The sequence below is a fragment of the Pseudonaja textilis genome, chromosome Z, assembly GCF_049901715.1.
Source record: "Pseudonaja textilis isolate UNSWEBS1 chromosome Z, rPseTex1.2, whole genome shotgun sequence".
Taxonomy (NCBI): Eukaryota; Metazoa; Chordata; class Lepidosauria; order Squamata; family Elapidae; genus Pseudonaja; species Pseudonaja textilis.
This window is the reverse complement of record NC_142008.1, coordinates 66,990,209-67,242,057: the sequence shown is the minus strand read 5'-3', so window position 1 is coordinate 67,242,057 and position 251,849 is coordinate 66,990,209. Positions and strand designations below refer to the sequence as shown.

The 251,849-nt window shown below is 39.7% G+C and overlaps 4 protein-coding genes and 1 long non-coding RNA gene across 15 annotated transcripts in view; 2 read left to right on the top strand and 3 right to left on the bottom strand.

Moving 5' to 3' along the window:
• The first annotated feature begins 8,887 nt into the window (after positions 1-8,887).
• Positions 8,888-19,453, top strand: SFRP4 (secreted frizzled related protein 4). Its single transcript, XM_026702247.2, has 6 exons — positions 8,888-9,490; positions 10,286-10,363; positions 10,473-10,538; positions 13,126-13,324; positions 17,197-17,260; positions 19,130-19,453. The coding sequence occupies exons 1-6, from the start codon at positions 9,037-9,039 to the stop codon at positions 19,316-19,318; spliced, it is 1,050 nt and encodes a 349-aa protein (XP_026558032.1). The 5' UTR covers positions 8,888-9,036; the 3' UTR covers positions 19,319-19,453.
• Positions 19,454-32,388: 12,935 nt separating this feature from the next.
• Positions 32,389-157,258, bottom strand: NME8 (NME/NM23 family member 8). 2 transcript variants are annotated; one of them, XM_087918536.1, is made up of 15 exons: positions 157,226-157,258; positions 157,074-157,131; positions 154,675-154,781; positions 153,561-153,632; positions 141,717-141,833; positions 133,139-133,205; positions 131,938-132,014; positions 101,068-101,160; positions 67,424-67,668; positions 65,925-66,103; positions 61,423-61,567; positions 59,607-59,714; positions 46,788-46,936; positions 45,483-45,627; positions 32,389-32,638 (listed from the first exon to the last, which is right to left on the bottom strand). In XM_087918536.1, the coding sequence occupies exons 1-15, from the start codon at positions 157,256-157,258 to the stop codon at positions 32,389-32,391; spliced, it is 1,845 nt and encodes a 614-aa protein (XP_087774662.1). The 2 variants fall into 2 exon arrangements, with proteins under 2 accessions (XP_087774662.1, XP_087774663.1); XM_087918537.1 differs by having other exon boundaries at positions 65,925-66,104; positions 67,473-67,668.
• Positions 52,175-55,720, bottom strand: LOC148124057 (uncharacterized). The gene is made up of 2 exons (XM_087918538.1): positions 53,536-55,720; positions 52,175-53,491 (listed from the first exon to the last, which is right to left on the bottom strand). The coding sequence occupies exon 1, from the start codon at positions 55,163-55,165 to the stop codon at positions 54,224-54,226; it is 942 nt and encodes a 313-aa protein (XP_087774664.1). The 5' UTR covers positions 55,166-55,720; the 3' UTR covers positions 52,175-53,491; positions 53,536-54,223.
• On the bottom strand, positions 52,175-57,998 carry LOC148124056 (uncharacterized). The gene is made up of 2 exons (XR_015740477.1): positions 57,580-57,998; positions 52,175-53,651 (listed from the first exon to the last, which is right to left on the bottom strand). It is a non-coding gene; the product is annotated as an uncharacterized LOC148124056 (long non-coding RNA).
• A 71,051-nt stretch (positions 157,259-228,309) lies between the features above and the next one.
• ELMO1 (engulfment and cell motility 1) overlaps positions 228,310-251,849 on the top strand; it is a 526,860-nt gene continuing 503,320 nt past the window's right edge. For 4 of the 10 annotated variants that reach the window (XM_087917597.1, XM_087917595.1, XM_087917594.1 and 1 more), the window contains exon 1: positions 228,324-228,555. The gene's annotated coding sequence lies outside the window, so the exon portion shown is untranslated. Of the gene's footprint in view, positions 228,556-228,702; positions 229,116-251,849 lie in introns of those variants that run through there. The other 6 variants (XM_026702241.2, XM_026702239.2, XM_087917593.1 and 3 more) reach the window with 5 other exon arrangements.

Genomic DNA, 251,849 nt, shown 5'->3' with positions numbered 1-251,849 from the left:
TAAACACAGTTTATCTCTGCGGACATTGCCCCAGGGGGGCACGGTGTGATTCAGCCGGTTTGCAGTGGTTCGGCCAAACTGGTAGTTTTGTGTGCTGTTCAGTGAACCTGTTGAATCACCATGCCCAGCCCTGCCTCGCATCTCACCTGTCCCCCCCAGCCCTTCCTCCTTTTGCCCGGCCTCTCCTGAGGCCATTTTGGCATCTTGGCGCTCCTATAACCAACCCCCATATCCCTTCCAAACAAGCAACATCTGCTTAGGCAAAAGCCTAAGGCAGCTCTAACGCACCTGAGGGAGGGGCTAGAGCTACTAAACAGGCAGCCAAGCTAAGTGCCTGAAGATCCAATCCATTACTGGGAGTCCAAGCACTTCAGCGGGCAGCAAGCAAGGCCGGACTCTGCCCTAAGGTGGCCAGGAGCATCGTTAGGGCTCCTGTGAAGAAGGGCTCAGGTTCTGTCCCTATATATCTCTCCATGAGTCTGGCCTTGCACTATTCCTCCTCCTCCCCAACAGGTATCCCAGAGCTGCTGCCATTCCTGCACCCAGGTGAGGCTGCCCTGGCCTGTGTCTGCTGCCTGGGTGCGTTCTACATCCACCTGCAGAAGTTTGTTGAGTAGTTCACTTAGCATGCCCAACTGCCGTTTGCACTGCCTGCCACCCCACCACAGATGTGCCCTTCCTGGCCTGCGTGGTGGACTGGCACCGGGTGAACCCAGAGACACACACAGAGAGGGGGGGATGAATGGGCAACATTCATGTTTGGCTAACGGTTTCCAGCACTGGAGAGGGTAGGGAAGGGGCAAGGCTGGGCTGCCTCTGCCTTTCATTGGGACGTGTGGACAAGACAGGGATCCTCTTGTCATCTCTTCTATTCCCCACCTCCCTGGGCATGGTAGGGATTCCTGCCCCTCACTTAGCCATCCACCCCCCTTTATCGATGCAATTTGGGAATGGCAGATGGGGAAGGTGGAGGAGGAAGGCTATTCCTGACTCCTGAGCCAACTGGCTTCTTTCCAGCAGCTCTTTCTTTGCTATCAAAGATGAGGGTTTGACTTCCAGTGGCATTCTGGTGGACGACGGATCAGAGACCATGATAGTGCATGGCTTTGATCCATGCTTACCATGTTGGAGGGGTCTTTAAAGGACTGGATCCATCTGACCCACCTTGTAAGGGTGGGAGGAAGAGGGGGAGACTGCCAGCTGGGTCAAGGGGAGCTGCATCTCCCCTCCCTGGCTTGGCAAACTCCCCTAGAAGACAGGGAGAAGTGGCAGTCTTTTAATGGCTGCCTGAAGATGGGAAGCTGCCAGGACACAAGTTTTGTGCTGGAGAGTGAAAGTGGTGAGCGGCATGTAACTGGATAAAAGACTTTGAATGTTCTTTTTGATAACCCCGAAAAGCGGAAAGAGCCCTCATTTGAAAGAGTGGTAGCGGCGAATGAGAGATAAGAGGAAAATATAAGGTAAAGAAAAAAATGGAAATAAAATAATTAAATGTGATTAGGGACTAAATTTAGAATAACATACAGAATCGGACTTTAATCAGGCATTGGATAAAATGCTGGACTTATTTGGAATTGGTTAAATCTAATATTAATACTACGGAAAACTGAATTAAAAATAAAAGAATTCTAAGAAGAAAGTGATATAGAGCACCACCTAAGGGTTAAAGATTTCCTTCTTTTGTGTTTCTATGGAAAATTACTGGTTGTATATAACAAGATCCCCGGAAGCTTTATAAAGAAAAAGAAGAAGAGGGGATTACAGTTAAAACAGAGACTTTTGACAAGGAGTTTAACAGAAAAAATTGACTTTTAATAAAATAAAGAATAACTTAATAGACCAAAGAAATTGAAGAAATAAGCAAAGAATTTAAGTTGGAGCTCCAAAATGTGAGAGAGATGTTTAAAGAAAGAATGAGATTGGTGGAGTTAATGCTGAGTAAAGTAATGGCGTCACAGCTTGCGGAAGAACAAAGGAAGCCCAGAGAGGATGAATTATAAGAGGAAAATAACAGCCTTGACTAGCATGAAGAACAAGAACCATTGTCAAAGAACATAAAAGGACTTAAAACAGACATCGACATTAAAGACAATAAATAAAAGAGGTAAGACACTCAAGACTAAGAAGAAGAAGAGAATACATAAGAAGAAACCCCAAAAACGAGAACTGAAAAAGGGGGGGAAACATGGCCGACAGGCAGAGGAAAATAAAAATAAAATTAGAAGAAAAAAAGAAGACAGACTGGGGAAACTTAGAAAAGGGAAACCTAGCCAAAATTAAAAGGAATGATAAAGTTTTGAGATTTAAAGATAAGGGTTAGGGATTGTATAAGGGGGATACCACATGGGAATGTATTTTGGCATTCAGTTTAAAACTTCTTGGAAATTATTTTAGGATTATATAACTATATATATACAACTATATATATATAAAACTATATAAAACTATAACTATATAACTATAACTATAACTAAACTATAACTAAACTATAACTATAACTAAACTATAACTAAACTATAACTATAACTAAACTATATATATGTTATAGTTATATAGTATATATGTGTATGTATGTGTATATATATATATAATATAGATTCAGCTTTGTTCAGATATTTTCACGCCATTATAGTTGGGCTTTTAACGCACAACTATAATGACATGGGAAAATACTCCGAACAAAGCTGAATACCATACATGTAAGTACTGTGAAAACTTTATATATATATATATATATATATATATATATATATATATATATATATATATGTATATGTATATGTATATGTATATGAATTATGCTGTTATGAACTTTTCTGCCTTCTGCACAGAGGTGGATTTGAAGCTGTGCAGTTGCAGATAGACGTCCATAACAAATTACATTTATTGGTTCATCAGGTATCCTCATAACTCACATTTGTGACAAAGTTCTTCTTTAATGACCAATCCTTTGTATATCTGCCTTGTAGTAAAAGATGTTTATCTCCTAACCCATCTTGTAGCGATAGAAAGAAGCTGCCATGAGTTAGAGAGTTCAGGAAAAAGTGAGGAAAACCTCCCCCAACCCACCAACCTCCCCCAACCCACCATTCAGTGACCAATCAGGATTACAGATGTGGCTACATGACATGAACTACATTTCCCAGAATACCTTTAACTACATTTACCATGATGCATTCCCTTAAGGGGACAGCTCATAATTCCTAAGTAACTATCCAATTCCCATAGACTGGCTGGGACAGCACACTCCCCGCCTGGAATTGTAAATTCCACTATTAAAAGAAGAGAAAAAAATAGACTATAAACTAAGATAAGCAGTAAACAGTAATACTAACTGAATAACATATAACTATATAACTAAGAAAAACAGTAAGCATTAATAAAGCATCAAACAAAGTAAAGCATGCAAAGCTTGAGGTTCAATCTTCAAGTTCGGCCTCTTGGTGTGATTCTGCTGGTCACCTCTGGTGGCCTTTTAGGGTGTACAGGTACTCTTGATGGCAAAGGTGAAAGTCTGCTGGTCACTATGGTGGCCTTTTAGGATTGGAATGGTACACTTGCTTCCACGGTGTCAAAGGGCATCAGGAAGCTGTTGGAAAGGGTGTTGCAGAGGCATATGCCTGTGTAGAATGTCTTATGGTTGTCTGGTGGTTGTTGGCGGCCATTTAGGGTGGTTGTTGGCGGCCGTTTAGGGTGTCCTAGTGAAAGTGTACTGATTGCCGGTGGCCTTTTAGGCTGGAACAGCATTGTTGTTTTCAATGGTGTTAAAAGGGTGTCGGAAGGCAGTTGGAATGGATGGTGCTAAGGCATTTGCCTGGGTTGGAGCCTGCATCTGAGCAACACTGACAATTCCTATGATCCCTCATCCTAGTGGAGATTTGATGGCCACTGGGCCATCTACAGGGCTGCCGACTGACTCGGAGAAGAGAAAGGCACCTGGGGCATAATTTCCCAGCAAGAGTAGGATATCAGCCTCCAGATCTAGAGCAGGGAAGTAATGAGCCAGGTGCTGTAGGTGAGGCATGCTACTTATGACCTCAGGTGTTGTGATCTGACTGCGATCGTTCGGTACCCCATCGCATTCAAATAAGGGCGGTAGTAGGAACCGGGAACTTCCACCCAATGACTCTATGCAGAGTCCAGTAGCTGTCCTCCCCAATGTGCTTTTTGGTCTATGGCATGTTGATACAGTGAAGGGAAGTTTGTCCTGTAGCACCTCAAAGAGGTCGAAGAATGCAGGTTTTGCCAGGGTGCAGGTGCTTTGAGTGTCTATCCGCACGTACATTTTCACAGCATCTTTAGGGTGTCCTTCAGGGTACACTTTGTCTAAACAGATGGGAAGACACGAACGAGTGTGTGGTGAGTCGGCGCACAGTGCTGTGCAGTTGACGCTCAGCCTTGGTTGTGGTTGCAGTTTGGCAGTCTATCAAGGAGCTCTGCATGCTTCTGTGTTACGTTGAGGCTCCTTGTCCAAAGGAGGGTTACGAGATATCTGCGGTGGCGGCTCAGAGTCTGGATGCAGCGTGGTCGGGTGCTGGTCACTATTGTATAAGTCGCATTGCACCTTGGCTGTGCAGTACTTGGACAGGTGTTTGGATTTGCAACACTTGTAGCAGTATTGGTACTCCCTTAGCAATTCTTTTAGTTGGGTCAGTGATTTGGCTGCAAACCCAGTGCAGCTATTCAGCGAGTGACAAGTGTGCTGCATAGGACAAAACTGTATTCTCTTTGTGTGCGGAGATCTAAATTGGGTTGTATCTTATGAGTCCTCTCCTCAACTGTGTGTAGATGGGAGTCGATCTCTGTATTATGGATAACCATGAAGGGTCTTTCCCTGGTAGTGTGCATAGGGCCAGAGGGCGATATATGGTTGCTGTTGTATCTTCTGTTATTAGGAGGACTAACAGCTCTGAGTCCATGGGCCCGGTGTGTGTTGTCACCTGGTGTGACATGAATTCTTAAAGAATTGTGAAGGGTATGAAGTGGTGGCAACCCTTGGCCGTGAAAGTGTCAGTCAACTGGAGCCACTTTTCAATTAGCACCTGCGGAAGTTTTCAAACAATTTTGTTGTGTGTCAACGTGATCGAGACAGGCGAGTGCCAGTAAGTTGAGATCCCATTGTGCCATTCTCAGCTGGACAAGTATGTTAGTGAGGTCTATGATTTGGCGAGGCTTGTCAATAGGAATTTTAGGAAAACTGTTGAAGCTATCCAAGAGTGTTGCTTCTATGTCCTCGGAAGCGCCATACAGTTCATCAAGCCTTTTCCATGATAACCGTAGGGCAGCAACTAGGTCGTCTAAGTGGAATGTCAAAAGTGCCCTAGGTATGTTGGCAGACTGTGGCCCTAGCCATGCTATCAAGTGTCCGATTATTTCATCAGGGTTCAGGCGTGCCACCTGAACAGGGCACAGGAAGAATTTCTTCTATACTAGATACTCGCTGCCTGGCTTGTCAGAGGATCTGAGAACTCTGTTGGCATGCAAATTTAGCTTTCCACTCTGTACAGCCAAGTTTCTCCAGTAATCTTCAGCATTTGCTGAGTTGGGGGGAGGTATTGACATAGAGGGTTCTCCCCCTGGATTGTCATAGGGTGGGTTCGGGTTGTAAGTCAACGACGGGTTGTAGTCCTCCTCTCAATACTTACGGAGGATGTCGTTCTCCCATACTGGGGATGATGGTCAAGCATCACACTGCTGTGTAGGCTGGGCATGGTTACCTTGTAGTGCCTGGGAGCCACATTGGTATTGAGGTTGTGGCAGGAACACTGCTGCCTGTGGATTGAGTGTGCAGTTGTTGATGGCATGTCGACTCTTCGACAAGTTGTTGTGAGCACTGATGGGTTAAGTTGCTTGGCCAGCAGGGTGTGAGACATTGCAGTAGGGTTGCTGGTGCTGGGAAGAGAATCTTGGACCTTAGTACATACAACATCAGTTGGGGGAAGTTTGCTGTTGGTGGGAAGTGAATCTCATATTTTAGGTCATATGTCAGTAGCGTAAATGACGTGTAGAGTCTGTGGTTGAGATTCATCCCTGTGCTTCCCTGGTTGTGGGAGACTACTAGGCAACTGAGGTGGTTCCAGCTGCTTGTTTTGTAGTGAGAGCTGCTCATCCATGAAGGCTTTGACCCATGTATCTGGGCTCCCTTCTCCCAACTCTTTGAGGTTGAATTGGAGGGAGGTGTTGTCAGCCATCTTCCGCCATGCTTCGGCCCATGCCGTCTTTGTTGCGGCATCTTTTTGCCATTCGGCCAATTCCAATTTGGCCTGTGCTTTGGCCATTTCCACCTATTGTCTGGCCTGGGCTTTGGCCTTTTGAGCTGCTATTTCAGCCTGTTGAGCCACTATTTCAGCCTGTTGAGCCGCTATTGCCGCCTTCTGCTGTGTTACCTCCTCTGTGGCGTGTAGCTCTACTGCAGCTTCTACTTCAGCTTCTGCAGCCTGTTCGGGGTAACTTGCTCCTTTGGAGGCCTAGATGTGCCGCTATGACAGGAGGATGTTCTGGAAGAATGGTGAGAGCCAGCAGCAGAAAATTGGTGCGAGACACTGGAACCTGCTTGCGATCTAGCCAGTTTGGGATAGAGGGAGGAGGGTTTCTTAGAATGGTGGGAAGAAGACACATGTGATCGAGGAGTCATGTCAGATGTGGCCTGCTCCCTTGATGCTACTTCCTGCCAATGCGCATTGTCGAGTGCTGCCTGGAGGGCTGTCTTGCTTTCCAGCTCTCAAAGAAATCCAATTTGACACCCCTGCCTTAAGGCATTCACTATCACTAGATGCAATTATTGTTTATTGATTTTAATGGCTGAGGGTTCCTTGCTGCTCTCTGAGCTTGCTTGTTTTCTTGCAAACATTTCATTACCCAAATTAGGTAACACCATCAGTGTTAATGCTAACCATTTTAATGGCTTGCAAAAGAACCTATTTCTACAGAGAATAGATCTATCTATGCTCTGTAATCATAGCTGAATGGATGCTATTCTGTTGACCTGTTTTAATTGTCAGATGTTGGCATCATACATACCCTCTCATACTACCATCTCTTACAATATTAGACAACACAGTATCAACAGATTTCTAGGTTCCAATTTTTAGATTCTATTATATCACATGACCTAAAATGGACACCTAATATCAAAAATGTCATCAAAAAAGCACAACAATGTTCTTTCTGCGCCAACTCAGAAAGCTCAAACTGCACAAGGGGCTGCTGATACAGTTTTACAGAGGAATCATTGAGTCTATTGTCCACACCTCTATAACTGTCTGGTTTGGTTCTCCAACCCAACAGGACAGACAAAGACTTCAGAGGATAATTAGGACTTCAGAAAAAACAATTTCTACCAACCTCTCTTCCATCGAGGACCTGTGTACTGCACAAATCAAAAAGAGGGCTGTGAAAATATTTACAGACCCCTCACATCTCGGACATAAACTGTTTCAACCCCTTCCCTCAAAATGACGCTATAGAGCACTGCACACCAGAACAACTAGACACAAGGACAGTTTTTTTCCCAAATGCCATCACTCTGCCAAAACAATTCCCTCAACTATTTGCATAATCTGCACTATTACTATTAACTGTCTTATCACTCCTTATCACCCATCCCCTCCCACTTGTGACTGTATGACTGTAACTTTGTTGCTTGTATCCTTACAATCTATATTGACTGTTTCCTAGTATGATTTGATTGCTTATTGTACCCTATGACTACCATTAAGTGTTGTACCTTATGATTCTTGACTCTTGATGAATGTATCTTTTCTTTTATGTATACTGAGAACATTTGCACCAGGACAAATTCCTTGTGTGTCCAATCACACTTTGCCAATAAAGAATTCTATTCTATTCTATTCTATCAAATAAAATGGGATGGTACTGTTGGTAAACTGTCCCAAAATATATCACTGAAAAAATATAATACCATTTTATCTTTATATAAAACACAAAGTTGTCCAAAATAACAGGAAAAATGTAATGCCACAAATTAATTATGCTATCTCTGGCCACTTATTGTGATACTATTCTATTTAAGTTTTAAAGATTTTGAATTAAAGACATTAGAGTGTTAGATTGAACAGCAGAAAATGTAACATTGTTATTAGAACTTATGCAAATACTAAGAATTGGTACTACAACAAGCTCTGATTTTACAAATAAGTGGAAGAACATAGTAAGGAACATCATACAACTGATAGTTCATACTTTAAAGAAGCCTCAATATTTTTTGGACATATTATTCTTTGATATTAGTACAGTCAAGAATTTGCTAAAGTAATGGGATAGGAAAGGGAGTTATTTCTATGCTGGCTTTTTAAACTATTCTTGAGGATTTTATTTTACTGGGTTTAATTAATTGAGATGGCTTAGTTTCAAAAGTTGAACAAATATTTGTTAAAATTGTATTTGACTATTCTTTTCTAATTCCAGATGAGGAATTTACTTATTTGTGGTGCAAATACTATTTCTTCTCTGGATAAGGAAAAGCTTGTCAGGTTAATGCTCCTGGCTTCTCCTATTGAAAAAACTATAGTATTCTGCACGTATAGCATTTAAATAAACTCCCATCTCTAACTCACCACCCACCCCCCCTTTTATATAATTCCACTGTTTTTTTTCAATGTACTTGGATAATTCATTGTCTGGTTTAAATCCTGGGTTAGAAGAGGAAGGAGGGGAAGAGGAAGAAAAAGAGAAAGAGGAGGAAGAAGAAGAAGGTCAAGAATGGCACTTCAGTGGAAATGAGGTACAGTCGGGCTTGCCTCAGAAGTTCAGCCCGGGCACAAGATTCCGCCCCCCTTCCAGTAATGACCGGGCAGGCAAACAGAAGCCAGTTCACACGTCACTGGCACAATCGGTTATAAATAGTGTCCCCAGCCCCTTAACCGTCGATGGTTGCCTCTTGACTGAGCCTCGACGACCCAGCTTCGCACACTTTGGAGGTGAGCAGGCACTTCCTTGGTGGCTCTCTCCCACGGCGGTCTGTCCACAGCCGAGCACGAAGGTGCAGACAAGTGGTGAGCGGTGTCCGTCGAGAGGATGGTCCTGCTAGTCCTCCTGGCCTGGCTCTCGCCCTGGCTTTGCCGGGCAGTTGCGGCTCTGCTGCCTGGGTCACCCTGCGAGCCGGTGCGCATTCAGATGTGTCGATATATGCCCTGGAACATGACGCGGATGCCTAATCACTTGCATCACAGCACCCAGGAGAACGCAGTCCTCGCCATCGAGCAGTACCAGGAGCTGGTAGACTTCGGCTGCAGCCCTGTGCTTAGCTTCTTTCTATGTGCTATGTTCGCCCCCATTTGCACCGTGGAATTTCTCCACGACCCCATCAAGCCCTGTAAGTCTCTGTGCCAGCGAGCCCGCGACGGCTGTGAGCCCCTCATGAAGAGATACAACCACAGCTGGCCCGAGGGCTTGTCCTGCGAGGAGTTGCCTGTCTATGATCGGGGCGTGTGCATAGCCCCAGAGGCCATCGTTACGGATCTCCCGGCAGGTGAGGCGAAGAAGGCAGGTTAAACTCCAAGCGGTTCCAGGTCAGCCTTATAATCCGGCTTCCCAAGAGAAGCTCTTTTGGCTGGTTGGCTTGGGAAGATATAGCAAGGGAAAGGCACTGCTGTGGGTGGGATAGAGGATGGTCAGGAGCGGAGAGAGTTTCGGGATTCGGGGGAATTTTTCACCAGGGAGAAGTGCCTTAAGGGCCCAGGGACTCTGAGCCCACACCGTTTCGACCAGCTTTCAGAAGTGCTCGTTCCGAAGGACCGGTCGGGCCCTGGGTCAGCCAGCCCTTGAGATATTCGAGGGAAACCCAACCAGTTATCTGCCTCTAATTGTGGGCTGTAGCTTTTTCAGACAGCTTCAGAATCCACTCCACGATTTCGCCCTGGGTCCAGGCCTCTTTACCGACTAAGGCGAGAGGGATTCCCCCACCCCCGCAACCCCTTCTTGCCGCTTACTAGATGGTCATCGCAGGCCAGGTCAGATTTCAGGCTCACTTTCATCCGAGCAGTTGGGAGAGAAAAATCGACCCGCTTCGGGGCCGGCCTGTTCCGAAAGTGACAAGAGCTGGGCTGGCCAGCTTGTTAGTTCTCTCTCAGGTCGGTGCATCTTGTGGGGGGGCAGGGCGGAGGGAAATCTGTGTATGTATGAACACAAGAAGATGGGCTTAGGAGTCGGGTGGAAGCGATAAATCTCTTGAGAGATGAGAGGAAGGCTTTCCCTGTTCGCTCCTGTCTCTTCTTCGCCTTCCAACCTTTCATTGCCTCTTTGGGGTGCCTGTTTTCTCGTTAAGAGGAGATGAAATGGATTGACTTTTCGGAGGACGTGATGCTCCACGAGAAGCCGCTGATCCCAGAGTGCAAGATGCCCAGTAAGTGCCCTTTCTCTCTCCTTATTTCGATGGGGCTCACTTCTGCTTGGGAGTTAGCGGCGATGGAATTTACCTCTTTCTTTTCTTTTGCTTCTAATAAAATGTTTAGATCGCTGCAAATGCAAGAAGGTAAAACCCACGCTGGCGATTTATCTGAACAAAAACTACAGCTATGGTAAGAAAGACCGCAACGGGTGGTGGTGATTACAGATAGGCAAAAGCTTTACGATCGCGATTTCCTCATTCTTCCTCCCCTTCCTAGGGAGAAGGAAATTCTAGGATTTTCAGCGCGATGAAATCGGACCCATTAATTATCCATCTAGAGAGTCCGAGAGTAAAAAACAATCACAAAATAAAATTGTATTGCCTTATTTTTGTATTTTGTTTTAATTTTCTTTAAATTTGGGGTTTCGTCTAACTCTTATATATTTAAGATCATCTTTGATCAATGGATTTTTGAGAGGGAAGATGTTTTTAAATCATTTTTTAGGTGGAAATACATAAGGTGGTTGGAAATGAGAAAAAGCATACTATCATGTGAATTTCATACAGAGAGGGAGGGGGAGGGAGGGTGGGAGGAAGGAAGGACTTCACATTTCTTTGAAAGGAACAGCCAGTCATAAAAGTATTTTCTCCCTTTAAGCTGACATTTTCCCTTGCTGCTGCCATGTGCAATGTCAATGCATTATGCATTATTTCAGAGCTAAGGTCAGTTGACTTGTTGCTCCTGTGTTCCAGAAGTGCATTCTGGGAAGACAGAAAAGAGATACACTTCTTTTCTATTGATCATTAGCCTTTGCAACCATAACTTTGCAACCATTTCTCTTCAATATATATCTTGGGTTCTTGCCTGTCACCTTTCCCCCACTGCCTTGACACCAATAAGCTTACATTAAGATATATCAAAGCAGAGATCTACCACTTTATTTAAAAAAAGAAGAGAAAGTGTAGTTGATCTTATGTGCTTTTATACTATTCAATGAAATCTTTCTATAGCCTTGTAAAACTCTTATGCCTATCTGATTACTTGTAACCTTCAATTGAGTGAAACAGTGCATTGTTAGGGGAACCATTTTTAAATCAGTATATACTAAATCTGGTGTCAAACTCAATTTCTTTGAGGGCCACATCAGAGTTGTGTTTGAGCTTGGAGGGAGGGGGGCTGGGTGGCCAGGATAGGCATGGCCAGCTCAACATCACTCATTTCTGTTTTCAGCTGCAATTGCCTCCTGAAACCCTCTGCTAACAAAAGCAAAACTTGGGGAGACCATGTGCGGCCTTCCTGGGCTCCGTTTTTGTCTATAATGGCCTCTTGCCAGTGAAAATGGAGCTCGGGGACACCATGTGTGGCCTGCCTGGGCTCCATTTTCTGCTGCGATGGCCTCCTGCAACACTCTGTCAGCAAAAATGGAGCCTGGGGAGTATGCATGTGGTCCTCCCGAACTCCATTTTCACTGGCAGAGGCACTGTGGGCTGGTCCTTTGCTGTTTCCAGAGTGGGCCCACAGGCCAGTCCTAAGCACACTGTGGGCTGGATCCAGCCCACAAGCCTTCAGTTTGGCACCCTACACTAAATGGAGCATACAGCATGTCTCCAAAATCTGGGACTCATAAATTCCCATGGAACTGAAATTTTGCAAAGTTGTAGTTGCTTCAGTTCATCCGTAGTCATGTGATTATCATTTCCAATGCTCCCTAAACAATTCCTGCAAAGAAAGTCAGTGGGAAAGCTAGCAGGAAGTCAGAAGTCACTCTCATTCCCACTACTTTTTTGCACTCCTATGGTCATTCTGTTGATCTTTTTTGATATAAAACTTTTCATAGGTTATCTAGTTATCTTTAATGTAAGACCTCCACTTTTCCTTATCACTGTGTTAAAAAAACGAGGTAGGCTGAACTGGAGTTGTTGCTTATTTCCCAGATTCCCCATATGTGTCAATTTCAATCACTCTCCCTTCTCCATGAGGAAGGTAGATACCTGATTACCAAGCAGGTACTTAATTTCATGTCAGTTGTTCCTTTCAAAAGAGCCAAAAGTGTTTACAATGCATTTCCCAATTGAAATCATTCCATAGGGCTAAAGCCATTTCTGAGAAAGTCCTGTTTTGCAAATGATCACTTTCCTGTGTCTTAAGCAGTGGCATCAACAGTTGCCACAACATCAGCTGAGACAGATATTCCAGAGTAAAAATGTTGAACTATTTTTTAAAGCAGATCACCATTACCTTGCATCTGGTCCTCAAACTGCTTTTTAAGATTTCCAATTTTTGCTAGTGCAAACAACTGTCTGGTTTATAGTTTGGCTTATAGGGAAGTGTTTGTAAGAAAACAAATTCAAATACTTATCTTGTAAATACTGGTAGGTCTAAGCAAATGCTTGTGCTGTTTATAACAACTTTCAGTTGGAGTCTCTGCTTAAACAATTACATTATACTTTTTTATGACTAGAAAAACAGCTCCCTACATGTTGGTTCTGGAAATCTCATTTGTTTTCAAAAATACTTATCCTTCATTTATGTAAACAATAGTTTCACATAAATATTAGTTTTGTTTAGTACAGATTAGATGTACAGAACTTTAATGGCTTTTCCTGCCTGCCTGAATATAATAGAAAAAAGAAAAAAGAGGACATACTGGTGGGCTCACAACACGATCATAACATTCTCTCTGATAAATGTATTAGAAAAATTTTATACATGTTTCTCAGATGTAGGTTTCAGTATGTTACTCTGTACTTACTCTGTATTATTTTGCTTCTTGCAGTTATTCATGCTAAAATAAAGAGTGTGGAGAGAAGAAGTTGCAATGAAATAACCACAATGGTTGATGTGAAAAATGTTTTGAAATCTTTGACTCCAGTTCCTCGTGCTCTAATTCCTCTGTATACGAATTCTTCTTGCCAGTGTCCACCTCTTCTGCCAAATCAAGTTGTACTCATTATGTGCTATGAATGGCACACTAGGTAAGTGATGATAAAACAACAAGGAAGCCATATTAAGATGCACACTACCAATATTTTCTACTGATCATATACAGCAAACTTTATTCATTACTAATTTGAGATTTTCAGCAAAAAGAATACATATAACTTTGGAGACAAGACATATATGCATCAGAAAACCTACATAGAAATAGCACTTAGACTTATATACTGCTTTATAGTGCTTTACAGCCCTCTCTAAGTGGTTTACAGAGTTAGCATATTGCCCCCAACAATTTGGGTCCACATTTTACCCACCTTGGAAAGATGGAAGGCTGAGTCAACCTTGGAGCCTAGTGGGATTTGAATTGCCAAATTGTAGGCAGTTGGCTGCAAAAGTAGCTTGCAGAACTGCACTGTAACCACTGCACCACAGAGGCTCCTACACATATTGTAGAAGCTACAGAGCAGGACTTGCTGAGGCCTAGATTCAAAACTTTTTCAACAGATCATTTCAAATCAGTTTATAAGGCTGCACTGGTAATAATGCCTTATCATAAGCCCTGTGCAGCTGTCTGTCAGTATCTAGCATGAGGTATTGTGACCCAAATACCACATTCATAGGTGCGAGTGCATTAATGCTTAAGAAAGATGATAGTAACTAATAGAAAAGATGTATTTTGAAAAGTTAAGAAAAGGTTAAACTTCTGAGTTCTGATTCTGAAAGAAGTGGGAAAGGGGGGAAATGGCAGAGGGGTCATAAAGTAATAAGCACAATGTTGGTTAATCTTGAGATATTTTAGATATCAATACAAAAGGGTGAATGTTTCCAAAATTAAGTTTAGGAATGAAAATGGATTAGAAAGAGTTCTACATTTCATGAAACAAATTTGCCAGTGATGTTTCCAAAGGTCTTTGAGGTTTTAATTTTATGTTTTGTCAAAAGATTTGAAAAAAGCAGTAAAAACAAAATACTGAGTTTCCCATTGAACTCAGCCATATATAAACAGATATTGAGTTACACTGGCTTTTAAAAATGTAAAAAGTAACGGTCACTTACTTGGAAAAGTGCTGAAAGAAATGCCACATTCTTGTTTCTATCACAATTTCTCTTTTTGTGATTACATTGTGGGTCTTGGTCTTGGATTAAAGGATGTGGAAACCTTAAATTGAACCAGGGCCATTGGAGCAGGACTTAGGTTGCATGTTTTTTGTGTTGTAAAATAGAAACCTTTAAAAAATGTTTTCAAGAACTGCACAAGCAAATCAGCATGTTACCCAGATGAACACATAGATGAAGGTTGAACTATCCAATCATGAGTCAACCTAATAGGATATATACAAGCCCATTGATCTTTCCGAAACTGGCATTCTCCAACCATGTTCACTAATTGGAAATACTGGGTATAATTTATACTCTTAATACATTTTGCGTACAATAGGATGAGAAAGATTAAAAGCATTCCTTGGTAGATTAAGGACTGTGTTTCACTTTGTTAAATAAACAATAGCACAGCAATTCTTTTTGGATTGTATAACAGCCTAGCAGCTTAGAACAAAAAGGAAAATTTTGCTTGAGCCAAACAGTGATGATGGAATATGTTATAAAACACTGACCTTTCACTGCTGTGGGGAGATTCATAGCAAACCTGATTCCAAATGTCTGCTGGGTCAGAAGTAACATGAATCTCCAAATAATACTATTTTATAATTTTGGACTAGAATCTAATCCAGCCTCAATTTTTGGATCCCAATAGATACCTGATAAACTAATAAATTCACTCTAAATGATTTCTGTAATCAATTTCCAGTAGACAGTATCCATCCATGAAGCAAACTAATACTTTTAGAATAATTCTATGTATCATTGATCTATACTATATATATCCTATATTATTGTACTACAATTTTTAATACAATATAAAACTACATATATTGATGTTTTTCATAGATATTGCTTTAATGATTTCCTTTTTGTAAATTGTTTTGGAAGAAAGGCTAACATCTTTGAACAATGCAGTATATAAATATTTTTTTTATTTCGCCATACTATATTTATGGTGAGAAACATTGCTAAAGAGAAATTAAAAGAGTAAGTCCCAGTGACAGTATCCAAAGCCTTAAAAATTATACAATTCTCCATTAATTGTAGAAAAAATAGTCCAAGGCTGGTGAGAGTGATGCTCTGAAAGTCTTTTATTGTTACATTGATGAAAAGTCTTACCATTTTTTTTAGCTGACTACTGATTATCTGGCACTAAAAGCAAAACATGCATGGACTATGCACATATCAATTGAGATCTTGGATCTCCAGGTTCTAAAGCTCTCTCATTTCCCATTACAAGAACAGAATTTGCATCACTCAAGAGGTAGTATAATGCCTTTCCCTATTAACATTAGTCTTAAGGCATTAAGAAAAGAAAAGAACAGTTTTTTAGCCATAAACCATCAAGGCACTCTATTTTGCCTGCCATTCACTCCTCTTGCTTTGAAATCAAAAGTCATACAAAATAGGAATAGATGAAGAGTCATGATAAATCTGGTTTTAAAAAAAACCAGCCCAGTTTTCTGGGTTATGTATGTGATCACTAAATGCAGCAGTTGTCCCCAACCTTTGCAGTTTGGCAGCCCGGTGGGGCGAGGAGAGAAATGGGCCGTACAGCAATGGGATAATGTGCATGTGCATGTGTGTGCAGCAGGTTGGTGCATATGTGCATGTGTGTGCAGCTCAACTTGTGTAAATTGAGCTGCATGGGTGTGTGCACATGTGCTGGCCTGCCACTCACATGGCCTGGTTGCAAATAATCCATGGCTCAGTAGTGAGTCACAGCCCAGGGACTGGGGATCCCTAATACTTGCAAGTTTGTCACAGGAACATTTTCTTTCTTCTTTTCCACAGCAACTGGTATTAAACACATTAAGCTATAAAATAATATTGATATGTAAGGTAATGTAAGCAGCCAACCAATGGTAAGTTATCCACTATCAAGTTGGCTAGTACAGGTAGTCCTTGATTTACAATAGTTCATTTAGTGACCATTCAAAGGTACAATGGCACTGAAAAAAAGTGATTATGACCATTTTTCATACTTACAGTACAACCAGGGGTCGGATTCAGCCAGTTCGGGCTGGTTAGGGTGAACCATATGTTAAATTTACATCTGGTTTGCCAAACCAGTAATTGAATCGACTGGCTGGCCCTGTCCATCCCTCCCCTCCTCTTCCAGGAGTCTCCACAGGGTTCATGCAGAGTCTCTGGGAAAATGGTCCTCCTGGAAGTTCAAGAAGTCCAGAAACAGGCCTGTTTCCGACTTTCAGAGGGCCTCCAGAGCCCAGGGGAGGTCATTTTCATCCTCCCAGAGGTCCAAGGAAGTTCCAGACTCTTGAAGGCAAAAAATGGCCCTCCTGGAAGTTCCGGTAGGCCTCGTCCACCATGGCCACACCACCTAGCAACTGGGCAAAGAACCGGTTGTTTGGGAGTTTTGAATCCCACCCCTGCTTATAACCATTGCAGCATCCCCATGATCATATGATCAGAATGCAGACTCATAACAACTGACTCGTATTTATGATGGTTGAAGTATCCTGGGGTCATGTGATCATCTTTTGTAACCTTTTGACAAGTAAAGTCAATTGGGAAGCCACATTCATTTAACAAATATGTTACTAACTTAACAACTGCAGCCATTCACTTAATATCTATGACAAGAAAGGGTATAAAATGGGGCAAAAACTCATTTAACAAATATCTCACTTAGCAACATAAATTTTGGGTTCAATTGTGATCGTAATTCAAGGACTACCTGTACAATTTAAAGGTATCTAAACTATTGGTAATAAATCTCATGTCCAAAATGGGATGAAGATTATATACATTTCTATACTGAATTTTTTTAGTTATGCAATTATTTTAGGTTGATGCTTCTTGATGAGTGCTCAGTGGAAAAGTGGAAGGTTCCATTAAGCAAAAGGTTTCAGGTAAGAACAGATTCCTATAAGCATGTAGAATGGATGGGATGTACAATAGCAAGAAGTATGCTAGCCTATATCCCGGGGTCAAAGTAAGCTAGAATAAAGAAATACAAATTCTCATAGAATTAAAACAAATCATTCGTCTGTGATATTACATGATTAGAAAAATAGATAGCATTCTGGAATGATGTATAAGTATTTTCAACATTGGATACTGTTATTGTTATGCTTAGTGCCTTAGTTAAGCGCATGTCTACAAGAAGCTATACTAGGAGCATATTTGCATAAGTAGTGTTAGTATACAAGTTAGCGGTTCTTGTTATGAACACAATACTAAAGTTTACCATTCTGCACCACAGGATTTCAGGCTGAGATATTGAAATGACCACTTCCTTAGCAGGCTGATCCAACTCTTTTTCCAAGTGTTCTGTGGATTTTCTTTCCTTTTTGTATTTAATTATTTATATTTCTGAAATTCTTCTCCAAAATCACTTTGCACATATATTAGCAGAAAAAACAAAAGTTTAAAAGCCATTTTTACTTCCACTAAGCAATATGTTTTTAGAAAAACTATTAGAGTTTTAACCCTAAATATGATGACCCGGGGCGTGATACAAAAATAACCAAGTCACAAAAATAGAATAAAGTCCCTTTAATGCCTTCAACTTGGTCCCAATGTCCAATTATCCTTGGCTGGATATCAAACTCTTAAAGAAAACAGTTTACAGAGGGAGTAAATGCAGTCCACACCCAAAGTAAAGTTAATTAGAAATAAAAAACCCAACACCAACCACACTGAAGGAATTACTACGGCAGGCAAGGATGATTAATTGCAGACTTCTACCAGATAATGCAGCAATCACAGTTGGGAGGAAGCCAAAACACAGATAAGCTCCGACAAGAATAATGCACTCTCTGCTCCAGTAACTGTGCCATGCACAGTTTGTCCTTTTAAACAGTTGTCCCAGCTGCAGCCCATGAAGGGGATCAGAGCCCCTTCCTCCCCAGTAGATATTTCTCATATTTCTCCCTTATCCGCTCCTCCCTGTGTGCCCTAGGATGAAGAGAGGATGGGCCTTGGTCTTCCTCTGAATGCCCATCTGGCCTGTGCCCTTCCCCAGTTTCCTCCACAACACTGAAGCCCCACTCCCACTCCCTATCCACTGTTCCATCTCTCCCTCAGAGCCAGATTCCAACAAGGGCATAACACTATGTCATATTGTCACCCCTACCCAGCCCATATACAAGATTTTAATGAACAGAAAGAACAAATGGTGTATTTAAAATATATATTGTAGAAGTGTTCGCTAGATCTAATCACCGATATAAAATATTATTTTAAAAGAAAAACTGGATAAGTTAAAGGTTAATACATATTGCACTACAATGGATATGCATGGCATGTTTTTTTTAACACAAGTTAGAACACTTGAATGTAGAACAAATTATCATCTGACTGGGAGCCTGATATACCTTTATAAGAAAAAAAATTAATAAAGATGCCATATAAACCATCTTTCACAAATGTGCTATTCTCCTGCCTTCAGCCAAGAAGAAAAAGTTGCTCATTCCTGCCTGGTAGGATCAGCTCTGCTCTCTAGTTTTCTTTTTGTCCAACCAGCTATAAGAACTGTGTTCCAGAAGCTTGATTTTTCAAAGCATCAACTGCCAAGTGTTGCTAAGTTAAGCATTTCTATAAGAACAGGAAATGATTTTGTTTAATGGTTTGGAATTTAATTCATTTTTTCTAACAAGTTAACAGGGTTATTTTCAGTGCTTCATTGATAGTGAATATCTTTGAGAAGATGAAGGAATGACTTCCAGTGCAACCAAAGTTTTCTGAATGCTAACATTATTTTACATTATCTTTCCTAGCGATGGGAACAGAGACTCCAAGAACAGAAACTACAAGCAGCCTCTAATAGAAACCTGAATCCCAGAAACTCTGGTCACATTGGGATACCAAAACAAAACTTAAAGAAAAGCAATCCTGTGCTCACCAATTCCAAGAAGATCAATAAGCTCAGAAATCACCAAAAAGAAATTAATTCTAAAAAAATATGAGTTTCACCTTTTCATTCCCCCTGGAGCAAAGCCAACAAGCGGGTAGGACAAGCACATGATTTGTTGAACTCCACAATCTAAAATTTCATTTTTATTTTGTAAAATAAATAAAAGCACATACAATTTTGCACTAAACTGAGAGAGTTGATGATGCAGCCTACATTTAGCATTGCAAATCATAGCTGATCAACAAGTGTCTAGATTAGTAGCTCTTTGATTTAAATATGCCAGTATGCTTCTAATGCTAAGAATAATTTTACATATCAGCCGCAGCAGAAGAGCAGTATCTTACTTTGGCATTTCTCCAGCATTTTATCATAATGCTAGCAAAAAGAGAGTCTTTATCTAATATCTTGAAGAAATTTGCTGAGTGTAGGAATGAGATACTATGCATTTCTCTTGTACTTCATCCTATCTTCATTCCACAGCAAAAATACAATACCATGGCTTTATTGTAAAAAATGCATAAGCAACATCACTGGGTAATTGAATTGTATGCAGATTTCTGTGGCAAAAATATATAAGGCTGCTATCCTAAACATACTTACAAAGGAATAAGGCACACTGAACGCAAGGGGAATTGTTTTTAACTATATACATACATACATACATACATACATACATACATACATACATACATACATGTTTTCTGAGGTTTTCGCGGGTATTTGTATGTGGATCTTTGGTTGTTCGGGTTTTCTCCCGCATAAGATTCAAGTATCTAGGCAACGTTTCGATGAAGTCTCATTCATCATCTTCAGGCTTCTGTCTTCGGCTCTTGCTTCTCAGAGTGATGTGAGATTGCAGCTGCTTCTTCCTTTTAACTGCTAGTGGGGGTGGGACTTGATTGGGTGGGGGCTTGGCTGTGTTCTGATTGGGTGGGGGTGTGTTCTCATTGGTAGGGGGTTTGGCTGTGTTCTGATTGGTTGGGGGTTGGCGTGTTCTGATTGGTTGGAGGCGTGTTCTGTTCAGGTGGGGGCTTGGTTGTGCTCAGGTTAGTCTTAGTTGCTGGGGGATTTGAGCTGGTGAGCTGTGATCTTGCTGTTTGGCTTCGAGTTCGTGGTCGTGCTGCATCTTCATAGTGGGTGTCGGTTTGCTTCATGTATGGCTCGGAGGGGTTTGAAGTGGGTAGTGATGCAGCTGCAGTGCAGCTTCTGGTCCATGGTCATGTCTCATCTTCTGAGTGGTGTGAGTCTGTTTTCTACATGGAAGTGTGGTGGTGGCATCTTGTGTGGCTCTCATGGGTGTGGGTCTGGTGTCCTTCTTCATGTTAGGTACTCGTCTGTTCATGAGGGCGGGTTTCCAAATGGCTGGAAGGCGGGAGGTGTCATCTCGTTTGTTCATGCTGTGTGGCGTTTTCTATCTCTATGGCTTCTCTGATTATTCTGCTGTTGAAGTGTTCGGTTTTGGCGATAGTTCTGGTATTTTTAAAGTCAATTTCATGTCCTGTGGCTTTGAGGTGTTGGACCAGGGAAGAGGTCGTTTCTTCTTTTTTGATTGAGTTCTTATGTTCTTCAATGCGTGCATTTATTCTTCTGTTAGTTTGTCCAATGTATGTGGTAGGGCAGGCAGTGCAGGGGATTTCGTATACTCCTTGGTTTTCTAATTCGATTTTGTCTTTGGGGTTTCTTAGGATGGTGGATATTTTTTTTTTTCTGTTTGTGCAGAATGCTGTTTTAATGTTGTGTTTTTGGAGGACCTTGCTGATTTTGTCTGTAGTGCCTTTTATATATGGGAGGAGGGCTTTGCCGTTTTCTTATTCTCTGTCTTGGATTCTGGTTGGGGTTTCTTTTTGGATTAGGTGGGTAATCATCTTTCTTTGGAATCCATTGGCTGTAAGTACGTTGGTGAGAGTGTGTAGTTCGGTTTTTTGGTGTTGTTCATCGGCTAAGCATTTTGTTCTGGAGATGAGTGTCTTGGCTACGGAATTGCTCTGTGTTGGGTGGTGGTGTGAGAGTGCATGTAGATAGCGGTTTGTATGTGTTTTCTTCTGGTAGATGGTGTGTCCTAGGGAGCCATTGGATCTTTTGTATACCAAGACATCTAGGAAGGGAAGTTGATTGTTGGCTTCTGTTTCCATGGTGAATTGTATTTTGGGGTGTAGGCTGTTGAGGTGTGTGAAAAATATCCACCATATCCACCACCAAATTTAAAACAAAAAAAGGCTGTGAAAGCCTGATTCACAGACGAACACAATACACAAGGCTGATGATGCAGATGAGATTCTGCCAAAACGACAATCCCCCTTACATATATATAAAAATAGAGTGTGCTTTATACTGGCATATATATATATATATATATATATATATATATATATATATATATATATATATATATATATATATATGTGGCATATATACTGGCATATATACTGGCATATATATATATATATATATATATCTTAAGTTTTTATGGTACTTACATGAATGGTATTCAGCTTTGTTTGGGTATTTTCCCACATCATTATAGTTGTGCTTTTAAAGTTGTAGCAACGTTTCGGCAGAATCTCATCTGCCATCATCAGGCTTCTGTATTGTGTTCGTCTGTGAGTCAGACTTTTATAGTTGTTTCAGTTTTAAATTTGGGGCTAGCCTACTGCTGTGCCAGAATGGTTTTTTTCTTCATCCTGATTGGTTGGGAGTCTTGGTCTGTGTTTATTGGTCTTGGAGTTTGCTGTGTTTTGCTTGATTGGTGTTTCTAATATCGTCTGTCTGTTTTGTGGCTTTTTTTGTGTCTTGATTGGCTGGCAACATTGTGTTCCTGTATTGGAGGCTTTTAGTGCAGCTTGGCTCCGAGTAAATGGACGGCTATCATTTGTTAGGAAGCTAGGTTTCATCTGGGTGCCTGGTTGGGGTGTGTTTGAGCTGGAGGTATCAGGGGGGATCTGTTTGTGCCCAGGTGTTTGCCTGGCTAGTGGTGTGGAGATTTTTTTGTTTGTGAGTGCAGGCTTCCAAATAATTGACAGTCTGCCCTACATAAGAGGTACTACAGACAAAATCAGTAAGATACTACACAGGCATCACATCAAGACTGCCTTCAAAACAGACAGAAAAATAGCAGCCATCCTTAGAAACCCCAAAGAGAAAAATGACCTGAAAAACCAAGGCATATACGAAGTCCCCTGTGCATCATGCCCGGCCACATACATTGGACAGACCAATAGAAGAATAAGTACCTGCCTGGATGAACACAAAAATGCAGTAAAAAAGCTGGAACACACTTCCTCACTAGTCCAACACATGAAAGCCACAGGTCATAGCATCAACTTCAATGGCACCAAAACCCTAGCCACTATAGAAAAACCCAGCCACAGAATTATCAGAGAAGCCATAGAGATTGAAAAAAGACCTGAAAGCATGAATAGAAGCGATGATTCCACCAGACTGTCAATTATTTGGAAGCCTGCACTCACAAACAAAAAAATCTCCACACTACTAGCCAGGCAAACACCTGGGCACAAACAGATCCCCCCGATACCTCCAGCTCAAACACACCCCAACCAGGTACCCAGATGAAACCTAGCTTCCTAACAAATGATAGCCGTCCATTTACTCGGAGCCAAGCTGCACTAAAAGCCTCCAATACAGGAAAACAATGTTGCCAGCCAATCAAGACGCAAAAAAAGCCACAAAACAGACAGACGATATTAGAAACACCAATCAAGCAAAACACAGCAAACTCCAAGACCAATAAACACAGACCAAGACTCCCAACCAATCAGGATGAAGAAAAAACCATTCTGGCACAGCAGTAGGCTAGCCCCAAATTTAAAACTGAAACAACTATAAAAGTCTGACTCACAGACGAACACAATACAGAAGCCTGATGATGGCAGATGAGATTCCGCCGAAACGTTGCTACAACTTTAAAAGCACAACTATAATGACGTGGAAGAATACCCAAACAAAGCTGAATACTATATATATATAGCTGCCAGTATAAAGCACACATTTTTTTACTCCGACTCTGTTATTGTTTATACATATTCATTGTTATAGTATATTGTTATACTTTCACATTTACAAAAAGCCATTCATTCAAAAATCTATTACAACAAAACTGAAAACTTGAACTTGTCACATGTACATTTATTAAGAATGAACATTAAAACAAAAACTTTGCCAACTAAAAACATAGAAGCTAATTCACAACTATGTCTCAACATAGTTTTTTATAAAAATGGGAAGGCATCTCTGAAATTAATTTAGCAAAAGTGAAACATTATAATATCAAGTTTATCTTAGCTTACCCTCTTCTATAGATTTCACAACCGTAATAACATGTAGATATGGATTCTCTTCCATGTTTGGGATATCCCATTCATTTTATTGGGGAGCACTTTTTAGCAAGCATATTCTGTTTTGTGTATGGTATAGTTTTTTCAGGTGAACAAGATGAAACTTTAAAAATGGAGGAAATATTTTATCCTCCCAAATGCCCATCTCTTAAATTGGATTAGGGCAATTGACTGTAGTGAAGAAAAGCATGCAATGATATTTACAATATAGGATGTTTTTAATACCCATTGTACTATACCTGAAGCTGATACTAACTCCCATCCAGCTTATTTGAGGTAATAGTTTTGTACATATAGTTTTCCAAAATATAGCCACATCTTTACTATGTTTTTCAGGTACTACATTAAGGATGAAATTCAAAGTGATTCACTTGCACACAGTTGAGCTTTTATTGAGATTGTAATACATGTGCTTCATAGAAGAATACCAATTAGGAATCTATAACTGGGTTGCTGGCAAGTTCAGAAAGAACTTTTTCTCATTGAAAATCCTGGACAATAAATTTGAATAAATTGTTTAGCTGGGCATAAATATGCATTAGAATGTTGAAGAATTAGGATTAGACTATCTTTGCCAAAACCATCTTGCAATCTTGTGCAATGTTAGAATATATTTAGGACAGATTTTTGTTTGTTATCTGTTATTGAAACACATTTACCTACAAATAATACATAAAGATTATAAACAACTCCCACCGTGTGCCTTTTTTTACTGATATGATAAAGCTAGCTTTCATCTTCGTTGATTTGACAATTCTTGATGTTGCTCTGGTATGTGTGATGCTAATTGGCTGGAAATGCGGAGTGCATCACATTCAAAAGGACCGATAACTGTTGACTTCTCCTTTTAATTAATTGGCATTAGAACAAATTGAAAAGAACGAAATGAGAATAGGGCATCCTCTTTCTGCTTTTAGAGAAAAATTAATGTTTAAACTGCTCTGGGGAAAGGAAGCAAATAAAGTTAAAAATAATTAAGTCAGCAAGTATTATGCCTCCTTGCTGTGCTCCAAATCCCAAACCTTTTTCTTCCATGTTAAATATCTTTGATGGGACTTGAGTTCATGCAACAACATGTGTTTCTTAAGCACTATATACTGTTGAATCTTGTTGAAGAAAAGTAAGATAATTATCTGAGCAGTTTATTTGTTTTTAATAAATGTTACTATACCGTATTTCTTTCTAGTAAGTGTGATGGTTTGTCTGAAAGGTTTCCAACAATTTGAGCACTGCTATTTCTGGTAGTTTATTTCTAAAATGAAATCATTCGTTTGAAATTAGAGGAAACCATGTAAAATGATTGCCATCATAGAATTCAAACTATTGTTTCACACATAAGCAGCCATGATTGACATACCACCATATAGCTCAATTTAATAATAATATTTTTATTTATTTTAGATTGCAAAGGTTCCTATAGTTAATTAAACAATTTTAGCTGGGAGAAATATGAACTTTTTTCTTATTCTCTCTCTCTCTCTCTCTCTCTTTCATATTCATATCATGAAGGATCACTATTTGTCAGATCCAGGTATCTGCATTCTTCATTGGAAGAAGGGGGGGCTTGATACAGCTAATTGTTTTCCACTTGATATAACCTAAATATTCTAATGCTTTCACTGAATCTATATGAACTTTTACACGGTTTAAAATGTGCACAGGGCTCCAGATGCCTGGAAAATTCTCACTTCTTGGAGAGATAAGAGGCCATTTAAATTCCAAATCCTGAAGAAAATTCCTGGGAACCTCTTCTTAACTGCATTATCAGAGACAAGGGGCAAATAACATGTCCGCATCTGCGGACTGGTGAAATTCACACTGGACTAAGGGGAGGGATTCTAAATCTATCTGATTCTGGACTAAGGGGAGGGATTCTAAATCTATACCCTGAGGGATGTCAGACCCTGCTTTGAATGTTGACTTGCTTTCTTCTCCTTCAATAAATAATTCCTTTTGGAATACCCAGTTTTCAAAAGTTCATTCTTATTGTCTGAAGGGGGGGGGAAGAGTCTGGTCCTTATGCTATTGTTATATAGAAATACACTCTTAAAAGAATACAGCAAACTGAAATAAACATTGTATAGATATATCATTTTTAGTCATTTTTTATGAGTATGACTCCTTTTTTCAAGAAGTAAACCTTATACACAAAGTATGATCAATGTATGATATAAAACCAACATAGATCATGTGTTCAACTTATTTATCTGAGTACTAGTGTTCCAAAGAATCTCAGAAGAGCAGAGATTGAAAATCATTAAGAGAATTGATGAGTACTTTTGTTGGGCAATGAGGTTATTTCAGGTAGCAGATTTGGGATATTATAAAAAAAGCAGCACAAACTTTTCTACTTGTAGAGAAAATCTCTTGTGACATTCTGCCTCAAGTGCTAAAATACGTTATCTCTTTGGATAAGACACATCTTGATTTCATGTGCTTCAGTTTATTTTTTTACTGCTCTGCATGAAGCTCTGGAAATAAACTCCTCCAATTGTTGGAAGAAATGTCTATCTGGGTTCAGTTCCAAGTGTGAAGAAAGACACTAGAAACATGGGGGCTGCTTGGAAGGATGGTTTAATGGTGAAGCAGAACCACCAAGCATGTGTGATTCTGAGTAGCTGACCACATGGAGTGGAGAGAGATATATATTTATATCCTTTCTTAGACCTTACCTTAGAGCTTCCTGTTCTTGTATAAAGGCATGTATCCTATTGGTTGTCTGATTCCCAGGGGGCTATGGGGGGCCCAATTAACCTTGTGGGAAGTCTGGGCTTAGTTGAATCTTGCTGGGTGATGATGAAATGAAGAGGCTTGCATTCTGAAAGGGTATTGGACAATTCCAGGGGTGGGATCCTACCAGCATAACAACCGGTTCGCTTTGTGCGCATGCGTGTCAAATGTGTGATGGGTTAGGAAAAGAACCATTTTTTACTCTGCAATGCTGATATACAAAGGATTGGTCATTATAGAACAGCTTTGTCCCAAATGTGAGTTATGAAAAGATACCTGATGTACCAATAAATGTACTTTGTTATGGAAGTTTTGTGGAATTATCTATCTGCATCTGCATAGCCACAAATCCACCTCATGAGACAGGACAGAAAAGTAAAAAATGTATCCTAACCCATCAGAAAAGTAAAAAATGGTTCTTTTCCTAACCCATCACGTACTGATAGAAAGAAAAGCTGTTATCAGTCCACAAGTGCAGGCAAGAATGAGGAAACCTCCTTCAACCCCTTGAGGGTCAATTTTGTGCCCTATCAGGATTACAGATGTAGCCACGTGACATGAACTACATTTCCCAGGATACCTTTAACTACATTTCCCATGATGCATTCCCTTAAGGGGACAGCTCACAATTCCTAAGTAACTATCCAACTCCCATAGACTGGCTGGGACAGCACACAGTCATCTTATCTACTGCTTTTGTTATAGCACCCTGCTCCCCTTGTTTTAAGTTCTCTCTGCAAATGGAATGAGCTGTTGATGAAAAATCTTCTTTCATTTTTTTTCTTAGAGACGCTTGTTGTACTTCTTTATTTTTTTCCCTTCTGCCTGAATCTGGAAATGTTTCCATTCTCTGGACACATGAACACCTTTCTCTTTTGCAAAGTCATGTTTTGCACAAACTTGCAACCTAACTTTTTGTTAGAAATGACCAGTCCATCGTGTTTTTCTTTAAAATTGTTGTACTATAGCACTGTCCAGCATTCAGGAAGACTATTTTCAACTTTGGAACTATGTATTTTAATTGACCTGCTGCTTTCTGCAAGTTGAAGTGATTTTGCTTGTGACGGTTTTGTATCATCCAAGACCAATTTTGGTACAACTGCTGAAAAAAATCTGTAAAATTCTGTTGCCTTTTCATCCTAAGGGCTACTGCAAAAAAAAAAAAATGTTTCAGTTTGGACTCGATTGTGGTTGTAAGTTGAGGACTAACTGTACATATAAGACAGTGATTTTCCAAAAAATGGTGGGCACAATCATAGTTCCTGCTACGAGGATTCCCCCATCCGGACCTTCTGCAATTCCCCCAAAGGTCAAAGAAAACCAGATTCCATGCAGCTCTGAACCCTTAAGGCAAACCAAATACAAGTGGTCCTCGTTTAATGGCCAGTTGCTTAGCAAGTGTTCTAATTTATGACTGATCTCCTCAGAACTACTTAACCTAATTTTGGAATTTTGACAGCCATGAACACACACACACACATATTTATGACCAATTACAACATCCCACACAGTCATGTGATAGATTTTTTCTACGTTTTTTGCCAACTTCGAACAATTCCTTCTGGTTTCCAGTTAAAAATGCCCATTGGGGAAAAGTGACTTGTTTAACAACCAGTGTTCACTTAATGACCATGGTGTTTGTCTAACCCAAGGGTCTGCAACCTTAAACACTCAAAGAGCCATTTTTCCATTTTCTTTTAAATAGGTCTGTCTCTCTCTTTTTTTCCCCTCTCTCTTTCTCACCTCTCATCTTTTTTCTCCCTCCCTCTCTTTTCTCTGTCATCTCCTCTCACTCATTTCTCCCTCCCTCATCTCTCTCTAATCTCCCCTCACTCACTTCTCCCTTACATATCTCTTCCTCTCTCTCTCTCTCTTGCATGTATGTGTTCCCTCTTGAACCATTTCCAAAAACTGACCAGGGTTGGGGTTTTTTAAAATTTTTTTGCTGATGTTGTTCGTTCTTCTTTGGGTGCTTTTTACTACATGATTTTAAATCTACAGTCATTTCAGATTCCCAGATAAATGAAGTTCTTTTGTGCCCCTACTGTGGCTCCCTGTCAGATGTTCCCACCAGTGGCTAGTCCCGCTCCTTGCCCTCCCCTCCCATTGACTTGTTGTCTGCCCTGAGGAGGGCAGTGGCATCAGATGGATATTCGCTATGTATTCAAGGTGGGAGCAAAGCACCCCTCTGCTTGCTTTTTTTCCCCAGCCCTTGTTGGTGCTATGTGTACTGGGGAGATATGTAACTTTTCTCCGTCCTGAGACTCTGGCCGGGCCAGCTGCAGCTGATGTCCATGTTGTAATGGGCTCCAGGAGGAGGAGAAAGGAGTGCTGCCTCCCCCATTTGTGAAGCGCACTAAGTTTAAAGATGCTGCACAAGGCACTGCAAGAGCAGCAAGCAGCCATGGAGGTGGTGAGACCAACGGCGTGTCTCGTCACGGAGAAAAATCACACATCTCTCCATATACCTCTCTCTGCAAGCATCGAGCAGCCTTGCACAGCACCTTTAAACTTAATGCGCTTCACAAATGGGGGAGGTGGCATATCCTCCTCCTCATTTTTGAAGCACATTACATTTAAAGGTGCTGTGGAAGGCTGCTCGATGCTTGCAGAAAGAGGAATACGGGGAGATGTGCGACTTTTCTCCATTATGAGACACTCCGTTGCTCTCACCACCCCCATGGCTGCTTGCTGCTCTTGCAGTGCTTTGTGCAGCATCTTTAAACTTAGTGCACTTCACAAATGGGGGAGGTGGCATCCCCTCCTCCTTCTTCTGGATCCCATTATGATGTGGAGTATCTGCTGCAGACGGCTCGGCCAGTGTCTCGGCACGGAAAAAAGTTGGCGGAGCAGCAGTTCGAGCTGGCTGGGTGGGAGGTGGCCATAGGCCTATGGGACCAGCTGCAGGGCAAGACCACAACCGGCAGTCCACTGCCCTTCCCAGCCCCGCTTACCCGATGGGGCACCTGGCTGTACTTACCTGCTGCTAAAGTGGCCAAGATGAGCAGGAGTCAGATCAACCGATAGGTAAAGGCAATCAGTTAGTTGAGCAGGAGGCAGACACAGGCCTATGACTTGAGGCCATGATGATCGGATGGGGGGTAGGCTCTGCTGCCTAAGTGGGAGTCGGGTGCAAGCGTATAACTTGAGGCCATGGCATTTGGATGGGGGGAGGCTGCACCACCTGGGCAGGATGTGGGTGCAGGTCTATGACTCAAGGCTGCAGCAGTCAGATGGGGAGAGGCCGCAGCTGGTGGCTGAGCAGCACAGGTTGACCACCCTTCGTAGCCCCACTTCCCCGAAGAGGTACACGGCTGTGCTTACCTGGCTGTTCTGCCCCTGGAGCAGTTGGGAGTAGGCCAAGTCAGACAACTAGGAGACAGTGACAAAGGCAGGCAAGTAGGCTCAGCTGCATAATTGAGGGGAGCAAAAGAACAGCTGCAGCTATGCCACAGTGTGACTCTAAGGCACCAGCCAAGGCGTGTGAGGCCAATAAGTAGTGGTGAGGTGGGCCGAGCCAGAATTTTTACTACCAGTTCGCCTGAACTGGCCCGTACCAGTTGAATCCCATCATTGCTTTTAGCCCAGACATTTTCTGTTCTAGCTCCTAGGTTAATGAAAACCAAAAGTTCTCTATTGGTTTTCATTAACTTAGCTGGCTGTCATCACTCAAGACAGATTCATGCATATTATTTGCCTTTTTAAAATTCTGATCCTGACTTGTAAGAGAGAATATTCTTCATAAACGTGTCAGACAAAGTACCCTACTTTTACATATTAATGTATTCCAGGGAGCTAGTCTGGAGTTAGTTAATCACATCATGTCTAGGAAATTAGTTTAATCTTGGGGGAAAGTATGATGATTTATCCAAGATAATTTCCTAGCTGAACAGAAAATCTCCATTCAAATAGATTAATATCAATTTTATGTGATCTGTTCTTCTCCACCATTGCAGGCCTTGAAAAAAATAATTTCATATCAAATACCCAGACATTTTTAACAGAGGATGAATAAAACTACTGATACAATTTTTTTTCTTAAGAACGTTGGTGTAAGCTCTGTGGGAACAATTATCTGGGAACAGTTTATCCTGTTGGACTTGATGAAGTGGACAGGGTCCTCGATGCTGTCACTGCAACCACCTACCTATTAGATCCCTTTCCTTCCTGGTTAATGAAAGCCTCCAAGAGGGAAGTTGGTAGAAAAGGTGGTTGCTTGGTCCTGGATGAAATGGATTATGTTGACCTCTTTCAGTCAGGATTCAGTCTCAGTTATGGTATGCAAATGACATTGATTGCTTTTGATGATATTTAGAGAGAGGGGGAATGGAGGTAATGCAACTATCCTTACTCTCTTACAGCCTTCAGTACCATCAATCATGATATCCTTTTATTTGGCTGGAGTTTGGGATTGGGTGGCACAATCTTGCACTGATTTGGCTTCTTTCTATGGGGCTGGTCACAATTGCTGTTGATATGGAATGAGAGAACTAGTTCATAGCTTTGTGGAATACCACAGGGCTCAGTACTCTTTCCATTCCTTTTTAACATCTACATGAAGTTGCTGTGTGCTTGGAAGTTGTAGGGGTCTGGATGGGGGACATCAAACTTCGGGTGAGCCCTGGTAATATCAAATGGTTTTGGATGCAAGCAGCTTCAAGATCTGGGACTTTCAAACATCTTTAGTTCTGGATGGGGTTGCATTGCCCCAGACATGCTGCAGTGTGGGGTTTCTCCTGGACTTATGACTCCTTCTTGAAGAGCAGGTGGCAATTGTGGCTAGGAAAGCCTTTGGACAACTTAATATATGCCTGTTGTGCCTTTTCCTGGATTAGGAGTCTCTGCACTTAGTCACTCAAGTCCTGGTTATCTCATACTTGGATTATTGCTGTGCGGTCTACATGGGGCTACCTTTGAAGAGTGTTTGTAAGCTATAGCTGATGCCATATGTGGTTGCATAGGCATTTCTAGGGACCCTAGGGTGGCTCATGTTGCACAGTTGTTCCGCAAGTTGCACTGGTTGCTGGTTTACTTCTTGGTAAAATTCAAGGTATTGGTCATCACTTTTAAAGCTCTTTATGACATGACTTCAAGCTAAAGGGATTGATCCACTCCAATTAGTACCAGGAGTATGACCATGCTATAGATTAAGGATTATACCATCGATTAAGGAATTTTGGGGCTCCTGCCTTTCGAAACATCAAACATTCCCCAAGGTGAAATCTACTTCCATTCTTCTGACCTTTCATAAGGTTATGAAGACCTGGCTGTGGCAGTTGGCCTAGGGCCCCAATAGGAGTTTATCACTCTGGAGGTAATTAACCAATTAAGGCAACACCTTGCTTCCCTGTATGCATCTTGTTCCCTTGCTCCCCATCTTTTAATTGTAATTTATAATTCATTACACAATCAGCCAGGTGTTCAGATTGGATTTGGCACTGTTATCCATCTATCAAGCCCTTCACAAGAAACTAGGTTGTTCTGAATAAGGTTGCTTTTGCAATTGGTGTGATGGTGATTTTGTCAAGGCTGATGGTGTTCAAATGATGCTCCAGTTATTTGAGAATGTACCCAAGGCACCTATTACTATAACTATTACTTTTATAAGAATGAAATAGTCAATAAGGGCTAAATGATCTATAAAACTCCACCTTACATTCTTTTTTCTCATCTCTCTCTCTCTATTCTAACCAAAAAGCCAAATTACTAGAATCCATTGATTCCATATCCTGATTTAAGGCTCTTTCACATCATCCTGCCTTCTACTTCCTAGTTCTTCAAAGAAAAGCTTGAATATTTGTGATTGCCATTCTTGCGTTGGGATTTAGTGCCAATTATTAATTACAGGTATTCATGTGCTATCATCTATTTATATTCTGTACAAAACTGATGTTAAAATTATAATCTTAATGAAGGAAGTATTCCTAATTTGAAGGGAACTTATGAATTCTAATTAGTAACATGATATTTAATAAAATATATATGTAAACGTATTAATTTACACAGATTTTTATTGTTGATAACTGGTCAACTCTGAAATTTACATATAAATATATTTGTATTTTAGGCTCTCTAAATCAATATCTCCAAAGATAAAGTTAATGCTTTTTTTAGCATGTTCTTCATTTGAGGACCCATGAACAGCATTGTGCATAATATCAGTTGCAAATTTAGCACGTATTGAATTAGGATGTGTTTCTTTTGCTTTTGTTGGATCTGTTGGTCCCATTAATTGTCGCCATTCCTCCACAGCATTTTCTTTAGTTAGAACCATGACCATTGATGGGCCTCTAGAAAAACAATACAACCAACAATGTATGAGATGCTCACAATCTCATTTTGCAATGAGAACATTAAGTTGACATAACTAACGCTGCATGAGATAAACAAGTCAAGTCCATTTGATGTACACTGTCTATTTGATTATTTCACAGTGTCAGAGGTTTATGTTATAGAAGCCAAGTCTTATTAAACATACATTATATAACAGTAGATTATTTCCTTAATAGTCCCATCTCTGCTTGTATTTGTGCTTTGTTGTATGTCAGTCTGCCTGTTCTCCGTGTATATAAAATCCTACGATATGTTATAATCATATGCTAAACTTAGAGGTGCTATTTTTGATGACTTTTCTTCCCTCATTCAGGTGAACGAAGATGCTCCATAGATTAAAAAAAAGTACTGTAGTTCTCTGTTTTTGCTCTTCAAAAGAGATATTAGATAGCATTCTTCAAAAAGTTATTGTGGCCATGACAAGACCAAAATTGTTTACATCACATCACACAATTAAATTCAGTTAATACAATTTATCTTCAGTAATGTTCTCTTTTTGTCACATAGAAATATTGCAATTCAGCAATTGGGCTTGGAAATCTCTGCACCAAAACTATTTGAAGGCAAGCAGGTAATATAAACACTACAGCTAACAAAATGTAATAACTGGGATCTGCAGAGATGCCAAAAACATGACAGAAATCTAGCAGATAATACTGTCAAAAATATCCAGTTTTTTATCATCATACAAAACTTTCATGACACTGGAACTTGGTATTTACTAGAGATAAGAAAAATAGAGAATATTCTACAGTGCAGTAGCACTTAAGGCTTATCAACCAGATTCTGTTTTTCATGATTCTAGGAAGGAAGTAGCCACAAAATTAAAAAGTGGATTGCTGGATAGGGCTGGAATCAGACATTTCTACATTGCCACATTTCCACTCTAATAAGCCAATTGAACAGTGCTGGGATAAAACTTGTAAAACATTGCCCTACCAAGCTGCCACAAGTTCAGTAAAAATAAATATCCTCTCCCCAAGAAAAAGAGTCAGACACCTGATGGTTTGCATATGGCTCCTTTCCCTATTGAAAATGTCACCAATTTCATGCTTGTTTACTTTTGCTAGGCAACTAAGTAGGCAATGCAATAATATCAAGCCTGAAATATCATTGGCAATTGTATATTATATATATATATAATATACATATATACACATATACATATAATACATATGTTGATGTATATATGTATGTTTATTATATAGGTTTGGGTAGGGAAAGAAATTGAAATAGAACATTAACAGTTTGAGGAAATAAAATTGCCATTTTTATAAACAGAAAAAAAAGAAACTGAGATGCAGGATAACACAAGAGTTTTCTTTGAGAAGAAAAGACATCTTTCCCAAGTTCCATAAAATTTTATCATTTCTGTCAGTGGTGGGATTCAAATTTTTTTACTACTGGCTCTGTGGGGGTGGCTTGGTGGGTGTGGCGGGGAAGGATATTGCAAAATCTCCACTCCCACCCCACTCCAGGGGAAGGTTACTGCAAAATCATTCCCTCCCTACCCCACTAACATGATTTCCAGCTCCTGTGCAGGGAAACAAGAAGACCCAGACAATCAGCTGGGAATTGGGAGGCAGAGAATAGATGGGTTGGGGCCAGTCAGAAGTGATATTTGCCGGTTTTCCAAACTACTCTAAATGTCCACTACTGGTTTTCCAGAACTGGTCAGAATCTGCTGAATACCACCTGATTTCTGTTACATTACAATTGAATCAAAACTCAATCTGCTCAACTATTGAAAAGATATCAACATGGGATCAAAGGCGAGTGAAATCAATCCACCTGCAAATATAGTGGTTGGAAGTACCCAAAAATTAATGACTTCACTTGATGGACACAAAATCATTATTATCAAAGAAGTTTATTGGGAGGCATTCCTGTTTCTTTCACCCTCTTCTCGTTTGTTTCTTTTTTTAAATTTAACATTGCTTTTATAGAATGTATTTACACATTGCTTCTGAGAAAGTGGGCAGGGCTTTTGCAACTGCTAGTTTAACTATGTTTTATTCAGAGTTTTGCCGCATAAATTCAGTGCCAGAAAGATAAACACAAATGCTTCATTTAATGTCTTTATAAACATATTAAGTATGTTATATCTGGGAGGACGGTTCAAGAACGGAGGCAAGACTCAGATAGTAACTAAAGCTCTTTATTTGTGACTTCAGATCTGAGCAACTAACCCCAGCCGCAGCAGCCCCTTATATAGGGCTGGCTGCGGCTAGGCAGCCAATGAAGGCGATTTGAGTTTGCCGCTCTTGGCAGGGCCAATCGCGGCAGCCCGTTTACTGGCCAATCGCATCAGTCTATGGCGACCAATCACGATTGGCTTTCAGCGGGCCAATCAGATTTGCAGGCTACGAGCCTGCTAGTCCGGAACAAAGTAAATTTTACACCAGTTGTAGATTTCTCCAACATGGAGAAAACTCAAACAGAAGCAGACATATTACAAGCAGCTCAACTTCAGCAGACAAGCAAGCAAGTTAGTTTCTCTTTCAATAGACAGACTCAGCTTAACATAGCTTCAGAGCTGCAGAGCTTAATATAGAGCCACACCTAGGCTACTTCTAGTTTCAGTTTCCAAACAGTCCTCATTGACTGACTTAGTTGCTATACTATTCATTGGCTGACCTTGTTACCATGCTCTATTCCAGTTCATGAATATACTCTGACACTCCTCCCTTCATAACTGGAATAAACATAAACTCAATTACCTTTAATATTTTTCAGATACCTGTATTTGAAGACCCACATTCATAGTTCCCTCCAAACACCTGAGAATTCCTTTTTATACCTATCCAAGGTGTTGATCCCCACCTTTAACTTTCCAGTGTATATGCAACCATCAGCCTTGCAATTCTTGAACCCAAGACCTTTCAATGCAGTATACCTGCAGGTGGAATCCCCTTGTTCCATCGCTCTGACCTGACAGCTCCTGTGTGTCAACCCTCTCTTGCTTCATATCTTGTTCAGCTTCTCCTTCCTGAACCCTGACACCATCAGTAAGTGAGTTACCATTAGTAAGTGAGTTACCATCACTAAGTGGATCACTGTCACTAAGTGAATCATTCCAAAAATTTGCATCAATTTTATTCCAATTTTGCTCTGCAAAGCTTGCAGACCTTGAAAACACTATTCTTTTGCTCCTATCACTAAAGCGATAAGTCTTTGAGCCTGGCTCATAGCCCACAAACCTGAGCTTTCTAGCCTTTGGTTGCCCCTTTCTTCTAATTGCTTTTGGAATATGTACCCACGCATTGCTTCAAAACACCCTTAAATGTGCTAGAGATGGTTTTTGCCCATATAGCATTGCATATGGAGTATCATTAATGGAGGAACTCCACAACCTATTAACTAAATAATTAGCAGTCAATATGGCTTCACCCCAGTATGACCTGTTTAGACCAGAATCCTCTAGCAGGGAATCCTTCATGGTTTGTAAGACTCCATTCTGTATCTCAGCAACACCATTCTCAGCTGCTGTGTAAGGATTTGTGTGTCTGTATTTTATTCCTAACTGTGCCAACCATTGTTGAAAAAATGCTGATATGAATTCTGAACTTCTGTCAGTTTGCAGATGACATAACTGTCGTTTATACCTTCTTTCTACAAAGCTTACCCATTGCTTACATTTCTGTAGCACCTCTGTTTTACTCTTTAGTAAATAGAAGAACACAAAACTGCTATAGTCATCTACAATGACAGCTCATACTTAGCTCCTCCCAAACTGGCTTGCATTGGGCCCACCAAATCTGCGTGTACCAGCTCTAAAGCTCTTGTTGTTGGCTTTGTGCTACTCTTGCTTACTGGGAATGCCTTGGACTTTGATGTTTTCATACTGCACAATCCAAATATGCTTTACATCCCTTTAAATTTATATTTTCTGCAAACTGTTCCATTTTTTGAACAACTTCGAAGCTGGCATGGCCAAACTTATGGTGCAAAAGATGAACACATGAATCATGGTTTGCAACATTGCCAAATGTTTGTGCACATTGAACTTTTTGTCCCTGTAACATATAAAGATTATCATGCTTTATGCCCTTTGCACAGACAAACCCATTTTTCTTTATAAGACACTGCCCATTTACAATGTGGTCTCAAATCCTTGCTTGTCTAAACTAGAGACACTCAGCAAATTATGTTCCATTTCTGGGACACATAAAACATTATTAAACCTTGTTTCCAAATAATGGAATTTGCACACTCCTCTTGCAATGATTTTAGCCTTCTTGCCATTTGCCAAGGCTACTGTCTCCAGCAGCTGCATCCATCCTGTAATACAATTTAGCCTTATTAATAATTGTTTGGATAGCCCCACTGTCTATTAGCCATTGATTTCTTCCATTACTATTGCTGGCTTTTGGAACAGCAATTTATCCCTCAACCTGTTCTTGCAGACTTCTTCTGTCTTGCAAACATTTTTCTTTAAATGAGTAGTTTCATCACAGATGAAGCATCCTTTCTTTTGTTGGGCTTTCTGCTTAGCTGTAATCTGATATCTTCTAATGCTGCTCTGCTGGTCTGTGGAAACTGTGTGGCTCTTACCTCTGTGCTCTTCTCTGGAGACAGCCCGGCTGTGGAAATTTCCATTGTTCCTCTTGGGCCCCCTCCTCAGGAATTTCTCCTTCTCTTGGCTTTTTTTATAATGGCATTTCTGCTCTTCAGCTATCAAATGCTTTCAGAGTTTCCAAATGCAATTTATGCTCTGGTTTGCATTCAAACACTGCAGACACAATGTCCCAAGTTTCATCTAGACTGTTCAAAACTAAGAGCACTTTTGGATTTAGGTATCCCCATCCCACACTGTTCCAACTCCACAAATTTTTTTTGCATATGAACAAAATGCTGTTCCACTGAATCTCCTGGCTGCAAATGAGCTCTATATAACTTTCTTGATAACTGTAAGCTGTTGCATGTAGATACACTCTCATGAACAGTCCTCAATTTATCCCAGACTTCCTTTGCAGTCTTTAAATTAGCTACATAGATGAACTGATCATTTTCCAAACTTAAGATGATATAAGCAAATGCTCTATCATGCAGCTTCTGACTTGTACCATTCAGTGGTGCCTGGGGTGGATTTTCAACAATATCGTCTTTGATTCCAAACATTCCATCTTTGTAGCCCAAATAATATAGTTCTTCTGACCCAAACAGGATAAAGAGCTCTCTTTAATTTTTTCAGCCATCCTGCAAAGCCCCATGCCTTGTTTCTTACTTTTAAAACAAGCAGTTTCTCAGCTTTAATTACAATTCAGTCTTTTTCTGGGCCCATAACTTGTTCAGAGTATTGCAGCATAAATTCAGTGCCAGAAAAATAACACAGATGGCTGAGGCTTCATTTAACATCTTTATAAACATATTAAGTAAATTTTACAATACCAGTTATAGGTTTCTCCAACATGGAGCAAACTCAAACAGAAGCAGACATGTTACAAGCAACTCAACTTCAGCAAACAAGCAAGTTAGTTTCTCTTTCAATAGACAGACTCGGAGCTTAAAATAGCTTCAGAGCTGCAGAGCTTAATATAGAGCCATGCCTAGGCAACTTCAATTTCAGTTTCCTCATTGGCTGACTTAGTTGCTATGCCTATTCATTGGCCCTTCTTACCATGCTCTATTCCAGTTCATGAATATACTCTGACATGTTTGATCTGTGTGTCCTTCCTGGTTGATTAAGCCTGCCCAGAAGAGGACATATGATTGGGGGGTGGTTTCATTGGTTTTCAAGATGATGGTGTTTTGCCTTCTCCTTAAGGGGACATTGATCAACCCAAGTCTGGAGAAAGAGATAGTCACATGTTAACTGCGAAAGATCCTGGATGAAGTGTGGCCTTCTAGGCTTTTCAGTCAGGGTTGAGACCAGGTTATAGAATTGGGATGACATCAGTTTCCCTCTTTGGTGAGTTCTTGTGGGAGTGGGTGGGGTAGTGCAAACATCTTCACTCTTTTTGACTGCTCAGTAGCCTTTCAAGTCACCAATCATGGTATCCTCCTGGATTAGCTTTGGTATTTGGGGATGAGTGGCACTGTGTTGTGCTGTTCTTCTCCTTTCACTGGCATAATACCTTTCTCCAGACTTGATTCCAGTTGGTGTTGATGGGGAGAAAAATCCAGCTCATGGTCCCTACTTGTTGGGTGCCCCAGGATTTTATTCTCTCTCTTCTGTTCTGTTCATGTTGATGATACCTAGTTTATATCTTCAGCCTGGTCCACCTGTGTGATGCGGTGGTTATCCTGCCCCAGTGCCTGGAGAAGGCAGGTAAGTGCAATGGGTGCAATGGCTTTCATCTCAACCTAAGCAAGACTGAATGGTTTTGTGTATTTGGTCCTCCCAATAATAAAGTTCTTCCACTGCTGTTCTTGGATGGAGGGGCACTGCTCCAAATGGTTCTGGAGGGTCCCCTTGGACACACAGCTTCCACTAGAAAAACAGGTGGCAGGAAGATCTTTAAACAGGGTTTTGTGCCAATTGCACTAGTTCCTGGATCAGGAGGTTTTGATCACAATCATTCATGCCCCGGTGATTTTTCATTTGGATTCCTGCACTGTGGTCTGTACTGGTCTGCCCTCAAAAAGGCATGTAAGAACTATCTCCTACTTGTTTCTACATGTCCAATTTGATCTGATAGGTTGAGCATACTACATGTTACAAGGCCATCAGCCAAGGATTAGGAGAAATGCATTCTCTGGAACGTTCAAAGGTATACAGTAGATTCATAATGTTTATAATTAACTTAATAATAACAATAGCAATAACAACAACAATAAAGAACAGTAATAATCTTCAGAGATTAAGATGACCACAAATCTGCTGGCTTTTTATAAGACCATGAAGACCAGAGTATGTTTCTGGCCTGTATACGAGCATCCATGGCAATAGTTTACTCAGCAACCATATATTTTTAGATTGTATTGTTTTAATAATTATGATACACGCTGTCCAGAGTTACTTATCAAGATGAGTGACTATAGAAATCAAGTAAATAAAATAAAAATAGAAGGAGAAAGAAGGTTTCTGTATGGATAGCAGAAGGTTCATAGAGTCTACTGGCCTAAAACATGTTCTATTTTGTAAAAAAAAAAGTTTAAAAAAGAGATGAACTTTAATTCTGAATTTGCCATGGTGTTATTTTATTACAGGGCTAAAAAGAGACTAGTTATGTCATGGATTTGCCAGGATGGCACTTTGGAGTGAAGAACAATTGCGAATCAGTACAAACTGGAAGTAAGGGTGAAAAGAACTATGTGAAAACATATCAGAGTTCTAACAGTTCTTACTGAACAAGTAAGAACTCAAGGGGAATGGGCATTTTCCTATACTTCCTCCTGGGAAATATCTAGTGGCCAGCCTTCGTGAGTGTAGCTGGCTTGCAGGAAGAATGTTGTTTTTTTCCTCTCCGAGAACTCTGATGTCAACTCATAAAACATTTTGTATACATGTTTTATAGTTGACAACAGAAAGATGGGGGGAGTTTCAAAGAGCAGACGGCAGAGTGGAATCAAAAGTACATTCCATTCATATTTTCTTCAAACACTGATTAGATGACTGAAGCTTCTGCCATGCAAAAATCTGATTGGAGAGCATGATTGATGACTCTTGGCTATGGACGTTTTTCATTGGATGATATACCCAGAGGGTTGGGAGGGAAAACAGGATCAAGGGTGACAGTGAATTACGTATCTCAGAGTTGGCTACGCCAACTAGGTAAATGCCAGATGTAGAATGTTACCTTCAAATAAAAAATTTTTTTAGTTTTGGGAGTATGGCTTGAGGCTCATGATTTAATTTGAGTAACTGATGGAATCCTGACAGATAGCCAACTCTGAGTTACGTAATTCACTGTCACCCTTGATCCTAATAGATTCAGGCTGCACTAGGTGCCTGATCAACCTAACCATGGTCCTGAAACTGGGGATCAGAGCAAAAAAGCTGACCCACCTGATCCGGTTCGAACAAGTAGATGGATCTCTGTTGGAAGGAACCTATGCCACTCACTTAACCTGAACCAGTGAGACTAGAACTAGCAGATCACTGGGAAACCATTTGATTCGTAGTGGCTCCCAAAATGACAGATGCAGTCATCCTGGGGCTTTCCTGGCTAGACAAGTGGGGTCCAACCATCTGATGGCAAGGGGGTAGCCACAGACTGAGGATAGTGAAGGGACTGCAACCCGTTCCTCACCATCAAATAGAAGCACCGGCCACACAGAGAACCCTTCCAGAGAGTTCACCAGAACAACTGGCAGCCACCTCCGACAAAACCCCAGAGGTCGGACAGATCCCAAGAGAATATCAAGTCCTCGCTGAAGTATTCTGTGAGACTGAGTGTGACATCCTACCTCCCCACTGTGAGACAGGCTGTGCCATAGAAATCATTCCTGGGGTAAAACTACCAAAACCCAAAATGTACGCCATGACGACCTGGGAAATGCAAGAAATGTGCACATATATAGACAAAAACTTAGCAAGAGGGTTCATCAAGCCAGCCAAACCATGGATTGCACCACCAGTCCTGTTCAAAGAAAAAAAAGATGGAACTATGAGATTATGTGTGGACTTTAGAGTGAACAATGGACTGTGTGTACACAATCCATACCCCCTCCCACTCATGAAGAACATGCTATCCCACCTGGCCAAAGGGAAGGTCCTTAGCAAATTAGATCTCAGAGAAGCAAACTATCGAGTCTGCATCAGGGAGGGAGATGAATGGAGAATAGCACTCAACTGCCCCCTGGGGAGCTTCCAATTCAAGGTCATGCCTTTCTGACTACAGGGGGCCCGGCAGTGTTCCTGCAGTTAATAAATGAGGTGCTACATGAACATCATTATAAGGGGGTTCTTGTCTATTTGGCTGACATTTTCACCTACACTGAGATGATGGGCACTGAGCAAACCTGTATGTCAAGCTGTCGAAATGTGAATTTCACCATGCACAGTTGGACTACCTGGGCTACTGAATCTCAAATGAGGGAATAAAGATGGACCCAGCCAAAGTACAAGCCATCTAGGTTGGTAGTCCCCTCACACCCGTAGACAGCTACAAAGCTTCTTAGGGTTCACAAAGTTTTATCGACAATTCATCCCCTACTTCATGAGGATTGCCAAACCCATGACAGATCTCCTAAAGACAGGGAGTCCAGGAACGAACCCCACCCAGGACAACCCCTACAGTGGGACCTAACCAGGCCAAAAAGCATTTGAAACACTGAAAGAACTGTTTGCAAAGAACCAGTACTGAAGCATCCTCACCCCGAACAACCCTTCATCATTCAAGCAGACACCAGTGACATGGCAGTGGGAGCAGTGTTACTCCAAGGAAACAACCAAGGAAGCCTACAGTCCTGCGCCTACACCTCCCACAAGCTCACGGTCACAGAGAGATGATGGGCTTCATGAGAAAAAGAGGCTCTCGCAGTGAGATGGGCACTGCAAACCTGGCACCACCTGCTGGAAGGGACCATTCAAAGTCTGGACCGACCGTAAAAACCTGGAAACCCTTAGGACCCTGTGAAAACTATTACCCAAACAAGTCTGATAGGCTCAATACTTGAACCTATTTGACTTTGTGCTAAAACACATCCCGGGTGGGAGGAACTTTCTGGCTGACGGCTCTTCCACATGCCCCAGTACAAATGCGAAAGGGAGGAGGTTGTAAACACCATCATCCCCCCTACCCAAATAGCTGCCCAAGTAACCATCAGATGACAATGTCATGATTGGCAAGATCAACCCGCAGATGACCTAACCACAAAACTCAAAATCAAACTGCTAGCAGACCCCTGGTTCTGGAACAATCAACACACTTTGACAAAAAGAGATAACCTGGTGTGAAAGGGGACAAAACTCTACGTCCCGGAATCCTTACACACCCTAGTTCTTCAGAGGAGCCACGATGCCAAATTGGCAGGCCACTTTGGGTTCTTAAAGAAGAGGCAGTTCTGGTGGCCTGGCATAAAGAAAGACATGGACAGTTATGTGAAAAGTTGCACCATCTGTACTGTGATGAAAAAACGATCAAGAAAACCCCTGGACTGCTACAAATGGAGCAGAGCCAACAGGGTCATGGGAGGAGATTGCAATGGACTCCATAGTGGAGTTGCTGAAAAGTGAGGGAAACATGGTGATCTGGACTGTAATAGACTTATTTTCCAAACAGGCACATTTCATACCTTGCACCGGACTACCCTCAGCCCGCCAGTTAACCAAGCTGTTCCTGAAGCACATCTACTGCCTGCATGGAGTACCACAGAGAATTATCTCAGAGAGGGGTCCAATTCACAGCCAAATTTTGGAGGGAGTTTCTGCGGCCTATTGGGTCATCCTAGGGTTTTAGCTCGGCCTTTCATCCAAGCACCAGTGGGTGGGCAGAGAGATTGAATGCCATGGTAGAGCAGTATCTGAGGTGCTACATAAATTATCAGCAGTCCAATTGGGTGGACCTCCTGCATTTCGTGGAGGTCATATACAATAATGCTGTTCACAGTAGCATGGGACTAACCCCCTTCAAGGTAGTGAGCAGCATGTACTTTGTCCCAATGTCTGAGTATCCAAGCGACCCCCTCCTCCTCAGTCAGCCTGACTGATGGATGTCAGCGCTGAAAGCAACTTGGGAGAATGTCAAAAAAGCACTGGCAAAAGCACCACAGACCTATTAGAGACAGGCAGACAAACACTGAGCCCTACAACGACCATTCCAGATGGGGGAGAAGGTCTATTTCTCCACCAAATGTGTGAGGTTAAGACTCCCTAGCAAGAAATTTGGATCAAAGTTCATGGGACCATTCCCCATAGTAAGGATCATCAACCCAGTCACGGTGCAATTGAAATTGTCCCGATTGTTAGGGAAAATACACCTGGTATTCCATAGTAGCTTGTTAAAACCCGTGGTTGGATCAACACTGAGGCCCCTACCTCATGAGCCCCCAGATTCCGTGGTTATAGGAGGCCAAACCCATTATGTGGTGCAGCGAATCTCGATTTGAGGTGGCATAGGAGACAACTCCAATATTTAATCAAGTGGAAGGCTACCTCTTATCAAAGGTATCATGGGTAAAGAGTAGGAACATCCAAGCCGATCACCTTGTAGTAAGGTTTCATGCAGAAAATCCAACCAAGCCTGTGGGGTTTTCGTGATCATAAGCTTCCATAACTGTAAACAATTTGTTTTTGTGTGTGTAGTACAGGTCACCTTCAAGAAGTGAGGGGATATGAATGTCAACTCATTAAACATTTTGTATACACATTTTATAGTTGACAACTGAAAGAAGGGGGAGGAGTTTCAAAGAGCAGATGCCAGAGTGGAATCAAAAGTACATTCCATTCATATTTTCTTCAAACACTAATTAGATGACTGAAGCTTCTGGCATGAAAATCTAATTGGAGAGCATGATTGATGACTCTTGGCTATAGACGTGTTTCATTGGATGAAACCCAGGGGGGGGGCGGGGGAAGCAGGATCAAGGGTGACAGTGAATCTCAGAGTTGGCTATACCTAGGTAAATGCCGGATGTAGAATGTTACCTTCAAATAAATCTTTTTTAATTTTGGGAATGTGGCTCGTGGCTCATGATTTAATTGAAGTAACTGCTGGAATCCTGACATTTGAATTACTTACTGCAGCTATATATATTCTTGGGGTAGGAGAGTTGCTGCATGGATATAGTTAGATGTGGGAGACATCAGCAATTATTGACAAGGTGTGTAGTTGCACATTACTTAAAAATATACAGCTGGCATTTAGAGCTTGATTTTTCCCACTTTGGTTTTGATTGATACTCTGAATAATTTATAATATTTTGAATTATCATTTAGAGTATATATGAATGAAATATCATAATGAAATATCATTAAGGATATATATGTCACTGGAAATGACAAAAAATGTCACTGGAAATAGCAGAGAGAACTTAGATACTAATGATTAAAAGATGCTTTTGAAACAAAAGTATTGGTTTATTTTCAATGTTTTTGCTCAGGGACTTCACAGACTTTCCATTTGTTCAAGAGTTTTTCATAATTCATCAATTCAATATGCTGATTATGTAAAATGGCCTCTAATGGCCTTTTGGTCATCTCCTAACAGAGGAATAAAATCAAGATCATGAAATGTGTTAGTACCACTTTATAATGCCTTGATAAGACCTCATTTGGAATATTGCATCCAGTTTTGGTCACCATGGCATAAAAAATAAGTTGAAATGTTAGAAAGAGGGCAGAGAAGAGCAATAAAGATGATTGGGGGACTGGAGACTAAAACTTATGAAGAACAATTGCAAGAAATGGGTATGTTTAATGACAAGAAGGACTTGGAGTGATATGATATCAATGTTCCAGTATCTCAGGAGTTGCCACAAAGAAAAGGGAGTCAAGCTATTTTCCAAAGCACCTGAAGACAGAACAAAAAGCAATGGATGGAAAATAATCAAGGAGAAAAGCAACCTAGAAATAAGGGCAAATTTCCTGACAGTTAAAACAGTTAATCAGTGGGAAAAGCTTGCCTTTAGAAGTTGTGGGTGCTCCATCACAGGAGGATTTTAAGAAGAGATTGGACAACCATTTGTCTGAAATGGCATAGAGTTTCTTGCTTGAATCGGGTTGGCGGGGGTTTGGACTAGAAAACCTCCTATGTCCCTTCCAACTCTATATTCTCTTAAAATGATGCAAAAGAAATTATCTGTTTCTTTGATATCTTAATGCCAGCCTGGTAAATATTTTTGTCTGACAAATTCAAAATCAGTTCTGCTTTCATCAAATTTTGTTCTAGTTTTTTTTAAAAAACGGGCACTTACTTTGACATAAAATCCACTAGTTGATTATAATATGGCTTATCTTCATGATCTTGATAAAATTGTGCTGCTGTCTCAGGACTTATGTGTGCTTCTCTCAATTCTGAGATTAGAAATCCAGCATCTTTTACTTCATTTATAATTTTATCTAGAAGAAGAGGGGGACATCAACATTCCACTATTTTAGTCTTAAAAGTATAGTATAGTATTGTATAGTATTGATCTATGAAATATGTTCAGTTGTATAAAAACTGTCAAAAAGAAATTTTATTTTCCTGCTAGTTACAGAATTTTTGTTTACCTGAAAATATTATTCCCAAATGATAGCTGTGAATTGAGACCTTTTACATTTATGAATAAGAAAAAAGTTACAAAATAATGGGCAGAAAATTACTACAGACCTGGCTGCTGAAAATATGGTTTGAGGGTTTGTATGAGGAAAAAAACCCTTAAGATGGCAACCAGAATAGTGCAATTGAAGCCCTTAATATGAAGCTACCATCCTGAGGTTTTAAGAACTCCCCTGCAGATGCCTCTGGCTGGAGATTAGCCTTTTGCATGGAAGTGGCTGCTTGCCTAGTTAAGATTAACTCTGTATGGTTAGTTGATAACTTACAACTGTAAGTGAGCCTGAAATTACAATTTTAAATTGTCCCAGTCAAATGGTCACTATGTGACCTCACATAATTTTTTGCTGTGATTGCTATGTGAATGCTGCGGTCACATAGTAAATGTGGTTGTTAAGCAAACACATTTTACTCAATGGGTGTTTTTTTTAAACTATGGGAACTGTAAATGGATGTAATTGTGGATTGGTTGCCAAATGCCCAAAATGCAATCACATGAACACAGGGGTAAGAGCAATTTCTGGAATTTCAAACTGGGTTGGAAGTAGCTTTGGGGGAGTCCGTATCAATTTGACATGATCAATAAGTGACATGTCATAAGTCGAGAACTACCTGTAATGCATAAACAAGGCTTTAGTATCTTTTTTTGGGTCTTTTTACTCTGTCCAGTTGCCTCTTCCCTTTGCCTTTTACACATCCACTTTTCTACCTTTTTAGTTTTCTTTCTGTTCCCAGGATAGCTACCTTTTCCTCTTACTTTGTATGCTCTCTTCATTTTCTCACTGCTGCTGATAAGTAAAGTGAGGAGAATATGTTTATGTGTATTACTGTGTGAGGAGGATATTTGTTGATATATGCAGATATGGATGAAATAATTTTATAATGGTATAACTTATTTTACAGGAAATTAATATAAATGTGCAAAAAGAAAAACACGAACACTTTGTAATATTAATCTTACCTTTGTCTTCAAAAGCAGAGGGTTTAATGAGAGCCATAGTGTTTTCTACAGGAAAGAAGAATTGTAATTCCTTTGTAGCTTCATTCGTGTTTGCGCTGCCATGCAGCTGATTGATTGGAGAATCATGGATTGCAAATTCAGCACGTAAACTGAAACAATAAACTCAGAAAATTAGAAAAATGGCACAGAAACTTCATGCTTACAAGTTATAGCCTCACATCAAGTATATTAAACTGTGAGGTTATACACCCATAAAAATACCTGATTTGGAAACCTGCAATCTCTCTCTCTCTCTCTCTCTCTCTCTCTCTCCCTCTCCCTCTCCCTCCCCCTCTCCCTCCCTCTTTCTCTCATAGAAGATCTGTGTTCCATTTCTGATTGCATGTATGTATGTATACACACAAACACAGTCAAACACACACACATTTTACAAGTGCATATATATAATCCTTTGGGATAGATGATGAATTCCAGAGTAAGATGAACTTGAAATTCCTAATTTTCCTCCAAGCCTTCTCCCTTTGCCAATTTCTGACAGATAACATTTAACAATGCATCTGTAATAGGAGTGGTCAAAGCATGAATCAGTCATTGAAATAAGCAATTTGATCAATGCATCATTCAGAGTGTCAAATAAAATCAGTTAAAGTTCACTGTCCCAAGAGCTATTTCAATGTTTTGTTTTCCAACACATTCTCATGGTATTTCTTTTGAGAGGGACAAATTTTAAAAAAGACAAAATAACTGTACCTATAAGAATTCTGTAATGACTGAAATATGGATAGTGGTAATATATGTACCAAATGAAAATCAAAAAGATTTTTATAAAAAGTTATATGAAAGAATTATAGAAACGGGACAGAGGAACATCTGCAATAGTGGACAGTAAAAAAGGACTATGTGAGTGATAAGAAAAATGGAAAGAAAAAGAAAATATTACCAAAATCATGTTTCAAGATGATAGCAGAATTAAATTTAATAGATGCATGGAGACAATTGAACTTACATAAAAAACAATTTACTTTTTACTCTAATCCATACCAATCTTGGTCCCGAATTGATATGGCCTGGATGAATGGAGAGATAGGAAAAGAAGTGGAGAAGATTGAAATACTACTGAACAATTGGGCAGATCACAATCCACATAAAATAATGTGGAGAGGCCAACAGAAAACAAGAAGATGGACTTTAAATCCAAAATAGTAAAAGAAAAGGAATTCACCCAAACGTTTATGAAGGAACAGGGACTCAAAGAGAACACAAAACAACACACATCAATACAAAATCTTCGGGATACCATGAAGGCTTACTCAGGTGGAACTATAATATCATATACATCAAAAAGAAATAAAGAGAAGTGGAAACAACAGAGTACATTACAAGAAGAAATTACCTAGAAACCCAACTTCAGAAAATACCACAGAATACTAAAATTAAAGGGGAATTGACTTAAATTAAACACAAACTCAATATTTTAGAACAAGAAGAAATGGTAAAGAGCTTAAAAGCAGTAAAACAAAACTTCTTTGAGCAAGCCAATAAACTGGGGAGATGGTTATCTCATAGATTAAAAAAAGAGAAGAGGATTATACACCAACTTCAGGATGAAAATGGAGAATTTCAACATAAGATGGAAGGGAAAAAAAGAATTGCGCATCAGTACTTTGAGGGCCTGTATAAAAATGAAGAAATAGAGGAAGAAAAAATAATAGATTATTTAAAAGGGGAACGGATTCCACCAATAACAGAAGAAATGAAGAAGATTCTATCCAAAGAAATATCAATAATAGAATTGAATCAAGCAGTCAAAAAGCAGAAAAGTGATAAAACTCCAGGTCCAGATGGGCTACCAGGGGAAATATACAAGATGATGGGTGAACAGATTGAACCACTAATGCTAGAACTGTACAATGAGTTATTGACAGAAGCCAAATTGCTGGGTTCATGGAGGGAAGCATATATTTCATTAATACCAAAAGAGGGTATGGACAGTAGACAAATCTAAAATTATAGACCAATATCATTGATGAACGTTGATTACAAAATATTCACAAGTATAATAGCAGATAGATTGAAAAGATTATTAAATGAATATACCCGGATCAAAATGGATTTCTCTCATTAAGGCAAATTAGAAACAACACAAGAATAATATTGGATATTTTGGAATATTACAAGGCTCCTCCAGAAAAACAAGTGGCATTTGTTTTTCTGGATGCACAGAAGGCATTTGACAATCTGAATTGGCAATTTATGATGCAACAAATTAAAAATATGAATTTAGGATATAAATTTGAGAATATGAAAAAAGCAATATATTCTACCCAAAAGGCAAATACTGTATTTTATTAAACGGTGAGAATACAGAGACTTTTAAAATAATGAAAGGGGTAAGGCAGGGTTGTCCACTCTTGCCTCTGCTTTTCATTCTGATGCTAGAAATTTTACTAATTCGAATTAGACAGAATGTGGACATAAAAGGAACTAGAGTTAAAAAAGAGGAATATAAATTCCAGGCTTTTGCAGATGACATGGTATTATTTACTGAAGATCCTATAGAGACAGAATATATATTAATTAAGATCTAGAGAAATATGGAGAAGTATTAGGCCTTAAAATCAATAGACAAAAGACTAAAATATTAACTAAGAATTTGACAGAAGAACAGAAAAAAAAAAACTAGAAAGAGTAATGGGGCTTCAAATGACAAAATTAAATAGGAATATGGTGTGGAAAGGGAACTTCATGAGGACAGTGGTGACACCCAAGCAGAAAAAGCCCAAAGGGAACATCAGGCCAGCCATAAAACAAACTTGCATAGGAAAAGAGATTTAATAAAAGGTATTGAAAGAAGCCCCCTAGACAAAAGCCAAGTAATTAAGAAAGCTAGGGAAACAAGAAAAAGAAATCCCTTACAAACAACAGGTCATGCCAAATCAGCAAATAAATAGACAAAAGACACAAAATAAATTCCATAGCAGACAGGAGATTGCCACCAAACAAATATAAGAAAACATTAGGATGAAACTGATAATCCAATCAAACCACCCCGGAGTTTACCCTCTGGCGGAAATGAAGACAACCCCCTGACAGGATTTAAAACATTAAGAAATACAAACACAAGCACTCACACACAAAAGGAGAAAAGGTATAAAAATCAGGGGTTTATTATACAAAGATGGCTAGCCCCAGGAACGCAGACTTCTTGCTATCTCTTGCCTTCCTGAAAAATAAAAGGAACCCGCTTCCAAGCAGTTGTCTCTGTCTTTAAACCGGAGTTCTCCCAGCAGGAAAATCGAGCTCTCAGAAGAAAGGCATTTTCCAGCCTTTCAACAATGGTTAACTGCAAAATGTATAACAATAAAAGAAAATAATTATATGAAACTTCTACAACAAAGATAGATTTGGAATTATGGGGGACGTTACAAATATCATTATTAGGGAGAATTGCAGTGATCAAAATGAATATTTTACTTAAATTTTTATATTTATTCCAAACAATCCTCATAAACTTAGAGAATTTTTTTTACAGATATGAATAAGATTATGGTAAAATTTATATGGTTAGGGAAAAAATCCAGAATAAAGTTGAAAGCGCTACAGGATAGTAGAAGCAGAAGTGGCTTTGGATTCCCGGATTGGGAGCTTTACTATAAGGCAGCAGCTTTGACCTGGATTAAAGAATGGTTAATTTAAACAATAAAAAGATATTAAGCCTGGAGGGCCATGACTTACAAAGGGGATGGCATGCCTTCCTATGGGAAAAGGAAATTAAGAAACAAACCTATTTCCATAGACACTTCATAAGAGATTCCCTGATACAAATTTGGAATAACATTAGAAAGAGACATTGCATGAAAATTCCGATATGGTTATCTGCAGTGGAAGCCATGATACATCCCAATAATTTGGATATAAGTAAAATGGCAAAATATAAAGAAGTTTTAGATAATCAGGGGAAGTTAAAATCAAATCAGGAACTCAAAGAACAAGGAATATCCATAGACTGGTGCCTGGACCGCCAACTGCAGAATAGATATAAAAAGATGTAGAAGACTATGGAATTTATACAGAATTGAAACAATTAGACAAAATTCTAACAGACCCTGAGGAGAAATGTATAACCAAACTGTATAAATACTTATTAGAGGTTGATTTAGAAGAAGAAATAGTGAAAGGTTGTATGATAGCATGGGCCAAAAATATAGGACATAATATACATCTAGAAGATTGGGGGAAAATTTGGAACCAAAATTATAAATTAACAAGATCATCGGCCTATAAAGAAAATATCTATAAGATATTCTACCAATGACACCTACCCCCAATGAGATTAGCGAAAATGTATCCCAACATGAACCCGGCATGCTGGAAGTGTAAAAAAGCACAAGGCACTTTCTACCACATGTGGTGATTTTGCCCCAAAGCCCAAAGATATTGGACAAAAATTAGGCACTGGTTACAAGAAATAGTAGAAGAACAAATAGAATTTGAACCTGAGTTATTCATAGTAGGAATATTTAAAAAGAAACACAAGAAAAAGATTAAATACATATGTTATTACACTTATTAATTGCGGTAAGAATTGTCAGAGTATATTCATGAACTGGAATAGAGCATGGTAACAAGGTCAGCCAATGAATAGGCACAGCAACTAAGTCAGCCAATGAGGACATTTTTGGAAACTGAAACTAGAATTAGCCTAGGCTGGAAACTGAAACTAGAAGTAGTCTAGGCGTGGCCCTATGTTAAACTCTGCAACTATGTTAAGCTCTGAGTCTGTCTATTGAAATGAAACTGCTTCTCTCCTCTGCTTTGTATAATGCTTGCCTGCTGAACTAAAATGAAACTGATGTCTGTTTCTGAGCTCCTGAGTTGTCTCCTGAAGCTCTAAACATGTCTACTTTTGCCTGAGTTTGCTCCGTGTTAGAGAAATCTACAATTGGTTTGTAAAATCTATTTATTATCTTTATAAAGACATTAAATGAAGCATCAGCCATCTGTGTTTATTTTTCTGGCACTGAATTAATGCTGCAAAACTCTGAATGAGAATAACATATGCACAATGATGGAAACACAACAACATCCCTTCTGAGGAACTGGTAATTCAAAAAATCCTGAACTTTGCCGAAATGGATAGATTGACTCTAAAATTAAAAGATAAAGAGGAGTCGTAATACCATGAAATTTGAGATATGTGGTATAATTGGCTGGAAAATAGGTAATAAAGGAAGTTAAGATAAGAAAACCATAGATAAATGTATATAATCGTATAATATCATATATTAATGTAAATATCTACAAAAGATGGATATGTATGATAATAATGCTACAGTGTTGTTAATATTGTGAGATTGTGGCTAAAGAAAAACCACCAGGATTCAAAGTTGATCCAAGGAAAAAGGCTTTATTGGATATACATCTGCAGATGGGTTCCACCCTTGGCAGCTGGGAGGAACAAAAAGCATAGCTTTTGCTCTACTCTTATACCTTAAAACTACACCCCCCTTCCCCCTCCCCCGTATACAAATGGCTTGATTTACAATACATCTTTCAGGATACAAGTTACATTTTATTATCTTTTTGGTACCCAGCACATAACAAACACTTTCTTACCTGGTATCTGGCATTTCAAAGACATTCCAAAAAGTGTGATAATTCCCAGCGCTTCAAAGACGTTCCAAAAAAGTAACGGGGGTCTGGTACTGCACTCCCTTACTCCAAGGACATAATCTATCTTTCAACATGAGATTTGAGTCATAAAAAGGATACTTTATTAACACTTCTCACAATCCCCCCTGTTCTCGTTCCATCCTTGACTCAAACTCAGTTAATAATAAGTCTGCTGTCTTCCATCCTTCTTCAGGAGATTCCTCCAGGTTCTCCAATGGGTCATATTATTGTCTTAACACCATCATTTGTTCAACAACCTGCCTTTTGGCTATCAGGGAGAGAGTGCTATGAATGCGGATGAATATAGGAAGAACACATGGTAGTATTACACATCCCGCTGCAATGATACCAATGAGTGCTACTATGGCTTGTAACCCTGGGAGCTTAGGAAACCAGGATCCAAACAGGTTCCCCATATTGAATCCTTCCCAAGTCTGGACTGATACATGGGCTATTTTTACCATTCGGTCTGCTATCTCCTGGATCACCTTTTCACTCTCATCAATTTCGATGCAGCAGTTTGTTAGATTAAATTTCCCAGATACTCCTCCCTCCTTAGCAAGCAAATAGTCCAAAGCCAAGCGATTTTGCATTATATATGTTCTTGAGCGTGCACTTTCTTTAGCTAAATGTGTCATAGTGTACCTATGTGTGGGACCTTTTGGGTCATAACATTTGACACTCCCTCCATCCTTACAAATGGAATAAGATGTCCCATTGTAGATACAAGTCCCGGAGTCTCTTTTCCTGCAACTCAGTTGAGTATGGAAAATTAGAGTCTTTGTCACTTGTGTCCCTGTTTTTGTTGTTTTTATGCATTGATCACATTGTCCCTCAGTCTTAGCTTTTGTCTTTATCTCAGTCTCTCCTCCTATCCTGCTCATGAGTAGGTAAATAGTCACTAGGCAAATCAGCTGCATGTTACCACTTCAGAGTTAACTTCAACGGCTGACCGTCCACTGGAATGGCCTTCCAAGGTTTCTTAGGTTCCGGTGCCCTCTTGACTCTGCTGTAATGCGTCCAGCCTCCTTCTTGAGTGCTAACTGCAGATTCAGTTGTCAACAGCACCTGGTACGGGCCTTCCCAGCTGGGCTGCAGCTTCTCGCTCTTCCAAGTTTTTATCAGGATCCAGTCTCCAACTTCATGGGGATGTTGGCTGCCAGCAAGAGGTGGTCGTTGCGCCAACAATCCCTGTTTATGAAGAGAAAGCAAAGACCTGGACAGTGTCTGCAAATATTTTCTCAAGAACAAATCTTTGAATTCAGGAATTGGATTCCCTATTTTTGCCAAGTAGGGTCGCCCCATTAGCATCTCAAATGGAGAGACCCCAGTGTCTTTCCTTGGACATGTTCTGATTCTGAGTAGTGCCAAGGATAAATTCTTTGTCCATGGTAACCCATTTTCCAATTGTAATTTGGTCAAATGTTTCTTCAATTCCGCATTCCCCCTCTCTACTTTAGAACTGGATTCTGGGTGCCACGGGGTGTGTAAATCCCATTTCACCCCTACAGCTCCCATCACAGACTGTAAAACTTTTTGTGTAAAATGTGTCCCCCTGTCAGAATCAATAGCTTCCATCATCCCATAATGAGGAATGATCTGTTCTAACAGGATCTTGGTTACTGTGGGTGCTGTGACTCTCCTAGTTGGATAGGCCTCCACCCACCCTGTCAGATGATCTTTAATCACAAGTAAATATTTCCACCCCCCTTTCTCTGGTAATTCGGTGAAATCAAGCTGTGCTCTCTGAAAAGGCCAGCCCACTAGTCTGCCCACCTGTTCCCAACTACCTCTGGGGTGTTCCCTTTCTGATGAGCATTCACATGCACTATTGCCACTTGATCTGGCAGTTGCAGGGCCTCCAAGGCCTGTTCCACAAGCTGTAATTGTTCAACTTGTTTCCCATCAGCCTTGATAAAGCCCCTCTCCTGCCAGATCTTACCAAAGGTTTGGACCACACCCCAGGCGTATTTGGAATCAGTCCAGATTGTCACATCAATTCCTTCAGCCAACTCTAAGGCCCTTTTCAGAGCAAACAACTCGCACTTCTGCGCAGACCATGAGGAAGGAAGGGAGCCCTTTTCTATGACCTCCCCTTCTCCTGTCACGACTGCAAATCCTGACTTCCTCTTTCCTTCCTCAACCCTGCTTGATCCATCCACAAACCACCTTTCCCCATCTTTCAAAGGAGTCTCTTCCAGATCCTCCCTCACTTTTGTCATCAAATCTACTTGCAACAAACAATCATGATCCTCAGCTTCCCACTCCTGTCTTCTCCCTTCTAGGAATTCTGCTGGATTCAAATTCCTGTCTGTCCCAATCACTACATCAGGGCTGGTTCTCAAAATGGTCTCATATTTGAGAATCCGCCCCTCTGTCATCCAAGTTTTTGCCAACTGACTTAGCACAGAAGTGACCTGATGAGGAGAATGCACCACAAGCCCCCCCCCACAAAGGTTAACTTCTTGCTCTCTACCACCAACATAGCTGTAGCAGCCACAGCCTGCACACATCGGCCATCCTCTAACCACCGGCTCCAGAGTTTTGCTCAGAAAGGCGATGGGCTGGTATTGCCCCCCCTCTTCTGCGCCAACACTCCTAGTGCCATTCCCTGGGCTGCTGACACATACAGATGAAATGGGAGCTCTAAATTGGGCAAAGCCAAAACCGGTGCGGATGACAGTGCCTTCTTTAAACCTTCCCATTTTTCATCATCTCCCTCTAACCATTCTATACTTTCTCCTTTTCCTACCAGCTTCCTGTGCAGGAATTGAGCTAGCACAGTGTACTGGTCCACCCAGACTCTGCAATACCCCAACAATCCAAGGGCTTTTGACTTAATGCCCCAAATATTTCACCTTCCTTTCCACAAACTGGATCTTTTCCCTTGAAACTGTCAATCCTTGCTCTTTCAGCCAATTTAACAAAGCCACAGATGCTGCTCTAACCCTTTTCTCTTTCTCCCCAGTCAACAACAAGTCATCCACATACTGAATCAACACGATCCCTTTCCCTTTCTCAAAAGACACTAACTTTTCTTCCAAAGCCTGTCCAAACAACAAAAGGGCTCTCAGTATAGCCCTGGGGAAGTACTGTCCACCTTAATTGCTGTTTTCTCCCAGTCTCAGGATCATTCCATTCAAATGCAAACAGGTCTCTACTTCCCTCCTCAAGGGGGCATGCCCAGAAGGCATCCTTCAGATCTATCACAGTAAACCATTTGTCTTTGGGAGGAATTCGTCCCAAGATAGTATAGGGATCAGGAGATCCACCTCAAATCATTAACTAATCATCCCTATTCCCTTCCCGGTATCCCACAGCTGGATACCGAACACAGGCAACAAATCTCTCCCCAGCAAATTCACTCCAGAATCAGGAATGTACAACACTTCAGCTTCAGTCACCACTTCATTCATTTCCAGTCTAATTTGTTCAAACACACTCACATCCTGCGATTTTCCACTCACCCCAACTACTTTTATCACTTTCCTTGATCTATGTGCACCTTCTACCAGGTCACACACAGAAGTCTGGCTTGCGCCGGTGTCTATCAGGAACAGCCGCTCCTGACGGTTAGGACCCACTAAAACGTTTGCCAATGGCTCCCTGCAGGTCCTCTTAAAGGAGCCGGAACAGCCCTAATCATCATACAATGCATAACTCCACTCTTCTTGGTTGGTAGGACACTCGCACGCAAAGTGACCTTCCTTCCCACACCTGAAGCAACTCCTATCCATTCCAGGCTGTCTCATTCCCATGCCTCTTCCTCTGGAACCTCTTCCCCTACCTCGAAAACCTTCCTGATTGTATCCCCCAAAATTCTCTCTTCTTTCTCCAATTGGACCCTTCCCCAAATTCCCACTTTTCTTTACTTCGCTCTTTGTTGCAGCCTGTACAGCTGCAACCATCATTTGTGATTTCTATCTGGTTTTTACAGTGTCTCTGTTCACAAAAACTTGTTGGGCTGCTTTCAGGAGATCAACCATTCCCACAGCTCCCCAATTATCCATTTTCTGAATTTTCTATGGAGAATTTTTTGATCTCCTGCCACTGCCCCTTGTTGCCCATTCACTCTTTCATTCCACGCTCTCCAGGCTGAGGTCTGGATGAGATTCCGCTCCTCAGGAGTAAATAGATGTCCCAAAATGTACATCAGCTCCTGATAAGTGTAATCATTCGGACCCAACCATAGCTCTAACTGTTCGGCCACCTCATGAGCATTTTCATGAAGCTTTGGAAGAGTCTTCTTCAATTCTCGCAACTCGGCTGGTTTTATGGGGACAGCCACAAAGACTGTCACCGGATTGCCTGCAGCATTGATCCCATTAGGGACTTCCCTAAGAGGAAATGCATCCACTTCAGGTTTTTGGCTGAAGAGAAAATTTTGAACATCTCTTCTCAACTGTTCCACTTCTTTTCTCAGCCGTGGATAAGGCGGCTGAGGAGGGGGTTGTGGCGCCGGCAATGGCGGGGCCGCTGGAACATTGGCTGGTACATTATTCAAGTTAGGATTTGAGGGCGGCGGACTCTGAAGCCAATCATCCGTCTCGCTTTCATTGCCCTTCTGTTGCAAATTTCACATGAAACCATACCTCTATGTATGCAATTTGGGTGGTCATTTTGTGTTGGAGAATATAGTCTCGCAATTTGGTCATCCAATAGGTACTGGTTTCCCCCTCAGGCTCCAGTGATATGGAAATTTAGGATCAATCAGAGGATATTTTGGCCATCTATCTCGACAAAGATAAATCATGTTTTTCTTTTCGAGATGTCTGGTAAATTCCTTTAGATTCGGGGAGAACTACTGCTTAAGTAGTTGTCCCAGGGGCGAATCTACCGGAATAGGTGTTCTGCCATTGTCAAATCTTCCCTGTCCCAGACAGGCTTCTTCCAGGTCTCCAAGACCCTCGCTTTGTCCCTTTCCCGTCTCTATTCTTTCAGGCTCCCAGAGCCTTGACTCACCAGTCCCAGTCCTCCAGCAAGTGCTGGATTCTCCCAGAGAGTTTAAGGACCTCTTTCTTCCAGTCTCCTAGTCCCAATCCTCCAGCAGCGCTGGATTCTCCCAGAGAGTTTAAGGATCTTTCTCTTTTGGGCTACAAATAAAAGGAACAAAGTTTACCTGATCTGATCACTCCTGGACTCTCCGCAGTCAAAGGATGTGTGGGCGTCCCCAACTCAGATCGATTTCACAAACTCTCAGCCGGCATTTCGTCTCAGTTCTTTTTCCAAGGACCGTCTGGATTCAAAGTCACCTCGGGAGTCTGACCGAATTCGGGGAGAGGTGCCTCTCAATGGGAGGTTGTGGCCACTCTCTTACCTGGTCCCCACTTTCCAGTCGACCACCATCGAGGATCCCGGACGAGCCCCCAAATTTTGAGATTGTGGGTAAAGAAAAACCACCAGGATTCAAAGTTGATCCAAGGAAAAAGGCTTTATTGGATATACATCTGCAGATGGGTTCCACCCTTGGCAGCTGGGAGGAACAAAAAGCATAGCTTTTGCTCTACTCTTATACCTTAAAACTACACCCCCCTTCCCCCTCCCCCGTATACAAATGGCTTGATTTACAATACATCTTTCAGGATACAAGTTACATTTTATTATCTTTTTGGTACCCAGACATAACAAACACTTTCTTACCCGGTATCTGGCATTTCAAAGACATTCCAAAAAGTGTGATAATTCCCAGCGCTCCAAAGACTTTCCAAAAAAGTAACTGGTGTCTGGTACTGCACTCCCTTACTTCAAGGACATAATCTATCTTTCAACATGAGATTTGAGTCATAAAAAGGATACTTTATTAACGCTTCTCACAATATCATGATCAATTTTGCTTTTTAAAATGTAAAAAATGATGTGGACTGAAGATGGTGTTTGATTTCATCGTATGAGGTGCAATGACAATAAAGTAAATAAACTAAACTAAAGTAAAAGAATAATAAAATTTATTTTTTAAAAAAGTATTCCATAGAAAAATTCAGATAAACATTCTGTCCTCAGGATTCTTGTTATCTTAAAAAAAGAAAGCAATGGCAGGGCAAATTCTGAAAATAAAGTATTAGCTGAATAGATCACTTTTCTACTGAAACAAATTTTAACAGTTTGGAACAGCAGTCACAGAATTCACCTAAAATTAAAACTGAGATTCATATAAAGATTCCTATCAACAGCAGAAAACTGAAATAACTTGGTTATTATTAACAAATGTCTTGTGGTAGAGGGATGTTTTTACACCTTATCTGTCCATAGATATCACCTTAAGCAAAATTCAACATCCGTTCAGAAAATCTCATTCAATAATAATAGTTGACATTTTAAAGAGCACTCTAATAAATGTTGATCAGTGTAATTCCTCGAGGGTTTTTCCATATGGTAATACAGATGTAGTGGTGAATACTTCTGATCCATAACCAGTTTCTCTTGTTTAAATGGTGAACCTGTATAATGAATGTTGATATAGTAAGGGAGGAAAAAATGACTTCCTAAGGGGCTCTGCAAAATTTTTGTCATGGTCTGACCCTTGTTTGTAGGCAATATTTTGATGATCTGAGATTCTGTGAAAGATAAAGAGACAATCTTGGAGGGACATTTTATTCAATTATTTGGGAACCAATCCAAAGGTTATCAGTACATGAGTTACTGAAGAGTTTTCATTCAGAAGTTAAACTTTTCATTGAATAATAAAAAATCATATTTATTAAATATAAATTTAATAAATAAATAACAATGTAAGAAAAGAATGTAATCATTTTCAGTCACTAAATTCAGTGTCAGTAATGTATAAAATATATACAATCTTGCATATTTTGACTTGTACTTTCTGTAAATGCATGAATATAAGCTCCAGCTTGCACAATATTAATGCAATATCCTTTTTAAAGATGTGTAATGTCATTGTTGAAAATTATATCTGTGCTTTTTAAGTTAACACATTATTTCCTACAGAGAAATGCCTACAGAGAAGTTTCTTTTGCAAAGATATTTCTGTGTTGAGTATAATAATTTGCTATAACATGGTGAAGTAGTATAGGATACTATCCAGATGATGGCACTATTGTCATAACTATCACAAGAAAAGCACAACTTCAATAGAGAAAATAAAAAAAAACATTTCTCAGGATATCATTATTACAATAAAAAGATTACCTTTGGGGGTATTGTTCCTTTGCTTCTTGGATTATCTTTGGGCCAAGTAAATCCCTCCATTTTTGGATTGCATTCTCTCGTACCAAAGCAAGAGCAAGAGTTGGCCCACTATTCAAAACAAATATAGCAGAATTTATGTGTGTGTGTGTGTGTGTGTGTGTGTGTGAGTGTGTGTATTTTTCTGAATGAATATAAATTCAGTAAAAAACATTCTGGAATGTAACCAATAAATATTCTGGAGAAAAAGCTAGGATTTCTTCATAAAATTAAAAGTGTTTACAATTATAAGTGAAACCATACAAATCCATTTAAGGAAAAATCCCCAGAGTGGTAAATATTGACTCTAAGGGTTGATGAGATTATCCTTTATTAGAGTTGTTGTTAAAGCGATAGTATTAAAATTGCTTTCACCTAAAACATCTTTTGGGAGTCAATGAACAATCTCAAATTTCATGCAGAGTCAATGAGCTGTAGAGTTGGATACCCCTGGTTTAAGATATCAGCATTAGTGTAAGTCCTCATCAGAACTGATCATATTTAGACAGACTGCTTCTCAACAAATTACAAATCCATACCATTTCTATTATTTTAAACTTTCTTAATGACTTAACTAAAGTTCTCCAGGAGCAGCCTATAATGATAGTTATAAGTACTACTACTGCTAACAAAAAGACATTTTTCACATAATTTTTGTCTTAAGAATATTTTTCCTTTAAAAAAAAATTTAATTGGTTTTTTAAAAACAAACATAAACAAACAAAACATAAAAACATCAAGCTATCTTCCATAGGTGTACATACAGTGTGCTGGTTGGTTTACAAATTGTTTTGTGCTTCCATTTTGTAGTCTTCAATTACAGTTACATTGCATATAATCTCATATTGTCAGTCAGAAATTAAATACCTTAGTATCATTATTAATCAATCATTTGACTATACTTTTATTCATTCATGTTTTACAAGATAATCATAATTTACTTAGTTTATTTTATAACAGTTCATATTATCATCCCAAATCTAGCCTAAAATAATTTTAATAAGAAAGAAGTACATCTTTATATATTTATTATTTTCTAAAAGTCTACATATTTCATTACTGTATTTTATTGTTTTATTGATAGAAAAGATCCCAAATTTTATAAAATTGTTCATTCTCTTGCTCTCTAATTTCAAATGTCAATCTACTCATTTCAGCACATTCCAATATTTTCTTAATGATTTCCTCCTGTGGTGGTATTTTCTCATTTTTCCAGTTTTTAGCAAATACAAGCGTAGCTGCTGTTAATACATTTACAATCAGGTATTTCAAATCTTAAAAAAAAAGAATATTTTTTCTTTACATTCAAAAATTTTATCTAAATTAATTCAGAAATTCATCCTTAGTCAGGAGAAGTACAATGATTCTGAAAAAGCCTGAACACAAAGAGTTTTATAATAATATCCGTGGTGCATGATCTACCACTGAAAATTGCTACATTAAATTGATACAAACATTGTAGCTGCACAATGAAATCAAACATTGGGCAATAACAGGTATACCCACAGGGACTGAGACAAAAGCAGTCAAGGTGATGGCCTCAATTCAACAATTGAATTTCTGCCCTCCTTGCATAATCCTGGTTAGTAACAAGATTTACCAAGGAGCCCACAGTGCTAGAAGTTGAACTCTGAGAAATTCTTGCAGATTTTGGTGCTCATCATGGTTTCATAGCTCCTGCATATAACATATATGATTCCTATGATTTCCCATTCTACAATAACATAAGGTATTTACTCATGGAATGCTGTAATGTAGAAAATGTATTTAACTTGGGTACCTGGTCATTTGATCCAAAAGATATGGAAAATAATCTTGATTTTCACATCCTCGATAGAATTCACGAGCTTGTTCTTCTGATAAAGTGATTTCCTTTTGCATGGCTATTTCAAAGCCATTTTCCACAATTCTATTCAGAATAGATTCTGCATAACAAAAATTATATTTCCACATTACTTTTCTTTATGTATAAATGTGGGTAATCTAAATCAGGGGTCTCCAACCTTTTGGACCTCAGCGACCACCAAACTCATAACTTTAAATCCCGCAGTCCACTAATATTAATTTTGACTGACGGTGGCTTGCTGACTGGGGTGGGGGGGGCGGGAGAGAGAGAGAGAGAGAGAGAGAGAAAGAGAGAGAGAGAGAGATCCGATCAAACCTTGGAGGGCTGGCGGTGATGTTCTCCCTCTCCCTCCCACCCCCTCTCTCACACACACACATATACACACTCTGGGAAAATAAAAAAAAAGTCTGCAGAAAAATTTCCCACCCTGTTTTCCTATTGATTGATCATTCTTTATTTGGGATCACAGGATACTGTCTCCAGCTTTGTTCTCATGGGGGAGAGAGAGAGAGAAAGAGACTTTTGGCTTCATGCAAGGAAAGCAACAAAAGCAGCAGAAGTCTTTCTTTCTCTCCCCCAAACTCCAGCAGAAATGTGTCTTTGCCCTCACAGCTTCTTGGAGCAGGATGCCTTGCAGGTCCCAAAGATTTGTTTCTGGCGGAGTTTGGGGGAGAAAAAGAAATACTTGCTGCTTTCCTTGTGTGCAGCCAAAAGCAGAAGAAAGAAGAAGCATAAAGAAGCAGCCCGGTGGCCAGGCGAGGTACATGGGGCAAGTTCCCCGCCCCCACCCTTTCCCCTCCCCTGACTACATCGTGTTGTTCGCAATGCAAGCAACACAAGCCTTGTGTTCCTATGGGCCAGGTAGGTGGCACAGCCTTGTGTTCTTGTGTTCCCGCGCAGCCTGATTAATTGCTTTGGGGGTGACATTTCTCTGCAGACCACCAAAATTTTTCCCCAGACCACCAGTGATCCGTGGCCCACCAGCTGATGACCACTGATCTAAATGACTGGTGCATCTCTAATATGAGGATGAAACAGCTTCACTATCCTATCAATTTTGGCCTCAAATCCAGTAGTGGGCTGCAAATTTTTAAACAACTGGTTCTCTGCCCTAATGACTGGTGGATGAGACATGGCTGGGTGGGCGTGGCTGGGTGGGTGTGGGTGAGTGGGTGTGACTAGGTGGGTGTGGCTGAGTGATCACGTGACTGGGTGGGCATGACCAACTTGACGTCACTTAGCCTAAAAAAAGATATACCAAAAGGTAGTTTATTATTTCATGCATTTAATACTTAAATAAGAACAATAAAAGTACACAAATACTTAAGAACAATAAAAGTGTTATTCAGCTTTAAGGTATTTCCAAACTGCTGTGTAATTGACATCTTCACTTTCATTTTTCTTCAGTCTTAACCCTCGAACATTATCGGCTGTATGATGTGCTTGCAATCATTTTTTTTACTATAGAAATATGGTCCCATTCTTTTATAGGTAGGCCAATTACACTAATGGTCCTTAGGTTTGTTATGTTGGAAACAGTTAGATGGCTTCTCTGAACATATGATATTCATTTTAGAAAAACCCCTTTCTGCTTCTGCTGAACTTACAGCAATTGTCTGACAATATTTTTAGCTTTTTGAATACTGCAGGAATTGTATATTTCTGGGAATCTTTTAAAACATTTTTCACAAAGCCTCAATCATTAATATTAATTTCATAAATAAAGATGTCACTAAATGCAAGCAATTCTTCAGCTGCTTTCCATGGAACCATCACCTCTTCAATATTCCAGTAATCTAGCTCCAAAAAAGTGAGGAATTGTAAATAAGTCCTGTCTTGCAATTGATTACCTGTTTTTAAATGTTCACAGTCCATTAGTCTTCTATTTAAATTTGTTATGATGCTTTCTAAAAGTCCCGAAGGAGACTAACGAATCGATGATTTTTAAAATATTTTTTATATTTTTGAAGGTTTCTGAAGTAATTAATCCATCCACTTTTTTGTATGCACCCTTTTCTAAGGATTTTAAATGCTTTAATTGACCTTATCATATGTTTTTCAGTCTTTATGATGTCTACATTACTTGCTTGCAGTGCATTTGAAAGAAGAGAAATTTCATTTAGAATGTCAATCATTAATGCCAAATCAGTCATAAAATATATATTTTCAAGAAGAGCAGCCATACTTTTCATTAGAATGAAAATACTGATGTAGCACTGGATAAGTGTGCCAAACAGCCAGGGTTGACCTTCAACTACAGGCAGCCCATCTTAGTCCAAAAACTCTACCAATCTTTATAATTTCAATCCCAAGTTGTTTGGATATTTTGAAAAGTTCAGCTTGGTTCTTATTGGATTGATGAAAAATAGTATACAATAAATATCAATAAAAATGTTAACATGATTTACTTGCTTTGTTTCCTTTATCGAATCATCTAAAACAAGTTGGAGGTGATGGTTTAAGCAGTGCCATATTATGATGTTTGGAAACTCTTTTGCTATTCTAGTGCTCACTCCAGATTTTCTCCCAAGCATAATGCTAGCACCATCGAAGCAAAATCCTATTAATTCCCCCTCCCCACAAGTACTTTTTAGTAAACCCAATATTATTTAAACTTTCAATAACTGAAGAACATATTGTATCTGCATCTTGTTTTTTCTAATTCAACTAGTTCAACAAAAATTGTTGGTGAAGTAACTGAATCCTCAACTTTCAAGTAAAGTATAAGAACTGGTTTGCTAGATCATGTTAAGGCTTCGTCAATAATCACATATTTTCAGATTATTTTTGTTCTATATTAACATTCTCGAAATCCTGAGTTCTGATTGGTCCATGCGGACCACAATCTGATTGGCTAACTAAACTACTGTGATTGGCGCGCTAAGAATCCACTGCGATTGGCCGAGCCGATCGCGGGAAATTCAAAGCGCTGCCATTGGCCGCCAAGCCGCCGGCCGGTTGAATAAAGCCAAGCGGCTCGCAGGTCCTGAACTGAGCTGTATATTCAATAAAGAGCTGAATGTGTACTTTGAGTCTCGCCCCTCTATGCGACCCGATCTACCCAGGACCGATCTCCCGAGCATAACAATTTTCAATAATTTTAGTAAATAATTTTAATTTTGAAAGAAATCATCCATAGCAAAATGACTGATTCATGTGCAGTTAGATATTTGCTGCTTGAGAATATTCATGTGTTGTGGCTTCGGGCTTGGATTCAGGTCCTGTGACTGATATGAGTTCAAGTGAGGAGGTCATGGCAGAAAAATATGAGCCGTCATGGCTCAGTGATTGGACTGGTAACCAGGATGAGGAGATGGATGTGACAAAGGACGACAGACCTGATGTATTAGAATTGTCAGGACCTTTGACCTCCTCTGGTTCCTTATCTGATCAACAGCCGGGAATGGCTGACAGGGAAGTTTTGAGAGAGTCTTCTAGTGGAGATGAGAACTTGGAAAATTTGTGGTTAAATGTAAAAAACAGAAGACAGTTGAGAGCGAATGAGGAGAGCGAGTCAGTAAATTAGCACATTGCCTCAATGAGTATAAAAGGACACAGCTGGGCTGGTACATTTTGCCAGGAACAAAGTGACTATTTGAGTGAGGACGTTACAGCAAGAAGCTCTGAGACTGGAGATTTATTGCCAGGACTGGTTTGCCGGACAGAGTAAAGATTTATGCTGTGGATTGAGGTTTCTGCCAGCCGTTATCTTGTAAGACTTCTTTCCATTTGATTTAATTGTGAAACGGCTGCTTTCTGTTTTGTTCGTTTGAATTTTGAAGGGGAGTCATAACATTCATGTATAGATGATTATTTGAAATACGCAATATATTTCTGTGATAGCTTTCTGATATATGGGCAGCCCCTTATTAACTCCCAATATTCAGAATAATATCCATACTAGCGGGGGGATTCATAAAGGTTTCAAGGTTGGAAAAGGCTGTTTCATAATATTTTCTTGTTGAGCTCTCCAATATAGTTTTCCTTTAAGCTTTTAATTAATTTGGGTTATGGCTCACACATTTTCATTTATACTCATGCAAGAAAGAAAAAGAAAAAGAGAATAAATTTGTATGTTTCAAACTACACCACATTTTAAGTGTGCATTTCTTTAGATCTTTTTGTTTAAAAATGCTCAGTTGTTTTTATTTTATCTTTTATATGTAAAAAGATGGGTTAAAACTGTAACATATACATTTAAAAATAGTGTAAGTCTAACAAAGAAACATGCCAGGACTTTGAATCAGAATAGGTTTCTTAAGCTAGAAAAGGTAATTTTTCAGAACATGCGATCATTTGTCTAAAGTACTGTCAGCTCTTAGCCAATAAAACACCACCACTTCCACCTTTCTTCCACTTTCTTCTTATCAGACCCTAGTAAGAATAGCAAAGTGCCATATATTTCAGTTGAAGTGCCTGTAATAATTTCCACCAACCTCTTCTTTCTTTTAAAAGGGAAGGTCTGATCAATGCCAGTGTTCGTTCAACAACTTTTTCATTCCTTGGCTTGGAAAAATCAGAGAAAAAGAAGGCAAGTTGCCTGCTTGTTTCTTCAACACGATCCTGAATATCACAGTGATGTAACAGGTCTTGATTTTGCAACATCTCTTTCAAACTAACAAAAAGGAAAATAATGTAAAATGTATTTAATATTAACACAGGACTTACTTTATCATCAACAGCTTCAAATTTAAATACTCTGATCCTGAAGCCAAATAACAAATATTATATGTCAACATATCAAAGGAAAAAAAGAGATGCAAATTGGTGTCAGTATTATACTGAACAAGGTAAATACTTCCTCAAGTCCTTTGGCAACAACACAAAAATTATTTGCCATTGCTTTTTTTCTGATATGCTTCTTCAACTTCCCAATTTAGTCTTTTGGCCTGGGATTTCTGGATAGTCTCCCATTCAGATACATAACAATATAATAACTGATTTATGCTTGTGAGATTAGCCAAGGTTGCTATTGGCTGTAACAAAATATGAGAATAGCAAGCATTTAAAAAAATTTCCCCCTGAAAATTCTGTCAACATTCTGATGAATTGACTGTTTTAGATGTGGTCCAAATGAATTAGTGAACTGCCATTCTGGTTTTTGAATTACAAAATGTATTCAAATAATACACATTACAGTACTGATAAATTTTGGTTAACATGCTCTTTCCTCCTCCTCTTTCAGATTATCAGAACACATTGGGGCATATATTCATCACAACACAAAAATCAAATATGTGAATTCATGGTCTTTTTTTCCCTTCTATTTTAATGAGTTCTTGCAAATTTAGGAGGACACCATTAGTTTCTGAAAGATGTTAAAGCTGAAGCAACCTATGTGGGAGCAAGCTGATTGTGATTTCTCTTATTTCATTGAATACCGGGTTTGATTTTAGTTTGATTTGATTGACTTTCCTTGTTCACCACTACATGTGAATCCTTTTCAAAGTTATACATTTTGGTGGAAATGACATTTATTCCAAATGGAAGGAGGGGACCATCCTTTAGTCAGAGATATGACAGTTGACCTTGTCTGTTGTGTCTAAATAATAAATTCTGCAAAAACCAATTAAAGCCTCAATGCATTAAATCCTTTCAGCCCCACAATGGTCTTGTGATATAAATCTAATCTTTAAAGTCTGTCTAAATTATAGCCATTAAACAAGTAATTGAATGAAACCAAGCAACTTTAGATTAGATTGGAGAACAAGACATTTAAGGCTATAAATCCCATTTATTTCAGCAGAAATTGTCTTCAGTGAACAAATGGTTGGATCTAATAACTTAACAGGATTTATATTAGACTAATGTAATGCATTTGGTTCAAATGAATCTATTTTAAGTCAGAATTCAGTCTGATACTAATTGTGAATTATGAACTTAAAAAATAAATATTTTTCTCATATATGCATACATATAAACATACATGACATACCCAATTACAGGTGTCACAGAGTGTTTCCTCCATGCCTCAGATAAAAATTCCCCCTTTTCTTTCATTTCTTCCTCCTCCTCCTCCTCCTCTTCTTCCTTTGCCTCTTCCTCCTCTTCCTCCTCTTCCTCTTCCACTGCTTCCAATTCATGTAAAAAAGGTATACTTTGGCCATGCTTTCTTTCAGATATTATCAGAATATAGGAGGGTGCAGACAGCATATATAAAACAAAGTCTTCAAAATCAGGCTGGAGGAAAAATGTTTTGTGTTAAATACTAAGAAAGATGCTGACCTCATTGCATTCATCCTGTTATTAATGAGATATAAAATATCACTGTGTATATTACCAATTGTCTAACAACTTCTTAATTAAAACTATAACAAAATATGAGATTTTAGTTAGTGAGAAAATGTCATGAGTGGGAATTTGTGCTCTGTATGCCTTTCTTTTTAAGATATCTTAAAAATTTATTCCTAGTAAATGATGCTTTTGAAATTTTACTTCCTTGGTCTTCCAACATAATGATGCCAGCTTAGTTCCTAAACCTTATTCTAGACTGTTTATTTCTCACATTTCTATACCTCCCATCTCACTAAGACCAGGACAGTTTACAATATAAGCATTACAAATGGTATAAAGCTTTAAAAAACACAAAGATAAAACAGAACTAAGAACAAAGTTAAAATTATAATATTACAATTTTTTTTAAAGCATGGGAAGTAGCTCTCACATCAGCATCTGTCCCCAGAGTTACATATCACTCTTCAATCTCTACGATAATTGGCAGAACTAGGTCTTAATACTCTTTTGAAACCCCCTTTGGGGGTAAGATATCCCAGAGGGCAGGGGAACAGCAGAGAAGACTCTCTTCCTGGATTCCAATCAGGGCTTCTCGATCCAGAAAAGAACATAACTAGCGTACAACACACAGTTGAATGAAGACCTTTCTAGCCATTACTGCTACCTGCTCTTCAAGCAGGAGTTGTGAAACTAGAGGACACTCATATTACATACCAGGTACATCTAGAACAGTGCAATTTCGTCCAGGACCAAAGTTGGTAAATTCTCATACACAGAGGAGTCTTCTACATACAGTCATTCCATTCAGTTATAACCTATTGTTCCCTTCCCAGATCATACATACCCCAATATGTATGTTAGAAAGATGTTATAGATGTAAACATCATATAGATGTTAGAAAGGTGCTAGACCTTTCACTTCCTATCACCAATTGGGACCAATCCCAGAGTAAGAAAGTGAACCAGCATAAGACTGTGTCTCCCACTCCAACGTTAATTCTAAAGAAAACCATGATCAATGATATCAAAAACTGCCAAGAAGTCAAGACGAGCCGATTGAACACACTACCTCCATTTTATTCCTGCCTGCTCCTGGTCATCAACAAGTGTGATCAGTGCTATTTCCATCCTGTATCTGTGCCTGAAACCTGAGTGGAAGGGGTTAACATAATTTGTTTCATTCAGGATCCTCTGAAGCTGCAGCATTACTTTCTCAACCATTTTTCTAAAAGCGGGAGGTGGAAGCTGGATAAAAGTTAGCAGGAATAATAGAGTTCAGTGATGGCTCCTTGAAAAGGGGATATAATGTACTTATCATCCCAAGGATCCTGATGACTTCCTTACATCCAGCAGGATCAAACTATTCCCAGTTAATGGATAAGATTGTTCCACAAGAATTCCTAGTAAAGCCATGCCTTACTTGGTCTCCAACTGAGAATGGATCTCAGCAATTTTGTCAGCCAGATGCATTGTAAATTCCTCAATACAGCTCTAACATTGAACCTTTACCCAAAAAGGATCAGAAAACCAGGCTGATCAGGCAACACTTTGTGGAATCAGTAAGGATATTTGAACTTTTTATTAGTATTTGTTCTGAATTTTAAAGTATAATTAATGTAAACATTAACTGTAATGTTCAGTAAAATTACTATAAGATGGATAAGCTATCTCATTAGATAGAACAGGGATACTTGTATCCATTGTTTGTTACATTAGTTTTACATGCTTAAAAAAAAAAATAAAGACCTAGTTTCTTATCTTCCAGATCCAGGAAAATAAAAATCCAGGTCTTACTCATTTATATTATTGCCTCATTTCCAGCCATTCTTAAACTTTTTCCAAATGTTAAGTGCAGCCCTTCCCATCAAAGCTTGCGTAGTACTGTCATGCCCTGCTCTTTAGGCAGACCAGATGAAAGTGCTTTGTAAAATGAAGGCTTCCCTAACTAGCTTTGCCTCATACAGAATACAATTGCCATATCTGTAGCATACCTACCTAATAGCTCTTCTGAATAGGAATGATTGATATTGATATTCAAAACCAGAATTGTTTATTTATTACATAAATTCTCCATCATTTATTAAAAAGATCACTGTTATGTCCCTGGAACTTGCCAAAGTCCCCACCCAGGTCCATTCATGCTGCGGGGGCGTTTGCTGCCCCTCATTGGCTGGCTTCCCTCGACAGCTGGCTATAAAAGCCAGCTGCAGGGTTCGGTCAGCCGCTGTTCGCTGTGAGCCTGCTCCAGGCAGGGCTAACACGTTCAGTCCTTTATTACTTTAATAAAGTCTTGTTGCATCCATGCCCTGGTCTAGCCTCTCATTGCTCAATCTACAACACTGGCGACGAGGATGGGATGGCTACCAGAGGCAATCCGCAACAGCTGAAATCACTCAATTGCTGAGCCGCAGCCGCGCCGCTGGAGAGCTCGGTCAGCAAAAGCAAAAGGAAGAGCGTCTGTAGCCGCTCGGTTAGCAAGCTACAGGGAAAGTGAAGCGCTGCGAGCCGCAGCCGCTCAGCTCAAAAAGGCGCAAAATTCAAACGGCTGTCGTTTGAATTGAGTCGAGTACAGCGCGGTGCTGTCATTCAGAGTCTCTGGCGCCAGCACAGGGCGCGAGATTCAAATCACTGTCAGCTGCGGTCAGCCATTACCGCCCTCCGCTCTCCAGGGGCGCGAAATTCAAATAACGCTGCCAACGACCGTTGCAGCCTGAGCCATAGCGTAACCCAGAGAGAACAGAGAGATTCTGTATAACCTCTCAGAGCTGAAGTCACTAGTCTGACAAGAGCACGAAGGGCCATTTGTCATCCCAGAGAGATCTCACAGCAGTGTAACCTGCAGAAGTTCACAACATGAACTCCAACCCAGCCTTCCCACCGTTCAAGCCTGATGAAGAAAGTGGGAGTCATACAAAATCGTTTTAACCACTACATCGATGCCATTGGTCTGGCTGATGCTGGGGAGCACAGAAAGAAGTCATTCTTCCTCAGTTATTGCGGAGCCATCGTTTTTGATACCGCCACAGCACTCATTGCTCCGTGAGTTAAAGAATGTTCCCTGGGCAGAATTGCTGGAGATCCTTTGATTCAGTGGTGTTCGACAAACTACTGTTGAAACTAAACTCTTACTGCATCTCCAGATCCCTGCACAAGTGGATAGTTGCATTTCTGTCAGGCAATAAACAGTCAAAATAGGGAGGGCCCTATCAAATCCGGCACCAGTTAACAGCGGTGTCCCCCAAGGCAGCATTTTAGGACCCACACAGTTTCTACTTTACATAAACAACTGATGCAATCATATTAAAAGCAGCTATGTCCTCTTTGCCAATGGTGTAAAATTATTTAACACCACTGCCCTACAAAGCAACCTTGACTGTGTGTCAGAATGGTCACATAATTGGCAACTCCAAATTTGAACTAATAAATGCTCTGTCTACACATTGGCAATAAAAATCAGAACACCAAATACAAGTTGGACAGAAACAATCTCGTAGATGACTCTCACTCTGTCAACAACCTAGAGTACTCATCTCAAATGATCTAAGCCGCAGAGCTCACTGTAAGAGCATTGCCAAAAAGGCATTAAGAATTGTTAACCTTATTTTGTGAAGTTTCTTCTCTGGTAACATTGAATTGCTAACTAAGGCATACAAAACCTTTACCAGACCAGTTCTTGAATACAGCTCGTCTGCCTGGAACCCACACTGTATATTGGACACGATTGAGTGGGTTCAGAGGTATTTCTCAAGAAGAGTACTCCTCTACTCAATAGAATTCCCTATGCCTCCAGTCTCGAAATTTTGGGCTTGGACAATCTGGAACTGTGCCACCTGCAGTCCGATCTAAGCATAGTACACAAAATCATCTGCTACAACATCTTGCTTGTCAACGACTTCTTCAGCTTCATCCACAATAATACACGGGCAAACAATCAATACAAACTCAAGGTAAACCACTTCAAACTCGACTGCAGAAAATATGATTTCAACAACAGAGTTTTCAACACCTGGAATTCTCTACCCGACTCCATTGTTACAGCCTCAAACCCTCACAGCTTCAATCTCAAACTGTCTACTGTGGACCTCACCCCATTCCTTAGAGGTCCATAAAGGGGGCATACATAAGTGCACCAGTGTGCCTACTGTCCCTGTCTTATTGTGCCCATTTATCTGTATTTACTTCCTTTGTTCATGTTCATACTTATACTTGTTATAATGTTTGACAAGCAAATAAAATAAAAATAAGTCATGCAGGAGAGCATATTATAACAATGCCACATTGCACACATGCTCTTACTTTCAGCTCTAGTTTAATCATTAAAGTCAAATAATCATGAGCTTAGAGAACCAAGGAAGGGAAGCATCAAAGACTTTCACCCCACCACTATCATGCCCTTAATTCTTTTACTGCCACACTTGTCTTTAGTCATTAATTTTGTCCTTATCTGCTGGGTTCAACTTTAATCTATATTATTAAAAAACACATTTTCTTTGGCATGGTTTGTAACTAAAGTTTAAAGGTTTGGTTTGAAGGTGTTGTCAAATATAACATTTATTTCTGTCTCAAGCATGGGGTTTTCACTTTTGCTGAGGCTGCATCATTATTGGACTAGGCTTAAGACATCAGTTCGCTTTAATCTATACCCACTTAATTTGTTTTTTAGTGTAGGACAGACTCAGAATAAACTTATGATTAGTGGGGTACAAACTTTCCATTGCAATGAATGGATTCAAGATAGCCAGTGTTTGAGGTAGGCCAAGGCAGGATTCCAGGAATGCTGTTTATTGCAGTAGGACAGAATAACAGAACCTAAAAATCCTGTCTAAGTAATTTATGACCATAAGTAAAATCAGAAAGATTTTCTAGTTATTTTAAGCTTCTTTCTCAAAATTGGGTAATCTTTTCTTGAAGTTCCCTCTTAACAGTTTGACAGCTTCCATATTACAAAAGTCATATTTATTCAAATGAGTGTTTAATGGGACTATTAAAGACAAACCTGAAAGCACTACATTAGTGGTGGTTAACCTTTTGGGGCTCCTGTGCCAAAAATTGTGCACGCATTCACACCCCCTATGCATGTGCACACAATCCCCAACCCCTCACCCACCCACCCCGCCACCTTACGTGCATTGATCTCACAGCTGATTTTCGGCTGGTTTGAGGCCTTTTTTCGGCCTCCCAGAGGCTTCAGGAAGGCTTCTACAGTCTTTTCAGGCCAAAAACTAGGCCCATTTCATCACTTCTGGTATCTCCGGAAAAATAGGAAGTAACAAAACGGGCCTAGTTGAAAAGCCTGCAGAAGCCTGCAGAATCATTCCTGAAGCCTCTGAGAGGCTGAAAAAGGCCTCAAACCAGCTGAAAATCAGCTGTGAGGCACAGGCTTGTGCAGTGAGGTAAGTTTGCCTGCAGCTCACATGCCGGCACAAAGGCTCTGCATGCCACCTGTGGCACGCGTGCCTTAGGTTCACCATCACAGCACTACATGATTGTGAGTCAGACAATCCAATGTAAAGCTTTGACATTCTTTAGGTAGTTACAGTTTGTTTCATCTAATATTGTACCACCTTGTACGATAAAATCAGTTGACAGATTTGTTGTATTCTCATAATAGATTAGCTCACATTGCAGTACCAGGAGTAACTATTACTGTTAACAATAATTCAGCTGAATTATTTTGTTTCTACCATGAAGACATGTCTGTTCATCCACACATTTATGGGAGAACTCCCTTCAAATTTTCTTGATACTAATGTAGGTTTTTGGCTTTTAAGAAGTTAATTTTATTTTTTCAGTTTGTCGGTTTGTGGAGTTTAAACATTGTGATTATTTTATTGTTTTAATTAAGGTTTTTCACTTTTTGTTAGAAAACAGTGGCATGGAAATATAGCAATATGGAACATTTCTAAATGGCCTGGAAAAAGTGATCCTAAATAAAAAAGAGTAGGACAAAAAATATTGTGCTAATTCATTTGATAAAATTATTCACTGAAATATTCACCATAAAATGCCCACTCATCAAAATATCAATTCAAGATTTCTAGGTTCTTCCATAAGTAGGAATGCAAAGCTATTAATATTATCTGATTTCATATAACTTTGGATAATTAAGCTAACTACAATGAACCACTTCATTAGAATTAAGAGATAAGAATTAATTTAGACATCTTGGAGTCAACAGAACCCCAACAGAAATTAATATTTCCGATTAAATATAGCAAACAGATTATATCAAAAGCACTACAACTTTAGAGAAGAAGAAGCAGTGGCGGGATTCAGCCAGTTCTAGCTGGTTCGGGTGAACCAGTAGGCAAAGGTAAGTGCTCCCAGGTAAGTGCAGGGAGACCCACTAGGCCAAAAATGGGATTTGGGGAGGGCACTGTACTGTTCTTTCTCCGAGGGGGCTGTAGGGAAGCCTACTAGGCTGCATGATTGGGAGCCGTGATGATCCGCTGAGAGGTGGCAATGGACCATCAGCTCCATCAGCTGGGAGAGTAATCTGTCAGGTCAGTCAGACCTTACAATGTCTGGAGATTCTTCCCCCACACAAGGAGTTGAAAGTCTGATTGAACTTTTTTTTTAAATAAATTTATTTATTCAACATTTAATATTTAAAAAACAATTTCCACTTTTTATAATGATTCTGTAACGGTGTTCACATTGGTTAATAAAGTCTATGGCTATATCAATCACTTCTTCATTCTATTCACTTATACTCTTATTTCTTAATCTAATTTATATACATATATATACATTTATATACATATATACAACATTGATTATTACTTTCTCATTTTTGCTATCGATTGACACCTTTGCATCTTTTTTGTAACCACTTATACCAAAGGTTCCATATTTTACTGTACTCTATTTCTTCTTTATTTTTTAATATCATTTTAGCCTGTCCATTTCAGCGTATTCGAGGATCTTTCTTATTATTTCTGCCTCAGAGGGAATGGTAAATGGTTTCCAATTTTGAGCAAATTAGATCCTGGCAGCAGTTATTATATGAAATATGATGTATTGGAGGTTCCTGCTAACATTAGGTCCTATTATACCTAACAAAAACAGTTCTGGTTTTAATTCAATTCTTTGTCTTGTTATTTCTTCCAACCATGTTTTAATTTTAAGCGAATACTTCTGAGTTTGGGGACAAGTCCACCACATATGAAAATACATTCTTTGGCTGTGATTACATCTCCAACATTTTGCCAATATATTGGGAAACATCTTGGCTAACCTCACTGCGGGGAGGTGCCAGTGCTAGAACATTTCATAGAGATTCTCCTTATATGCAACTGACGTTACTTTATAATTTATCTGTCATAATTTTTCCCATTGTTCCAAATCAATATCATATCCAAAATTTTTGGCCAAGATCATCATATTTTCTTTTATTCCATTTTATATTCTAGTAAATAATTATACACTTTGCTAATCATTTGTTTCCCAGTCCCTTGTATAATTTTGTCTAATTCTTGTTGAGTTCTATAAAAGCCAAATTGTTCCTGATCCTTATTATACCGTATTTGAATTGGGAAATATGGCCACCATCCTATTTTTAATCCTTGAGTCTTTAATTATTTTAGTTTCCCCTTTTTCATCTAACAACTCTTTATATGTTATAATCTTATTTAGATCTAATGCATTGGGGTATATTATTGCTTCCATTGTCGACAAACATGTTGGTATTTTCATATAATGGTTTCTTTATATCTTGTTGCAGACATACATTACAACATCCCTCACCCTATGTCTCTGGAAATACGTATGGTTTCTATTTTTCCCTTCCCAAGGGAATGCATGCCATCCCACCCCAAGATCATGGCCTTCTATTGCTAATATTCTTTTATTGTCAAGGTTAATCCAATCTTTAAGCCATGTTACAACTGCAGCCTGATAGTATAATTCAAAGTCTGGAAGCCCAAATCCTCCTTTACACCTACTATCTTGTAAAAGTTTAAATTTTATCTGGAGTTTTTTCCTTAACCATATAAATTTTGCTATTCTTTTATTCAAATCGTCAAAAAAGTTTTTCCCCAATTTTATCAGCACCATTTGGAACAAATATAGGAGTTTGGGTAATATACTCATTTTTATGGTTGCTATTTGTCCCAACTGTGAAAGTTGTATTTTGGCCCAATTATCCAGATTGTTTTGTATTTGCAATATTATTTTATCATAATTATCTTCCTTAATCGAAGAGCACTTCACTGTGAGCCAAACTCCTAAATACTTCACTTATTTTGCTATGTGCATCTCTAATTTATGTTCTAATTCTTCATTTTGGCTCTTAGTGAGATTTTTGGTTATTATTTTCATCTTTTCTTTATTGATTTTTGAGCCCTGCTACTATTCCGAATTCTTCTATTACATGAATTAATATGCTACCAGTTTCAATTGGATCTTCTATAATAAATGCCATGTCATCCACAAAGGCTTGCACTTTGTGTTAGATCTGGGAGGACGGTTCAAGAACGGAGGCAAGACTCAGATAGTAACTAAAGCTCTTTATTTGTGACTTCAAATCTGAGCAACTAATCCCAGCTGCAGCAGCCCCTTATATAGGGCTGGCTGCGGCTAGGCAGCCAATGAAGGCGATTTGAGTTTGCCGCTCTTGGCAGGGCCAATCGCGGCAGCCCGTTTACTGGCCAATCACATCAGTCTATGGTGACCAATCACGATCGGCTTTCAGTGGGCCAATCAGATTTGCAGGCTATGAGCCTGCTAGTCCGGAACACCCCTCCCCTCTCGGTTCCGTTTAAGGGGTGGAGTAATATAGTCTCGCAGGTAAGCAGGTCTTCGCACCTGTCTGCCTGACTTACGCAGTTCCGCTTGACCCTGTTCAAACCCGGGTTCAGATGGACTGCTTGCTGGATCAAACAGGAACGGTAAACAGTTGTCATGGTTAGGGCTCTCCTCTGGTGCCCCCGGGGTGATGGAGTCCTCAGCCTCGCTGTTACTGTCATGGCTCCCGGGGCTCGCTGAACCTGCCTGGTTGCTGCTTCCTGGCGAAGCGTTCGACTGTCCAGTCTCAGTTGCAGCTGGTGAGTGTTGCCAACCATGGTGCGGTGATCTCGGTGTTAGCTCGGAATAAACAGGTGTTGGTTCTAATTCCGAGTTCACTGCTTCCCTCCCCCTAGTGTCAAAGTTAGGGTCAGGGTTGGAAGATGTGGTTAGTCTGGAGCGCAGTTGGTCAATATGGCATTTCCATGGTCTGCCATCAGTGGTGAGTAGACGGTAGGAGCGGGGACCCGTAACTTGAGTTACCTGGGCAGGAATCCAAAGGGGATCCCCAGAAATTTTTTTTGCGAAAACAAGGTCTCCTACCTTGAAAACACGGTGCTTGCTGCTGGAACCCAGGGGCTTTTCCAGGGTGTAGGCAGGGTGCAAACGATCTAGAGGCAATCTTAGTTTCCTGGCCATCAGGAGTTCAGCTGGGCTCTTGTTGGTCATGCTGTTTGGTGTGATGTGTTGTAGGAGCAGCATTCTAGTGACTTTGTCGTGATGTTGCCTTGATCCATTTTCTGTAGGGTTTTCTTTGTAAACTGAACCATTCGTTCAGCCCGGCCATTCGCTGCAGGATGAGCCGGCGATGTGAGTGCGTGTCGGATGCCCTGTTCCGCTAAATACTGTTCAAAAGCTAAGGCAGTAAATTGGGGCCCATTGTCAGAGACCAGGACATCTGGTAACCCGTGTGTGGCAAAGAGTCTGTTCAGTTTTTTAATGACCGCCTCAGTAGTGGTTGCTTTCATTTTATTGACCTCAAGCCAGTTTGAGTAGGCATCAACAGTTATTAAGAAGGTGTGGCCTCTCGTAGGTCCCGCAAAGTCAATATGAATGCGAGACCAAGGACCCCTGGGTGTTTCCCATTCTGTTGGTGGGGCTTTAGGTGGAGCTGAGTGGTTTTCCTGGCATTTGTTACAAGAGGCGACCCAGGTTTCGATTTGTTTGTCTATACCTGGCCACCAGGCATAACTTCTTGCCAGCGCTTTCATACGCACAATGCCCGGGTGTCCATCATGTAGCATTTGCAAGACCCTTTTTTGTAACTTAGTTGGTACAACAACTCGGTCTCCCCACAAAATGCACCCTTTTTGTGAAAAAGTTCAATTTGTCTGTTTTTTAAACGGCTTAAACATTTCCTTAGTGTCGTAATCTGGCCATCCCCTCTCCACCCAGCCAAGAACTCGTGCCAAACAAGAGTCTCTTTTGGTTTCAAAGGCGATGTCTTGAGCCGTTAGTGGAGGCGATGGCATTGTCTCTATTTGCAGTACCGGGAGTGTGGGAGCTTGGTCTTCCTGTGGCTCGGGTAGCAGTGAGCGGCTCAAGGCATCTGCGTGGGGAATAGATTTCCCCGGGCGGTACTTTAATTGATAGTCGTAGGCAGTGAGAAATTCTGACCATCGCATCATTCTGGGGGAGAGAATGTGTGGAGTAGGTTTGTCGCCCGCCAGGATCCCAAGTAGTGGCTTATGATCCGTTATAATAGAAAACGGTCTCCCATAAACATATTCATGAAATCGTTTTATTGCAGAGAAAATAGCAAGGGCTTCCTTATCTAATTGGCTATAGTTTCTTTCTGTTTTTGATAGAGTTCGTGAAAAAAATGCAATTGGTGCTTCTGAGCCGCTTTGGTAGGACGTGGCTCAGGATGGCCCCTACCCCAAATGGTGAGGCATCACACGTGACAGTCAAAGGTAGTGTCTCGTTATACTGAATTAGTACTGCCTTTGAGGTAAGGAGGTCTTTTACTTGCTGGAAGGCGTGTTCCTCCCGGCGTCCCCAAATCCAGGATGCCCTTTTATCAAGTAGTCTATGAAGGGGCTCAGCAACAGTCGCCTTCTGGGGTAGGGAAGATGTTATAAAAGTTAATAAGTCCCAGGAAGGCTTGGAGGTCGGTTTTGGTTTTGGGTCTTGGGCGCTTTTTGATAGCTGCCAATTTTTTTTCTGTGGGGTGGATTCCTTGCTTGTCAAGGAGGTAGCCAAGAAACTCCACCCTTTCTGTGCAAAGCTGGCACTTTTCCTTCTTAACCTTGAGGCCAGTGTTTTTTAACCTCTGTAGGACTGTTCGGAGACGTTTTTCTAATTGGTTTTTTGTGGGTGCTGCTATTAATACGTCATCAAAATAGGGCACGACCCCTTTTATCCCTTGTAATAGTCTCTCCATCAGGCTTTGAAAGATGCCTGGGGCTACACTTACACCAAACTGGAGCCTGTTGCATTTGAATGCACCACGATGTGTGACTATAGTTTGGGCTTCTGCAGTCTCGGGATCAACTGGTAGCTGTTGATACGCTTGGTCCAGATCTAATTTTGCGAATATTTTGCCACCCCCAAGTGAATGCAGGAGATGTTGAACAACTGGCACTGGGTAGGCGCTCTGCTGTAGCGTGTGATTGAGGGTGGCCTTGTAGTCACCGCAGATTCTTATGGACCCATCAGGTTTTATGGGGGTGACAATTGGTGTCTCCCAATCGGGCGTGGTCAATAGGTTCTAACACGCCTTGCGCAATTAATTTGTCCAGTTGCTCGTCAATTTTGGATTTAAGAGCAAAGGGAACTCGGCGTGGCTTTAGACGAATGGGTGCTATGTCGGGGCGAAGATTAAATGAAATAGGGGACCCCTTGTACTTGCCTAGGCTTTCGTTGAACACTTCTCGGAAGTCGTGGACGAGAGCCGCCTCCTAGTCATTGTCTTCAGTATGATGGATGCCAGCCATTCCGATTCCTAATGGTGCGAACCACTGAAGACCCAATAGACTTGGCCGGTCTCGGTCTACGACGGTGAGTGGTAGAATTGCCTTATGTCCCTTGAACGAGACCTGCACATGGCGGGTACCTGCGACTGGAATCCGGTTGCCTTGATAGTCTTTCAGTATGAGTCTCTGACTGCTGAGATCTTGGCATCGGATGTTGGGGATTAGCTGCTTGAGTGTTCTCCAGGATACCATGGATAGTGATGACCCAGAGTCGACTTCCATGTTGCACGGTTTGTTTTCAATCGTGACCTCTACTCGGATCTTTTTAGCGTCAAGTGATGAAGCGTGGCCGATGATGATGGTTTGATGAGCCTCCTCTCATCTGGGGGCGTCGTTAAATCTTCGGGGTCTGCTGTACCGGTTCCACTGGTTGCTAGGGCGGTCCCTCTGCGTGGTGGTGTTGCCATCGTTTCTCTTTGGGCTGCTTCCTCTCCGTCTGGGGCTGGAATTTCTCTTGTTTCTGCATACCTTCGCGACGTGTCCCCGTTTCTCGCAAAAACGGCATATGGCATCTAAGAATCTGCATTCGGATCGGGGATGGTTTCCCCCGCATCCGGCGCATTGGTAGTTGGATTTGCGACCCTGCTGGTCCCTTTGCTCACGTTCTGACTGGAGCCTGTGGACTTCTTCTTCCTCGCTGTCTGAGGATGACTCGACATCTTCGTGATGGGTGGTTGATGTGTACTTGTCTGAAGGTTTCCTAGCATCGTTGGTGGGTTGGCGGTTGGTCCCGCTGGTTCGATGCATTTGTGCTGCCGATTTATGAGGGGCTTCGGCTGCTGTGGCGTCTGCTATGGCATCTGCAAGCAAGATGTCTCCCTTGGCCATGATCTTGCTCTGGATGGTTGGGTCTCTGAGGCCAAGGACGATGCGATCTCTCATGGCTTCTTCGAGGTTGGCGAAACCACACAACCCACCCAGGTTCCTCAGGTCAGGCACAAAATCCCCAACGCTCTCACCTTCACGTTGGTCCCTCTGGTAGAACTCATGCCTGCGAATGAGAGTTGGCATGGCTGGGGCGTAATGGTTGCGCAGGATGGGAGCAAGGGTGTCCCAATCCATGGTTTTAACTTCAGCTGGCTTGGCTAAGGCTTTAGCCATCTTAAAAACGGCTGGTCCACAATGGGTTAGAAAAACGGCTCGTTTCTTGCTGGGCGTGGCATCTTTGAGGTTGTTGGACTCCAGAAACATTTGAAATCTGTCCACGTATGAGTCCCAATCTTCGCTAGCTGGATCGAATGGTGCGGGTGGTATAGCGCTGCTGGCCATGTTGCCGTCGTTTCGCTCTGTCAGCCACGTGCTCCTTCGGCTAGCTCAATTCAATAGCTTCTGTTGCCTCCGCATCCCATCCTCGTCGCCAGTGTAAGATCTGGGAGGACGGTTCAAGAATGGAGGCAAGACTCAGATAGTAACTAAAGCTCTTTATTTGTGACTTCAGATCTGAGCAACTAATCCCAGCCGCAGCAGCCCCTTATATAGGGCTGGCTGCGGCTAGGCAGCCAATGAAGGCGATTTGAGTTTGCTGCTCTTGGCAGGGCCAATCGCGGCAGCCCGTTTACTGGCCAATCGCATCAGTCTATGGCGACCAATCACGATCGGCTTTCAGCGGGCCAATCAGATTTGCAGGCTACGAGCCTGCTAGTCCAGAACACTTTGTATTCTTCTTTTTTAGTAATCAATCCTTTTATCTCCTGTTTTATCTGTCTGATTTGCATCAATAGTACTTCTACTTATAGTATATATAATAATGGGGTTAGTGGGCATCCTTGTCTTACTCCTTTGCTTATATTCACATCATCTGTTGTTTCTCCCTTCAGTATCACTTTTGCAGTTTTGTATTGTATATTGTTTTAATGCACCCTATAATTTTTTTGCCAAATTGCATCCTACTAAGTTGTTTTATAAGGAATTGTCAATTTAAGTTATTGAATGCTTTCTGTGCATCCAAAAATATCAATGCCATTGGGTCTCAGAATATTCTAGGGTATCCATAATTAGTCTTGTATTGTCTCTTATCTGCCTGTTTGGGAGAAATCCATTTTGGTCAGGATGGGTAATTTTGCTCAATATTATTTTTAATCTCTCAGATATTATTGTAGCCATAATCTTATAATCTACGTTTAAAAGTGAAATTGGTCTGTAATTTTTAATCTGCTGGAGATCTGTTTGTTCCTTAGGTATAAATATTATAAGTATTATATAATAATATATTTATTATTTAATATATTTTATATTTAATTATATAATAAGTATATAATTATAAGTATTCCTTAGCTATAAATATTTATGTCCAGGAGTAGCCGCAGCATGAAGAGCTCTGGCGGGTATGGGCAGCGCCAGGTGACAAGCCCTCTAATCCCTGCAGGTCCAGACGGCAAGATGGAAAGCCTAACACCTGAGACTTGCCAGCAAGCCAGAAAAGAGCTCCATTCCTCAGTAAACACTCAATTCAAAAGTACTCGGAGATTTCCAATTTCTCCCATCCTTGACCAGCACACCAAAAAAGAGCTCATTCCTCAGTAAGCACTACATTCAAAAGCACTCTATTCAAAAGTGCTCAACGATTTGCTCTTCGACTCATCCTTACTAGAAGGTAAGGCGGTGGGGCTCGCCAGTACCAGGGGCTCTACGATCATCCTTGCAGGGCGGTGAGACAATGAGATTCATCCCATCCTTGCAGGGCGGTGAGCACCGGGAGCTGAGAGTCGGTCTTCAGACGTTTGCAGCCAGGGTGTGAAGCAGACTGCTTCCCCCCCCCCGCCGTCCCTCCTTCCCTCTTCCCTCTACCCTCTTCACCAAATTGCTAATCCGGATTCCCTCTTTAAAAGGACAGTAACTTTGGACTCCCAATAAGTAGCGAAGTATTATAACTAAATTCCTATGAAGATTGGAAGCAATTTTATTTCCTGTGATAGAAGCAGAAGTGTACTGAAGCCAGGAGCAAATTCTCAATACAAATCTGAGTGTACATAGTAAAAATATAAACTGTTTGAAGTGCCAATGCAAGACCATGTGCTTCTTTCTCTTAAAAGCAACAAACTTTGAAAGTGTATTTAAATTAACTAGGAGGGGACCAGAAATCCCATTCATCAAAGGAAAACAAAACAAAAAGTTTCCTGTTGCCTCCCTGTGAATTGTTCTGTTTATCTCTGCTGAAGAAGGGGCCAGAGATTTCCCCCCCCTTCAGCATCTTTGCATCTTTACTATCTCAAAAACTCAATCTACAAAACAAGAAAGAGAGTGTAAACCCTTGCTCACTGATTGTTTTCAAGAGGAAAGAGGAAAACAGCTTGAGTAAGTTAAAACCTGTTTGACACAAAGAAACTGCTATTTCTCCAGCCAAGGAAAAGAGGCCTCCTACTTATTAGGGGTTATAAACCTATTCTCAGATATCAGCAACAGCTAAGCAAAGCAATAACCCTTTACTTACTGACTCTCAGTACTACTTCATTACTTTCATTATCTCAAAACTTATAACTTTCTACCTCAAGACCTATATCAAAGATTAGATAATGATATCTCTAAATCAATTTCTTTAAAACAATTAATTTTTATCAAATGATTGATTGATTGTTTTTATTGATTAGTATGATCGAGTGTTTAGTGCATATAGTGTAATTACTGCATATCTAATTAGCAAAATCAGTGATTTAGTGAATTTAATTGACCAGTTTGTTTAGTAATTACTGTAAAAAATTAGGCTGTTTGTTGCTTAGCAAAATTATTTGATTAGAGTGATTTGAATAATCAATGGATTGATTGATTTTTAGTAATAAGTAACCTTACTTTTGATTTGTTCTCTAACATATCAATTAACATTTATTAATTACCAACATTCATTAAGTATCTATCTATCTATCAGATTAACTAACTATTGTAATTGTTTAGTGTACTATTGCCATTGACCATGCCAGCCAAAAACTCCAAACCAAAACAAAAGAAAAATATCTCTACCAATGACCTCCCAGACTTCTGCACATGTTTCAGATGTCTTGAAACCATCAATGAAAGCAAAATTTACATCAAATGCCGCCTATGCGACAATCTAGCCCACCCTGCCTGCTTAAACGCAAACAAAAAATTGGTTAAAAATTCAGATACATTATTTTATCTATGTCCATCATGTTCTCCTAAGCTAAAAAAACTGAGTACCCTACCTGACAGAATTGAAAGCATAGAATCACTCATTCACTCAATAGAAGAATGCTTAGCAACACGTTTTGAAACAACTATTCAAGCAAGCCTAATCTCTGTTGGAAAAAAAAATACAGCACAGATAAGTGAGTACCTATCAGCTCAAATTCAAATCCCACAACAACTACAACCAGTACTTCAACTACAATCACAACCACAACCCAAAATAACCACCAAACCACAGCCACAAACAATTACTATCCCTTCAAATAATTCCACAAATAATATCCCCTTACTCATCAAAGACATCATAGAATGTGAACAGAAATGTCCAAATGCCATCTTATTTGGTCTCGAAGTCACCAACAAATCAGACGACATCACCAAAGTTCACGATATCATAAGCAATCATACAAAGATATCATACAATAAACATCTCTCTTGAAGATATCATTGAAATAACTAGAGATGGCCCAGGGTGCAAATACAATGACGGCTCTGTGGCCCCAAGATTTTGTAGAGTTCTATGCAAAAATGAGACCAGCAAATGCATACAATAAATGCCATTGCAAAAACCAATCCCAACCACAAAAAACTTTGCTCAAGACCAGACTTATCCATACTGCAAAGAAACCACTCCCGTGAACTCTGTGCAGAACTCAAAAACCATCTAGACAATGGACAAAAGGATCTTTACATTGACTACAGAACTGATTGCATAAAAAAAAAGTCACACAACCCACAACTCCGCATCCAACCCCACCCCATCCAATCCAACATCACTCAAAACTAGGCACGCATGCTCCTAACTACCTCTATTCCAACCACAACTGGCTTAAACGCAGGCTACTCAATGCAAGAAGCCTTGTAAATAAAATACCTGAATTTCTCCTCTTACTAAAAATGGCTAAATTTGACATTATATTTGTCTGTGAAACATGGCTCAATGCATCTCTCCCTGACTCCATTACCACAGTCAGAGACTATCATGTTTACCGATCAGATCGTGAAATCCGTAGAGGTGGTGGTGTTGCTATCTTGTATAAAAAGTCCCTACATCTAAAAAACATCCAAGTTACCCAGGAGTTTGCTCTTCCTGAGTCTGTGAACTGTCCTTAAATATCACATTTCAGTTTTTACTGTTACAGAGCCCCTGATTATGACATTGAACATGCAAACAAGCTAAATAAACTACTAACATGGGCAGCATCCTGCCCACATGCTTTTATCTTTCTTGGTGACTTCAATCTACCTCATATTAACTGGACCCTTAACGAATGTATAACTGAACCCACACATTCAACCTTCTACAATGCAGTATCAAATCTGGGACTAGAACAACCAGTAACCAACAACACTAGACTTAACAACTGCCTCAATCTCATCTTCTGCAATAGTTTGAATTCAATTCACGGAATACAAATTAAAGAACCCTTTTCCAACACCGAACACAACATGATTGACTTTTGTCTCAACATACGTCCACACAAAAATCATCATAACACGGAATCCCCAATTATAACTTGAAAAAAGGCAACTATGATCTTATAAACAATGATCTCTCATCCCTTGATTGGCAATTTCTATTCTCTGGATGCAATACTGTAGAAGACCATTACAACATATTTTTACTTGAAGTCAAAAGAGTCATCAAACTATATGTACAATTAACAACTTCCAAAACCAGAAAAAACAAATTACCCATAACAATAAGGAAGCTTCAATTCAAAAAGAAATCATTTTGGTGGAAAAACAAATCTTGTCACATTGCGAACTTTAAAAGCTGATACAAAAATTTATGCCACCAGATAAAAACTGAATACACCAATTATCACATTCAACAAGAATAAAACCTTCTACACACCAATTCCACCCGCGCTTTCTACAATTTTGTAAACAAGTTAAAAGACTCAAGGTCCATCCCACCCCTGAAAGAATCTAACGGCAAAGACTGCAACGATGACACTATTAAAGCCAACCTCTTTAATATATTCTTTGGCTCAGTATTTGTAAACAGCAATTGATCATGCCCAGTATTTCCTAGTCGAACCATAGACAACTACAATGATCTAATACATATTGATTTTACAGAAGACAATGTTGAAAAAGCACTAGGCAATCTAAAACCATCTCTATCTATTGGACCGGATGGAATATGTGCCTACTTCTTAAAAAAGCTATCCACTGCCATAGCCGAACCTCTAAGCATAATCTATGAAAACTCTTTCAGGACCAGCTCCTTGCCAAAACTATGGTCACAAGCCACGGTCATCCTCATCTTCAAAAAGGGAGGCCCCAGCCTACTTGAAAATTACAGACCAATCTCTTTATGCTGCATCACCTGTAAAGTCATAGAATCAATTATTAACCAATCCATCATCCTCCACTTAGAAACAACCAACCTACTCTCTAATAAACAATTTGGTTTTAGGAAAAAACTATCCTGTAATCTGCCACTCTAAACTGCAAAAACATATGGATTAAACAACTCAATCAGGGCAAAGCAATAGATGCAATCTACATAGACATCTGTAAAGCCTTTGATTCAGTGGTACATGACAAACTACTCCTAAAACTAAAATCTTATGGTATCTCTGGACACCTGCATAACTGGATAGAAACATTCCTGTCAAACAGACAACAAATGGTCAAAATTGGGAGCATCCTATCAAATTCTGTACCTGTCAAAGTGGTGTCCCCCAAGGCAGTGTTCTAGGACCAACACTTTTCATACTTTACATAAATGACCTCTGTGATCATATCAAGAGCAACTGTGTTCTCTTTGCTGATGAAGTAAAGCTATTCAACACCACAGACAATACTGCTACCCTTCAAAAAGACCTTGACTATGTATCAGAATGGTCAAACAAATGGCAACTTCAAATTGCAACAAATAAATGCTCTGTCCTACATATTGGCAAAAAGAATAAAAATAAAAACAGAAAATAAAATGCAGGCTGAATAGTCAAGACCTTGTTGATGATCCAAACTCTGTCAAGGATCTTGGAGTACTCATCTCTAATGATCTATGTGCTAGAGCCCACTGTAATTACATAGCCAAAAAGGTGTTAAGAGTTGTTAACCTAATCTTACAGAGCTTTTTCTCTTGTAAGATTACACTACTAACTAGAGCATACAAAATATTTACTAGACCAATACTCAAATACAGCTCATCAGTCTAGAACCGATATTATGTATCTGATATCAACATAGTTGAGAAAGTCCAGAAATATTTAACAAGAAGAATTCTCCACTCCTCTACTCATTTCAGAATATCTTATGCCACCAGACTCGAAATTCTAGATCTAGAAAACCTAGAACCACGCCGCCTTCAGTCCGATCTAAGTATAATATATAAAATGATACTTCAGCTTCAACCATAACAACACAAGAGCAAACAATAGATACAAACTCAAGGTTAATCGCACCAAACTTGATTGCAGGAAATATGACTTCAGCAACAGAGTGGTCAATGTCTGGAATACTCTAGCTGATTCTGTGGTTTTTTCTCCAAACCCCAAAAACCTTAACCTTAGACTGTCTGCTATTGACCTCACCCCTTTCCTAAGAGGTTTGTGGGGGGCGTGCATAAGCACACCAACGTGCCTACCATCCCTGTCCTATTGTTCCTTTTATTTTTTTAAATTTTTCTTATATGTATCCATGTATTCATAACTATGCTTTTACTTATACCTATTATCTTGTAAGCAATTGACAAAATAAATAAATAAAAAATATAAATAAATAAATAAATAAGTGCCTCTGTCCATGTCTTTGGTATTTTTGCCTGTCCAAATGTCTCATTATACAAATCTAAAATTATTTCTTCTAATGGCTTCTGAATTTCTTTGTAAAACTCTACTGGAATTCCATCCAGCCCCAGGGTTGTATTGGTTTTTTGTTTTCCAATGGCATCTTTCAGTTCTTTCATAGTAATTTTATTATTCAACATTTCCCTCACAATGTCTGATATTATGGGTAAATCCCTATTTTTTAAGTATTGTGTAATATCCTCTTCTGGGACTTCTTCCTGCGTGTATAGACTGGAAAAGAACTTCTGGCTAATGGTTTTCTTTTTGTCTGTCTGGCAGCATGGACTCCCAACCTCATCTTGCAGCACATGTATTATTACTTTTTCCCCTCTTCCTTTTTCAATTTATGTGCCAGCCACCTCCCTGGTTTGTTTGCATTCTCAAAATTATTTTGTTTCACCGATTTGAGTTTCTAGGCCAGTTTCTCTTGCAACCTTATGTTCATTTCACATTTCACTATATCTCTTTCTCTTCTAATTTCCTCATCCTGGTCTTTCTGCATTTTAGTTTCTAATTCTTTCAATTTCTCCTGCCATACAGTCCGCTGTTTCTTCCTTTTCTTGTTTCTTTTTGCTGCATAAGCTATTGTTAAACCTCTTATGTAAGCTTTTGTTGTGTCCCACAAATTTTGTAGTGTTGTCTGTTCTCTCAAATTTATCTCAAGTAATGTTTTTAGTTCTTTTTCCAACATTTGGGCATATTCTTTTTCTTTTAGTAGGCTTCTATTAAAAGTCCATCTCCCACTTCTCTCTCCTTTCCATTTCATTTTAACAGGACTGTGGTTAGCCCAGCTGTTTGACATGATATCTATCTCCTTGATGTCCTTTTCCAATTCCGAATTCATCCATATCATATCGATTCTCAACCACGATTTATGTGGATTGGAGAAAAAGGTATATTGTCTTTCTTGTGGATTTAATTCCCTCTAAATATCCTTTAGGTTCAATTTTTGTGCCATTCTGTCAAATGAAATTGGGAGTGTTCTCTTTTTTTATTTTTCTTGCTACTTAAATAATCTTTTTCTATATCAGACACTGCATTGTAATCCCCTATTACACACACATTTTCCTGCTCTGTTTCTATTATTTTTTGATGAAGTTTATAGTAAAATTCCTTTTGGTTTGTATTTGGTGCATAAATTATTGCCAACAATACTTTCTTTCGATTCAGAGTTATTTCTATCAAAAGCATTCTTCCATCATCATCTCCATATATCTGCCTTGGTTTCAGCCATTCCTTAATGTATACTGCAATACCTCTTTTTTTTTTTAACTTGCCAATGCCACATGCAGTTTACCTAATTTGGAAAATTCTAGGATACTTCCATATTATTTGGCAATATGGACCTCTTGGAGACATAGAATATCTATATTTTGTTTTTGCAATTTTGCCAGTGTCTGTTTCCTTTTGGTTGATGAGTTGATTCCATTCATATTAATTGATAGCAGGGTGGTTCCAACATCCATTTTATTGTTTGTAGACAACTACTCTTGTTTCTTTCCTTCCTCTTAGTACTCTCCATGGTCTAGTATTTCTTCCTTCCTCGTAGCCCTTCCTCTCTCTTGGTTCTTGATCTGACTCCTTATCTTCCGATGTTTGTTCCTCCAAACTTTTACTCTCCACCTCTTCTCTACACTCTTGTTCTTCTTCCATCCACAGGTATAGCTCATAAAACTCCTTGCACATTATCCAGCATATCAATCCTAATTTCTTTTTCTTGCCAGGATATCATAAGTCTTTCCGGAATGAGCCATCTAAACATAATCTTATTCTTGACCAATTATGTTGATAAAAAATGGTAATTTCTCCTCTGCTCCCTGACCCTTCTAGGTATGTGCTTTAGGGTCACCACCTCCTTTCCTTTATGTATCAATGTCTCTCGTCTCTCATTCTTCCATACAGCTGATCTCTAGTTACTTTTCTCATGAACTGTTCATGAACTTCTCTTGGCAGTTTATTCTTCTGCGCATAATTTGTATGCACTCTATATGCCTCGTGTATATGGTTCTGAATCTGGAGAGTGCTGACTATTATTTCTGCCATTAGGTTTGGAAGATTTTCTTCTCTGTCTTCATGTTCTGAAATCTGAGGAAGAATGCTGATTTTTCCATTTCCAGGTGAAGTACTGCCTCCTGGAGGTCTCTGTGTACTGCCATCCAGTTTTCTTCTGTCGCTTCTATTTTCTTCTCCACTTGCTTGGTTCTGACTTCTACTGCTTTCAGTTTCTGCTCATTCTTGACCATCGTCTCTTGCATTGTTCCAAATTTATCATCTAATTTTCATATATTGGCCTTTACCTCTCTTATATTATTCTTTAATTCACTCTTCAGTTCCTCGTGATTTTTTGCTATTAATTCTTGTGTGCTCACCATAATTTCTTGCATCATATTTAATGTTGATTGTACAGTCTATAAGTTTAATGTAGATCCCAATTTCTCCTCACCAAACATAGTTTCTAATGACCTTTGTCCTGATGAGGAAGATATTGTCATTGTGGTCTTCTTTCCAGTCTTCGTGGTTGTGGTCATCATTGTCTTTTTCAGAATTCTAAGGAGACTCTTCCAATCTACCATAGAGTGACACACTTGAGATTGCTCCTTGTCTTGTCTTGTCCAATGTACTATTTAGTTTGAATACTTTCCTCTTCCTACTTCTCTATAATACAATCTTTTAATTGATAATCAATTGATAATTAGTAATTAAACACTTAGTAGCATGTCACAATTAATTAATAAAACTTCTTTAACAAATACGTTATACCATGGGGTATTTTCTATAGTCAATAATCAATAATCACTAGTACATCAATTAATAGCCTTCTAACTAAGCTTTGTAATTATTATACAGTGTAGAATATAAAGTTATCTATAAATTATAATCTGTAATCAGTAATTAATATTATTTATACAAAATAGTTAATTAATAATCTTATAAAGCACTAAGAAGATTCTTAAATTAATTTTCCATGTCTATATTGTTTTACCTCTGTTCAAATAGTTCTAGAAATTCAATCATTCCCAAGATCTTGTCATACTCAATATAGCACATTATTATTCAATATAGAATCTTTAAATCACCATTATATGGTACGTAGCATACTTGAAAATTCTTTAGTCAGTAATACTGTCTCTTTTAGTCTCAAGATGTCTCCTTCTAAATCATGCAGTCACTTTCATTTCTTCTTCCAGTCGTGTTTCCTTCTCATTCCTTGCTGTACCCAGTCTCTCTTGATATTGTATTGATCATCCAACCACCAACAATCAGATATTTTTTTTTCCAAAAAACGTCTTCTTACCCGCCAGTTCAACTGTCCAAAATCTCGAGATCATTGTCTCTCCTTTCACCTTTCCCTCAATCTCTCAGTCTATCAATCTCTTGATGTCACTGTTCACTCGCTCTTTATGCCATAGCCACTCTTTCCACCAAATCACCACTTATCTCTCTGCCTCGGTTTGGAGCCTCTCTCCCTGTTCCTCTACAGCTACAGATCTCTCAGATGTCAAGAAGAAGTTGGTACTTTCCTTCGTCCCACTTCTCACCGTTATTTGCGTTGCTTCTCCACTCTTTGCTTCCTGCTTCAATCAGTCAGGCTGCCACATCTCTGTATCAAATAATGAAAACCGATCTCTTTCATGCTGGTTTTCAGGATTTCTTCTTGCAATCACATTTCATCCCGGTGCCTCTGAATCTTCTCCTCTCTATCTCCAGTCCCTCCAGGATCAAACTTCATCCTTTCGGGCTACCGATCTTCGGGCATTCAGAACGGAGCTCCGTTCCCCTGCATTGCATCAGTGTGGCAGCACCACTGGAAGTCCTTCTGACTGAACTTTTTAAAAACTGGTAGCCACATGGTCTTCTTTTGCTGCCCTGCATAGAGGAGAAGGGAGCTGGAAAGCAGGTTAGTGAGGAAATGGAGGATGTTCTGGAATGGGGTGGAAATGAGGATTTTGCATTATAATGCAAAGTCCCATTTCCACCCCATTTTAAAATAACAATGCAAAATCCTCACTTCCACCTCATCCAAGAGCAAAGATAATGCAGAATCCTCACTTCCACCACATTCCAGAACACCCATCATTCCCTCATTAACCTGCTTTCTCTGTTCTCTGTGCAGGGCAACAAAAGAAAAGCATATGATTACTAGTTTTAAAAAAGTTTAGTCATACCTTCCAAAAAAACAGTTCTTCCCAAAAAGAAGTTCTTCCAAAAAAGAAGTTCCAACTTCTTTTTTGGAAGGTCTGACTGAACCTTTTTAAAACTGTAGTCACATGGTCTTCTTTTGTTGCTCTGCATGAAGGAGAACAGAACTGGAAAGCAGGTGAGCGAATGGTGGTTTCTTTGGAATGGGGTGGAAGTAAGGATTTTGCATTATGATTGCTTATAAGTAAGTAAGAACTGGTAAAAGAGGAATAGAAAAATCCCTCTCTGTAAATCAGTGTTTTTCAGTCTTGGCAAGTTTGAGATGGGTGAACTACATGCTGCCTGAAGAATTCTGGGAATTGAAGTCCATGCACCTTAAAATTGCCAAAGTTGAGAAGCATGGGTCTACACTATGGTTTAGGATTTTTCATTCCTGTTTTATTTAGAGTTTGATGCAATTAAATAAATCAGTTGTGGTTTCCTTAACAAATAGTGATTAAAGTGATATGAACCATTACTGGACTTTTTGGGAGAAACTGAAATTAAAGTTGATCTGGGTTTTGATGATTAGATATGGGATTATGGAAATAATGTAGACAAATGTTAATCTTAGAGTAAGAGTTTGATATGTACCAAAGAAAGTTGGAAGTAATTGTTTTCGGTTTTCCTTCTTTTCTTTCTTCTTATACTTTCACTCTTTTCTTTCCTGAGCCTTTTCTTTTTTCAAACCTGTTTTTTATTTGTTTATCTCTTAGGTTTGATTTTTTTAATGCATGAAGGATCAAATACTCGGCCATTATAATTCTACATTCCTTATTTACAGAAATCATATCAAAATTTAGAATGAAATCCACTGGGAGCCATCTCATATAAGGCAGACTCTAACAACAAAGTATTTATCAATAGAAGAGAATATTTGTAGCTCGGGGTTTAATTGTGGGGTCCTTGGTGCTCTCTGAGTTTGATGATTTTCTTGTAGATGTTCCATTACCAAACTAGGTAACATCATCAGTACTAGAAGGGAGTGGAATTTGCTCTTATTTTCATATATTAGTGGCTTACCCTGTCAATGTTGATCAGTTGCTTCACAAACAGTGTTTTGACTGGTGTCAGGTCTCTACTGCCTCAGGCAGAGAAATGCTATTCTGCACCCCTCCCTCAAATGTTCTTTAAAATACAGAGTTTCCCCAGCATTCTTTAGGAACTTACAATATGCAAACTGTGGTTACTCATCCTAAAATGAATCTCCTTTACCTGGAGCCTCAAAATTTGCTGTTTGCTGGGAAGTTGTATAGCTAAAAATCAGTCTACATTTAGTGTACATCTGATTTTGGGTTCCAACTTTAGATGACATTTGTGGTTGCTTATTTTGTTTTGACTACTAGTAAAGAAATGAGTGAGAAATCATCATTTTTATAATTATTCCTGAAGTTGTGTTCGTGTAATTCAGTACTGATCACTGATCATAACAGCACAAGAACAGAACTGGAAAGCAGGTGAGCGAATGGTATGCGGATTGGTTAGTTACTTAGGAATTGTGAGCTGTCCCCTTAAGGGAATGCATCATGGTAAATGTAGTTAAAGGTATCCTGGGAAATGTAGTTTATGTCATGTAGCTACATCTGTAATCCTGATTGGGCACAAAATTGACCCTCAAGGGGTTGAGGGAGGTTTCCCTCCATTCTTGTCTGCACTCATGGACTGATAACAGCTTTCTTTCTATCGCTACATGATGGGTTAGGAAAATAACCATTTTTTTACTTGCAATGCTGATACACAAAGGATTGGTCATTATAGAAGAGCTTCGTCACAAATGTGAGTTATGAAGATACCTGATGTATCAATAAATGTACTTTGTTATGGATGTTTTGTGGAATTATCTATCTACATCTGCATAGCCACAAATCTACCTATATGCTTGAGACAGGACAGAAAAATAAAAAATGAATCCTAACCCATCAGAAAAGTAAAATAAGAAAAGTAAAAGATGATTTCTAACCCATCAGAATAAATTTATTAATTCTGGATTTGTAATAAAACAACGTGATATTGAAGCCAGGAGTGAATGTGCAATGTTAATCTGAACCTGCATGTCTCGTCTTTCTCTCTGTGAGCATCGGAACTCTTTACATGCTGTAGATGTTGGGAGGGGCTGGAATTTTCCACATGCTACAAACAAAAAGACCTTTCTACTCACCCCTCCTCTCTACTCAATTTGCCTTCCTACTATCTCAGAGACTCTATTTGCATAACAAGGAGAGTTAGAAATGTCCCCGTTCTCAAAAGATAATCTAACCTCAGTTGAGAAAGTCTCAGAAATCTAGCATGTATTGATAAAGGAAAGGCTTCGCATTTCTTCTGCTCTTGGCTGCCAATACAGAAGCCAGGTAATCAACATTCTTCTGTCTCCAAAGCAACAAAGCACAGTCCTCCCCCCAAATCACAAAGACTGATTTCACCCAGAAGCTTCAACAGGAAGTCAGTCATTAAACTGCCTCATCAGACTCCTTTGTCTTAAACTCTCTACATGCTGTTTGCATGGTGGGAGGGGCTGGAGTTCCCCACATGCTACAAACAAAGAGCTTTCTAACCCACCCCCCTCTTCTCTGCCCAACTTTCAAAAGCCCATTTGGCTGCTAGGAGGCATCCCTCCCCTTCTTTCTTTATCTACCCACAGATGATCAGGAGTCTGTCTGGATTACAAAGAGGAATTTTAGCAGGACTCTGTAAGATTTCTGAATCTTAAAGTAGCCCACAGCCACATCTGGTACTCAAAGAAAAATCTCCCTGAGTTTCCAATACGTGTTTGCATTGATAACTACTTTTGAAATTATTGTGAACATTTAATCAATTTAATTCAAATGTTCCAAGATTACCTACAACCTACTAGCTCCATCTGGTGGTCAAGAAGAAATTTACAGTGAAGTCATTTTCTTTTCAAGAGTGGGCTAGGGGTCCCCCCTCCTTTTCTCTTCAGCCCACTGTTCCCTTCTGGTGGTCAACAAAAAAAAAAAAATTCTCCTTATGTGATTTTCCCCCCCACAATTTCTCAAATATTGACCAGAGTGATTATGAAACTATTGTGCATCATTTAATCAACTTAATTCAAAGGTCCCAAGAGTAACTGCAACCTAACATGGGCATAGCAAGGGTGTCTTCCAGACCCTCTGCTGCCACCTTGTGAAGCAAGGGACCCTTATTTCGCGTTCTGCCCTCAAGTCTTCAGGCTATGCTGGCATATTTCTGCATTCAGCTCTCTAGTCCGCAGACTTCGTGATGCAACCTTTAGTGCCCCCCTTTGTTGCAAGCTCACATCGCACCCAAGAAGCAGCCATACCATGTGCTGTGCTAGCATTGCCCAGACTCTGCAATGCCACCTACGTGCTCAACTGTTAAATCCAGCAGCAATTCTACTTTGCTACCTGCTTGCAGCGTACCCTATTACAAAAAGGAATTGCACAAAAAAACCCCACTAACATTTCCCAAAATTCTTCCTTTCCCAATTTGAAGCATGGCAACTTCTTCAGCCAGGACAGATGTCTCTGATGTACCAGAAGACCCGAATCCTCCACCCACCCTTGTCATAAATGTGGAGCCTTGTTCCGAACAACCGCCTTTAGATGTCTAACCCTATGGAGAAGTCGTGATACTTCAGAAAACCTACGACCTCAGAAAGAGTAAGAAGCTTACCAAACCCATGGAAGAACTCTTGAAGAACAATTGGCAGCAGCAATATCACCGCTACATAGACTCATGGGTGAAGTTTGAGAAGATCTGTGATGCCCCAATACATAACCTGCCCCCGAGAAACTCCGTACATTGCTAGATGATCTAGACACCCTTTTCATATGGTGAAGGCGCAGTGAAAACAACCTCAAGTCCATCCAGTCAAGACTGGGTGACCCAGAACTCCTAACATACATCCAATACTTCAAGGAGTTTCACAAGGAGCCTGAAGATTGTGTTGAGAAAAGCAAGACAGCCCTCCAGGCAGCGCTCCACAACAAGCTACAGTGGGGAGGAGTGTCAAGGGAGAAGACCACATCCAACATACGTCTTCAATCACAAGCAGCTTCTTCCCACCATTCGAAGAAGGCCTCCAAAGCAGCAAGGTAGTCCAACCAAGCTGTAGAAGCTTGAATCAAAGCTGTGGTAGCAAAAGTAGTTTTACCTTTCACAATGGAAGTAACACGGCAGAAAGCAGAATTGGCCAGACAACAAGCAGAACTAGCCAAAGCTCAGGCCAACCAACAGGCAGAAATAGCCAAAACTCAAGCCCAAGTGGAGTTGCTCGAACTACAAAGAGTGACGGCAGCAAAAACAGCACGGGCTGCAACATTGCAGAAGGCAGCCAATGCCGCCTCCTTCAACTTCCACCTTGGAGAGTTGAAAAGACAGAGCCCAGATAAATGTGCCAAGACCTACGTGGATGAGCAGCACTCACTACAACATGAGCAGGAGAAACTGGCACAGTTACTTGGCAGTCTCCCAGAATCAAGGAATCAAAGGGCGACCCTCAACCACAGGCTCTAGATGACAGTCCAAACATTGACGTCGTAAAACCTAAAACCCAAGATTCCAGTCCCGAAAACAAAGAACCTACACGAAGGTCTCAAGACCTACAGGGCAAGCAACTTGGCCCACCACTTACTAAGAAGATTTCTCAACAAGTAGGCATGCAAGCAGCCACCGTGGCTACACTCGATCCACAGGCAACAGAGTTCCTGCCATACCTTCCAAGCAACTCTAATGCAGATGTATGGCAAGACGAATGTGGTACCCACACCCGGCAGCAAAAAACACCACCTGTTAATGGATCATGACCTCCTCACAAAGTACTCTGAGGAGAACCACAAACCATCTACAACACATGCCCTTGAGCCAGACTGCCATGCCTACGCGGATGCTGACAGCAACCAGCATCCAGCCGCTCTGCATCCAGACTCCAAAACACCACAGCAGACAACACATAACCCTCCCCCAGCCAAGGAGCCTCAACGTGCTACAGAGGCACCCCTGGAGCCAGTGGTGAGTGTCAACCAGATGGCAGTGTGTGCCAACTCACCATGCCCTCCTTCGTGTCTTCCCATCTGTTTAGCCAAAGTACACTGAAGGACGTCCTGAAGATGCCATGAAAATGTACGTGTGGATAGACACTCAAAGCACCCACATCCTGGCCCGACCTACATTCTTCGACCTCTTTGAGGTGCAACAAAAGAAACTTCCTTTCACTGTATCAACAGGCCATGGACCAAGAAACACGGTGGGGAGGAGAGCTACTGGACTCTGCATAGAGTCATTGGATGGAAGTACCCAATTCCCTCTACCACCTGTGTTTGAGTGCGATGGGGCACCGAACGACCACTGTCAGATCACAACACCTGAGGTCATAAGTAGCATATCTCACCTACAGCACCTTGCTCATCACTTTCCCACTCTAGATCCCGAGGCTGATATCCTACTCTTGCTGGGAAATAATGCCCCACACGCCTTTTCTCTTCTCTGAGTCAGTAGGCAGTCTCATAGATGGCCCAGTGGCCATCAAATCTCCACTAGGATGGGGGATCATAGGAATTGTCAGTGATGCCCAGATATAGGCTCCAACCCTGGCAAATACCTTAGCACCATCCATTCCTACCGCCTTCCGACACCCTTTAGCACCACCAAAAACAAGAATGAAGTTTCAGTCTCAAAGGCTGCTGCCGCCAATCCGTACACATTCGCTAGAACACCTTAAACGGCCGCCAACAACCACCAGACGTCCACTAAGATGCTCTACATGGGCAAATGCCTCCATAACACCCTTTCCAACAGCTTCCCGATGCCCTTTGACAATGTGGAAGCAAGAGTACCATTCCAACCCTAAAAGGCTGCCAAAGGTAACCAGAAGACTTCTACCTTTGCTGCCAAGAGTACCTGTACACCCTAAAAGGCCACCAGAGGTGACCAGCAGACTTTCATCTTTGCCACCAAGAGTACCTGTACACCCTAAAAGGGCACCAGAGGTGACCAGCAGACTTGCACCAAGAGGCCGAACTTGAAGATTGAACCACAAGCTTTGCATGTTTTGCTTTGTTTGATGCTTTATCAAAGTTTACTGTTTGTTTCTTAGTTATATAGCTAACTGTTTATCTTAGTTATGTAGTTATATGCTATTCATTTAGTATTACTGTTTACTGCTTATCTTAGTTTATAGTTAATTTTTATTTGTCTTCTCTTAATAGTGGAATTTACAATTTCAGGCGGGGAGTGTGCTGTCCCAGCCAGTCTATGGGAATTGGTTAGTTACTTAGGAATTGTGAGCTGTCCCCTTAAGGGAATGCATCATGGTAAATGTAGTTAAAGGTATCCTGGGAAATGTAGTTCATGTCATGTGGCTACATCTGTAATCCTGATTGGTCACTAAATTGACCCCCGAGAGGTTGAGGGAGGTTTCCCTCCATTCTTGTCTGCACTCATGGACTGATAACAGCTTTCTTTCTATCGCTACATGATGGGTTAGGAAAATAACCATTTTTTTTATTTGCAATGCTGATATACAAAGGATTGGTCATTATAGAAGAGCTTCATCACAAATGTGAGTTATGAAGATACCTGATGTACCAATAAATGTACTTTGTTATGGATGTTTTGTGAAATTATCTATCTGTATCTGCATAGCCACAAATCCACCTATGTGCATGAGAAAGGACAGAAAAAGGCACTAAGCACCAGATCCATAGGAGCAGGGATTTACCACACTAGATAGAACCCAAGGGATAGATCAGTGTCTCTCAGCTAAAAGATGTGTGGACTTTAACTCCCAGAATTCTCCAGCCAGCCATCAGGGATTTTCCACAGAAGATTGTGAAGAATAATAGAGCTAAAAATCTGTGGGAGTTCCGAATCTAAAAGTACGGGTGGGCATTTGATAATCAATCAAACACTGTAGTAGAAGACAAATTAATAGACAAAGACCAGAAGAACTCAGGAGGCGAAGCAAGCGAGGCCAGGCAAGGCGCCCCTTGATGTGAGTGATGTGAAATTGGCCACGTCCACTCAGTCACATGACCACCAAACCACGCCCACAGTAAAAAAATGTAAAATGGTAGTAAAAATTTTTTGAATCCCACCACTGGGAAGAAGGATGCGAGGCACAATTGATGAAAGAGAATATAGAGGTAAAAGATGTTATAGAAGAGAATATGTTTAGTTGTTAGCACATGGATTCGTTATATGATGTTTGCATTGTATAGTAGTTTTTGGTTAAGAAGGAAAATGTTAATTTTAAAGAATAAATGAATTAATGTTAAAAGAGAATGCTCTTTTTTCATTCTTAGTTCATTTTATTTGTTATATTTATATTTTAGGTTTCTTCTAAGGATACCACCACCTGATTTTAGACTAATATCTTCACTTTTATATCATGCTGCTTCTCACATGTGCTAATATATATTTATATATTTATAACAACAGTACTCTAAGTTTACAATTGTTTAAAAATTCTATATATTTTATGATTAGAATACTGACTCTCAGTAAAACAATTCAGGAAGCACTGTTTAAATACCTCTCTCAGGCCATGGATTAAAGTGTTAAAATTAGCAATAAAAGACCAACAAATCAAATACATGATATTTGAAATAAATTAACAAACAAAAAATGTGAGCACAGTGGGAAATTGAAGCATATTGTTATTGTTAGTTGCAAAATCATGTCTGACCCATCATGACCCATGGACAACATTCCTCTAGGCCTTCCTGTCCTCTACCATTCCCCAGAGTCCATTTAAGCTCACACCAACTGCTTCAATGACTGACTCCATTCAGCCACCTCATTCTCTGCTGTCCTCTTCTTCTTTTAAGCGTATATAGTATAGCAATAAAAAACCCAAGAAAATCAAAATTAAAATTCCTAGCTAATGATGACAATTTATAATTATACTGTATAATGGAATGTATTTGATCAAGCAAACCTGAGAATAGTACTATATGGATAAAATAGTTATAAAAAATTGGTGAGTAGGCTAGTATCCCAAAAAGTGCCTATGCTTCTTCATCAATATAATGAGACAAGATATTAGAGATGAGAATGCTCATGCCATTGGTAGTATGGAATTGGTAGATGCTGTAAACTATATTAATATGAGAAAGTGTTGCCTTTCAAATGTTACATTACATGAAAAGGCTTCATTTCATGTTCTTGGACACATTAATGTCATATAGAAGAGTGACATACAAAGGAAGTACATTAGGGGTGGGATTCAAATTTCTTAACAACCAATTCTGTGGGTGTGGCCTAATTTGTGGGTATGGCTTGGTGGTTATGTGACTGGCTGGGTGTGGTTTGTATATTGAATTTTTTATTTAAAAAAGAGTGATTTTTACCCAAAATCAGGCAAAGCAGGCAGGCAGATTGAGTTCCTAGCAGAATCACAGATTCACTCACAGAGCTACCTTTCTGCGATCTGCTGCCTGAGTCTGCACTGAAAAATAGAAGTTTCAGTCCTAAGGAAGGTTCAGCTCTGCTCTCAGGCTGCTTCCCTCCCACCAACCCCCTGAATACCACTCCTGACTGGGCCTGAGGGAAGCCTCCTGGGAAAAGGTAAAGCAGTACAACAGTGATTTAGATTAGCTAGAAAGCAAGAAATCTGATGATTTTCTGCTTTCTAGCTAATCTAAATCGCCCGACATAGCTGATAGTCAGAACAGCTGATCGTCAGGGGGAAAAATGGAAAAATAGCAACTTACCAAAAATTAGATGAAGGCACAACACAGTCAAGTTGGATGGCGTGCATGTGAGAAAAGGAGTGACTGGGCAGGGCAGGGCGGTTGAGGAGGAGTGGAGCCAGCCAGTGGCACGATTTGCCAGTTCTCAGTACTGCACAGAATTGTTACAACCAGTTCTACAGAATTGGTCCAAACTGGTAGAATCCCACCCCTGAAGTACATAAATATTCTTTGTTTCTGATTGGGGTATTGAGGTGCCAAGAATACTTGTAGGCACCAACTGTCTCTGTTCAAATCACTTTCATTTGACACTATTGCTTTTGGAGATGCTGAGTTGGGAAGTCTTAAAAGCATTTAGTGAAACTTTCAAACCAAAGATTGAAAACATCTTTATTCTAGCTATTCTAGCTCTATTCTAGCTCTGACATTGAAGCCATTTCTCCATTAGTGAATTATAATGCTTTTTAACATCATCCAGACATTGTTGAAATGATAGAAAGCTTGTCTTCATTACTGTTATCTCAGAACAATGATTGTACATAATTGTAGAAGAAGGCCCTTTAAATCACTATAGGGAAGGTAGCCTTGAGAGAAATTTGTTCATATGGTGTTAATTTCAGAATTATTTAAAAGGCATGATAAGGTTAAACTTTAATAGTTATGGCAACATGCAATTTATATCATAACTAATTTTCAGTAATTACAAAGAACAATATTTTTCTCTATATTGAAAGCCTTTTATATCTTTAACAATAACTGTGCCCTCACCTCCCCACCTACTTGAGCTTATTACCTCTTCTGATTTGCTTTCATAAAAATTCCTAACTTGCTCATCAGTTAAAATCTTCTTGTCTTCTGCAAGAATGACAGAGCCTGCTTCAATAATCTTCAGTTGTAGAAAAATGCAAGTACATTTAAAAAGGGGAAAATGGGTTATTTGTTTCAGTTCTCAATTTTTTAAATTAGCCAATTATTTACAGAACTATGTTAACTAAATTTAAATAAATGTACATCTTACCAAGTCTTAAAAGAGTTTCCCTTCCAAAGGAAGGAAATTAATCCCTTAACAAGCCAGGGATACCAATTATTGTTAGAATTACAAATTCCATTAATTATTTTGCTTTTTTTTCTACTGTACTCTGCATCAAACAATTTAATCTTTTCCCCAGAGGCAAACTATTAGCTAATAAGATTGTGCCGAGAAGTTATCAGTTCCGATTTTAATTATCCATTTATAAATTCAATGGATTTTGCACAAAAAATGCTGCTCCTAAAATGTTTAATATAGAGGTAGGACTACAGGCATATTTTTAATGTGTATATTAATGTATTGCATGAGAACTTAAGATTCTTTTCATTTAAGTTAATACTTGGTGGGAAATGGATATATAGAGTCAGTATTAGAAGGTGTTTTTAAAAGGTTAAATTGTTTAATCTTTGCTGCACTTTGAAATAGAGAATGGAACAAAAGTTTCCATTCCTAAAGTTGGCAATGATTTTGTTAGAATGCTTGACAAGGTGCTTGCATTCTGAGAACTGGCAAAATACAGTTCAAAGCCAATAACAATTCTAGGGGAATTTTGAACAGCAATTGGATTATAGAGCAAGGGTTAAATTAGATAATTTATTGCTTAGAAAATGCAGCTTTTTTTTCTGGTGCTCTAGGTTCAGAAGAACCTGTTCTGTATCATAATTAATATGCATGTAGAGGGAAGTATAAAGGGAATACTTTAAACCTTTGACTTTGAATGAAATAGCTAATGGATTTTTATTTATTTATTAAGCTACTCCATTGATAAGGAGAATTTTACAAAATAAGTATCAGGTGGGAGAAAAATTTAGATTCCCACTTCCTTGGTGTAGTGCCAGTTTGAAAGTTAAGCATACGGTCCACAAAAGGACAAAGGCTTCTATACTATTGCCAAAAAACACACCTAGTTGGGGGGCATAATCTGTTCCAAGTAAAGCTGTCTTTTGCAATTGACTGCTGATTGATTTTGATTTTGTCAATGTTGATTATATTCAAATAGTGCTCCAAAGTTTTAGGACTACACCAAGGTGCCGATTACTATTGATACTACATTTGCTATCTTTTACTATAGTTGTACTGTTTTATGGTCTTTGTATTCTGTTACCTTCTCCAGTTCTTTGCCGTCTCTTCTGCTGTCTACAGGTACAGCCACATCCACTATCCAGACTTTTCTTTTTTATTGACAGTTGTTAAGTCTGGAGTGTTATGTGGCAAGTGCCTGCATATTTGAATTTTTAAGTCCCAGAGCACTTTAGCTTCTTCATTTTTTATTATTTTGCCCATGTTGTGGTCAATCAGTTTTTCCTTGTGTTTGAATGGCATTTGAACCTGACCAGTTAACTCAGCCTTCCATCCTTCCAAGGTCAATAAAATAAGGACCCAGATTGTTGGGGGCAATATGCTGACTTTGTAAACCACTAAGAGCAGGGGTCTCAAACTCAAGGCTTGCAGGCCAGATTTGGCCAGCGGGATGCTTATTATTTTTAAAATAAATTTTATTAATTTTCTATTAATTACATTTCTTAATGCTTAATAAACATTGTGTTGTCTGGGTATTTAATTTGCTTAACAATATAAATGCCATTCTTACTGGTAAAATAAGTTCCATGTTTGATAATATTCTGTGTCTTCTTTCTGTTTGATTTTCAATGTAAGTCTATCAATTTCTGCACAGATTAGTATCTTCTTAATTATCTCTTCATCTTGCAATGTTTCTTTATCTTTCCAATATTGTGCAAAGATAATCCTTGCTGCTGTTAGACATGTAATACTAAATACATACTTTTCATATCAAATTTTTCTGATATCATAAAAACAGTTCAGGTTTAAAATCTACGTTTCCCTATTATCTTTTCTAGCCATCTGTGTATTTTTGCCCAGTTTTTTTTCTTTTAGCATAAGTCCACCACAAATGATAAAATGCACCCATATTTTGATTACATTTCCAACATTTTCTAGACATATGTTATTTTTAAACATTTTAGCTAACCTAGCAGGTGGTAAATGCCATCTATAAAACATTTTATATAAATTTTCTTTATAAAAAGTTGCCATTTTTAATCTATAGTTCCTTTCCCATAAATTTTGCCATTTTTCTAATTCTATGTTGTAGCCAAAGTTTTTCCACCCATTGTACCATTGTGTCTTTTATTTGTTCATCCTCAATTTTTAAATATAGAAAAAAGTTATATACTTTCTTAATTAATTTTTCATCAGAGTTCAATAGTTTCTTATTAAATGGTGCTTGTCCTTTTCATATCTGTATCATATCTAGATAGTAATTGCAATTGAGGCCACCATGATAGTATAATGGCCTGTTCTTCAAGCTCTTTCTTTGATTTTAATTTCCCTTCAGTGTCTTTATATGTCACAATCAAACTTCACCAGATTTGAGTATGTAAAAGCTTCCATCGTTGAGAGCCATTCTGGAATTTTCAAGCATGCTTTAGATTTTATTTTTTTCCCATATTGATATTAATGAGTTTCTTATGTAATGATTTTGGAAGTAGCTATGGACTTTATTCTTCTCATACCATAGGAAGGCATGTCAACCTAATTGTAAATATCCTTCGAAGTATAACAGTCTCTTGTGTCTAAGGGTTATCCATTATTTCAACCACATTATCACATGTTTGATAATATAAATACCAATCTTGTAGTCCAAACTTCTATTTTCTTTAGATTCTTGTAGCATTTTGAATTTTATTCTTGCTTTTTTTCCTTGCCAGATAAATTTCAGCATCAATTTGTTCAAATCATCAAATAATTTCTTTTCAATTTTTATAGGTACTGTTTGGAACAGGAAAAGCAGTTTTGGTAGCATATTCATTTTTATTGTTGCAATCCTTCCTAACATGGATAATTATAGATTTTTCCATTTTTCCAAATCTAATTTTATTTGCTTAAGTAATTTTAGATAATTATGTTCTTTTATCATTGCACATCTTGCTGTTAAGTATATTCCCAAATATTTACCTTTCTTAACTATTTGAAAATCTGCTTTTTCTGCCAGATTTTCTTTTTGTTCTTGTGTAAGGGTTTTAACTGTAACTTTATTTTTTTCTGTTTATTTTCTGTCCTGCTACCTCTCCAACTCTTGTATCTCTTTTAACAGTTTTGGAATTATCTCTAGTGATTCTTCTACAATGAATACCAAATTATCTGCAAATGCTTGTAGCTTATATCTTTCTTCTCTTATCTCCATTCTCTTGATTACTGAGTTCTGTCTGATATTCCTGTTCAAAGCTTCCAAAGTTAATATAAATTATAAAGGTGATAGAGGGCATCCTGTCTTGTTCCTTTTTTATATTAAAGCTCTCTATATAGTCATTTACAATTACCTTAGTTGTTTGTTTATGATATATCATCTTAATTACATTTATAAATTCTCCAAAGTCCATACAGTTTAGATGATGTATCATAAATTGCCAATTTATATTGTCAAAAGCCTTCTGGGCATCTAAGAAGATTAGTGCCATTTGTTTTCCTGGATATGTTTCATAGTATTCTAATCAGGGGTGAGATTCAATTTTTTTAACAACCGGTTCTGTGGGCGTGGCTTAGTTGATGGGTATGGCTTGGTGGTAATGTGACTGGCTGGGCATGGCCAACTCAACATCACTCACATTGAGGCACACATCTCCTCGCCTGGCCTCTCGTGACTGTGGGGATGCTGCAATAGTTGTAAGTGTGAAAAATGGTTATAAGTCACTTTTTTCAGTGCCATTGTAACTTTGAATGGTCACTCCACACAAGCACAGTACCAGCAAAGGTGTGAAAAAAACTCCAGAGAAGATCCAGAGACAGGATGTCTAGTTCTGCCAAGAGTGTAAAAAGGGTTAACAGAGAGGCAATTTCTGTAAGCAACACCAGAATGTTTCCTTCCTGCCTTCCTTACAGGATTAGGCCAGTAATTTCTTCTAACAACTGGTTCTCCGAACTGCTTAGAATGTTAACAACCGGTTCTAGCAAATAGGTGTGAACCTGAAGAATTCCACCCCTGATTCTAATGTATCTAAAATGATCCTTAAATTGTGCTTTATTTGTCTTTTTGGTAAGAAACCATTTTGGTGGATAAATTCTGTCAAAAAGTTTTTCAGTCTCTCTGCTAGTATTGAAGCAAAGATTATGCAGTCCACATTTAATAAAGATGTTGGTCTATAATTTTTTTATCTGCATTGGATCTACATCTTCTTTTGATATTAGCCTAATATTCGCTTCTATCTATATATTTTATTTATTTATTTATTTATTTGATTTGTCAATCACTTATAAGATAATAGATATTAGTATAAACATGAGTAAGAATACAGGAAATAGGTACGAATAAATGGGGACAATAGGACAGGGACAGTAGGCATGATGGTGCACTTATGCACGCCCCTTACAGACCTCTTAGGAATGGGGTGAGGTCAATAGTGGTTAGTTTGAGGTTAAAGGAGTGGGGGTTAGAGGATATAACAACAGAGTCCAGGCATTGACCACTTTGTTGCTGAAGTCGTACTTTCTGCAATCAAGTTTGAAGCGGTTTACATTGAGTTTGTATCTGTTGTGTGCTTTTATATTGTTGTGGTTGAAGGTGGCATAGTTCTTGTATTGTAGGCAGCATTAGTTCAAGGTTGTCCAAGCCCAAAATCTCAAGCCTGGTGATATAGGGTATGCTGTTGCGAGCAGAGGAGTGTAGTACTCTTCTCGTGAAATACTTCTGGACTTGCTTGATTGTATTAATGTCTGATATGCAGTGCTGATTCCAGACTGATGAGCTGTATTCGAGTATTGGTCTGGAAAAGTTTTGTATGCTCTAGTTAGCAATTCGATATTTCCAGAGAAGAAGCTTCGTAAGATTAGATTTACAACTCTTAATGCCTTTTTGGCAATGCTGTTACAGTGAGCTCTGGTGCTTAGGTCATTTGATTTGAGAATTCCAAGGTCCTTGACAGAGTGAGGATCATCAACAAGGTCATATCCACCTAGTTTGTATTTGGTGTGCTGACAGAGGACAGAGGACAGAGCATTTGTTGGTCGAGATTTGGAGTTGCCAGATGTTTGACCATTCAGACACAAAATCAAGGTCGCTTTGAAAGATAGTAGCATTGTCAGTGGTGTTGAATAGTTTTATGTCATCCGCAAAGAGGACGCAATTGATTATAAGGTGATCACAAAGGTCATTTATATAGAGTATAAAGAGTGTGGGTCCTAGAATGCTGCCTTGGGGGACACCGTTGTTAACTGGAGCAGGGTTTGATATACTCTTATTTTAACATTATAGTTTGTCACTTTTTCTCTTTATTCTTTTTAGCCATGTAAGTTATAGCTAATCCTTTTTAAAGTATGCTTTGACTGTCCCATACATTCTGGAATGAGGTATCTTCTTTTATTTTCTTTAAAGAAAAATTCCATTTCCTTTGCTACAGATTTTGTTAATTCTTTCTCTCTTAATATGGCTTGATTCAGCATTCACTTAAAATTCTTCTTACTCCTCACCAAGTCAATTTTCTGGATTGTGGTTCACCCAAACACTGGGTTTATTTCTACATCAAGTATATTAGTTCTTAATTCTGGGGACATCCATATCATATCAATTCTAGACCATGATTTGTATCTATTTGAATAAAAAGTGTATTGGGTCTTTTTCGAGTTTATTTCTCTCCAGACATCTTGTATACATATTTCTTTTATCATTTTAAGAAACTTCTTAGGTAGTCTCTTCCTTTCTTTCCTAATTTAGTGCTTTTGTAGTCTCGTGTTTCATTCACAATTGCATTAAAATATCCTAGAAGTCAAATGTTTTGATATTCCATTTCCAATATTTTCTTTTGTAATGTTTGGTAAAAAATATTATTGCTTATTATTTGGTGCATATATTGCTATTATCAAAATCTTTTTTTGATTAGTTATTATTTCCGCCATCAAAATTCTTCCTTCTTCATCTATCTGTTTAGCATCCAATGATTCTTTAATATATACAGCTACTCCTCTTTTTTTTTTGCTGTGCTGATATAAAATATAATTTCCCAATTTGGGGGCATTCCAAAAGTTTATAGTGTTGTTTCTTTATTTGTGTTTCTTGCAGTGTCCAATTTTTATAATTGTGTAAAAAAATTATTCATTTAGAAGGGGAATTTAATCCATTTATATTCATTGAAAGGATCCCATTTCTTTTCTCCATCTTGCTTAATTATATTTAGGGTTTAGCTTTCTACTGATTCTTCTCTGTCTTTGTTCTCTTATTAGTCCTCTTTTTCTTGGTCAGTGTTTTCTTTCTCTTTGTCTTCTTTGTATTATATCACTGTATCTTCTGTTCTTTTTCTCCCTGTTTTCTTTTGGATTCCTTATCTCCTCGTGCACTTTGTGTTTTCCCTTCAAAAGTGTTTTTATGTCTCTCATAAAAATCTGCTGCCTGAAAGATAGAATCCAGTCTTTTTCCCTTGTAAGGCTGCAACAGGTCAGGATGGATGTTATTCTTCTTTATCTGTTTAGGACTGAGTCTGTGCAAAAGGCGTTATTAGCCTAGCTCCACCCTATCTGGGTGGCTCCTCCCCAGTTTATGTTCAGTCCTTAACAGAATAGGACGTGTGTGATTGCCTCTCCTGCCTTTAGAAATTTCCTTCCAAAGGCAGCCTTACTAGAATTTTTTTTCTTTTCTTTTCCTTTCTTTCTACAAAAAGCCTCCTTTTTGCCTTCCCAGTTTAAATTTGATGCTCTGCAGCACAGCTGAAAGGCAGGAGCACCAAACAGTCGAGGAATGCTCTGGGGATCCAGAGCAGCTGACAGGGGCCACAGCAGCCGTTTTCCAGCCCTTTGGGGCAAAGATCAGATCAAGAATCGGCTGGGCAGCCAGAAAGGGCAAGCAAAGGCTTCCGCCATTACTGGGAAGCCACAGGGATGATTTTTGGTGCTCCAGGGTGAAGAGGAGGCAATTTCTCGCCGGAAGGCATTTTTAGAGGAGAGTGAGCAGCAACCACGTTCTCTTTGGAGCTGCGGGGCTTATACAACCCCGTGGTGAAGCAGCAGCTGTGGGGATTCTATAGCTGCCCTTTTCTATTGGAGTTTGGTACTTTTCTCTGCCTGGCAGAGCATTAAAAGCCAGGGAGGGTGCAATCCTCTCCCTGGGGAAGAAGAAGATGGCCATTTTGAAGATTCCTTGTGGCTGGTAGCCATTTTGAAATTTATGTCGGCCATTTTGAAGACTCAGTTGGCCAGTCTGATGAACAGACTTCTTCCCACCATTTCTGTGCTTTTGGTCACCACCAGTTGCCTCTGGAGCTATGGACGACATCGAAGGGTAGGTGCTGTATAATTTTCAAATTTCTCGGTGGGGGATTGGTTTCCTTATCCTGAAGTAGACCAGGGCCCTTGGGATCCCTGCAAGGTCTGTCTATTTATATTGCCCTAACAGGCCCAGGATGGCCTGAGTCCCAGTAGAAAGGAAAATCTTTCTACTGAAGTGCTTTTGGGCAGAAGAAAGTGGTGGTGATGTGCGGACGGAGAAACTTTCCCCTGAAGATGATTTCTTAAATTCCTTTGTGTGCTTTCCTCCTGCTAAAGGGCTTCCAGTCCACATTTGGCCTTGCTGCTCCAAGATGGCTGATCCCCAAGGAAAACCAGAGCTTCAAAAGTGGCTTCCTGCTGCTTCGACCAAAAGGAAGCAGCCTGTGAAAAAGGCCTCAAGGGCAGAGGAGATGGATGCTTCCAGGCACCATCAGGCCATTGAGAAGCAAATAGCCAAGGTGCATCAGGCTCTTCTCACTTAACATCTGCATGCCCCCCATCCCCAGCATCACTCATCTGTGACATGGATTTGGAGGAGCCAGGACCTTCTTCCAGACCTGATGTCCAATCTTGGTCCCCTGAGGTTTCCAGAAGAGGTGCTTCTCCCATTCCATCTGAAGGCTACAGTCAAGCTGAGGATCTTCATGGAGAAGCAGCACCTTGGCAGGAGAGTGGGTGTAGTAAATGGGGTGGAACCCTCCTTTCCTGAAGCCAGACCTACTGTTCCTTCTGATTCAGATGTCCCTATTAATTGGCAGATCCTGATAGATAAGGCAATCAGGAAAGGCATCTCAGAAGGCTTGCAGAGAGCTACCTGTCATTCATCTGCAGCTTCTGATTTATCAGAAGGAAGATCCTGGGTTTGTGAAGTTTTCTTGTCAGAATGAGGCTCCTTTATTCAGGATCCAGTTTCTGGGTTGGCTGAAGACTTTGTTCCTTCACTCCATCATTGGTGGGTGAACCTGATAGTCCTGAATCCGATATGTCAGCAGATGAAGGCCCTTCTCAGGAAATTCAGGTGTTTACAAGTTGTTTTAACCACTATTTAGTCCCTTGTTGTTCAAGGCTAGAAACACCCAAATTTGGAAAACTCAGATGATGAAGCAGCATCCACACTTCCTCCTGAGGAGTCCAATGTTCTGGTTGATGAGCCAGATGTTTGGTGGTTCCATCACCAAAGCCAAAGTTCCATCAAGGGACAGCTTGAAGCCCCTGCCCCTGCCATCAAGGGACAGCTTGAAGCCCTGCCCCTCCTCTGGCCTCTGATCACAGGTTCTTCAACATGGGTCCTGAACTTACCAAGATCCTTCAGGTCCCCACAGTTGATGCTCCAGTCGCTGCTTTGACCTTCTCCTCGACTGCCCCTTCAGACCCAGAGGAAGTCCTCAAGGCAGAAGAAAAGCGAGTGGATAGCCACTACAGCGATCCCATTTGGCTGCTGCATGGGCTGTCAAGGCTTCTACAGCGGCTTCTTTCTTTATGAGAACCTCGCTAAAGTGGCTAAAGCAGCTGCGGGATAGAATTCCCTCATCGGATGTCCGTGTCCTCCAGTACATCAACAAGATCATGGCAGCTACTGAATTTACAGCAGATGCCACCCTGCATAGCAACAGATTTGCCACAAAGGCCATTGCCTCCTCAGTGGCAGCCAGATGCATGTGCTGGCTACACAACTGGCAAGCTGATGGCAGATGTAAATGAAAGTGGATGTCTGCTCTGGTCCAAGGGGAGAAATTCTTTAGTGAGGTCCTTGAGCCCCTTTTGATTGAGACCAAAGACAACAGAATCCTTTGCTCCTAAACAGGATGGAACATCAGGACGCTCCTTATTTCAAACGCCCTCAGTTCAGAGGAGAGTCATCTTCCAGTTTCCACCGGCCGTCGAAACCTGCTTATCAATGTCAAGAACCTCCTCCTGATCACTCAGGCAAGGGCAGACAGCAGTTTTTTTCTAAATGGCCTCTTTGAGGAGGAGTACATTGTCCGTACCATCACCAGCACTAGTGCTCACTCCGTTCCCATTGGTGGTCATTTAGTGTGGTTTGCTGACCAATGGGAGGGTATTATTTCAGATGCCTGGGTTCTGTTCACCGTTAGATCAGGTCTTTCATTGGAATTTTACTCCATTCCTCTGAGGTTCTTTATCTCCTGTCCAGTATCTACAGATTCTGGGAGGTGGAGTCTGATGGAGTCGGCCATCCAGCCTTTGCTGTACCTAAAGGCCATTCAGGAGGTTCCCCTCGACCTACAGGGGATGAATTTCTTCTCTAGAATTTTCGTTATTCCCAAGGCCTCAGGGAGTTCTCGATCTGAAATGACTCAATAAATTTTTGGGTACAGGTGTTTTAAATGCACACTCTTTCTTCCCTCTTGAAAGCGTTCAGTGGGGGACTTCCTCACATCAATAGACTTGATGGAAGCCTATTTGTACTTCCCACAGGAGTTTTCTTAGGTTTTGTTATCCAGGGCGCCATTTCCAATACAGGGCTCTCCACTTTGGTTTGTCTTCTGCCCCTAGGGTTTTTACCAATATTCTAGCTCCCTTAACAGTGCACCTTCATACCATTCCGGTGCAGTTACAATGTCATTTAGATAACATTTTAATCATGTCTTCTTCTTGTCAGAGGGCTCAGCAGGATCTGCAAATCATAATTTCAGTTCTGCAGGACCAGGGGTTTTCCATCAATAGGAAAAAGAGCCATTTCTCTCCTACTACTCGCCTCCTTCATTTGGGAGCTATCATTGATACTGGGGTGTGTCAGGTGTTTCTCTCCCAGGAGAGTCTGGTCGGCCTACAGGGAATGATTAGGGGCATTCTGTCAAGGGTCCTGTCCCTTTAGATCTTCTTTCTCAGCTTTTAGGTAATATGATATCCTGTATTGGCATTGTTCCCTGGGCCAGGCCCCATGCCTGATCCTTATAGTAGTTTTTGCTTCCCTTCCAGAGAGTGGGGTCCAGCCATTCCCCCAGGAAGGTAAAGTTGTCTGAGCAAATTTTACTTTCCTTCCACTGGTGACTATCCAGAGCCATGTCCAAAGAACAGTCTTTCAAGTTTGAATCCTGCCTGGTCCTTACCACCGATGCTTCCTTGTCATGTAGGGGTGCCCATTTAGGTTCCCTCTGGGCTCAAGGATTGTAGTCGCAACAGGAACAGGCTCATAGCATCAATTGGTTAGAGCTTAGAGCTGTTCGTTTAAGCCTGAGAAAGTTTCTCTCCCAGGTGTTGGGATCTAATGTTCTGGTTATGACTGACAATGGGGCCATTAAAGCCCATATTAATTGACAAGGAGGTACCAGGCCCCTTTACCTTTTGACAGAGGTGGAGTCCCTGGTCAGGTCAGCAGAACAACATCTTCTGTCGATAAGAACAGAGCATATTTCTGGCTCATCAGGATGAACATTCACCACGCCGAATGGCAATTGCAGACTTCCCTATTTCGGCAATTCTCCCTGAGGTTTGGATTGCTAGGAGTGGATGTATTCGTCTTATCCCTTAATGCACAGCTGCCCAGGTATTATACTAGGTATTTCTCCCTAGGAGCTGAAGGCACTAACGCCTTATGTTGCATCTGCCCTTCTGCCCTTCTACTCTATGCCTTTCCACTTTTGCCACTGATCCCAGCGGTGATTTGAAAGCTCCTGATGGAGCGAGCTGAAATCATATTGGTGGCTCCCTTGGCCTCACCAGCATTGATTTGCTGATTTGATGGGCCTTTCAGTGATCCCCCCTTGGCGGATTCCTGAGGAGGATGTCTCTCTTTTCCAGGGGTCCCTGTCTCACCCGGAGCCCCAGTGGCTACACCTGGCAGTTTGGCATTTGAGTGGGGCATCTTATAAAAATGCCCAGCTTTCCAAGGTTGTCCAAACCATTCAGGCCTCCAGGTGCCCTTCTACAATTCGCATTTATCTTCAATCCTTCTTGGCAATCCTTCTCAACTTGGTTTGTTAAGTCCAGTGTCTCTCCTCTACAAGCTTTGGTGGCTGCAGTCTTGGACTTTTTACAGGTGGGCCTGGACAAGGGTCTTTCCCCCAACACTCTCTGCAGGCAGGTTTCAGCCATCTCATTGTTCTTGTCTTGTGGGAAGTTGGAATCTTTGGCTCAGCACCCTATGGTTTGTAGGTTCCTCAGAGGAGCGACCAACCTTTGCCCTCCTGTGGTAGGTACCCCACTTGGGATCTGACCAAGGTTCTTCAGTCCCTCACTAATCCTCCATTTGAGCCGCTTCAACAATCCAGTCGTCATCTCCTTACCCTGAAAGTGGCTTTCCTAGTGGCAGTCACCTCGGTGAGGAGAGTTTTGGAATTGGTGGTTCTCTCGGTTTGCCCTGACCTCTGCTTTTTTCCATCCTTATTGGGTGGTTTTACAGTTGGATCTGGCTTTCATTCCGAAGGTCAACACATCCTTCCACAGGGCTCAGGAGCTGGTGCTTTTGGATTTCTGTCCTCATCCAGTCCATGAGTTGGAGAAGACATGGCACACTCTGGATGTGCGCAGAGTTTTTAAAAATGTACATTAAATGTGCTGCTGGTTTCTGCAGGATGGAATCTGTTTTGTTCATTCCAACCTTCTTCATTGAGTGGTAAGGTTTCTCCATCTACAGTAAGTAGATGGATGAAGGCATGCATAGCTCATGCCTATTCCAGCAGGTCCCTGCCAGTGCGGCTACGACAGTGGCATGGGCTACACAGGCATCAGTGGAAGAGATCTGCAGGGCTGCTACCTGGACTTCACTTTCGCCCTTCATCCGTCACTATTGCCTGGATTCCTTCACTTCAGCAGATGCAGTGTTTGGTAGACAGGTACTCCAACGACTTGTTTCGGACCATGAGAGCCAGGACCAGTCTTAACCCTCCCAAGGACAACCCTGCTTTGATATGTTCCATCCTGACCTATCTCAGCCTTACAAGGGAAAATGGGTGTTGTTTACCTGAACGCCACTTTTCCTTGTAGGCAAGACAGGTCAGCCCCACCCTTGGGGTCAGTTCTTTCATGGGACCCAGGGGGGTCCTGCTAATCTTCTTGTTTTTCTTTTTCCTTTCTTAGAGGCAATCCAGTCTGTTGTACTGACTTTGCATAAATTGGGAGGAGCCACCCAGAGTGGGCGGAGCTAGGCTCATAAGCCTTTTGCACAGACTCAGTCCTAAACAGATAAGGAAGAGTAACACCCATCCTGATCTGTCTTGCCTACAAAGAAAAGTGATGTTCAGGTAAACAATGCCCAATACCTTCTAGAATTCCAGTTAATTACGATCCCATTTAATCCATCTAAAATGTATTCTTTTTTCATTCAGCTTTGTTGTCAAAAATTGATATTGTCTTCTTAGATCTCTTATCTTCCTGAGGATCTGTTTCAACACCATGATTTTCTTTTTTTCTATATTGTAGTGGTTCTTCCCTCACTCTCTTCAATATTTCATCCCTTATTGACAAATCTAATATTGACCTTCCTGGGCACTTTGTGTCTTCTTGAGTTTAATCTGTAAATTTGATCAATCTCCTCTACTATTATAACTTTCTCAATTTGCAAAGCATCCACCAGCAGGTTTCTAATCAATTCTATTAAATCTTCCTCATCTTCAGATATATTCTGAAAACTTTATATATGTGTGTGTGTGTGTGTGTGTGTGTTTATATGCACACACACACACACACACACACACACACACACACACATATATATATATATATATATATATATATATATATATATATATATATATATATATATGCATGGTATTCAGCTTTGTTGAGATTCTGCCAAAACATTGCTACAATTTTAAAAGCACAACTATAATGACGTGGGAAAATACCCAAACAAAGCTGAATACCATACATGTAAGTACCCATGAAAACTTAAGAATATATATATATATATATATATATATATATATATATATATATATATATATATATATATATATATATATATATATTTGTTTTCTGAGGTTCTCATGGTATATTTGTATGTGGATCTTTGGTTGTTCGGGTTTTCTCCCGCGTAAGATTCAAAGTGTCTAGGCAACGCTTCGATGAAGTCTCATTCATCATATCAGGCCTCTGTCTTTGGCTCTTGCTTTTCAGAGTGATGTGAGGTTGCAGCTGCTTTTTTCTTTCTAACTGTCAGTGGGGTGGGATTTGAATGGGTGGGGGCTTGGCTGTGTTCTGATTGGGTGGGGTGTCTTCTCATTGGTGGGGGGCCTGGCTGTGTTTTGATTGGTTGGGGGTTGGCCGTGTTCTGATTGGCTGGATTTCTTGCTGCCCGGCTTCGAGTTCGAGGTCGCGCTGCATCTCCATAGTTGGTGTCGGCTTGCTTCATGTATGGCTCGGAGGGGTTTGGAGTGGGCAGTGGTGAGGTTGCAGGTATTCGTCTGTTCATGAGGGCGGGTTTCCAAATGGCTGGGAGGCGGAGGTGTCATCTCGCTTTGTTCATGCTGTGTGGGCGTTTTTCTATTTCTATGGCTTCTCTGATTATTCTGCTGTTGAAGTGTTCGGTTTTGGCAATAGTTCTGGTATTTTTAAAGTTAATTTTATGTCCTGTGGCTTTGAGGTGTTGGACCAGGAAGAGGTCGTTTCTTCTTTTTTGATTGAGTTCTTATGTTCTTCAATGCGTGCACTAATTCTTCTGTTAGTCTGTCCAATGTATGTGGCAGGGCAGGCAGTGCAGGGGATTTCGTATACTCCTTGGTTTTCTAATTCGACTCTGTCTTTGGGGTTTCTTAGGATGGTGGATATTTTTCTGTTTGTGCAGAATGTTGTTTTAATATTGTGTTTTTGGAGGATCTTGCTGATTCTGTCTGTAGTGCCTTTTATATATGGGAGGAGGGCTTTGCCGTTTTCTTGTTCTCTGTCTTGGATTTTGGTTGGGGTTTCTTTTTGGATTAGGTGGGTAATCTTGTGTTTTTGGAATCCATTGGCTGTAAGCACGTTGGTGAGGGTGTGTAGTTCGGCTTTTTGGTGTTGTTCATCGGCTAAGCATTTTGTTCTGGAGATGAGTGTTTTGGCTACGGACTTGATCTGTGCTGGGTGGTGGTGTGAGAGTGCATGTAGATAGCGGTTTGTATGTGTTTTCTTTTGGTAGATGGTGTGTCCTAGGGAGCCATTGGATCTTTGTATACCAAGACATCTAGGAAGGGAAGTTGATTGTTGGTTTCTGTTTCCATAGTGAATTGTATCTTGGGGTGTAGGCTGTTGAGGTGTGTGAGGAACTTGTTTAGTTTTTCTTTCCCATGTGGCCAGATTATGAAGGTGTCATCTACGTATCTGAGCCAGAGTTTGGGTTTGTGGTCGTATTTTTCTAGAGCTTGTGTTTCAAAGTGTTCCATGTAGAGGTTTGCGATGACAGGTGAGAGGGGTGATCCCATGGGTGCTCCTTCTATTTGTTTGTATTTTTGTCCATTGTAGGTGAAGTATGTATTGGATAGGCAGTGGTTGGTCAGATCTAGGATGTGCTTGGGGGTTGTATTTGTTTTGGATGGCTGTCAAGGCTTCTTTATTGGTATTTGGGTGAAGAGGGATATGACATCAAGCTTACTAGTAGGTCGCTGGGTTGTAAGTTTTGTTTCTTTATGATTTCGATGAACTGGAATGAGTTTCTTACATGTGAGTTGATGGATTCTGCATAGGGTTGTAGTTGTTTGGCGAGAAATTTGGCCAGGTTTTGTAGAGGTGAGCCTATGGAGCTGACTATTGGTCTGAGTGGGGTTCCTTCTTTGTGTATCTTGGGAGACCATAAAGCTTGGGGCATCTGGATGATTTTTCTCTGGGTATGATTCTTTGCTGGATTTCTTCACTGATGGGGGAGGTTTTTATTTTGGATTTGGTAGTTTTTCTAGGTAGGTGGTGGGGTCTGTCTTTAGGGGTTTGTATGCGGGGTCTTGGAGTAGGTTGGTTAACTTGGTTTGGTAGTCAGATGTGTTCATAACCACTGTCGCGTTGCCTTTGTCTGCTGGTAGGATTATTATGCTGGTGTCTTCTTTCAGGTTAAGTAGTGCAGTTTGTTCTTCTTTGGATAAGTTGCTTTTGGGTGGTTTGCTAGTGCAGAGGATGTTGGTGATTTCAAGTCTGATTTTGTTAGCATCATCAGGGTTGGTTTTGGTCAGGCTGGTTTCAACTCCACATATGATGGTTTCTGTGGGGATGTGTTTGGGGGCGACAGCAAAGTTGAATCCTTTTGAAAGGACCTTGGTTTCAGCTTCAGTGAGGATCTTGTCTGAGATGTTGTGCACTGTTTGTTTCATGTGTGGCTGTGGGGGGAGGAGTTGGTTTCTGGCGTTGTTGTAGTTTCTTGAGTTTGTTGGTGTGTGTGTTTGTCTTGAGGGAGGTCTGTGTTTCGGCTCTCCAGACAGCAAGTTGTTTGGATTTGTCCCAAAGTAGGGGTGAATCTTGTTGCTGAGTTTCAGGTGGAGTGTGAGGAGATCTTTGTTGATTTGGTCTAGGAGAAACCTTTTTGTGTGAAGTTCATTTCTGATTAGGGCCAATTCTGTTCTTTTTAGGATGCGTTTGGTGGCTGCTGTGTTGGTGTGGAATTTCAGTTGGAAGCTTGTGGGAATTAAATTTTGATCTCGGCAGTTGCATAGGAATGCAGGTCACATAAAATGGAGCTCTTTGGACTTCAAGTTTTCATAAGTCCTGATCAGATGGTGGGTTTCCTCCATTACACCTCTACGGGAGGAAACCCACCATCTGATCAGGACTTATGAAAAACTTGAAGTCCAAAGAGCTTCCATTTTATGTGACCTTGCATTCCTATGCAACTGCCGAGATCAAAATTTAATTCCACAAGCTTCCAACTGAAATTCCACACCAACACAGCAGCCACCAAACGCATCCTAAAAAGAACAGAATTGGCCCTAATCAGAAATGAACTTCACACAAAAAGGTTTCTCCTAGACCAAATCAACAAAGATCTCCTCACACTCCACCTGAAACTCAGCAACAAGATTCACCCCCTACTTTGGGACAAATCAAACAACTTGCTGTCTGGAGAGCCAAACACAGACCTCCCTCAAGACAAACACACACACCAACAAACTCAAGAAACTACAACAACGCCAGAAACCAACTCCTCCCCCCACAGCCACACATGAAACAAACAGTGCACAACATCTCAGACAAGATCCTCACTGAAGCTGAAACCAAGGTCCTTTCAAAAGGATTCAACTTTGCTGTCGCCCCCAAACACATCCCCACAGAAACCATCATATGTGGAGTTGAAACCAGCCTGACCAAAACCAACCCTGATGATGCTAACAAAATCAGACTTGAAATCACCAACATCCTCTGCACTAGCAAACCACCCAAAAGCAACTTATCCAAAGAAGAACAAACTGCACTACTTAACCTGAAAGAAGACACCAGCATAATAATCCTACCAGCAGACAAAGGCAACGCGACAGTGGTTATGAACACATCTGACTACCAAACCAAGTTAACCAACCTACTCCAAGACCCCGCATACAAACCCCTAAAGACAGACCCCACCACCTACCTAGAAAAACTACCAAATCCAAAATAAAAACCTCCCCATCAGTGAAGAAATCCAGCAAAGAATCATACCCAGAGAAAAATCATCCAGATGCCCCAAGCTTTATGGTCTCCCAAGATACACAAAGAAGGAACCCCACTCAGACCAATAGTCAGCTCCATAGGCTCACCTCTACAAAACCTGGCCAAATTTCTCGCCAAACAACTACAACCCTATGCAGAATCCATCAACTCACATGTAAGAAACTCATTCCAGTTCATCGAAATCATAAAGAAACAAAACTTACAACCCAGCGACCTACTAGTAAGCTTCATGTCATATCCTCTTCACCCAAATACCAATAAAAGAAGCCTTGACAGCCATCCAAAACAAATACAACCCCCAAGCACATCCTAGATCTGACCAACCACTGCCTATCCAATACATACTTCACCTACAATGGACAAAAATACAAACAAATAGAAGGAGCACCCATGGGATCACCCCTCTCACCTGTCATCGCAAACCTCTACATGGAACACTTTGAAACACAAGCTCTAGAAAAATACGACCACAAACCCAAACTCTGGCTCAGATACGTAGATGACACCTTCATAATCTGGCCACATGGGAAAGAAAAACTAAACAAGTTCCTCACACACCTCAACAGCCTACACCCCAAGATACAATTCACTATGGAAACAGAAACCAACAATCAACTTCCCTTCCTAGATGTCTTGGTATACAAAAGATCCAATGGCTCCCTAGGACACACCATCTACCAAAAGAAAACACATACAAACCGCTATCTACATGCACTCTCACACCACCACCCAGCACAGATCAAGTCCGTAGCCAAAACACTCATCTCCAGAACAAAATGCTTAGCCGATGAACAACACCAAAAAGCCGAACTACACACCCTCACCAACGTACTTACAGCCAATGGATTCCAAAAACACAAGATTACCCACCTAATCCAAAAAGAAACCCCAACCAAAATCCAAGACAGAGAACAAGAAAACGGCAAAGCCCTCCTCCCATATATAAAAGGCACTACAGACAGAATCAGCAAGATCCTCCAAAAACACAATATTAAAACAACATTCTGCACAAACAGAAAAATATCCACCATCCTAAGAAACCCCAAAGACAGAGTCGAATTAGAAAACCAAGGAGTATACGAAATCCCCTGCACTGCCTGCCCTGCCACATACATTGGACAGACTAACAGAAGAATTAGTGCACGCATTGAAGAACATAAGAACTCAATCAAAAAGAAGAAACGACCTCTTCCCTGGTCCAACACCTCAAAGCCACAGGACATAAAATTAACTTTAAAAATACCAGAACTATTGCCAAAACCGAACACTTCAACAGCAGAATAATCAGAGAAGCCATAGAAATAGAAAAACGCCCACACAGCATGAACAAACGAGATGACACCTCCCGCCTCCCAGCCATTTGGAAACCCGCCCTCATGAACAGACGAATACCTGCAACCTCACCACTGCCCACTCCAAACCCCTCCGAGCCATACATGAAGCAAGCCGACACCAACTATGGAGATGCAGCGCGACCTCGAACTCGAAGCCGGGCAGCAAGAAATCCAGCCAATCAGAACACGGCCAACCCCCAACCAATCAAAACACAGCCAGGCCCCCCACCAATGAGAAGACACCCCCACCCAATCAGAACACAGCCAAGCCCCCACCCATTCAAATCCCACCCCCACTGACAGTTAGAAAGAAAAAAGCAGCTGCAACCTCACATCACTCTGAAAAGCAAGAGCCAAAGACAGAGGCCTGATGATGATGAATGAGACTTCATCGAAACGTTGCCTAGACACTTTGAATCTACGCGGGAGAAAACCCGAACAACTAAAGATCCATATATATATATATATATATATATATATATATATATATATATATATATATATATATATATATATATATATATATATATATATGTATACATGTATGTATACATGTATGTATGTATGTATATATATATATATATATATGTATGTATGTGTGTATATGTATATATCTATATCTATATCTATATCTATCGCGGGTACTTACATGTATGGCATTCAGCTTTGTTCGAGTATTTTCCCACGTCATTGTAGTTTTGCTTTAAAAGTTGTAGCAACGTTTCGGCAGAATCTCATCTGCCATCATCACACTTCTGTATAGTGTTCATCTGTGAGTCAGATTTTTACAGTGGTTTCAGATTTAAATTTGGGGCAGCCTATTGCTGTGCCAGAATGGTTTTTTCTTCACCCTGATTGGTTGGGAGTCTTGGTCTGTGTTTATTGGTCTTGGAGTTTGCTGTGTTCTGCTTGATTGGTATTTCTAATATCTTCTGTCTGTTTTTTGGCTCTTTTTGTATCTTGATTGGCTGGCAACATTGTGTTACTTTATTGGAGGCCTTTAGTGCAGCTTGGCTCCAGGTAAATGGACGGCTATCATTAGTTAGGAAGCTAGGTTTCATCTGGGTGCCTGGTTGGGGTATGTTTCAGCTGGAGATATCAGGGGGGATCTGTCTGTGCCCAGGTGTTTGCCTGGCTAGTGGTGTGGAGATTTTTTTGTTTGGAAGTGCAGGCTTCCAAATGCTTGACAGTCTGGTGGAATCATCTCTTCTATTCATGCTTTCTGGTTTTTTTTCAATCTCTATGGCTTCTCTGATGATTCTGTGGCTGGGGTTTCTATAGTGGCTAGGGTTTTGGTACCATTGAAGTTGATGCTATGACCTGTAGCTTTCATGTGTTGGACTAGTGAGGAAGTGTGTTCCAGCTTTTTGACTGCATTTTTGTGTTCATCCAGGCGGGTACTTATTCTTCTATTGGTCTGTCCAATGTATGTGGCCGGGCATGATGCACAGGGGACTTCATATATGCCTTGGTTTTCCAGGTCAATTTTATCTTTGGGGTTTCTTAGGATGGCTGCTATTTTTCTGTCTGTTTTGAAGGCAGTCTTGATGTGATATCTGTGTAGTATCTTACTAATTTTGTCTGTAGTACCTCTTATGTAGTGCAGGACAGCTGTTCCATAGGTCTGTTCAGCCTCTGGGTCTCTGTTATGTCTCAGTGTGGTTTTGTGGATCAAGCTGGTGATTTTGCTTTTGTGGAAGCCGTTAGCTGTCAGTACTTTAGCCAGGGTGCATAGTTCAGTCTTAATGTGTGTCTTGTCTGCCAGGCGTTTGGTTCTAGTAATTAGTGTTTTGGCCACAGAGTTTATCTGAGCTGGGTGGTGGTGGGATTGGGCGTTGAGGTAGCGGTTGGTGTGTGTTTTCTTCTGGTATATAGTGTGTCCTAGTGTGCCATCTGTTTTTTTGTAGATTAGTACATCTAGGAATGGTAGTTGTTTGTTTTCATTTCCATGGTGAATTTGATTTTGTGGTGTGTGCTGTTTAGGTTTGTTAGGAAATTGTTTAGGTTTTCTATTCCATGGGGCCAAATCACAAAGGTGTCATCAATGTATCTTAGCCATAGTTTGGGTTTGTGGATGGCATTGGCCAGGGCTCTGGATTCGAATTCTTCCATGAACAGGTTTTCGAATCCAGAGCCCTGGCCAATGCCATCCACAAACCCAAACTATGGTTAAGATACATCGATGACACATTTGTGATTTGGCCCCATGGACAAGAAAACCTAAACAATTTCCTAACACACCTAAACAGCACACACCCCAAAATCAAGTTCACCATGGAAACAGAAACAAACAAACAACTACCATTCCTAGATGTAATTATCTACAAAAAAAATAAAACAGTTGGTACACTAGGACACACCATATACCAGAAGAAAACACACTCCAACCGCTACCTCAATGCCCAATCCCACCCAGCACAGACAAACTCCGTGGCCAAAACACTAATCGCCAGAACCAAACGCCTGGCAGACAACACACACATAAAGACAGAACTATGCACCCTGGCTAAAGTACTGACAGCTAACGGCTTCCACAAAAGCAAAATCACCGGCTTGATCCACAAAAACACACTGAGACATAATGGAGACTTAGAAGATTAACAGACCTATGGAACAGCTGTCCTGCCCTACATAAGAGGTATTACAGATAAAATCAGTAAGATACTACACAGGCATCACATCAAGACTGCCTTCAAAACAGACAGAAAAATAGCAGCCATCCTAAGAAACCCCAAACATAAAATTGACCTGGAAAACCAAGGCATATATGAAGTCCCCTGTGCATCATGCCCGGCCACATACATTGGACAGACCAATAGAAGAATAAGTACCCGCCTGGATGAACACAAAAATGCAGGAAAAAAGCTGGAACACACTTCCTCACTAGTCCAACACATGAAAGCTACAGGTCATAGCATCAACTTCAATGGCACCAAAACCCTAGCCACTATAGAAACCCCAGCCACAGAATTATCAGAGAAGCCATAAAGATTGAAAAAAGACCTGAAAGCATGAATAGAAGAGATGATTCCACCAGACTGTTAATTATTTGGAAGCCTGCACTCACGAACAAAAAAATCTCCACACCACTAGTCAGGCAAACCCCTGGGCACAGACAGATCCCCCCTGATACCTCCAGCTCAAACACACCCCAACCAGGCACCCAGATGAAACCTAGCTTCCTAACAAATGATAGCCGTCCATTTACTCGGAGCCAAGCTGCACTAAAAGCCTCCAATACAGGAACACAATGTTGCCAGTCAACCAAGACAAAAGCCACAAAACAGACAGAAGATATTAGAAACACCAATCAAGCAGAACACAGCAAACTCCAAGACCAATAAACACAGACCAAGACTCCCAACCAATCAGGATGAAGAAAAAAACCATTCTGGCACAGCAGTAGGCTAGCCCCAAATTTAAATCTGAAACCACTGTAAAAGTCTGACTCACATATGAACACTATACAGAAGCGTGATGATGGCAGATGAGATTCTGCCGAAACGTTGCTACAACTTTAAAAGCAAAACTACAATGACGTGGGAAAATACTCGAACAAAGCTGATGTAAGTACCTGCGAAAACTTAAGAAAACAAATATATATATATATATATATATATATATGGATATATATATATATATGGATATATATATATATGGATATATATATATATATATATATTTGTTTTCTTAAGTTTTCATGGGTACTTACATCAGCTTTGTTCGAGTATATATATGGATCTTTGGTTATTCGGTTTTCTCCCGACTAAGATTGGAAGTATCTAGGCAGAATGTTATGCGGAGAAAACCCGAATAACCAAAGATCCACATACAAATACCCGCGAGAACTTCAGAAAACACACACACACACACACACACACACACACACACACACACACACACACATATCCATTTCCAATGTTGCTACTGAAAATCTTCCAGATTTTTATTTGCCTGTGCAAATCTGTTTTTTTTTATTTTGTACACACGCACACACACACACACACATGCTTCTTCTGTTTTATCTTCCATTTTCTGAATTCTTTGTTCATTCTTTGTAATCTTTTGTTGAAAATTTTCTAGCTTGGAAATTTATGAAGAACCTGTTCATGTAACTTGTCTATTTTTCTTCCATCTTGTGTTTAATTTTTATCTCACTTTTTATCTCATCTTGATTCTTTCTTATATCTTCTTTTTGTGAGGCAATTGCTTCCTGAAACACCTGTAATGTTGTCTGCATTTCTTTTTGGAATTTGTTAGATTTTTCTTGTCAGAGCATTAAATCTATTGATCTTTGGTGTAATCAATATTCAGTTCTTCAGCTAATAACTAGTAATATGTTAACATTGTCTAATATAGCCAAAATTATTCACCAGATTAAAAAGCAATGTAAATCACATCTTAAATCTTATACTCTTTCCTTTGTCTATAGGCTTTATAGGTTAATAGGTTCCAATAATCCAATATTTGAATCCAATGTAAAATAAGGTTTTAAATCCAGCTCTCTCAATCAGAGTTGCAATTCAAACTAGTCCAAACAATAAATCCCCCAAATAATAAACAGTGAAACACCTTGTTCTCTTTATTTGCCGGTTGTGTCTTATTCAGTTGATAAATTCTCAGCTTCAAGGTCACCCACCAGTTATTTACATCTGGGCTTAGAGCCACATTTTTTGTTTACATGTAAGATGTTTCAACAATTTTCTCCTCTTTGCCACAAGATGTCATTCTCCTCAATTAATTATTCAGGAATCCATAACACAAATAAAGTTTAGTTCTTTGATTAGTTATTTCAGGCCATCTTTGCTCTCAAAAGCTTTAAAAAAAAACTTTAAAAGTCCTCAATGTTTGCCATATAGAGTTTTTTTTCCCCTTATATGTTCATTCTGATTTTCTGTTTTAATTTCCCTTTTGGGCTGTTCATTCATTTGACTACTGTTTGTTTCCTCTGGTGAAGGGGGTTATATTTCCTACTTCCTCCAATCCTGTCTGGGCCTTTTCTTTTCTTTTGGGATTTATTTGTTTCAAGAAGTATTTTTCAAGGGGATAGAGAAAAAGTAGTCTTACCCAGCTTCAGAGCATAATATTGGCAATCTTTTTATTGGTACTTCAGAAGTACCCAACCTTTCAGTTTCTCCGATAGTTGATGGCTCTGGTTGGCTTCGGGCAGTTGCACAAGTACAGCTAGCCCTTTCTCCTGACAGTTGGTGGCTTTCCTGGATTGAATGAGTGAATCACTATGCTTGTAATCTGCAGAATTCTCCCCTCTATTGTCACCTCTACAGTGCAACTTTCACCACCTTGGGGGTCTCTGGCAGGATGAAATCAATCGCGGAAAGCAGAGCCCAGCTTTCCCTTGACCGTATCATCATGATACCAAACTGGAAGTCAGCAGGGTGCTTAGATCTGGCCTGTGGGGCTGCCCTGGAAACAGCAAAGGACAAGCCTTGGTGCCTCTGCCCTCCTGAGCTCTGTTTTTGGGGCAGACGACTTCAGGAGGCTATTGTGGCCACAAATGGAGCCCCTGAGGGCTGTGTGCAGCCCTCCCAAGCTCTGTTTTTGCTGGCAGAGGGCTGCAGGAAGCCATCGCAGAGTTCTAGCAAAACAAACTAGTAGCAAAAGTGCCATTTGGTCACAAGGCAAAAAGGCATCGAGAAGTGTTTCCCCTTTTGCATTTGAGCATCCAAGAAGGGACAGGAAAGGAGAAAGGGAAAGAGGAAAGAAAAAGAAGGAAAGATGAAAAGAGAGCAAGGAAGGAAAAAAAAAGGAAAGAGGGAAAGGAAGAAGAAAGGGAAAAAGAAAAGGGAAAAAGAAAGGATGGAATTTAAAAGCAGGAGGAGGAAAAGAAAGAATTAAATGAGGGAGGGAAAAAAGAAAGGATCCATGATAAGTTTTATTCATTTTTATTTAAGTGAATGGTAAAAGGGAGACTAATCTTTGAACTTGAACATTATTGCAGAAACAAATCAACTTTCATTCTTTACCGCTTCATTTGTTAACAGCTAGAGAACAGGAAAACTGTGTAGAGCAAATGGGAAAGCAAAGAAAGCCTCGGCCTGAGAGGACAGAGCAAAAAGCTGCCGCTTGCAATTATCTTGAACAAGAATTGGAGAAACGTCACACAGGAATGTTAACAAGAACTATCATAACAAAAGGAGATCAACACTGGCGATGAGAAAACTAGCCTCTTTCTTATTGTAAGAGGAGTGGGGGTGGAAGGGGGTGGGGGGTGCAATTACCAAAACCTCAGCAGAATGATCAACTCCACCTCTAGCCAGCCAAGAAAAATTAAGCATTTTGCAAAGAACTGTTCTGTCCTTGGAAAAGGCAGCTGAAGGGAGGAACACAGATGAAGGGGGAGCTTGTTAGAAGTCATAGAAGTTGGGGGGGAGGGGGTCAGGAACTGCTGCTGGGGTGAAACCTCCCTCAGAACTGCTCAGAACATGGTCAGCCTGTGCGGCAAGATGGTCCCCGGGGATGCCAGGCCCTGCACAGACTCACTGTTACGTTTGGGTAATGAGAGGCTGAACCAGGGCATGGATGCAACAATACTTTATTAGAATAATAAAGGACTGAACGTGCTTGCCAAGCCTGGAACTGGCTCGCAGTGATCAGCAACTGGTTGGACCCGCAGCCTGCTTTTATAGCTGGCTGCTGGGAAGAACCAACCAATGAGAGAGAGGGCAACCTCCCCAGCGCGAACGGACCTGAGAGGAACTTCTTCAAGTTCCAGGGACATTACACCCTTCCCCCCAGATGCGAACACGCATAGTCTTTGTGGTACGCTGGAGGCTTGTGCTGGCGCCCAGAACGGCGCAACTCTGGTGAATTGTCTGTCAGTTCAGAGTCTGCAATGGAGGGTTGGATCGGTAGGGAGTCACGAACGCGTCCCTCGGTCAGGGCTGGCTCGGGACTCGAAGGGTTGGTCTCTGGGGACGTGTTCCCGTTGACTGGTTCGGACTGGTCGGCCATCTGGAGGTCGTGGTCCGTGTTCGGGTTCCCTGGCTCGGCTGCTGGTGTAAGCAGGTCACCGGGGTTGGTGCTGATGTGGGGTTGATGCTGTGGACTCGTTCCGGTCTGTAACCCTGAGTCACCGCTAACGAGGGTGTCGTGGCGCTTCCGCAGCTGGTCCACGTGCCTTCTCCAGACTCGGCCGTCCTCCAGTCTGACTCGATACGACCTGGGTCCGGTGATGACCACGATCTCGCCCGGGATCCACAGAGGGTCACCAGCGAAGTTCCTCGCAAACACGGGTTCCTGTAAGACAAAATGCCTAACCCCCGATGTGGAAGCGAGGGGAGAGTCAGGGCAGTAATGTGGGTGAAGCCTGTACAATACAGTCCGCAGGCGTCTACCCATCAGGAGCTCAGCCGGGGACTTATTAGTGACTGTGCACGGGGTTGAGTGCTGGCTCATCAAGAAACGGGAGAGTTTGTGGTGCCAGTCTTCCTTACTGAACCTAGCTAGAGCCTCTTTAGTGGTCCTAACGGCTCTTTCTGCCAGCCCGTTACTGGCAGGATGAAAGGGAGCCGTGAAGATGTGGCGGATGCCCAGGTTGGCAGCGAAACGGCTGAACTCTGCCGATGCAAACTGGGGGCCATTGTCGGAAACTATAGAGTCTGGTAGCCCGTGTGTTACAAACAGGCGAGTCAATACCTTGGTAATCGCTTGCGTGGTGGTTGTGGATAGATGTGCCACGTCAATCCACTTAGAGTAAGTCCACGATCACCAGGAACATTTTGCCGTGCATCGGGCCTGCTAGGTCGATGTGAATCCTGGACCACGGTGCGCTGGCGCTTTCCCACTTAGTGGGGGTGGCAATTGGAGGATGGACGGGATTCCTGGCAGGGATGGCAGGAGCTTACCCATCTGCTGATGTCTTCATCGAGGCCCGGCCACCATACGTAGCTGCGTGCTAATGCCTTCATTCTGACGATGCCAGGGTGTCCTTCGGTGCAACGCCTCCAGAACTTCGGTGCATGGTGAGGTCGGGATGACCACTGCGTGTGCCCCACAGCAAACAGCCCTGCAAACTGGATAATTCCTGTAGGCGGGTCTTGAAAGGCGTGAATTTGGTTTCAACATCACCGCCCGGCCACCCCCTCCTCACCCAGTCCAGTACCTGGGCGATTGTTTTGTCTGCCTTGGTTTTGGCAGCAATGTCAAGGGCAGTGATGGGAAGGTCCAATTGGGTGACCTCAAAGATAGCATGGACCGGTGCAGGATCCTCAGCTGGAGCAGGCAGGGGGCAGCGGCTGAGGGCGTCTGCGTGGGACAGTGTTTTACCTGGACGGTGTGTGAGTCTATACGAGTATGCCGCTAGGAAAAGAGTCCACCTTGTCATTCTAGGAGACAGGACTTGAGGGGTCTGTTTGTCACCAGCTAGTAGACCCAGGAGAGGCTTATGATCCGTGACCAGCTCGAAAAAGTGGCCAAAAAGAAATTCATGGAATTTCTTCACAGCTGTGACAGCTGCTAAAGCTTCCTTATCGATTTGGCTATAATTGTGCTCTGTTGCAGAGAGCGTCCTGGAAAAAAAAGCGATGGGGGCCTCGGAGCCATTGGGGAGCCTGTGGCTTAACACTGCCCCAATTCCAAAAGGGATGCGTCCGCTGCTAACACTAATGGAAGGTTGGGGTCAAACTGAATAAGGACCGCCTCCGACGTGAGTAGTGATTTGACTGCTGTGAAAGGCGGAGTCTTCCTTGTGTCCCCAATGCCAAGCCGATTTTTATCCAAAAGTCTGTGTAGGGGTTCCGCTACAGATGCTTTATGGGGCAGGAATGATGCGTAAAAATTCAATAGCCCCAGGAAGGCTTGCAGTTCCGCTTTGGAGGTTGGCGTGGGTGCCTCATGAATTGCCTTAACCTTGGACTCCAGGGGGTGAATGCCTGAGCCGTCAATTTTATAACCCAAAAAGTCCACCTGTCTAGTGGCAATGGCACATTTTTCTTTTTTTAACTTGAGGCCATGCTGTCTGAACCTCTCTAACACTGCTCGAACTCTCTGGAAGAGTTGGGGTCTGTCCCTGGCCGAGACTAAGATGTCATCGAAGTAGGGTACTACACCAGGAGGCCCTGCAAAATCCGCTCCATGAGGGATTGAAAAATGCCTGGGGCAACACTTACGCCAAATTGGAGACGCTTGCACCTGAAAGCACCCCTGTGTGTGACAATGGTCTGGAGTTCCGCTGTTTGGTTATCAACAGGGAACTGTTGATACGCTTTGAGACATGTCCAATCTGGCAAAAATGCTGCCAGGTTCAAAAGTGTGTAATAAATGCTGAATGACGGGCACTGGGTAAGCGCTAACTTGTAAAAACTTATTAATTGTGGTTTTGTAGTCCGAGCAAATTCTCAGGCTACCGTCTTTTTTGAGGGGTGTGACAATGGGCGTCTCCCATTTGGCGAAATCTGTTGGCTCAATGACCCCTTGTTTTAATAATTTATCCAGTTCCGCATCTAATTTAGGCCGAATAGCGAATGGAACTCTACGAGGTTTTAGCCTGATTGGGACTGCTTGGGGGTCGACTGAGAATGAGATAGGGGTACCGTTATAACACCCCAGTTCATTGCTGAATACGTCTGAGTAGTCAGCGAATAAGGAGTCAGTGTCTGAGGTTGAGACAGCATGGACTCCTGTCAACCCTAGGCCGAGATGGGGAAACCAATCAAGCCCCAAGAGTGTGGGGAGGTTTCCGTTAATTACCACTAGAGGTAGGTGGCCTTTGAAAGTTTTAAAATTAACAGAAAACTTGCCTCTGCCGATTACAGGAATGTCCTTCCCCTGGTAGTCCTTCAGGCTAAACTGGCACTTCTGGAGCCGGTTCCTGGATAGACTGGGCTGTAGTCTCTTGAGGGTGCTCCAAGAGATAATTGAGAGCGCTGACCCCGTGTCAACCTCCATGCGACAAGGTCTACCTTCTAACAAAACGGAGAGAGAGATTTTACTAATGGCATGGCAAGCGTGCTTAGCATGGTGGCGAGTGCGACAGTTCAATACTTGCCTTTGGGGTCCAGACTGTGAAAAGGAGGGGTGCCTTTGTGCCGAGCTGTGAGCGGCCTGGCAGACTCTAGCGATGTGCCCTTTTGTGGCAGATGTTGCAAGTGGCTCCCTTGAATTTGCAGGTGGTCCTCAGGTGTGATCCACCACAGGATAGGCACAGGGTGATGTGCTTGGGTGGACTGACGCTTTCCTGCTTGGCTCCTACCTGCGGGTGTCTGGCGTGGGCGAGGCGGTGGATGTCGGCTGCATCGCTGGGGTCCTCCTCTATGGCCACCTCTTCGGAGTGGACTGAAACTGCACCTTGCTTGGAAGCAGGACCTTGGATTTCGGTGGCTGAGTGTGCTGCCAGTTCTGCTGCCAGGGCTTCCTCGACGGCTTGCGCGAGGTTGAGGTCCTTCTTAGCAAGTAGGCGCCTTTGGAGGTGAAGGTCCTTGACTCCGCAGACTAGCTGGTCGAGGAGCATGTCCTCCAGGTAGGTCCCAAACCCACAATGGAGAGCTGCGGTTCTGAGGGCAGCCATGTACTGGTTGATGGTCTCTTTGTCTGATTGCTTCCTCATTCGGAAAGTGAACCGCCTGGCAATCTGTGAGGGCCTAGGAGAATAGTGGTTAGTGAGGATTTCTAACAGTTCTGTCCAGGGAACGTTTTTTAACTCACGTGGAGCCACGAGTGCCGTGGCAGTATCGAAGACGATGGCTCCACAGTAGATCAGGAAATATGATTTTTTCCTGTGCTCCCCTGCATCAGCCAACCCAATTGCGTCGATGTAATGGTTAAAACGATTCTTGTATGACTCCCACTTCTCCTCATCCGGCTTGAATGCTGGGAAAACTGGGTTGGAGTTCATGATGACAAAAAATCAGGCTGGATAATCTGTTGAAAAAAAAATCTCTCTGGGGCAGCAGCAGGACGGTTTTTGTGCCTGTGGCAGGCAAGTGACTTCAGCTCTGGAGAGGCTTTTCACAGCTCTCTCTCTCTCTCTGGGTAACACGAGGTTAGGCTGCAACGGTCGTTGGCAGCGTTTCGAAATTCGCGCCTGCGTGGGCATCAGTGACTTGTAATACAGCACCGCGCTGTACTTTTAGGGCGGAAATTCAAATGACAGCCGTTTGAATTTCGCGCCTAAAGAAACGACTGCGGCGTGCGCAGCGCTTCACTTTCCCTGTAGCTTGGCTAACAAGCGGCTACAGACGCTTCTCACTTTCGTTGCTTGCTGACCACTTTCTCTGGCTGCGGATCAGCGTTCACTCGCTTGCTGACCGCTCTCTCTGGCTGCGGATCAGCGCTTTGTTTCTTATCGCCTGCCGATCGTTCTCTCTGGCTACGGATCGGCGGCTAGTGATTCAGCGGTTGCATTGTGCCTCTGGTAGCCATCCCATCCTCGTCGCCAGTGTTACGTTTGGGTAATGAGAGGCTGAACCAGGGCATGGATGCAACAATACTTTATTAGAATAATAAAGGACTGAACGTGCTTGCCAAGCCTGGAACTGGCTCGCAGCGATCAGCAACTGGTTGGACCCCGCAGCCTGCTTTTATAGCTGGCTGCTGGGAAGAACCAACCAATGAGAGAGAGGGCAACCGCCCCCGCAGCGCGAACAGACCTGAGAGGGAACTTCTTCAAGTTCCAGGGACATAACACCCACCACCTCCTCTGTGCATGCCCAGGGTGTGGGGCAGGGGCAGCCTTTCCCTGGCTCTAGGGTAGCCCCACAAATCTAAGGCCCTGCATTCCAGCCCAGATGGCTGCCATGATCAGTGTCTGGTAGGCCTGGGCTGGACTGAGGCGCTGTGCTTCGCTTTTTCCAGGGCAGCTCCACAGGCCAGATATAACAGCACTGTGGGCTGGATTTGGCCCACGGGCCTTGACTTTCGCATCCCTGTTCTAAACATATGCATGGTAGCATCTCAGAAAACATAAAAACAGTCCAGATATTAAGCTATCCAGTGTCTGAACTGTTAAGAAAGAGCATTGTTAATCAAATATCCTTTTTACTGTAGAGCAGGGGATTTGTTGACGTGAGTGTGGGTGGTAGTAAGAAGAATCAATAAATAAAATTAATCCCTGCATGATCAAAGCCCTGGCCCATTCATAGTTATCTCATCCATGTTATAGCAGTCATTCAGTGATATATCTAAGAGCAGCAACCTGCCATGTAAGAGCCCATGTTTACTTGGGCTCTTAGCAAGCCTTGGTATGGCTCACACTAAACTGATATAATGGTGTTTCTGTAGGGGTGTGTGTGTGTGTGTGTGTGTGTGTGTGTGTGTGTGTAGGGGGCATCAGAACTGTGGAATAAATCTGGGAAGGTCTTTTGTAAGTTCAAACAGATGCTAAATGACCATCATATAACGATGTTTCTTTTGCTCAGCTCAGTAAAATTCAGATTCAGTTTAGGAAATTCCTTCTATTCCCATTTAAATTGAAATGGAATTGTGTGTGTGTGTTTATGCTTACCAATTGCTTTATTTCTTCAACTTTTCCTTCTGCAACAGCATCAGGTTTTATAATGACAACCATACATTTTTCCTCCTCTAAAAGAAAAGTAATAATGAATTTAGGAAGCTGTATAACTATTCCAAAAGAATAAATAATATAAGCACTTAATGCTTATTTGCTACTCTAAACAGAACTGTCATTGAACTATTTGTGTTAGATATGGGCTAGATTGAAAGACAGGACAACGGGGAGAGGGAAAAGATCTCTTTATTCTGCTCTGAGTAAAGACTGCCACCAGGTGTGCCTGCTGTACTTTTTACAGGCTGCTGTCTACAACTTTAGCCACTGATGGCTGTTCATTTTCCCACCTGGGGGAAGTCTGACATCACTGACTTTCCCCCATTGAATATCTAACAATTTGTGTCTGAGATCAATTTATTTGTCTGCAGTTATTTTTAAAGTTTTTGGAGTTAGAGGTGTATTACGGAAATGAAATAATTAAATACTTTGGCACTATAATTGAACCTGGAACTATAATTGTAAGTAGTAGTGGTTGTTAAGTGAGTTACCGTGTGACTGCACCCAATTTTATGAACATTTTATGGCAATTGTTAAGCAAATGTGCTGTTGTGAAGCAAAAACCATTAACATTTGACTGCAGGATGCTGCAACTGGCTGTAAATTCAAGCTGGTTGCCAAACACGAGATCATATGTATGCAATGTAGGGGTGTGTGAGTGTGTGTGTGTGTGTGTGTGTGTGTGTGTGTGTGTGTAGGGGGCATCAGAACTGTGGAATAAATCTGGGAAGGTCTTTTGTAAGTTCAAACAGATGCTAAATGACCATAATTAAGCAAGGCTAGCTATATTCATTTCTGTTACATGTCATGAAGTGTATACTTACAATTGAAGTGCTTACTCTATATGAAAAATGCTCATTATTTTTTTTAAATGAAAAGTTGCTTTTTGATCCACATCCTAAACTGCTGCTAATTTTATACCTATACCTATAATTTTGTATGTATGTGATTGAGAACCTCTATCAAGATTCGTGGTTGCTATACCAACATATTGGGGGTTTCATACTGTTTGCTCCACTTATGTTTACAAAAAATAACATTAAAGAACTAGTACAGGTAGTCCTTGAATTATGAATGTAATGGAGCCTATTCCATTCATAACTTGAGGATTCATAGGAGTGAATCTCATACTTTGACTCACCTCCAGCTTCTTCTTCTTCATGTTCTTCTTCTGATTCTTTCTCTTCTATAAACAAGAGCTCTGGCATCTAAAATTAAATGTTTACATTGTCAAACTCTAGGTTTTATTTAAAAGGTTTATATGGTAGTTACTAATGTCTACATCTAATCTGACAATATATTTTAATTTTAAAAGCATTCTATGGGGATGAGGTTTTCAACCCAGTTTTCAAACTATAAAATAAAATCAACTGGGATATTTTTTTATATGAACTTCCAAGGATTGTAATAGCAGAAATGGTATGCCACCAGCAAAATTTTATCAACAGGAAAGGTAAAAATGAGAAGTAGGCTACACTTCTGTCAGCGCAGTTAAGAGACTATTGGTGAGCCAAAGGAACATCAAGGAGAATCATTACCTCATCAGAGGCAAGCTGACTCTGCCAACAAGAGAAAAAGATGTATGATTTTAACCCCTGCCTTTCTCAACAAAGCATGCAAAGTGGAGATGGTATTCAGCAGGTTCTGACCAGTTCTGGAGAACCAGTAGCGGAAATTTTGAGAAATTAAAAATTAAGGAGAATATGTAAATAAAAAAGAAGTATACATGTAATTAAATAATGAATGTTGAATAAATAAGACAAGGAAATATTATGATTATTAGATTTAGAGGATAATTGTGATAAATGTGATCTTTATCAGATTTGATATTAATTAATTATATGATAAAACTGAACAGAGTGTTTAATTAAATAATGGAAATTGTTCAATAAGGATAAGTGAACACTAGGGTTAATAAATTTAGAGAAAAATGGTTATAATCAATATGCATATAAGATTTGTTATTTGTATCTAAAAGAGATTGTACCCAAACAGTTCTCTGCCATTGTGGATATGGAAAATTTATATATAACAACGGAAATTGCATAACAATAACAATAACATTTTAATACTTTCTGCTCAAGAACAAGTCCTACAAACTAATGCCATGAAAACGAAGATACAAAAAAACACTGACAATCCAAACTGTCCAATTTGCAATGATAAAGTTGAAACTATTAAGTATTTCACACTTAATGTAGCAAAATTGCACAAACTGACTGCAAAGCTAGACATGATCAAGTTGCTAAATTAATCCATTGGTCATTATGTAAAAAATACGCCCTAGCTGTATGAAAAGTCATGGGGACATAAAGTGGAAAAAGTTGTCAAATATGAGTCAGTGAAGACTTTCAAATATAGACGGATCATCATTTGGAATACAACATGCCAGATATTATGGTTGTCGAGGACCAAAGTGTACAATTTATTGATATTGCTGTACCAGGAGACGCCAGAGTCCAAGAAAAAGAACTGGAAAAAATCACAAAATATTGCGACCTGGCCATTGAAACTACACAATCATGTAACAGTGATACCCATTGTCATTGGGGCACTTGGTACCATGTCCAAGAATTTTACAAAACACATCAAGAAATTGCAGCTTCCTGCAATAACACTAGCAAAACTGCAAAAATCTGTGCTACTCGGAACATCATATATTTTAAGAAGATACTTGGTTGATACCTAGGACGCGGGCAGCAACCCGTATCAACCATTAGCACCAGTCCCTGGTATTTGTGATACATTTTTAAATGTTCAGTTGATTGAGTTTCATGTTTAATGAATAAAAGAGATAATAATATTAAAAAAAGAATTCCTAAGCCTGTTTGAAGTTCACAACTTTAAAGTTCCTAAGGCAAAAGCTAATCATTTTATAACTCATACAATATAAGCAACAAAACAATTTAAATTATTGAATTTAGGACCAGAGGATATTTGACATTGGAGGACCAACCATTTTTTTTTTCAAACTGAAAAAGCAATAGGGATGAAAATACATTAGATGAGAGTTTCTGGGGAGCTTTCCTCTTTTCACAATTTAGTGAAAAGTTCCAATAAATGCTATTAACTAGAGAGTGGGGACTAAGGTATTAATTATGTACAAGAGCAATAAATGAGCATAAAAAGCATGACAAATCAAATCTCTCCATAATGATACTGTAGGTGTTCATTAAAACCAATAGTTTTAATGGACACCTAGATTATCATTATGGAATATTGCTATATTATGATAGATTTGATTTGTTATGCTTTTTTGTGCTCATTTATTCTTGCACTTCTTTAGACGCTTATTAGATTTTTTTGAAAGTACTTTTAGCTTTTTATGTAATTTTATTTTTGAATTTTGTATTTTTATGTTTTTAAAGTCCTTGTATGCCACCCTCCATAGGCTGGTCTTTGACAATATTAAAGATTGATTTGATCTGACTAAGCTTCATTGCCATCAGAGCAATTCCATGAAAAATATGCCTAATTTAGTATTGCACCTTGCAAAGAATCTGAATGTATTTAATGTTATTAGAATTGTGCTAATTATGAATTTGTCTCTTGACTTTAGCTCATCTTGAAAAAGCTAAAGCCTGGTTAGGGAGAAATCAGCAGGGAATCTCAGATTATAGGCTAAATTGGGAACTAAAATGAAACTAGCAAACATTTTGGAAAAAGTCAATGGCAAATAACTTGCTATAGATATTTACATATCATTATCCAGAGAGATATTATCTTTAATTGTAAGCTTAGCCTGCTGTTGTTAATTTGTATGGAGCTGTGGAGGCCCTGGTGCTCTTTAAACTTGGTTGTTCATTTGCAATTGCTTCATGTCTTGATTAGAAATGCCTACAAAGTAACAAACAAGCTCAGAGAGCACCAAGACTTCACATTTCAACCCTATGCTACATATATTCTCTTCTACTATATGGTCATAATTACAAATCGATAGCTTTAGATCAGGGGTGTCAAACTCAATTTAATTGAGGGCCGTATCAGGGTTGTGTTTGACCTTGAGAGGCTGGGTGGGTGTAGCCAGGGTGGGCATGGCCATCTCGACATCAGTCATGTTGGGGGCACATGTAGCGGCCTGGATGGGGCTGGGGGTGATCTATTGTTTCCAGTGGAGGAAGATAAAACCAGGGAGAGCACCAAACCCTTGTCCTTCAGAGGAGCCTTGCCATCCCTCTCAGGCCATGTGAAGAACCACTGGACAGTGGTAGAGGCTGTCCAGACCCTTAGGCAGTGGAGAGCAAGTGCTCAGCTCAGCCCCTGAGCTCCCAGAGCACTGGGACACCACAGCCCTGCCAAGCCTCGCTTCCCAGAGCGGGTACCCGGCTGCCCTTATCTCCTCCACTGCTGCTGCTGTTCTTGCTCTCCTTGGCCAAGTTGTTCATGGTGTGTGTGAGAGGGCAAAGTGTGGGTCAGAGGGAAGCCCATTCCCTCTCCACACAAGAAGACCCAGCTTTGTAACCAAAGCATCCTCAGTGATAGGATGGGAGAACACCAGTACAGATCAGGGGAAGGAGACAAAGGAATGGCAAAAGGCAGCAGGGCTGCTGGTAGCCAAGTGCTAAAGCAGGAGTTCCCTCAGGCTTTCCCTGCCTCTCCTTATAATCTCCTTCCTTCCTTTTTCCCTTTTCTTCTTTTCCCTTCCCTCTTTCTTCTTCCTTTCCCTCTTTCCTTCTTTTTCTTTTCTTGATCTCCTCCCATATTTCCTTCTTTTCCTTTGTGTTTCCCCTTTCCTGTCCTTTTTTGGATGCTCAAATGTAAAAGAGGAAACATTTCTTGATGCCTCCTTGCCTTGTGATCAAATGCCACTTTTGTTAGTAGTTTGTTTTGTTAGCATTCTGCCAACAAAAGCAAAGCCTGGGAGGACCACATGCATCCCTCCTGGGTTCCATTTTTGGATGTGATGGCCTCCTGAAGCCCTCTGTCAATGAAAATGGAGTTCAGGAGGGCTGCATGTGGCCCTCCTGGCTCCATTTTCAGTTGTGATGGTCTCCTGCATCCCTGCGAGCAAAAATGGAGTTTAGGAATGCTGTGCATGGCCCTCCCAGGCTTCATTTTCAACTGCAATTGCCTCCTGAAAGACTTTATGGGCAGAAGCCTCCTGGGCAGGAGCTTGTCTTCTATGCAGGAGCATTCTGGTTTTCTCTCGAGAGTGTCTGCTCTTTGGTTGTGACAGCTCAAGATATAACAACCATAAGAACCTTCATTCTTGCCCTGATCTAACCTTACAGCAATGTATACGATCCCATGAACTACACTCTGATCTCAAAAGACTACATTAATTAGGTAATACTAATCTATACATTGACTACCATGCAGATTGTATCAAAAGCAACCTACATCCCAATAACCATCACCCAAACATCCAACATTAGGGATGCATGCCCCTTACTTCATCCAGATCCACTACTTCATATCTTAAACGCAAACTACTCAATGCAAATAAAATGCATGAATTCCTCATCTTATTAAGAACAGCCACATTCAACATTATATTTGTCTGTGAGACATGGTTGAATGCATCTTTTCCTGACTCCATTACCACTGTAAGAGAATATCATGTTTATTAGTCTGATTGTGAAAACTGAAGAGGAGGTGGAGTTGCTAAATTCTATAAAAAGTATCTAAATCTAAAAAAGATTCAAATTATACAAGAACTTGCTCTTCCTGATACCATCATCTGTGAACTGTCCTTAAATACCTCAATCCACTTCTTACTATGCTATCGAGCCCCTGACTATGACATAATTCATGCAAACAAGCTAACTTCACTACTGACATGGGCTGCCTCTTGCCCTCACCGTCTTATTTTTCTTGGTGATTTCAACTTACCTCTTATAAATTGGACACTAAATGAATGTACATGAACTCATTCATGCAACCCTGTATAATGCTGTTACCACACTTGGACTGGATCAGTTAGTATATAACAATACTAGACTAAACAACTGCCTTGACCTCAACAGCTCAAACTCAGTTTATGACGTACAAATACAGGAACCATTTTTAAACATAGTATGACTGACTTTTGTCTAAATTTACACCATCTCAAAGAGGATCATAATGATGGATCCCCAAAACACAATTAAAAAAAAAAAACCAATTATGAACTCATAGCTGCCGACTTATCCTCTCATGATTGGCACTATTCTGTTCTCTGGCTGTAATACTACAGAAGAACATTATAACGCTTTCTTGCTTGAACTTGAAAGATTCATTAAACTATATGTTCCATTAATAACCCCCCCCCCCCAAAAAAAACAATTTACCCAAAATAATAAGAAAACTTCAGTCTAAAAAAAATCCTTATGGTGTGAAAACAAAACTAAATATGTAACTAACTTTAAAAACTGATACAACACCTTATGCCAACAGATAAAGGCAGAATGCACCAATTACCACTGCGAGCAAGAGGAAAACCTTCTACGCACAAAATCCACCCACGCCTTCTATAACTTTGTAAACACCAAACTTAAAGACTCAACAATCATTCCAACCCTAAAAGGACCAAATGGGAAAGACTATAGTGATGAAGCCATTAAGGCAAACCTCTTCAACACATTCTTCAGTTCAGTCTTTGTAAACAGTAATGGCTCGTGCCCCACATTTCCTACTCGTACCACAACTATCTGCAATGATATTTACTTTAATGAAGATAATGTAGAAAATGCACCTAAAACCATCCTTATCTATTGGCCCTAATGGCTTATGTGGAAACTTCTTTAAAAAGCTCTCCACTGCCATAGAGAACCCCTAAGCATAATATATGAGATATCATTCAGAACCAGCTCATTACCAAGCCGATGGTCTTTAGCAACGGTCATCCCTATCTTCAAAAAAGGTGACCCCTGCCTGGTTGAAAACTATAGACCAATCTCATAGTGTTGTGTCACGTGCAAAGTATGGAATCAATTATTAAGCAATGCTTTACCTTCCACCTATAGTCAAACAACCTATTCTCCAACAAACAATTTAGTTTCAGAAAAAAATTGTCCTGCAATTTTCAACTTCTACACTGCAAAAACATGGACTATATTACTTGACCAGGGCAAAGCAATAGATGTAATTTACACAGACTTCTGCAAAGCCTTTGACTCAGTGTGTCAGCCTTCAAGATCTTTTCTACTTTTCTATTGCTTTCTACTGCTTTGCATCTTTCGGCTGCCATGAGTAACGGGGGGAGGAGGGGTTGCATCTTGTGGGAAGAGAACTGGAGGTGTTACATTCTTGTCTTGTATAAATGAGGAGTCGGGAGGGGGGAGTATAAATTCCTGCTCTTAAGTTTCTATTTCCTTGCTTAGCTTTCTTTCCTTTGCGCAGCTGCGAAGTTTTATCAAAATATGTCAAGGTCAACGGACAGAGGCCTCACCACCACCTGAAGATGCCCACATGATCATATTCAGAACTTTTAATTGGTAGAGTCTTTTGGACTTTGGGGGGTGGGAACAATTCCATCCCTTTGTATATGTGATCTGCGCACCAAATTCCTTAGATTCAGAATTCTACCTGTAGCTTCCACTTTGAATTTCAGTAAAAGAAAAACTTTGCTCAAATCTATGGAGTCTGAGTATTTCTTTCTTGGATTTTGAATGGAGCACAGACTGACACAGTGGTACATGACAAACTACTATTAAAATTAAAATCTTATGGTATTTCTGGATCCCTTCATGAGTGGATTACTGCCTTCCTGTCAAGCAGGCAACAATTAGTAAAACTAGGAAATGCCTTATCAAACCCTGCACCAGTTAACAGTGGTGTCCCCCAAGGGAGTGTTCTAGGACCCACACTCTTTACACTCTATATAAATGACCTTTGTGATTACCTTATAAGTAATTGCATCCTCTTCACTGATGATGTAAAACTATTCAACACAATGCTACCATCCTTCAAAGCGACCTTGATTATGTGTCTGAATGGTCAAACAGTTGGAAACTCCAAATCTCAACTAACAAATGCGATGTCCTATACATTGGTAAAAAAAAAATCAATACACCAAATACAAGCTAGGTGGATATAACCTCATTGACAATATACCTCCAAAGACCTTGGAGTTCTCATATCGAATGACCTAAGCACCAGAACTCACTGCAACAACATTGCAAAAAAGGCTTTAAGAGTTGTCAATCTGATCTTATTAAACTTCTCTGGTAATACTGATTTACAAACTAGGGCATACACAACCTTTGCTAGACCAATACTTGAATACAGCTCCACTGTCTGGAATCCACACTGAATATCAGACATTAATACAATTGAGCGAGTCCAGAAGTATTTTACAAGAAGAGTACTACACTCCTCTGTTCACAACAGAATATCCTACACCACCAGACTTGAGATTCTAAGGTTAGACAACCTTGAACTACTCTGGCTAAGATTGGACTTAAGCATAATACATACAATCATATGTTACAATGTCTTACCAGTTAATAAATATTTCAGCTTTAACCACAACAACACAAGAGCATACAACAGATATAAACTAAATGTAAACCACTCCAAACTTGATTGCAGGAAGTACGATTTCAGCAACAGAGTGGTTAATGACTGGAACCCACTACCTAATTCTGTTGTCACATGCTCAAACCCCCACTCCTTTACCCTCAAACTAACCTCTATTGACCTCACCCCATTCCTAAGAGGTCTGTAAGGGTCGGCATAAGCGCACAATCGTGCCTACCGTCCCTGTCCTATTATCCCCAATTATTGGTTCCTATTTCATGTATTTAAACCTATGTTTATTCTTATTTCTATTATATTGTAAGCATTTGACAAAATAAATAAACAAATAATAAACGAATAAATATACACAATGCAGAAATTGAATCTGGCAAAGTATAGAGACAACAAATCTTCCATTAGTTCAATTTCTGGGCGGTCTACAGGAATTCTAGATTTTAATGGTGCGTCCAGACTTCAGTCTGATGCCGATCCCCCTCCACATGATGTCTCCACCTTAATGGCTAGTAACTCCTTCTCCCAGATGGTGTAATTGTGCTTGGCTGGATTGACTGTCCATGAGTAATATGCTCAAAGGAAAGGGGTACTACCGGGAGTGTCAGCCTGCAGTGACACCATTCCAATGGCAATGTCAGACACATCGTCTTCCATGATAAATTGATGGTGGAGGTCAGGGTGTTTCAGGATGGGTTTCTACATAAAGGCTTGTTTCAAGGCCTGGAAAGCTTATTGCTCTGGGGTGCTCTATTGAAACAGGGTCTTCTGAAGACACTGAGTAAAGGGTGCAGTCAGGGAAGAAAAGCTGGAGATAAAAGTCATATAGCAGTTGGCAAATCCAAGGAGTCACTGGACATCCTTGACTTGACATGGGAATTGCTAATTATGCAGGAACTCAACCTTTCTCAGCTCCATAGCAATGCCCTCAGTAGAAATGACATGTCCTAGGAAGTCGGTGGTCAATTGATAAAATTGGCATTTCTCTAGTTTGGCATATAATTGATACTCCCAGTAGAGTATAAAATGGTCCCAGTTACAGTAGGAGCACTTGAGGCTGTGATTCCTAAACTGAGAACCCAAGAACAACATGATAATTCTGTGTCCAGAAGAGTACAGTGTTTGCAATAGCTAAAATACTGCACAGAACCTTTAAATTTGCAGGCTTCTGGTAAAGGGCCCAAATTTGAGGAGAAACATTTGTGTGTGTGTGTGTGTGTCTGTGTGTGTGTGTGTGTAAAATAAAACAGCCAAATAAGAAGAGTTACCTCTGGTCTTTTCATGTCTCCGGCTACAATTTTTCTTTCTAGTTCAATTAGTTCTATTACTTTTCTATTTAGAAGAGGTCCATTTGCTCCTCTTACAATATCTATCATCTTGCCATCCTGAAAAACAAATATATTCATCATGTATTATGTTTCAGTCTTAAGGTTAATCAACTAATTTAAGCCTGTATATATTCATATATGTCTGTCGGTACTTCGCACAATCTCTATCTGAGTGCTGCCTTCTCAAATAAATAACCCTTCATCCCCTGTAGGTGTGGTGAGGAAAAGAAAAGAGTGGCGCCCTGCAGGTTGTGGAAAGCAGCAAGTCTTCCGCTTGACTCGGGGCTTCTTCTCTCTCATCCATGATGAGGAGAAGAGACAGCCATCATGGCTGCCATGAAGCTGGGACAGCTGAGGCAACAAAGAAATGTGCAGGAGCGGTGTAGATGAACAGTGATTGGGGCTGGGTGAGAAGATTCCTTTTCCATTTAGACCCTAACTTTAAAAGACAAAGAAGAAAATCCTAAAAAACAAATTCTTAGAACTACTTGTTAAATCATAGAGAGAAAAATCCTAGACTCAAAGGAAAGGAACTAAGAAAAGCTAAAAACTTTTAAAAACATAGGAAATTGGACTTTCAAACTGGGTAGGTGTTGTTTTGGAAAGGCATTATAAAATGCTGGAACTTTCTACTTGAATAGCTACTTGAATTTTGTTTCCATAAATGGAATTAAAATTGGATTAATCAATCTGTCAGACTTGAAACAATGCTGAAACCTAAGCTGAGGGTGCCATATACTGGTGAATGGAAAATATACTATGCCCCTTGTGATGACCCAGGGTGGGATACAAAATAAACACAGTCACAAAAAAACAGGTGAAGCCCCTTTTATTTCTTCACTTTGCTTCCAAGCTCCAAATATCCTTGACTGAAGATAAACAAAACTCCCACACAAGCAGTTACAAGAAGGAGGAAATGCCATTTAAATTATAAAAAGTAAAAAACAACACAAACCAGGCAAGATAAGGGCTTGAAGACGTCCACAGATATCAGAACACACACTGGGAAGGACGTCAAATTCAGAGAGCAACAATAAACTAGAGATATTCCATGCTTTGTTTCCAGCACTTGCCTGTATGCATGTCCATCCTCTTATCCAGTTGTCACAGCTGCAGCCCATGAAGAGGATCAAGGCCCCCTCCTCCCCAGTAGACCATGTATCTCCCTTATCCTCTCCTCCCTGTGTGCCCTAGGAAGGAGAGGGGATGGGTCTGGATCCTCCTGTGATTGCTCAGCCGGCCTCTGCCTTTCCCCAGCCTCCTTCACAACCTCTGGAGCCACACTTCCACTCCCTGTCAGCTGTTCCTCCTCTCCCTCAGAGTCAGTCTCCACCAGGAGCATGACATCCCTACAATTTTCTGATAAGAGAAATAAATAACATTCATCTGGAGGACTTTGGTGATACTTACTGTTCTATAACTATCTACTTTATGATTATTGGGGACTCTATTGTGAGAATAAGGAAGACTCTTAAGTAAAGTAAGGTGACTTTTGATTTTTGAAGAGTTGCCTGGACTACCTAAATGGAACTGATTAATAACCCTGAGATGTAAAGAACTATGATTATTGAACTTTCTGAGGAGCAACGTTATGCTTCAATATATTGTTTTTGGACTATTGAGTAAGAGCGGGACTTACTAAAATAAGATGAGATGCTCCATCAGGAGGAAATAAGTGAAATTTCAAAAGAAATGGCATTGATGTTTCAAAGCATTGGGAATACTATGGCAAAGAATCACAGAGAGATAAGGAACCTATTACAAGGCATAAATGGGAAAATAGAAAATATCCTACAACTGATAATGAATTGTTAAGTCCTGGGCAAAGAATAGAGGTGAGGCCAGAGTGGTTTCTAAAAGCTCTTTATGTATGCATGTATATATATACAACTTTAAAAGCACAACTATAATGACGTGGGAAAATACCCAAACAAAGCTAAATGTCATACATACATACATACATACATACATACATACATACATACATACATATAAATTTTATTTCAGTTTTCCACATTTTAAAAACATCTTTTTTTAGTGAACAGCATGATTCCAGGTTTTCACATTTCCATACAAACATGACTTTGGTTCATATCTTATCATTACTTTACATATTTCCTATTAATTTTCTCAAATACTTTCCTCAAGTTTATTTTATAGATTTTCAATTCATTTCTTAACCTATTTCTTTTAACTTTAAATAATTCTCATATTTTCATATTCATTATGTTTTATACTTTTATCTGTCAGGTTTGCAATTTCTTTTTTTTTTTTTAATAAATTTTATTGAATTTACAATTTAAAAACGTACCAACAATACATACACAAAATAGAAAAAAATAAAGAAAAGAGAAAAAAGAAAACACCCGGCCTAACAAACCAGATAGGGACCGGTTGGGAGGGAAGAGAAAGAATATGAAGGGAAAAAGGGAAAGGATGGGAGGGGGAATAGAATAAAAAAGTACATTTAAAAGCAAACAATATCTTTTTGTGACAGTCTGTAAGGTTTGTTTCTCTACGTTAGATCAAATCTACTCTTCTTTTCCACTATATTTAAGTTACCCTATTTCTTTTACACAATTTGTCTCTGAGTAAGCCAATTGTACCAAGAATCCCAATTGCTTTAAAATATTGAAGACTCTTTGTTTTTTAAGGCTATAGTTAGTTTATCCATTTCAGCACACTCACATATTTTCTGAATAACCATTTGCTCTGTAGGTGTATGAGGTGATTTCCAACATTGAGCAAACGCTAGTCTAGCTGCAGTTAAGATATGAATTAGTACATATTTTGTCTTTTTGGATAGATATCTGTCAGAGATCCCTAACAGGAAGAACTCTGGTTTATAGTCTATTTGTTCTTTAGTTATCTCCTCCAACCATTTTCTAATTTTTTGCCAAAATTTTTGAGTAGCTTTACAGGACCACCATGTGTGGAAGAAAGTTCCTTCTGTGCTTTTACATTTCCAACACTTTGGGCTCATATTGGGGTTCATCTTCGCCAGCCTTGAAGGAGGCAAGTGCCATCTATATAACATTTTATATATATTTTCTTTGTATGCCGCCGATTTCGTAATCTTGATATTTCTATTCCAAATCTTTTCCCATTCTGTTAGTGTAATGCTTCTTCCAATATTCCTACTCCACGCTATCATGTTCCCTTTCACTATCTCTTGCTCTAATTCTACCTCCAGTAAGTATTTATAAAATTTAGAATCTTTTTATTTGATCCTAATAAGATTTTGTCTAAATATTGCAATTTGCTATAGATTCCAAACTCTTTAATATCTTGTTTGTATCTGCTATGGATTTGTATGTATAACCACTGGTCTATTTTGAATCCCTGTTCCTGTAAATCCTGTCGAGTTTTTAATTTTCCTAGTGGATCTAATAAATCTTTATATTTAATCATTTTTGCTATATCCAAGTTGTTAGGATGTACCATTGCCTCCATTGTTGAAAGCCAGATCGGAATTTTTAGATAGTGTTTTTTGCATATTTTTTTCCAATTAATTAGTAATGAGTCTCTAATAAGGTGTCTATGAAAATACGACTGTTTAGTTTTCCCCACTTCCCATAGAAATGCGTGCCACCCTCTCTGAAGGTCATGCCCTTCTAGTGCTAAAGTTCTTTTATTGAGTAGATTCACCCAGTCTTTTAACCATAGTAAGATGGCTGCCGAATAATATAAGTTATGGCGTCTGGCATAGCTTGTGCTAACCCTGTACACCTCATCAAACTCTTTAATTAAGTCATCTTTTTCTTTTCCTAACCATTCAGCCAATATTTCTGCCATTAAATGTTCTAATTCTTCATTTTTTGCTTCAGTCACATTTTGGAGCCTTAAATATGCCATTGCTTTGTCCATTTCGAGATGAACCAGGGAGTCTTCCATTTCTCTAAGTGCGTTTTTAAATTCCTCATCCATCCTTTCAAAATTGGTCTCCATACGTGTTGTTCTACTCTCTATATCTTTTATTTTCACTTCATTTTTCTCCATGGCCTGCTGTAGGGACCCTATCTTTCCCTCCACCTTCGATATATCTGCTTTCATTTCAGCTTTCAGCTTCCCCATCTCATCTTTCAATTCGCTAATATCTGCTCTAGTTTCATTATGATTTTTGATCATCATTTCTTGCATTTTAGACATAGCTTCCTGCAATGATAATAGGGTGGTTTGTATATTGATGTTGGAGACATTAGACTGCTTTTCCCCTATTAGGGATTCTTCGATGGTTTTTTGAGTTGTTGTTGGGGTAGATGTCAACGTAGTCGATAGGGTCGGAGTAGCCTTCCTTCCTGTTTTTAGGGCCGTAGTTGTCATGGATGTCATCTCTCTAAGTATTTGTTTCTGTTGTTGCACAATATTAGATATATTGTCCCAGATCACCATTCAGTGTTTGGGTCCTGTATTTAAGAGCCTATTCTCCTATTTCAATTAGATATCTCGCTCAACGATCTTTTCTCCTATATTATAAGTGGGTATCTACTACAGTATAATAATCTATTTAATAAGTTTATATCCTAGACATCAAAATTAGTCAACAATAGTACATCAATTAACACTTTAAAGAATTAATCTTAAATATCTTGAGTAGTCTAAATAGTCTAAATCAACAATATTTTTCACTCTTTACTATTAATACTTAAATCAGTCAAATCAGTTATCACTTAACTCTATAAGGACAATATACTCCCCTCTTTTTTAAAAAAAGTAAATAAGTTTATATAAGCTATTAAGAGAATACAATAGAAAGGAAGGGGACAAAATAATGAGTGGAAAGGTAAGAGAAAGATTGCCTCAAGGTCAGAAAATCAACAATCAAAAAGCAAGGAATTCATCTTAAAAAGAAAATAGTGCCAAAATAGTAATATTAAATAGTACCACTTAATAAAAGAAATGAATTGAGTAGATTGGTAATCAGTCTTCCAGCTAGAAGATTCTTTCCAGCACTCCAATCAGAAAATGGTATGGTGTGCTGACTAATCTCAGTCCAAAATCCGTCTTTCTCAGCCTTCCGTTAGTCTCTTCCTACTTCCTCTTAATTCTTCTTCCTTCTTTCCCTTCCCACTTTTAGTTCAATGTACAAATCTTCCAAAATCCAATGTTCATTGCATATTCTTATTTCGTCATTTCAAAAATTCCATCTCAGTTCAAACATTTCCCAAAAAAGTTTCCCCTATTACCAATTAGAGTGTGACACATTTAGTTAGTTCCCCTTTAAGTCCCAGTGATAATTTAACTTTTTAAATATCACCTTAAAAATTAATAACAATAATCTCCTAAAAACTACATAACATATATACCTTTTAAGTCAGATTCCGCAAGGCATTTTCTCCTTCAATTAAATCAAAAACATTTATAATTTCAAAAAGAAAAATTAATTATTCAATTCATCATAGAAACTGATATTAATCTCATTATAACAATCCTCATAATTCATTTCAACTATATTCTATAGGTTCCTTAAACATAGTTATTAAACTTGTCATAATTTCTCTTTTTTCACATTTATTCCATTTATCTCTATATATGGTTTAACAAAAACAAGTATTCCAACAACAAAAAAGTATCAGTTCCAATCTTTCATTTTAATCTATATTTTCCTACTATCTAAGTAATTCGTTACTACTAATACATTTATTATACACCTCATCACCATGCAGAATCCCTTTTCTTAATTCTTAATTAACCATTGTCTCTATGTCTTTTGAATAAACAATTTCTTTTCATTTTTGTTCGATTTCCATATTTCTATATTTCTTGGTTCCGTTTCTTTTTACTTCTTTTTCCCTTCATTTTTCTTACTCCAGTTTTTATCCCGCTCCCTCTTTAAAGCTTCCTTCTGTAATTCCCTTTTCTGCTGTTTCCTTTTACTTTGTTTGGTTTTTAAAATATTCCCCTGTTGGGTTGCCTCCTCAAATCTCCAGTTTTTGATTTCCATTCTTCTCCTCCTTTGCTTTAATATTCATTGCTCCAACTGATAGCCTCTTCTTTAGTCAGCTCCTCCTCCTCTGGCACTCCTTGTTGTTCTTCATATTCTAAAATCACCATTTCTAAAAATTGTAAGGCAAAACCAAACGACTTGCCTATTTCTTGTAGCATTTCTTTCATATTTCTTAGTTCCATTTTTAATTCCAAAAAAAGATCTGCCATTTTTAAACACTTCTGGTGTGTGTGTGTGTGTGTTCTTTGTTTTAATGTTCAATATTCCACTTTCATTTTCCAGGGTCTCTATTTTATCATATCAAAATTTCACTTATTTTATATCAATATACAATAAGTCTTTATTGATTAGCCCTTGGGCCATATCAAAGTGCAAAGTTCCAGCAACAATTTGTTACTAAAATTTAATAAAAGCAATTCAAAATGAAATTTGATAAAATACTATTTAAAATGGAGCTTGATAAAATATATTTTGTATCAAATTCAACTTTTAGAAGAGCCAGGATATACAAAGTCACGAATAATTTTTTCACCACTAGATATGTCTAAATTCCACTCTCCCCCACCCTCACTTTTGCTCTCTATTTAGGGCTTTTAAAATTCAAAGTTCCAATAAATCCAAATATCAATTACTGTTTTTTATTTTTTTTCTTTGACACATTCAAGTTCAGCTTTAATTATGCCTGTTTAGTGTCAAGATCCAATTTAAGCAGATACCTTCTTGTAGGTTCCTCCTTTCAAGGTCACTTTCCTCCTTTTCGTCACTTTCTCTGGCCGCCACTTTAATTATCTCTCTTAAAAATTCCTTAAAATTTTAATTCTGGGATACCTTGTATTTAAATGTTGCTCCTAATTAGCCCGGTTTTCAGGCTGTCCTCTTCTTCACTGCTCCTGCACAATCTTGTCCAGGTTAGTTCTTCCTCTTCAGGGTGGCCATATTTGACCACCACTACAGCTGTCTTCAGAGGGGAGTGGAATGCCTAGCCAGGGAGGGGAAATGCTGCTCCCCTTGACCCAGCTGGCAGTCTCCCCCTTCTTCACCACTCCTACAGGGTGGTTCTGGCCCTAAATGAAATGATCGGTGCCCTCCAACAGGAGAGCAGGGATCAAAGCTGTGGATGATCGCAATCTCCAGTCCATCAATGAGGAAACATCAGGAAAGAGTATTTTCCCCCTCCAGCAGAGGGTGAGAATGAGAATAACTGACAACTATATAAAATACATAACATGAATGAAGATCAAAGAGTCCAGGAAAAAGAGGAGATAACAGGAAAAATGGGGGAAAAGATAGAACAGACAAATCAACAAATAAAGCAAAGAGATGAGAAGGAGAAGGTGATAAAGATAATAATGACTGATGAAATAAACCAAGGAAAAAGTATTTTAAGAAATTTTAAAATGGAATTGGATAAGCTGGAAGCTACTTTTGAAAGGGAGATAGTGGCCTGTGTAGACACTCTGAAGACCTGGCAGCTTAGGAAGATAGAGATGGGAAAAATGTTCAGACTGAATGGTGAAGACACAGATATTGATAGAGACAAAGATACAAGAGAGGAGTATGGGAGGCAAGCTTAAAAAAATGAATAAGAATTGAAGTGTTAAAACGGACAAGAGATGATGGATAGGAAGGAATTTTTTTTTTGTTTTTCTAATATAATGATGGCCTGGTTAAGACAGAATAGAGGTAGAAATAAGAATACACACCTTTGTATAAAGCAATAGTTAGATGGAATGATTGGAGGTTTAAAGATGGTATTATTAGATATGTTTAAATAATAGAATGACTGGTAGTATTGTGACTTTGAACAACCAAATAATGAAGGACTATGTCTTAATATAAACATGTGTATTAACACTAGGATTATGGTGGCCTGACTAGAAGCTAGAACAGAAGTAGAAATAAGAAATAGGGGAAATATTAGCATATATAATTTTTATATAATAGAATATAAGCAATAACTAGATGGATAGATTAGAGGTTGAAATATGGTATTACTATGTATGCTTAAATAATATTACCATTGACATTAAAATGGAATGTTGAAATATTGAATAGCTACTTTAAAGCAAACATATATATTAATGCTTGAATTACATAAGTTTGATTACTGTAACAAATATTATTAATATTATTATTGCTACTTGTATTAAAATAAATTATACCCAGAGGCCACACTGTTCATGTATTGATATTGATGTATATTCAAAAATAAAAATCCAATAAAACTTTTTAAAAAAAACTCATCCCAAGCCATGAAGATGATAAAAGCACCTTATAATAAAATTTGCAGACAACACCATGTTGGTGGGACTCATATCAGGAGAAGACGAGACAGCCTATAGGTCAGAGGTTCTCAGACTGGTCTTGTGGTGCAAGAGTCATAACCTTGCCCTGAACATCAAAATGACCAAAGAATTGATTTTAGACTTCAGAAGATGCAAAGCAGAGCCCCTCCCACTATATATCAAGGCCATGGAGATTGTGTGGAAAGAGTTCACCATTTTAAATTTCTAGGAACTCACATTTCTGACAACCTTACTTGGTCAGTCCACACTATAGCCACTGCAAAGAAGGCCCAACAGCGCCTGCACTTTCTTTTCTTTTTTTTTGAAAGTTTTATTTGGGTTTTCACAAAAACAAAATACAAATAAAACATCTTTTTTGAAAATAGCATGGTCCCAGGTTATCACTTCTTCATACAGGCACCAAACTCAATTTCATGCTCATTTTTATATTCTATTCCATATCTTATTACCGTTTTATATTTTCTACATAATTTTTCCTCTCTTTTAATTTTCTCAACTTTATTTTAATTATCTCATCTCAATCAAATCATTATATTTATACTTTTGTCTGTCCTGTTTCAATTTCATATTACCTTTTCTTATTAAACAAATTTTTCCCTGTAGTTACCAATTGGAGTATGACACCTTTATATCTTTTAATTTTATCCATTCAAACTCTTATTTAAGCTTCAATGTATACCTTTAAGATTATAGCATTCAATATAATACATAACTTCCAATCGAATTCTGCTTGGTACATTCTTAAAATAGAGACTATATTCTTAAAAAGAAAAAATTATATATATATATGTGTGGGTGTGTGGGTGTGGGTGTGTGGGTGTGTAAATAAAGCACACATTCCATTCCGATTCAATTCTATCATTAATATTCATTAAAATCTTAACATCTTTAACATTTCTTTTCAATTAAATATCATATTTCCTTGGGAACACTTATAAACTTTCCATAGTTAATTCTTTTTTCCCCATATTTCTCACTTATATTTTTATAAATCATTACTAATAATTAAAAATGTTCCCATTTAATTCTCTCAATCATTTTAATTCATTTATTTATTACCAAACATTCAACTACATTACAGTAAATATTTTATCCATCATTTTAATCATATTTTCTAAAATTATTTCTGTTTATAATACAACAATGCTATCTTATGTACCTTTGCAGAATCCCTTTTGCAATTAATTTTTCACCCATTATCTCTAAACAAGCTTATGGTTACAATTCTTATATCTTTTCCCCGTTTCTCCATTTCTTGTTTCTGTCTTTTACAACTTCTTTTCCTTGCCTTCTTCCCCCTCTTCTTCTCCCTCTTTTTACCCCCTCGTCTCTCTACTTCTAACTCTATCATCTGTAATCCCCTCTTCTGTTGCTTTCTAATATTATACTTATCTTTCAAATTATTCTTCTTCTTTTTGGTTGTTTTTTCTAGTCTTAAACCTTTCACTCTCTTTCCCCCCTTTTCTTTTTTCCCCCCACTTAAAATTATTTGATCATTAAAGATGGCTTCTTCTTTGTCCCAATCTTCTTGTTCTGCAAGCGTTTCTTGTTGTTTCTCATAGTTCCAGATCTCCATTTCTAAGAATTGAAATACGAAGCTAAAAGAACCTCTCCCTTCTTGTGCATCTTCTTTCCATTTTTAGTTCCATTTTCAGTTCTTCTAAGAGTGATACCGTTTTAAAGACTTTTAAACAACCACCCGATTAATTTTAGTCATCCAGATGCAAAAACTAAAAATTACCAAGTAATCCAAATAATCCAGGGCTGTTTCTTTCTGCTTCTTCTTTCCACTTTCTCTTCCTGGGGTTCTATTATTTTGTTACCAAGTTTCAATTAAAATGTATCTTTGAGGAATCTTGTTGAAATTTCACTGTAAGTTCCTTTTAGTTACAGTTCCATTCCTTAGTTCCAGGCAGTCTCCTCCATTTTTCTAGATCCTGCCCTTTTATTCTTTTTTTTTTCTCCTTTCCTGCTTTTAAAAACTTTTAAATATCCAGAAATCTTTATTATCCCTTTGATTTTTATTTTCAGCTTAGATGCTTATTAATGTCAAAGTGGATTTTTTTCAATTTCTTGCTTAAGTCTCTTAGCTGTCAGTATAAGGAAGGGAAGAAAAAAAAAGCCTAATCCTTTCCCTTCTTTCTCTTCTTCGCAGCTTCAAAATCTTCTTTGGGAACAATGTTATTAACTTTAAATTCCAGGGTACCTTATTTGTTACTTTTGCTGTTTGACCTGGTCAACCAAAACTTTCCCTTCTTATCTTCCTCCTGCACATTCTTTTCCGGTCGAGCTTCTTCGGTGACAGACCGAAACCTCATCTCTGCGAGGCTTCAATCCATGCTCGCTGCTGGAGCGCCTTGAGCCAGCTGGTTTCAGGGCTAAGCCACCCGTAGAGGTGGTGAAGAAGGGGGAGACTGCCTGCAGGGTTGAGGAGAGCCGCATCTCTCCTCCTCAACTGGCCATTACTCCCTTTCCCGAAGGTGGTTGTAGCGGTGGTCAGAAATGGCCACCACAAAGAAGTGCCTGCACTTTCTGAAGCTGCTGAAAAAGAGTGGTTTGGGTGAGAAGTTGCTGGTTACTTTTTGCTGTTCTACCTCGAGAGCATTTTGGCATACTGTGTAACGGTGTGGTATGCTGGATGCTCTGCAGTGGATAAGATGATGCTCCAGAGAGTTATAAACACAGCACAAAAAAATCATTGGTTGCTCTCTTTCTTTTTTGGAAGAGATTGCGAAGACCAGACTCTTCTCTAGAGCACTAAAAATCTCCAGAGACCATTCTCATCCTGGACATTCATATTTTGAACTGTTACCATCAGGGAGGCATTATAGGTGTCTTAAAATGAGGACTAATAGACTGAGAAACAGTTTCTTTTCCAAGGCAATAATTGTCTTGAATCAAACAATGTATATGTGATTTAGCCCTATGTACATAGTGGCATTTTTAAACTATCTAACTTACTATATGTTTTAGATAGGTTTTAGACTAGGTTTTTAATTATTATTTTAATTATTTTAATTTTTAAATACTCTGTAGTGTGATTGTGATGTGGTGTTTGGGACACTGCTGGAGTAGCTTTCAAATTTCATTGTGTTTGTAGAATGAAATGACAATAAAGGTATTTCTATTCTATTCTATTCTATTCTATTCTATTCTATTCTATTCTATTCTAAAGATGATATCTACCACCCTGAATTATACATGAAATTATTCTTTGTTGATTATTTCAGGATTTTTTTTCTCTGAAATCTTTTTCTTATTGGAATTATTATGCCAAAGGCAATGGAATAAGGGCTGGGATGACATGGTTTATAAGAATTGTGAAACCACTGGGTATAACAATAGAAAAGGATTTGTATGCACAAATATTCTCATATAGAGTTTTAGAAATACGTGATTCAGAAGATTCCAGCCATTTTGAATTATTGTCCTCCTTTGGTATATTTCATCATGACTCCAAAAAACTTGTGTTATTACGCACATTTAACCCTATGCAAAGCTCTTTTCCAATCCCCATCATGGTGCACTTACCAGACAGAAGACAAAAGCAGGTTCACATTTATCTTTAAACGGGAGCAGGGTCATCACACTATCAGCCTCTGCCTTAAATGAATAACACACAAATATATCTGCTATATTTTTCTCCTAAATCAGATTGCACAGTAACAATTACCATATGATTTTCTATTGTGGTTTATTATAGCTTTACTAGAACTTGGGCTGCAATATCTAGCCCAGTAGATGGAAGTAAAGATATATAAAATCATTATTTGAACTATCTATCGATTACCTTAATTTTTTGCAGTCAATATTTGTTAGTCCTATATACTGAGTTTTGGTTTAGTCTGCTGCTTCTTTTTCTTATTTCTATTGCAGATCCCAATGAAAATTAATCCCATTGTAATTGCCACTAAAAATACAAAGCTAAAGAAATGGGTATAGTTGAACTACCCAAGAATAAGCAATCTGCTCTTTTGCTATTTAATTTTGCTATCCTAATCATAGTAAAACAACTTAATTATGGGTAAATCAGAATTCCACGTATTTCTAAATGCTTTAAATCATTATAGATTGGATAATATATGTATGATTATGATACATCCATTGAAATCCTTGTAAATCTAGGCTAACCCCTAATATTTCTTTCTTTAAAACCATTCACTTTCTTCTGTACATCTCACTCTTTCAGCTTTCTCAAGTTTCAAAATCTATATATCAATAAGAAGCCATGTTTTAGTCTATTTCTTGTTTGTCCAAATCATAAAGAATAGCTTTTAGTGTTACTCAATAGATGGACTAAATTTATTAAATTTGGATGTTTAATCGATATCTTTGTCACTCGATCATCATGATGACATCTAAATTTCTTTTCCCAATTTCATCTTGTTATGGGATTTTTAATGACAATATTTTCAATAATCTCTCTGTCAAAATGAGACTACATTGGTCAGTTGAGGTATTAATATCACAAACTGTGCTTCTCTAAAATATTTAGCATGAGAAAGTACTTAGTAGCTTCCCACAAACTAGTCATCTTTGATGTATTGGCTCTTGGATGCACTTGCTTAGAGGTATGGGAAGTGAAATCCAATTTTTAGGGAGGGTGCTAGTTTCAAAAAAGCTAGCTGGTTAACCAGATTCTTACCACAGCAAAATGTAGAAGATTATCTTCACCATATTCATTTTTTAGCCTCCTGAACAAGTTTACTACAGCTTTGCAAGGTCCGCACCATGCCTGATAAATATCTACCACTGATAAAAGAGAGACACAATATAAATCCCTATTTTTTAAAATTAATAATACAGATATATTTGCTGGAACCCTTACTTATACACAAAATATGGATATGATCTCAAATTAAAATAATGCATTAAGATTTCCAGAAAACAAAAATCATACATCAATAATGGACAGAAAGGATCCATTTGCAATTCTTCAAAGCCCTACACCAAGGATCAGCAAGTGCTTTAGGCTTAATAATGATCTTCTAATAAATGCAACTGTTTATTGCACATTTCCTCCTTAACATAAGGCAATGCATATTTTAGTGGAGATTAAAACTTTTCCTGCTTTATTATGTCCAGAATATCTTCTTTTAAAAATGGATATCTCAGGATATGTTGGACTAAATAATCCAATATATCTAGAGCATGGTCTTTATAACTTTTTTAGTCTGCAGAACCTGGAAATTAAACAAGGAAAAAAGAAAAAATACTCAGAAGTCCCAATCAAAAGACAAAATTCAAGTGAGAGAAGATTGGCTGAGGTTAATTGATTTAAATTTTATCTTATTTTTGTCTTTAGGTTGGTGTTTTTCAGTCTTCACAACTTATGATGTGTAGTCTTCAACTCCCAGAATTTCCTACAATCATATCACTTGATTATTTTCTCCAAGATAAGAAATGAAAAAAAGATTAACAGATTTGATACATCTTGAGGTTGCTCTAGAATAGTATTTTTCAACTTTGGCAACTTTAAGATTTGTAGATTTTTAACTCCTAGAATTCCCAGCCAGCATGTTTGTTGGTGAATTCTGTGGTTGAAGTCCACATATCTCAAAGTTATCAAGTTGTCAAGCACTATCAGAGAATCTCACAGAATTCTATCAAGTACTCACTAGGATCTTGACATTTTGTCTTATGCAATTAATCAACACTGTCAGGTCTAAACTAGATTAGGCACTGGCAGCTGCATAAGAGGTTTAATGCTCAGATTAGAGGTTAAATATATATTTGTATCTAATCTGTTTAAAATTAATCAACTCCAGGAGATTGTAATAATGATGGTGGGGAGACCTTATGTTCTCTCTTCTTGTTCTAGTTCTCCTTTGTGTCAGGCAGAAATTTCTCTTTGACAATGAAGGGGTTGGGGCTGTAGTGATGGGTTTGGTGATTTGAAATCAGCAGAAGCCTTTCTTAGAAGGTGGGTTTTTGAGCATATATAGAACATGGAGAGGATACCAAGATTGTAAAACAAATCAAATGCTCATAATATTGTCCTGGATGCACAGCATGGATTTAGCCCCATTGTCAATGAATGCCGGAAGAATTCATTCTGTTTGAATTAAAATATTTCTTAAGATATATTAAGAAATAATTTCTATCTAATCTAGGACTTGAAAAGAGGGAAGCCTAAGAATAAGAGAGACTGGAACAAGATTTTCTCATTTGTTAAGTAAGAGGTGCATATAACTACTGTAAAAACAGGCCAGGCAAAATCAAGCAAGGTGTGTGAAGACCCTTCCTCTCACCTGTTTCTCATCATTTCCCTAGTTGTCAAAACAGCTCACTAGTGAAAATAAATGATGAAATCTGCAACAATTGCTTTCTCCAGCATCACATTGATTTGAAAAATTACACATTATGCCAGAGTTTCTTAATTTAATTCCAAAAGGAGAAGTCAATCAGTATTAAAGGGAGGGAAAATTGAAAATGGACAAAGTTGCAGAGAGTTAATTAGGAGCATAGTAAGGCCATTTGTTGACAGGGAATTTCGATTTAAATACTCGTTTAAAAAGCACGTAAATATATTAAATTTTCAGGTCCCTTGTGAGTTCAGGAATTGTATTTTGTTTTATTTTGTCCTGTCTATGCTACCTTTTTTATTCTATGTGCACTGTAGATACTTGACATATGAAGTACATGTGAGCTTTCTTAAATATATATTGGTATATAATCTGTTTAAAATTAAAATAACCAACTCCAGGAGATTGTAATAATGAGGGGGGGGGACTGTATCCCTTTCTTTTCTTGTTCTAGATCTGTTGATAATTAAGTTTAGAAAAATTCTCTTTGAGTTGGGCAGAAATTTCTCTTTAGCATTTAAATGGCTGGGAGTGCAGGGATGGCTTTGGCTAATTTTAAATTACCAAAAGTGGTAGTGGTGATGGTGGGGGAGGTTCCATTCCAAGTTTATAACAAGCATGTACTTGCAAATGGCCTGCATTTGGTACACAAAATGAAACACACATGTGCCAATATGTGCCATGTAAACATGTGCCATGTAAACAATATGTAAGAAATACAGAGACAGATAAAAAGTACCTGTTAGACCTTTATTTAGCAGCATCTCATCCCATTGTGTTTGATTGAGTATTACAGCCTTTAGTAAAAACATACAGAGAACATTATTTCCTCAGTTTATTTGCTTATCTAAAGAACAGTTTGGTAACTGAACTAACAGAATAACAAGATACCTGTAGCTGAATTTCTTTCTTCTTACTTGCCATTGTTATTCTCTGAAATAAAGCAAATAGAAATTATTGAGAAATTGCTATGCTTTAATGTTGGATTTGTACCAGATTGACAAAGATCTTACAATAATAACATGAAGATAAGTGAAGGAGGTGGAAACACTTATTCATACAAATAGATTATCTCTGCCATTTCCATAGAAATTCTCATATTCATGTACTTCACAGCCATGTATTATGACACAAATCACAGTACAACTATCTTTCTTCCATTATACCTCCTTATTAATTAATCCAAAATATCTCCTTCCAGAAGGTAAAACTGTTGGCAGGAGGTAATATGAGCAGGAGTGGGCAGGTTTTTACTGCTGTTACTATGGTCACCAAAGAACATCTAGATAGATCCCAACTGTAAGAAACAGTTAGGTGAGGATATACATAGCAGAATGGATCTCAAGTCAGATATCTTGGGTTCAGAGATGGGAAATGATGGGCTTCTGGAAAACTAGTAACAGAAGAATTAAAACTCAGGAAAAATCTAACGGCTGAAAAAACTCAACTTTGAATGTCGCACCTCTTTGTGAAATTGAAGAAAGGAAAACAAGGCTATTGTAATATTTGCTTGAAAGAAGAAACAACAGTTGTCAAAGTACAAGTACTCCTCAACTTGTGGCTACAATTGGCACTAGAATTTCTAATACTAAACAAGGCATTGTTAAGTGAATCATGCCCAATTTCTGCCATGGTTGTTAAACAAATCACATGATCATGAAGTGAATTCCCCCATTGAATTTAAATCAGAAGCCCATTGGATGGTAACAGATTGGGATCAATCACCCTGGGACACCACAACTGTTGTACTTCTCTGTTTATCATATCAAATGCTACTGTACAACTGTTGTAAATATATGCCAGTTGATCATGGGACCAAGAGGATGCTGCAGTAGTTATAAGTATGAGTACTGGTTGTAAATCACTTTTTAAAATATACTTGTAACTTCAAACAGTCACTAAATAAATGTTTATAAATTGAGGACTATTCTTATTAAGAGTTATGGCTCCTGCTGGGCTAGGTGTATTGCTGGAGAAGCACATGAGGGAGATATGTAAATGCATCACCAACAGTAGAGTTGGCTTGCTCATTTGGGCCATAACCCTGCTCACTACTGGCTTAAAATCCCATCTTTTCTAAGAATTTGGGGATTGTCACCCTAACCCATCTGGAAAGCACCACATTGGAAAAGGCTTGTTTTCCTTTTCTTTATATTCATAAAAAGAATTATATTTCATTTATATTCATTTATACATTTATGGGCTTCTGTGTCACCCATCTGAGACAGTCTTTATCTAAATTTAATAAAAACAAATGTTTGTTTAACAACCTTTGTTAAATTAATATTAATTCTGCAGTCTTTAACATAATATTCCACATATTAATTCTACAATATTAACTTAATAATATTCAACATACTAGTCATAATATTTACTTATCTCTTTTAACGTATCTTCTTTATTTTGTTTCCCTATTTCTTTTTTTTAAGCAAACTTTATTGAATTTTTATTACATTAAAAAGATAAAAAATATATTACTCAATAACTCTTTGTGGTGCTTATCATACAACAATCATTTGTGCAATATTTACAGGTATTAATTTGTGCATAATTATATTCTTATTCTAACTATATTCTATATTTAATAATTACCTATCCTTAATCTGTCTCCGATCTATCAAGCTATACCATGGTTCCCATACCTTATAAAATATTGAAGCTTCCTTATCTTTTAAATTCAGTGTTAATTTATCCATTTCAGCATAATTCATAACTTTTTGTAGAACCAATTCCTCTACGGATGTATATGGCTGTTTCCAACATTGGGCAAAGGCGGTCCTGGCAGCAGTCAATATGTGTAATAATAAGTATTTTGTGCTCTTCACGTGTTTTTTTTTAAGATCCCCAATAGGAAGAGTTCTGGTTCTGGGTCTAATTGTTCATTGGTGATTTCCTATAGCCAATTTTGGATTTTGAGCCAATATTTTCGAGCCCCTGGGCAAGACCACCACATATAATATGTTCCCTCTTTTTTTTACATTTCCAACATATAGGACTCATTTTAGGGTACATTTTCGCTAATTTCAAAGTGGGTAAGTACACCTATAGAACATTTTATATGCGTTTTCTTTGTATGCTGCTGATTTTGTTAATTTGTGGTTTCTATTCCATACGGTCTCCCAGTCTAATAACTTTATGTTATGATCAATATTTTGACACCATGCGATCATACATCCTTTCACTACTTCTACTTCTAGGAGATACTTGTAAATTTTGATAATATTTTTTTTATCTGGGCCTAATAAGATTTTGTCTGATTGTTGAAGTTTCAAGTATATTCTGTACTCCTTTAAGTCCTTTTTATATCAGCTTTGTATTTGGAGATAAGCCCACCAGCCTACTCGTAGCCCTTGTTCTTGGAGCTCCTGTATTGTTTTTTAAGTTTTCCTGTGTATTCCATAAGTCTTTATACTTTAACATTTTGTTCAGGTCTAAATTATTTGGGTGGATCATTGCTTCCATTGTAGATAGCCAGATTGGGAATTTTATATAGTGTTTCTTTTTTAACTTTGATCCAGTTGTATATCAATGAATCTCTAATCAGATGTCTGTGGAAATATTTTTGTTCGGTTGGTCCTGTGTCCCAAAGAAAAGCATGCCATCCTCTCTGAAGATCGTGACCTTTTATAGCTAATATTCTTTTATTCTTTAAATTAATCCAATCTTTTAGCAAAACTAATGTTGCTGCAGTATAATATAATTCCCAATTTGGCAATCCAAAGCGTCCTCTGCTCTTCATATCTTGCAGTAGTTTCATTTTTATTCTGGGTTTTTTACCCTGCCAAATAAATTTTGCTGTCATTTTATTAAGATTATCAAAAAAGGTCTTTTCTAATTTAACTGGAATGGTTTGGAATAGATAATTTTTGGGAGGGTAATATAGACATTTTTATGGCTGCTATTCTTCCTAGTAATGACAGTTGCATTTTCATCCATAATTCTAAGTCTTTTTTTGTTTGTTGTAATAGCTTATTATAATTATTCTCCTTTATTGCCTTACAGTGTGCTGTCAGCCATATTCCCAGGTATTTAATTTTTCTTGCTGTTTGAAGTCCAAGTACTCTTTCTAATTCTATTGTTCGTAGATCTGTTAAATTTTTGCTAAAAGTTTTGTTTTCTGTCTATTAATTTTCAATCCTGCCACCACTCCATATCTTTCTAATCCCTTAATAAATATTTGTCCTTTTTCTATTGGGTTTTCAATAATAAAAGCCATATCATCTGCAAATACTTGCAGCTTATATTCATTTCTAGTTTTCAATCCTTTTGTTTCAGGATTTTGCCTCATTCGTTCTAATAGTATTTCTAATGATAATATGAAGAGCAGAGGGGACAGCAGACAACCTTTTTGGACTCCTTTCTCTATATTTAAAGTTTGGGTATTTTCTCCATTTATTATGAGATTTGCTTTTTGTGCTGAATAAATTGCTGTTATAATATTCTCAAATTTGGTGCCAAAATTCATGTCATAAATTTGCTGAATCATAAATTACCAATTAAAGTTGTCAAAAGCATTTTGAGCATCCAAGAAAACAAGAGCTACCTGTTTCTCCGGGGGCTTCATAATATTCCAGACTATCCATTATTATTCTTAAATTGTTCCTAATTTGTCTATTTGGGAGAAATCCATCTTGGTCTGGATGTAATCATTCAGAATTTTCTTTAATCTAGTAGCAATAATGGTAGTAAATATTTTATAATCTACATTCAGCAAAGAAATTGGTCTATAGTTTTGTATCTTTCTGGCATCTGAGTTCCTCTTTGGGATTAGTGAAATTAATGATTCTCTCCAAGTGTCTGGCATTTTAGCAGATAATAATATCTCATTATATAAATCCACCATTATTGGTCCCACCTGTTCTTCTATCTGTCAGCTGTTCATCCGATATTGAGGGGGTGAACAGTGATTCAATACACCCCCGTGACAATCCACCCCATTCCCCATTCACCCTGCACCATTATTACACCACCACCCTCTTGATGTCCACCATGAATCATCATTATTGCACCACTCCTTGCCAGGAAGTTGATGTCAGTCTTTTGAGGAATTCTCATCGTAATGCCAACGTGGTAACACAGTCAATGTAAGGTAAGTAAGTGACTATGGTCATATCGCATCTAGGTTGTCTCGGCTACAGTCCATTTGTCATTGGAGTTGTGACATGTGGCCCCCTCTACCAAGATTCTGCCTAGAATACAAGAACACATTAGACAAAGGGATAATGGTGAATAGGGGTTATACAACAGGCCCTGGCTTACCGGGATGAAGGTTGTGGAATCTTTGCCTCAGTCTATCTGCACACAGATCTGACTCATTCACCCAAGATGCCTCTGATTTGGGATACCCTTTCCATCACACTAGGTATTGAATAGTATGTCTTCATATTCTAGAATCTAGTATTTTATCTATTTTGAATTGTTCTGGTTCTCCATGTACTGGTTTCATAGGTATCTCGTCATTTCTATTGACACTTGTTTTTAGTAAATTTGTATGAAAAACAGGATGAATCTGCCCTAACCATGACGGCAATTGGAGTTTAACTCTCACAGGGTTGATTACTCTTATTATATCTAAAGGGCCTAAATATTTTGGACCCAGTTTCCGGTTGCTCAGTTTTAATTTGATATATTTGGTAGAAAGATACACTTTATCTCCCACCTGGAAGGATTTAGTATCCTGTCATTTTTTGTTTGTTTGAATTTTATATTCTCTGGAAGCTTTTTCTAAGGCTTTTTGTACATTACTCCAACAAACTTGTATTTTTTCTGACCATTCTTTAACACCAGGTGGGTCTTCTTTTTGACAGGTGAACTCTGGAATTGGGCTAAATTCCATACCATGTACTATATAGAAAGGACTGTACCCAGTACTGCTATGCAGTGTGTTATTGTAGCGAATGGTAATCAGCGAATGGTAATAAATCTACCCAGTCTCTTTGTTGATGTGAGATATACAATCTTAAATATCGTTCGACCATGGCATTCGCTCTTTCTGTGGCTCCGTTTATGCTTGGGTGGTATTGCTGAGCTGAGTCCCTGAGAAGAACCCAGCAAAACAAGGAACCACCTTCCAAAATTGTGCCATGAACTGCACCCCCCTGTCGGATATTCTTCTTCTGGGTGCCCCATGTAATCTATATACTTGTGTCACAAACGTCTGCCAATCGTCCTGCTGATGGTAGGCCTTTACAGGGGACAAAGTGCACCTGTTTTGAAAATAAGTCAACTATGGTCCATATTACATTGTATCCCTTGCAGTTTGGCAATTCATCAATAAAATCCATGGCTATATCTTGCTATGGACATGTTGGCTCTGATACTGTTTGCAATAGTCCCATTGGTTTGCCTACTCTAGGTTTAGATGTTGTGCATACGTGGCATCTCTTTACATAGTGTTCAATATCAACCCTCATTTAGGTCCACCAAAACTAGATGTAATGTTTTTAAAAATCCAAAATGTCTTGCCTGTTTTACATCATGACAATTTGTAGGTATTTCATCCCTACACTTGGCTGGTACATACACTTTATTTCCTCTCCAAGCTATCCCATCTTTAAATGAACACAAATGGGAATTTTTTTAAGCCAATCATCCTGTGCAGTATCATTTCATATGGTGTCATGAGTTGTTTCCTTTAAATGAGTCACTTGACCAACATTTTTGGATGAGTTATCAACAATTAGGGGTTGAATAATAATATCTCATGTTGATTGATATTAAGACAACTGTTGACACTTCAAAAACCTCCTGTGTCCCTTCCAGGAAATGTCTCTGAGTACTTAGTACCCATTTTACAGCAAAGGCCGCTTTCTCCCATATTGCCCAGCCTCTCTCTGTAGTAGTAAACTTCCATGATGTATATGCGCATGGCTGTAGTGCTCTGGGTTCATTCTCTTGTAACAGGACAGCCCCTATGGCCACATCACTCGCATCCGCCTGCACGATGTACTTCTTTGTTGGATCAGGATGTCGTAAAATGGGTGCTTGAGAAAATAATGATTTCAATGTTTCACAGACTTCTTGACATTGCTCAGACCATTTAACTGGTCGGGTTGGCTTTGGTTTTTCTATTTGTCTCTCTTTTTTTTTTAGCAACTCAGTTAATGGCAATGCAATGTGGGCAAATTTAGGTATAAATTGTTAATAAAAATTTGCAAAGCCCAAAAAACTTTGTACCTGTTTTCTTGTTTGGGGGATTTTCCATTCCATTACAGCTTTTACCTTCATTGGATCCATCTCCAATCCTGCATTAGAGATTCGGTATCCCAGGTAGTCCAGTTTTGTTCAATGGAACTCATACTTATATAATTTTATATATAATTTGGCATTTAATAATTTAGTTAATACACTCCTCACCAATTGGACATGTTCTTCCATAGTTTTTATGTAAATAAGTATATTATTCAAATATACCAGCACCCAACAGTATAAATGTTCTCATTAATAAGTTGCATGAACACCGCGGGGGGCCCTTGTAATCCAAAAGGCATTACTCGAAATTGATAGCTTCCAAGGGGCCAATTGAATGTTGTCTTACATTCATCCTCAGGTCTTACTCTCATCCAATAATATGCCTTGTGCAAGTCTAATTTAGTAAAGAAACGTCCAGTTGATAAAGTAGCCAACAACTCACTGATTAATGGTAACAGGTACAGGTTATTGACACAGACCGCGTTAAGTCCTCTGAAATCAACACACAAATGTAGGCCACCATCTTTTTTTCTTGGAATAGTACAGGGGCAGCTATGTGCGATTGTCTGGCTTTAATGAATCCCTGGGTTAAATTCTTTTCTAGAAAGTTCTGCATTTCTGTCATTTCCTTCAGTGTCATTGCATACATCTGGGATTTTGGCAATTTTGCCCCTGGAATCAGTTTGATAGTGGTCTGTTGGGCGGTGCCGTGGTAGAATCTCACACTTCATCTCACTAAATACTTCCACCAAATCCTGATATACTGATGGAAAAGAGGAACTACTATGTTCAACTATCAAACTGATGGGCTCCAACCTTGAACTCTGTTGTTGTACTTCTGGTTCTTGCTGTGGCAGTTCTGGACTTATAATAGGCCTCAACCGTCTAAAACCACCTTCCCACCAAATGGTGGGCTTCCAACGATCCAACCATACTAAACCTAAAATAACTCCCTCTCACATTTCCGATACTACAATGAATCTTAATCATTCCCAATGGGCTCCAATTTCTAATCAAATAGGAATGGTCATCATCATAGCCAGTACCCCCCCTAACAATCACCCATCAACCTGCTTGAACTTCATGGGGCTAGGAAGGGATTCTAATGGCACATGCAGTTCATCCACAACACATTGACTAATCAGACATCTGGTACATCCAGTATCTATCAATGCTCCATATCAGCCTCTTAAGTCCTACATTATCTAACGCTATAGGTATTATAAATGGCCTAACAGGAGAGCTTACCATGGTGTCTTCTTGGCTGCTGTCACCACTGTCATACAGTCCCGACGCAACTCTCGGCTGACACTGCTCACTGTATTGCTTCATCTTTCATGTGGCCAGAGCTATTGATGGTTCTTTTTGTGTGACACCCTGTGATTTTTCACGACTACTAACTCCCCTGCCACTATATCTCATTTGTGAAACAGTTCCAGAAGGACCCCTCGCTGTTTGCTTCATACATCTTGTATCCATCATAGGATATGTCACCCTACATCCCACTATATTACAATGAAAACACCTAAGATTTAAACAACCCCTGGTATTGTTGGCCACAATTCCTTACACACTCCTTCCTATTCCCACATTAGTCCCAACCAAACCAGTTTTTCATGGAACTTCAGATTTCTCTCTAAATTCCTTCAAGCCCACGTCTAATTCGACAACAGTTTTATACCAGTCTGTTATTCGTTGGGGCACACCCCTGTAGAAACAAGCCTGTCATAATCCTTGATCTAAACCAGCCCTGAATTCCCTAATCAATAGACATTCTGGCCAAGTCCTCAATTTCCCAGCCAATCATCTGAACTCCCTGACGTATTCAACAGCTGGTCTTCCATTCTGTTTTAAGGCCATTATTGCTTGCTCAGTCTGGTGTACTCTAGACTTATCCTCAAATTGGTTACGAAGCCAATCCAAGAGTAATCCTACATCAATCAGTTCTCTAGCATGGGCACTATGCAGCTCTGCCACTCAATCTGCTACGTCTCTGGTTAACATCCCAGTAATTGCTACTATTATTGACCATTGGGAGGGGTAATATGTTGCATATAATTCCAAACTAGGCACGCACGCCCCTAACACTAGGCACGCACGCCCCTAACTACTTCAATTCCAACTACTGCTGGCCTTAAATGCAAGCTACTCAATGCAAGAAGCCTTGTAAATAAAATACCTGAATTTTTCCTCCTACTAAATATGGCTAAATTCGACATTATATTTGTCTGTGAAACATGGCTCAATGCATCTCTCCCCGATTCCATTACCACAGTAAGAGACTATCATGTTTACCAATCAGATCATGAAATTCGTAGAGGAGGTGGTGTTGCTATCTTCTACAAAAAGTCCTTACATCTAAAAAATATCCAAGTTACCCAGGAGCTTGCTCTTCCTGAGACCATTATCTGTGAACTATCCTTAAATATCACAATTCGATTCTTACTATGTTACAGAGCACCTGATTATGACATCGAACATGTAAGCAAGCTAAATACACTACTAATATGGGCAGCATCCTGCCCATACCCTTTTATCTTTCTTGGTGATTTCAATCTGCCTCATATTGACTGGACCCTAAATGAATGTACAACTGAAACCATACATGCAACCTTTTACAATGCTGTTACAAATCTGGGACTGGAACAACTAGTATCCAACAACACTAGACTAAACAACTGCCTCGATCTCATCTTCTGCAATAATTTGAATTTAATTTACGGAATACAAACTAAAGAACCCTTTTCCAGCAGTGACCACAATATGATTGACTTTCGTCTCAACATACGTCCACACAAAAACCACCACAATGATGTGATCCCCAATTATAATTTCAAAAAAGGCAACTATGATCTTATAAACAACGATCTCTCATCCCTTGATTGGCAATCTCTATTCACTGGATGCAATACTGTTGAAGACCATTACAACATATTTTTACTTGAAGTCAAAAGAGTCATCAAACTATATGTACCAACAACTACTCCCAAAACAAAACAAAAAAACATATTGCCCATAACAATAAGGAAACTTCAATCCAAAAAGAGATCACTCTGGCGGAAAAACAAATCTGGTCACGTTGCCAATTTCAAAAGCCGATACAAAAATTTAAGCTAACAAATAAAGACCGAATGCACCAATTATCACATTAAACAAGAGGAAAACCTTATAAGCACCAATTCCACCAATGCTTTTTACAATTTTGTAAACAACAAACTAAAAGATTCAAGGTCCATCCCACCCCTGATAGGACCTAATGGTAAAGACTGCAACGATAACACCATTAAAGCCAACATCTTTAACACATTTTTTGGCTCAGTATTTGGAAACAGCAATGGATCATGCCCAGAATTTCCTAGCCGAACCACAGATAACTACAGTGATCTAATACATATCGATTTTACAGAAGACAATGTTGAAAAAGCACTACGCAATCTAAAACCATCCCTATCTATTGGACCGAATGGAATATGTGCCTATTTCTTAAAAAAGTTATCCACTGCCATAGCCAAACCTCTAAGCATAATCTTTGAAAAATCTTTCAGGACCAGTTCCTTGCCTAACCTATGGTCACAAGCCACAGTCATCCCCATCTTCAAAAAGGGAGACCCTTGCCTAGTTGAAAATTACAGACCAATCTCCTTATGCTGCATCACCTGTAAAGTCATGGAATCAATTATTAACCAATCCATCATCCTCCACTTAGAGACAAACAACCTACTCTCCAATAAACAATTTGGTTTAAAAAAAAAAAAACTATCCTGTAATCTGCAACTCTTACACTGCAAAAACATATGGACTACACAACTTGATCAGGGCAAAACAATAGATGCAATCTACATAGACTTCTGTAAAGCCTTTGATTCAGTGGTACATGACAAACTACTACTAAAAATAAAATCCTATGGTATCTCTGGACAACTGCATAACTGGATAGAAGCATTCCTGTCAAACAGACAACAAATGGTCAAAATTGGGAGTGTCCTATCAAATTCTGTACCTGTCAATAGTGGTGTCCCCCAAGGCAGTATTCTAGGACCAACTCTCTTCATACTCTACATAAATGACCTCTGTGATCATATTAAGAGCAACTGCGTTCTTTTCGCTGATGATGTAAAGCTGTTCAATACCACAGACAATACTGCTACCCTTCAAAAGATCTTGACTGTGTATCAGAATGGTCAAACAAATGGCAACTTCAAATCTCAACAAATAAATGCTCTGTCTTACATATTGGCAAAAAAATCCGAAAATAAAATACAAGCTGAATAGTCAAGATCTTGTTGATGATCCAAGCTCTGTAAAGGACCTTGGAATACTCACCTCTAATGATCTAAGTGCTAGTGCCCACTGCAACTACATAGCCAAAAAGGCATTAAGAGTTGTTAACCTAATCTTACGTAGCTTTTTCTCTGGTAATATCACACTACTAACTAGAGCATACAAAACATTTGCTAGACCAATACTCAAATACAGCTCATCAGTCTGGAACCCACATTACGTATCTGATATTAGCACAATTGAGAAAGTCCAGAAATATTTCACAAGAAGAGTTCTCCACTCTCTACTCGTTGTAGAATACCTTATGCCACCAGACTTGAAATTCTAGAACTAGAAAACCTTGAATTACGCCGTCTTCTGTCTGATTTAAGCATGGTATATAAAATCATACATTGCAATGTCCTACCTGTCAATGAATACTTCAGCTTCAACCATAACAACACAAGAGCACACAACAGATACAAACTCAAGGTTAACCGCACCAAGCTTGATTGCAGGAAATACGACTTCAGCAACAGAGTGGTCAATGTCTGGAATACTCTACCCGACTCTGTAGTTTCTTCCCCAAACCCCAAAAACTTTAACCTTAGACTGTCTACTATTGACCTCACCCCTTTCCTAAGAGGTCTGTAGGGGGCGTGCATAAGCGCACCAACGTGCCTACCGTCCCTGTCCTATTGTTTCTTTATTTTTCTTTTATTTTTCTTATATGTACCCATTTCATGTATTCATAATTTTGTATACACTTTTACTTATTATCTTGTAAACAATTGACAAATAAATAAAATAAAAAATAAATAAATAAAAATAAAATGATTTACTACTTGGCTGAGAAATAAAGCTATGAGTTCGGGATTTCCATCAAGTGGGTGTGGACCCCATACCCTATGCTGTTCCCAGTGGCCAGTCCTTCTGGGGGACCCCCAAAATCCTCCCTGCAGTTTATGTTGCAGTTCACGAACGTTTACCACTAGACGTTATTAAAATGTCAACAAGATAGACCAATACTCCTTTACACAAATGCTTGTGTAATATGCCATTTATTGACTGCATAAAAAGAGCTGGAGCCCCCTGTAACCCAAATGGCATTACATTAAAATGGTAACTCCCCAAAGGGTAATTAAACATCATCTTCCACTCATCTCCAGGATGGATTGGTACACAATAATATGCCTCACATAAATTGAGTTTGGTGAAAATCCTTCCTTTTGCCAAGGTGGCCAACAGATCCTTTATTAGAGGTAGAGGATATAGGGCAGGGGTTGCCAATCTTTTGAACTTCAGGGACCACAAAATTCATAATTTTAAATCTTTTGGACCAGAGACCCTAGGAAAATCCAAAAAAATCTGCAGGAAAATTCCCCAGCCTGTTTTCCTACCAATCAATCATTCTTTATTTGGGATCACAGGCTACCATCTCCAGATCCATTCTCAGGGGGAGAGAGAGACTTTTGGCTTCATGCAAGGAAAGCAGCAGAAGCAGCAGAAGTCTTTCTTTCTCTCCCCAAACTCTGCCAGAAATTAGTCTTTGTAAGACTTGTTGCACTGGTGCAGCCTCTTGGGTCAGGATGCCTTGCAGGGTTCCAAAGACTAATTTCTGGCAGAGTTTGGGGGAAAGAAAGGTCTTTTGCTGCTTTCCTTGCGTGCAGCCAAAAGCAGAAGAAAGAAGGGGAAAGAAGCAATTAGGTGGACAGGACATGCACATGGGGTGAGTGGGGCAAGTCCCCCCCTCTGCCATTTCCTCCCTTCCATCACTACCTTGGGTTGTTCGCAATGCAAGCAATGCAAGCCTTGTGTTCCCATGGGCCATGTGGGTGGCACAGTCTTGTGTTCCCATGCAGCCTGGATTAATTGCTTTGGGGGGTGCTTTGGGAATGACATTTCTCTGTGAAGCATCAAAATTTTCTTGTGGATCACCAGTGGTCCCCGGTCCACTGGTTGGTGACCACTGATATAGGGGTTCCATACATATAGCATTAAGACATCTAAAATCCACACATAAACATAATCCTCTGTCTTTTTTCTCACGGAAGAGAACCGGGGCTGCCACGTGTAAACCTCCTTTCCAATTATTTTTTTGTATTTTCTTATTTTCTCCATTTCCTTGGGAGTCATTGAGTGCATTTGTAGTTTAGGCAATTTTGCCCCAGGAACCAACTCAATATCACAGTCCATTGTTCAGTGTGGAGGTAAAGATTCAGTCCCCTTTTCACTAAAAACATCCACCAGATCATCTTATTCAGAAGGATATGCTTGCTTCTCTGTATGTAGTTCTTTATCTTCATATATGTTGTTAATTTAGGTTCAAATTTAGGTAATGCCAATACTTCCTTATAGTTCATTGATTCATACATACATTACACACTTTACCTTTACTAGCAGAATACCTGTCAGGTGAAATCCCTTTGTTCCATTGCTCTGACATGCATGGTATTGTTTGCTGCTATGCTTCAACCTTGTCTTGTTTCATATCTTTTTCAGCTTCTCCTCCCTGAATGCTGACCCCATCACTAAGTGAGTTACCATCACTAAGTGAGTTACCGTCACTAAGTGGATCACCATCTCTAAGTGGATCATTCCAGAAATTTACATCAATTTTGTTCCAATTTTTCTCTACAAAGCTAGCAGTCCTGGAAATCACTATTCTTTTGCTCCCATCGCTAAAGTGATAGCCCACAAACCTGAGCTTTCTAGCCTTTGGTTGTCCCTTTCTTCTAATTGCTTTTGGAATATGCACCCATGCATTGCTTCCAAACACCTTTATATGTGCAATAGATGGCTTTCTCCCATATAGCACTCATATGGAATATCATTAATGGAGGAACTCCACAACCTATTCATTAAATAATTAGCAGTCATCGTGGCTTCACCCCAATATGACCTTTTTAGATCAGAATCCTCTAGCAGTGAGTCCTTCATGGTTTGCAAGATTCCATTCCATCTCTCAGCAACACCATTCTCAGCTGCTGTGGATTGATGCATCTGTGTTTTATTCCTAACTATGCCAACCACTGTTGAAAACTTGTTGACATGAATTCTAAACCTCTATCAGTTTACAGCTGACATACCTGTTGTTTATACTTTCTTTCTATGAGGCTTACCCATTGTTTAAATTTCTGTAGCACCTCTATTTTACTCTTTAATAAATAACAGAACCCAAACCTGCTATAGTCATCTACAATGACCAGTGCACTTTGCTTCTCCCAAACTGGCTTTCATACCAAACCTGCATTTACTATCTCTAGAGCTCTTGTTATCTGCCTTGTGCTATTTTTGCTTACTGGGAATGCTTTGGGCTTTGATGATTTGCATCAATCCAAAAATACCTTACATTCTTTTTACAGGTAATCCTTCTGCAAACTATTCCATTTTTTGAACAATTCTGAAGCTGGTATGGCCAAGCTTCCTGTGCAAGAAATGAACGCATGAACCATGCTTTGCCACATTGCCAAATGTTTGTGCACACTGAATATCTTGTCCTTGAAACACATAAAGTTTATCTTGCTTTATGCCCTTTGCACATACATTGCCATATCTCTTTATAATACACTACCAATGCGGTCTCAAATCCTTGCTTGTCTAAACTAGAGACACTCAGCAAATTATGCTCCATTTCAGGCACACACAAAACATAATTGAATCTTATTTCCAGACATGGAATTTGCACACTGCCTCTTCCAATGACTTTAGCTCTTTTGCCATTTGCCAAGGCTACTGCATCTCCTGCAGCTGCATCCATCCTGTAAAACAATCTAGAATTATTAACAATTGTTTGACTAGCTCCACTGTCAATTAACCATTGATCTCTTTCATTATAATAGCTGACTTTTGCAACAACAATTTGTCCATCAGCTAATTGTCTTCCTTGCAAACTGCTTCTGTTTTGCAAATAATTTCTTCCATGCAAAAAGTTTTTCTTTTGCAAACTGTCCCATTTAGTGCAAACAGTCCCGTTTAGTCTTTTCTTCACAGATGAAGCACTGCCTATGTTGCTGGCCTGTAATCTGATGTTTGGAGACAGCCAGTTTGTGGAATTTTCCATTCAACTTATCTTTTTGCTCCTTGGGCCCCCTGCTTGGGGATTTCTCCTCATGGCTTTTTCTAAAATGGTATTTCTGCTCTTCAGCATAAGAGCAGAATTAAACAAGCTTTGAGGGCTTCCAAATGCAACTCCTGCTCTGATTTGCACTCAAACACTGCAGAAACAATATTCCAAGTGTTATCTAAACTGTTCAAAACCAGAAGCCCTTTCTGAGATTCAGAAATCTTCATTCCATGGTGTACTAACTCCACAAACAAAGTTTGCATGTTAACAAGGTGCTGCTCCAGAGAATGTCCTGGTTGCAGACAGACTCAGTATAACTTTCTTGATAATTGCACAATATTGCATGCAGACACACTCACATGCACACTTCTTAACTTCAGCCAGACCTCCTTTGCAGTCTTTAAATCAGCTACATTGATAAATTGTTCATCTTCTAAACTTAAGATGATTTAAGCCATTGCTTTATCATGCTGCCTCTAATCTGCAGCAGCTAATGGCACTCTGGGTGGGTTTTCAACAATATCCCACAGTTTGTTAGCTTTCATGAAACATTCCATCTTTGCAGCCCAAATAACATAATTTTTCTGACCCAAACTGTTACAGGAAATGACAGGATTCAGACCTTGGAATCAGAAATAGTTTTATTTGCACAAAGGTTCAGAGCAATTTAGCTAAAGCAACATCTGAACAACTTCTTGTAGATCCGACACTCATATATATATAGATTTCATAAGCAGTAAACCACGGAAATATAACTTGTTAATCATTCATTGGTTACTTTGAATTACAACCCCCCTGTTGCTAGGCTATAGTAATGAAATTCCTTTTCCCTTTCACTAATCTTTGTCAAAGGGGACCTGCCAACATTTAGTTTCCAGCAGTACATTTGTGGTTTTGTCGCAAGCAAGACATGCGGTTAGCTTGTAGCAAAGCTTCCTGCTTGATAAATATGAGTGACTGACAAATGAACCTATGATCTGACATTTTCCATCTTCTTAATACACACATTTCACTATCAAGAACAATCATGTTAATATCTCTTTAAAAGTAATGCATTTCTTCTTTATGTCCTGCTTCAAAACAAGGTAGAGAAGCCTCCTTAATTTTCTCAGCCATAGTGCAAGCTTTCTCCTGCCTTGTTTCTCCATTTTTAAAAACAGAAAATCTCTCTCAGCTTAAATTACAATTCAGTCTTTTTGTGTGTTCTGATTCTGGGCCCATGACCTATTAGATTTTGCAGCAGAAATTCAAATCCAGAAAACACACAGATGACTGATTCAGCAGGATTCATTAACTTCTTTATACGTAATAACATATTGAAGTAAAATTTACAATACCAGTAATTTCTTCCAACAAAACAGAAGCAAAACAGCAGCTTTGGAGCTCAGAATAGATAGTGATTTCACTTCTTCAGAGCTGAGCACAGAGCTAAACCATGTCCAGACTCCTTCTAGTCTCAGCACCCACCTTTGCTGAGCTTGTTAACCATGTCTCTGCCAGCTCAGAATATTCTGACAATCTTGGAGTCCAAATAGAGGCTGCATTAATAAAGGACTAGAATCAAGATTATGTGAAGTAATAATACCACTTTACAAAGCTTTAGTGTGGCCACACTTGGAATACTATGTCATCACAATATAAAAAAAATGTTGAGATACAGAAAGAATACAGAAAAGAGCAACAAAGATGATTAGGCAACTGGAGGCTAAAACATATGAAAAATAGTTGCAAGAAGTAGTTATATCTACTCTAGTGAAAAGAAGAACTAGGAGAGACATGATAGCAGTGTTCCAATATTTGATGGGTTGCCACAGAGATGAAGGGGGCAAATTATTTTCCAAAGTACCAGAAGGCAAGACAAGAACCAATGGATGGAAACTAAAGAAGGAACTAACATGGAAATAAGGAGAATTTTCCTAACAGGGAGAATAATTAACCAGTTGAACAACTTGCCTCCAGAAGTTATGGGTGCTCCATTAATGGAGATTTTTAAGAAGAGATTGGATTGCCATTTGTCTGAAATGGTACAAAGTCTTCTGGTTGTGAAAGAGGTTGGACTAGATGACCACCAAGGTCTGGGGCGGGATTCAAATTTTTAACAACCAGTTCTGTGGGCATGGCTTAAGTTGTGGGTGTGGCTTGGTGGTCATGTTATTGGCTGGGTGTGGCCAACTCAATATCACTCACATCGAGGCACGCATATCCTTGCCTGGTCTCTCATGACTGTGGGAATGCTGCAATAGTCGTAAGTGTGAAAAATGGTCATAAGTCACTTTTTTCAGTGTCATGGTAACTTTGAATGGTCACTCCACACAAGCAAAGTACCAGCAAAGGACGGGAAAAAAACTCCAGAGACATTCCTGAGACAGGAAGTCTAGTCCTGCCAAGAATGTAATAAGGGTTAATGGAGAGGCAGTTTCTGTAAGCAACACCAGAATGTTTCCTTCCTGCCTTCCTTACAGGATTAGGCCAATAATTTCTTCTAACAACCGGTTCTCCAAACTGCTTAGAATGTTAACAACCAGTTCTAGCGAATAGGTGCAAACTGGTAGAAACCCACCCCACCAAGGTCCCTTCCAACTCTATTATTCTGTTACAGAAATAATCTATAATGCAGAAATATATGGTGAAGATACCAAAGCTTGCAGGCACAGCTAAACTGAATTCTTTGATTAAGGAAAAAAAAGCTACTACTTTTATAAAAGACTAGAAACCCTGAAAATTGAAAAAAAATGTGGTTTTGGGATTTATTAATTTAAAATGTTTGTTTATGGAAAGAAAGGGGGCATGCTGTGTAATGGGTGAGATAGTAATAATTATATTTGTAACTGCTGCAAAGAAGAGTGAAAGTGGTTTCTTTAGAAAACTTCTTTTTAACTTTTTAACTTTCTTTTTATCCTTCACTTTTTCACTTAATTTTTAAGGAAAGTAATGAAAAAAGTGGTTGTATTGCAGCTCTAAAGAGTTCTAAATGAAACAGATTATCTGACCCTGTTAATCAAGTTTTAGGCCTAGTAATGGGACAGAAACATGAGTTATTTCTAGGGAGAATGGAATATCCATTCTTAATCTCCTTGACCTTTTGGTAGCTTTTGATATCATTGACCATAGTATCTATGGCATGGAGGAGCCATGTTGCCTAGTGAGATTAGCCCATCCCCATCACTCCAACGGAAAGGTTCTGCTGCAGACCCATACAGAATGTTGGCAGGCAGGGTCAAAGAGAAGATTAGTTTTTGCTGTGACCCTGCCTTATGGAACATTCTGCCATCAGAAGTGAGAACTACTCTCACTCCTTCAGTGTTGGCTTTAGTGGTGTCATCGTTGCAGTCTTTACCATTAGGTCCTATCAGGGATGGGATGGACCTTGAGTCTTTTAGTTTGTTGTTTACAAAATTGTAAAAAGTGCGGGTGGAATTGGTGCATAGAAGATTTTCCTCTTGTTTAATGTGATAATTGGTTCATTCAGTCTTTATCTGGTGGCATAAATTTTTGTATCGGCTTTTAATTAAGAAGTTAATATAAGACCACATAATCTGAATTCTTCCTGTTCCAGGAGAGGAGAAAGAAGAATTTTTTTTTGAAAATCTAGTTTTAGCCACTGTTAATATGTGGAAGTGCTTAGATGATATGCCATTCCAAAATTAGAGATCAATATATTTTTCAAAATTTTATTTTGCTGTTATATTAATCAACTGTCCATAAAGTTAAACACATAACCTTCCTTTTAAAATCTTATTTATCTTTTATATGAACAATGTGCATTCTTTGGTCTTTAAAGAGTTTGCTTATCCACATCTTTTTTAATTAAAACATACATTTATCTAGAATTTATTGCCAGCATTCTCATATTAATAAAATAAATATTCCTATGAATGAAGGTGTGTTGCCCCACTCACACATCAGTGTGGTTTATGGAGGATTTTATTTGTATTCCCCCAGTAGTTCTCTTCACCCAGCTTTATAATTGTCCCAACCAAAGCCAGAAATGAGGAAGTCCAGATTAATTCCCCAGGCAATGGCCAATTAGTCTATAACCCAAACAGCAAACTGCTCAAACAATAAGTTCAATGACAAACATAAAGCCCCAGGCACAACTTAAAGTACATCCATGTGAGCTCACGGGTTATAGTAAGTCAGAGTCTCGGGAAATACAAATGAGCACACAGCTACAACCCGCACACATTGCTTCCAGCAATGCCTCCCTCTGCCTGCCATGCTAAATAGCTCCCAGTGCAGTCCGTCAAGAGAGGCTGGGCCTGAAATGTATAAAGTTCTATTGGAATGTAAATTAGAGGAAGAGAAAGTAAAAGAAATGATGGTGACATGGATGAAGAATTTTGGATATAGTATAAATTTAGATGATTGGCAAATCTTATGGGGACAAAACAAAAAAATGACTTTGGCCATGTGGCTTAAAGAACATTTATATAAATTGTTTTATAGATGGCATATGCTGCCATCAAAATTGGCAAAAATGTATCCAAATCTTTCCCCTACATGTTGGAAGTGCAATAAGGAAAATGGAACGTATTATGGTGGAATTGTAAAGAAACCCAAAAGTTTTGGCAGAAAATTCAGAAATGGTTAGAAGAGATGTGTAAGATTAAAATAGAATACAGACCTGAAATTTTCTTGTTAGGAATTAACATGGGAAAATACGAAAAAGATATTATATACCTAATAATTCATGTAATTACTGTTGCAAGATTGGCTTTGCACAATAGTGGAAATGTAAAGAAACTCCAAGTGAAATAGAAATAATTAGGAAAATTTGGATGTGCGCAGAAATGGACAAATTGACAAAAGAATTAAAAAATAAGGATGAATTGAATTATTACAAAGTATGGGATAAGTTTTATTGTTGGTTAGAAAAGAAGAAGGATCAAGATAATAAGAAATGATTATATGTATATATTATATACTATGTATACAATATATACATATAATTTACATTCTATGTATATAGAATGTAAATATGTTCTATTTTTATATATGACTTAGCAATGTAAGACAACTATGTGGGTTAGGAGGATTGCATCATGTTCATTGTTTTTAATGTTCTTTTCTTTTTTGTGTTTGTCTTTGTGTTAATTTTTTTTTAAAAAAAGAGAAACTGGGCCTTTTCCTGAGCAATCTGGCAGACCTCTGCTCCTCTGCCCTGTGTGCTCTGAGATCTACTAGAGCAGGCAGCTGCTCCCCCTCTTTTTCACTGGCCTTTAAGGTGTCCCCAGCCAAAGCCTGTTCTGCTGGTAGTTCAGGGTCAGTAATTCCTGATGTGTCAGGAATGATCTCATTCCCTCTCTGAGGAAGCAGAGGAGTTGCCCAAAGACATCACAGAGAGTGAATATAGGCATCCCAGGATGTTGCAGGATCCAACCTATGTTGGTCACTAGGACCAGAGGTTTAGTCTTTCAAGCTTTCTGACTTGTGCTGGACCCCATTCTTGGGAAACTTCTTTCAAGCAGAGTATGCACTTTGAGCTATTCTGTGTGTGGCATTTATATGGTGCCTGTGGTGCCTGGCTTCTTAGTTGTTGATTTGAGGTGTTGATGGCTGCCTATTAAGTTGGTGGCTGTTGTTTCCTTATACTGCCTAGCCTTCATCTCCTAAATATTAACAGTATTGTAGAATAACAGAGTTGGAAGGGACCTTGGAGGTCATCTAGTCCAACCCCCTGCTTGAGCAGGAGAGTCTATTCCAAATATTAGCATCTACCTAGGATCAAACTCACAGCCTCCTGATTGTGATGTGAGAGCTCCACCTAATCAGCAGTTCTGTTGACTGATTGAAGCCCAGGCTTCAATCACTTCTCTGGCTTTGTATCTGTTCCTCTAATGGTCTTAGCAGCTGCAAAATTAAATGAACGTCTTTGTATATTGCAATGTGAGGTTACTAATGAGTTAGGATATCCTCTGGCCACTCACTTGTGTTCTTGCAATCTGGTGGTTAGTTTTCTCCCAGTCTGCCCTGAAGACCCACAGGAGCAATCCATGCAGGTGATAGGTTCAAGAAGGATGTTTTACACACCTTTGTAGAGATTTTGGGAAAAGTTGCAAAGAAGACCAACTAAAATGATTAAAGGCCTGAAGACAAAAATATATGAAGAACGATTGCAGGAATTGGGTATGCCGAGTCTAGAGAAAAGAAAGACTAGGGCGACAAGATAACAGTATTCAAGAGGCTGCCACAAAGAAGAGTGAGTCGACCAGGAGTGGGATGCTACCAGTTCAGCCCATTCTATAGAACTAGTAGTTCTGAAGAACAGCAGACACTGAACTGATCCGGTGTCTGCTGCTCTGTTTGGCCCAGCTGCCCACCTTGGCTCTTGGCTGTCTTTTATTTCCTGTTTTTTCAATCCATTATCCTCCACTTAGAGACAAACAACCTACTCTCTAATAAACAATTTGGTTTCAGAAAAAAACTATCCTGTAATCTGCAACTCTTACATTGCAAAAACATATGGACTACACAACTCGATCAGGGCAAATCAATAGATGCAATCTACATAGACTTCTGTAAAGCCTTTGATTCAGTGGTACACAACAAACTACTCCTAAAACTAAAATCTTACAGTATCTCTGGACAACTGCATAACTGGATAGAAGCATTCCTGTCAAACAGACAATAAATGGTCAAAATTGGGAGTGTCCTATCAAATTCTGTACCTGTCAATAGTGGAGTTCCAGGACCAACTCTCTTCATACTCTGCATAAATGACCTCTGTGATCATATTAAGAGCAACTGCGTTCTCTTTGCAGGAGGAACATGCAGAAAATTTTAAGAATGGTGCTCTCTGATCTTTGGCCCAAGGCAGCTGCATATTCTCCATGTGCTTTTCTTAAACCATTGGTTTGAATGACCACCCCCAGATATTGAAGATGGTTACCTGCTCTAGTTTGTGTTCCTTTAGATACCATGAATAAGTTTTAGCCTTTTGCACATCCATAAGAGCACCAACCTGCCTACCGTCCCTGTTTTAAGGTTAGTCTCTGTTATCCATACCCATTTCATGTACTCATAATCATGTTTCCAATTATATGTTATTTAAAACATGCTTGACAAACAAATAATAAATAAAATAAATAAATAAATTTGACCCTATATCTTGTTGGGCCTGGTAGAGAAATTGCAGGAATAAATTGGTCCCCAAAGGACATCTGCCAGATGAAGGGCTTCATGTATATACACAAAGGTAGATGATCACTTTCCAGGTAAGGTAGGACTTCAAAATTTTCTACATAATGTAGTAAGTCCATAGAAATTAGGATATAATCAAAGGTGCTGTTTTTGGACTCTGCTATAAATATAATCCCCGCAAAATAGTTGCCAGCCCAAGAGCCATTGGATATAAAAAGGTTGAGTTTATTTGTCATCTTTGCAAAACAGAGGCCAGTGAAATTTGCTCTATTGTCTTTAGAAAGTCATGTGAGGGAGGAGCTGGTTCTTATGGGAACCTCCGATGATGGATAATTATGATATTTCATATATAGTGTATTATCATCTGGTCCCAATCTATGAAGAACGGTTACAGAAACTGGGCTTGGCTTGTCTGATGAAGAGAAGGACCAGGGGAGACATGATAGCAGTGTTCCAATATTTGAGGGGCTGCCACAGAGAGGAAGGGGCCAAGTTGTTTTCTAAAGCACCTGTAGGCCAGACAAGGAATAATGGATTGAAACTGAACAAGGAGAGATTTAACCTGGAAATAAGGAGAAACTTTCTGACAGTGAGAACAATCAACCAATGGAACAGCTTGCCCTCGGAAGTTGTGGGAGCACCATCAGTTGAGACATTCAAGAAAAGGTTGGACTGCCATTTGTCAGAAATGATCTAGGGCCTCCCGCTTGGGCAGGGGGGTTGGACTAGATGATCTACAAGGTCCTTTTCAACTCTGATTATCTGTTATCTGTTATCTATTCATTAATATTAAGACAACTTTTAAAACACTAACCAAAATTAACCCGATCTAATCTCAGAGAGTTATATCAGGGCTAGTGGTGGTGTGCTCGCTCTTTCTCTCCCTCTCCTCCCCTCTCTCTCACACACACATGCACATACACAGGTTGGATCGGATGACTCTCTTGCTATGTCTCTCTGTGTGTGTGTGTCTTACTGCAGCAGCAGGGGCAGTTCTTCAGTGCCTGGCCAGTGGGGTGCTTTCACTCTTTTTTCCTCCTGCACACCCTGCCCCACCCACCGGAGATCCCTGGATTCCCTTCCAACCCTGCCTGGCCCATATAGGCACCACCCATGTGAGTGATGTCGAGTTGGCCATGCCCACCCAGTCACATGCCCACCCAGCCTACCCAGCTAGTCATTAGGGAAGAGAACTAGTTGTTAAATTATTTGAAACCCACCACTGTACAAGGGTGCACACCTAACAATGATCCAAAGCTAGGTAAAACAATTTATGTCACTACAATATGTCATAAAACATTTCCTATGCTGATATTTGTGCTTTAAAATTCAGCATAGAGTATATTTTGAAGACAGAGTGACTATGAAGGCACTGAGGAATCTGTTAAGGAACCATTCTGAAAGAATGACCCAATGAGGCCTGAGTTCTTTAATATACTTTTAAAATTAACTTTAGAAAAAAGAAAAAAAAGCAGGGATCAAACTCCATCTCTAACCTCTCAATCACAGGTGTCAAACTAGCTACATCACATTGCCATCCCATGACAATTTGTGACATTTTTTTCCCATTCACAGAGTTGGGGTAGGTGATCCACATGTGACACATCCAGCCCGTGTGCCTCCAGTTTGACACCCATCTTCCCTTTGTCCTTTTTAGGGGGGGCGGAGATGGAGGGGTAGCAGGAAATCTCACTTCTAAAGAACTGAGATGTAATCACTCACATCTTGTTTTCTAAATATGCTAATGAAGGCTACAGAAACATTCATGTAAATAAAAGTGACAGAGCTGGCACTCTGCTTTGCAGCTCAACATTTTTTGTGTATAGTACATTACATTTTTTGCATTCATTTATTTTTTACATCAAAATCAGGGGTAGCATAGAACTTGGTGGAACTCCTCAATATTAAATGCAGATTAATTGTAAAATGAATGGAGAATGAATGCTAAGAAAACTCTGCTTTTCATTCACCTCAGCTCTCTCCTTTTTTTAAATAGATATTTTTATCCTAACTTTATTCTTTTTATAACTAAGGAGACAAACATACCCAATATTCCTTTCCCTTCCTATTTTCACCACAACAACCAACCTGTTAGGCGAGTTTTGTTGACAGAGTGTGAGCCCTTACTAAAGACTAGAAGTCTAGGGGGCCTATTTGAGTTCTAGGAAAATGATACTCTAAAGCACAAATGAACCGTATTTTGGGGTGTACCAGAATGTTTGGGGAAATATTCATAGGCCACATATGTCCAAGGAATGGGCCCATCTACTGCTGCCTTTCTATCTGTCTTCCTGGCTTCCCAACAATGAGGTGGACTTTTGAAATGAAATAGATTTCCTACCTCTGGACCAAAGAGACTTTGAAAGTTATCTTTGCTTAAATTATATAGTGGTCAGTGTCTCTCCTTCCCAGCCATTACATCTGTCTGAAACATTCCAGCTCACAAAATAAATCTCAAAGTATATTCAAGGCAGTTATATGCAAGAAAAAAGAAGTGGACCAGAGGAACCAAAATAGAGATGGCTGAAATATCTGATACCTATGTTGTGACCCCTCTTTTAGCTATATAAGCCTGAAGGCAGCTTGTAACCTTCAGATTCAAAGGCATATGACGATGCACACCGAGCAACAATCCTTAGCTAAGTAAAATAAATTATGACATAATGCAATATGTCATAAAATATTTCTTGTGCCGATATTTGTGCTTTAAAATTCAACGTAGGCTATATTTTGAAGACAGAGTGGCTGTGAAGGCACAGAGGAATCTGGTAAGGAAATATCTGAAACAATGACCCAATGGGCCTATGTTCTCTAATATACTTTTAAAATTAACTTTTTTTTAAAAAAAAGCAGAGATCTAGCCCTATCCTTACTGAAGTCTCTTAAAAGATCTTCTGCTACACCAGCTGTCCTTTGTCCTGTTTTTTGAAGAGGAAGGGGTGGTAGGAAATCTCACTTCTAAATAAAGAACTGAGATGTGATCATCCACATCTTATTTTCTAAATATGCAAATGAAGGCCACAGAAACGTTCATGTACACAAATGTGACAAAGCTGGCACTCTGCTAACATATAACTTGATGAAATGCCTCCATATTAAATGCATATTAACTATATTTTGGCAATAAAAGCAATATAAAAAATAGCAAGATAGTGTTTCAGGAATTCCTTCACTACAGATCAAATATTAAGCAAATATTTACTCAAAAGGAATGCCCTGAGCATTCCCCTTGAGTTATTGGGATGACATTTAATCTAGTTAGAGTTAATGTTCTTCTGAATTTGGGAACAGTTATTTAACTGAGATATCTAAGTACTTTGAAAAAAGTTGAATGATTGCTTAAGAATACATTTTGTATATTGGCAGCCTGATTTGAGGAATGCCGGAACATTCATATCCTATCATGAGGATTAATAAGTGAGAAATCAAAGCTTCACACCAGGTTGAAAGAAAGTCATCACTTAAAATTAGAATCTTAAGTCTACCCTTCAAGTCAAATATCAGGCTCAAGCACGCTATTAAAACAACAATGATTGTTGTTGTAGATGTTCTTCTATGGTGGTAGCACAATTATCTTACATCTTCCTGATGTGTCATTGGTTTTCAGTACCATTGATGATGGCATCTTTCTGGATTTGCTTTGAGTCTTGAAAGTGTGAAGTACACTATGCATAGGTTCTTCCCCTTCCTCCAGAGTTGGTTCCAGTCAGTATTGATGAGGGAAAGAGATGTAGCCCATGGATTCTTTGTTGTGGGTTCCGTCTGAATTTGACATTCTTCCCACTCCAATTTAACATAAATCTGAAACCACTGGAGAAGATTTCATCAGCAGAGGATGAAGTATTGTCAGTATGAGGATGTTACTTAGTTTTATATCTCTTTCTCAGGCCAACAAAGTGATGCTGTAGATATTCTGCCTCAGTATACAATTTAGTGTCTTCCTGGACTCACAGCTCCTGTTTGAGGAACATGTGACAACTGTGGTCTTTGCACACATTTTTATCTCTGTATCCCAACTCTTACACTGTAAGCTTCTTTCCAATGAGCTAATAGAGATTTTTTGGCTCCCCAACAGACAAGGCTGCAAAAGAATACTACTAACCGTGGAAGGGCAGAGCTGACATCACGGTGGCACAACAGGAATCTCTAGGGGCTCCTAAGGAGGATGTTGATATCCTGAAAGCCAGTGGTCCCTTGGACCTATTCGTCTTGTAGAGATGACGATCAAGGAGAGGACACTCTGCTGATCCCAGGGATACCACAATATCGCTGGTAGATTGAGAGATAGCATCTCTAGCCAACATGAAAGGAAAGCAGTCATTGCAAACCACTACAAGGCTGAGACAGACTCCAGCGGAAAGAGGAAAAGTGAAAGCATGGTATACTTGGGTGAGAACTTTCTATTTACTAATTAACTAAAGAAAAGAGCCCCTTGAGGAAAAAAGGGTGAAAAAACCCAACTTTTAAAAGGGTGGGTGGTAATAAACCCCCCTCCCAGAAGGAAGCAGCAAGGAGAGTGGTTCCAGGGGTTAAATAGAAGAGGAAGCCATTAATTACGAAGTTAAAAGACAAACCTTTTTTTCTGCAAATATTTTTAACTGGACTGGGCTGGACTAACTTGACTAATTGAAGGAAATAAGAAGAGAATTAGGCTATATTAATTTGGAACTGATTACTGTCTTTCTTCTCTGACTTTATAAATTTTTAAATTGTTTAAATTGCCTTCTGTTTCTATCTTTTATTTTATTTTTTACCAAGACCTATAGGGAATCTTAATTATTTAAATCAAAGGAAAACAGTGTAACTGTGCCATCTATCAGAGGGGAAAATTGGAAAGAGGTGAAAAAAGGGAAATTTTAAACTGACCTTGAATACAAGAGAAGCCAAAACAAGATACAATTATTTACAGAGATAGAAAGCTAAAGTGAGAATTAATATTATAAATAGTATAGCTCTTGGACACTAAGGGAAACAAGAAATAAAGAAGCAAAGCAGAGGCTCCTTTCACTGAACTGTTTTCTTCCTTTTTTAATCTTCCCCCACCTGTTTTAATTATTTGGATAGACTGGCTAATAGCACTGTTAATATAAAAGCTTTGATGTTTCCACTTCCTTCCTAGTGGATATTAAGAAATTTTTCTTTTGTTTCCTATTTTATTCTGAACTATTTTTATCATTTTTATTATTTCTCCTTTTTCTTTTCTCTGGTATTGGATGTATTTTTTACTCCTTGTGGATTTTGGACTATCCTTCTTTTTTTGGAATATAATTGGGAAATTTCTCTTTCCTTTTTCTTCTTTCCTTTTTTTATTGGATTAATTGGAACTATTGGACTTGGATTCTTCCTTTTTATTTTTAGGGGCTCCTTTATCTTTTTTAATAAAAATTTTTGGGTGGTTGCTTTTCTCGCTTCTCCTGGTGATTTTTCCCTTTTCATTTTAATAGGACTGTCTCCTTAATGTGGATTAATGTGAAGAACCTGAAGAAAAAAAACTCTTTTCCTTTTTGTCCCCTCTCCTTGAGCTTGGGGAAGACTTGATGGATTACAAACTGAAAAGATAACAGCCTAAAGATGAAGAAAACAGTAGCATTTGCATCAACCTCAGCCTTGTCATCAGCGGCATCTAGCCCTAGAAGTCAGAGCACAATTGAGTTGATTACCCAACAAGAGAAGGCAGTGACAATGCAAGCTGAAATTAAAACAATACTTCAAACAATGCAAGACCAAATGGCAAGGATGGATGATAAAATAGGGAGATTAGATGAAAAAGTAGGGAAGATGGAAGGGAAAGTAGACACTGTAGAAGGCAAAATAGAGACTATCCAACAAATGATGGGAAAAAATGAAAAACGAATAGGGAAAAATGGAAGAAAAAGCATTGATTATGGAACAAAAAGTAGGAGAAATAGATTATAGATTATCAGTATCGGATCAAACCAAGGAGAAGAAAATTATGTTGGAAATTGCCAAAGCCATCATCTAGGATTTCAAAATAGTAGTAAAGGAAAAAGATGAAAATTTGGCAGATATAATGGCAGATCTACTTGTAGCTGCTAGGGAGGAAACAAAGGAGAAAATGATATATGATATGGATGAAATATTCAGAATTCAAACACGATATGGAATCAGTTGCCAAGAGCAGTTCATATTAGATTCACAAAGAAGGCTATAAGAACAGAAATACTGAAAGTGGTGAGAAATGAACCATTAAAGTACAGAGGAAAATAAATAATAGTGTTGAAACAAGTACCAAGAACTGTAAGAGATCTTAGAAGAGAATATCAATTCCTGACCAAATGTCTGATTAAAAGAGAAATAAATTTCAGATGGCTGATACCAAAAGGAATAATGATGACCCGGCAAGAACTAAGGCATAGAATAGATACAATTGAAAAAGCAGAACTATTTTATGATCAATACTTCAGAGAATATGAAGGAGAAAAGAGGAAAGAGATGGAAGCAATAAAACAATGAGAGGAAGTAGTAGAGAGAGAACAGAGAGAACAGAGAGTGGAAAAAAGAGAGGAGGAGGAAAGAACCATCAGAGAAGAAGAAAAAGCCAAGGAGCAAAGAGAACTGAGAGCGATAAGATCAACTAGACCATAAAACAAGTAAAATCATGGAAGAAGAAATTAAATTAATGACACTTAACATAAATGGACGAAATTCGGCAATTAAAAGAAACAGAATATTTATCAAATTAGAGAAATTAAAAATGGATATAATTTGCTTACAAGAATTACATATTAAAAAAACAGCATGAGAAAATATTAGAATATTCTAAGATTGGGAAACTAAATACTACATTGGCACAACAAAGTAAAAGAAGAATAGCATTATATATAAAAGATACCATAAAAACGGAATTAATTTACCAAGATGAAGAAGGAAGAGTATTAATAGTTGAGATCCTGAAATTGTAATTGAAATTGTACTAAAAGGATATACAAATGCAATCTCCTGGGACTGTTGGGTGTTGATTGTGATAAAGAGACAGAAGGATCAATAAGGGAAACAAAGATGAAATGAGACTTTTGGCAAGGATTTTGAATTTTAATAACTGATTTTAAAAATGGAAGAAATAAGCAAAGACTTTAAGTTAAGTCTAGACCTAGAAAACCTAGAAATACACCGCCTTCGGTCTGATCTGAGTCTAGTATATAAAATCATACATTGCAATGTCCTACCTGTCAATGAATACTTCAGCTTCAACCATAACAATACAAGAGCACACTGTCACATCCCCGCAGCATGCTGGAACTGCGAGCATTCTACTGCATCCGAATGTGTACCGTGTTAGGAAGTACCTGCTAGCCAACCAACACAGGGTTTCAGATTACCGATGAAGATTGATGACAAGCCCTGATGATGTCAGACGCTGAAGTTTCACGAATTGTGAGCGGCTATTGGCAGAGCAATGAACATGCTGAATGTTAAATTAATGACCTCCGGGGTGGATATTCACTAGGTGGGCACAAGGGCGATGGTGGGATATGGAGACTATAACATTGCAAGGAGGGTGGATAATTAATGGACGAAAGCACGGTATCTGGGGTGTTACATAGTGACCAGATATTAAGCGGTAGCATTCACTGGATGGTGGATAAACTCATTACGTTATTAACTGGTGTATAAATACAGCTCTGGCTACGAGGGGCACCAGAGCTGACTTTAATATCATCTTGATGCTCGTTGTCACCCAAATACGGAACAGTATATGGATGAATAAAGACTCATTTTGTGGTTACCGTGAGAGTTTTTTCCCCTTTCTTTCTGGAATTCGGCTGAACAGCTGAGACACACAATAGATACAAACTCAGGTAAACCATACCAAACCTGATTGCAGGAAATACAACTTCAGCAACAGAGTGGTCAATGTCTGGAATACTCTATCTGGCTCTGTGGTTTGAAGTTGAAAAATCAGGAAATAAAGGTCAGGTAAGAGCCCCAGTGGGCGGGTGGGCAAAAACATCAGCAGACATAGAACCGGTTCTATGTCTGCTGCTCTTCAGAGCTACTGGTTGTATAGAGGTGTACAGAACTGGTAGAAACCCACCCCTGCCTTAGACCCCCTAGACTGTCTACTATTGACCTCACCCCTTTCCTAAGAGGTCTGTAGGGGGTGTGCATAAGCGCACCAATGTGCTTACCGTCCCTGACCTATTGTTTCTTTTTATTTCTCTTATATGTATCCATTTCATGTATTCATAACCATGTTTATACTTATACCTGTTATCTTAGAGTTGCTTGACAAATAAATAAATAAACTAAAGTTGGAATTGCAAATTGTAAGAGGAATGCTGAAAGAAAGAAGGGAATTATTGGACATACTGGCAAAGAAAATAATGGTGATGCAGTCCGTAGAAGAAGAAGTGGAGTTAAAGGAAGAGGAAAGTGACTCAGATGAACATGGAGAACAAGAGATATTGCCAAAAGACATTAAAGGAATTAAAACTATGACATTGATGACAGTGTTAATAAATAAAAGAGAAAATGCTCTCGGGATTAAACAAAAGAAGAAATTTTACAAGAAGAAACTTCAAAAAAGAGAACAGGAAAGGGTGGGAGAGAAGATGGGTGAAATACTAGAAGGAAAAAAGAAGAAAGACAGGGGAAATACAAATATATATACATACATACATACATACATACATACATACATACATACATACATCAATATTGTAGTAGTGTAGTAGAGATGTAGATCCTGGAGGGGGCACAAGCAGCACACTGCTGTGCCTCTGGGCCTCAAATACCTACAAGATCTCACTCCATGTCCATTTTGTGGTTACTGTAAGAGGTTTTTTTCCCTTTCTTTCTGGAATTCAGCTGAACAGCTGAGAAGAAAGTCAACTCCCCCTCAAATTCTTTTTTGCTCCTGTCATCCCTCTTCCCCTCCGTTGGCTGTTCAGTGTTGCTGCATTGAGGAGCAATGGCGAAAGGCACAAATGTGGATTCGGCTTTGCTGTTCGTATCAGAGGTGGATGAGGAAGAGATTTCTCTAGGGGATGGTGGAGTGCGTGAGTCTACAGATGGGCTTATGAGCAGAGAACTGCCATCTGCTGGTGATGCTGGTGATATTCCCAAGGATGTACAGAGGGTTACTAAACTACGCAGACACATGGAGGGGGAGGCACAGAAGACTGTTCGGCCGAAGTCAAGGGATGAAAGGAGGAGTGAATTGGAGCTTCAGGAAGAGTGTGGGGGCAAGGTGTTCATGGAAAAAACCCTGCCTTTGCACTTCTCAATGCTGGAGTGTTTGAGAAGGAGTTGAAGAAGATGCCTGGGGTACCTCCACCTCCAGCTTGAACTATTGTGAATGAAGTATGGAGATCTAAATATACAGGATTCCAGCCCAAAGAATAGATAGGACGGGTCAGGGACTCGTACTGATGATACTTCATATTTCAGTTCTATCTCTAGAGAAGGAAGAGAACATAATAGTAAAAGGACTGGAAGTGATTTTACACCTGGATTTCATGCATCATTAGCTGATGTAGTCGAGCCATCAGAACCCAGGACAGGAGGTACCAAGCATATGTCATCAAGCTTTGCTCAAGGGATTCACCACCTTGCCATATACAGCATGAGGGGTCATCAGGGAATGTCTGGCCAGTGGCCACAATGCATGGTGTAGGGACCACCACCATTGCAAACTACATTTGTCAGTAACCCAGACTGTATCACACTGTTCCTAAGCCAAGTGGTCAATCACCTAGAATTATATGCCTCTTGCTATCCGTCACAATGGTCCATAGTAGTAGCTATCACGGGGGTTTTAACTGGGGATGCAGTGGACTGGGTTGCGGAACTACACAGTGAATGGGCCAGAAAGTTGGTAGATGTAAGCCTTTTTTTGGACTCATTTTGAAGACAGGTCTCGCATCCACCAAACCAAGGAAGCTATTACGGCGTTGAGGCAAGATGGGAGACCAGCAACTGAATAGGTACGGGAATTCCAATGTTTAGCTGGGAAATTAAGATCCTGGCCTGAGTGTCTGCTGGTGTGGGAATTCCGTGCCAGATTAGATCGTAGTTTAAGGCAGGCTTGTCTATATAGAGGAGTCCCTTAACGATTGACAGAATGGTACAGAACTGTGGTTGAATTGGATGTCGGACTGAAGGAGTTCAGAACCAAGCCTGACCATTCCGAAAAGTACCTAAAGCAGATCTTTGTGTTATGGGAGGTTGGAGCAGGCAAGGAGATGGTCCACTAGGTGGTAGGGGTTGACCGGCTATTAGGTGTTTCAGATATAACCTAATAGGGCATAGGGCGTTGGAATGCCCCAAGCTTACCAATGAATGTATGAAACAAACAGCAAAGGCACCTGTTGAAGCAGTGACAAAATTCAGCTCTAGGAAACGGAATTGGTGCCGAAAGCTCACAAGGACTGACTCAGAAAACAATGGGGGAAACATCACCATCAAGACAGCATCAATTGGATGAACAAAGTCAACCCAGGGTTGTTTCAGGATTGGATGATAGTGGTGAGGAAAGCCATGACGATACTATGGTGAGTGCTCCAGTATGCCCTTTTGTGATACCAGTTGTATTGGAAATTGTGAACATGGGACTGAGGGGTAGATATGGGGCACTGATAGACAAGGGCTGTACCAGGTGTCTTATTAGCCAACGAGTGGTGGATGAATTGAAATTAAGGGTGGAACAGTTGCCTACACCAGTGAATTTTGAGCAGGTGGATGGGTCCCTGCTTGGTGGGTCCCAGCAATGACGATGACTACTCCTATTAAACTAGAAATTGAAACTCATTGGGAATATCTACGATTTATTGTTGTCCCGCATATATGCGAGGCACTGATATTAGGACTCATATGGTTGGATAAGTGGGAGCCCACTATATGGTGGGAAGGTGGGTGCCATCATTTGCAACTTTTAGTAGGACTAGAACCCCCTCAATCAGGTCCAGGGGAATCCAGACAGAATACACGGAAGGAGTTAGCAACCACCAAAGTTGAACATCAAAACTTCCCCTACCCAACTGAGTATCAGAATCTAGCAAAGGTGTTCAGTGAAGAGGAGTACGAGATTTTACCCCCACACTGCAAAACTGACTGTGCTATAGAATTAATCCCAGGAGTGAAATTACCTAAGCCCCGTATGTATGCAATGACTCCCAAGGAGATGGAGGAGATGAGGAATTATTTAGATAAAAACCTAGCTCATGGCTTCATACAACCTGGAAGATCACATATCGCTGCCCCGGTGTTATTTAGGGAAAAGAAGGATGGAACTTTGCGTTTGTGTGTGGATTTTAGAGGGCTTAACGCTGTATGTGTGGGAAATGTATATCCTCTGCCATTAATTAGTGAATTATTGACCACATTGGTCACCGGAAAAATCTTCACGAAGTTAGACCTGCATGAAGCATATTACAGGGTACATATTAAACAAGGAGATGAATGGAAAACTAACTTCAACTGTCCCCTGGGTAGTTTTCATTTCAAGATGATGGCTTTTGGGTTGCAGGGTGCCCCCGTGGTATTCATGCAGCTAATCAATGAGGTGCTGCATGAACATTTATATCGGGGAGTACTCGTGTATTTAGACGACATCCTAATTTACACACAGACTTTGGAAGAACATATACAGTTAGTACGAAGTGTCTTTAAAAAGTTGTTAGATGCCAAATTATACATGAAATTGTTGAAATGTGAATTTCACTGTAATAAATTGGACTATCTTGGGTATAGGATTTCCAGTGATGGATTGGAAATGGATCCCAACAAAGTGACTGCTGTCTTGGGATGGAAAATCCCACAAACATGTAAACAATTGCAGAGTTTCCTTGGCTTTGCAAATTTTTATAAGCAATTTATCCCACAATTCACTAGCATTGCATTACCATTAACAGAACTGCTAAAAACAAAGAATCAGAAAACAAAGCCAACACCCAGCCAAAAAACTGAGTGGTCCACAAAGTGTCAACAAGTATTTGACAATCTAAAGACATTATTTTCCCAGGCACCAATTCTCAAACATCCTGAACCCATGAACAATATGTTGTTCAAGCAGATGCCAGCTGTGGGCTCTGTCCTTTTCCAAATAAATGAACAAGGAATGTTGCAACCTTGTGCTTATACTTCCCATAAATTCACCCCAACAGAGAGAGGATGGGCAATCTGGGAAAAGGAAGTGTTTGTGGTGAAGTGGGCATTACATACATGGACACATTTGTTAGAAGGCACAAAATAAGTTTTTGAAGCCTGGACAGATCACAAGAATTTGGAGGCTTTACAAAAGCCCCGCCGTTTATCTCCCAAACAGGTTAGATAGACTATATATTTCAAGCGATTTAATTTTCATCTGCGCCACATACCAGGGGGCCAAAATTTCATGGCGTATGCCTTGTCTTGCTTACTTCAATACAACGAGACCTGAGATGTGATTGTTCAGCCTCTGATCTCAGATACCATGCCCAAAAATATGGGGCAAGCCACACAGTTAAAGGATGTAAAGCAGGATATGTTGCGAGAGGCCACTCGAACAGATAAATGGATTAGCAGTAATGCTGACTCAGTTTCCTATAGAGATAATTTGGCATGGAAAGGAAACAGGATTTATGTCCTGGAGAAATTATATTTTGGAAAAGTGTCATGATGACAAACAGGCCAGACATTTCGGGTTTCTAAAAACCTTGCATTTAGCTCGACGTCAATTTTTGTGGCCAAAAATGAGATCTGACATAGAACAGTATGTAAAAAAAAAAGTCATGTCTGCACGATTTCAAAACCAAGACTGGGTAAGTCATTAGGGTTGTTTCAAACAGTTTCCGAACCACAACATCCATTGCAGGATCTTGCCATGGATTTTATTGTGGAGTTACCAAACAGTAATGGTTATACAGTTATATATACGATCATCAAATTATTCTTGAAAAAGGCACATTTTGTACCTTGTAAGGGTTTGCCATCAGCTAATGGCAATATGTTTATACAACATGTTTATAGATTACATGGGACCCCTTGATGAGTAATTTCTGATAGAGGAGTACAATTCACTGCACAATTCTGGAGAGCATTCCTCCGCTTGTTAGGGTCATCCCAGGGATTAAGTTCAGCCTATCATCCAAGCACAAATGGCACATTAGAAAAAGTGAATGCTATGGTGGAGAGATACTTAAGATCATATGTGTCCTATCAACAACAGGAATGGGTGAAGTTGTTACCATTTGCAGAAGTTGCGTATAATTATGCAGTACAAAGCAGTACAGGATACAGTCCATTCTACGTGGTGAACGGCCTAGAATTTAGTCCATTACTGAATTTTACTTGCCACCCCAATGACCCAATCAATGTCCAACATTGGGCACAACAGGAACAGGCTAGTTGGTTAAATGTTAGAAAAGCTCTGGATAAAACAGCAATGGATTATAAAACATATGCAGACAAGAAGCAGCAGGATCATAAAGCTTTTCAGGTTGGGGATAGAGTATATCTTTCAACAAAATGAAGTACCTGAAGTAGAAAAAAATCACCAACCAAATACAGATCAGATTGAAATCTATAGCATTCTTGACTCCTGCAAAAGAAGGAATAATATCCAATATTTAGGAAAGTATATCCGCTGTCACAGGTGTCCTGGGTGAAGGCGTCGGGTGTATGTTCAGATTGTTTAGTGCGATCTAGTACATACCCTGACAAACCTGGTCCCACATTATAATTAAGTTAACTATCATAGATGTCACTAATAATAATGTTCTTCCTGGGTTGCAGACAGATTCCTGGTAGAGGGGGCCACCTGTCACATCCCCACAGCATGCTGGAGCCGTAACACCGAGCGTTCTACTGTGTCTGAATGTGTTACCATGTTAGGAAGTACCTGCTAGCCAATCAACATGGGGTTCGGATTGCCAATGAAGATTGACGACGAGCCCTGAACTATCAGATGCTGAACTATCACGTCAGACGCTGAATTATCACAAATTGTGAATGGCTATCGGCAGAGCGATGAACATGCTGAATGTTAAATTAATGACCTCGGGGGTGGATATTCATTTGGCAGGCACAAGGACGATGGTGGGATATGGAGAATATAACATTGCGAGGGTATGGTAAAGGAGGGTGGATAATTAATGGACGAAAGCACGGTATCTGGGGTGTTACATAGTGACCGGATATTAAGCGGTAGCATTCACTGGATGGTGGATAAACTCATTACGTTATTAACTGGTGTATAAATACACCTCTGGCTGCGAGGTGCGCCAGAGCTGACTTTAATATCATCTTGATGCTTGTTGTTACCCAAATCCGGAACAGTATATGGATAAATAAAGACTCATTTTGTGGTTACCATGAGAGTTTTTTTCCCTTTCTTTCTGGAATTCGGCTGAACAGCTGAGACACACAATAGATACAAACTCATGGTAAACCGTACCAAACTTGATTGCAGGAAACACGATTTCAGCAACAAAGTGGTTAATGTCTGGAATATTCTACCTGGCTCTGTGGTTTCTTTCCCTAACCCCAAAAACTTTAGCCTTAGACCAGGGCTAGGATATGACAAGGTTAACTATCGGTGCAGTGATTTACAAGGTTCGATGTTTTGTGATGTGCTTCCATGTACGCTGCACATGCGTGCCTGTAAATCGTCACCAGCATGCTGCGTGCAGAGAAGCAGCCTTTGAAACAGCCCTCTTTTCCTGCTTTTTAAACTTCAGCCATGCCTCACATGGCAGCTCAAGTTGAAAAATCAGGAAATAACGCAACAAGTAAGAGCCTGGGTGGGTGGGTGGGCAAAAACATCAGCAGACATAGAACTGGTTCTATGTCTGCTGCTCTTCAGAAGCTACTGGTTGTGTAGAGGTAGACAGAACCGGTAGAAACCCACTCCTGTCTTAGACTGTCTATTATTGACCTCACCTCTTTCCTAAGAGGTTGTAGGGGGTGCGCATAAGCGCACCAATGTGCCTACCATCCCTGTCCTATTGTTTCTTTTTATTTCTCTTATATGTATCCATTTCATGTATTCATAATCATTATACCTGTTATACCTGAGAAGCATAGAGCCGAAGACACAAGCCTGAAGATGATGAATGAGACTTCATCAAAACGTTGCCTAGATACTTCCAATCTTACGCGGGAGAAAACCCGAATAACCAAAGATCCACATATATATATATGTATGTGTGTGTGTGTGTGTGTTTTCTTAAGTTTTTGCGGGTACTTACATGTTTGGCATTCAGCTTTGTTCGGGTATTTTCCCACATCATTGTAGTTGTGCTTTTAAAGTTGTAGCAACGTTTCGGCAGAATCTCATCTGCCATCATCAGGCTTCTGTATTGTGTTCATCTGTGAGGCAGACTTTTACAGTTGTTTCAGTTTTAAATTTGGGGCTAGCCTACTGCTGTGCCAGAATGGTTTTTCCTTCATCCTGATTGGTTGGGAGTCTTGGTCTGTGTTTATTGGTCTTGGAGTTCGCTGTGTTCTGCTTGATTGGTGTTTCTAATATCTTCTGTCTGTTTTGTGGCTTTTTTTGTCTTGGTTGGCTGGCAACATTGTGTTCCTGTATTGGAGGCTTTTAGTGCAGCTTAGCTCCGAGTAAATGGATGGCTATCATTTGTTAGGAAGCTAGGTTTCATCTGGGTGCCTGGTTGGGGTGTGTTTGAGCTGGAGGTATCAGGGGGGATTTGTTTGTGCCCAAGTGTTTACCTGGCTTGTGATGTGGAGATTTTTTTGTTTGTGAGTGCAGGCTTCCAAATAATTGACAGTCTGGTGGAATCATTATTTTTTGTCTTGATTGACTGGCAACATTGTGTCCATCCACTGCTTTCTCCTTCTCCATTGCCACAAGCTCCTACTGTTTTTTCAGATGGCGGGCGAACGAGAGGAGCAATTGCTTACCAGGATCCTCATGATGATACCTGGAAGGTGTCCTACACAGTAATGTAGTCCTCACCTCAAAGTTCAGAATTATCTCCTGCAATTTTAACTTTCCAAATTTTTCTCAACAGCTTTTCCATTTAGTCTCTGACTCTCATTATATGTGTCAACTTATTTTTAATTTTCCAGATGCTTATATCACGCCCAGGATTGATCCTAATCTCATGGCCTTGTTTCTAACTTTGCAGCAGCTGCTACAATACTGAAAGCATTTCTCACATATGTAGTCACTCCCCCTTTCCTGGGCCTCTTTCTGAAGGCAATATTTATGCTGATGCTGCTGTTCATATTTTACCTACTTTATTTTCAGATCCTTTTTTCAGTCACTCTTTTTTCCATCAAAGCATGTTATTTCTCTCTCTCTCTCTTTTTTTTGGCTATTACAGATCTAGGCGAGCCCTCGTCTTTGAAAACTGATAATGGGCCAGCCTATTCTTCGTCGATTTTTTTGCAATTTTGTATAACCTGCAATAGTATTCATGGTCTTCCCTATAATTCCACAGGTCAAGCCATCGTAGAATATGCTCATCGGTCCTTTAAGGACTGTCTCCACAAACAAATAAAAAAGGAGGGAAAGGGTCCTTAATTTGTTGTGGGTAACACAACAGGTTAAAAAGTATTATTTACCTTAAGTCAATTGAATGTTTCTATTCCAAATTCAACTATTTGGGTGCGGGGCTGTGCTGCTGTGCTTGCTCCTACAGGACCTTTGTGGATTCCAGCTCATTGTGTCCACCCAGCCAAGGATGTTGGATCCAGTCCCAGAAATGTGACTTCCAGAATGGCACAGCGTCCAATCCAGTCCCATCGTGCCAGTGTTTATGTTTGATTATTGACAGCTGCCCTTTGGCACAGCGGCTGTCATTTCACCCACACACTCACTTGAGCAACAAACCAATTGCAAAACTTTCACACTTATGTATGTGTTGTTTGTCTGTTTTAATTGTAAAATTAATAAAGTTTATTTTAAAAAATAAAATAAAATATACAGTTGATTATTTAATGGATATTAGAAGTGTATATATGAGAATATTTTATTAGGATTAAAGTAGGGGAATGAAAAATACCATGTGAATCCTAAATATATTGGCTTTATTCTACTTTTACTCTTTTTAGATTGTTTATTATATATTGGCTTAAAGAAAATTAAGGATAATAATGATGTGTAATGTAAAATAAAATAGGTGGTAAGCTGAAAATGGAAATAATAGGAGATAAAGAATTTAAAACCTAGGTGTGAATGAAATGATATTGATATTGAATTAATGAACTGAAATATGAAATGCAAATTTATTTAAAGATGAGTGAAATGGATAATAATATGAGATAATATTATATAAGATTAATGGAAATGAAAGTATGACTATGTAGTGTTATAATCCGGGAACATGTTGCTCACGTGAAGAGATGTGTAAAAATTTAAAAAAAATAAAAAAAATAACAAAAAAGAGAAAAGGATGAGGACAATAACAAAGAATATTTAAACCTATACAATGGAAAGCTTCAGTTCATGGATGACAGGGAAGAGCTAGTCCACCAATTTGCTACCCTTTGCCCAGGAGACCAAGAGATGATATTTTAAAAGATTGAAATAATTAATCAAATGTTGAGGTCGGCAACTAGTGCAACAGAAAACTTGAATGTTTTGCTTTCTTCTGGCAGCTCCTCCATGGAATTGCCATCAAGTCTGGCTTCTGAAAGCACTCAAGTCCCAATAAATAAAAAGAGAAGGCATACCAGTCCAAAAAAAGAAAAAAGAAAGGGAAAGGGACATCCAACAGGATTAAACAATACAAGTCCAAATTAACCATCCAGTAGGACAACTAGACAAAGAGGAAGAAAGCTGGAGTCCCTGCCCACCTGAAGAAATGTCACTCTTAGAGCAAAAGCAGAGGAACACTGGCAATCAAAATAAAGAGCAACAACAACAAGATTTGCAATTCATGAGGAGAAATACTGAACCTCACAATAACTGTCTATATGGGAAGCATAATGAATATCAATCCAGGTCCAATGTCAAGTTGACATCTGGCATTCTTATCACATAGCCAGCCAACCAAGCCAGATCACCTTGCCTCTGGGAATCCCATACAGATGGTGACTTTGAATGTGGTGGGCTGGAAAGGGCTGGTTGATAGTGGACTAATGAACTTTCTTTCTAGATTCCATGTAATAACTATTCAGGAAACCTGGTTAACTGAAGTGAATGAACTGATACAATTGCTTTCAGGGATGGGCCTCCCCAGCCCAAAAAACAAAGGGAGACCCTCTGGTGGGTTATGCATTCTTTTAAAGCAAGAACTGCAACAGCAGGGGGAGAAAATATACAATGAAGACAGGTATTCGTATTTCCTAGCTGTTAAATTTTGATATGAAAAATGTGAATGTGTATATCTCTCCAAACACATCCCAGTATTATAACTCACAATAAGAGGTCTTTGTAAATGTGTCACCAATAATGATAACAAATAAAGAACCATAGACTGTCAAGAATAGAATTGTTCATTCTTTTTTTAAAGCATTTTTCTTTTTCTTTTTTTTCTATGTGTTGTGTATGTGTTTGTCTGACATTTTAATTGTATAATCAATAAAGTTTGTTTAAAAAAAGAAATGTTTATATAAGGCAGTCATTTTAGAGGGCGTGTCCTATCTCCTTGTGTCCAGTATTCATTGCAGAGTTCTCCTAGAGTTAAGAAGAAGAAAGTTTGCTTGCTTGTAAGTTATTTTACCTACCACTTATGTTACTGTATATAATTGTATATAAACCACTGTTTTTTAAAAAAGTTTTTTATTTATTTTAACAACAAACATTAACAAATACAAACATAAAACATCAAATAAAACCATCTTTCCATTGTATAGTGTGTTGGTTGGTACAATATCTTTTGTGCACAATATCAACAGTCTCCCTTCTAAATGCATTATTAAAATTAATATTATATAAATCAACTATGCATATTATATTATATTATTGTTAACTCCTTATTAGACTTTAATTATAAATTCATGTCATCCTTTTTGAGCAAATCTCAACTTTTACAAAACCTAGTTCATAATATCATTCATTCATTGTAATCAGTTGTAACATATCCTAATGCTTGAAGTGATGAATGAAGTCTTGTCAAAAACTAAAAATACACAACTCATGGATAGAGGCTTATATTACTCTCACACCAAAATAGGACACTGACCACAACAAATTAAAAACTATAGACCTATCTCCCTGCTGAACCCAGATTATAAAATATTTGCCTCAATAATGGCAGAAATACTTAAGAGATATTTGAATATTTTATACATACTGATTAAAATGGATTTCTGCCAAAGAGGCAAATCAAAGACAATATGAGAATAATTTTGAATACTTTGGAATATTATGAAACACATCCTGAAAAGCAAATAGCCTTGGTATTTTTAGATGTGCAAAAAGCCTTTGATAATGTAAATTGGAAATTTATGATATCAGAAATGGAACAAATGGGCTTTAGTGAAAAATTTACTAAAGCTATAGAAGCAATATACTATAAGCAACCTGACAAAATAATGATAAATGGAGACCTAACAGATGATATTAAAAAAGAAACTAGGCAAGGATGCCCGCTGTCGCCTCTGCTTTGTTTTGACTTTGGAGGTCTTAAATAGAAATATTAGAGATGATAGTGAAATAAACGGAATGAAAATTAAAAAGTATATAAACCACTGTTAAATGTATAAGTGTCTATGTGCTGTATTTTGCTCCTGGGTTATCTCATAATGGCAGTCATTCTGCAAATGCTCTGACAAATATTTCAAAAGATTCAACTTCAACCTAAAATGCATCCTAGGGGTGAAGAAGCTGACATGCTATCAAGAAAACCACAATTCAATAATCACAGAGAGGAAGTCATCCTTGCCGTCATCCATACCTCCCAACCAGCAGCCAAAGTCACAACCCACCAGCCAAGCCTGGCAACAACCACCCACTGGATGTGACCAGATGACAGAGACTGCTCTCTCCACAGACCCTTGGTTCAATGACAACAGGGATGCCCTGACCCTTAAAGATGGACTAGCCTGGAAAGGGAGAAAGCTGTATGTCCCCACCACTCTGAGACCCCAAGTCCTGTAGCGCTGCCATGATGCTAAACTAGTGGGACATTTTGGCTACCTAAAAACCTTGCACCTAGCCAGATGGCAGTTTTGTTGGCCAAAAATGAAGGAAGACATGGAGGTCTATGTAAAATTTGTGCCACTCACACAGCCATGAAAAAGAGATTGGGAAAAAAACCTGGTCTCCTTCCACAAATGACAGAACCAATCCCTCTGTGGGAAGAAATTGCTATGGATTTTATATTTGAGCTCCCGGAGCATGGCGGAAACACAGTCATTTGGACTGTGATTGACTTATTCTCAAAGCAAGCCCATTTCACCATTTGCAAGGGACTACCCTCTGCCAAAAAGTTGGCTCAGATGTTTATGAAGCAGGTCTACAGACTGTATGGGGTCCCCCTATGATTATCTCTGATAGGAGAGTCCAGTTCACAGCAAAATTCTGGAGGGAGTTCCTCAGAGCCATAAGGTCCTTCCAGAATGTCAGCTCAGCTTTCCATCTGAGCACAAATGGGGTGGTGGAACAAGCAAACGCCACAGTGGAGCAGTACCTGAGATGTTATGTGGACTATCAGCAGTCTAACTGGGCAGACCTACTGCCATTCTTGGAAGTGGCTTACAATAATGCAGTGCATAGTAGCACTGGCCTGACCCCCTTCCAAATTATCAGTGGCATGGAGTTTGTCCCTATGCCAGAGCTACCCACAGAGCCTCCATCATCCATGTCCCTGAACGACTGGATGGAGTCTTTGAACAGGGATGGGAAAATACCAAGCAAGCCCTGGTGGAAGCAGCAAGAACCTATAAAGCTCAATATGACAAGTACCGCTCCCCCCAACCCCATTTCCAGGTTGGGGATAAAGTATACCTGTCAATTAAGTACTTGAGATTGAGATTGCTAAGTAAAAAGCTAGGACCTACGTTTTGGGGGCTATTTCCAATTGTGAAAATAATAAACCCTGTAACCATTCAGCTTAGCCTCCCTCACCTGCTAGGGAAAGTGCATCCAGTTTTTCATAACAGGTTGTTAAAGCCAGTGGTTGGTTCACAGCTAAGACCAGTTGACTGGGCAGCCCCGAAGCCTATGGTCGTGAAGGGAAAGACCCACTATGAGGTGAAAAGAATTTTGGATTCACACCTGCATTGGGGTCAGCTTCAGTACTTAGTCCATTGGAAAGGCTACCCACTGTCTGAGGCCACCTGGGTTAAGAGTTGGGATGTGAAAGCAGACAAATTAGTCAAGCAGTTTCACAATAAGTACCTGAGGAAACCTAAAGAGCTGCCTGAAGGAGTTCAGGGAGGCTAAGTGGGATCAGTTTAATTCTCTGTGGTCTTTCTTGTTTTTTCCAGGACATACTTTTTGCGTGAGGAGGGGAAGCCTGTCAACCCTGAAGGTATCTTTGAATATCTTCAGGGTTGCCACAGTGAGGTTGGCTGGAGCTAAAGGAAAGGGAAGAGGAAGTAGAGTCAGCTAAGGGGAATATGTCATCAAAATTACATTCTTTCTTCTGTGTACCAAGGACACCCTCATCAGCACCTGAAGGGGAGTGGATGGGAAGCATTCGGGATGGAGAGAGAAACCTGACTGAGGCATTGATGGTTGTGTGTAATGTGGGGAAGAACTCTGGATTTGAACGGGGTGGGGGGAAACCCAGGGGACTTCAGGTTTTCACCAGCCATGCCAATATGACATGCCTAATAAATCAATACTTTGAGGAACCCTGCCTTGGAGTTTTGATTTCCTAGGGGCTGTTATTTGGAACCCTGACATTAAATACTTATAATATTACTCCTAGGTGATTTTTTAGTAAATAAAACTATCTAGGAGTGAGATAAATATTCTGAGGCCCAAAGCCTAAAATAATGATAGTAGCATTTTAATTTATATGTGCATGTATAAACCAGGAGAGAGTGTGATGACCCAGTGATTAAAAACACTGAGCTTGTCAACTTGAAAACTGACAGCCCTGGTTTGAGATCCAGATGATGCACAATGGGGTGAGCTCCCATTCAACTCCTGCTTATCTAGCAGTTTGAAACTATGGAAATGAGAGCAGATTAATAGTTATGCCAGGAAATAACAAAATATTGGATCAAAATACAAAAATGGCCAAATGAAATCACCCATTGTTGAATAGAATTGTTTTTCCTGGGAATTATTAAAGGTGAATACTCCAAAAAGATTAAATATTTGATTATACATATTATTACGACAGCAAAAATTGCACTAGCACAAGCTTGGAAAATGTCAGACTGTTTAATAATTCGAAAAAAAATTTGAATGTGCAGAAATGGATAGACGCACCACAGAACTGAATAACAAGGAAGACTTGGATTACTTGCAACAATTGCTATCAATGGATAGACAGTAGAAATAGGAAAGGTATAGGTTAAAAATAAACTATAAGCTTTGTATATCCATATGATTAATGAGAATTTGTTGAAATTTATGAATATTTGGAATGTATAAATATAGCCAACATTTTTTTTTGTACTATCAGAGAATAATGGTGAATTGCATCAATCTATTTTTCTTGTAATAGACATATTTGTATTTTAATATTTTAATTTCAATAAAGGCTTTTTTGGAGAAAAAAAAGAGTAGATTAATAGATACCACTTCTGTGGGAAGGTAATGTTCCATGTGCCTTTCACATATAGCGATGCTGGCCACATGACCACAGAAAATGTCTTTGGATAATGCTCGTTCCCGCACCCAAGAAATGGAGATGAGCACCAGACCTTAGAATTAGAATTAGAATTCTTTTATTGGCCAAGTGTGATTGGACACACAAGGAATTTGTTTTGGTGCAAATGCTCTCAGTATACATAAAAGAAAAGATACATTCGTCAAGAGTCGAATCATAAGATACAACACTTAATGATAGTCATAGGGTACAATAAGCAATAAAATCATACTAGGAAACAGTCAATATAGATTGTAAAGATACAAGCGACAAAATTATAGTCATACAGTCACAAGTGGGAGGGGATGGGTGATAAGGAGTGATGAGAAGATTAACAGTAATAATAGTGCAGACTTAGTAATAGTTGAACAGTGTCGAGAGAATTATTTGTTTAGCAGAGTGATGGCTTTCAGGAAAAAAACTGTTCTTGTTTCTAGTTCTGATGTGCAGTGCTCTATAACGTCATTTTGAGGGAAAGAGTTGAAACAGTTTATGTCTGGGATGTGAGTGGTCTGTAAATATTTTTAGAGCCCTCTTTTTGACTTGTGCAGTATACAGATCCTCAATTGGAGGCAGGTTGGTAATAATTGTTTTTTCTGCAGTCCTAATTATCCTCTGAATTCTGTGTCTGTCCTATTGGGTTGCAGAACCAAACCAGACAGTTATAGAGGTGCAGATGATAGACTCAATAATTCCTCTGTAGAACTGTATCAGCAGCTCCTTGGGCAGTTTGAGCTTTCTGAGTTGGTGCAGAAAGAACATTCTTTGTTGTGCTTTTTTCATGACGTTTTTGATGTTAGGCGTCCTTTTAGGTCATGTGATATAATAGGACCTAGAAATTTGAAGGGCTCTACTGTTGATAATCAGGCATGACTGTATAAGGAAACATTTACCTTACCTTTTACATAAACCAGTATCAACAGTTTAACAATCAGTTTAAAAATGTGATCTACTCCCAACACTACAGTTTTTTAAGCTGGCATTGAATGCTGCCATTTAGAAGTTCTTCCAGATTCATAAAGATCCTGAAAAATATCACGTGTTGATTCTTCAGTCATGTATATTTCTGAGGAAACATAGTCAATTTTAGTTATAAAACTGAGAAAATCATGATGTTTATCTTTGCTTTCCATCCTGCAATATTCTAGAAGAGCAAGGAAAGATACTGAGGTATATGCAGCAGTCACTCTTCTGTAATTTAGGGATTAGCTTGCTTTTTTTCTGATAATATTTTTTTTCTTAGTATCAGCTGGTCTTTGTTCCTTTGTTATATTACTTAGAATAGGTGGTGTATTTCATTTCTTTTGGTAATTGTTACACTAAATCAATTTTCTACAAGGAAGGATCTTTTTAATTACATAGGATACCTTTGAAGCAGTGATGGGATTCAAATTTTTTTACTACTGGTTCTGTGGGCATGGCTTGGTGGGCATGGCAGGGGAAGGATACTGTAAAATCTGCAGTCAGAAGTGGTATTTGCCGGTTCTCTGAACTACTTAAAATTTCCACTACCTGTTCTCCAGAACTGATCAGGACCTACTGAATACCACCTCTGCTTTGGAGACTACATGTTTTGTTACTCTCTCTTAATCTTCCCTCAGTAATCTTCATCCCTAATTCTTGTTGAGTTTGGTACATGATCCTTTGCTAGATTCATTCCAGATGCTGAATCCCTCCGTTTCCTTTGGTTCAAAATAGCCCATGGGGTTCATGATGGTACAATCACTCTTTGTATTAGTCACAACAAACCTGCCCCAATTTTCTCATTAGTTAGTGATTTTAGTTCCATTACATTTTCCAGCATCTTTGGACCTTTTATGAGCAAAAGATAGGACTAGTTCTTGTGCCAAATGTGGCTTCCTTGGGTTCAATAATATCAATGATGACAGAGCATTGGTGATAGAAGAAACTGTAGTAGAAATTTCTATATGTTTCCAATTTAGATATTGTTTTTTCTTGCACATATATTGGAAGGGCTACAAAAAATTCTGTAATTCCCAAATAATCAGGATAAATCTAGATAATTGCATTGTTAGATAATTTAGAATTGCTTTATGTGAACTCCATTTTTCTCTATTAATTGTGATATTTCTAATTGATAGAAGTGCTGGTTTAATAGTACTGTATATTCCTCCTCAAATTGTTCTTACTGCTTAAAGAAGGGAACAGAGTTATTGGATTGATAGTTATCTGAAACTTCATTTCCAAAAACCTTCCCTTGCTTTAATCCCCTTCCTCCTGCAGAATGTCACATTTCTCCAGTAAAGAAAACAAACAAGAAACACATCGTCCTTTCTGTCTTTGTTCTTTAGTTGTATCACCTAATGGAGATTGGGAGAAAAATCAACTAGTTTATCCTTTTTGGGGACCCCAAGGGGTGAGAAGTGGGAGATGAGGTATATCAAGAGTATGGAAGGTCTTGGGAGGCCCAAGGAAAGTGTACCTGCACTAGGCCTCCCAGAATCCTCCCCACCCAAGGCACCCCTTACTTTTCTTAATAATCCACACATTCATTTAATGATTACACTGCTGAGAGCAGGGATGGCTGGTCATTATTTAAGGCAATTCATTTAAATTCTGCCCTGACTTCTTACCTTAATGGGAAGGCTCCATTACAGCCATAACTTGAGGGCTACCTGAGGGCGGAGCTGGCATCATGGTGGTACAGCATGCGGTCTTGAAGCTCCAAGATTGCCGCTGATATCTCCATTGCAGGACAGTCCCACCAGACCTAAACCATCCCGTAGAAATGGTGACTGAGAAGAGCACATCCTGTCAATCCCAGGGACATTGCAAAGTCCCTGGTAGATCCAGGAGAAGCTCTTTTTTCCCGCAGCAGAGAGGCAACCATTTAAGCTGCTGAGGCTGGGACAGCTCCGGAATGGAAGAAAGCTGTAAAGAAAGTGTGTCAGTTTGGTGAGATAAATTTTTACTTACTATTTTTTGAAGAGAACACCTTAAAAGACTAAAAGTAAAATTTAAAAGTGAAGATAAAAGTGGTTAATTGGCAAGATTAAGCACAAATTAAACCTGAAGGTTTTTTTTCCCTTTTTATTGGAACTTGGATTTTTATAAAAGCTTCTCAATTTTTAAACTGGACTGGTTATTCGTTTTTAATTTTTATTTTTTTAAATAACTCCTTTGAAAGTCACTTTTGGTTAAGATTCTTTTTTTTCTTTTCTTTTTAACAACTTTATTTTATTTATTTATTTTTCATTTATTCCTGGCTTACATATTACAGGGGAAGTGAAAGCAAAGGGAAATAAGTAACACTGCCATCTGGAGGCTTGGATACATTGTTTTTCTTTCTTGCTTACTTGTTAATACATCTGGTGTTATATTCAAGGACTCTGAGTCTTTCACCGAAAAGATAGTGGGAAAGAGCATGTAGATTGTTTATGCAGGTGCTCTTCTGTGAAACTACTGATAGCCGGAGTCTGGAGTTGAAATTGAAAGAAAGAAGTCTGAAGTGACGTTGAAAAGAGAACTGGAAATTCTGTGAAGAGCCTTGGATATTTAGTGGCAGTGCTTTGCCTACTGACAGAATAGCATTTTATCCCTCCTTTTTTACTTCCCCTCCAGTTGGATTTTTATATTTGGACTTTAGCCTTTTGATACAGGGATTAGATTTCATTTATTCTCCCCCACCCCTCCTCTTTATGCTCTATCTTTTTAGCAAGTGGAATATACAGATTTCTGTCTTTTTAACTTTTTTATTTTTTATTTTTTTTCATCCTTTCTTCATTTTATATATTTTTTCTTTTTCTTTTTACATAGCTGGAACCAAGTGGATTAAGGTAGACAAGTGCCTGAAGATCTTTTTCCTTCCCTTTTTTATTTTTTGTTTTTACTTCTTATTGGAGTGGCAGTTGTCTGCTCTTGCTTCTTTTTTCCATTTTTCTTATCAAGCATTGAAAGATGAACAGAAAGATACCAGCCTCAGCTTCTTCAATTCTGACTTCTTCTTCCTCACCATTTGGAGGACAATAATCAATACAGATGATGTTGCAGCAGGAGAAGAAGGAAGTGACACTGCAGATGATTATGCAAGGAATTCAAAAGATACAAGCAAAAACAGATAATATTGAAAAGAGAACGGAAAATATTGAAAAGAGAATGGAGAATATCAAGCAAAGAACCAAAAAGACAGATGAGAAAATTGAAAATATTCAACAGATGATGATGCAATATGAGGACAGAATTAAGAAAATTGAAGAACAAGATGTACAGAGATAAGAAAATTTGAGATATGGATATCCGATTGAGTGAAGTTGAAAGAGACAAGCAGATCATTGGGATCACTGGGATAGGAAATCGATAGGTCAGAATTTTGTCTTAGATTTCAAAATATAGAAGAAGAAAAGGGTGAAGACCTTGCTGAAATGATGACAGAAATCTTGGCAGAAGCACTAGAGATAACTAAAGAGAAGATGATGGATGGAATGGATGAGGTTTTCCATGTCTATACAAGATATGCGATGAGAAATAAACTACCAAGAGAAGTTTGTATCAGATTTACTAAGAAAACAATCAAATCACAAATACTGTGGGCAGCAAGAGAGAAAACACCAAAGTACAAAGATAAAGAAATAATGGTACTGAAACAGGTACCGAGAAGAGTAAGAGAGATAAGAAGAGAATATTTATTTTTGACCAAAGAGTTACTTAAGAGAGGGATAAATTACAGATGGCCGATACCAGAATGTCTCATGTTTACCTGGCAGGAACAAAGAGACAGAATTGATACAGTTGAAAAAGCTGAGTTATTCTATCTAGAATATTTCAGAGGAAAGGAGGAAGATATAAGAAAAGAAGAGTCATTAATTGAATTTCAAGAGGAATGTATAGCAGTAATTGAAAAAGAAGAAGGAGCCGTAGGTGGTGTACCCAGAGAGCAATGAGAACCAAGATCTACTAGAGCAACAAATCCTTATAAAGTCTAAAATGGATGAGAAAATACTGATTACAAGTAATATAAATGGACTCAATTCAGCTACTAAAAGAAGAAAAATATTCCATAAACTAGAGAAATTAAAATTTGATATAATCTTCTTACAAGAAGTACATATTAAAAAACATGAACACTTATTGAAACAACAAAAATTAGGGAAATTATTTACAGCGTTGACACAATGTAAAAAGAGATGAGAGGTGTTGTACATTAAAGATACAATCTCAGTGGAACAAATATATAGAGATGATGATGGAAGGATCTTGATGGTTGAGATAATGGACAATAATCTAAAGACACTTTTAATAGCAATCTATGCTCCAAATGATAATCAAGAAGATTTTTACAAGAAATTACATATGAAAAAAATTGAACTGGACTATGTTAATATTTGTATGATGGGAGATCTTAATGGAATAATTAATGACAAATTGGATTATAAGACACAGAAAACAGCAAAGAAAGCTAGAAAGACATTGCCAAAAACCTTCTTTCATATGTTAGATGAGATAAACTTAAAAGATGCATGGAAAGAGAGAAATGCAGAAAAAAACAATATACTTTATATTCAAATAGATATGCATCATGGTCCAGAATAGATATGATATGGATGTCAACAGAATTACTCTCTAACATACAAGATATTGAAATAGAAACAAGTACCTGGGCAGATCAAAACACAATAGAGGATACATCACTGCAGAATATCTGGGCCACGATGAAGGCTTATACAAGAGGTTTGTTAATGGACTACACAAGAAAAAGAAACAGAAAACAGAAAAAAACTTTTAAAACATTGGAAGATGACTACAAGAGGCTGGAAAAAGAGTTACAGAAATTTTCACATAAAAGAGACATTAAAATTAAAATGGACATAACTAAACATAAAATGGGGCTAATGGAAAAAGAGGAATTAGCACAAAAAATTAAAAATGCTAAACAGAACTATTTTGAAGATGCAAATAAACCAGGCAGATGGTTAGCTTATAAACTGAGAAAGAAAAGAGACTCAAGAAGGATAAATCAATAAATGAACAAGGACATGTATGCTATGGAAATGCAGAGAAGAAAAAAATTATTCGAGATTATTATGGAGAATTGTACCATCAAGAGAATGTCCAGGAAGAAAGAATTAATACCTACAGGAAGCAAATCTGCCCCAGATACCTAAAGATATTGAAATAATGTTAGAAAGTAACATAACGATGATGGAATTAACAGAAGCTTTAAAAAAGCAAAATATTGGGAAAGCACCAGGTCCGGATGGACTGCCAGCAGAATTTTACAAGACATTTCAGGAAACATTGAATCTTCACTTGTTAGAAGTTATGAATGAAGTTATGTCAAGGAAGAGAATACCCAAAACATGGTCAGAAGCATATATTACACTTGTACTTGAAGGAGGACACAGACGCACAACAAGTAAAAAATTATAGACCTATATCCCTATTAAACTCAGATTATAAAATCTTTGCTTCAATTTTGACAGAGAGACTGAAAAGATACTTAAATAATTTTATTCATTTTGATCAAAATGGATTTCTGCCTAAGAGACAAATTGAAGACAATATGAGAATAATTTTACACACGTTGGAATACTATGAGGCACAAAGCGAAAAACAAATGGCTTTGATGTTTTTAGATGCACAAAAATCCTTTGACAATGTGAGTTGGCATTTTATGCTATTACAATTGGAACAAATGGGCTTTGGTAAAAAAATTACTTAAGCTATAGAAATGATATACTTTAAACAAACTGCAAAGGTTATGATAAATGGAGAGTTAACAGATTTTATAGATATAAGAAAAGGGACTAGACAAGGCTGTCCACTGTCACCTCTGTTGTTTGTGTTAACACTGGAACTGCTGAATAGGAACATCAGAGAAGAAAAAGAAATAAAAGGAATGAAAATTAAAAAAGAAGAGTACAGATTGCAAGCCTTTGCAGATGAACTGGTATTTATATTAGAGGATCCATTGGAGTCAGCACCTAAGCTAATAGAAAAGATAGAAGAGTATGGGAAAGTAGCAGGTTTGAAAATTAATAAAGATAAAACAAAGATTTTAACACAGAACATATTAGCAAGACAAAAGAAAGAATTGGAGGAAGTCTTGGGGATTCAGGTCACAAATAAGGTTAAGTATTTAGGGATACATATAACATCAAGATGTAGCACACTCAAGGAGGACAATTATCTTAAACTCAAACAACAGATTGCAACAGATTTGATAAAATGGGGAAATTTACAATTATCATTGATTGGGAGAATATCTACAATTAAGATGAATGTATTGCCTGGGATCTTATATTTATTCCAGACAATTCCAATCAGATTAGGGAAAGAATTTTTTGAAGATCTAAATAAAATAGTGCTAAAATACATTTGGCGGGGAAGAAAGCGAGAATAAAACTTAAACTGTTACAAGATGCAAGAATAAGAGGAGGATTCACTTTGCCCAATTGGGAATTATACTACCAGGCGATGAGTTTCATGTGGGTAAAGGAGTGGATAATATTAAGGAATACTAGACTATTGAATTTCGATGGACATGACTTGCCGTTAGGGTGGCATGCCTCCCTCTGGTATAACTAAAACGCAGGGTATTTTAGAAGACATTACATTTGAGAAGCATTGTTTTTAAACTGGGAGAAAAAAGCAATATTATTTAAAAATTCCACTATGGTTATCTACTATTGAAGCTTTTTCTTATCCAATAATATATAAAAAGGAACAAACAGTTAGATATGGTGAGATATTGAATGAAAAGGGTGAACTTAAATCTATGCAAGCGTTGGAAGAACAAGGTGTAAAAATGAATTGATTTTCATATTTGTAAATACAATCTAGATTTGATAAAGATTTTAAAACAGAAGATATCTATGATAAGTTGAATGATTTAGATAAAATTTTGATAGGTACTGATGCAAAAGTAATTTAAAAACTTTATGGACATTTGCTGGAGTTTAAATTAGAGGAAGAATAAGTTAAAGAAACAATGATTGCTTGGGGAAAAAATTTGGATATGGGATTGACAGATAAATGGCAAAAATTGTGGTCTCAAAATTATAAAATGACAATGTCAACTGCATATAAAGAAAATTTGTATAAGATGTTTTACAGGTGGCACTTATCCCCAGCGAGAATTGCAAGAATGTTCAAGAATAAATTGGATAAATGTTGGAAATGTCATCAAATACCTGGTTCATATTACCATATGTGGTGGACATGCTCGGATGCAAAAAGATACTGGACTATAATCCCCATGTGGTTGGAAAAAAATGATAAAACAACACATAGATTTTAAACCTGAGATATTTTTATTGGGAATTATACCAGAAACATACAATAAAGAATTGAAATATTTGATTGTAAATGTTTTAGCAGTGGCTAGAATTGTATTTGCAAAGAATTGGAAAAATGAAAAAATACCTATGCAGGAGGAAATTATTAAGAAAATCAGGGACTGTGCTGAAATGAGTAAATTGACATTTGAAATCAGAGAACAAGAAGATAAATAATTTTATATGATATGGGAGTTATTTTATCAATGGTTAGATAAAAAGACATGGTAAAGAAATAGATGAGGAAGTTTTACAATAAAAAATTAATAGATAGATACGGAATATAATATAAAATATATAACCACTGGATGAATGTATAAGATTAAACTATAATGAAATTTAGAATATCTCGCATAAAATGATGGAAAAATAGTTTTGTCAAATGAATGATTAATGATTGATAAATACATAAGCACATGCTAGATTGACAAGATGAGAATTTATACAACTTTTGAGTAATGGCAAAAAAAAAAAAGAATAGCACAAAAGATTGTAACCAACTGACACACTGTATGTAAATAATTGAAAGATGGTTTTATGTTTTTATGTTTTGTTTGTATATTTGTTGTAAAAAATAAATAAATTTGTATATAAAAAAAAACTTGAGGGCTACCTGTAAATCTTATCTGGCTATTTGCAAATAGAAAACATAGTTTGCACAATTTGTTTAGCTATAAGGTCATTTTTTAATTTACATCTCTTTAAGGTTTTCCAGATTGACTCAGAGATTCATTTCTGCCCAAAAGTTGTTACTTTAACTTATTCTTCCATGACATCAGAACTGATAGTCCTTGAGGGATATCCACAAAACTTCAGTGTGGAAAACTTTGGGGAAATAACCCAAAGAAGAAACTCTTTTCTATGTGGGGAAGTTAAGGAATATCTCTCCAGCACATGGCTCCTTCCTTATGCAGAGGAAGTTGGAAAGCACTGGAAGCACTTAATGCACACACAGGCAGAAATATCAGCCTAGGCAGTTCTTTTATAGAGAAAGGCTGTAATTTTGAGCCTTCATGTAGGGCGTAGATGAGGAAACATGGTTGAGGGTACTATGCCTTGATTTACTTTGGTGGTTTCCTAAGGTTATTTAAGAGGCAAAGTAATTCCTTAAGTGCTGAAGACCTTCAAGGCACCAATTTTCCTCACATAGCCTTTTCCCAATCTTAAAACTGGATCGTTAAAGCTACTAGGATCCCTACAAAATCAAAATAAGAAGGTAAAAAAAATATTAATTCAAGCCATGGAAGTTAAAAGATGTGGCTTATTGAAATAACCCTGATAAAACATAGGTTGGTGGGATGTAGGAACTATATAAATAAAGTTATGGTCACAATTGATTAAAATTTACAAATGAATAAACAAGATATATTTTCTTTAACAGATCCTATGCATTTATAATCACTACTGGTGAAGCAACTTAGCTGAGCTGACAGAGACTAGTCTGAAGTCTTGCTGTACTATTTGACTAGCACTATCTGCCTCTTTGGCAGAGATTTGAACCTAGCTCTCCATAATCTTCATCCAACACCTTACCATAATGCCATTTCCTCTGCATTTAATGAGATATGGAGAGTTTTGCTCATTTTCATTTGAACTTGGTTCCTTTCTTTGAAAATTAGCTTCCTCAGTGCAGAAGGACAGAAATGAGTGAAGAAACAATCTAGTATTACTTCTGTAACATAAACCAGCTATAAACATCCTTCACTTACAACTGAATGCATGATATTATCAGAGCTCCAACAAATCCACCCCATTCAAATAATAAATCTCTAGCCACATCTCTCAAAGAAAATAAAATTGATTTATTAGAATGTCAACTAAAAATATATCCCTTTGGTCTTTTTAGCTGCCAATTATTTGTTTATGAATTTATTGGTCTGGAGTTAGTATTGACTCCTGGAAACTGCTTAGATTAGTTCTTTCAGTTTTCTTAGCAAGATTTCGGAAGTGGTTTGCCATTCTTTCCTCCAAGGGCAGAGAATGTGACTCTGTGAGGAAGTGAAATTATAGTTGCTGTCTGATCTTTTAAAAAGTGACTGAGTCATACAGACAAGTTCCTCTTCCCTTACTTCAGGCATTCATCTATTCCCTCATAATTGTACTCAAAGGCATCTAAAGCCAGTGTTGCAGCTGCCTGGTTATTAAGCCATACCCTGGCATTTTCCAGGAGTGCTGATGTCCAGTCTCACCTCAGCCAGTCTTTTGAATTTAGAAAAGCAAATGCTAAAGCAAAATGAAAGATGTGTATAGCTAAGGTGACCAATCGTCCTCCTTTAGGGAGGACTGTCCTCCTTTTGTAAGTTCTGTCCTCTCTTGAAAAGTGTCCTCCTACATGTCCTTTTTGATATTTGAAGACTAATCTGTAAATCTTCGTATTTGATCAATGCGGATCCAATCTGTTTTGTGTGATGTGACGTATTTGTATTTGACATGATGATTCATCAAGGCTCGGTACAGTGAGATGAGATTATGAGGAAATGAACTGAAATTGAATTTGTGTTAACAGCTTGGCTTTTTAAAAAAATCTGAGATTCTTACTTTTAAAAGAGTCTTTTCTTTTCCTCATATAGTATATTTTTAGATAAAGAATACAGTCTCTTATAATTTCATTGTAAGTAAAACAATTAATAGACAATTAAACATTTTAGTATCACCAGCAGTGATTAAAACTGTTTCCCTTTCTCTTTCATGTTGTGATGATTGTGGAAGTACAGGAGAAGAAGCTAAGAAAATCCTTTAAAAGCATTCTAACTCTGAAACTATAGATACAGCGTGACTGTATAGTTTTGGCTTGCTTCGTCCATTTCAGGTGAGGCGGGGAGACTAATAAATAACTATTCTTGAAGCAAGCAATCATACTTTGTAGTCCAACTACTAAAATTAAACTCCTAAACTCCTAAAATTAAAATCTTATGGTATCTCTGGACACCTGCATAACTGGATAGAAGCATTCCTGTCAAACAGGCAACAAATGGTCAAAATTGGGAGCATCCTATCAAATCCTATACCTGTCAACAGTGGTGTCCCCCAAGGCAGCGTTCTAGGACCAACTCTCTTCATACTCTACATAAATGACCTCTGTGATCATATTAAGAACAACTGCATTCTTTTCACTGCTGATGTAAAGCTATTCAACACCACAGACAATACAGCTACCATTCAAAAAGACCTCGACTATGTGTCAGAATGGTCAAACAAATGGCAACTTCAAATCTCAACAAATAAATGCTCTGTCTTACATATTGGCAAAAAATAAATAAATCAGAAAATAAAATACAAGTTGAATAGTCAAGACCTTGTTGATGACCCAAACTTTGCTAAGGACCTTAGAGTACTCATTTCAAATGATCTAAGTGCTAGAGCCCACTGTAACTACATAGCCAAAAAGGCATTAAGAGTTGTAAACCTAATCCCGCATAGCTTTTTCTCCGGTAATATCACTCTACTAACTAGAGCATACAAAACATTTGCTAGACCAATATTGAATTCAGCTCATCAGTCTGGAACCCGCATTACATATCTGATATTAATACAATTGAGAAAGTCCAGAAATATTTCACAAGAAGAGTTCTCCACTCCTCGACTCATACCAGAATACCTTATGCCACCAGACTTGAAATTTTAGACCTAGACAATCTTGAACTATGCTGCCTTCATTTCGATCTAAGTATAGTACATAAAATTATATATTGCAATGTCTTACCTGTCAATGAATACTTCAGCTTCAATCACAACAATACAAGAGCACACAATAGATACAAACTCAAGGTAAACCGCACCAAATTTGATTGCAGGAAATACGACTTCAGCAACAGAGTGGTCAATGTCTAGAATACCTGACTTTGTGGTTTCTTCCTCAAACCCCAAAAACTTTAACCTAAGACTGTCTACTATTGACCTCACTCCTTTCCTAAGAGGTCTGTAGCGGGTGTGCATAAGCACACCAACGTGCCTGCCATTCCTGTCCTATTGTTTTTTTTTCTTATTTGTATCCATTTCATGTATTCATAACCATGTTTAGACTTATACCTGTTATCTAATAATTGCTTGACAAAATAAATAAATAAAAAGAAAATAAATAAATAAATTATAGTCAGCATTTTATGAGTTTATGAGCCATCTACAGAACATAGTACATTTACCAAGAATGACTTAAGAACAGTTTCCTCCTACATTTCTTGAAAAGTTTGAATATATTCATGCACAGTTGATGATCTGTCCATTTCTTTAACATGTAATTATATGAATCTGTGTATTTTAATTTGTAGACATTCATCTAAGATGCAGATGCATCTTATAAATAATAAGTAAATGTTGTGGCTCCAGGCTTGGATTCAGCTCCTGTGATTGATATGAGTTCAAGTGAGGAGGTCATGGCAGAAAAATATGAGCCGGCATGGCTCAGTGATTGGACTGGTAACCAGGATGAGGAGATGGACGTGACAAAGGACGACAGACCTGATGTATTAGAATTGTCAGGACCTTTGACCTCCTCTGGTTCCTTATCTGATCAACAGCCGAGAATGGCTGACAGGGAAGTTTTGAGAGAGTCTTCTAGTGGAGATGAGAACTTGGAAAATTTGTGGTTAAATGTAAAGAACAGAAGACGGTTGAGAAGGCAAAATCAGCTGGAGCGAATGAGGAGAGTGAGTCAGTAAATTAGCACGTTGCCTCAACGAGTATAAAAGGACACAGCTGGGCTGGTACAATTTGCCAGGAACAAAGTGACTTATTTGAGTGAGGACGTTACAGCAAGAAGCTCTGAGACTAGAGATTTATTGCCAGGACTGGTTTGCCAGACAGAGTAAAGATTTATGCTGTGGATTGAGATTCTTGCCAGCCGTTATCTTGTAAGACTTCTTTCTGTTTGATTTAATTTGAAACGGCTGCTTTCTGTTTTGTTCGTTGGAATTTTGAAGGGGAGTCATAACATTATTGTTCCTGGCCACAAACAAACCATCTTTAAAGCAAGATGGATTCAAATCAACTGCAGCGTTTGGTAGAGCAGCAACAACAACAAATTAATTAGCTACTGCAAAGCAATGTGACGCTTCAGAATCAGGTAACACAATTGCTGAATTATGTTTCCAGCTTACCAAGCCCTGCTGCTGTTCCCCCTGCCCCTCCTGTGAGGAAAAGCCCAGTATCCATGCCGGAGAAATTTTCTGGGCAAATGGACAGGTTCCCGGCATTTATGGGTCAATGCCAATTGTTTATCTCTCTGAGGCCTGAAGACTTCCCAACCGACCGGTCTAAAGTAGGATTTATAATCAGTTTATTAACTGGGCAGGCTGCTAATTGGGCTACTCCCTTGTTAGTTCAAGATAGCCCTTTGTTGAACAATTTCCAGGGTTTTCTCCAACAAATGAGAGTGATGTTTGAGAACTCAATTAAGATACAAACTGTGGACAGACGGTTACGGGACATTAATCAGGGGAAATGTTCCCTGCAGGAATACGTTGCAGAATTTCGTTTGCTGTGTATGGACTCTAACTGGAACGAACCAGCTCATATGGCTGCATTCCAGGAAGGCTTGTCTGATGCCATCAAAGATGAGCTGGTCCATGCAGAGCGGGCTTTAACTTTGGATGCATTGATAGTTCAGTGCTTATGAATTGAAGCTCGTTTACAGCAACGTGGACGCAAATGGCTCGTTATGGAACCATCTTCGTTTTCTCGTGCACAACCCACACCACCGAGAGTTTTCCAACCCACGGTTAATGCTGAGGAGCCGATGGAGTTAGGCGCACTCCGCCCTTGGTTAACGGTACGAGAACGTTCGAGAAGGTTCCAGGAAGGCTTGTGCCTTTATTGCGGGGGTCCGGGACATTTTGCAAATTCCTGCACTCGGAGAAGGACTCACAGACCTGTGCCTGAACCCACTCCTGGCCCGTCAGGAAATGGGGTAGGCCCGACCTCAGGGAAACCTTCGGTCAGGCACATCTTACACCCCCATCCCAAATTGCCGAAGTAAATCCTGGTCCTCCTCGGCACTTACTTTTGGACACTCGTATCTTTTCACAGTCCCAGAAGGAAGGAATTCCTGCCGCTGCGCTGGTGGATTCAGGGGCTACAACCAGCTTTATGGACTGTGCTTTTGTTACACATTTTGGAATTCCTTTGATTCCTGTGAATCCACCCATTAAGGTGGAAACCGTAGATGGGCGTGAACTCAAGTCGGGACCCATTCGCTGCGCTACTCAGCCAGTGCGTATGCTTATTGGGGATCATGAGGCGGCGATAAGTTTTTATGTCACCTTGAACCTCCATCTCCCTTTGGTGCTCAGAATGTCCTGGTTGCGTTTGCACGATCTGTTGGTGGCTTGGTCGCAGAACGCCATTTCTTTTCCAAGCCTACAATGTGTGTGGATCACCTGAGGCATGTTTGCGCTGGCCAAGATATCGCCGCTCCTGCTGTCTCAATTCCTTCGGAGCTGTCGGACTTCTCCGATGTTTTCAGTGAACAGGAGGCAGACCGATTACCCCCACATTGTGCTTATGATTGTCCCATGGACCTGATACCGGATGCTCCATTGCCAAAGGGGAGATTATACTCCATGTCGGAGCCTGAGTTGGTTGCACTCCGAGAGTTTTTGGATAAAACTTAGCTCAGGGATTTATTTGACCCTCGTCGTCCCCTCTTTCGGCTCCCGTTCTTTTTGTTAAGAAGAAGTCGGGAGAACTGCGTCTCTGCTGTGATTATAGATGACTAAACTATCACTGTGAGGAATAGCTATCCCTTACCGCTCATTCCGGAATTGATGGAGCGGTTGCGAGAGGCTACTATCTTCCCTAAACTCGATCTGCGTGGGGCCTACAACCTGGTTCGGATGCGCAAGGGGGATGAGTGGAAGACGGCATTTGGCACTCGTTATGGTCATTTCGAGTACACCGTCATGCCATTTGGTCTAACCAACGCTCCCGCTGTATTCCAGCATTTGATGAACATTTTTCGGGACATGCTGGATCGGTTTGTCGTGGTGTATCTGGTTGATATTTTAATCTACTCTCGGTCCAGGGATCACCACCTTCATCAGGTCCGTCAAGTGCTGCAGCGTCTTCGGGAGCATAAGCTCTATGCGAAACTGGAGAAGTGTTTCTTTTTTCAGTCGTCAATAGAGTTTTTAGGGCACATCATTTCTCCCGAGGGCATTGCTATGGACCCTAAAAAGGTTGAGGCATTGTGTAGTTGGGAAGCCCCTCGTCGAGTCAAGGACGTCCAACGTCTTTTGGGATTCGCCAACTACTATCGGACTTTTATCCCGGACTTTGCTAAAGTAATGGACCCCATAACTCAGCTCCTCTGTAAGAAGGTTCGTTTGTGTGGGGCCTCCACAACAACAGGCTTTTGAAACTTTAAAGAAAGTGTTTGTGGCTGAGCCAATATTGAGGCATCCTGATCCGAATCATCCATTTGTGGTCGAGACAGATGCCTCTAATGTCGCTATCGGAGCAGTACTGTTACAAGCTTCGAAGGATGGTGCACCTCTTTTCCCATGCGCATACTATTCTAGGAAGCTCACAGTTTCAGAGCGCAACTACACCATCTGGGAAAAGGAGTTGTTGGCCATTAAGGCTGCTTTTGAGACCTGGAGACATCATTTAGAGGGGGCTCGGCACAAGGTAGAGGTTCAGACAGATCACCAAAACTTGGAACATTTGACCACAGCTAAGAAATTGAACCGACGCCAGATTCGTTGGTCGTTGTTTTTTGCCAGGTTCAATTTCTCCATTACTTATGTTCCAAGTGGACAGAATTGGAGGGCAGACGTGTTGTCTCGGAAGCCCGAGTATATCGGTCCCAAGGATCCTCTTCCTCTATGAACGGTGTTACCACCAGAATCCTTGGCCGTACTGCAAGATCCAGTAGACTTGCGGGCTCACATACGAGAGGCGCAACGATTGGATGCGTGGACGCAGCAGAGACGGGGGGACGTCAGACCTGATTCTCCATGGTCCTTTGAAGAGGGCTTGCTCCAACATCGGGGTTTATTATACGTACCTATCAGGTCGTTGAGAGCTCTCATCATGACACAATGTCATGATAACCCCGCTGCTGGCCATTTTGGATTTTATAAAACCTTGCATTAGGTCACCCGGACTTTTTGGTGGCCTCGGGTTCGTCACGATGTGTTCTCTTATGTCGCTTCTTGCGTCCAGTGTAGGCAAGTGAAAGCGGCATCGGATGCACCCCCTGGACTCCTCCAACCATTACTGACTCCGGGCAGACCATGGGGAGTGATCTCCATGGACTTTCTCACGCATTTACCATCCTCGTCGGGCTTCACGACGGTGCTCGTGGTAGTTGATATGCTGACTAAAATGGCTCATTTCATTCCCTGTCGGAGATTACCTTCGTCCCTTTTCACGGCTCAGCTATTTTTACAGCATATCTTTCGTCTGCATGGACTGCCAGATAGAGTGGTTTCTGATCGTGGAGTTCAGTTTACTGCGCAGTTTTGGAAACAGTTAATGGCAGCGCTACAAGTTCAGGTGTGCTTAGCGTCAGCGCACCATCCGGAAACTGATGGCGGGACTGAGAAGGTGATTGGCATTCTTACTCAATATTTGAGGTGTTTTGTTAATCAGCAACAAAGCGATTGGGTGAAATACCTCCCATTGGCAGAATTCGCTTTTAATAACTCGCAGCATACCTCCACTCGGGTAACGCCATTTTTCATGAATGTAGGTTATCATCCGCGCTTCTTCCCATTAACTTGGATGGATTCACTGGTTCCTGAGACACAAGATTTTCTGGAGGAACTACAAGTGGTCCACCGTTTAGTCAGGCAACAACTTGAACGAGCGAAAGAGGACTATAAACGGTTTGTGGACCGGTCACGTCAAGCACCACCTCCGTTAGCTGTGGGTGACAAGGTGTGGTCAGATTGACCATCGTTTCATCGGTCCATTCCCAATTGAGGCGGTTATCAACCCTGTGGCATACCGGCTCACCTTACCGCGCTCCATGCGTATTCACCCTGTATTCCATCGCTCTCTTTTGGTTCCTGACTCCCCGGACTGTCCTCTGCATGCTCCAGTTGGTACGACTTCCCCATCGACGCCCCGTGAGGAGGCGGAGGTTGATGACACGGTGGTCAGTGTTACTGATTCGCATTGGCTCAAGGGTCGTTTCCAGTATTTAGTCGGGAGGAGAGTGGATGACTCGGAAATTTGCTCATGGACGGATGCGTCTGCTGTTCATGCTCCAGACATCATTTGGGACTTTCATGAATGTTTCCCTTCAAAACTGCATCCGGATCGTCAGACCCGGGGGAAGGGCCCTGCGGTGAGGGATAGTGTTGTGGCTCCGGGCTTGGATTCAGCTCCTGTGACTGATATGAGTTCAAGTGAGGGGGACATGGCAGAAAAATATGAGCCGGCATGGCTCAGTGATTGGACTGGTAACCAGGATGAGGAAATGGACGTGACAAAGGACGACAGACCTGATGTATTAGAATTGTCAGGACCTTTGACCTCCTCTGGTTCCTTATCTGATCAACAGCCGGGAATGGCTGACAGGGAAGTTTTGAGAGAGTCTTCTAGTGGAGATGAGAACTTGGAAAATTTGTGGTTAAATGTAAAGAACAGAAGACGGTTGAGAAGGCAAAATCAGCTGGAGCGAATGAGGAGAGCGAGTCAGTAAATTAGCACATTGCCTCAATGAGTATAAAAGGACACAGCTGGGCTGGTACATTTTGCCAGGAACAAAGTGACTTATTTGAGTGAGGACGTTACAGCAAGAAGCTCTGAGACTAGAGATTTATTGCCAGGACTGGTTTGCCGGACAGAGTAAAGATTTATGCTGTGGATTGAGATTCTTGCCAGCCGTTATCTTGTAAGACTTCTTTCTGTTTGATTTAATTTGAAACGGCTACTTTCTGTTTTGTTCGTTGGAATTTTGAAGGGGAGTCATAACAAGTAAATAAATATATAAGTAAATACTACTTGCCTACTTTCTCAGCTTCGGTTTGTAACAATTTTTAAACTGAAGCTCCAGAGTAGTCTATTCTCAGTAGCTTCAGTGTTTTGAACAAAGACAAATCCTTCTGATAAGAGATGAGAGGGAAAGATATATTGAAGAAAGATGAGTTCATAGCATAAAGCTTTTGTGTACAGAGTCTGATGTTTATTCAGTCAGAGGCGGAGATGTGTTGTAAATCACATTGAGACAATGATGTGAGAACTTCAGTCGCTTTGGGGATCTGAATTTTATTTATAGTCTTGGCATTATGAGTTTAAGCTTTTGACTGAGTTTTCAAAATGCCCAAGATCTACAAGTACAAATACCCTTTCTTTTAAATTAAGCAGAATACTATCACAAACATTTTATTTGTTCTTGTATGTAAATGTATAATATAATTTTATTTTATTCTATTCTACTTTATTCTAAACTGGGAAAAATTTAGAATTTCGTTAGCAGATCCCTGTTTCCAAAGCTATCATGCAAAACAAATTTGCACCAGGTTAAACTTCTCCAAACCATCCGTTTGGCCTGTTGGAAACTTCTGAGAGCTTCTATAAATGATCTTCTATGCAGGGTAACAAATAAGAAAGTCCTTTGGTACCTACCCTAAGCCTAGATTTACAGAATTTAACAAGCCTTTTTCTAGTCCTAAAATTCAAGGAATAATTGCACAAACTTGCAACTGTGTGTGGTAGAAAAAGTTTTAATGAAATATTCTCTTATTAAGCAAATGAAGCTAAATCCTGAGATGTAAAATGGAGTTTAGGAAAAATAAGGAAAGAAACAGGAACATAGAAAATTCCAGATAAAATCAATACAATCAGTTTAGCTGAACTATACTACTTGTTTCAGAAAGCTTTTGGATATCAGCACATATTCACACTTCACCACTAAGAATACATTGAAAAGAATTCATCTGGGGCTCTTTTCTACAGACTGAAAGGCAAGCTGTCCTTGCTCTTCTTTCTCTTACTATAAACTGTTTAGCAAAAAAAAAGTACAAGATAATTAAAGCCAACTTCTTTGAGGAGACTGACTGTTGCTCTGCCCAATCAAGGAGAATGCTCCATTTCGGATGCCCCCTTTTTAGTTAGTCTATTAATAATTAACTAGGACAGTGGTTCTCAATCTGTGGTCTGTGGACTCCTGGGAAGCAGTGATGTCATCATGAAAGTTGAAGAAATGTTATGATTTAAACCTTGAGTTAAGTCTCGGTAGTGTTTGACCATTGTCCTTGGCTAAAAAAGATATTTAAAAAGGATGTCCATGGTGAAGAAAAGGTTGAGAACCACTGATCTAGGAGTTAGTGAGGTTATGGTGGTGATCCTTAGGAGGCTAATTTTCAACAGCAGTGCAATTATATATATATATGTGAGATTACATAGGAGAGGCATAATAGAATTCAATTTTATCTAATGTTTTGAGATCCTGTTATGACAAAATTCAATCTTATCTGATGTTTTGGGGCCCTGTTATGACAAAATTAGGGATTTTTTTTTTACATGGGGCTTAAGAAAAACATTTTGCCTCTGTTATAACCTTATAACATCTTATGAAATAAAATGTTAAGAGACAGTGACGGGCTCAAATATTGGACTCTATTCTAGAAAAAGATTTGAATCAGATCCTACTAGTTCTAGATCAGTGAATAAGCATCATCATGTCCTACTTATCATATCTATGGTCCTTATCTCCCTGCTAAATGGCAGGACAAATAACTGCATGCTTTGTCTTCTTCAACATATGCAGATTATTTATATGTACTCAAAGGTGAAAATAATTGTATATATTATTTGCTAAAGGGGCCACATTATTTCATTAAGTTCCAGTAGCAGGCATTTTGATTCAAGCCCCATACATGAAAGCACATATTTATTGCCATCATAACTAACAGTACATTGTGTTGTTTTAAAAATGTACCTCTTTTCTTAGCCAGCACATGAAAGAATCAATGAGATTTAACTGTACCTATAGCTGTTTTTTCTAAAAATATGGGGGCCATTTTAAAAAAGCACTCTTGATGTAAAATAACCAAAATAACCATGATTTTTCAAACATTCGTGTTAATTTCCCCATTTGAAAGTTTGGGTAGATATGCTATTTTGAATTAACAGTGTCAACCCTGGATCCATCTTGATTCAGATTCAGGGCTGCCACAGCAGAGGATGGGCAAGCTGTGGGAACAAGAGACCATTGAAGGGAGCATAGCCAAAACAACATTCTTTTGCCAGACAAGTTGCTGGAGTTTGGAGGGGAGTGACTGGAATTGGCGGTAGTTCAGAAATGAGGTGGATTGGCTAATGTGACTGGGGCAGTGGTGGGATTTAAATATTTTTACTACTGGTTCTGTGGGCGTGGCTTATTTGGTGGGCATGGCTTATTTGGTGGGTGGTCATGTGACTGGGTGGGTGTGGTCTAGTGATCATGTGACTGGGTGGGTGTGACCAACTCTATGTCACTCATGTCAAGGGCTGCCTCACTTGGCCCCTCCCCTCCCAGCCATTCCTTATCAGACCCAGCCTCAAATGTATCTATAGTTCTGTAAAAATGTTCACCTTTTTTGACTTTATTATCTACATACCATAGATATACTTTCATGGACCACTGAAAGGAGGAAATGGCTCACATGCTTTGCCCAAGAGAGTGATAGGCAACAGGCTTTTAAGGGTCTGTTAGAAAGAGGAAGGGGGACAATGTATTTTCCAAAGCACCAGAAGGCAAAAAAGAAGCAATGGATGGAAACTGAACAAAGAGAGAAGCAACCTAAAACTAAGGAGAAACTTCCTGACAGTGAGAACAATTAACCAGTGGACCTGCTTGTCCCCAGAAGTTCTGGGTGTTCAATCACTGGAAGTTTTTAAGAAAAGACTGGACAGCCATTTCTCTGAAATGGTATAGGTATATACAAAAGCACTGAACTTTGAAAACATTTACTCTATGATCAGAATCAGTCAGGATGTCCTGGGTACAGGATTTCATCATTCAGCTTTTTATATTTAATGAGAGTTCTTTTCAGTCCCTTGATTTAAAGCTGTAATTTTCATTACACCATATTTGTTATCATAGTACATTTAATTTTCTTTTTTTTTAAAACTTGAAATATGTGCTTTAATTTGTAAAATTAAAACATTAGTCTCTTGAAATCCCTTAGCAATTTTTAAGTGGTCCATTGGAAAAATAATTTTTTTTAGAACTAGTGCCTTGCAATTTTTATTCAATTAACATTTTAAAAGGGATTAAAAGCTATCACTTCTGCTATTTTTCTCACAAAATGTAAATTTGGGACGGTGATGTTTTTAGTTAACAGTTATGTTAAATTGTATGTAAGCATCTTAAAATGTAACAAATTTTAATAAACATTTTATTTTTCTGTAGAGATTCTCAGTCATGCAGATCAGGGGTCTCCAACCTTAGCAACTTTAAGACTTGTGGACTTCAGCTCCCAGAATTCCTCAGCCAGCTTTGCTGACTAAGGAATTCTGGGAGCTGAAGTCCACAAGTCTTAAAGTTGCTAAGGTTGGAGACCCCTGATCCAGATCATGGTTGTCCCAAAGGTGCTTTTTAAAAGGCAACTGGACTTCGTTTCCCCCCCTTGAAGATCTTTTACTTCTCATCCAAGCCTTTTCAGTTTTGCTGAATGGTGGGGAATGGAAGCATTTATATTCATTAGCAAGCATCTGGTCATTAACATTCTGAAGATTAGTCATTTGCTCTCTCTGAGTCATTGAGACCACTTGGGTGGCTGTATCCTCAGGGTCACCTGAATTATGCGTATGGAACCTTCTTTGGACTGCTGAGAAGACAAGAAAGTTCATATTCTGGACAGAAAGAACCACTGGTTTGAAAACTGAACAGCCTTCTCTCATCATAGGGGGAGGGATATACCACCTATCCGTGTCCACAACATTGTCTTTTCATCACTCTCCTAAGAAGATTTCACAAGGTTTCAAACCCATTTGCTCTCTGATTCAGGTGGTCCTGAGGATACAAACATCAAGTGACCTCAATGACTCCCAGGGAGCTAATAACCAGATGATTGTTAAGGAATATAAATCCTCCCATTCCCCATCTATTCAGCTAGAACTAAAGAAGCTTCTTGGTTGAGAAACAAAAGGTCTTCAAAAAAAACCAAAACAAAGTCTAGTTGCTTTTTGAAAAGCACCTTTGGGGCAATTTTATCATTTCAAAATCCTTCCTCTTTGATGAGAAGCTTATCCATACATTCATGTCTCTTCTTTCAATAAAGATACTAACAGGAACATGATATATTTTGGTAATAATTTATTAATGTATTATTATTCAAAAAAATCACTGTAGCATACTCCAATTTTAACAGAAAACTTAAAGGTAACAACAGATACTCGACTCATTCCTATTCAGCCTAACCTATTATGTTTTTCCTCTTTGAGCATTTGTTTATTAAATTAGAAAATAGTGCAAATTGAGCCACACAATTTTTTAGGCAGTCACAAATGTTGTGATGCAATAACAAGTATTTTCAGAAAAAATATTTTCAAGTGTCAATGTGATCTAATAACCAGTAATACTGATTATTTTCTAATTGTTTTATTGAAAAATACATGCATTCACTGGCTTATTTTGAAGATATTTATTACAGTGTATTCATTTTGTCGTAGTATACATTAGACTGTGTGCAAAATATAAATTTTAGTAACCCAGGAAACTAGAATTTGGAATAACATTTATCACAATGTGTGGACTTCACATTTATTTCATGATCTTGTTGTGTGGGTCCCTCAACAATCTAACAATTACAACTTTAGGCTGAAAGCAAAAACAGGAGATTTTCATAGCCAAATGGGAACCTCAGTTAGCAGGAAAGGTTTGGCATGGCTGGATACCCATTGTTCAAATCTGCAGTTTGCGCTCAAACAACTCAGCTTTATTTTGCAGATATAGTGGTACCTGTAAAGATATGCAATTAAAATGGTACTGTAGATTATGCTATTTAAAAACTGCCCATTTCCTATAATGTGAAATATTATCTTTCCCAAGCTCAATTTTCAGCTAGACTTTTAGTATCACGTATACATGATGTGTGCTCTTAAGCAACCTGTGGGAAGAATCTAATAAGTATTATCATGGTTGGTAAGCTGTTCCAAATAAAGCTGCCTATTACAATAGACTGATGCTGATTTTTGTCAATGCTGTTGGTGATCCACATTTTCTCCACATGTGCTCCAATATTATTGATACTATCTTTGTTTTCTTTTTGTTCTACTTCTGTTTGCAGATATTTGTATTTTGTGATTCCCACCCATCTTTTTTTCTCTTGTCTTCTGCTGTCTCCAGGTATTGCAATGTCTGCTGTCCAAACTTTTTTGTCATTCTTACTGATAGCTGTTAAGTTTGGAGTATTTATCTGACAGGTTCCTTGAACTCTAAAATTCTAGAGCAGGGGTGTCAAACTCAAGGCCCAAGGGCCAGATCCAACCCATGGGGTGCTTAGATCTGGCCCATGGGGCCGCCTTGGAAACAGCAAAGGACCAGCCCACCATGCCTCTGCGAGAGAAAACAGAGCTTGGGAGGGCCATGTGCAGCCTTCCCAAACTCCATTTTCAGCCACATCAATCTCCTGCAGCCCTCTGCCAGTGAAAATGGAGCTCAGGGGACCACTGCAGCTGAAAGTGGAGCTCAGGAGCCTGTTTTTGGCTGACAGAGTGTTCAAGCCATCACAGGCACACACACACCGACATGACTGGTCAAATTGGCCATGCCCACCCTGGCTTCCCAAGGTCAAACACAACCCTGATGTGTCCCTCAATGAAATCAAATGACACCCCTGTCCTAGAGCAATTTAACTTCATTTTTTATTACCTTGCTGATTTTATGGCTCCAACTTTTCTTCTTTGTAGGCACATGGTTATTTCTTGAAGATATTCCAATGCACCATTGTTGCTATATGTCATTGTTTGTATTCAGCGGCATTGTTGCTATATGTCATTGTTTGTATTTCTTTGTCTATAGCTGTGGGCTATAGCTGTCTGCAGGAGAGAGAGAGAGAGGAAGAGAGGGAGCGAGGGAGGGAGAGAGACAGAGAGACAGAGAGAGACAGAGACAGAGTCTTTTGGCTTCATGCAAGGAAAGCCGCAGAAGTCTTTCTTTCTTTCCCCCAAATTCCACCAGAAATTAGCCTTTGCCAACACAGCCTCTTGGAAAAGAATGCCTTGCAGGTCCCAAAGACTCATTTCTGGCAGAGTTTGGGAGAAAGAAAGACTTTTGCGTGCAGCCAAAAACAGAAGAAGCGGAAAGAAGCAGCCCGGTGGCCAGGCGAGGTGCATGTGGCAAGTGGGGCAAGTTTCCCCCCTCCGCCCTTTCCTCCCTCCCCTCACTACCTTGTGTCGTTCACAGTGCAAGTGATGCAAGCCTTGTGTTCCTGTGGGCCATGTGGGTGGTGCAGCCTTGTGTTCCCACGCAGCCTTTATTAATTGCTTTGCGGGGGTGCTTTGGGGGTGACATTTCTCTGTGGACTACCAACATTTCTCATGGATTCCCCAGCCCACTGGTTGGCGACCACTGATCTATGCCATACAAGGCCCACAACCTCATTAAGGTAGTGCTTCAGTGGAAGATTATTATTAAATACTTCTTTTTCTACTGTATAATCATGTCTGATTCTCAGAAACTGCCTGGACAAACCCCTGCAATTTTCTTGGCAAGAAAATCATGGCAAAAAGTAGTATTACATTGGCTCTTTCCTTGGATTAAGAGAAAGTGACCAGCCCAAGATAATTAGCTGTACTTTATATCTATGGCAGCATTAAAACTCCCGGTTTCCCAATTTCTAACTTGATGTCTTAATCACTACAGTAAATTAGCTGTCTAAACAATATTAATACATTATTAATATTATTTATGCAGCAACAAATCTTGGACTGGAATATTTACTTTCCAAAAACAAAATGGAGAAAGCTCTAGAGACATAGGATCATTTTCCACAGTATGAGCGAGAAGGCCTCTTTCATTCTATTCCTGCTATTCTTGTTATTTCCCATATTTGTTAATGATCCCTTTGCATCTCTTGCTATTACCTTCCTACTAAAGTGCCTCATGCTGTAGAGCTTCATTTCTAAACTAAATCATAAAATTAAAAGCACACAATAAGGAAATGATATTGATAGCTAGTAGAATGGAAGAAAATTAAAATATGATCAATGCAGGCTTACCTTGAGTGAAATTATACATATCAAACTTTTCCTAACAACCACCAATAGATTTCCCTTTGAACAGCCAGATGGAAAAAGCCAAGTTCATTCTTCAGTTGTCTACTTGCATAGGATGACTAGATGTAAATTTCACTATAGTCTAACTTTCTACAGTGCAAGAGAACTGAAGAGTACTTAAAAAATATCTGCTTACTATTTTACTAAGCAGATTTCTCAGTTAATCATATGTAATCTATAAAACTGTCTGATAAAGTTATTCAAGTAGGCAATAAGATTCCATCTTCCAAAACCCCCTCTAATTTCTAGGCCCTACTTAATAAACTCACTCATTTCTAAGGAATGAATGATCAATGGAACATAAAGTAATCCATGACTTGAAATGTCAAAAGTGCTTGCAATTTATGCCTTTAGGCTTCCTCATCTAATGTTTATGGCAGAAACAGCCAGCTTAATGAGCTGATCATAATAAAAGCAGCCACTCTTAACTTGAACAATTCAATGTACAGCTGGGAATCTGACCCAGTTTGTAAATCTGTAATTGACAAGCTGCTGTACATCCTCAAAGAAGTCCTCTACCTCCTAAAATTCTATTGAGAATAACTTGCATCTGGAGAATTAGCCGAAATTTTGTAACGTAGAAATAACATGCAATAGATTTAGGCACTACAGGATCATCTATGGTAGTAGCTGGCAAAATATATTTTGTAATTGCAACATTAATTAGAAATTTAAGCCTGGAGTTAAAAGGGAGGAATTAATTTCATTGTTTATATTTATTGCCACTCTCTTTTGGAGATTTTTCTAACCACAATAACGTTCAGAAGCTAAAAACTGCTTGAGCCAGTATTTGACAGTGATTTTCCATTACTAGCACGGAACATCTTACTGCAAGATTACAATTTGATCAATACAACAATTTTTATACATAAACATGTATATATATGTGCATACACACACTCAGAATATATAAATGCAGCGAATTTGATTGTATCGAGTCCTGGACAATACTGTTCCAATTTTACTGAGCTCTTTGCTCAATAAATGTGGTTAAGGATGGGATTGCGATTCAAGATTTACAGCACGGTCCCTAAATGACTTAATTCGTCTCCCCCACTGAGATTCGCGCCTATCTAGATAATTTTTAGCAGCTTCTTGGAAATGCAAATCGTGCCTCCAGCCAGCAGGAGGGAGGAAGAGGAAGTGAGAGTAGCGACAGCAGTAGCGGCTGCAGAGACGACGGCTGGGAGCTTTATAAGTGCTCGAGAGGCTGAGGATGGGATAGAAAGAGGATCAGAAACATCAAAACAAGCAGAGGCAAAAGGAGAACTTCAGTGGTGGAGGCGGTAGGAGGTACTGCTGTGGTCTCGCCTTCTGCCCCAGGGCAGCCAACTTCATTGTTTAGCGCTGCACTTTGTGAAACTGTTTCTACTTTAGAAAAAGGTACTTTAATTTCTGGTTAGTGGGAGGAGGAAGGAGAGTGGCTTGCCAGAGGCGTGTGTTTGTATGGGGATGGGGGAAGGGAAGGGGAAGGGGAAGGGAAAGAGCTACAGCATTCTGTTATTGGTTATGAAGAACGTCAAGTCCTCTGAGTTCAGTGTAGCCTACTGTCATGTGAAGGACGCTTGCAAGCCCCAAGGCAGTATGATGCTGTGCGGGTATTGTAACAAGAATGACGCCACCTGCGCTGGCGGGACTCTAGCTGGTATTGAAGGCATGCGTGGGAAACGCAATGCATGGCGACAACAGATGGACCTCCGCCCTTAATTGCAGCACTGAAAGCGAGGCGGGGAAGGGGATCAGGGTGCGATAGCTCCTGCGAATGAAAACGTCAAAGGAGTGCTGCGCCGATGGTGTTCCGGCGTTGTGAGGTAATATGTGAGGTGGTTGCAATCGTAGAGTTATCTCCAGTACCGCCTTCTCCCCATTGTTGGTAAGACACCTGAACAAATCGCAAGGGAAAGGTTGGTTCTTGAATTCTGCCACGATCGCCTTCTCCAGAGGTAGGTCGAAAACGTTAGCAACAGCAAAAAAAAAAAAAAAAATAATGGGGAAGGGAGGTTCTGTTAAACATGGCAAGATTCGTAGTGGTTGCGGGGAAAAGCCCCAACCTTAGGACATTGCTGCTGATTGCATTGGTGGAAGAAGAAACGCAAATTCCCCCGGTCCTCGGGATGGCTGGTACTTGCCCTCAATTGGCTCACTTCGAGAATCATCTTGGCGGGGAGGGGAGTCATTTCCCAACTTCCCGCCTTTAGGGTGCTGCCCCAAATAGCGGCCTCTGGCTGTTGTAAGCCACTTTACGTTTGTCTTCAGAAGAAACCAAGAAAGTGCTTCCTTTCTCAGTCAATCTTTCATCGTTTCTTTTTTTTTTAACCAAGAACCTCTGTTTCTGCACTCGACTCCTAATACTGCACGTGTGAAAACGCCTGATCTCTCCTCCCACCCCCAAAGCAAATTGTCCTTTTATTAACAAAATAGCTAGAATACTACTGGCAGGTGAAAAAGGTAAACGACTCTTTGTGAGGTAATGATTGAATTAAAAAGTTCCACTTCGACATTTTATAAAAGGTAAACAAAAAGTTGTATTCAAAACATTTGGTTGTGTGTGTGGAGCTGAATATCTAAGCTTCATCTTCCATATAGTAACATGGATAATAAACTAAATAATTGACTTATTTGTTACCTGACAACTTGGCTCTCTATACCAATGTAATTATGAGGCCAATCGTCTATAGAGATTCTTAGTCATCTAGGTGCCTTTTTAAGGCACAACTGGACTTTTTAGTTTTTCTTTGAAGATGTTTTGCTTCTCATCTATGAAGCTTCTTCAGCCCTGACTGGATGGTGGGGAATGGAAGGATTTATACTCCTTGCAGACAGGTGGTCATTTGCATTATTTTAGAGAGTCTTTGGGGTAACTTGGAGGTTTATCTGTGTCATCAGGGTCATCTAGTGCAAATAGGTCTGAAGCCTTCTTGGAACTTTTGAAAGGACTGTGTTGTAGACTAGAGATAGATGATGTTGTAACCCTCCCCATCTGTTGAGAGAGGGCTGTTCAATTTTGATATAGATGACCTCTTCAACCCCTCTTTCAACCAGTGGTCCCCTGTGTCCAAAATGTGGACTTTACTCCAAGGCCAATCCTAAATATAAATTGTACTTAAAAGTCAACAGTCTGTAAGCAACAACCTGTAATTCAAGTGGTTGGCTCAGGTTTTATCTTTGTAAGTGCCATGTGCTAATGTATGACTGAGACCACTGACATTATTCTGTAGTTCCTTGTTTTGTAATCTTTCCTTATTTCTTACTGACCAGTCTTCTTGGATTTGCCTTCTAAAGAGTTCTCTGAAGGACTACTTTTTGGTTACTTAAAATCCTCTTTCCCATAAAATTTTTTGTTTCCTTTGGGTCAGATTAACTCATCAGGGTAGGGAGCTTTATAAATTAGAGTACACTGAGAATAACTGTATTTTGTGCAAGTTTGTATTTTTGAATTTAGTAATGTAACATTTGTAAGCCTGGAAGATGTCCTGGGATATTATCCTGTATGTTAATTTTATTGCACCTAGCTAAGCAATATATAGAGTTAAAATGAAAGAGGTTAAAATGGACAGCAAAAGATTAAAATACAGAACTTTATAAGGAATCTCGCTCTTCCCCTATCATTCTATTTCTTTGTTGAATTCATTATACCATTTTATGGTAATTCCAAGTAAATAACTAAACTCATTCCATTGGGGAGATTTAAGTGGTAAGGTTTTACAATGTCTTGGCAATCTTTCTTACACATTTATTTGAGCTTTCCTATTTATTTCAGATCCTATTTTTGCACATTTTATTGAAAACTGCTTTAAGCATGTAGGGCTTGGGTCAAAACAAAATTATATGGGACAATATGACTATTTTAACTTACAGAACAAAACAATATAATTAGCAAATCAGAGTTATTAATTTGTACATTATTTAGCACTGAATGGCATGAGACAACATCTGCTTAGATATGCTCTGTAAACAAGTAAAATCTCATGTGAATAATTACAAGAATATACCTAACAAGTAATTTTTATATTTGGGTATGTTATATAAACATTAACCTTAGCAAGGGTAATATTATTTATCTTCTGTGTTCAAGATTTCTTCCTTGGTTCTATGTGAATGGTATATTTATGGTATATATTTCCTAAAATGGTGTGGGAGACACTTTTGACAATATGTGTAAAATAGTCATATTACTTTCTAGTTTGGCTATAGTCTGTAGCTTCTTTACTCCATGGAGATTTTGTTACCGCTTGGAGCATGTGGGTTCTGTCTGTAACTTCTGTAAATGTATATTTCTAGTAGCAATGTATGCTTTATAATAATAATTTCTGTTCTCCATTTTACATTTTTGGTCTGCTGTTTATTCTCTTATGGGCTTGTAGCTGAAACAACGGTGTGTGTAATGGCACTTCCTGACAGTGTCCTGTAGCAAACTATCAAGCAAATGTTTGCTTATGTGGTGCTGCTCCACCCTTCCTTCCTTTCTTTGTTTACTGAAATCTTTTGGATTGTGAAATGTGAATTCATGCAGGATTTTTTGCCATTATGTTTAAACTATTGAAAATAGTTTAGGATGTGATCTCATGTTTTCCATATTGACAATCAAGGATTATGCACTTTCCCCCTCTTTTAGTTCTTATTTTTAAAACATAAAAGTCTGTAAATGATAATATTGACTGTTGGGGATGATAGATCTATGCTGTACTGCTTAAAAGTAGCATGTCCTTTGTGTTCTGAGAGCCTTTCATGTTACTGAATAAGAAAACTATTAATAGTAATGGGAAATCTGGAAATTCAGTTCCATTCCAGCCTTTAGTAATTAGGATCACTCCAATGAATCCTTCTAAATTTCTGCTAATAGGCTGTACATATTGGTCTTCCTTTTATTCGACTTTTAGAGTAGGCTGCCAATCTTTATTTACAACTGTTCTACATTTTGAACAAAATAATGTAATCAAAGTTGTTTTTTAATTAGATGGCTTATGCAATGAATTCAAAGAAGCCTTACTGAGTTAACAGTTGAAAATGTGATGGATGTTTTGTGTTCCCATACGCACTTGCAGATTATATCTTTATATATTGATGAAGTCATTGATCATGTTACAATTTGTTCTCTGTGACACAGATGTGTCTATTCCAAGCTCAGCATACTACATATTGTTAATATAAGTTTCTTTGTGACAGTGCTGTGGATCTGAACCTACGAAATTTCCCAAAGTAGGTTAGACCGTTGGTCCAACTAGCCAAGTAATCTTTTTACCGTAATCATTTTCAGTCTTTTTAGAATCAGAACTATTTTTTGCCATAACATTTGATTTGTATAATAGAAATAATGTTATTTCTGTTTGCTTTAGATCAACCTGTTTAGATCAACCTGTTCAACACATATTAAGCTACAGGTTCAAATGTTTCATAGACCTGTAACATATATTGATTTTTAGTATATTTAAGATTTGAGGTTAATATTCTTCCCTTATTTAATTTCGGATCCTGAACTATCTTTTTTTGTATTCTAGTTTCTCCAGGTGTGCCTGATGAATATTCACATTTCCTAGCTAGAAGTATAGCATCCTATACATAGTTTATGGAAAGTTTTCTTTTCATAACTAATGCAAAAGCAACACACACACACACACACACACACACACACACATATACACCTGAATAATGCAAATCCAACCATTTGTGACTTAAGTAATAAACTTTGTGTGTGACACAACTTATTTAATTTGTGAATCTTTTATTTATCTGGCTTTATAAATTCAACAATTTTATCTTTTTAGTTTCACAACTTTTGTACCCATGAAATTGCATTAAAATGATAAATGTATTCATCCAGTTTAGGAAAGACTATGCACAGAAAGAGAAAATATAAAAAGAGAAAGAGCTGCTTCAGAGTTTGTGTAAGGTTCCATTACAACCTGTTGGCATTGCTTGAAAGCAGTTGCAACTTTTTCCAGAATGATGTAGTTACTTTTCCCTTTTGTTTTGTGCTCTGGAACATCTTTTTCTCTTTATATCTAACATTCAAGCTATGTTCTAGTGAGTGCCTCTCTTTCCCTAATCCCAATCTGATTTAGCTTTAGTTCCTTTTAATGGCAGTTTCTAGTAAATTTATTTTCTTACCTTTTGTACATCATCACCAAAACCATTTGATAATATGGTTTAGAAATACAACACCCTTGTATTGATGTCAGTGGTATAGATCAGTAAGAAAACACTATAGATAATCCCTGGATTATAAGCATTTCTCTTAGTGAATGTTTGAAGTTACATGATAAGCATCATGTATTTACAAACATTTACGAACAAATTCCAGAACTATGAATCAGCACCACAGCAGTTTTTCGCCCTTATGAACAACTGCAGAGGCTCTGCAACATTCATGTAGCACATTGGTGGCTGAAATTGAGCTTGTGAGGGTGGATCTGCAACGTGCTGAGCAAGGCCTCTGGATGCCTGAACAGCTCTATTTTGGCTGGCAACCTGCCGGGCAAGGTCTCTGGAGGTCCGAATGGAGTTTCTGAGGGGTAGATCCACCCCTCAGAAGCTCCATTTTGGCTGGCAATGTGCTGAGCAAGGCCTGCAGAGGCCTGACCAGAGCATTGGAAGGGTGCACATGGCTGAGAGGCTGGAGAGGAGACTGCTTGCTAGATCTTCACAAGGTAAGTGACCCGGCATGGCAGGTTGGGGTGGGGGAAGCAATTGTGAAGAACATGAGGTATTTCAGTGTGTTGGGGAAGCCTTGGGTGGTCTTAGGCAGGTGGCCTGTTCCATCACTAGCCCTCCCCCCCATGGTCTTCCCCACTCTGAAATATCTCGTATGCATTTAATGAGCCTTACATTCGATTAGCGAATGCGTGAGTGAAAGGAGGGAGTGATCCCATTCAAGGTACAAGATTCACTCTCATGAATCCTTGGGTTACGAATGGAATGGGCAGGCACCACTACATTCCTAACTCGAGGACTACCTGTATGCTGAAACTATGTAGGAATTGGGTAAGATTGTCTGCAATTGGTGTATGTGCTAAAGCAGTTGTGGCATCTTCAGTGTGCCTGTACGCTCATTGTTGATAGGATGCAGGTTACTGTATAGTTAAATGCAAAGATTAGGCACTCCACGTCAATTTGTATGTCTCAATAACTATAAATGAACAAATAGTGATATAACTTTGACATGGCACAAGAGACAGCTCATGTTTATTGTCCTGTTTTCAACTTTGGTATAGTTTTGAAATATTTAATTATGTCAGATACAAAATTATTATCTTTTAAGAATCAATATACACATGCAATTAAAATAACCTTAAATTGATTTGAAGGAAAAGTCTATATGTTTAGATTGAAAATCAGTGACTTTTGCTATTTCAGTGATGAAACACACATGGTTTGAGTTGATTTGTTCAGCTCTGTATGCAAATATGGACAGGAGGGAAAGATGTCTAGAGAAATGAGTTCCTTCTCATATGGAAAAAGTGCAACGATAAAGTGCTTTTATTTCTTCTTTTTGGCTGAGGAATGCACATCAGCCACGGCGGAGGCTTCCCTTTGGGTGACCCTCCTCTTCCGCTCATGACCCCTGGCCAGCTGTGGTGGAGCCGAGAGGGTGCGTGCGAGCAGGGAGATCCTCCTTAAGCAAGCGTCCGCCCGCCCCATACATGACTTCACTGTGCTTTGGTGGAGCTCGCTTGAGGAGGATCTCCCTGCACACCCTCCCGGCCCCGCTACAGCTGGCCAGGGGGTCGTGAGAGGAGGAGGGGAGGAGGAGGAAGAAGACCACTCGAAGGAAACCCTCTGCCATGGTTGGTATGCGTTTCTTAGCCAGCCCGGATTTCCAAAAAGAAGAATTAAAAGGAGTAGTGAAGAACCCCAAAGAGAGCTTGCCTAGCTTTGGCTTTTCGAGAGAAAGAGGAGAGATACAGAGACAGAGAGTGCGTGCACATCACACACACACACACACACACACACACACACACACACACACACACACACACAAAAAGAGGGTGAAACCGGTTGACGAGCGAGTGTCTTTGGCAAGGATGCTGCAGCTTTCTCCGAGTCTGACCTCAGGTGGGCATGCGAGGTTCGGCGGGGCCAGACCCCTTTTCCTGCTGCCCTGAGCTTCTTAAAGCTGTTGCTGGGTACTGGAGGCCCATCCTCCTTTCCGACATCCCTTTCTCCCGGATTCAATTCCTACCCTGCCAGCCCTCATGTTAGCAAGTCCGGCGTTGGTCGTGGCTGGATCGGGTCAGTGTCTTGGCAGGGAAGGAAGATTACACACCTCCCCAAGCAACTGAGACACACCCAGCACCAAAAAGGGTCAGAAGAAGTTCCAGAAAGAGTGAGGCATCAGAGAATCAGTCCTGGCTGCTTTTCTATCCTTTGCTGTTGCCCTTACATTCTCAGGCCAGGCAAAATAGTGTAGATAGATGTTGCAGTGTAGATAGAAAGAGTATTCTCAGGTAATTATACCAATGCCCATTTTGTTTGCAAACCTTAGTAATAATGGTACAATTTGAGTTGCTATCTTCCCATCCAGGCATTGTAATTATGATATTTATTTGCAAAATTAAATTAAATATTACCCTGGTGCATGAAGAATTACAACTTTGGAAAATTTTGTTTCTAGAGCTAATAAAATAAGAAGGGAAAGAAAAATATTTATTAAACCTCTTTGAAATAATAGCAACCTCCTATCTTAACAAAAATGTTTATATCTCTTTGCTGTTCACAACAGTTACATTTAATTACAAAACCATCAGAATACGTATTGTAAGTGAACTTCCTAAGAAATGACAGTTTCCTCAAATTATTCTGATTTTTTTTTTAAATTATAAAAATTAAGTCCTTGTGAATACAAGATTATTGCAAAAAAAAAATGTTTGTAAAACTGGTTTATAATACTTAGCTGTCAGAAATCAAGGATACAGTTATTTAATTACACAAAAGGTTGTAATCTATGAAAGGTGCTGACCTGCATTTTCATATAGTTATTGAAAAATGCCTCTTTAAGATTGTGTCTGAATGAGAAAATGGGTCATCATCTGGAGCAATTATGGGATTCAAATTTTTTTACTACCAGTTCTGTGGGCGTAGCTTGGTGGGCGTGGCAGGGGAAAGATACTGTAAAATCTCCAGTCAGAGGTGATATTTGCTGGTTCTCTGAACTACTCAACATTTCTCCAGAACTGGTTAGAACCTGCTGAATACCACCTCTGATCTGGAGCAATTTTATTAATGGACAGAATGCTATGGATTTGGATTGGGGAGATTTATGTTTGTATATTGTACTTGGCTTTGAAGTTCATTGCAGGATCTTAAAACAGTCTTATTTCTCAGCTAAGAGTGCTTTTTGTAAATTGTGATGGGAAAGTGGGAAAAATCATATCTTGCTTTGAGAATTTTTATAGGAAAAACAAATACAGTATGAACACGATACATAAGTTTAACTCACATCCTTACATAGGCAACCTGCTCTTACTTTTTTTTTTTACTTCTACCTTTCTAAGTAATGGAAATCTCGTATATTCATTCTCCTTAAAATTACTCATTGCTTCATATTACTGTTTACAATGTATACACATAGAGTTAGCCCTTGACTTATGACCCATTGCTTAGTAACTGTTCAGTTATGACAGACATTCCCAAAAGCTACATAAAATTGCAGTGTTCCCATGGTTGTTCATTCTTACAGTCAACCCCAGGAATGCTTCAGTGCCCCCATCTCCACCATCTATCCCATTTTGGCCTCTCCCAACTTGGCCACTCAGCCATCCAAGGGAGCCTAAAGCCATGCAACAGAAGCAATCTGTGTATGGGGAAATGATAGCTTATAGACCTTGGTCTGGTTTTCACTTAGCCACCCAAGGGAGATTAAAGCTTGGTGCATGAGGGGCTGTTACAGCTTGTAGGCCTCGACTTAGGCACTTGCAAGACTTAGCCTGATTCTCAGCCAGCTCCATAGTCGCATGCAGCATGCAACTTTTTATTGTTTTGCAGACAGATACCCCACCAATATGAAAGCTTTCCTACAGAGACTACCTCATGGCAACCATATGTTATTCTATAAGCAGCTACTATTGCCACAAACCTGTGGGAGCCTGTTTAAAAAAAAAACACTCAGCAAATTCAACAAAAAAAGGAACCTCCTTAAAAACAGAGTTCCTGACAGACTCACTATGGTAATACCTTACTGGCAACTTCTATAGGAAAGCTAAGCCTCGCATTACCTTGCATGGCATCGGCCTGTGGGGATCCTGAGGGAATAAAGCAGAGCACATGGTGCCCCAGGAAGTGTAAGAGACCTTGAGAGCATTCTGTATTCTGTTTAATGAGCCATATGTTCATTTAACATCTGCATCAGAGAGAGCATTATGTGAGACCATTTTGCTTAATGGCTGTCACTACTAGTGATCATAATGGGCAGGCTCCATTACAGTTGTAAGTTGAGAAATATTTGTATCATTCTTTGTTTTTGTAGAAAGCGAAACAAAGTACAGAAAAAAAGTAAATAGCAAGGATAGGAAATTAAAGGTAAGAAAAGACATGTAAGTGAATTTAGTTTATTTTAAACCAGGAGTCTGCAAACTTAAACACTCAAAAAGCCATTTCAACGTGTTTCCAGGAGTGGGATTCTATCGGTTCTCACCCATTCGCTAGAATCTGTTGTTAATTTTCTAAACAGTTCAGAGAACCAGTTGTTGGAAGAAATCTCCTTTTTTCTACTTTACAGGCCTAATCCTCTAAGGAATGCAGGAAGGAAACATTCTGGTGTTGTTTTTAGGCTAATCTTTATTGCCCTGTGTTGAAGTAATTCCCCGTTAGGAGAATGAGTGGACACAGGGAGACGTAGTGAGAGTGGTATTGAATAACACATGACCAGCATACCGATACACTGAATAGTAAAATGTAGGTTTTTACTTCCAGTAAACAGTTAAGCAAAGTCCAGCAAGCAGTCCAAGTCATACATGGTTAAAGCAGTCAGTATTCAGTCCAGGGATAATCCAAATAACAAAAGTCCAGTATCATAAACAGTTCAGTAATCAGACTCACATCAATCCAAGAAGAACAACGATCAGCAACAGTCAATAGGGAAAAATAAAGGAACCAAAAACATCCAACAAGCAACTACCAACAACAGAACATAACAACCCAGGTTTCTGGCTCCATCTTATGGCCATTTGAGGAACCACACCCAATTACATTACTGCATTCCCTTAAAGAGACAGTATTGCATGTCTATCCTGATTTATATATTTCCAACCCAACTGTTAGGTAACTGTCAATTCCTAACATTCTACCTTTTGGGTAGGACAATATATAACACCTTACAATTTAAGTCCATAATCCACACAGCAAGCCTTATGCTTTGCAGAGCCTTGGGCTTTTGTAAAATGATCTGCAATGTTATTCTCTGACATGCAGTACTCCAGTTTAATCATTTACTTTGCACACATTGTCTCACATTTAAGTATCTTAGATCTGTGTGTTTTGATCTTGTCTTTACAGCGAGATTGGAAGCCATCTGTATTGCTGATTGGTTGTCTTCATAAACAACAATAGAAGCTGTTACACCAATTCCCATGTCAATCAATAGTTGCTTATAACAAACTAAATCTGTACATAATAGAGACAAACATGAGAATTCTGCCTTCATTGTTGATAAACTTAGATGTTTTTGTCGAATAGACCTCCATCCAATCAACACTTTTCCTAATAATACTACAGTACCCGACATTGATTTACATATATTTATGTCTGTTGTGAATTTTGCATCAGCATATACAGTTAGACTTAGTTCATCCTTAGGCTCCAAATATAATGCATAATGCATTGTTTGTTTCAGATATCTTAACACATGTTTAGCAGCTTGCCAGTGCCTTTCAGCTGGCTCAGCATTAAACCTGGCTAATTGGTTAACACAGAATGCTATATCTGGCCTTGACCAATTACTGAGATAAGATAAGCTACCAATCAAGGACTGATAAATGTTCTTTATCAAAAACAGGACTTTGTACATCACTGTGACTAAACTCCTGGCTCATTGGTGTTTTAGCCGGTTTACAAAGTTCCATTTTAAAATTATTTAGTAATTGGTTAATTTTATCTCCCTGTGAGATTTTGTATCCTCCCCTAGTTTCACCTATCTTTAAACCAAGATATTGCTTAATTTCACCTAACTCTTTTATCTTAAATTTCTTTTCTAACAGTGAAATAATCTCAGTAGCTTCTTGCTCAGTTTTGGTGATTAATGCTATGTCTCCAGTAAACAATAGCAACAATGAAACTACACCATGACTTTCCCTTTTGAACAAAGATCAGCCATGCCAGCTACAAACCCTATCTTAGTTAATTCTTTCACCATACACTGGATCCACTCATATCCTAATTGCTTCAAGCCATAAAGACTCTTTTTCAATCTCCAGCAATCAGTTGTATTATCATTTGTTTTTATACCTAACGGCTTCTTTAAGTATTGTATATAGTGTGTTGCAATGGTGCATGCAGGTATGCCGTCTCTACATCTAAATGATTTATAATGTATTTCTCTTTAGCTGCCCACACTAATGCTGCTCGTAATGTAGTAGCCTTAGATGAGGCTCAAACACCTCATCGTAGTCGTTTGCTGTCTGATTGAACCCTTGTGCTACTAACCTGGTTTTATGGGTAACAGTCCCATCCTCACCGGTCTTAAGTTTATCAATCCATTTACACCCTACGGCATGTTCACCTGGTGATAACCTGACAATTTCATATACTTCCAACCTTTGTAAGGATTTCAGTTCCTTATCAATTGCTTCTTGCCAAGCAGCCTGATCCCTAGCAGGATACAGTTTCAATTCATTATAGTTACCAGGAACTGTATTTACTTGGCATACAACACTAGCCTGATATCTATCCGGTGGTCATGTTACTCGGTTGAATGTCTCGGTAATACAGGGCTTACTGGTGGACTCTCCTGTTCCACCTGCTCCTGTTCTTCTCCTTCCTCCTGTGCCTGTTTTTTTTCCTCACCCTGTTCCTGTTCTTCCTCTTTAATGGCTATTGATGGTTTAACTATTTCGTCATTAGGGACTACTTGGGTGTCAACAATAACATTATTGGATTCCTGTTCCAGTTTATTCCACCCAACGTGCTCAAGAAATTTAGCACTAGCACTACAGTAAACATGAGCTGTGCCTGAATCCCAAAATCTAAACGATCTATGGTTGGCCTCGTAACCTACGAAAAATAATTTCCTAGCTCTATGTTTCCCTTTCAGTCTTACTTGTGAGGGAATATGCACTCATGCTGGAGCTCCAAATGTGTGTAGATAACTTAAATTTGGTTTTTTGCCATGCCACCAAGTGAATGGCAATTCACCAGTTGTTGTGTTCACTGCATTGTTCAACACATGGTTACTACACATTATGGCCTCACCCCACAGTATTTCAGGCAAACCTGAATCAGATAACATAGTGTGAGCCATGGCTTGTAACGTTTGTCCTCTTTGTTCTTCCATCGAATTATGTTTTGGCCTGTAAGGTGCAGAACGTTTATGCTCAACACCAGCCAATTTTAACATTGTTTGGAATCTATTGTTAATAAACTCAACCCCATTATCAGTAACTAATGTAATTACCCTATGTTTCATTTTTCTCTCAGAAAACCTCAGCCAATTAAAAATGTTGGAATGTTTCTGTTTTGTTTTTCATTAAATAGCAGAAACCGTATCGTGAGTAATGATCCATTATACTCAAAACATAGCAGGCACCTCCCAAACTGGGTTTCTTTGGACCAATTATGTCAGCAAACACAACCTCTAAAGGTTCTTTGGTCTTAAACCCATTCAGTCTGTTTGCAGGAGCCTTGCTTTTTGCCTGACAATAGGCATTACAGCTTAAGTATTTGCTACAGGGTTTTTAATTTTACTCCCTCTGACAATTTAACAGTTTGTTTCAGCATTTTGAAATTAATGTGCCCCAGACATCTATTCAGTAAATGTATACATTTGTCATGTGGCTTAACATTGTTATAAACCGAGTTAGCCATTTACAACTGGTCATCATGTGTCACATATAAATCATTCTCTAAAATAGCAGTAACACTTTACTCTCTTTCTCTAATATACAGTTATCTCCCCTAAAGGTTACTACATAACCAATATTAACTAAAGCCCTTACTGATAACAAATTAAATTTCAGTTTAGGTACATACAACATAGTTAAATGCTCATTTACACATGAAAAATATGCAGTACCTTCACCAGATGCTTTCATCTTCCATCCATTTGCCAATGATATATGTTGCTTACTCGTGGACATCATTACAAACCTCTCTCTATTTTTAATAATGCACTGCACTCCCAACACCTAGCAGCAGACTCTTCTCCACAAATATGGACAAGCTGCTGGTCACTCAGTGTTAGTCCAATGATAGAAAGAGCTTGTTCGTTGTTTTGTTTAAAGTCAGCTAACTTCTTGGCATTGTCCTCATCATCTGGATCCCAAGCATTTACATCCGTTGGATCCTGAACTGAAGCCCATAACCCTTCTCTATGCAGAAGTAGACTGCACTTCATAGACCAGGAAACATAGTTTGTTCCATCCAACCAGGTTATCAGTGATAGACTTGTTGAAGCGTCTTGTGCCATCTTTAGCAGGACAGTAACCCACAATTAAACACTAAACAGCTGTCTGTATACAGTACTGTGTATTCACACTAACTCTCAGTTATTTGAGCCTGGTATGGTCTGGGCCCATAACCAGTGTTGAGGTAATTCCCCGTTAGGAGAATGAGTGCACACAGGGAGACGTAGTGAGAATGGTATTGAATAACACACAGCCAACACACAGATACACTGAATAGTAAAATGTAGGTTTTTACTTCCAGTAAACGGTTAAGCAAAGTCCAGCAAGCAGTCCAAGTCATACATTGTTAAAGCAGTCAGTATTCAGTCCAGGGATAATCCAAATAACAAAAGTCCAGTATCATAAACAGTTCACTAACAGATTTACAACAATCCAAGAAGAACGTCGATCAGCAACAGTCAGTAGGGAAAATGCAGGAACCAAAAACAGCGAACATCAGAACATCAAGCAACAACAGAACATCTAGCAACTAACAACAGAAAAGCTAGGAAACCAGGTTTCTGGCTCCATCTTATGACTGTTTGAGGAACCACACCCAATTACAATTACTACATTCCCTGAAACAGTATTGAATGTCTATCCTGGTTTATATATTTCCAACCCAACTGTTAGGTGACTATCAATTCCTAACACCCTGTTTACAGAAACTGCCTCTCCATTGACCCTTGTTACATTCTTGGCAGTATGCCTAGACTTTCTGTCTCTGGAGCTTCTGGGGCTTAACTTTCTTAAAGGGGAAGGGTTGTTTTAAGCTTTTTACATTGCTTTTGGGAGGAAATACTCCCCTGTTGGAGTGATTTAGCACTTTGAAGAAATAATTGAATAATGAAGCAGAGCTGTCAGAAAGAAACTTTTGATGACAAGGAACCAAGATGAGTGACATTCAGCAAGACTTCTTGGCTAGGTAGAAAGATTGACATTCAAATGCGAGTTTACATACCCTTTTTGAGTTTTGGTCTAAAAATGTTTTTTTGTGAAGTTTAATTCTGTGCTTGGTGATGTTTAATCCTGTGTTTATTGATGGAATAATTTTTCATATTCAGCTTTATTTGGAAGGAGAAAAGTTAATCTCTGTTCCTGAAAAGAAACTAGGTTGAGAAATCTGGCTAGTTCCTAGTCTATTTGTTCTGGTAATTGGTTTAACAAGCAACAGCTACTGTTGTGATTTAATTATTTCTATTGTGTTTGAATTTTTTCCTGCCTCGTGGTTTTTTTTTCTATCTGGGGAGGGGGTCTTCCTTCACTGCTTTAGTGGTTCCTGGCACTGTCCTTTTGGGGTGTACTTCCAAGAGGCAGGATGTAAGCTAGGCACTGATTTTTTTTACTGCCTTTCTGGGGGGCATGTGATCTTTCCTTAAATCTGGGCGATTTCCTTAGGATATCTTGTGAGGTGAGAGACCAGCTGGTGTCTTTAATGATGCAAATGGATCTATGGATTGCTTCTCCTGGAGAAATGCTTAAATGATCTTGAGCTTAAATGATCTCTCTGCTAAAGGGTTTTGCTTTATGAGCAAGAGTTGACTGCTGATAGTTATCATTCCATTCTTCTCCATGCTGCATCGAGAGCCCAGGATGGGTTGACTCCTTCCTATGAAGTCATTTAGCTGAGTCTGTACTAAGATATAAAAGCCAGCCCCGGGGAGAGACCCCAGCTTTTGACTCAGCTCCTTTCAGTCAGTAGCTGTGTCTCTGAAAGCATTTCTGTTAGAGAGCACTCACCAGCGATCTTCAGTACTTTTTTCCTCGCTTCAAGCAGCTCCCAGGGCAGCTGCTGTTCCAGGAGAGCAGGGCTCTCTCTCCTGCAACATTGGGAGCAGTGTTACAGAGCTCTATGCAGGCAAGCTGGGCAGCATCTGTAGACCTCCCCCACACCTGCATTTTGGAGTGATTGTTAAAATGATCGGCAAACTGATAAGAGCACAAGCCAGCTGATTGTGTGGCTGGTCGCTCTGTTTTCCCTTGCTGATTTTGCTCGGGACTCTGTACAGCCTAAGGAGCGATTCTTCGATCTTGGAGCCTGTTTCCTGTAGTCAGTGGCCATCTTGGATTCAAGCCTTCCACCATGAGGTGAGCAGCCATTTTATAAGCCCAGGGCCATTTATGCCCTAAGGGGCTTAATAGAAAAATTTCTAAAATAGCTTCTTTCTAACGCAAGAGCCTTTATTCTATAAAAGGAGCAAGATAAGGCTCAGGCAGAGCTTCCCCCCCAGTGGAACAGTCTCTTAAGCCCAATAAGGGAAAAAGACATAGGCAACGCACCCAATCAGTCCAGAGGGAGGTGGCTGCTAAAATCAAAGCTAAGGCTCTAACCCCTAAGAAGACAACTCAGAGCAGAGAAGCGCAGACATGCAGCTCTAGAGAGGCAGTTCAACAGAACTATTCAACAGAAGGGAGTGCAACAACAGCATGTTTCAAGTGATACTTGTGGGCCCCAACCAAGCCCTCCCAGGGGAGGAGAAGTTATCTATGAGCCTTTCCATCCTCCATCCTGGTCTCCTGAGGTTCTTGCAGTACAATCAGATCCTCAGGATCTAAGCAGATCTGGCCCTTATTTCCAACAGGCTTCTGTGCCCTATGCTCCTTCCCCCGAACCTTTCCTCAATCTAGGCCTGAAGCCACCTTCACTCCCACAGCAACGGGCTTTAGGCCTTCTGCCTCTATCTTTGACCAGGGGATATCCAAGATGTTGTCTCATTAGCCATTAGGCAGGATTGGCTGAAGGCTTCAAGCAAATTCTTCAACCTCTGGAAAGGGTTCAGGCCCTTCTCCCTTCTCAATCTATAAGTTCCTTGCCTCATCATCCTGATTTACACAGGCCCCAGGACCTCAGGGTCCATTCTTCTCTACCAGAATGGGAGGAGGTTGATGAGGAAGGAAGGAAGGCCTTCACCATCTGAACACAGTTACTCTTCTCATTCAGAGTGTGAAGAGGGTGAGCTTTTTGACCAAAATCTTTCAGAGGAGGAGGATTTTCGCCCAGAGCAGACATCCTCTGCATTGGTCTTCAAACCTACTCTCTTCAGGCCATTACTCAGCAAGGCCTTGGTCGCTGCCAGGCTGTCACCAGAGGAAGTGGCTCCCAAGCCACAAGGAAATCCCTCTAGCCAAGGGGATTCGCTCTTCTCCAAGCCTGTAGTGCATATAGAGGTTTTGCCTTCTCCCATTTTGTTCCTGGACATGGTCAAAGAACAGTGGGCTTCTCCTTCGGCAGGTCCTCGCCCATCTTCTCTGGATAAGCATTTCTACAATGTCAGCACAGCTCTGAACAATGCCCTGGCAGTGCCTTCTGTTGACATTCCGGTTCTGGCCTCATTCGCATCTTCTGGCACTCCCACGGAGCCAGAAGATATCCTGAAACTGGATGATAAACGCTCTGAACAGACCCTCAAGTGCAATCACCAGGCCACTGCTTGGGCTGTTCGAGCTTCAACAGCAGCATCCTTTTTCACAAGGGTATCCATATGGTGCTGCACCAATTCCAGAATAGATTGCCTGCTTCTGTCCTTCGGTCTCACCAAGACCTTAATAAGATTATTGCAGTGGCGGGATTCACTGCAGATGCCACTCTCAATTCTGCCAAATTTGCATCCAAGGCCATGGCATCTTCTGTAGCAGCAAGAAGACTTTTATGGCTCCGAAATTGGCAGGCAGAGTCACACCAAAAATGGAAGCTGGCTTCAGTTCCATTCGCAGGCAATAAGCTTTTTGGCGATGCTCTGGAACCTTATCTCATCGAAACCAGAGATAAATGTAAAATTCTCTCTTCCTCTGGGAAGAAAGCCGACTATCACCCTGCTCCTTATCGCCCTTCTGCCTTCCAAGCGGAGACCTCATCTCGCTTCCTCTGCTCTCACAGGCCGTACTCCCAATGCCAAGACCAATGGGCGGAAACTTCTGGCAGGCAACAACCTTCTACTAGTAAACGGCCATTTCGGGGGGGAGGGGGTTGTTCCTTCCGTTGCTCTAAGTAATCCCTCGTTCTCCCCACCCATCGGAGGTCGTCTAACCTTCTTTGCCTCCAAATGGGAGGAGTCAATGACGGATGCCTGGGTGCTCAGCACTATTAGGTCGGGGTTACAATTGGACTTCCTAACGCCACCCCCAATTTTTTTCATCTGTCCTGTCTCTCAGGACATTTCCAGGCAAGCCCTCATGAATCAGGCCATTCAGCACCTTCTTGAAATCAGGGCTATTCAACCTGTTCCCCCCTCTCAATGGGAATGTGGGCTTTACTCTAGACTTTTCATCTTTCCCAAAGCCTCGGGGGTGGCGAGCCATCCTTGATTTCAAATTTCTCAACCAATTTGTAAAATACAGGCAATTTAAAATGCAGACTCTGCATTCTATTTTAGAGAGCGTTCGGGAGGGTGACCTTCTCTCTTCCATTGATCTCACTGAGGCTTACCTCCGCATCCCAATTTGGCCTCATCATCACCAGCTTCTCCGTTTCTGTTATCAGAATACCCATTACCAGTATCGAGCACTTCCCTTCGGCCTCTCATTGGCTCCAAGGGTCTTCACAAAGGTTCTGGCAACATTGATGGCACCTCTGCGTTCTGTTCCAGTGAGGATCCAATGCTACCTGGACGACATTTTGATTATCCTCTTCCATCCATGCGGCCCATCAGGATCTGCAAATTACCCCGTCATGTCTCCAGAGCCACGGATTTACATCAACACCAAAAAGAGCCAGCTCTCTCCCACAACCAAATTGCAACACTTGGGAGCAGTCATCGATACCATGTCATGCCAGGTTTTCCTGTCTCCAGCTCGTGGCAAGAGCCTTGCAAACATCATCAATCAGATTCAGCAACATCAACTTGTCCCCCTGTCGCTGCTGTCCAAACTTCTGGGGAAGATGGTCTCCTGTATTGGCATTGTCCCGTGGGCTCGGCTCCACTCCCGACCCCTCCAATGGTTCCTGCTTCCCTACTAATGAGCAGGAGCCAGCCACTCCTCCATCAAGGTCCCACTCCCGCCACAAATCCGTAGATCTCTCAATTGGGGCATTCCCCATCAATCTGGAGGGGACTCCTGTTCAGGGACCCAGACAGGCTAGTGATAACCACCGATGCCAGCCTCCTGGGTTGGGGTTCCCATATGCAGGGCCAGATAGCGCAGGACGTTTGGTCCAGGTCAGAGCAGACCCTTCCCATAAATTGGCTAGAGCTCAGAGCCATTTTTCTGGCTCTCAAGCATTTCAGGCAATCAGTGACCGGCTCTCATGTTCTAGTCCTTATGGACAACATGGCTGCAAAGGCTCATGTCAACCGGCAAGGGGGGATGAGGTCCAAAGCCCTCATGAGAGAGGCTCTACGGTTGGGGTTATGGGCAGAGAAACACCTGTTGTCGATCTCGGCCGACCACATCTCCGGGGTCAACAACTCCCAGGCCGACTGGCTCAGCAGGAACCTAGTTGACCAGGCAGAATGGTCCATTCCTCCGTCTCTATTCAGGGATCTTTCCTTCAGATTTGGAACACCGGAGGTGGATCTCTTCTCTATTCCTCAAAACGCCCAAGTCACCAGATTCTTCACCAGGTTTCCTTGCCAGGAAGCGGAGGTGACCAATGCTCTTCAGTGCAGATGGCCCAAGGGTCTCCTCTATGCCTTTCCACTGCTTCCCATCATTCCGGCAGTAATTCGGAAGATGTTGGAGGAAGGTGTGGAGCTCCTCCTGGCACCCTATTGGCCAAGGAGGCCCTGGTTTGCAGACCTGGTCAACCTATCCTTGGAGGATCCCAGCCCATCTAATCTCCCTTCACCAGGGGGCCCTGCTCTACCCAGAGCCCCAGGGGTTCAAGCTGACCGTGTGGCACTTGAGCGGCAGCGGCTAGAGGAGGCTGATCTTCCAGAAAGGGTCATCCTCACTATCCTGGCATCTCGCAAACCTTCTACAAGGCACATCTATGATGCCACCTGGAATGCTTTTTTCCGATGGTGCCTCAGGGAGGGTCTTTCCTGCTTCAGCCCAGTTGGCAGAAGTTCTTAGCTTCCTTTAGCATGGGCTGGAGAAAGGTTTGGCCCCCAACACCTTACGCAGGCAGGTTGTGGCCCTCTCCTTGGTCCTTTCATGGGGTTCGCTTCCTTCCTTATCCCATCACACTTCAGTCAGGAGGTTTTTGAAAGGGACTTCCAACCTGCACCCTCCAGTGGTTCACAGGTATTCTTCTTGGGACCTTCATATGGTCCTTAATGCCCTTACAAAGCCCCCCTTTGAACCCCTTAGAACAGTGTCTCTCTGTTTCCTGACACTGAAGGTAGTGTTCATTGTTGCCATCACTTCTGCCAGGAGGGTTTCCGAGCTTGCTGCGCTTTCCATCAGACAGGACCTTTGTTCCTTTCACGATGATAGGGTTGTTCTTCATCTGGACCCCTATTTATTCTGAAGGTTAACACCTGGTTTCACAGGTCCCAGGACATTGTTTTGCCTGACTTCTGCCCCCTCCCGCACCATGACTTAGAGCAGCAGTGGCACACGCTAGACGCAAGAAGGGCTCTTAGAATATGCATTAAGCATACTTCCTCCTTCAGGAAGTCGGAAGCCATGTTTGTTTCCTTTTTCTCTTCTCACTTGGGGCACAAGGCCTCTTCTACTATTAGCAGGTGGGTCAGGTCTTGCATTGAGCAGGCCTACAAAGCTGTGGCCCTTCTGGTTCCCCAAGGTCTGATGGTGCACTCTACTAGAAGCACGGCCACTTCTGCCTGGGCGATCCAAGCATCCTTGGAGATTTGTCGTGCGGCCATGTGGACATCCCCATCTCCTTTCATCAGACACTACCGTCTGGATGCCTTTGCCTCAGTGACTGCAGCCTTCGGCAGACGGGTGCTTCAACGAGTGGTTCCACGGTCAGTGTGATGAGCAGGACGAGGACCCGCTCGCGGACATGCAAGCTTTGGTATGTCCCATCCTGGGCTCTCAATGCAGCATGGAGGAGAATGAGCGTTGGTAGAAGTTACCGTGAATGTCCTTTCTATCTATGCTGCAAGAGAGCCCAGCCCCTCCCTTGATTCTTCCGGAGAAGGTAAGACTATTTCTGTATTTATTTTGGGCTTTCAGAGACATTTTTCACTCTGTCAAGTATCTTCGCCATAGCTGGGGTCTCTCCCGGGGGCTGGCTTTTATATCTTAGTACAGACTCAGTTAAATGACATCATAGGAATGAGTCAACCCATCCTGGGCTCTCTCGCAGCATAGATAGAAAGGGCGTTCACGGTAACTTCTACCAATGCCCATTTTAACTATTTTAATTCCCCAAGGTGCTCTGGCACCCTGCCTGATTTATAACTCCAGCTTGCAGGTATTTTTAATCTAAAGATTGGTATTTAAGACAGCTTTTTGCAAGGTAAGAAGCTTTTTGTATTTTTGTACAGGTAATCCTTGACATACAACAGTTCATTTAGTGACCATTCGAAGTTACAATTGCACTGAAAAAAGTGTCTTATGACCATTTTTCACACTTACGACCATTGCAGCAACCCCAGAGGCCAGGCGAAGAGAAGTGCCCTTTGACATCAGTGATGTTGAGTTGGCCACGCCCATCCAGTCACACGACCAACAAGCCATGCCCACCAACTAAGCCACATTCACAGAACCAGTTGTTAAAATTTTTGAATCTCACCCCTGCCCATTTCCCACAGGAAAAAATAATACTGGGAGCCACAAAACCTGGGTGGGCATATCCACCTCAATGTCACTCACTCTGACCCAGTCACATGACCACCTAGCCATGCCTACCCAGCCACAAAACCCTTCTGTCTCTCTCTCTCCCTCCTGTACCTCTGACTCTCTTTCCTTCTCTGTATCTCTATGTCTCTCTCCCCCTCTCTATCTCCCATCCTCTCTCCCACTTCTCTCTATATCTCTCTTCCCCTCCTCCTTTCTCTATCTCTGTCTCTCTCTCTCTCCTTCTCTGTTTCTCTCTGTATCTCTCTCTCCCCCTCTCCCTCTCTTCCCCTCTCCCCCTCTCTGTATCTCTCTTTCTGTATATCTCCCTCTGTATCTCTCCCCCTTCTCCTCTCCTCCTCTGGTGTCTTCCTCCCTCCCTCCGTATCTCTATATCTTTCTCTCCTCCCTATCCTCCCCTCTTTCTTCCTCCTCTCTCTATCTCTCTCCCCCCCCAGTATCTCTCTATTTCTCTCTCTCCCACTCTATATCTCTCTCTCCCCTCTTCCTTTCCTCTCACTCACTCTCTCTCTCTCTCTCTCTCTCTCTCTCTCTCTCCCCCTGTCTCCCCCTCCCTCTGTGTGTATGTGTATCTGTCATGCCCCTGTTGGAATCTGATTCCAAGGGAGAGGTTGGAAAGGCTGACAGGGAGTGGGAGTGTGGCTCTGGTGGCTGTGGAGGAAACTGGGGAAGGGCACAGTCCATCTGGGCATTCAGAGGAAGACCCAGGCCCACCCCCTCTTCATCCTAGGGCATGCAGGGAGCAACGTGGGTTCCGGGGGAGAAAAAGGCCCTGATTCCTTTCATTAGCTGCAGCTGAAAAAACAGGATAAAGGGGGTGTTTGCACACTGCTCCTTGATGGAAGCAAAGCATGAATTATTTTGGTTTGTCGGGTCTTATCTGAGTTCTGGCGTCCTCCCAACTGTGTGTGTTTAATTATCTTTTGAAATCTTCAATTCTTTATCCTGCTCTGTCTCGTTAATTGCTGCAGCATGTTTTGTGTTGGTTTTTATTTATAATTTATATGTACTTTGGGTTTGGATGGAATTTCTTCACTTTAGAAACTATTCTTGGGAGAGTTTTCTCCAGCCGATGATAACTGGATATGGAGGACCAAGTTGGAGGTATTAAAGGGACTTTACCTATTTTTGTGACTTCGTTGCTTTTGTGCCATGCTTTGGGTCATCACAGTATCTGTCTCTATATGTCTGTATATGTCTCTCTCTCTCTTGGAAAGCTGCAGCTGGGCCAAGCCAGCAAGGTCTCCTTGGGGATCTTCGCTACTCCTTTTATTTCTTCTTTTTTGGAAATCTGGGCTGGCTGAGGAATGTGCTCCAGCCGCAGTAGAGGCTCCCCTTTGGGCGACCCTCCTTCCCCTCCTTCTCCTCTTGTGACCCCCTAACCGGTTGTGGCAGGGCCAGGATGGTGTACAAAATTAGGAGGACCCTCCTTAAGTGAGCACCCGCCCAGCCTGCAGGTGCCTCTGCTGCACTTTGTTGGAGCCTGGCTGTTCACTTGAGAGAGGGGTCTTCCCATGCATGCGCACCCTCCCACCCCTGCCACAGTGAGAGGAGAAGGAGGGTGAGAAGGAGAGGAGGGTCATCCAAAGGGAAGCCTCTGCTGCAGCTGTCACATGTTCTTCAGCCAGCCCAAATTTCCAAAAAGAAATAAAAGGAGTAACGAAGAGCCCCAAGGAGAGCTTGCCAGTTTGGCCGAGTTTCGGCTTTGTGTGTGAGAGAGAGAAGAGATGCAGAGACAGTGAGAGCATGCATGCAAGAAAGAGATACACATGCACAGGCACACATGCACGGGGGGGGGGGAATTGGCTGATGAGCAAGCGTCTTTGGCGAGGGTGCTCCGGCTTTCTCCGAGTCTGACCACCAGGGTTGGCATGTGAGGTTCAGCAGGGCCAGCCCCTTTTCCTGCTGCCCTGAGCTTAAAGCCATGGCTGGGCACTGCAAGCTGTCCCCCTTTCTGACATCCCTTCCTCCTGGATCCCATTCCCACCCCATCAGCACCAAGGCAGGCGTCGGTTGCGGCCAGGTCAAGCCAGTGTCATCCCGTTGGTTGCCGACATCCGCTTTAAACCATTCATGTTTCAGAACCAGTTTGATCTAGTGGTTAAGACAGCAGGCTAGTAAGTGGGAAACAGTGAGTTCTATTCTCACCTTAGCTATGAAAGCCAGCTGGATGACCTTGAGCCAGTCATACTCTCTTAGTCAACTCCCCTCTCAGCTTTGTTGTTGTGGTGAAAGTAGAAGTGAAAAGGAATATTATATACATTCACTGCCTTGAGTTGTGCATAAAAAAATAATAAAGGCGGGTACAGGTAGTACTTATGACCACAATTGAGTGCAAAATTTCTGTTGGTAAGCAAGTCATTGAGTTTTGCCCAACTT

Bases quoted from the DNA above. Each gene is read 5' to 3' on its own strand.
- SFRP4 (XM_026702247.2), top strand. From the start codon at position 9,037: ATGGTCCTGCTAGTCCTCCTGGCCTGGCTCTCGCCCTGGCTTTGCCGG. The intron at 9,491-10,285 runs GTGAGGCGAAGA...TTTCTCGTTAAG, and splicing joins CGTTACGGATCTCCCGGCAG to AGGAGATGAAATGGATTGAC. The intron at 10,364-10,472 runs GTAAGTGCCCTT...TAAAATGTTTAG, and splicing joins CCCAGAGTGCAAGATGCCCA to ATCGCTGCAAATGCAAGAAG.
- LOC148124057 (XM_087918538.1), bottom strand. From the start codon at position 55,165: ATGGGAAGGTTTAAAGAAGGCACTGTCATCCGCACCGGTTTTGGCTTT.
- NME8 (XM_087918536.1), bottom strand. From the start codon at position 157,258: ATGGCAAGTAAGAAGAAAGAAATTCAGCTACAG. The intron at 133,206-141,716 runs GTAACTCTTCTT...ATTTAATTTTAG, and splicing joins GAGACATGAAAAGACCAGAG to ATGCCAGAGCTCTTGTTTAT. The intron at 101,161-131,937 runs GTAAGCATAAAC...CTACAACTGAAG, and splicing joins TTGAAGAAATAAAGCAATTG to ATTATTGAAGCAGGCTCTGT.